General features: G+C 41.6%; 6 protein-coding genes across 21 annotated transcripts in view; 3 read left to right on the top strand and 3 right to left on the bottom strand.

Moving 5' to 3' along the window:
• WNT2B (Wnt family member 2B) overlaps positions 1 to 11,806 on the top strand; it is an 18,990-nt gene extending 7,184 nt beyond the window's left edge. Inside the window, exons 2-5 of the mRNA XM_007526943.3 lie at positions 3,741 to 3,961; positions 5,226 to 5,503; positions 6,373 to 6,637; positions 10,935 to 11,806. Of these exons, the coding sequence (XP_007527005.1) occupies positions 3,741 to 3,961; positions 5,226 to 5,503; positions 6,373 to 6,637; positions 10,935 to 11,164 (994 nt within the window). The 3' untranslated portion in view covers positions 11,165 to 11,806. The remainder of the gene's footprint in view (positions 1 to 3,740; positions 3,962 to 5,225; positions 5,504 to 6,372; positions 6,638 to 10,934) is intronic.
• A 35,241-nt stretch (positions 11,807 to 47,047) lies between these two features.
• Positions 47,048 to 160,055, bottom strand: ST7L (suppression of tumorigenicity 7 like). 8 transcript variants are annotated; one of them, XM_060201875.1, is made up of 15 exons: positions 159,917 to 160,055; positions 156,092 to 156,174; positions 146,192 to 146,351; positions 137,622 to 137,676; positions 135,778 to 135,893; positions 112,522 to 112,600; positions 106,795 to 106,949; positions 104,666 to 104,755; positions 103,021 to 103,118; positions 92,990 to 93,104; positions 92,174 to 92,246; positions 89,751 to 89,853; positions 66,506 to 66,656; positions 54,501 to 54,593; positions 47,048 to 47,334 (listed from the first exon to the last, which is right to left on the bottom strand). In XM_060201875.1, the coding sequence occupies exons 3-15, from the start codon at positions 146,271 to 146,273 to the stop codon at positions 47,156 to 47,158; spliced, it is 1,389 nt and encodes a 462-aa protein (XP_060057858.1). In that variant the 5' UTR covers positions 146,274 to 146,351; positions 156,092 to 156,174; positions 159,917 to 160,055; the 3' UTR covers positions 47,048 to 47,155. The 8 variants fall into 8 exon arrangements, with proteins under 8 accessions (XP_060057858.1, XP_060057854.1, XP_060057855.1 ...); XM_060201871.1 differs by lacking the exon at positions 159,917 to 160,055 and adding an exon at positions 159,339 to 159,772; XM_060201872.1 differs by lacking the exon at positions 159,917 to 160,055 and adding an exon at positions 159,339 to 159,772 and having other exon boundaries at positions 104,666 to 104,731.
• Positions 160,056 to 160,134: 79 nt separating this feature from the next.
• CAPZA1 (capping actin protein of muscle Z-line subunit alpha 1) lies at positions 160,135 to 210,873 on the top strand. 3 transcript variants are annotated; one of them, XM_060201877.1, is made up of 10 exons: positions 160,135 to 160,266; positions 178,397 to 178,460; positions 190,328 to 190,379; positions 191,470 to 191,533; positions 193,999 to 194,205; positions 198,783 to 198,862; positions 199,935 to 200,013; positions 202,735 to 202,806; positions 208,522 to 208,584; positions 209,337 to 210,873. In XM_060201877.1, the coding sequence occupies exons 1-10, from the start codon at positions 160,228 to 160,230 to the stop codon at positions 209,475 to 209,477; spliced, it is 861 nt and encodes a 286-aa protein (XP_060057860.1). In that variant the 5' UTR covers positions 160,135 to 160,227; the 3' UTR covers positions 209,478 to 210,873. The 3 variants fall into 3 exon arrangements, with proteins under 3 accessions (XP_060057860.1, XP_060057862.1, XP_060057861.1); XM_060201879.1 differs by lacking the exon at positions 193,999 to 194,205; XM_060201878.1 differs by lacking the exon at positions 202,735 to 202,806.
• A 10,119-nt stretch (positions 210,874 to 220,992) lies between these two features.
• On the top strand, positions 220,993 to 266,916 carry MOV10 (Mov10 RNA helicase). Of its 5 annotated transcripts, none has more exons than XM_060201867.1 (21): positions 220,993 to 221,103; positions 221,436 to 221,668; positions 252,727 to 252,930; positions 253,182 to 253,417; positions 253,650 to 253,908; positions 255,102 to 255,236; positions 257,706 to 257,874; positions 258,854 to 259,008; positions 259,280 to 259,456; positions 259,570 to 259,717; positions 260,669 to 260,827; positions 261,058 to 261,161; positions 261,269 to 261,366; positions 261,462 to 261,678; positions 263,063 to 263,180; positions 263,409 to 263,600; positions 263,823 to 263,897; positions 265,818 to 265,943; positions 266,026 to 266,114; positions 266,398 to 266,519; positions 266,609 to 266,916. In XM_060201867.1, the coding sequence occupies exons 2-21, from the start codon at positions 221,532 to 221,534 to the stop codon at positions 266,698 to 266,700; spliced, it is 3,012 nt and encodes a 1,003-aa protein (XP_060057850.1). In that variant the 5' UTR covers positions 220,993 to 221,103; positions 221,436 to 221,531; the 3' UTR covers positions 266,701 to 266,916. The 5 variants fall into 5 exon arrangements, with proteins under 5 accessions (XP_060057850.1, XP_007527009.2, XP_060057852.1 ...); XM_007526947.3 differs by having other exon boundaries at positions 221,080 to 221,329; XM_060201869.1 differs by having other exon boundaries at positions 221,087 to 221,103; positions 221,494 to 221,668.
• A 340-nt stretch (positions 266,917 to 267,256) lies between these two features.
• RHOC (ras homolog family member C) lies at positions 267,257 to 273,671 on the bottom strand. Its single transcript, XM_007526949.3, has 5 exons — positions 273,465 to 273,671; positions 270,071 to 270,234; positions 269,358 to 269,478; positions 268,893 to 269,023; positions 267,257 to 267,901 (listed from the first exon to the last, which is right to left on the bottom strand). The coding sequence occupies exons 2-5, from the start codon at positions 270,224 to 270,226 to the stop codon at positions 267,728 to 267,730; spliced, it is 582 nt and encodes a 193-aa protein (XP_007527011.1). The 5' UTR covers positions 270,227 to 270,234; positions 273,465 to 273,671; the 3' UTR covers positions 267,257 to 267,727.
• A 6,599-nt stretch (positions 273,672 to 280,270) lies between these two features.
• Positions 280,271 to 286,937, bottom strand: PPM1J (protein phosphatase, Mg2+/Mn2+ dependent 1J). Of its 3 annotated transcripts, XM_007526951.2 has the most exons (10): positions 286,565 to 286,936; positions 284,873 to 284,987; positions 283,874 to 284,161; positions 283,490 to 283,602; positions 282,430 to 282,514; positions 281,532 to 281,650; positions 281,247 to 281,310; positions 280,987 to 281,094; positions 280,730 to 280,881; positions 280,271 to 280,585 (listed from the first exon to the last, which is right to left on the bottom strand). In XM_007526951.2, exons 1-10 carry the CDS (start codon positions 286,888 to 286,890, stop codon positions 280,438 to 280,440), a joined length of 1,518 nt encoding a protein of 505 aa, XP_007527013.1. In that variant the 5' UTR covers positions 286,891 to 286,936; the 3' UTR covers positions 280,271 to 280,437. The 3 variants fall into 3 exon arrangements, with proteins under 3 accessions (XP_007527013.1, XP_060057849.1, XP_060057848.1); XM_060201866.1 differs by lacking the exon at positions 284,873 to 284,987 and having other exon boundaries at positions 286,565 to 286,810; XM_060201865.1 differs by lacking the exons at positions 281,247 to 281,310; positions 281,532 to 281,650 and having other exon boundaries at positions 286,565 to 286,937.
• Positions 286,938 to 288,358: the final 1,421 nt, after the last annotated feature.

Raw genomic sequence — 288,358 nt, 5'->3', positions numbered from 1 at the left:
TCCAGACTGTCTCATAAGGGCTGGATTACCAGTCACCCATTCCCACTCAACAACCCCCCAACTCCTCCCCAAGCCCCAGTTAAAAAAACAAACACCCCTTGCTTAGCACAGTACTCGTGCTCATCAGGGAAGCAGAGTGGTGGTGAGACAGGGACAAGCTCCAATTCCAATGGTCTTGGTTCTCCAAACAAAGCACCAGGGCAGTGGGTGTAACTCCCCAGGCTGTGCGTCAGGCAGCCCTTTCCGGCCTGGCCTGGCCCAGGCTGTTTATTTTGTTTGTTCCTGGAAGCTGTTGCCCTGATGGACAGTGCAGGGGACGCTGATTCCAATGGATTTGTTAGCAGTGGACCTGCCCTCTCAGCCCTCCCCTAGGACAGATGGGCCCCATCAGCCTTGTTGAGATCCAGAAGAGGCCAGCATCAGCCCTCCTTGTTTTTGTTTGATTCAGTGTCACTAGTGGTGATCCAGTCTCTCTCTCTCTCTCTCTCTCTCTCTCTCTCTCTCATTGTGTGTGTGTGTGTTTGGGGGAAGGGGAAGCAGAGAGTTCAGGGCAGTCCAGCTTTCCCCCTCCCTATCCACAGCCTTCCTTCCCTTCTCACCCACTTCTGGATCCATTCTGTGCCATTTCCCAAACCACAGGCTCATTCCCAGCCCTGACCCAACATTTTCTATCTGAAGTAGCAACTGCCCTCACTGGCCCTCACCTGTTCAGAAGGGGTGGGGGGTGGGGGGCGGAGAAAGGCATCACTTTGGTGTGTTGGGACAGGAGGACAAAGAATTCCAAGGACAATGCTAGGGGTGCTGAAGGGACATAAGGGGTGTGAGCAGTATGAATGAGTCAGGTCTCATTTGGTGGCTTTGTGGCAATAAAAGATGATAATATACCCTTGACTTCTTTATTTTTTTATTTTTTAAAAATATTTATTTATTTATTTATTGGATAGAAATTGAGAGGGAAGGGGGTTACAGCCAGAAATTGAGAGGGAAGGGGGTTATAGAGAGGGAAACAGATACAGAGAGACACCTACAGCACTGCTTCACCACTTGTGAAGCTTTCCTCCTGCAGGTGGGGACCGGGGACTCAAATCTGGCTTCTTGCGCTCTGTAAGATGTGCGCTCAACCAGGTGTGCCACCACCTGGCCCCCATACCCTTGATTTCTATCCAAAATGTTCTCCCTGAGGTTTGTAGTAGAGTCCAGAGCTAGAAGTATTTGAGTGAAGAGAGAAGTATTGTCTTGAGAAATTAGAGAATGATTTTTGAAATTCACCTTTTAATAGCTCATGCCAGTCAACAGTCTTTAAAAATATGTGTAGGGTGGGTGGCCAGGAGGTGATGCAATGGATACAGTGTTGAACTCTCAAGCACGATGTCTCTGGCATCACATGTGCACAATGATGCTCTGGTTCTCTCTCTCTCTCTCTCTCTTTGATACAGAGAGGCAGAGAGAATGAAAGAGACTATACCATTGAAGCTTCCTCCAATGTAGTGAGGACCTGACTTGAACCTGGGTCACACACACACAACAAAGCATCACACTACTCAAGTGAGCTATCTCACTGGTCCAAACAAATCTTTTAAAAAATATTTTATTTGATAGAGACAGAAAATGAGAGGGAAGGGAGAGACAGAGGGAGAAAGCTGTATTGTTTCATCACTGCATGTGGGGACCAGGGACTTGAACCTGGGTCCTGGTGCATAATGACATGTGCACTCAATCGGGTGAATCATCGTCCAGCCCCCAAATCTTTAAAAAAAAACAAAAAACCTCATACTGGCTGTGAAGTTTATCTCAGCCTGTTAGAGTACAGAACTTACATGCTTGGGGCCTTAGAGGCTACAGTTTCAATTCCTAGTACCACCTATGCCAGAGATGAGCTGTCTTCTCATCTCTCTTTCCTTGCTCATAACAAATATATATGTATATATATTTATTATTATTATTATTTTACTAGAGCACTGCTCAGCTCTGGCTTATAGTAGTGTGGGGATTTGAACCTGGGACATCAGAGTCGCAGGTATGAGAGTCTTTTACATAACCATAATGCTCTCTCCCTTGCCCAAATAATGCTTTTTTTAAAATGCAACAACAGATGAGTGGCTGAGTAAGTTGTAGTATATATATACACAATGGAATACCACTCAGCTATTAAAAATGGTGAATTCACCTTCTCTGCTTCATTTTGGATGGAGCTTGAAGGAATCATGTTAAGTGATATAAGCCAGAAAGAGAAGGATGAACATGGGCTGATCTCACTCATAGAAGCTGAGAAATAAGAACAGAAAGTGGAAGCACAAAATAGAACTTGGACTGGATTTGGTATATTGCACCAAAGTAAAGGACTCTGGGGTTGGGGAGGGGCGGTGTTCAGGTCCTTGAAAATGACGGCAGAGGACAGGGGGTGGGGGGAGGTTAGAGTGTTATGCAGAAAACTGAGAAATGTTACACATGTACCAACTATTGTGTTTTACTGACAACTATAAACCATTAATCCCTCTGATAAATAAAAGGAAAAATAATTTTAAAAATTGCTGTCTGGGGGGGGGCTGGAATATGAAATGTATTAACTTACTACTTTATCATGACATGTGGTTACTCAGTACAAACAGTCCTCTGTCCATACAGGTCCATGCAGGACATCATGCACCATGGGTTGGTAGGACAAATCTAAGTGGCTCAACAGGGGGCTCAGGAGTTGGCTTGATGGGTACAGCACCTATGGGAGGCCTTGGGTTTGATCCTGGGCACCACTTGGGAACAACTGGAAGATTGGAAGATCCCACTTTGAATGGTAGAACAGTGCTTTGGTGTCTCTTCTGTCTCCCTCTGACCATGTCCCTTTCTCTTTCCCTCTCAAAAAGCAGCCCAGGAGGTGGCAGAGTAGATAAAATGCTGGACTCTCAACATGTGGTGCTGAGTGATCCCTAGCACCTAGCACTTCCAGTGCCAGAGTGATGCTCTGGTTCATTCTTCGTCTGTCTGTGCCCACCACTAAATAAATATATATATTTTAAGTACAGAATAAAAAACAGTTGGTCCAGGAGGTAGATTAGTATTTCTGTGTATGCACAAGGCCCTGAGTTCATTCACAGCACTGCCTAAAGGACTTGTTAACTAGAAGAGCCATAGAGCCCTAAATTCAAATTTGTGGTGGGAGGTAGGGGGAACTTGTATGTGTGTCTGGAGGGGAGAGGTGTCTTTCTCACTAGACCCTGGGGATGGGAATAAGGTTTTTAGCTACATGGGAAATGACTAGAGCTATGTCTCTTCCCACCAGCCTCCTCCCTGTCTCCATCTTTCTTCCCCCAACTATGTTTCATGAGCTAGTCATGCAGTACATGCCTTTTATGTGGGTGTAAGAGTGTTGTCTTAGACTCTTGATTTGTTAGTTTATTTTTCTGTGAGGACCTTAATGTTTATTAAATAAACAGGCACTGGGTTTGTGTGACATGCCCACAGCTTCTGTATATGTGACACATGCCTGGCCTGTGTTATGAGAGTGTGTGTCACTTTGGCCTTTGGCTGGGGAATTGGTGATGGTGGAAGACCACTGAATTACACTCTCTCTGAAGTTGTGGGATGATTTCCCCAGAGTTTGTGGAGAACAGTTCTACTCCTAGACCTCAGGGGATGTGGTTGGAGGGAAAGGAACCACTCTAAGATCTAAATACTGCCCCTCCAACTCCTTTCTGACACAGAAAAAGGGCTGGGACACTGACTGGGCCACTTCCACTTTGCAGGTACATCGGGGCCCTGGGGGCCCGAGTGATCTGTGACAACGTCCCTGGCCTGGTGAGTCGGCAGCGGCAGCTGTGCCAGCGTTACCCAGACATCATGCGCTCAGTGGGCGAGGGTGCTCGAGAATGGATCCGGGAGTGTCAGCACCAGTTCCGCCACCACCGCTGGAACTGCACCACGCTGGACCGGGACCACACGGTCTTTGGCCGTGTCATGCTCAGAAGTAGGGGCCTCTTCCTCCCTGCCCCAGTTCCTTCCCTTTCTTTTCTCTCCTTTCTCTCCTTCCCTCTCTCTTTTTTCTTTCTCTCTCTCTCTTTCTTTCCTTCTCCCTTTGTCTTTCTCTCATTCTTTTCTTCTTTTCCTCCTTTTTGATAAAGAGAAATTGAGAGGGAAGAAGGAAATAAAGAGGGAGATAGAAACACACCTGCAGCATTGCTTCACTACTCGAAGCTTCCCTGCTGAGGTAGGGACCAGCGACTTGAACCCGGGTCCTTTTGTGTGCATTTTCTACATGTGCCTACATCCAGCCCCTCCTTCCCTTTATATTCTTGGAGTAGAAGAGGAGTAAGGCAGGCATGCCCCCCTCTTTACCTACACACTATTCTGTAATAGAGAAACCATGGTGGGCTGAACGCAGAATGCAGTGGGAATTGACCCTCAGTACCTTAGCTAAAATCCCAGAGTTCTGGGATTGTGGAGCAGAGCAACAGTGTTCCAAGCACCCCCATCTCTCTTCTTGCCTTTCCCTCCTTTCCTTACCCCTCAGTCAGGAATTCTTCATAAGGCTGAAGACTGTTCTGACCCTCACCATCACTACCCTCATCCCAATGCTCCCAACTCTGCTGTAATGGGGACAAGAGAAAAACAGAAAGGTGATATATAAATATTTAGAGTCGGCGGTTTGGCACCAGCTCAGCAAAACAGCTAAGCAGAGCTAAACAGTAAACTATGAGAAAGGGAATGGGATGGGAATCTGGAGGTGTCGGGAAGACAGGAGTTAAGGACTAATCAGTCCTTGAGAGCAGGGAGAGAAGGAGTAGCATGTCTTTCCAAACAGGCTGACCCCCAGCCTGGGTTAGCCATTACAGGGGAACTGTCCAGCAGAATGGACCTGCAAAAATCTGGAATGTGGACCCCGGAAGACTTATGTGAGCCAGGCTTGCCATTCAATGGAAGTGGATGATTCACTGTGAAACCTTCCAGTGGATAAACTTAGGGAATTTGGAAAGGAAGCAAGAACACAGGTCATCTTGAGAGGTCAGGCAAGTGTGGAAAGAAGTAGGTAGAGGCTAGTGAAGGGCAAGAGGAGAAGGCCAAATAGTCTGAGTACTGCTCTTAAAAGGGAAGGGCACCTTGAAGGAATGGAATATGAGGGTGGCTATGAGAAAGGAGAAGCAAGAAGCTTTCAGTAAGCAGTAGTTTGGACTGAAAAAGGGGTCTGACATGGGCTTCTTTCATGAAACACAATCTTGCCTTTCTCTCTCTAGGTAGCAGGGAGGCAGCATTTGTGTATGCCATCTCATCAGCAGGGGTGGTTCACGCTATCACACGTGCCTGCAGCCAGGGGGAACTAAGTGTGTGCAGCTGTGACCCCTACACCCGCGGCCGACACCATGACCAACGAGGCGACTTTGACTGGGGTGGCTGCAGTGACAACATCCACTATGGCATTCGTTTTGCCAAGGCCTTTGTGGATGCCAAAGAGAAGAGGCTTAAGGATGCCCGGGCCCTCATGAACTTACATAACAACCGCTGTGGTCGCACGGTCAGTACTCAAGTCTGTGCATTCATATTTGTATTTGTTGGGGGAGATTAATAAGTGTGAATATGAAGGTGGGAGCAGTGAAGTCTTCTGGATCACTTCCAAAGGCCCCAACCCCCTGTGACAGGAGCAGTAAATGCAAGGGAGGTTGGGGATGCCTAGGTTAAATCAGGGGCATGAAGAATCTTCACATCGGTGGAATGTCAGGGAAGATGGGGGAAAAAAAAAAAGGAAGATCACTGTAAAAACTATCTCTTTAAAAGCTGAGGGGGATAAAAGCTTGCTGTAGTCAGCTCACTGGTACTTGAGTACCTCCGGTGTGCCTAGTACTATGCTCAGGAATGACACATTAGACAAGTTCAGCATGTTCAGGGTGATGTGGCAATACACAGAATGACACATGACAACTGTAGAAGGAATGGAGCCTTGAACACTAAAATGTGTGAAAGGAGAGGAATGTGCCAGCATCCTATAACCAGGAGCAGAATCTTGTGGCTCTAAAGTCCACATGGGATATTGGGAAAAGGAAAACACTATTGGAGGGTGGAGGTAGACAGCATAATGGTAGTGCAAACAGACTCTCATTCCTGAGACTCCAAAGTCCCAGGTTCAATCCCCCACACCACTATAAGCCAAGGCTGAACAGTGCTCTGGTAAAAAGAGAAAGGAAGTAAGAAGGAAAGAAAGAAAGAAAAGAAAGAAAGAACGAAAGAATGAAACACTGTTGGTCCAGGAAGTTCTCATGGCTCACTTAACTGTCCAGGACCAGAGTCAGCCTACCTCCGGCCATGCATGCATTTAGTTCTAGGGATGGGTGACTACAAAGGGCCCTGACTAGCTGCCTTTCCTTCACCTTCCTCTCCACCTCTCAGGCTGTGCGTCGGTTCCTGAAACTGGAGTGTAAGTGCCACGGCGTGAGTGGCTCCTGCACTCTGCGCACCTGCTGGCGTGCCCTCTCAGACTTCCGCCGGACAGGTGATTACCTAAGGCGGCGCTATGATGGGGCTGTGCAGGTGACAGCCACCCAGGATGGTGCCAACTTCACAGCAGCCCGCCAAGGCTATCGTCGTGCCACCCGGACCGACCTTGTCTACTTCGACAACTCCCCAGACTACTGTGTCTTGGACAAGGCTGCAGGTGAGTAAGTGAAGCAGGGAGGGAGGAACATGGGAGTCCTGGTTCTTGTGACAGGGATCCCTGGTTGATTGTACCTGTTCAGGTTCAGGAATTAGGAAAGGTGGTAGGAGGCATGGGAGTAGTCATTCCTTTCCCCACATAAAAATCTTGTTATAAAATTACTGAGATGTGCCTCAGTCAGCCAGACCCTTGCTGAGAAAAAAGGTGAGGCCATGTCTTACTCTTTTTTTTTTAAGTGTGCATGTCAGTATTTTTTTAAATTTTTTATTTATAAAAAGGAAACATTGACAAAATCACAGGATAAGAGGGGTACAGCTTCACACAATTCCCATCACCAGAACTCTGTATCCCATCCCCTCCCCTGATAGCTTACCTATTCTTTAACCCTCTGGGAGTATGGACCCAAGGTCATTGTGAGATGCAGAAGGTGGAAGGTCTGGCTTCTGTAATTGCTTCCCCGCTGAACATGGGCGTTGACAGGTCGATCCATACTCCCAGCCTGCCTCTCTTTTTCCCTAGTGAGGTGGGGCTCTGGGGGAGTGGAGCTCCAGGACACATGTCTTACTCTTTTACAGCCCAGCTTCTAGGAATATGGTGGGTACTCTAAGTCTCCCATTATTGGTATTGAGCCTTGTGTGGGCTAAACAGAAGCATAAAGTGCTTTCCTAAGTGCTTGGCTCTTCATAATCTAGTTAAAGAAATGAAGGGGAAAATAACAGCTAGACAAATAAAACTGCAAGAGTGATGGCTGGAGACATCAAGAAAAGTTAGTCTGACTATGTGAAATCAAAGAGTCAAAGCTGTTCCCCAAAGTATGGGGGGCTAATCTGGATGTCTACAGAAAAGAGTAGGCAGAGGTGTGTTCTGTGTGTATGTGAGAGAGAGGGGCAAGGGGTCATGGTCAGTTCTAAGAATAAAGATTAATCAGTAAGGGAACTAAAGAGAAATATATGTTCAGAACAGACTATGAATGACCAAGAAAAACTTTATTCAGTGTGATGCATTTGAAGATTCCAAAATAAGAGTTGGGGAAACAAGGAAAGAGGAGATCCTTCCCATAGGCTAACCATTGGCAGAAGGCAGCAAATTACTTCTTTTTAATATGTTTTAGATATCTGTTCTATCTTGGGGATGGTGGAAGATGATAGTCCACCAAGTTACCATCTTAGCTTTTATTTCAGGTTCAAATAGCTTAAACTAGGAGTAACAAGCAGTGCACTAGAACTGTACTTCCTCTGGTTCTATGATGGTCTTCCACTCTTCTCTGTAGACATGGCAGTCAAAAGTAGGATGAGCTAGAACCAAAACCTCAGCTGTCTTTGGTACTATTTGTTTTCACCCATCACTGTTGTTCCTAGAGAGTCAAGTGGCTCAGAGCAAAACTGGGCACAGAATCTGGTGGGGCTCCACTCAAGTAATAAAGAAAGTAGTTTGTGTGCTTTGAAGGGTGCTAGGAGGAAAAAAAATGTTGAAGGGAATCCTTTTATTATCCTGGCTATTTCCTGCCTTTAGATATGTCTTTCTCTCCCCCAACACACACACACACACACACACACACACACACACACACACACATCATATAGTCCCCAAGGAATTCACAGGACTAATATCTGAGTGCCTGGAAACAATTCCATGACACCTGAGGTGTGCTATAAAACCTTTGCTACCATACCTAAAATACACCTCAGGGAAAGATCTCTGGAGGTAGGAGGGAAGATATGGCATGGGTGTTGGTTTTTCTCAGAGGCATAAAGGTAGGCTTCATAAAACGTAAAGTGGGAGATGACTTTTTAGAGGGTATAAGTCATAGCAGAATGGAGTGTGGAGCCAGGGATTTCCTCCAAAGGAGACTCCAAAGTAGTCCAGTACCACTGAATTTTTTGTGATGGCAAAAATATTTTACTTCTGTGCTTTCTGAAATGGTATATGATATGGGAATGACATGTGGCTATTTACTGAATATAGCTAGTATGACTGAGGAAATGAGCTTTAAAAATCGATTTGTAATTAATTTTAACCTAAATATGGTCATAGAGTCTATTACAGTGGACTGCTCAGATCCAGAGTATAGAAGAGGACTTAAGAATTAGAAGGGTAGCATATATAGTGGACCTAATCAGTCCACAATTTAAAGCAGTGGTCATCAAACATTTTGAGACATTTGCTTGTATTGTTAAGAACTTTGAGCAGAGATAGCTCAGCATGTTAGAGCACAAGATTTGCATGTTGAAGCTCTGCTATAACACAGCAGGTTCTCTGGTCTCATAAAAATAAATAGATATGTAAAAAATAAAATTAGATTCACAAAAGTGAATCCGTGGGTAGAGTATAGGACTTGCATGTGTAAGGTCCCATATTAGATCCTAGTGCATATACCAGAGTGAGCATGGTCTTCCGGTGTGTGTGTGTGTGTGTGTGTGTGTGTGTGTGTGTGTGTGTGTGTCTTTAAAAATATTTGTGTGTATTTTCTTTTTTTTTAGAAATTAATTTTTTTTTTTTACCAGAGCACTGCCTAGCTCTGGCTTATGGTGGTGTGGGGGACTGAACTTCTGACTTTGGAGCCTCAGGCATGAGAGTCTCTTTGCATGACCATATGCTATCTACCCTCCACCCTGTGTATTTTCTTATAAATTATATCTACTTTCCATTGTACCAACCATACATTCTAAAACATATATATATATATATAACAGATATTTCAAATTGATGAGATAAAAAATATATATAAACGTTCTTGCATTCTCTTCCCACATCCCAGTGAAACTACTGCTTTAGAAATAAGTTAGTCTGATCTCCTTTTTTGAACCCCAAGGCTAGACATTTTCCCACCTTTGGGAAAAGACTAGGTCTCTCCCTTAAAAAAAAGAAATCCAGGAGTCAGGCGGTTGCACAGCGGGTTAAGTGTAAGTGGCGCAAAGCGCAAGGACTGGCATAAGGATCCAGGTTCAAGCCCCCGGCTCCCCACCTGCAGGGAAGTCGCTTCACAAGCAGTGAAGCAGGTCTGCAGGTGTCTGTCTTTCTCTCCCCCTCTCTGTCTTCCCCTTCTCTCTCCATTTCTCTCTGTCCTGTCCAACAACAACGGCATCAATAACAACAATAAAATAACAAGGGCAACAAAAGGGAATAAATAAATAAATTTTTTTTAATTCCATGATTTTATGACCTGTTGGCAAAATTTCTTTTGCTGAAACCAGTCAGAATGAGGTCTTGCACATTCTACGTACAGGGGATAGTCCCATTTCTATTCTTAAGAGTTCCCACTGTAAGGCCTAAGGCAAGGGACAATCTTCAGGAATTCCTTATGAGTATTCCTCTAAGTAGTCATGCTAGTCAGTTCACCTCAGTTGAACAGAGATTACCTGGTGGGCAGGCGATGGCACACCCAGTTAAGTGCACATATTACCAACTGTAAGGATCTGGGTTTGAGCCCCCTGCTCCCCATCTGCAGGGGGTTCGCTTCACCAGCAGTGAAGCAGGTTTGCATGTGTCACTCTTTTTCTTCCTTTCTCTATCTCCCTGTCCTCTCTGAATTTCTCTGTCTTATCTAATAAAAATTAGAAAGAAAGGAAAAAATAAATAAAGGGAGTGGGAATGGCCACTGGGACCAGTGGATTTGTAGTGCAGCACCAAGCCCCAGCAGTAACCCAGATGGAAAAAAAAAAAAAAAACAGATATAACAATCCTTTGAGTTAAACCCTGTTATTAGGCCTATCTTCAATGTGAGAAAACGAAAGCACAGAGAGACAGTAACTAACGTGCTACGTCACACACTGAGAAGCAGCAGAACTGGATTTTAGACCTAGCCAATCTGATATCAGGCTCACACTTTCAGTGTCATGCTGCCCTACTCTCTTGTGTAGGACAACTTAATAAAATATAAACTAAAGACAAAACTACTAACACATGGTAGTGGTGTTAGAGCTGTGGCAAGACTTCTTGGAAAAGATAAATTATAGGCTGGGTTTTTTAACAACTTTTTATTATGGAACACGTCAGACATAAAGTAGAGAGTCCTCACCCAGCTCTAACAATTATGATGATTTTGTCTTGAGGAGGATGTGGAGATGGGTATTGGCTGGGAGGGCAGTGCAGGTGAAGACAGTGGTCTTTAGGCAGAGCACTGATGGTGGGAAGAAATAAGCTGGGTATAGAGGACAGAGACAAGATGATCATTTTGGCTAGTGGGTATATTTCCAGGAAAAGGGATTCTTTATAGTTTGCTCATGAGGATGTGGGCAGGGGAACCCAAGCAACAGACATAAGAGGTAACTTGGGTCTCACTGTCTTCCCCACCCAGGTTCTCTAGGCACTGCAGGCCGTGTCTGCAGCAAGACGTCAAAAGGGACGGATGGTTGTGAAATCATGTGCTGTGGCCGAGGGTATGACACAACTCGAGTAACCCGTGTTACCCAGTGTGAGTGCAAGTTCCACTGGTGCTGTGCCGTACGGTGTAAGGAGTGCAGAAACACTGTGGATGTCCATACCTGCAAGGCCCCCAAGAAGGCAGAGTGGCTGGACCAGACCTGAATGTAGAGATACCTCACTCATCCCTCCACTCCAAACCTCCTGACTCAAAAAGCACAAGATCTTTGCATGCACACCTTCCTCCACCCTCACTCAGCCCTGGGCTGCCACAGCTTCTATTTAAGGACTTGAAGAGTGACCCAGAGAGACTCTGGTGTCCTGGTTGGCTCCTTAGCCCTGGGAAGGAGTTGGCAAGGCATGTAAGAAACAGTGGCTTCCAGACTCCCACCTCTGGAGGCTAGAAGGGAGAGTGGGAAAGGTAGGGGTCTTCAGAGTGATATGAGTTGCACTAAAGCACATGGTCAAGTCTCTTTCTTCCTTTCTCTTGCACTGGCTTCCTGACACTATTTGTGTGTACAAAAGGAAGGGCTCCTGGGGAGAGCAGCTACCTAGCTGGCTGAAGCTAGACAGGACAGAGGTGAAACCACTTCTCTCTTCCTTGGGTCAGTTTGAGCATACTGTCTGGTACAGCAAAATAAACTCTCAGGCTATGACATTCTCCCATTATCAAAAGCCTGGGATTTCTAGACAAAGGTTGCCATCATGGACAAGATTACATTCACATGCTCATATGTTTAGAAACTGCTGTGTTTTATAGGGGAAAATTATGTTACTATATAAACATATACAAACTTCTAGTCTGTATCAGATAGCACTGCCTCATTTGCTCATTTGCGTCCTGTTCCAAACTTAGTGGTGTGTAGTGGGTTCCATGCCTAGATCATTAAAAGACCCCAAGCCATTCCTGGGAAAGAGCAATTCAGTAAGTGTGCATAAGCCTTAGTTTTTTTTTTTTTCTTTAATGTCTCTTGCATTATTTTTGTGGTCAACCAGGTTTGAAAACACTTAGTAAAGGCTAAGTGATTCATGCAGGGTGGGAAAGGGTGGCAGCCCTGATCTCAAGAACCCACACAGGCAGGTAAGGATCTCTGAGTCTGGCAATTTTATAAGAGGACCCCAGCCTTTGAAACTGGGAGCAAGAGCCATTGTGTGCTACACACTGAGGGAAGGAGAGTTGGGGCTTGGGGCCAAAGTGGTAAACAGCTTAGAAAGCGGCCTTTCCCCATTTATTCAACAAATCTTTATTTAGTGATTCTTCAAGTCCTGGTGATTATTATTGTTCACTCCACATTTGGCTTAAACAGGAAGGGAATGTCTTCCATGCTGCTACTCACTGCCTAATTAAGCTCGCAGTAGTTGAGTCTCTAGATATAGCAGTAAGCTAGAGGGTAGGACACAGAATCTCCAAAACTGTGATGTCTTATTTTTAGGTGGCTTGTACTGTGGTTATCTCCTATCTGTTGGCATTTTAAAAGACCAATATGGTGTAGACATCTGTAGTTATCACGATATAAACTCACAGACATGTCTGTGTTTATGTCAATTATCAGAGACATCAACTCACAGTTGTGTCACTTACTGTTTTTGATAGTTTGACCAAGATACCCAGATTCTGTGCCTCTGTCTTTTCATCTATAAAATGAAAGTATGAACCTATCTCAAGTATTGAGTTTTAATCATGCCCCAGACTCCAGCCAGCACATACTCTTACCAGAGCCCCTGAGGGCCATCCCATCATGACTTCTCTTCAGTCTAGGACTCTGAAGTATCAACAGCACATAACAGATTAAGGAGCCTACACAAGGAGTTATGAATATAGTACCCCCCTTCCCAGGTTCTTCCCCTACACCCCTTGAGGGTCCTTGTATGTTTGTGGAGCAACTTTGCTCTGCACAGGCTGCAGAAGGATGAGGAAGCCATAGCTCTGGGCCATGGGGGCAGATTTATTTGGATGATAGTACTAATATTTGTGTAACCTGCTGAGACCTGTGTGGGAGAGTTTAGGGTGGTTTTTCTGTTGGTGAGGGTGTTTGCTCCGGTTTCACATCCATTAACACAAAACATGAGCTAGTCAGGGCCCTTGTGGTCTGCGGTGAGGGGATTCCTGTGGAAAAATGGGACTGAGTGAGTCAGGCCAGGGGAATGTCTTCCTTGCAGAGTGGAGTCAACTGGATAACTGATGAGCCAATGGTGGGATTAAGGAGGGGGGAAATGTGAGGGGAAAGGGAGATCATCTGACATCTTCAGCTGGGATTAAGAGGAGGATAGTTTTAGAGTAGTGAGAAGGTAATGGGGGATCATAGGCAGTCTGATACAAAGAATAAGCTCAATGGTTTTTACAAATGGATGCTGTTTTGTATACTGTGTTGCTGGGAAGAGCTTCCAGTCCCTGGTCTCACCAGATTATCCAGGTTACCATGTAATTGATGGTATAGACATTCTATGGCAAATCAACCTGAGTTAAATCTACCTGTGTTCTATTTTGTATTTTTGTTTTGGTTTTCACCCTGTGGAAGGAAGTGGACCTCTTCTGACATCTTATACTCTTTTGGGCCCATCCTTAGGCTCCAAATTCTAGTCTATAAAGATCCAAGCTTTGCAATTCCCTATAAACAATTAAGAGCCATCTGTCCAGAGGACAAGGAGTTTAAAAAGTGATGTGGTTGGAGAGAGAAAAAGATGTCCACAAGAGCTTCACTGTAGAGGCTCTGTGGCCCCAAGAAGGGATGATGGCCAAAAATTAATTATTCCTTTTATTCCTTAGCTTGCCTCTGCATTCTGATTGGCTTTAGAGAACTGGCGTTCACTCTGCACTATACAAACAGAAACAAATTTACTTGGAAGAAGCAACAAAAATGAGAACTTTATTTGGTGTAGTCAGGGTTCCATTTCATTCTGCTGCTACTCCTTCACTGCCCTTTCATTGCCTCCTTTGCTCTTCCTCCCCACCCCCTGCACCCCTCCCCATTTATTAGCTGCCTGTCCCTCAGAACAGCAACCTTTTAAATCTAAGGTCTTTAAAGTATATAGTAATGCCTTTTAAGTTGACTTTGTATCAAAACATCACTTTCTAGAAATGAGGGCCAAAAGGCATTACTATATACTTTAAAGACCTTAGACTCTTTTAGGGAAGACATATCATTAAATTCCTTGGTTGTACAGAATGTAGCCAATCCTATCCCCCCTCACACACTTTTTTTTTTTTAACCAAAGTACTGCTCACCTCTGGTTTATGATGGGGCTGGGGTTTGAATTTGGGACTTCAGAGTCTTAAGTATGAAAGTCTGTCAGGTAAGAGCTGTGCTATCTCCTCAAACCAAGCCAGTTTCTTTGAAGTAAAAGAATGCCAGTCTTAACCTAGCCCTGCAGATAACAGCTAACCTGTATTCTTGCTAACATTAAAAAACAGTATTGAAAAAAATAGTATTGGTTCATACTCCTTATTAGAGTGATGCTAGAAAAATAAAACCAGGGACTTTGAATTGATTAAAAGAATCAAGCATTGCCGGGCCCTGAGGATCTATTTGCAAAAAAAAAAAAAAAAAAGAAGTATATAGGTCTGACTCATGACTAATCACTGCTTCATTTCTCTGCCTCCCTGTGGCAGAGAGCAGTTTCTTCTCTTTTCACTAACTTCCCTTACCAAGAATACCAACCATTAAGCTCTTTGCCAAGTTCTCAGACTCATTTAGGAACATTGGTTTCTACATGACTTAATGTAAGAGGAAGGGATGGTCACGACTTTTTTTTCCTCAGTCTTTCTGAGGTTTTTATTTAAATGTCCTCAGTGGTCCTAGGGCAGAAGCCCAAGGGAGGACACCAGGGAGAGTATGTTTTCTCATCCTGGAGAGGCCATCAGCCTAGCTCTTGCAGCCAAATTACAGCACCAGAGAACAATGTGATGCATTCCTGGGCAGGTCGGTAGGACCCTGGACGCTGGGCCTTGTGGAGAGAGGTGCCAGACACAGAGCTCTCCGTAAGCAATCCTGCAGAGCCGCCCCCTGGGTGCAGAAATGAAATACGGGAGAGCTTCACATTACACACAAACCTGCAGCTCACACCTGGTTATTGATGGCCTTGGTGGAGGCCTCTGCCCCCACCCTCCACCGGGGAACTGGCTGCTACCACAGGGGTTGGACATCTTTGAAGCAGTGTTGGAAAACAAGAAAGAGATGCTTGGTTTTCATTTTTTGCCCTTGTCAGCTGTGTGTGACCACAAAGATATACACATACGTGAGGAACACATGCATGGCTACACCCATAGCTTCTCTCAGGCTATGTAAGAGTTCTAGTCAGTTTCCTTCTCCCCATCAATTAGAAAACAAGGTTTCAACGGAATCCTTCAACAAATCATACCAAGAGGCGTCCAGAGATGAAATAAATATTACATTGTCAATATGCAGACAGTGGATTGTTATGGGGACTGGTACTCCCTTGGGAGGAGGCACAGATAGGATACAGAAAAGATATGGAAAGAAGAGATCGATACTGGACAACTACCACCCAAGCAGAGTGAGTGAGACTGTAGAACTGTGAGGCTGATTGATGCTGGAGACGGAATGATCTACAGCTTAGGTGCTGTAGACTGTGGGATAGTCAGTCTCCTAGCACTGCACAAGTCAGAGGTACCAAGCTTGCTACTCATGACCTGCTGTTTTTCACTCCTATTGGGTTTAAAACAAACAAACAAACAAACAAACAGGATAGCTTTGCATTTCAGAGGTGATCTCCAAAAGACAGGCTCAGGATGCAAGAAAGCAGTCACTTTTCTAGGGCGAATATATTGATTGCTGCATAGAACTAAATTTTCCCAGAAACTGTTATCCAACTTGGCTAATTAGCAGGTTTTAGCCAATAAAGTCAGTAGCATATCAGTACATTGCCTATCCCTGATTCGAAAGGTGAAAGGGATAGAAAAAAGCGCAGTGGAATAAGTGCACGTGGTGCAAAGCGCAAGTACTGCGGAAGGATCCCGGTTTGAGCCACCGGCTCCCCACCTGCAGGGGAGTCGCTTCACAGGCGGTGAAGCAGGTCTGCAGGTGTCTATCTTCTCTGCCCCTCTATGTCTTCCCCTCCTCTCCATTTCTCTCTATCCTATACAACAACAATAATAACTACAACAATAAAACAACAAGGGCAACAAAAAGGGAATAAAAAATCTTTAAAAAAAAAGGATAGCACTTATTAGTGTGGGTTTTTTTTTTTCCCATTTACCATCATGGCTTAAATTATTTATCAACATCTTCATGTCTGTTCTTCACTTACTGGATTTCAGAATGCAAAGCAAGTGTTGTACCCTGGGCACCCTAACTCTGAACTATCCTGACTTAAAAACTATCCTTGCTCACTTCCATTCTGCCTATGATTCTATGAATAGAACAGATGGACATGGGAGTTCTTTCTTTGACCAAAAGGAGCTGAAATCTAATGACTAGTTTCATACCACCAGCCCCTATACATAGTCCTGACTAGACATAAAGACTAATTTGAGTGAAGGGGAAAGGTAGTTTGATTCATAGCTGTCCTATCTCAAAAGTCTCAAGGAGGGGGTTCTTGGGAAATAACTCACATTTTAAAAAAACTTTTTCTCGTATAACTACTTTAGTATACACATAGCTTTTTTTTTTTTTTAAGATTTATTTATTTATTTATCTTTTTTTTTCCTCCAAGGTTATTGCTGGGGCTTGGTTCCTACACTATGAATCCACCGCTCCTAGAGACTATTTTTTCACCTTTTGTTGCCCTTGTTGTTTATCATTGTTGTTGTTATTATTGTTGTTGTTACTGCTGTCATTGTTGTTGGATAGGACAGAGAGAAATGGAGAGAGGAGGGGAAGATGGAGAAAGGTAGACACCTGCAGACCTGCTTCATCGCTTGTGAAGTGACCCCCCCCCATGCAGGTGGGGAGCCGGGGGCTCAAACTGATACACATAGTTTTCACACTAACTCTGGGAGACACTGATTACTGTTGCTGTACAGGTTCCATTCAGAGAGGTTTGATGATTTGTCCAAGGTCACATAGCGAAGAGTTTAGAACTCAAACGTAGGGCTTCTGACTTTGACCTTATACACCCTTCTCAAAGACCATGTAGATGCTTAGGGCTGGAAATGCCAGGGTCTCAGTTCCTTTGAAACAGAATTTGATACAAAATATTCCAGACATATATATCTGAACAAAATTTACACAAATAGCCTAGACCTTCCTTAACCTCATCAAGAAATCCTGCTCTGCCATTTCTGACATTTTCACCACCACCATCACCACCAAATGATCACTAAGTAGTGCAGTTTAACCAGCCCTGGCTCCTAACTTTGTTCCTTTTTTCAGATCAGTCCTTAAAAGTTTGATTTTAGAAGTCAGGCAGTAGTACAGCGGGTTAAGTGCAGGTGGCGCAAAGCACAAGGACCAGCATAAGGATCCCAGTTCAATGCCCCGGCTCCCCACCTGCAGGGGAGTCGCTTCACAAGCAGTGAAGCGGGTCTGCAGGTGTCTATCTTTCTCTCCCACTCTCTGTCTTCCCCTCCTCTCTTCATTTCTCTCTACCCTATCCAACAACAATAATAATAACTACAAGGGCAACAAAAGGGAATAAATAAGTTTGACTTTATCAAGTTTTAAAGTGATGCTAAATATATAGCAAGTAGTATTCATGAGGATAAATTATAAAGGCTTTAGGTTTTCAAAGTATATATTAGAATCTCCCTGGCCTATGAAAGTCATAATGGAAAGAGAGAGCTAAAACAAACAAACAAAATCCTATTCCAGACCAGATACCTACTCACAGTTTAGTAAAGGTCCTAGAACCTCTGGCTGAAACTAGCAATTTATCTACATCAAGGCAGTAAGTAGTATCTGTCCTGCAGAGAAACCCCTGAAAGGTGAGCCAGACAACAGATTTTCACTTGATCAAAAATTTTTGCTGCTGTCAATTCCTCTTCCCACCCTAATTCAAAATCTAGACTTCTGTTTAGGTCCAGGACAGTGAGACAAAGCAGTTCCAAGAGATGATGCGTGCAAAGAGAACCCTTCCCTATTCAACCTGGAATGCATTCCTAGAGACAGTGTAAGCCCTCACATATCCTACCTACCCCACTCCTGCACCCCAACTGTGAAGGCACAAAAGAGAAAACTGCAGGAGCATAGCCATCATCAATCATTGACCTAGGACTCTCTGGCTTCCTGAGCTGGACCCCTGTTTGTGCCAGGGGAACTCATTTCATGAAAATAGTCTACCTTTAGTCAGTATTTTTCCCCAAGTAAACTTTACTTTTTGGTCCATCCATCTTGACGCTCACTGCTCTCCCTGCTTCCCACCCCCACTGCCTCCACATGTGGGCTCAGAAGTCATCATCTAAAGAATTCCTTTGCTCACCTCCTGCATAGCAGCACAGCCCCATGAGGCCGCACACCAGATGGAGGGGATAAAAGTACGAGGTCATGGCTTCTAGCAAGAGGCTTTTTCTTAAACTAACCCTGACTTCTGGAAAAGAGGCAGAGCAGGAGAGTGTTGAGTGAGGTGCTGACGACAGCAGCTTCATAGGTCTTGTGTAAAAAGGAAGGAAAAAAGCTTTTTTTTTTTATTGTTTTAAAAGGAAACTTGGCTTTCAGTGGAAATTTCCCAACTCCCATCTCTAGACCTACTCCTGATCTCATATACATATATATATTTATTTATTTATTTATTTATTATCTGAGTAGAATTCAGAGACTGTTAAGTCAAAGGGTTAAACCTTCCCAGTTGTAGGGATTTATTCAGCAAGCTGCCACACACATCCCGAGATGGAAGCCAAGCCCTGAACATATGCCCTGTTTGTTTCCCCAGTATTATAACCATGAAGTACAAGGAGAGAGCCTGGAGGGTAGACTGGAGCTCAGAGGAAACTGAAACAACTGTCAGTTGGTCTTCCAAATATTTTTATATAATAAAAATAAAGGGGTGTGTGTAGCTGAGGAGATAACATAATGCGTATGCAAAAAAAAAAAAAATCTTCATGCCTAAGGTTCCAGGGTCCCAAATTCAATCCCCAGCACCACCACACGCCAGAGATGAGCAGTGCTCTATATGAAGAAAAAGGTGGAGGTGGGGTGACAGAGGAAGAGCATCATTCTAAGAATTATTATCATACTTGTTAGGTAGCATGTATGAAATCAACAATTACAAAAAAGAGGGAGACAGAGTCGGGGAAGAAGGAAAAAAGAAAAAAGAGTTTAAGTCATGAACTAAGAAACATAAGTCTTGGGGCCAGGTAGTGGTGCACCCAGTTAAGCACACCTAGTACGAAGTGCAAGGACAGGCACAAGAGTCCGGATTCAAGCCATGGCTCCCCAACTATAGTGGGGATACTTAGTGAGTGGTAAAGCAGGTCTGCAGGTGTCTATCTTACTTCCTCTCTACCTTTCCTTCCTTTCTCAATTTCTCTCTGTCCTACCCAATAAAATGGAAAAAATCTCCACCAGGAGCAGTGGATTCACAGTGTGGGCACCAAGCCCCAGTGATAACCCTGGAGGCAAAGAAAAAAGAAAGAAACAAAAGTCTCAGGATACCAGAATCAGGTGAATGAGATGAAGTTTTCTATGGGAGGCAACTTTTTTTTTAAAATTTATTTATGAAAGAAAGAATGAACCAGAGTATTACTCTGGTACATTTGATGCCAAGGATCAAACTTAGGACCTTATTCTTTTAAGTCCAACCCTCTAGCCACTTCATCACTTCCCAAGCCACTTGACTTCAGTTTTTATTTATTCTTTTTTATTAGTGATTAAAATTTTACAAAATTACAATTTTAGAACCACATATGGTCAGTGTAAGTCACCATGCTTTCCACCAAAGTCCTGTGCACTCCCCATCCCACTACCCCTCTCTCCAGTCACTATAGTTCTCACAAATTGACTTGAGCTTTTAAAGCTAAAGTATGAGCTGGCTGGAGGCAGTCAGAAGAAGGCATTCTAAGTAGAAGGAACTGGTTTGTGCTGAAATATAGACTTAAGAATGTGCAAGCAATATATAAGGAATTTCAAGCAAGCACATACTATATACACTGGGGACTACAGAGAAATCAGAATGCCAAGATCAGGGCTTAAATAATGCAAGGTCACTGAACGTGCCTAGATTGTCAAATGGCTCAGCCACTCAACTTCTTGATCTATGCCAGCAAGCACCAGGGCACCAATGGAAAACAAGGGTAAAGAAACAAGGACAAGTCCATGTATTACAGAGACTGAGACTAAAAGAGACTTTTAAGCTGTATAAACTATAAAAATCTCACATATTATATAATCCAAGAAAATGCTAAGTATCATTAACTGTAGCTCCCTACCATTTTAGATTCCAAGCTAAGTAAGAGAAACCAGCTCTCCTAACCAGAGATATGACATATTAGTGTAGGCTTTGGGATGCATTGGATCGACCTTCTCGTGGTGCATCCCGTGAGTACCCACTCATTGGGGAAATTGACGATCCTTTCTAGCCGACTGAATCCACATGGATCCCAGTCACTTTCAAAGCCATCAACAAGCAGCTCCTGACAGGCTTTCAACCTGACCTGTTGACTGGCTACGGAAGAAGGGCAAACGCTAGAAGAAGAAGTGTAGGCTTACAGGACCAGAATATGATATGAGTGAAACCAAACTCTTAAAGAAATCACAAAGTAAAAAAAAAAAAAAAATTAATGGGGGGTTGTTTAAAACAGGAAAGATATTGTCTCCCCCTTATGCTCAACCATAAAACTTGGCTGGTTCTCTATATCCCATTTAACATAATGGACTTTTATAGCTAGCCGATTCATCAGACCTAAGGAAGAGGGCACATAGAGCTTGGTTGCAAAACTAGCTCACTAACAAGTGAGAAGATAGATCTTACCTGTGACAGGTGGCTAGAGGAACAGTCAAAGATAAGAAAAAAAACTTAATTCAGGACTTCAAACTAGGTCTCTGGCTTCCTGCATTTGTTGAAGGTAAACACAGAACAATTTATTGGCTTTCTGTTAAACTTCCTAACCAAATTTCCCTAGCCTTTGAGGGCAACCTCAGCAATATTCTAAGTTTCTGCATTACTTAACTGGCAGTATTTTGTGTTGGAAAGGAGGCAGCCACTAAACAATGTCCACAATTGTTAGTACACCTTTTAGTTTTTCCCTCCTCCCCTATGTATTTATAAGAGGTGGTTTCTGCAACCCTTCACAATAGAAAAGCTCTACAGTTTACATTCAACTGTGACACCACTATGAATTCATTAAGAAGCATGTTGCAGGTTGACTATAATCTCCCTATATAACACAAACCTATGGAATCTGACATAAGCTGATTGCTCATACTGGTTATTTTATTTACATTTGTGAGTGGAAGGGATTTTAATACTCATAAAATACCTAATTGACATTATTTTCCATTTGTTCTCCTAAAGCAACTATTATGAAATAAGCAGAGACAGAAATGTCAACTTGTGGGAGTCAGGCGGTAGGTAGCACAGCAGGTTAAGCACATGTGGCGCACAGCACAAGGACCGGTGGAAGGATCCCGGTTTGAGCCCCTGGCTCCCCACCTGCAGGGGAGTTGCTTCACAGGCGGTGAAGCAGGTCTGCAGATGTCTATCTTTCTCTCTCCCTCTCTGCCTTCCCCTCCTCTCTCCATTTCTCTCTGTCCTATCCAACAACAGCAACAACAACAACAATAATAACCACAACAATGGTAAAATAACAAGGGCAACAAAACGGGAAAAATGGTCTCCAGGAGCAGTGGATTCGTGGTGCAGGCACTGAGCCCTGGCAATAACCCTGGAGGCAAAAAAAGAAAAGAAATCTCAACTTGTACAACTGGTAAGCAACCAGGAAAAAGTTACTGCTCAAAAACATTTTTTAAAAAAACAATTATTCAGTAGGAAGTTTATGACCAAATAAGAGATGTAACTACTATCCATATCACCTGAAAGATAAAAGTTTAAAGAGTTATTCATTGCTTTTGGCCAAGTCTAAGGAAGTAGGAGGTAGCTTTGTAAGAACTCAGGGAGAGCGTGCAGTTAACACTTCCTTTGATGAACTAATACTAGCAGGCACTGTCTAGTATAAACAAGCACAGGTAAATGGATGAGAGTAGGTTTGTTACAAGTCAGAACCACAAATGTCCCTCTTTACCAGTATCTTACAAGTCAGCCTGCTGAATTGCAAGATGACTTCATGCATCTCACGCAGTACCTGGAGATGTACATTCTCTAAAGCTATCTAAAGAATAGTAATGTCTTCTGATCCTACAAGACACAGCAAATTTATATGGGCTGCTAGAGAGTTATCATTCACCATTAAGTTCCAAAGCCTGACCCACAGTCTTCTGACTCCCAACTGTTTAAATTGTCCCTCCATATGAATAGAATGTTCACCACAGAAGAGATCCAAAAGGCCAACAAACATATCAAACAATGCTCCAAGTCATTAATTGTCAGAGAAATGCAAATAAAGACAACAATGAGATAACACTTCACTCCTGTGAGAATGTCATACATTAAAAAAAAAAAAAAAAAAAGCAACAACAAATGCTGGAGAGGTTGTGGGGACAAAGGAATCCTCCTGCACTGCTGGTGGGAATGTCAATTGGTCCAACCCCTGCAGACAAGCAGTCTAGAGAACTCTCAGAAGACTAGAAGTGGTTCTACCCTATGACCCTGCAATTCCTCTCCTGGATATATATCTTAAGGAACCAAACATACCCATCCAAAAAGATCTGTGTATACTATGTTCCTAGCAGCACAATTTGTAATAGCCAAAACCTGGAAGCAACCCAGGTGTCCAACATCAGATGAGTGGCTGAGTAAGTTGTGGTATATATACACAATGGAATACTACTCACTTATTAATAATGAAAAAGAGGAATTCATCTTCTTTTTATTTATTTATTCCCTTTTGTTGCCCTTGTTATTTTATTGTTGTAGTTATTATTGTTATTGATATTGTCATTGGATAGGACAGAGAAAAATGGAGCGAGGAGGGGAAGACAGAGGGGGAGAGAAAGATAGACCTGTAGACCTGCTTCACCGCTTGTGAAGCAATCGACTCCCCTGCAGGTGGGGAGTCAGGGGCCCGAACCAGGATCCTCATGTCAGTCTTTGCTCTTTGTGCCACCTGCACTTAACCTGCTGCACTACCACCTGACTCCCGAATTCACCTTCTTCACCCCATGTTGGATGGAGCTTGAAGAAATCATCTTAAATGAGATAAGTCAGAAACAGAAGGATGAATATGGGATGATCTCACTCACAGGCAGAAGTTGAAAAACAAGATCAGAAGAGAAAACACTGAGCAGAATTTGGACTGGAGTTGGTGTATTGCACCGAAGTAAAAGACTCTGGGGTGTGGGGGAGGGTTTAGGCTCTGGTACATAATGGCAGAGACAGACCTAGTAGGGGCTGAATTGTTATGTATGTACAAACTATTGTATATTCCTGTCAACTGTAAACCATTACTCCCCTAATAAAGAAATTTTTAAAAAAATAACTAAAAACAAATTGTCCCTCCTACTTCCTATTTCCAACACACTTGTGTTCTCACAGTTTAATCAGTATATTCTTCAATGCTCTAGTAAACCTTTGACCAACTCTTCTACTTCATAAACTTTAAACATCTTACCATATTTATTAATCACATGCTTCATTATCATATATTCTCCAATAACAGTTTCTGTGTCTGTTTTAATAGTACTTATTTCTATTTATTATTTATTGGATATAGACAGAAGCTGAAAGGGAAGGGGAAATAGGATGGGAGAGAAAGATACCTGCAGCATTGCTTCACTACTTATGAAACTTTCTCCCTGATGATAGGGACTGTGGGGCTTGAACCTGGGTCCTTGCATGTTGCAATATGTGCACTCAATCATGCCACAGCCCAGGTTGCTGTGTCTGTTTTACATATTCTAAAGTCATATTACCAATGGCCCAGGTAGTATGAATATATTTGACTGTTCCCAATAAAGAAACATTTTTTAAGTTACTTAGAATATGGTCTTGGTAGTAGTGTGTGTGTGTGTGTGTGTGTAAAGATAGCATTGGGGTCAGGTGGTGGCTTATCTGATAGAGTACATGTTACTATGTGTGAGGGCCTGGGTTTAAGTCCCCACTCTGTACCCACCTAACGGGGAAGCTGCACTAGAAGTAGAGTAGTGCTGCAGATATCTCTCATTCCCTCTCCATCTCCCTTTAGCTATTTCTCTCTGTCTCTCACTCTATCATAAAAGGAAAAGGTCACTAGAAACAGTGGAAGCATGCACACACTAAGCTCCAGTGATAACCCTGACTGGGGAAAAAAAATCGTTCAGGATACAAAATTGATCAGCCCTACTCAGCTTAGAAGAGAGGAAAAAGGTAACTCATTTTAGTGCCATATTCCAATAGCCTTACATTATTATGAGCTTTAAAATAAACCAGTTTGGCATATGGTGGTACAAGGATTGAAACTGGAGTTTTGGAGCCTGAGGCATCAAAGTCTTTTTTCATCACCATTATACTATCTTCCTTGCCTGAATTAAAAACAAAAAACAAACCAAAAAAACCATGATATTTTAAGTGACTACAAGATTCAGCTTTGATACTAGTCATAGGCTCAGGGGAATTCTAAGTGACTCTTCAATGTTGTCTCTCACATATTCACAGAGCCAAGTAATATTAGTCCTAACTTGCTGTCTTGATGAGCTTCATAACGACATCATATTATCTCATTTCCTAAGCCAGATTATGGCCCTTGACCCTTATTAATCTGTCATAATTAAGAATGAAAAGACACAAAAAAGATGAAATGTATGTTTTGTTTTGTTTTTTTTTTAATTACCACCAGGTTTATCACTGGGGCCTGGTGCCTACACAATAAATCCTCAGTGCCTAGTGGCCAATTTTCCCCTTCCCCCCTCATCCCTTTCTTATATGTGATAAGAAACAGAGAAACTGAGAAGGGTGTAGGAGAAAGAAAGGTAGATACCTACAGCACTGCTTCACTGCTCGTGAAGCTTCTTCCCTACAGATGAGGATCAGGAACTTGAACCCAGGTCTCTGCATGTGGTAAAATGTTACCACCACCTGGCCTGGGAAATGTATGAGTCTCATGGCAGATATAATGTGAATCTGGGGAGTCAGGCTGTAGCGCATCGGGTTAAGCGCAGGTGGCGCAAAGCACAAGGACCGGCATAAGGATCCTGGTTCAAACCCTGGCTCCCCACCTGCAGGGGAGTCGCTTCACAGGCGGTGAAGCAGGTCTGCAGGTGTCTATCTTTCTCTCCTCCTCTCTGTCTTCCCCTCCTCTCTCCATTTCTCTCTGTCCTATCAACAACGACAACAACAATAATAACTACAACAATAAAACAACAAGGGCAACAAAAGGGAATAAATAAAATAAATATTTAAAATAAATAAATAAATAAATAAAAAATAATGTGAATCTGAAGGAAGATGTTTTTAATTAAAAAATTATAAGAGGATTTAAAAAATATATTCATTTATTATTTTTTAATTTTACCAGAATACTTCTTCGCTTTGGCTTATGGTGGTATGCGGTAGTATGGTGGTATTGAACCTGGCACTTCAGAGCCACAGACATGCTAGTCCTTACAAAACCTTTATGCTATCTCCCCAACACTAAAAGAGGTTTTTATCACTTTATTGGGGGCAGGTTAATGGCTTATAGTACAGTTTTTGACACATGGTTATAACTCCTCATCTCCTCATGGTAGGCATCTATAAAACACTTTCTCCTCCCAAACTAGGTCTTCTTCAAGCATCATGTACCAAGACCCTAATGTCTCTCCATCTCTTCTCCCCTCTCCCAGAGTCCTCTGCTTTGGTGCAATACATCAAACCCAGTCCAAGTTTCACTGTGTTTTCCCTTTCTGTTCTTATTTCTTAAGTTCCACCTATGAGTAAGACCATCCAGTATTCATCCTTCTCTTTTAGGATTCTTTCTCTGAGCATAATTCCTTTAAGTGTCATCCAAAATGAGACAAAGAAGATGACTTCATAATGTTAATCACTGCATACTATTCATATATATAGTGTATAATATATATACATATATATATCACAATTTTCTTAGCCACTCATCTGTCATTGGGCATCTGAGTTTTAAATTGTTGAACAACTAATTTAAAAAAATTCTAAACTATTTATATAGACACAATGAATACTGCTGTTACACATACATGAACCTTATCATTTCAGTTTAAAGATGAAAAGTTTCTATGTCTCGTATTTGAAAAAGTAATACAGAAGTCTCTCTGTTTCCTCTTATTTGACAGAAAAGAATCCTAGCCAAATACATTCTTCTGAAGAGTCTTCTATGAGTCTAGATTGACTTAAAACTTTTTTATTGGATAAAGACAGAAACTGAAGGGATGGTGATAGAGAGGGAGAAAGAGACACTTGCAACATTTTCACTACCTGTGGGGCTTTCTCCTTACAGGTGGGGTCCAGGTGCTTAGACTAGGGTCCTTGCAAACTGTAATGTGTTTGCTTAACCAGGTTAGATTTAAAAATTAGATTGTGCCTTTAGTTTCCCTTTCTGATCTTTCTCAATGTCTGTTGATGAGTAGGATCATCCCATACTCATCTTTAACTTTCTGACTTGGCTCACTTAACATAATTCCTTCTAGCTCTGAAGTTGAGCTCATTGTTCTTAGTAGCTGCATAGTATTCCATTGTGTATATATACCACAGCTTTCTCAGCCACTCATCTGTTGTTGGGCACCTGGGTTGCTTCCAGGTTTTAGCTATTATGAATTGTGCTGCTATGAACATAGGACTAAAAGCAGGATCTGACTAAATTGAAAGTAGGGCATCAAAGTAAAAACCCTGTGGTGAGTGGGAGGGTGGACATGAGGCTTCCTGGGGGGGACAGGGGGGATGGGACACAATCTTTTGGTGATGGGAATGGTGTTTATGTACACACCTATTAAATTGCAGAACCTAAAATGGAATTGGCATATCGCACCAAAGTAAAAGACTCTGGGGTGGGTGGGTGGATGGGTGGGGAGAATACAGGTCCAAGAAGGATCCAGAGGACCTAGTGGGGGTTGTATTGTTATATGGGAAACTGGGGAATGTTATGCATGTACAAACTATTGTACTTACTGTTGAATGTAAAACATTAATTCCCCAATAAAAAATTTATATTTCATAAAAGATGCACAGTAAATATTCTGTTCACTGAATGCATCAACAAATTCATTACAGTAGGAGCATTTTAATACAATGAATTTAAAATTAAAAACAAATATTCTATGTGTAGAAAAAAATCATTATTTTATTATAGCATGTTGTAGAAGAACAGTTAGCATAGTTTTTATTGCTGAGGCTTTAAAAAAAAAAAAAACCTACCTTTTGAAAACAAATTAAGGCAAACTCTATTGCCCTACTGAAGTCCTTCCATTCATCAAATTAATATTGAAAGAAGGAAGAATTTTTCCAATCCTGGTATCCAGGATTTGGAACTGCATGTTCTAGTAAGTTATTATTTTTTCTTTTTTCCCAAGGTGATATTTACAATAGCTAAAGTATACCAAGAGTGAATTAATAAGGAAAGTCTTCACAGCTAGGGCTTAGTTGAATTAGAATCCCTAGGATCCCAATAAGGGCTAAGTCCCAAAGGGATCAGAGTCAAGTAAATAAAATCCAGCTGAATTTTATCAGAGGGCAAAGTTTCAACTTTGAATATCCCAGCAACCAAGGATGAATTATGTGTAAGATTAATAAAGTGCCTTCATCCACACCCTAGTCAGAGAACATTCTTCTATCTCACTGTGGTGGTGAAAAAACAGCAATGTACTTACCTGCCAAGAATAGTGACTATACTCTAGATAGGAGGCTAACAACACTGAAGGATTAAAATTTAATTGTAAAACTGCAGCTACCTAAGAATAGATGCTTGAACTCTGGTTCAAAAAGAAACTGGGACTCCAGCAAAATTGAACAGGGGAAAACAAGAGCTGGCATGTTTTTAACAGTGTGAGAACATGCTCCCTTCTTACACACCCCCACCTCAGTTACTTGTTTTTCTAAAAGTTGCATTGGTAGTATGCAAGAATGCTCAATAGTAATATAGCCCTCTTCAATACATTGAATAGTATATTCTATCGCAATACTACGCTAAACATGCCTAATCTCATCTGAATGGTGTATAAAATGTTTCTAAAATACTTAAAATTTTAAGAGGAGGTCAGAGAGTGATTATGTAGTTTGAATTCTCTGAATATCGTTTCTTTTAATTTTGTTGAATATCACCTCAAGTTCAAGTAATATCTTTTCCTGAAATTTGTTGATGTTGAGATAGGCCTACAGTAATTTTAATGTGATTATAGAATTTAAGAGACTTTCATGTTTTGCTCATATTCAGACAGTATTCCGTCACTATGGAATCTTTTGTTAGGGCCTCACATGCACTAAGAAACACACTCAAGTTGAATGTAAAACATTAATCCCCCAATAAAGAAGTTAAAAAAAAAAAAGAAACACATTCAAGTTCTCAACCTATTGCCATCACTACTAGGACATCTGCTACCTATAATTCCTACTTTATCAAAAGAAAAAACAAAACAAAAAAAAGCACAAGTTATGATATTTTAAACTAAAAGTTTATTCTGTTCACTTAAACATTCCATTAAAATTCTTCACGAACTCAAAACACTCCCCTATAATCCTTCATAAACCTCCCCTTTTATTTTGAATGAAGAGTGATGTGGAAACATCAGATATACATTTATGCACCATAGTAAAATTTTTGTAATGATTTCAGGGAGTTAGTCAAGTTCCCTCTAAGTCATTACAAACCAAATGCCCACAGTTTCTTTAGTATTACTGTGCATTTTAGTTCTTTATAAGTATGGTCACATGTAATATAAGCAATTAAGTAACAATAATTCATTATTAGGAAGTTGAATGAACTAAGAGTGAATCAGTTTAAAAAACAGAAAAGCAAATGTGCATTCTTTATTAAAGTATCAGAGTTCACCAAGTAGGTTTATCCTATGCATACTTTTTTATCAAGGAGTTTAACCTGTCTACTTATGTCTTTACCTTTGCAGTAAGCATTTATGTAGCCTAACTGCCATTTCTATTTTCTGATGATACACATCAGACTCTTAGTTTTAAACTGTTCTTCAATATATTTTTTTTTGCCTCCAGGGTTATCACTGGAGCTTGGTGCCTGCACTATGAATCCACTGCTCCTGGAGGCCATTTTTCCCATTTTTGTTGCCCTTGTTGCATTTGTTGTAGTTGTTATTGTTGTCGTTGTTGTTGGACAGGACAGAGAGAAATGGAGAGAGGAGGGGAAGACAGAGAGGAGGAGAGAAAGATAGACACCTGCAGATCTGTTTCACCACTTGTGAAGTGACCCCCTGTAGGTGGGGAGCTGGGGGCTCAAACCCACATCTTTACGCGGGCCCTTGCACTTCGAACCATGTGCGCTTAACCCGCTGTGCTACTGCCCAGCTCCCCTGTTCTTCAAATTTATCTCCTCTAGGAATACTTCTGTAAGTCTAAACAAACCATTTTACTATTGCTGTTCCACTATTTTACATCCCCTCAGCATTGTTATATTTGATTTGAAATGTATTATTCCATTCTTATTTTAGCATTATTTGTAAACTGATATATTATTGAAATAAAGTTTATACATCATGACTAGAAGACTAGTGTGGGGGTCTGGTGGTAGCACACCCAGTTAAGTGCAAGGACCCCCTCAAGGATCTGGGTTCAAACCCCCACTTCTCACCTGCAAGGGGGCATGCTTTATGAGTGGTGAAGCAGGTCTGCAGGTGTCTAGCATTCTCACTCCCTCTTTATCTCCCCCCACTCTCAATTTCTCTCTGTCCTATCCAAAAAAAATGTCCACCAGCAGCAGTGGATTCATAGTGCCAGCACTGAGACCCAGCAATAATCCTGGAGGAAAAAAAAAATAGTGTGTGGTTTTAAGAAAATCACTGAACTTCCCTGGGCAGATGACTTTAACAATGTGTCTTTAGAACCTCACCACTCCTGAGCCCTACCTCACTAGGGAAATTAGAAATAAGTTGGGGGTATGGATCAACCTGCCAATGCCCATATCCAGTGAAGAAGCAATTACAGAAGCCAGAATTCCTACCTCTGCACCCCCAGAACAATTTTGATCTATATGCGCAGTGGGGGAGAAGTAATAGAAGGAAGAGGATAAAAGGGCTCTGAACTCCAACTCCATCAGGACCCTCAGAGAGAGGAGGAAAAGGGAGGGACATCTGGATGTAGTAATAGGGTCATGAGTGGCTTGGAGGGGAAGACAGGACCAGATCTGGAAGAAAAAGGGGCATTATGTACAAATGTAGACAGATAGTTGTAGAGATGATGGTTAACCTATTTCTGTAACCTTGCGAGAACTGTGGTGGCTTACAGTGGAGGGAATGGGGATTCAGAACTCTCACACGTGGAAACAGTGTAGAATTGTACTTCTGTAGACATATAATTTTATAAATCATTATTAAATCATTAATAACATTTTTTTAAAAAAAGGAAAGAAGGATAGCTTTCCAAGGGAGGGATGGGATACAGAGTTCTGGTGGTAGGAATTGTGTGGAAATGTACTTCTCTTATGCTATAGTCTTGTCAATATTTCCATTTTATAAATAAAATTTTTAAAAAAAAAACAGGCCAGGAAACCCCACCTCCCCAGAGCCCTACCCCACTAGGGAAAGACACAAAAAGGCTGGCGGTGTGGATTGACTGCTCAATGCCCATGTCCAGCAGAGAAGCAATTATAGAAACCAGACCTCCCACCTTCTGCAACTCATAAAGATCTTTGGTCCATACTCCCAGAGGGATAAAGTATAGAGATGCATCCAATGGAAGGGACAGAAGGGACAAGATACAGAGATCTGGTGGCGGGAATTGTATGGAATTATACCTCTCTTATCCCACAATCTTGTGGAACATTATTAAATCACTAGTAAAACAAATTTTTTTTAAAAAGTAGTTATAGGTGTAGATGGGACTTAGAAAGGAAGAGGAGGGAGGACGGGATGGGATAGTTTTTTGGCGGTGGCAGTGGTGTTTATGTACATTACTACTAACTTGTAGTCATATAAATCACTATTTAATTAATATGAGAGGGGGGAATTGATTAAGTGTCTCAAACTTTTTAATGCACAGACCATAGGCTGAGTCTTTGAAATGTTGACTCTCCTAAAAGCTTAGACCAGGAGAACAGAAGCAACCAGTGGTGTTACTTTATAAGATACAGATACATATACAAATAACATCAAAGGACATAAATTATGGTGAGGTTGTGTATGATACAGCAAATCCTAACAATGGGATTTTGAAAGTTAGCCCAATTGCCAAATAATTTGATTACAGCAATAACTATCTATTGCCTTCTTAAACCCTAAGATGGCAGGAACCTCCCACTTCCTCTATAAAGCCTATATGTCCTCCAGTCCTGGAACCTATAGGGTGGGACTCACTTTCCTACATGCTTTTCTCAATTCATACCAAATATACTGCATCCTGCTGATCCCAACCTATTCAATGCAAGGAGTACCACCTCAGCATGCCTCACTTCAGATTGTGTCCAGAGACATCAGGCGTGGAATGTCAACCCTTCAGCCTCATTACTCGGGTGAAACCTTTTCTTTCATAGGATTCTCTAATTCCATTTCAGGTGGTTCACTTCCTAACAAAGCCTCAAAACCTAGATATAGACTAGGTTCCATGAGATAGGGCTTATGTACACATGTATCCATAAATTTGGGAAAAATATACCTGAAAGCAAAAGTGCACAATAGTCTACCATGAGTCAGTATATGCAGCAAGCAAGTAGAAAGACCTAAAGAGACACCATAAAGTACCTAATGAAATAGTGTCTACTTAGAAGTAGATAACCTCCTCACCTACCTCCTATTACACTTCCCTCAGTCACTCCAAAGCTAAGCTTATCAAAGTAAGGACTGCAAAAGCTGAATAAGGCCAAGAGACTGGCATACTTTAATGATGGCTCTTTAGTCACTATTAGGCCACACCACCATCTGGGACCCTAGTTGGAGAGTCCTAGGATTCCCACACAGACATGATGGGCCTAGACCTCGAATAGATCCCTCTCTCCATTGTCACTGGTCATCTCCATCAGGAACAACACAATGGACCCCTTTGTGGTATCCCCATAGGACCTTGCTCTCAATATGGATCAATGACGGTAGAGAATGTTCCATCCTCCAAAGGGAGGCTGGACAACATACTTTATGTCTCACATGAGGAAGATAGGTCCTGAAATTGGGGCAGTTTGGAACATTCCTACTCATGAGCACAGAATGTAAGCTCAGACCCACAGGGATGCAGAGGTTACATAGGCTCCTGTGCTGAATATGGGCCCCAGGTCAAATTGATGGGGTTTACAGTCAACAATATTTATACACCTTTCCCATATTTGGGAGCTACTCTCTTCCCTGATCCAGCTTTCTAGCCCTTTTTCCAGCCATGATATCATCTCCCCAGACAATAACTTGGATCCACCTGCATATCAGATGTCAGGCTCAGGAAAAAAAAAAAAAAACTAGTATAGTCATAGGCCCTCTGGAATATAATTAAAATAGGCCTACTAGCTATCTACAAAACGGAGACCCCCAAATCTTCACCTGAACTACTCCAGCGTTTAGGTTCATGATTAGTCAGTAATTTGTTTGGCTTTATATGTTAACTTTCTTTCAGCCACCAGGTTCCAGATGCTACAATGATGCCAAATGGACTTCCCTGGGCATAAGATTCCAACAATGTGTCCTGGGGCCCCACTTCCCCAGAGTCCTGCCCCACTAGGGAAAAAGAGAAACAGGCTGGGAGTATGGATCGACCTGTCAATGCCCATGTTCAGTGGGGAAGCAATTACAGGAGCCAGACCTTCCACATTCTGCACCCCATAATGGCCCTAGGCCCATACTCCCAGAGGGATAAAGAATAGGAAAGCTATCAGAGGAGGGTATGGGATATGGAGTTCTGGTGGTAGGAACTGTGTGGAGTTGTACCCCTCTTATCCTATGGTTTTTGTCAGTGTTTTCTTTTTATAAATAAGAATTAAAAAATTAGACAACAATAAAACAACAAGGGCAACAAAAGGGAATAAGTAAATAAATAAATATTAAAAAGAGAAAAAAGTTATTTAAAAAAATTAAATGAAGTAGTATTATCAATGAATTTGTTCTTCATAACCTTAGTAAATTATGAAAAAAAAAACTACTAAGTTCCTAGATTCAAAATAAAGTTTTAGAATATAAGCTAGAGGGAGTTGGGCAGTAGCACAGCAGGTTAAGCACAGGTGGTGCAAAGCGCAAGGACTGGCATAAGGATTCCGGATTGAGCCCCTGGCTCCCTACCTTCAGGGGAGTCGCTTCACAGGTGGTGAAGCAGGTCTGCAGGTGTCTACCTTTCTGTCCCCTTTCTGTCTTTCCTTCCTCTCTCCATTTCTCTCTGTCCTATCCAACAATGACAACATCAATAATAACAAAGAAAACAACAAGGGCAACAAAAGGGAATAAAATATTTATATATATATATATATATATATATATATATATATATATGCTAGAGGTAGGAAATGTCTTGAAAAGAAAAAAAAAAGACAAAGTTTATCTCTTTACACCAGACATAGTGGAGAGAACCAAAACTTCATTCTAGTATATGCAATGTTGGTATAGTACTTGAGACTTGGGGAATTGAGTGGTAGCGCAGTGGGTTAAGCTCACGTGGTGCAAAGCGCAAGGACCAGCATAAGGATCCTGGTTTGAGCCCCCGGCTCCCCACCTGCAGGGGAGTTGCTTCACAGGCGGTGAAGCAGGTCTGCAGGTGTCTCTCTTTCTCTCCCCCTATCTGTCTTCCCCTCCTCACTCCATTTCTCTCTGTCCTATCCAACAATGACGACAACAATAAAACAACAAGGGCAACAAAAGGGAATAAATAAATATTTAAAAAAAAAGAACTTGAGACTTCATGTGCACACAATGGTGTTCTACCTACTGCACCAACTCCTGGGCTGCCTACTGGAAGTTTTTTTTAAAAAGATTTTGTTTACTATTGACATGAGAGAGGAGAGCATCACTCTGGCTCATACAGTGCCAGGGATTGAACTTGGGACTTTGTGCTCTCAAGTACAACAATCTAATCACTGTACCACTTCACAGGCCACTGGATTTTTAAAAAATAAATGAGAGTTGACAAAGTCAAGGAGGTAGCACAGTGGATAGAGCGCCTCATTTGTCAGGATGAGGTCTGAACTTGATTCTCAATACCACAGTTCTAGAAGAATGCTATTGTTCTTTCTTTCTCTTTCCATCTCTCATAAATAATAAATGACTGTGCCAGAAAAATAAAATAAAAAGGAAATCACTGGACTTTAATGACTCAAATTACCCCATCTATAACATCAGAAGACCACAACCTCTCCTCCAATGGATCTGGTAAAAAAAAAAAAAAAAAAAAAAAAAAGAGAGAGAGAGAAAGAGAGAATACTATTTAAAAAGGTATAATAACAACTAACTGAAGTACAAATTACTTAGAACCATACTGTATTAAGCAGCCTTACTAGTTTAGTTCTTTTGAATATTACACATCTGACTAGTGGGGGAAAATACAGTCTCACTAAAAATAGTTAAACATGATACCTCAAGATTATCATTTCCTTTCTTCTTTCTTTCTTTCTTTTTTTCTTTTTTTTTTTCTTTTTTTTTGCCTCCAGTGTTATCACTAGGGCTCAGTGCCTGGACTACGAATCCATTGCTCCTGGCAACCATTTTTTCCCCCTGTTGTTGTTTTTGGATAGGACAGAGAAATTGAGAGAGGAGGGGGAGAGCAAGATAAGACACCTGCAGACCTGTTTCACCACTTGTGAAGTGACCCCGCTGTAGGTGGGAAGCCAGTGGTTCAAACCAGTATCCTTACGCCAGTCCTAGCACTTTGCACTCTGTGCACTTAACCCAGTGTGCTACCACCCAACCCCCTATCATTTCTTTCTGTATCTCATTATTTTCTCCATTTAGAGCACTAGTCTGGGTCTGAAAAAAAAAGGAAGAGAAAAAAGGTGTTTTCTAAAAACAGTAGGCTTCCAAATGTAAATTTTAATACCACTAGTATAATAAGTTTGAAATGTGTGATTTCCACCAATATCTAAGCACAATTCTAAAAACTGTTATATAGTCCATTTGCTCCCAAGTTCTAGCAGTAAAGCAATAAATATTTTAATAATTAGTGACAGGAATCCTAAAGCACTAAGATTTTTACTTTGAGTAAGGAAAGATGATTAAATATACTGTCAAAGAAAATCAAGAAGAACACACATGCCTTGCATGCATGAGTCCTTGGGTTCAGTTCCTAGCATCACATAGTAAGACAAAAATACTGGAGTTGGTGTATTGCACCAAAGCAAAAGACTCAGGGGGGAGGGGAGTACAGGTCCTGGAAAAGGATGACAGAGGATCTCGTGGGGGGTGTATTGTTATGTGGAAAACTGAGAAATGTTATGCATGTACAAACTATTGTATTTACTGTCGACTGTAAAACATTATTCCCCCAATAAAGAAAATTTTTAAAAAAACAAAAATAAAAATATAACATCATAAGTTAAAGAGCAGTGCTCTGTTCTCTCCTGCAAACAATAAAAAAGTATAATATCCTAATTATTATTTTTTCTTTACAAAGAAGAGTTCATAATTAGAAAGTCTGTGTAAAGAAGAGCATTAGCAATTTCAATTTTTTTTTCTTTAAGAGTTAGGATGAAGCATGAGAAATATCCTTGTAGGAAGTAAGAATCATCTTCTTCCCTACTGTAACCATCCTAGTTAATAAAGAAATTCAACGTTGGCATAGGCTAGACTGCTAAACACCTTAGAAGGCTCTAACAATGGATCTAAAATTTATAGACATTTATTTTTTTTAACCTGTCACACAATGGAATCATTTTAGTATCAATATATTCTCTGGGATATGCCTCACATATATTACTGTGGAAGTAGCAAGATTACAGAATAGTATCTTTTAGGAATACAAGTTTAGTCACAATTCAAAGTGTTCTTAAAACTATCAGGGTTTTTTTTTTTTTTAAAAAAAACAAACTAAAGTCTAACAGTTTTGAGAAATGTTTTCAAACAAAGCAGAGAATGTTACTTATTTATTTATTTGGAGAAACTTAAGATAATCATCATTTTAACTCCTAAATGTAGCCCTATGTATTTAGTAAATGGTTTAGTAAAAAGGTTTTTTTAGTTGTAATGAAGTCAAGTAAAACTTTGGTCTAGGAACAGATTTTTATGTCACTGATTATGAACAGGGGAAATACTCAGGACATTCAAATGAACAATAATATTTTTCTACTAGTATATATTTAGTATGTAATTATATTTTTAATCAATTCCCCTAGCTAAGATGATCTTTGCCCTGAAAAAATGATGAGAACAGTAAACAAACCTATCCCAAAGTTTTGATCACTATTCAATAAAGGACACTTGGCATTTATATCTGCTTACTATTTTTAAAATGTAATTTGGGGAGAAAAATGTTAATAATTTTTGGGAAGGGGCTGAAGAAATCCCAGTGAGACATTCTGTAGTGAGGTCCTTTGTTAATATAACATCTGACCTTCTATATCTTTGGAAATCATGCAACTTGGCTAATGTAGTCCTTAAAGAATTAATCAAGCAGATTGTTAGGCCCTAGTTACAGTGGAGCCAGCCAATTATGAGTTGCTCAGAAATTCATCACTGGCATGTCCAACCACATTTTCCCACATAAAGATTAGTGGAAATATGTGGAAACAGGGACTATTCCCACCCTAGAACAGCTACAATATGTGTTCAGTGAAGCAAATTTCAACAAAGTTTTGCCTCATTCTCATTTGAGAGTCTTGATTTCTCTCTTTATCTATAACAACCCTTTCTGCCAACATTGCAAAGACTTCCTTACTTGTTTAAAATCTCAGTAGAGACTTTTTAAAATATATTCAAATACACTTCTGAATTAAAGCCCTATGGTCATATGCCATAAACCTGAATTCTCAGTAAGTTAGTGAAATCCCAAAAGGCCATCTTTAGTCTTTTTTTACTGTCTTGATAATGCCTTTTAAGGCTTACTAAGAATCAAGAGAGAAAGGAAAGGGGGAAAGAGTAAAGATTGGTTCTCTGAGAGGGCAGTGCTGTTCTTAAATAAAGAAGCTCCTTTCAGATAAGCAGAATCAGATTCCAGTTCATTTGGTTTGCTGGCTACCCTTACTTTGAACTCTCATGTTTAACCCAGCAAGCTTCAAAGCAGGTGAGAAAATGACCTACCACTTAAAAACAATTTTTCCTTTTTCAGGAATCCTGGCCTTGGTGTGTATCAGCTCTTGATATCAGCACATTCCACATCTCCAGGGACTTATGCAATTTTTTTCATTGCTCTATATCTAATGTCAAATTAAGTTTTCATCTCAGGCAGGAGTAAAACTAGGGGATAAGGGCGGGGGCAGTCCTAACTTGCTGAAAACAAAGTCTTAGTCCACATAACTTTTTTACCAGGCCAAGGGAGAAAGGATATTAAAGTCATCAGCCATATACTGTAGTTCATTCTTTGCAATATATTTAAATCTCTGATAATACAGTGAAGATTTTTAAAAATAACTGATAGTTCACAACACCCAGCTATGAACTTAATGTCATGTATTATCTTTGAATTCATTTTTTATTATTTTGGTTGTCTGTAGAATTGATAATTTGTTTTATTAAATAACATATACTTATAGAGAAAATCACTTATATTATATAATATATATAATGTACATTATATATGTTTTATATTTGTTACTTTGTTGAACAAAAGTAAATATATTCTAACACACCCAAATGGAATATATCTAGCATGTAAGTTAATACAAAAAGGTAATAGATGAGGAAGAAACAACAATAATAGTAGAAATTTAGAAATTTTCTTAAACTGCTTTATCTTACCAAGTAGAACAAGTATGATTCAAAGATTCTCTATGGATTTCTACTATATTGGACCATGATGCATGTGATTAGTTAAAAATCCCTATCTACTCTACTAACTACACAAAAGAAAGTAAGTATGATACATCTGATTCATTTCTCAATGTCTTCTGACAGCATCAGCACTATTGCCATCCCTTCTTCTTCTTCTAGCGTTTGCCCTTCTTCCATAGCCAGTCAACAGGTCAGGTTGAAAGCTGTCAGGTGCTGCTTGTTGCTGGCTTTGAAAGTGACTGGGATCTATGTGGATTCAGTTGGCTAGGAAGGATCATCAGTTTCCCCAATGAATGGGTACTCACGGGATGCACCACGAGAAGGTCGATCCAATGCATCCCTTGATAATATTTAGAAGAAATACAGTATACAATTGGCCAAAAGATATATTGGCAAAAATTATATATCAACTAAAGGGCAATTATTGCCCCTATGAAAACCTTTATTAGCATAAGCAAACAAGTGCAAGAAAACTTGAGGTTAACTCAAACCCCACTAAAATCCTAGGTATATACACGTTCCTCTCTAACTTGCAGCCAGACCCTATAAATGTAGTATCAGTTTGTATACAACAAATGACACTCATCACTTAAACAACTGAGAGGAAGTCTAAGCTCATTAGGCAAGGAATTACAAAAACTAGAAAAGGGCAAGAGACTGGCTCACTTGACGATGGCCTTTTTGGTCACTATTAGGCCACCCCATCACCTGGAGCCGTAGTCAGGTAATCCTTGGATTCCCCCATAGATACAATGGGCCTAGACCTCTAATAGTTCCCTCTCCACCATCACTGGTCACTTCCATCAGAAACTCTTTTGTGGGCCTCTCCAAAACCTTACCCTCCCTACAAACTAACAATGGTAAGGACAGCCCCACACTCTGAAGGGAGACTGGGTCAGCTCATCCCACCATTCAAGGAAGACTGGTCCTGAAAGAAGCAACCTAGAATGTTCCCAGCTGTGACCATGAACTGTGAACTCAGACTGACAGGGAGTCAGAGGTCATACAGGCTTCTATGCTAAATATGAATATATATGGGCCTTGGGTCAGATGGATGTGGTAAACAGTTATTGCACTTATATATTTTCTTCAAGTTTGAGAGCTACTTTCTGCCCTAACCTAGCTTTCTAGTCCTATCCTCTGACACCATCTTCCAATATTTTTAGTCCACCTGCATGTTAGCTATCAAGCAAAAATTACTAAAGTCATGGGCCCCTAAGAACATACCTAAAATAGAATTCCAAGGTTCTTCCCATTCTAAGACCCATATTCTTACCTGCTCTATTCCTGCTTATTTGTCCCTTTCTATTAAACATTTTTTCCTGCTTTATATCTTAATGCTTTTCAGTCACTAAGTTGCAGATGCTACTATGACTCCATCCTGAACTTCCTAGGCAAACAACTTCACCAATGTATCCTAGAACTTTACCTCTACAGAGCCCTAGTCCACTAGGGAAAGATAGAAACAGCTGGGGGGAAGGGTGGTGCACCTGGTTAAGTGTACATATTACAGTGTATAACTACCTGGGTTCAAGCCCCTGATCCCCACCTTTAAGGGAAAAGCTTCACAAGTGGTGAGACAGGGCTGTAGATGTCTGTCTCCTTCTGTCTATCTCCCACACTCTCTCAATCTCTGTCTCTATCCAACAATAAAATAGTAAAATACAAGATTTTTCTAAAAAAGAAGGTATTAAGAAAAAAAAAAGGCTGGGAATATGATTCAACCTGCCAATGTCCATATCTAGTAGAGAAACAATTACAGAAGCCAGAACTCCCAACTTCTGTACACCAAAAAGAATTTTCAACCATATTTCCAGAGGGGAGAAAATGTTAGGGAAAGATGACTAGAAGGCTCTGAACCCCAATCCCAAGTCCATCAGGATTCTGAGAGAAGAGATAAAAAGGAAGGACACTCAGAAGTAGTAATAGGTGTAGGTGTGCTGTAGAAAAGAAAGCAGGTCCATAGGAAAAAAGGGACATATATGTTTGTGTGTGTATATTTATAGTAAATTATATCTAACTTACAGTTTATTGGAAAATGCATTTACTATTAGGGCATAGGTCCTCCAATTGTGAAGTGGATATAATTTCCCACTATATCTGCATTTTAGTGATGATAATAGCAATGCTGTCAATAACAGCTAACACTCACCTAGGTTTTACTATGCGTCAACCTGGTTCTAAATAATTGACAGTTTTTAAGCTCATTAACATTAATTGACAGTTTTTAATCTCATTAACCCCCCCAAAAAAACTTATGAGGTAGTGCTATTCTTATTTTACAATAAGGGGAGAAAAGGTGGAGCAACTTATCTAAAATTGGATAATCAATATGTCAGGGCTGGAATTTAAAACAATGTAGAGCTATGCTCACAACTACTTATGGCATAGCCCCTTCAGACCAACTGAATCCCTCCTATTGAATGTAGAGTAGCACAAGGCTTCTTGGCTTTTAAATTTGCATATAAAGTTGGTGATCTTTATACAGATTCAGAAAATCTGGAGTGGTACCTAAGATTTTTTAAATCAAAACTTCATTTTTAAAATTATTTTATTTTTTTAATTTTTTAATTTTATTTTTAATTTTATTTACTGACAAACCCATAGGATAAGAGGGGTACAATTCCACACAATTCCCACCACCAAACTCTGTATCCCATCCCCTCCCTTGATAGTTTTCCTATCCTTGAACTCTCTGGGAGTATGGACCCAAGGTCATTGTGGGATGCAGAAGATGGAAGGTCTGGCTCCTGTAATTGCTTCCCCACTGAGCATGGGCATTGACAGGTCAATCCGTAATACCAGCCTGCCTCTCTTTTTCCCTAGTGGGGCGGGGTTCTGGGGAATCAGAGCTCCAGGACACATTGGTGGGGTTGTCTGTCCAGAGAAGTCTGGTTGGCATCATGCTAGCCTCTGGAACCTGGTGGCTGAAAAGAAAGTTAACATATAAAGCCAAACAATTTGTTGATTAATCATGGACTTAAAGGCTGGAATAATGCAGATGAAGAGTTGGTGGGGTCTCCATTTTGTAGGCATATTTTACTTTTGTAGGCATATTTTAGTTATATTCCAAAGGGCCTGTGGCTATAATAGCTTTTTTTTTGTTTGTTTCTTTGTTTGTTTATTTTTTTTCTTTTTTTTCCCCCGAGCCTGAAATCTGATATGCAGGTAGATCCAAGTTATTGTCTGTAGAGATGATGTCATGGCTGGAAAAAAGACCAGAAAGTTGGATCAGGGAAGAGAGTAGCTCCCAAATGTGGGAAAGGTGTATAAACATTGTCGACTATAAACCCCATTGATTTGATGTGATCTGGGACCCATATTCAGCTTAGGAGCCTATGTGACCTCTACATCCCTTGTAGATCTAAGCTCACATTTTGTGGTCATGAGTAGGAACATTCCAAGCTGCCCCAATATCAGGACCCATCTTCCTCAGGTGTAGCATGGAGTATGTTGTCCAGCCTCCCTTTGGAGGATGGAACAGGTTCCTAAGGTTTTGACAAGCTCTTGGATATGGTGATATGCCGATTGCAAAGATTTCTAAGTGGTGAAGAAGTAGGGTTTGAGCCTCTAGTTCCCTTGCTGATCTGCTGGTTTCCAAACATTTATATATGGAAACTGCCCATAATAAATAGTCATTTTCCATTAATTCTTAAATGGAACCTGGTCTTTGAACTGTAATACACCAAATATTAACTTTCAGTAAAGATTTCGTTTTTAGATACACAGTAAAACCATTCAGGTTGAAACTCATTTACTCTCCCAATTAGCACCACTGCAAATGACAGGTTGTGTACTATGTATGACTAGATTTCCCTTTTATACTAAAAGAAAATAGAATGGTCCCATCTCAATCTCTATAGTCCCTGAACCACAGTGGAAAGTCATCCTGTTTAGACCTTGACTCAGAATCAAAAGCAGACCCAAACTACTAGGTCAATAGCCAGCAGCAGTTTAACACATTAAACAGTTGACCTACAGGGGGCCGGCTGGTTGGTGGTATGCCAGTTAAGCACACATACTGCTAAGCTCAAGGACCCAAGCTCAAGGACCCACGCAAGGATCCTGGTTCCAATCCCTGGCTCTCCACCTGCAGGGGAGTTGTTTCACAAGTGGTGGAGCAGGTCTGCAGGTGTCTAGCTTTCTTTCCCCCTCTCTATCTTCTCCTCCTCTCTCAATTTCTCTGTCCTATGTAAAACAACAAAATAGAAAAAATGGCCACCAGGAGCAGTAAATTCTTAGTGCAGGCACCAAGCCTCAGCGATAACCCTGAAGGCAAAAACAAAAAACAAAAAAACAAAAAATCAATGACCTTCAGAGTAAAAGGAGGACCAGTGGTCTTATTCTGGTACAAAAAAAAAACAACCACTAATCTTTAAGGCACAGAATAAACTATTTTGGGGGGCTGAGTGATGGCACATCTGGTTAAACAATGCACATGCTACAATGTGTAAGGACCCAGGTTCAAGCTTCTGGCCCCCAACTCAAGGGGGAAAGCTTTGTGAGTGGTGAAGCAGTGCTGCAGATGTCTCTCTCTCTCTCTCCCTCTCAATCTTCCCCCTACCCTGTCGATTTCTGTCTGTCTCTATCCAATAAGTAAAGATCATAATTTTTTTTAAATTCAGAATAAAGTATTCTTTTTTAAATACTTCTTTCTTTATTCCCTTTTGTTGCCCTTATTTTTTTTATTGTTGTAGTTATTATTGTTGTTGTTATTGATGTTGTTGTTGTTGAATAGGACAGAGAAATGGAGCGAGGAGGGGAAGACAGAGAGGGGAGAGAAAGACACCAGCAGACCTGCTTCGCCACTTGTGAAGTGACTAACCTGCAGGTGGGGAGCTGGGGGCTCGTACTGGTATCCTTACGCTGGTCCTTGTGCTTTGCACCACCTGTGCTTAACCCACTGCACTACTGCCCAACTCTCCAGAATAAACTATTCTTAAAGCAAGAAAAGAAGCTTTGAAAAAAAGGAATTAAAATGGATGTATATAGAGAAAGTATAGAAAGCACACTACCAAGTAAGAACAAGTTTTCTTATGATTCTCAGTGTCTTTCTATGTAGGAATATAATGAAGCAACACTTTCTTTTTAGGGTTGAACTCTTATTCCCTGGTGAAATACAAAAATGTACAAGAATTACATTCTTTTTTTTTCCTTTAAGGTGTGGAGATTTAAAGGAACTTATGTCTGGTAATTCTGAGCTAGTTTCACTAATCATTAAGTTTAAATAGAAGAGTATATAATAAAAAGGAAAAAGTAAATAATCCTGAGATACATTCTCTAGTATCAGTCCTTAAGTGCTTCCTAGTCCTGTACATCAGGAAATGGGGAAGGAATTCAAAACTAAAGCAGAGGCAGGCTGGGTAGTAGCACACCAGCTAGAGTACACACAGTAATTAAAATTAAAATAAAGGTCTTAACATGGTTCTACACCTAAGACTTGGAAAGGTCAATAAGAACATGTAGATATGGTAACAGGAAAAACCTCTGGGTAAAAAGTAATATACTATATCAAAGGCAAAGGTCATATTTGTCCCTTTTACCTAATTTTCCTCACTTTTTAGTTGTACTTTTTGTTTCCCTTAGTTGCACTTTTACATTTAAAGTTCAGCAAATCCTTAAAACTAATGATTTAATCTAAATAGAAAAATTTGAAAGACTTGCTTACAAAATAGGGGGGAATGAAATAAAGTAGAAGTACTTTAAGTACTAAAGTAAAAGAAAATGCATTTTAAAAGAGTAACAAGTGTTATATTTATGGCCTAGAGGGGTCAGACAGTGGTGCATCTGGTAGCACACATACATGACAATGCTCAAGGCCCAGGTTCAAGGCCCCAGTTGCCACCTGAAGTGGGGAAGCTACCCAAGTGGTGGAACAGTGCTTGAAGTCTTGGTCAGTCTCTCTCTCTCTCTCCTTTTCTTTCTCTTTCTATCTTCCCCTCCCCTCTCAATTTATCTGTCTCTATCCAAAATAAATAAAATATTGTCTATGAACAATTATATGCCACCAAACTAGAGAATCTGGAAGAAATGGTCGATTTCCTAGATACTTACCAACTTCCAAAACCAAGTAAAGAGGAAGTAGATAACATGAACAGGCCCATCACAGCTAATGAAGTTGAAACAGATATCAAAAATCTTCCCAAAAATAAAAGTTCTGGACCAGATGGTTTTACAAATGAATTCTACAAAACCTTCAAAGAAGAACTAATACCTCTCCTTTTAAAAGTCTTCCAGAATATTGAAGACACTGGAATACTCCCTTCCAGCTTCTATGAAGCCAACATCACTTTGATACCAAAAGCAGACAGAGACACAACCAAAAAGAAAACTACAGACCAATATCTCTGATGAACATAGATGCTAAAATACTGAACAAAATTCTAGCCAATTGGATACAGCAGTATATTAAAAATCATCATGACCAACTGGAGTTTATTCCAGGGATGCAATGTTGGTTTAATATATGTAAATCAATCAACGTGATCCACCACATCAATAAAAGCAAGACCAAAAACCACATGGTCATATCAATAGATGCAGAAAAAGCCTTTGACAAAATACAACAGTCTTTTATGATCAAAACACTACAAAAAAATGGGAACAGATGGAAAATTCCTCAAGACAGTGGAGGCTATATATGGCAAACCTACATCCAACATCATACTCAATGGTGAAAACTGGAAGCATTTCCCCTCAGATCAGGTACTAGACAGGGCTGCCCACTATCACCATTACTATTCAACATAGTGTTGGAAGTTCTTGCCATAGCAATCAGGCAGGAGCAAGGAATTAAAGGGATACGGATTGGAAGAGAAGAAGTCAAACTCTCCCTATTTGCAGATGACATGATAAGATACATAGAAAAACCTAAGGAATCTAGCAAGAAGCTTTTGGATATCATCAGGCAATACAGTAAGGTGTCAGGCTACAAAATTAACATTCAAAAATCAGTGGCATTCCTATATGCAAACACTAAGAAGAAATTGAAATCTAGAAATCAACTTTTACTATAGCAACAAAAACAATAAAATATCTAGAATAAACTTAACAAAAGAAGTAAATGACTTATATACTGAAAATTATGAGTCACTACTCAAGGAAACTGAAAAAGACACAAAGAAATGGAAAGATATTCCATGTTCATGGGTTGGAAGAATTAACATCATCAAAATGAATATATTACCCAGAGCCATATACAAATTTAATGCTGTTCCTATCAAGATCCCAAACACATTTTTTAAAGAAGAATAGAACAAATGCTACAAATGTTTATCTGGAATCAGAAAAGACCTAGAATTGCCAAAGCAATCTTAAGAAAGAACAGAACCAGAGGCATCACACTCCCAGATCTCAAATTGTATTATAGGGCTACTGTCATCAAAACTGCTTGGTACTGGAACATGAATAGACACACTGACCAGTGGAATAAAATTGAGAGCCCAGAAGTAAGTCCCCACACCAATGGACACCTAATTTTTGACAAAGGTGACCAGACTATTAAATGGGGACAGGTGAGTCTCTTCAACAAATGGTGTTGGGGAAAAATGGGTTGAAACATGCAGAAGAATGAAACTGAATCACTATATTTCACCAAATACAAAATTAAATTCCAAGTGGATCAAGGACTTGGATGTTAGACCACAAACTATCAGATACTTAGAGGAAAATATTGGCAGAACTCTTCTGCATCAATTTTAAAGATATCTTCAATGAAACTAATCCAATTACAAAGACTAAGGTAAGAATAAACCTATGGGACTACATCAAATTAAAAAGCTTCTGTGGTCTGGGAGGTGGCACAGTGGATAAAGCATTGGATTCTCAACCATGAGGTCCTGAGTTCGATCCCCGGCAGCACATGTACCAGAGTGATGTCTGGTTCTTTCTCTCCTCCTATCTTTCTCATGAATAAATAAATTCTTTTTAAAAAAAAAAAAAAAAAAAAGCTTCTGCACAGCTAAAGAAACTACTACCCAAACCAAGAGACCCCTCACAGAATGGGAGATCTTTACATGCCATACATCAGACAAGAGGCTAATAACCAGAATATATAAAGAGCTTGCAAATCTCAACAACAAGACAACAAATAACCCCATCCAAAAATGGGGGGAGGACATGGACAGAATAATCACCACAGAAGAGATCCAAAAGGCTAAGAAACACATGAAAAAGTGCTCCAAGTCTCTGTCAGAGAAATGCAAATAAAGACAACAATGAGATACCCCTTCACTCCTGTGAGAATGTCATACATCAGAAAAGGTAATAGCAGCAAATGCTGGAGAGGGTGTGGGGTCAAAGGAACCCTCCTAGAATGCTGATTGGAATGTAAATTGGTCCAAACTCTGTGGAGAACAGTCTGGAGAACTCTCAGAAGGCTAGAAATGGACCTACCCTATGATCCTGCAATTCCCCTCCTGGGGATATATCCTAATGAACCCAACACATCCATCCAAAAAGATCTGTGTACACATATGTTCTTGGCAGCAAAATTTGTAATAGCCAAAACCTGGAAGCAACCCAGGTGTCCAACAACAGATGAGTGGCTGAGCAAGTTGTGGTATATATATATACAATGGAATACTACTCAGCTATAAAAAATGGTGACTTCACCATTTTCAGCCGATCTTGGATGGACCTTGAAAAATTCATGTTAAGTGAAATAAGTAAGAAACAGAAGGATGAATATGGGATGCTCTCACTCTCAGGCAGAAGTTGAAAAACAAGATCAGAAGAGAAAACACAAGTAGAACCTGAACTGGAATTGGCGTATTGTACCAATACAGATCCAAGAGGATGACAGAGGACCTAGTGGGGGTTGTATTGTTATATGGAAAACTGGGAAATGTTATGCATGTACAAACTATTGTATTTACTGTGGAATTTAAAACATTAATTCCCCAATAAAGAAATTAAAATAAAATAAAATAAAATATTGTCTTTAAAAAAGTGACCTACAAAGCCCAAATTTATAATGTTAAAAACCAATTTTATAATGTTATGGCATTGTATACTTTAAACTTTTAAGCACAAAAACCACTCAAATCACAAAAAATTGTGTTTGATATATTTATGGTTGCCAATTTACAAATCAATTCTTTTAACAAATATTTTCCGCTGCTTGACTGCTTTCACACAGATTAGAGTTCGTTTCTCATGTGTTTTACAAAAATTCAACACAAGTTCTTGAGATCATACTTATAGCTTTAACTAAAATACCCATGATTTCAGGAAACTGGTGTGTGAGAAGGGCTATCATTGCTGTAGAAGAACACAGTCCAGCTGTGAAATGGATGAAAAAAGGAAGCTCCTTCTTTGGGTAAACAGAAACATGATGAAAAGCTGTAAAGGAGAAAAGGTAAAAATATATCTTATTTTCATAACACAGTGTAAATAACGTTTTTAAACAAAATACAATTTTAAAAACCGAAAAGGAAACACAATTTAAAGAACAAATCTCTGGCTAAGCAAAGTAGAAGAAAGCTATCCATTGTTTATTTCCATGCTGACAGTATATCTACACAGCTAGATTATTGCTAGGTTCTGGAAATAGAATGACACTGTGGGAAAGAATAGCAACTGAAAAGTCATGCTGTGGTACTTTTGTAAAAGAGCTTTGTCACTCATTAGCTATATGATCCTGAATGAGTTGCTATGGAGTTATTATGATGAACATTTTAAACTCTTAAAAAGAATATGAGTTGTTATGATTCTTGATCTTTGGTAGCCCAGAGACTGAATATAGCAATCAAGTGACATACATGTGGCTGGAGAGTTCCCAGAACCATCAGTTAACAATTTTACCCAGTTACTAATAAGTGTTCTGTATGTGGCATTTTGAATACTACAAAAACTGAACTAGAATACCAAAATCCTAGGATTAGGAACATAAACAATAGGGGAGATAGCATAATGGTTATGCCAAAAGACTTTCATGTCTGAGGCTCCAAAGTCCTAGGTTCAATCCCCCACAATACCATAAATCAAAGCTGGTCTCTATATCAATCCCTTTCTCATTAAAAATGAAACAAAGAAAATAGACTTTTTTTAAAAAGTACCTTACTCATGTGCCGTTTTTCTTTCTTTCTTTTTTGTTTGTTTTTCTTTATTTTTATTAAATCACTTTATTGGTGGATATGATAATTTCCTCCACCATAGGAAACTGGGTCCTCAACCCCTCCACCCCACCCCACCCCCACTTATCCCTCTGCTTCTTTCAGGTGTTGTTTTCCTAACAACTGAATATTTCATCACCATTCTAATATTTCTATCCTATGGGAAAGTGAAAATACCTGCATAACAATGCTGAAATGAACCTGTTACAATCTTTTACACACACGAGGTACTCAATAGACGTCTGTTAAACTGAGAGCTATTCTTCAACTTGATTAGTGCAGGAAGTTGGCCACTCAGGGCTGGACATAAACCCAGGAATTCCTGATGTAATAGCCTGCATAAATAAGGAATGACTAATTCTGTGCTGAATCAAGGTCAACTATAAATTTTACTTTTTTTTAGATATAATGATTCACAGAGATTACATTTGTTTCCTTCAGTCATCATGGTATTTTTCATATATCTTATATTCAGAAAGCACATATCCAACTCATTCAAATTTGAGAAAATTTCTGGAGCCTTGAGCCATGGTAAAAGTAAAAGTACTTGGTGTATTGCATTAAAGTAAAAGACTCTTGGGTGGGGGGAGAGAATACAGGTCCAAAAAGGATGACAGAGGACCTAGTGGGGGTTGTATTATTATATGGAAAACTGGGAAATGTTATGCAAGTACAAACTATTGTATTTACTGTGGAATGTAAAACATTAATTCTCCAATAAAGAAATTTTTAAAAAAAGGAAGGAAAAAAAAGTAAAAGTACAAAAAGTCTGGGCTATATTTTAAAGATTTTAGATATTATTTGAGAAAGAAAGTGTATGTGCATTTTGTATGAGTCAGAAAGGAAATGAGAGAGTAAGAGACAAATTAGAGCATCACTCCAGTATATGTAATACTAGCAGTCGAACTGGAAACCTCAGGCATAAAAATCCAACAATCTATGAGTTAACCTATTGTCCTAGCTGCCTAAGCTATTTTTAAAGTTAGCAAAATACAGATAGTATAGACAACATTGTGCTTTCAGCAGTCAAAGAGCCAGTAGTCTCTTTACCTTGCCTCTCAGCCAGGAGGTTCCAACTTATCCCAGCAAACTCAGAAGAACAAACCAAGACATTTGTGAAGACAGGGAGTAAATATTTATTTGCAATAGTAGCTATTTGAATTGCTACCATTTGAAAAGTAGTAATATTGGGTTGGCAAAATAACTCACTTACATAATGTTCACAGTGCAGGTGCAAACTCAGCCTCCATAGCATTGAAGGAAGGAGGCTTTGGGTCTTTCCTTTTCTTTCTCTCTCTCTCTTTCTGTATGTCTCTCTCTCTCTCTCTGTCTCTCTCTTTCTCCTTCTCTCCTTCCCTCCCTCTAGTCTTCCTTTCCTCCTTCCCTCCATCCCTCCTTTTCTCCCTCCCTCTATGGCTTTACCATAATAAAAAAGAAGAGGAAGAAAGAAAAAGAAAAATCATATTAATTAAACTATATAGCATGTTATGTTTAATAAAGTGATTTGCCAAGAAAATAGCACAGTGAATATGCAAAGAGATTTGCATGCCTGAGGCTTTGAAGTCTATGGTTGAGTCTCCAACACAACCACAAGCCAGAGCTGAGCAGTGCTCTGGTAAAAAAAAAAAAAGGTGGTTTATAAAGTGCTGTAATTTGTACTGGTTTGTTTGATGATTTTCAATAACCCTAAGAAATTGTGATATCTCCACTCTATAATAGAGATGATGAAAAACTGAATAGCTTTAATAAGATATTTTTCTAAAATATGAGATTTTTATACTGTAAGATACCTAATTATTTCTTCTTGGATGCTTTCTGTAGATTCATTTGTCAGTCAATGTTTGGCTAATACAGCAATATAATGGAACACTCCCTTGGGAATAAAGTTCAAATTTTATCATTGGCTTGTAGAGAAAAATTTATCAGGAGGTATAAAAGACAACTAAACAGCTTTGTGAACTAGGGGAATAGTACAAGTTTGAACTTAATGAAGTCCATAAGCAAATTCCAAAATGCTGTGAGTCATATCAAGGTTAAAGGAAAACTTAAAACAAGAAATACTACATACTCCTGGGTATTACATGTCCATATTAAAAATATGTTCATTCTACCATAGCCAGAGACATAAAAAATAATTTAAGTACACACAATAAAAAAAGCCTCAGCATATCCCTATTCTCCTAACTCCTAAGATTTTCAAATGAGGAGGACCTTATATGAAATTAACAAATGCCTGCCTGCCAAAAGGTAAATTATTCTTAGAATGCATAGCTTTGAAAATATATAATCAATACCCTGACTTTATTCATATAACTTTCAAAGTTGATCACATACCAGCAACTTTTGCAATGCTTTGAGCAACATTATTTTAGGCTAAATATATTAACCTAATGTAATATACTCTAGTGTACTGATATTCCATAAGTGAAGTTCATTTCTTTGCCTTAAATATCCTTATTCTTGTTTCTGTAAAAACAGAAATTCCAGAGCAACTACTACCACCATCATATCTGAGAGAAAAGTAAAATCTGTCTCACTAATGACCTTTTTTTTAATTGCCACAGGTTATCACTCAATGATGACACTATGAATTCACCATAGCTGGCAGCTTTCTCCTTCTTTCCTTTCCTTCTTCCTTTCTTCCTTCCTTCCTTTCTTTCTTTCTTTCTTTCTTTCTTTCTTTCTTTCTTTCTTTCTCTTTCTCTCTCTTTTTTTAAAAGACTTTATTTATTAATTCATGAAGAAGATAGGAGGAGAGGGAAAGAACCAGACATCACTCTGGTACATGTGCTGCCAGGGATTGAACTCAGGACCTCATGCTTAAGAGTCCAAGGCTTTATCCACTGCACCACTTCCCAGGCCCCCCCTTCTCTTTCTTTCTATTTTATTTGATAGGCCAGAGAGAAATTAGGAGAGGAGAGGGAGATAGAAAGGGAAAGAGAGAAGGCACCTGCAGTAACTGCTTCACTGCTTGTGAAGCATCCCCACCTATAGGTGGGGGTGAGGGCTCAAACCCTTGGGGTCCTTGTGCATGGTAATCTGTGCACTTAACTAGGTATGCCACCACTTGGCCCCCACTACTGATCTTTTTTTTTTTTTTTATCTATTACACAACCTCCTGGACCACTCCCCCTATTTCTCTCTGTCCTACCAAAGTATAAAAAATTATTTGGGGGGGGGGGGGCGGGCAGTGGCGCAACGGGTTACCCTCCTCTCTCCATTTCTCTCTGTCCTATCCAACAATGAACAACATTAACAAGAACAATAATAACCACAACAAGGCTACAACAACAAGGCTACACTACTGATCTTCTAATTGCTAGTCAATGGATTGTTCTCAGTGATTACCTTACTTAATATCACAGCTACTCCTCACTTGGAAACTTCCCTTCTTCCTTTTAGTTTCTAGGATACCTAGTTCTGGCCATGCCCTGTTTCCAAACTCCTCATCAGTCATCCACTCTTTAGATATTTTGTGCCTCCACAATTAAACCATTAGTTTACTCCCCTCACTTAATACAGTTTTCCGGGCAGGGGTAGATAGCATAATGGTTATGCAAAGAGACTCTAATGCCTGAGGCTCCAAAGTCCCAGGTTCAATCCCCCACATCACCACAAACAAGAGCTGAACAGTGCTCTGGTTAAAAAAAAAAAAAAAAATATATATATATATATATATATATATATATATATATATATATATATATATATTATACAGTTTCTCTTAATAGTCTCATTCATTTCTAGTAGTCTCAAATTATCTTTTTGATGAAGAGAGATTAAATGGAAAGACACCAGAATACAGCTCTACCACTCCCAATGGCCATTTTTTCCCCTTTCCTCTAGATAGGGGCTGAATGGGAAAGAGAGAAAGAGAAGGAGATCTAGAGACAAGGAGAGACACAGCAGTATCACTCCACCAGTGGTGAATACTCTCCCCTACAGGCACTTCATGGGATGGCCCAGGGTTCGAAGATGAGTTCTTATACATGGTAACTTGTGCATTCTACTGGGTGAATCACTTGCTGGCCCCATTACTTAACATTTGTTTATCAGTGTTTACATTAGCCCGTGAGTAGGAATTCAGGCAGTAGTACACTGGGTTAAGTGTACATGGCAAAGCACAAGGACCAGGTATAAGGACCCCGATTGAAGCCCTGGTTCCCCACCTGTAGGGGGGTCGCTTCTCAAGTGGTGAGGCAGGACTGAAGGTATCTATCTTTCTCTCCCCCTCTCTCTCAGTTTCTCTCTGCCCTATGCAACAACAACATCAATGGCAACAACAACAACAAGAGCAACAAAATGGGGGAAAAATGGCCTCCAGGAGCAGTGGATTCATGGTTTGGTGCAGGCACTGAGCCCCAGTGTTAACCCTGGAGATAAATAAATAAATAAATAAATAAATAAGATAAAAGTAAACTATTTATTAAAAAAATAAATATTTAAAAGAAAAGAAAAATAAAAGACACAGGCTGGGAAAACAGTGTAATGGTTATCATGCAGGACTTTGAGGCTTCAAAGTTCCAGGTTCAATCCCCTGCACAACCTTAAGCCAGAGCTGAGCAGTGCTCTGGTCTTTCTCTCTGTATTTCTCTCATTAAAATAAAAAAGGAGAAGAAAAGAAAAGGAAGAGGCACTAGTATTTAACTTTTTTGAGTACTTGCAATAAATATGCTTGGCATTTATAGGAATAAATTAAGTTGGCTAATTCTAACAACACCTGTTGAATATAATTTCTATAGTAAACATAATAGGGACAATATAGAAAGTTCTGGGCACTAGAGAGCTGGTGAGATAGCTTGCCTGGGAGGAAGCTTGGTTCACCATGTGCATGACCCAGGTTCAAGCAGTTAGTATACCACCTATGAGGTGCTATGGCAATGGAGTACCATAGGGTACTATGGTATCTCTCCCTGTCGCTCTTTTTTTTCTATCTAAGAAAATAAATAAATAAAAGCCTGGAGAAAAAGACTACTCAATTTTATAATCTAAAAGGGAGAGATTAACATAGCTTGGGAAATAGCTCAGAATGTAGGATATGAATGCCTAAGGTTCCTGGTTCAAATCTCAGTGCCATAGTATCTGAGTAGTGTTCTAGTTTCTCCTCTCCCCCCACCCTTGTGAAAAATCTATCTTATGCAAAATAAATAAAATTATTTAAAAAATAAATAAAAGAAAAAAAACACTAGTATAGCCACAGGCCGTTTGGAATATAACTAAAACATGCCTACTAGCTATCTACAAAACAGAGACACACCCCCCCCCCCCCAACTCTTCATCTGCACTATTCCAGCCTTTAGGTTCATGATTGGTCAACAATTTGTTTGGCTTTGTATGCTAACTCTCTTTTCAACCACCAGGTGCCAGATGCTAGCAGGATGCTGACCAGTCTTCCCTGGACAGACAACTCCACCAATGTGGAGCTCTGCCTCCCCAGAGCCCTTTCCCACTAGGGAAAGAGAGAGACAGGCTGGGAGTATGGATCGACCTGTCAACACCCATGTTCAGCAGGGAAGCAATTACAGAAGCCAGACCTTCCACCTTCTGCATCCCACAATGACAAAGGGTCCATGCTCCCAGAGGGTTAAAGAATAGGAAAGCTATCAGGGGAGGGGATGGGATACAGAGTTCTGGTGGTGGGAATTGTGTGAAGTTGTACCCCTCTTATCCTATGGTTTAGTCAATGTTTCCTTTTTATAAATTAAAAATAAAAAATTAATAAATAAGTAAAAAGAGGAAAATAATAAGTCCCTAAAGTACTTTGAGAGAATGAAGAGATAATTTGTCAGAGGATAGAGGAAAATAAAAGAGCCTGTGGAAAAAAAAGTATCAGTATCATCAACTTCTATAATTTTCCTTAAGTTTCATCCCTCTGGACATTTTCACTCATTATATCTAATGGTTGCAAACTTTTCTTCCTAGATTTGAGTTCTAATGGGTCGTTAGGTGCTAGACTTACAAAAACTCTGGCATGATATAAAATAATCATGGTTCTGTTGATTATAACCTTAAGCATGCTTTCTTATTGGTTAAATCATAAAAAAGAAGAGTTGAACAGAAGTTCATAGATAAAGAATGAGTGGATGATGAGACAATTGAGACAGAAAGTATAGACTTTTGAGAAGCTTGACTTTCTAAAAGCAGGAAGTAAGTTATTCTCTAAGAATTCATATCCTGGCATATTTCTGGTTCTTATCCTAATTTTTTCATTGCTCTTTAAAAATAAGCAACAACACAGTAAACATATACAAAATAGTATTTTTTCTCTTTAGTCCCTCCAATAAAATATAATTGTACCTTGTAGTCAAACAAAGGGATCATCTAAAGTATGAGAATACTATGAACTACTTCTTAACTACTATTAAATTTAGGAACATTATAATTTTTACTTACTAGGTAACAGTTCTCTATCAGCAGTCTCTGTGCAGCTGGGATAAGGGTAAAATAGATGGCCTTTCTCTAATGGGTACGGAATCATTCTAAAAGCTGAGGGGGGGAAAAAGACATATTGAAGGGAATTAAAAAGGCATGGGAGAGCTGGGGAGACAGCATAATGGTTATGGAAAAGGGCATATGTTAACATTCAAATCAGTCACATTCCTTTTTTTTTTTCTCAAGTCATTTTATTGGAGGTAATGGTTTACAGTACAGTTGTTGACCCATGTGTACAAAATTTCTCATCTCCTGGTGATCCATATCTACAAAATACTCTATCAACGTGAGTCCTTTTCTACCATCATCACCAAGGCCCCAACACCCTTTATACATTCTCCTTTTCCTTCCTTTAAAGAGTTGTGTGCTTTGGTGAAGTTTATTTCTGTCCTATACTCAGATAAAAGTTATTTTGGAAATGTACTTTTTAAAAAAGAGGATTTATTAACTAATTAGTGTGAGAAAGGAAGAGGAGGAGGAGAGAGAGAATCAGAGAATCCAACATATGTAGTGCCAGGGAATCAACTTGGGAACTCATGACTGAGAGTTCAATGCTTTATCCACTGAGCTACTTCTGGACCACCTGAAAAGTACTTTCATGAAAGTTTCATATAGGATTTTATTTTTATTTTTAGGGATACATTTTAGATAAAGTAAGCAGAAAATAAATAAGGTGAATAGTAAAGTTTAGAGAATAGTAAACTATCTAGTAAAACTAAAGGGAGTAGTAGTTGATAAGCTGCTTGAGTCACTGTCTCAGTCTCAGTACAAACAGAACCCTTACAGATAAATGTAATTCTCCAGGTATGAATTGTATTTCTCACAGAATCTTCATAAAATTTTAGCTATTGGGGGTCGGGCGGTGGCGCAGCGGGTTAAGCGCACGTGGCGCAAAGCGCAGGGACCGGCGTAAGGATCCCGGTTCGAGCCCCCGGCTCCCCACCTGCAGGGGAGTCGCTTCACAGGCGGTGAAGCAGGTCTGCAGGTGTCTATCTTTCTCTCCCCCTCTCTCTCTGTCTTCCCCGCCTCTCTCCATTTCTCTCTGTCCTATCCAACAACAAAGCAACGTCAACAATGGCAATAATAATCGCAACGAGGCTGCAACAACTAGGGCAACAAAAACAGGGAAAAATGGCCTCCAGGAGCAGTGGATTCGTGGTGCAGGCACCGAGCCCAGCAATAACCCTGGAGGGAAAAAAAAAAAAAAAAAATTTTAGCTATTGTACTCATAAAGGTTGGCAATTAAATGGGTTCTATCAGTTCACAAGTAAGATACCACCAAATAATATAAATTGGTATATCCACTCTGAAAAACAGTACAGAGATCCTTGAGGGAAACAGAAAGGGAACAAAGGAGGTGGCTCAGCAGCAGAACACCCACTTCACATGCTCACATGCTTGGTTTGATGTCTGTCACTATATGGGAACAAAAGGCAGAAATTCAAAGGGTGCAGTGGGGCTTTCCTTGTTCTTTCTTTATCCTCTCATTCTAGAAGTATAAATAAATAAATAAATAAATAAATAAATAAATAAATAAATAAGTTGAGCCAGGGAGATGGCTCTGTAGTAATGTGTATAAATGAGACCTTAGGTTCAAGTTCTGGTACCATATTAAAAAAAAGAAACAGGGGAGTTGGGCGGTGGCGCAGTGGGTTAAGCGCACGTGGCGCAAAGCACAGGGACCAGCGTAAGGATCCCGGTTCGAGCCCCCGGCTCCCCACCTGCAAGGGAGTCGCTTCACGGGCGGTGAAGCAGGTCTGCAGGTGTCTATCTTTCTCTCCCCTCTCTCTCTGTCTTCCCCTCCTCTCTCCATTTCTCTCTGTCCTATCCAACAACAAAGCAACATCAACAATGCAATAATAACCGCAACGAGGCTGCAACAACTAGGGCAACAAAAAGGGGGGAAAATGGCCTCCAGGAGCGGTGGATTCATGGTGCAGGCACAGAGCCCAGCAATAACCCTGGAAGGAAAAAAAAAAAAAAGGGGGAGCTGAGGAGGTGGCTGATCAGTATAGCACATCCCGTACTATGCCTTGAACCTGGGTTCTAACCCCAGCATCACATGGAGTACCAAGAGCAGCACCAAAGAATCCATGGGTGGTGGCATCCAGTGTTTTAGCATCTCTCCCTCTCTTCCTGTTTAAAAACAATATTAAAAAAGGAAACTAAAAATATAAATACCATATGGCTCAGCAATATCACTCCTATACATTTATCTGAAGGATAGGAGAATACTAATTTTAAGTTTTTTTTTTCCTGAACACTGCTGTTTCATTCAAATAGAGCCACAGACAGAGGGAGAGACAGCACAGTAGGCCATCACATCTGTGGTATAGATGCTTGAACCTGGACTGCTCATAAAACAAAGGCGGTACCCTATCAGGTGAGCTAACTCTCTGGCCCTGAGCTTGAAAGGATATTTGCACTCACTTGTCACACCAGCATTAATGTACACTAGCCAAAATATGGGGTCACTCTGAATGCCCACCAGTGGATGAATGGATAAAGAAGCAGTGGTATGCATACTCAATGGAATACTACCCTGCCATTAAAAGAAGAAATATTGCTTTTTGGAACAAAATGAATGGACAAGAAAATGAATGGACCATGAAAAGTTTATGCTATATGAAATAAGGATGTGAAAGATAATTACTGGACTGTTTCACTCATATGTGGCATATAAATAAAGCAAAAGAATGTGCAAACAGACAACTGATAGGCTCAATGGAAATTATGCTGGTTTCCAGAGGAGAGATGGGGGTGAAAGAAATGATTAGAGGCAAACAAACCAATGGGACTACATCAAATTGAAAAGCTTCTGCACATCCAAAGAAACTATTAAACAAACAGAGAGACCCCTCACAGAATGGGAGAAGATCTTCACATGCCATACATCAGATAAGAAACTAATCACCAAAATATATAAAGAGCTCAGCAAACTTAGCACCAAAAAAGCAAATGACCCCATCCAAAAATGGGCAGAGGATATGAACAAAACATTCACCTCAGAGGAGATCCAAAAGGCTAACAAACATATGAAAAACTGCTCTAGGTCACTGATTGTCAGAGAAATGCAAATTAAGACAACACTGAGATACCACCTCACTCCTGTAAGAATGGCATACATCAAAAAGGACAGCAGCAACAAATGCTGGAGAGGTTGTGGGGACAGAGGAACCCTTTTGCATTGCTGGTGGGAATGTAAATTGGTCCAGCCTCTGTGGAGAGCAGTCTGGAAAACTCTCAGAAGGCTAGACATGGACCTTCCATATGATCCAGTAATTCCTCCCCTGGGGTTATATCCCAAGGACTCCATAACACCCAACCAAAAAGAGGTGTATACTCCTATGTTCATAGCAGCACAATTCATAATTGCTAAAACCTGGAAGCAACCCAGGTGCCCAACAACAGATGAGTGGCTGAGAAAGCTGTGATATATATACACAATGGAATACTATAAGGTTATCAAGAACAATGAACCCACCTTCTCTGACCCATCTTGGACACAGCTAGAAGGAATTATGTTAAGTGAGCTAAGTCAGAAAGATAAAGATGAGTATGGGATGATCCCACTCATCAACAGAAGTTGAGAAAGAAGATCTGAAAGGGAAACTAAAAGCAGGATCTGACTAAATTGAAAGTAGGGCACCAAAGTAAAAACCCTGTGGTGAGGGGTAGACATGCAGCTTCCTGGGCCGGTGGGGGGTGGGTGGGATGGGACATAGTCTTTTGGTGGTGGGAATGGTGTTTATGCACACTCCTAGTAAAGTGTAGTCATATAAATCACTAGTTAATTAATATGAGAGGGGGAAAATTAATTGTATGTCTTGAAGTTTTTAAAAAACAGACTGAGTCTTTTTAATATATAGGCTGTGTATTTGATATGCGGACTCTCTCAAAAGCCTAGACCAAGTAGATCAGAAGCAACCAATAGCACAGCTACATACAAGATAATGGGTACTATACAGCAAACTCTAACAAAAGGACGTTTCAAAGTTAACCCAATTACCAAATAATGTGATGATAACATTAACTATCCATTGTCTTTTTGAACCCTAAGACAACAGGAACCTCACATCTCCCTATAGAGCCTATATTTCCCCCAGTCCTGGAACCTTAGAATAGGGCCCACTTTCCCGCATGCCTCTCCCAATCCATATCAAATAATATTGCATTTGCCGATCGCAACCTAATCAACACAACGATTGCCACCTCAACATGCTTCAGCTCAGACTGTGTCCAGAGACTTCACGTGTGGAATGACAATCCTTCAGCTTCATTACTCAGGTGAGACCTTTCCTTTCATAGTATTCTCTAATTCCATCCCAGGTGGTTCACTTTCTAACAAAGTCCCAAAACCTAGATATAGACCAGGTTCTGTGAGAGAGAGCATATATATGTTCACACTTATCCATAAACTAGTGCAAAAATATATACCTGAAAGCAGAAGTACACTAGAGTATGCGGTGAGTACCCCCCTAACACTTCCTCTCCACTATTCCAAGCTTTGGGTCCATGATTGCTCAACAATTTGTTTGGCTTCGTATGTTAACTCTCTTTTCAGTCACCAGGTTCCAGATGCCATCAGGATGCCGTCCAGGCTTCCCTGGATTGAAGACCCTACCAATGTGTCCTGGAGCTCCGCTTCCCCAGAGACCCACCCTCCTAGGGAAAGAGAGAGGCAGACTGGGAGTATGGACCGACCAGTCAACGTCCATGTTCAGTGGGGAAGCAATTACAGAAGCCAGACCTTCTACATTCTGCAACCCACAACGAGCCTGGGTCCATGCTCCCAGAGGGATAGAGAATGGGAAAGCTATCAGGGGAGGGAATGTGATATGGAGATTGGGTGGTGGGAAGTGTGTGGAGTTGTACCCCTCCTACCCTATGGTTTTGTTAATTTATCCTTTCTTAAATAAAAAATAAATTAAAAAAAAGAAATGATTAGAGGCATTTTTTTTCTGATAATGAGATGACACTAGAAAGTTAATGGTTGTTACAGTGAGTCACAAACATATAAACATATGAAACTATATTTCTGAAATGTTATATAGTATGGTAAACCAAGAGCAAACCAATATAATTTATTTTAAAAAGTCACCAAAGTTTTCTATGAGAAACTTAATTTATGTCAATATCGCCAAATTATAGCCCTTTGGTCAGACCTGAGTCAGTATCTGGCAAATAAAATTTTAACAGATTATGGTCATGCCTGGTAGGTAGCTATATAAAGGCAATATTATCTAGCCCCTTTATAGAAAAGTTTTATCCATCCCTAATGTCAATTATCACTAACTCTTTACAGACATTAAAGAAGAGTTCTCTATTGATTTATTCAACTACATATTATAACTGTGATGGGGGGCAAGTGGTGGCACAACTGGTAAAATAACACAAGTTTAACATGTACAAGGACCTGGGTTCAAGTACACCCCTAACACCCATCCCCACCTGCATGGGGGGGGGTGCTTCCTGATTAGAGGAACAGGAACAGGCTGTATCTCTCTTTCTCCCTCTCTCCCTCTATTTTTCTCTGTCTCTATCATAATGAAAGAGAGAAGGAAGGAAGGAAGGAAGGAAGGAAGGAAGGAAGGAAGGAAGGAAGGAAGGGACAAAGAGAGGGAGGTAGAGAGGAAGGGAGGAAGGAAGGTGGAAAAGAGACAAATGACTGACAGGAGTGGTGGATCCATTGTACAAGGCACTAAGCCCCAGCAATAATCCTGATTGGAGGGGAGGGGGAAAAAAAAAAAACCTGTGATAGGATTTTGGTTTTTCCTCTAGTGCTTGGCTCTATAAACTTTTGTTAAAAAAATGAATTTTGTGTTTCCTTATTAGAAAGTAGCAATTTGTTCAAATTAACAAAGATCAGTGATAGCATTAGGAAATCATTCATCAAGATAATTAATTATGCCAGGAGGCTGGGCACACTCTGTACACTACACATGCTACTATGCGCAAGGACCCAGGTTCAAGCCTCACAAGATGTAAAACAGTGCTGCAAGTATCTCTTTTTCCCTCTCTTTCTCTCCTCCTTTCTGTCTTCCCCTCCTCTCTCCATTTCTCTCTGTTCTATTCAACAACAACATCAATAATAACAACAATAATAACTACAACAATGAAACATGGGCAAAAAAAGGGAATAAATATAAAAAAATTACTTAAAGAATGTTAAGAAAAAAAGACGATTATGCAAGAAACACAGTATAGGTTGTGTACTTACTAAAAACCTACTATATGCTAAGCAGAATAAGATAAGTAAGATTAAGTACCTGGCCTTAAGGAGATAGTAGACTTTCAGGAAGAAAAGCAAAAGAAATTCTAGCTACTCAAACATATTTAGCCCCTCAGCCAAGTTTTGCCAATCTGAATATTGTCACTGTCAAACACAGAATCCTATCCTTGGCAAATGATTAATACAAAAGTCCTTACATTTTCTTGGTTCAAGAACAGGGTGCCCTTCATGTCTCAGAAAATTTCTTTTTATTACTTTAGGTTGAAAGAATTGTATAACAATTCTATTTATTAACCAGTGGGTCTAAACAACTTTAAAACTTTATGTTCTTGGGGTATAAGCCCAGGAGAGGAATTACTGGATCATATGGAAGGTCCATGTCTAGCCTTCTGAGAGTTTTCCAGACTGCTCCAGACTGTAAATTGCTCCAGAGGCTGGACCAATTTACATTCCCACCAGCAATGTAAAAGGGTTCCTCTGTCCCCACATCCTCTCCAGCATTTGTTGCTGCTGTCCTTTTTGATGTATGCCATTCTTACAGGAGTGAGGTGGTATCTTAGTGTTGTCTTAATTTGCATTTCTCTGACAATCAGTGACCTAGAGCAGTTTTTCATATGTTTGTTAGCCTTTTGGATCTCCTCTGAGGTGAATGTTTTGTTCATATCCTCTGCCCATTTTTGGATGGGGTCATTTGCTTTTTTGGTGCTAAGTTTGCTGAGCTCTTTATATATTTTGGTGATTAGTTTCTTATCTGATGTATGGCATGTGAAGATCTTCTCCCATTCTGTGAGGGGTCTCTCTGTTTGTTTAATAGTTTCTTTGGGTGTGCAGAAGCTTTTCAATTTGATGTAGTTCCACTGGTTTGTTTCTGCTTTAGTCTTCCTTGCAATTGGGTTTGATTCATCAAAGATGTCCTTGAGGTGTAGGTGGGGAAAGTGTTTTACCAATGTTTTCCTCTAAGTATTTGATTGTTTCTGGTCTGACATCTAGGTCTTTGATCCATTTGGAGTTGATTTTTGTTTCTGGTGAGATAAAGTGGTTCAATTTCATTCTTCTGCATGTTACAACCCAGTTTTCCCAGCACCATTTATTGAAGAGAGCCTCCTTCTTCCATTTAATGCTCCATAACACCCAACCAAAAAGAGGTGTGTACTCCTATGTTCATAGCAGCACAATTCATAATAGCTAAAACCTGGAAGCAACCCAGGTGCCCAACAACAGATGAGTGGCTGAGAAAGCTGTGGTATATATACACAATGGAATACTATGCAGCTATCAAGAACAATGAACCCACCTTCTCTGACCCATCTTGGACATAGCTAGAAGGAATTATGTTAAGTGAGCTAAGTCAGAAAGATAAAGATGAGTATGGGATGATCCCACTCATCAACAGAAGTTGAGAAAGAAGATCTGAAAGGGAAACTAAAAGCAGGACCTGACCAAATTGTAAGTAGGGCACCAAAGTAAAAGCCCTGTGGTGAGGGGTAGACATGCAGCTTCCTGGGCCAGTGGGGGGTGGGAGTGGGTGGGAGGGATGGGTCACAGTCTTTTGGTGGTGGGAATGGTGTTTATGTACACTCCTAGCAAAATGTAGACATATAAATCACTAGTTAATTAATATGAGAGGGGGAAAATCAATTGTATGTCACAAAGTTTTTCAAAACACAAACTGAATCTTTTTAATATATAGGCTGTGTATTTGATATGCGGACTCTCTCAAAAGCCTAGACCAAGTAGAAGCATCCAGTAGCACAGCTATATACAAGATACTGGGTACTGTACAACAAACCATAAAAGAACTTTTCAAAGTTAACCCAATTACCAAATAATGTGATGATAACATTAACTATCGATTGTCTTTTTGAACCCTAAGACAGCAGGAACCTCACATCTCCACTATAGAGCCCCTACTTCCCCCAGTCCTGGAACCCTTGGATAGGGCCCACTTTCCCGTATGCCTCTCCCAATCCATATCAAATAATATTGCATCCGCCGACCACAACCTAACCAACGCAACGATTGCCACCTCAACATGCTTCACCTCAGACTGTGTCCAGAGACTTCACGTGTGGAATGACAACCCTTCAGCTTCATTACTCGGGTGAGACCTTTCCTTTTATAGTACACTCTAATTTCATCTCAGGTGGTTCACTTTCTAACAAAGTCCCAAAACCCAGATATACACCAGTTTCTGTGAGAGAGAGCTTATGTTCACACGTATCCATAAACTATTGCAAAATATATACCTGAAAGCAGAAGTACACTAGAGTTTGCAGTGAGTACCTCCCTAACACTTCCTCTACACTATTCCAAGCTTTGGGTCCATGATTGCTCAACAATTTGTCTGGCTTCGTATGTTAACTCTCTTTTCAATCACCAGGTTCTAGATGCCATTAGGATGCTAGCCAGGCTTCCCTGGATTGAAGACCCCACCAATGTGTCCTGGAGCTCAGCTTCCCCAGAGACACACCCTACTAGGGAAAGAGAGAGGCAGACTGGGAGTATGGACCAACCAGTCAACACCCATGTTCAGTGGGGAAGCAATTACAGAAGCCAGACCTTCTACATTCTGCAACCCTCAATGACCCTGGGTCCATGCTCCCAGAGGGATAGAGAATGGGAAAGCTATCGGGGGAGGGGGTGGGATATGGAGATTGGGTGGTGGTAATTGTGTGGAGTTGTACCCCTCCTACCCTATGGCTTTGTTAATTAATCCTTTCTTAAATAAAAAAAAATTAAAAAAAAAACAAACTTTATGTTCTTGGGACAAGATGTAGCTCAGTGGTTGAAAGGCATGTTCTGTACAAGGGAGAACCTAGCTTTAACCCCACCACCAAAGACGATCTTAAAATGTTTTAACGTTTAAATGGTTTAAAAACACAAAAAATTGAAAGAAAAAAATCATTATTTTATTTCAAAATTACCTTCAATTCTTACTATGAGATAGATGTATGAGCCTGCTGGGCACTACTTACACTTTGGAATCATTTTTTTAAAATCTTTTTGATATAATTTTATTAACTGAGCATATTAATAAACATGTATACTTTGTCTTTTTTAAAGAAACTATTTTTATTTTTTCCCTTTTGTTGCCCTTGTTGTTTATCATTATTATTATTGTTGTTGTTATGATTGTTGTTGTTATTGCTGTCATTGTTGTTGGATAGGACAGAGAAATTGAGAGAGGAGGGGAAGACAGAGGGAGAAAAAGATAGACACCTGCAGACCTGCTTCATCGCCTTGTGAAGTGAACCCCCTGTAGGTGTGGAGCTGGGAGGTCAGACCAGGACCCTGATGCTGGTCAGTGCACTTCACACCAGTGTGCTTAACCCACTGCACCACCGCCGGGCTCCCCACATGTATACTTTGTATTGATGTAAATAATGTACATTTCTGTTGGGGATGAAGTTTTTGCTTTGTTCAGTCCTTAATCTCTAGGAATTAAGAGTAAGAAAATAGAGTAGATTTTAAGTGTTAAAGCAAGCAAGCAAATCTTTTCTTTTTAAATAATTTTTAAAAGAAATATTCTTATTTTTCTACTTTTTAAACTGGGGGATTAATGATTTACAGTAAATACAGTTGTTAACACATATGTAATATTTCTCAATTTTCTGTAAGACAATCTCACCACCAGCCTAGGTCCTCCTCCACCTCCACCATAATATATCAGGATTTGAAAGCTCTCCCCCACCCCTCTGCAAGAGTCCTTTATTTTGGTGCAATACACCAAACCCAGTTCAAGTTTTGCTTTGTGTTTACTCTTACTCTTCTTTTATTTCTCAACTTCTGTCCATGAGTGAGATAATCCCATATTCATTCTTCTCTTTCTGGTATATCTCACTTAACATGATTCCTTCAAGCTCTGTCCAAGTTGAGATGAAGGTGAATTCATCATTCTTAATAGCTAAGTAGTATTCCATTGTACATAAATACCACAACATTCAAAACCACTCATCACCAAAAACACTCAATGTTTTTGGACATTTAGTTGCTTCCAGGTTTTAGCTATTAGAAATTGTGCTGCTATGAACATAGATATACTCAGGTCTTTTTGGATGGGTGTGTTTTGTTCCTTGGGATATATCCACAGGAGAGGAATTTCGGGGTCATATGGCAGGTGTTTTTCTGGCCGTTGAGACTTCTCCATACTACTCTCCACAGGAGTTGGATCCATTTACATTTGGAATCACTTTGAACACTACTATCACTTCCACACTGCTCCATAGATATCGTGTGTGTGTGTGTGTGTGTGTGTGTGTGTGTGTGTGTGTGTTTACTCTTTTAATCACAAAAGTTCACTTTTGTAAAGATATGATATCCAGGGAAATAGAGAACTAAGGGCCATCTAATGTTGAAAGCATGAACTGTCTGGACCTAGCAGTTAGACTAGTATCTGACAGATGTTGAGTAGTATTGTGTTTGCACTTAAAATTTACTTAACCCCACAACACTCTTGTGAATTGCTGTGAAGCTCCAAGGTGCCTCATTACAATCTGGGAGTTGTGAGGCTTACTCAGTTTTAGTGAATGAGTATCTAATTTATTTTTTTTAACTTTTAGCAGTAGTGTACTTTGCAAGAGAATTACTATTATAATAATCTAACTGATAAATATGTTGATTAAGTGAGTAGGGGTGCTCAGTTTTTGAGTGCAGATCTTTCAGGCATGAGGTCCTGAGTTCAATCCCCAGCAATGCATGGAGAGTGATGCTCCAGTTCTCTTGCTAGAAATAGCTAGAAATGGACCTAACCTATGACCCTGTAATTCTTATCCTAGAGATGAGTGGCTGAGAAAGTTGTGGTATATATACACAAAAATAGAATACTACTCAGCTATTAAAAACTATACATTTATTTTCTTTACCTCATCTTGGATAGAGTCTGAAGGAATCATGTTAAGTAAAATAAGCCAGAAAGAGAAAATGAATATGGGATGATCTCAGCTCATAGACAGAAGTTGACAAATAAGAACAAAAGGGGAGCCAAAAAGCAAATTTTGGACTGGGTTTGGTGTATTGTACCTAAGTAAAGGACTTTGGTGGAGAGGTGAGTGTTTCATATCCTGATGCATGATGGTGGAGGAGGATCTAGTCAGGGGGGTAGAGTGTTAGGCAGAAAACTGAGAAGTTTTACACATGTATCAACAACTGTATTTACTGTCAACTATAAACCACTAATCCCCCCCCCCAATTAAAAAATATAACCAGGGAAAAATAAAAAAAGAAACCTTTTTAAAATCAATAAATCATCTTCATTTTCATAGTGATTTAAACAAGGTACAAATAAGAGATCTAGTAGTAAGTGGGGGGGGGAAACAGTTCTGTTGTCTAAAAAATATATGATAGGTGGCTGATCAGCACATTCAAAGATGCTCAAAGGCTGCGAAGATACCATAATGACTATGCACAAGACTATTGTGCCAAAGCCTCTGAAGTTCCAAGTTCATTCCCAGCACCATTATAAGTCACTGTTGAGCAGTACTCTGGTCCCATTTTCTCTGTGTATTTCATTAAAGTATCTTATTCTGTTTTTTTTTTCCTAGAGGTAGGACCAAAGTATGTATACTAAATATTTCTGCTAATAATAAAGGAAACATAACACTAACTAGTTCACTTTGAAACTAGTATGGAAATAAATCTTTACAGAACTTGGACAATATTTAAAATGACTACCTGTGAATGCAATGAGTGGTCAGAGAGGTTAGTATTACATGTAGAGATGAATAGTTATACTTACTGCCTTCCCAGGTACACTGTAACAGATTAAGAGCACCTTCTATTCTCTTCCAGTGCTGAAGATGAAAGAAAGCATAGGCAATTGCTTCACTATCACCCCGTTTCAGAATGTGTTCAGGAGGTAAAATTAGACTTTTCATCTCTAGTAAGTACTGGGAAAAAAATAACAGAAAAAGAAAAGAAGAAAATTGTTAAATTAAAACATCCACAAATAATGTAGATTCAACATTTTTATAAAGTGAATTTGAATTTTAAAACCTTGTAATTAAGTAGGTAAAATATATGAAGGTCCTATGATAACATGTATATAAAATATTTATTAACAGGTGTGGGAAGTAGAGAGTTGGCCCTGGATTCTGTTTCCTGCAGTGCATTAAAAAACAGTGAGTTCTTTTATGGGAAACTAGGGAAAGAGAGAGGCAGACTGGGAGTATGGACCGACCAGTCAACGCCCATGTTCAGCGGGGAAGCAATTACAGAAGCCAGACCTTCCACCTTCTGCAACCCACAACGAGCCTGGGTCCATGCTCCCAGAGGGATAGAGAATGGGAAAGCTATCAGGGGAGGGAATGGGATATGGAAATTGGGTCATGGGAATTGTGTGGAATTGTATCCCTCCTACCCTATGGTTTTGTTAATTTATCCTTTCTTAAATAAAAAATAAATTTAAAAAAAAAAACTGAGTTCTGGCTAAGGAGATAGCATAATGGTTATGCAAAGAAACTTTCATACCTGAGGTACCAAAGGTCCCAGGTTCAATCTGCAGTACCACCATATGCCAGAGCTGAGCAGTGCTCTGGTAAAATAAATAAAATGAAAATTTTAAAAAGTGAGTTCTGATCTTGGCCTCTCTCTAAAAGAAAAAAGTGTTTAATGCTTAGTATGAAAATTCCAAAGATCAGATCATTACTGTAGGTTAAAATAAGATAGTAAATTATTTATATGTGGGCTAATTACAAAATTTTCCATTATAGAAGTGAAAATTTGGGAGTCGGGCTGTAGCGCAGCGGGTCAAGTGCAGGTGGCGCTAAGCACAAGGACCCGAATAAGGATCCTGGTTCAAGCCCTGGCTCCCCACCTGCAGGGGTGTCGCTTCACAAGCGGTGAAACAGGTCTGCAGGTGTCTATCTTTCTCTCCCTCTGTCTTCCCCCTCCCCTCTCCATTTCTCTCTGTCCTATCCAACAACAATGACAACAATAATAACTACAACAATAAAACAACAAGGGCAACAAAAGGGAATAAATAAATAAAAATAAATATTAAAAAAAATTTAAAAAAAAAAGAAGTGAAAATTAAAGCTGATAAAAGAATTTGAGAGAGTCAGGCGGTAGCGCAGCAGGTAAGCATACGTGGCGCAAAGTGCAAGGATCTGTTAGGATCCCGGTTCAAGCCCCTGGCTCCCTACCTGCAAGGGAGTCGCTTCACAGGTGGTGAAGCAGGTCTTCAGGTGTCTCTCTGTCTCTCTTCGTCTCTATCTCCCCCTTCTCTCTCAATTTCTCTCTGTCTCTATCTAATAACAAATAAATAAATAAAAAGATTTAAAAAGAAAAGATACTTGTCTTATTTATAAAATAAAAAAAAATTTAAAAAGAATGAGAGCAAATTCTTACTTGTTTTTTTTAAATAAGTAAGTATAAAATCTATGAAATCAATTTTGGAGTAACATTTTGTGGCAACATTAAATTATTTTCCTTTTATTCAATTTTACAGATGAAATTTATTATGACATTACATTTAATAAATACCTACTAAATAAATTGGAATACATCGAATTTTAAAACTATTATACATCAAAAGAAACTACCACAAAGATAAGAATGTAACTTTGAAATTGGAAGAAGATACTTGGATATCACATATTTGACAAAAAAAGTTAACATCAAAATATATCAAAATAAATAACATAAGTCAACAACAACAAAAACCGCAAGGAACCTAATAAAAAAAAATTTGGGCAAAAGATCTCCAAGAAAAACATGAACATGCTTCAGAGACATACAAAAAAAAATGCTCCAGATCACTCATTGTTAGAGAAATGCACACCAAAACAATAAGCTCACACCTGTGAGAACTGGAATAAGATTGGAAATGAGAAGTGTTAGTGAGCACATGAAAAAAAAGGAATTCTGGTACACTACTGGTGGGAATACAATCCATATGGAAAACAGTATTGAAAGTCTTTAAAAGAAAAACAGAAATGCCTTATGATCTAGCAATACTAGACATAGGCATACTTCCAAAGGACATAAAAATAATCATTCAAAAGGTTTTATGTACCCCTATGTTGACAGCTGCTCTATTCATAATAGCCAAATATGGAATCAACCTAAATGTTCATCAACAGCTGACTGAATAAAGAAAGTGGGGGAAGTAATATATTCAATGTAATACTATTCTGTATCATTCAGAACAAAATAAATGGAACTGGAGTTGATTTTGCTAAGTAAACTAAGAGGTGAAAAACAACTACCAAATATTTCACTCATGTGTGGAATATAGATAATTTTTTAAAAATCTGACAAAAGAAACAGTAATCAAACTGCCTCTTAGACTTTGTAAAACTGCGGTTATTGGGAGCCAGGCTGTGGCGCAGTGGGTGAAGCACAGGTGGTGCAAAGCGCAAGGACCAGAGTAAGGATCCCAGTTCGAGCCCCTGGCTCCTCACCTGCAGGGAAGTCGCTTCACAGGTGGTGAAGCAGGTCTACAGGTGTCTGTCTTTCTCTCCCCCTCTCTGTCTTCCCTTCTCTCTCCATTTCTCTCTGTCCTCTCCAACAACGACAACAATAATAACTACAACAATAAAACAACAAGGGCAACAAAAGGGAATAAATAGATATAAAAAAAAAAACTGTGGTAATCAAAGGGAAAGGCAAAGAGGCACAGGAACTGTGGTTGGTATAGCAAGTGTCGCTGTCGGTCCGCAACAACGACACGGACACCAGAGTCTTCTTCCTCAATTCCCTTTATTTCCTTCTTATGGCCACCTTAAGTACCTTTCACTGTTACATAGTCAGCCAATGGGAATTAAGCAAGCATACAGCATTCATAGATCATGCAGCCTTCTACCAATCATAAAACAGTTCATGTGTACAGCATGCAGTCTGTTAAGTTGGATCGTCCAACTTCCGCAAAGTTGTTTACCACTTTACTGGTTTAGCCACCACGTGGCCGGCGCCATCTTAGGGGCGTGATGTGCAGTGTCATTATGGCTCCCAACAGTAAGTTGTCTATACACATGTATAAATGTTAAACTATGCCCCTGAAAATCTTATAATTTTGTGAATATTAAATTAAAAAAAATACCTTCTGAGTGCAAAGCATGTGCTTGTCAGTACACCAAAACCAAACAAACTGGCAAAAAATAAGAACAAAGTCTATTCTATGGAATTTCCTGATACGAGAACTACTATTTTCCCTGCTTCCTACCTCCTCCTTCATTCCTTCTATGTCGTGTCAGAGATCAAAATGAGGAACTCATGTATGCACTCTACCACTCAGCCATCTCCCCAGTCCAATTTTTTGAGAGAGAGAGAGACAGACAGAGAGAGAGAGAAACAGAGAGACAGAGGGCTATCAGACACTGCTACATACTATGGAATTCTTGTTTTGTCATTGTTGTTCTCCATGCAATGCTATGGACTAAACTCAGGGTCTCACACATGGAAGGCAGGCACTCTGTCACTGAGCCACCTTCCAGAAAAACAGAATTTCTTAAGGAAATAATTATAACCAGATTTACTGAATCACTTATTGGAGACATAAACAATGTATATAGGAATATGAATAAGAAGTATTGACTTTTTTAAATTTGTTATTTTTTAAAAGATTTACTTCATGAGCGAAAGACCAGAGTACCACTCCTTCAAATGTAGTTCCAAGGATCAAAACCAGGTCCTTAGGATACTACTCTTTATTCAAGAAAGATGATACTATGTACTTTGGAACAAAATGGATGGAACTGGAGTTAATTACTTAGCAAAATAAGTGATGAAGTGAAAGACAACTACTAGATGATTTAACTCATATGTCTAAGCTAGAAAACTGAAACACATGAACTTGCAAAAACAACAACAAAGACAGACTTTGTGAAAACTATGGTGATTATCACTGACTGGGAGGGTGGGGACACAAAACTGATGATGGGTGTGGTATGGAACTATGCCCTATAGTCTTACAATATTGTAAACCACTATGAATCAGAGAGAAAAAAAAAGGCTTAGTAAAGAATAATAAAGATACATGCAAGAAATGTTTTCTACTGGCTGAGTTACCTCTCTAATGACTAACTTAGTTTTCTTAATAAGAGCTTTATTGAGATACTCAATAGTTCACATATTTTAAAATTTATCTAAAGCATTCCATTTAATGGTTTTTAGTATATTCACAGATAATATGCAATCATCACAAGTTATTTTTTGAATATTTTCATCACTTCACAGTGAAACTGTGTACTCTCCAGTAATTATTGCTCTCTCCTTTCCCATCCCATGTAAGTCCTAAGGAACTGCTAACGTACTTTCTATCTCTATACATTTGTCTATCCTTTTTTTTTTTTTTCATTATTTATAAAAAGGAAACACTGACAAAACCATAGGATTAGAGGGGTGCAATTCCACACAATTCCCACCACCAGAACTCTGTATCCCTTCCCCTCCCTTGATAGCTTCCCTATTCTTTATCCCTCTGGGAGTATGGACCCAAGATCATTATGGGATGCAGAAGGTGGAAGGTCTGGCTTCTATAATTGCTTCCCCGCTGAACATGGGCGTTGACAGGTCGATCCATACTCCCAGTCTGCCTCTCTCTTTCCCTAGTGGGGCAGGGCTCTGGGGAATCGGTGCTCCAGGACACAATGGTAGGACTGTCTGTCCAGGGAAGTCTGACATTTGTCTAATCTGAATTCACACAAAGTGGATCAAATAAAATATGTTTTTGCATCTAGCTTTTTTTTTTTAACTTTTAATGTTTTCAAGGTTTATACATGTTGCCATATAGACTTATAAACTAAGAATATAGTAATGCTTCATTCATGTCAGTGTGTGTATTGCAATTCACATATGTGCAATTCCCCTGCTTCCAGGTCAAGTTTTTCATTCTAAATTTAACACAAAGAGAGAAATAGAGGGATAACTCAGCACTCCTCCACCACTCATAGATCTTCTCCCAGTGTCATAGTATTTTGGTTTATTGGTGTTAGGGTTCAAACCCAGGATTTCACACATAATAAGCTATGTACCCTTGCAAGTGAGAGATCTCCCAGGACCTCATTATTATTATTTTACTAAGTAACATCCCATATTATTGATATGACACATTTCTTTATCCATTCATCATTCCATGGACATTAGATCATTTTTATCTTTGGTCTATTATGCCTATTGTTGCAGCAAACATTGTTTCAGTTTTTATTTGCATATGTTTTTTATCTCTTGGCTATAGAATAGGAACTGCTAGGTCATATGATAACTCTGTTTAGGTGGTGTTAATTATGATTTCAGGGCTATATATAAGTCACTTGATGAAATTTGGGATTTGATGTGATATATAAAGATGTGTGGGCTATGGATGAACAAGTTGGGATATTGGAAGGATGAAGAGAAAGAAGTACAGCAATAACCCGAAGAAGGTACTGAACTAAGAAAGCATAAATATCAAATAGTTTTGCTCCCATGTGTAATACAGACAACTGAAACACAGTTTCAGTTGAAATCTATGGTAGTTATGGGGGGAGGAGGCAGCACAGAACTTTGGTGGAGAGTGCAGTGAGAAACTATACTCCTGTAATCTTACCCATTGTAAGCCATTACTAAAGCACTAAAAAAAAATATTACAGTCAACAATATTTATACACCTTTCCCATATTTAGAAGCTACTCTCTTCCCTGATCCAGCTTTCTCGTCCTTTTTCCAGCCATGACATCATCTCCCCAGACAATAACTTGGGTCCACCTGCATATCAGATGTCAGGCTCAGAAATAAATAAATAAATAAATAAACCCACGAGTATAGTTATGGGCCCTTTGGAATATAACTAAAATAGGCCTACTAACTATCTACAAAACAGAGACCCCTCAAATCTTCATCTGCAATATTCCAGCCTTTAGGTTCATGATTAGTCAACAATTTGTTTGACTTTATATGTTAACTCTTCTTTCAGCCACCAGGTTCCAGATGCTACAGTGATGCCAACAGGACTTCCCTGGGCAGAGGACCCTACCATGTGTCCTAGAGCCCCACTTCCCCAGAGCCCTGCCTCACTAGGGAAAGAGAGAGATAGGCTGGGAGTATGGACTGATCTGTTAATGCCCATGTTCAGTGGGGAAGCAATTATAGAAGCCAGACCTTCCACCTTCTGCACCCCATAATGTCCCTTGGTCCATACTCCCAGAGGGATAAAGAATAGGAAAGCTATCAAGGGAGGGTATGGGATATGGAGTTCTGGTGGTGGGAATTGTGTGGAGTTATACCCCTCTTACCCTATGGTTTCTGTCAGTGTTTCCTTTTCATAAACAAAATTTTTAAAAAAAATTAAAATTTGGAGACCGGGCAGTAGCGCAGTGGGTTAAGCACACATGGGGCAAAGTGCAAGGACTGGCAAAGGATCAGGTTCAAGCCCCTGGCACCCCACCTGGGGGGGGGGTCGCTTCACAAGTGGTGATGCAGGTCTTCGGATGTCTTTCTCTCCCCCTCTCTGTCTTCCCCTCTTCTCTCTATTTCTCTCTGTCCTATCCAGCAGCAATGACATCAATAACCACAACAATGATAAAACAATAAAGGCAACAAAAAGGGAAAAAGTAGCCTCCAGGAGCAGTGAATTCGTGGTACAGGCACCAAACCCCAGCAATAACCCTAGAGGCAAAAATAAGTAAATAAATAAATAAAAATAAAAACCTCAAATCAGAGTACACTTTCCCTATTAGAACAGATATGAAATAAACTTTTTGATTCTAAACAATTTCATGACAATTATGTGTCATAAGTTCCAAACCACATCAACTTCTTTTTTTAATATTTATTTTATTGATTTATTCCCTTTTGTTGCCCTTGTTGTTTTACTGTAGTTATTGATGTCGTTGTTGGATAGGACAGAGAGAAATAGAGAGAGGAGGGGAAGAGAGAGAGGGGGAGAGAAAGGTAGACACCTGCAGACCTCCTTTACTACCTGTGAAGTGACTCCTCTGTAGGTGGGGAGCTGGGGGCTTGAACCAGGATTCTTACGCTGGCTCTTGGCTTTGCGTCAGGACCTGTGCAGATGGCGCTTAACCTGCTGCGCTACCGCCCGACTCCCACCACACTATTTTCTGTGTAAAACATAAAAGAGATATATTCCAGAGGTGTCTCAAGAGATATGTCTTCACATTTCAAGTTCTAAGTTCATTATATTCTTGCAGAAACTAATGAGGTAAGCAACATAAATTAAAAAGGTTTGTCCACTCAAACACTAAAATTGCTATAGGAAGAAAAACAGTCTTAAAATTTATGCCATGGGTTATTAACGAGCATATGCATATATACACATCATATTAACACAGCTAAAATAACTTTTTCTTGATTAATTATGACATGTGCCTTTACAACACTTACTGAGTCTAATGTCTCTTTTTTAGTACTCTTAAATACCTCAATATAAAGATGAAAATTTGAAAAAGAATTACACCTATTCTTGGCATATCTGGCTCTCTTTTCAAAGTGTAAGAATGCAATCTGCTCATCAATTTATTTTAGCAGATGTCACAAACTATGAGATTATTTACTAATCCAGTTTGGTGACTTAACATTTCTCATTCAGTTTCTTAAAGGAATGCAGCAGAGGTTGTGTCCTGGTCAAGCAAAGCCCATTTACTGCCTGGTTGAGTTTTCTCCCCTTAGTGCTTTGGGCCTATATTCAGGAGGGTAATATTCTTTCTAATCCTCTCTAATCCTTGCCCATTTTTTTTAAACACAGTAAAAGATCACTCACACCAGGCAGCTGTGGGAAAATGGACTCAAATAGCTGACCTCTGACATGACTCCGTGCGCTCTTTGCCAGTGCACTAAGAGCTTCTTCAGTAGGAAGCAAAGAAAATGCAGCAGAGTGGAATCTTTACCATAAGAAGAGTATTTCATTTTCAGAAGTTTAGTACTTAAATGGAGTTCTTTATATTAAAAATTTGTTTCATTTTATAGACAGAGGCAACAAATTACTCCAAATTGTTTTCAGTGACTTTTAGAACCCTGAAACTTACTTTGGTAAGTTACCTTGGTAATCACTGAAAGATAATGAGTAAAACTAAGACTTTGCGAGTGGGGAAGCATGTCAGTGGATAGAGTTTAAAGACATTTAGTAAACTATATCACAATAAATATCAACTTAGTATCTCAAATAACTACTTTTTTTGAACAGCAATAATAGATCTACATTTTCCCTTTAGTCTAAATAACAATTCAGGTAGTAATCAAACATATATATATATATATATATATATATATATATATATATATATATGTATGTATATGTACATTTATACATATATATATATATATGACATGTTCATAAGGAAAGATACTTTGGAACTTTATATTAATATCTTAGGTTTTTTAACTCCTATGGTCAAGGCACATCAGTAAATAATAGGCCTTGCAAAGCCCAATTTGATCTCCAGCACCCCATAGACACGATGCTCTCAGATTCTCTCTTTCATTATTAACATTACTATTATCATAATTTTTGTGGAGCAGAAGCATCAAGCATGTAAAATTTCACTGTTCCTATGTTGACTTTTTAAATTTTTTTTTAAATTATCTTTATTTACTGGATAGAGACAGCCAGAAATCGTAGGGAATGGGGGAGATAAAGAGGGAGAGAGACAGAGAGACATCTGCAGCCCTGCTTCACCACTCACAAAGCTTTTCCCCTGCAGGGGCTCGAACCAGGGTGCACATTGTAATACATGTGCTCAACCAGGTGCACCACCACCCGGCCCCCTATGTTGATTTTTTAATTCAGCTATGATAAGGGAAAAGTAAGGAACCACTACAGTAAAGCTTCCCCTAGTGCTATGGCATCTCCATGTGGTGCTTGAACCTGGGCTATGCTAGTAAGCTAGTAAACTATCTTTCAGCCACAATAAAAAATTAAATTAAAAAAATTAAATAAAAGTAAGAAAAAATCCTTACCCTAGTTACTTTAGTTATCATGTTTTACCTGCCAGCCAATGCCCTTTCCAGTTTGACTATAAAGTAAAGGAATTCTCTTTGGGTTTTTTTGTTTTTTGTTTTCTGTTTTTAACCAGAGCACTGCTCAGCTCTGGTTTATGGTGGTTCAAGGGATGAAACCTGGGACTTTGGAGCCTCAGGCATGAGTCTCTTTGCATAACCATTATGCTATCTACCCTCCACCTAGGAAATCTCAATTACCACTTATGAATAAAATTTTAACCTTCCAAATATTAGGTAAATATTGTAGCATAAACAAAATACACATAAAGTATATAATTATAAGATTATTATTTACTTTTCTCCTTCACAAATGGCTATTCTAGAATTTCTGTCACCCTATATAAGCAATGTCACTACAGAAATGAAACCATATTCCTCAAGGCTGGGGAGATTGCATAGTGGTTATGTAAAAGGGCCTAAAGTGACTGGGGGTATGGATCAACCTGTCAATGCCCATGTCCAGTGGAGAAGCAATAACAGAAGGCAGAATTCCCACCTTCTGCACCCCAAAAAGAATTTTTGTCCATACTGCCATCGGGGGAGAAATGATAAGGGAAGACAACCAAAGGGCTCTAAACTCCCAACTCCATCAGGACCCAGACAGAGAAAGGAAAAAAGGAAGGACATTTGGAAGTTGTAAGAGGTGTAGGTGTGACTTAGAAAGGAAAAGAAGGCAGGACCATAGGGAAAAAAATGGGCAAATATACACAAATATAGATAGATAGTTATAAAAATAATAGTTAACCTATATCTGCAACCTTGGGAGAACTACAGTAGCTTCCATTGAAGGGAATGGGGATACAGAACTTTAGTAGTAGGAATGGTATGGAATTATACTCCTGCTATCTTATAAATGTCTTGTAATTTTGTAAATCAACATTAAGCCACTAATAAAATTTAAAAACAAATAAATATAAAAAAGCCCGAAGCTCCAAAGTCCCAGGCTCAATCCCCAGAACCATAAACTAGAGCAGAGAGGTGCTCGGGTAAGAAAGAAATAAAAGAAAAAAGAAAGGAAGGAAGGGAGGGAGGGAAATAAACCATATTCCTCATATTCTACATAGCACATGACCACCTACAGTACCAAGAGCAGGCACTAAAATACTTACATACAGCTAAAATACCTTCAAAATCGTATTTCAGTTTTAAAAAGTATTTATTTATTAATGACAGAGGGAACCAGGAATGAAACCCAGGATCCATCACTCTAGCCACTGTGCCAACTCCTAGGCTGCCACATTTCAGTGTTTAATAAAGATATTTTCTAACTCTTTGAAAATAAGACAAAAACAAAATCTGCTACCCAGATTTTATTTTTACATAAAAATTGAAAACTTAAGCTAGTCTGTTTGGTTTTGTTCTTTTTACTGCTTATAAAAGTACATGCTCATTGTGCAAAAAATGTAAAAATTGATTTATACTTTACTGGATTTTTTTATTAGTGATTTAATAATGGGCAACAAGACTGTAGAATAAGAAGGGTACAATTCCATACAATTCCCACCACCAGAGTTCTATATCCCATTCCATCCACTGGAAGGTTCCCTATTCTTTATCCTTCTGGGAGTATGGACCAAAGATCTTTATGGGGTGCAGAAGGTGGGAGAAGGTGCAGAAGGTGATTGGTCTGGCTTCCGTAATTGCTTCTTTGCTGAACATGGACGTTGGCAGGTTGATTATTGGATTTTTAGAAGTATAATATACTGGCTTTATTTTCCCTAAACACAGAATCAATCCATTATACAATTCATGTTTTACTTCATTGTACATTTCTCACTTTTTCTTTTTTATTTATTTTTGTTATTTTTATTAATTGGATAGAGACAGCCAAAAATCCAGAGGGTAGGGGGATAGAGAGAAGGAGAGAGACAGAGAGACACCTGTAGCTCTGCTTCACCAGTGGCAAAGCTTTCTCCCTGCAGTTGGAGACCGGGGGCTTAATCCCAGGTCCTTGTGCACAGTAACGTGTGCTTAACCAGGTGTGCCACCGCCTGGACTTATCTCTCACTTTTTCTATAGAGATGTGATTATTTCTCATTATCATAATAGTCTTCCACTAAATATTATAATGAGTTAAGAAATAAGGTGTTGGAACTGTCCTGCTATCTGTAATGGTAAAAATGATGTAATTTTAGCAAAAAAACTCATAAAATTATTAAGACGATGATTTAAATATTCCAAAATGTGAGTGATTTCACCAATCAGGGCTGCTTTCTCATTCACAGAGAGGGACCACAGCACTAGAGCTTCAAATGGTGTCTTAACACTTTCCATATGATTCCAGGGCTGAAATTTGGGCCATGTGCTTGGCAAGACACTCACACTACCTGATGAACTAACTCTCTATTCTGAACAGCATCTTGAGAAGTGAATAAAAAGTTGCCAGGCAGAAGACTGAACCTAAATACAAATGTAAGAAGGCAGGATCAATCCAAGGAATAGTGATGCTGGAGATAAAGAGCAAGACTGAAGCGGTAAGGAGCAAGGGTGGGGGCACAGATAATAAGAAGCAAGAAACTATGTAAACAGAGTGAAATTTGCTTTATAGGAAGAAAACTCTGAAAACAACCAGAGTGGAGAGGGACTGATAACAGGAATATCAGCGAGAAACCTGTTTTAATAGTACAAGAAAGAAGTAAGCATTTGAAATCCTGTTTATATCTATATATGCATGTTTAGAAGGTATGGGAGGAAGAAATGCATGGAAAATGTCTGGCAATACAAATACCAAATAAATAATAGTTCCTTTAGAGCAGAACTGATAATCTTTCACTTGTAACTTCTGAAGGGTCTGAAATTTTTGAGTACTTACTAATTTTATAATAATAACAATAACAATGTTTTTTAAAATATAGATAATGAAGGTGCAAAGTGACTAGAGACTTCTGAGATGGAATAAATGACTAGATCTGAAATATTTCAATGTTATGTTAGTATAAATAATATGAGTTGTGATATGAAAAGGGTAGAAACAAAGGTTGAGGCCAGGAAGATGATTTTGTGGCTTGAATGCATAGCTTCAATTTCAAGTACCATCTTTGATGGAATGGTACTCTAGTCTGACTCATAAAATAAATAAAGGTTAATAATAATAAGAGGATAATGAAGCCACAAAAATTGGGTAGGATAATCAAACTAGAGAGGGAAATTAAAAACAAAACTTTGAAAATGTAATTTGATACACATCAAACTTCTGAAGTTTATTAGATATCTAGGTAGCAGTTCTATGATTAGATAGGAGTACAAATCTGTGGATCAAAAAGGAAGGCAGATTTAAAACAAACACAGATTTAGAAATGATCAGCAAGTGAAATATAGTTGACTACATAAACCAATACTGGCATTTACTATGTACTGTAGGACCTTCCATATTACCTGTATGTCACCCTATTATTATAAATGGGATAAATCAGAAATAGCTTAGGATTATTTTAACTAGTATTTAAACATAGACAACATATCCAAATAGCTATTTGAATCTCTTAACTAAAAGTACTAAAAGTTAAAACTACATTGTAAATTATAGTTAAAAAGATATTATGTATATGGTCTGGTGATTTCTTTTATATCTCTAAAACCATACCTATGTTTACACTCAAATTCACTTTAATTTTGAATTCCCTTGATCTTTATAATTTATCTTTAGATTACTTTGTTTCTATTACCTTGTAATCCTACAACAGCTTTTGACCAAAAGCAATATAATTCTGACCTGAAGTAATGATAATGCCTTATAATCTTCCTCTTAAAAGCAGAGGTTAAGGAAAAAAATCTCTCTGAAGGCATCTGAAATTAAGGTACTTTGCTCTTGATCAGTCATGCAAACCAAGAACCAATTTCTGTCTGCAATTAGTTTTCTTAGTGCACATTCTATGAGACTGGACAGGCAGGCCAAATGCATAGTCCACATGGGAGTGTACAAATGGAGAGACAAACTAAAGAAAGCTCTCAGATAGAAAGTAAACAAGAGTTGCTATGTGAATACAATTTTAAAACCAATAATACTTAACAATTGCAGGAGCCAAGGGAAAATGATCTTATGTAGGAAGGGAGGCTAAAGAGGGCATTTGCTACAGAAAAATTCCTTCCTACATCCTCCTACAGAGCACTATCACAAGAGATAAGCACTCTGTAAGTACTTCTATGAGTTACAGTATGATATAATGGGACTCACTAAGTCCTAATTTGGGGTCGCAGGTAACAGCATTTTCCATTTTTTCCCTTTACTTCTTCTATGTCATTTCTGCTATGCCATTCAGAAACTCAATCCTATACCTGTTTGCCTCTTAGTTCTTACATATTTTGCTAAAATATAGGTAGTTTGATCAATGAAATGTAAGTCTGCTGCTAAAAAGCTAGTATCTTTAATGGTGCATGGGGCTCAGACATCCTGCAGGCATTAACTGCTGATGTACCAGAATGAAATTTACCTTCCATGTATTAATTTATTTTAATTTCCATTTATAAAGCCCTCTAAGCAGAATCAACTTTCTTGGACTCATAATAGCAAAAACACTTATTGTAGGATAAGAAATAGTAAAAAATTTAAAAGCTACAAATAATATATTTCTAAATAAGTTCTGAAATATAGAGATTTACTAAGCACATAATAATTACCACTGTTTTGTCTTAAAATGTTCTATTTTATTCTTGTTCCAAAGGCTTTTTCTGTAGGATACACACTATCCTTAGATTTTTAATTGATCAAATCAGCAAATTATAGTTTCAATATTTTCATCTTCATGTCATCTCAACAAAGGAATTCCCAAATCTTAAACATTATAAAGCTACAAGTACAAAAATAATGTTAATAAAGAGTCCATACTGGAACAAGTTAAACAGGAAAAGTGAAAGGAAAAGGTCACAGAAGCACCATAAAGCAGTAATAAATGTATCACCAGCAAGAGAGATAGCATAATGGTTATGAAAGAGACACTCATGCCTGTGGTTCTGAAGTCCCAGGTTTAATCCCCACACTACTATTAGCCAGAGCTAAGCAGTGCTCTGGTCAAAATAAACAAATACATTAGCCACCTGATACTCAGATACTGTGTAAAACATTTCACTTCATTTAATCAAAAGACATACATTCCATGATGAGTCTAATTCTTTTCTCTTTACTGAGGTATAATTTAAAGAGTTTAATGTAATTATTTACAATAGTCAAAATGTGGAATCAACCTAAATGTTCATCAATAGATGACTGAATATAGAAGTTGTTGGCTATATACTCCACAGAGTACAACTCCAGAGTTTAAAAGATGAAATTGTATCTTTTGGGACAAAATTAATGGAACTGGGGGAGATTATGTTTAGTGAAGTAAGTAAGAAGGTGAAAGACAACTACTGGTTTTGTTCATATGTGGAATACACAGAATTCAGGGAAGGAATGGAAGAGAGTGGCTTCTGGTGGGGGAGGTTGGGTCCTGGGTTGGGGGTTGAGAGTGCTTTGCAGGCACTCATGATGTTTAGCTGGGAAATGGACCCCATGTGTAGACAACTGTGCTGTAAACCATATTAACCTCCTAATAAAATGGGGTAAGTCTTTTTGCATAATCATGTTATCTCCCCAGTCCACAAAGTCTATTTTGGGGGCCAGGCAGTGGCACACCTGGTTAAGTGCACACATTACAGTGCACAGGGACCCAGGTTCAAGCCCCTTGTCCCCACAACTTCATAAATGGTGAAGCAGGGCTGCAGGTGTCTCTATCCCAATCTCTTCTCCCCTCTCAATTTCTCTCTTTTTTCTACCCAATAATAAGAAAATTAAAATTTAGAAAAAATTAAAAGGAATATATATATATATACTCTTTTTTTTTTTCCCTCCAAGGTTATTGCTGGGGCTTGGTGCTAGCACTACAAATCCACTGCTCCTGGAGGCCATTTTTTCCATTGTTGTTGTTGCTATTATTATTATTATTGTTGTTGTTGTTGGATAGGACAGAGAGAAATTGAGAGAGGAAGGGAAGACAGAGGGGGAAAGAAAGACACCTGTAGACGTGCTTCACTACTCGTGAAGTAACTCCTCTGCAGGTGAGGAGCTGAAGGCTCAAACCCAGATCCTTGAGCCAGTCCTTGAGCTTCGCACTATGTGACTTAACTTGGTGCATTACCAACCCCCAAGTGTATATTTTTAATATTCATCTATGGTTTGCTGGTTTAAGTTCAGCCTTTTTGTTGTTGTAGAACATCTAAATGAATAAATATATTGCATTTGGTTGTCTATTTACTTGTTAATGTTCATTTAGGCTGTTTCTAGATCGGAATTATTACAAATAAGGCTGGTGTGAACACTGATCACCAAGATTCTGGGAGACATATGCTTTCCAACTTCTTGGGCATAAAGCTTGGAACAGAACTGCTGGGCCATAGGGTAATATATATGTTTAACTTTATAAGAAATGCTAACTTTAAAAAAAATAATAAATTCCAAATTTCCAAAGTAGCTATACCATTTTAACATAATTAGTAACAATGTATGAGAGCTGAAACTGCTCCATATTTGTACAAATACTACACAAAAATTAACTCAAAATAAGATTAAATTCTTGAATATTCATAATACAAAGTAGAAAATGCATAAAATGTATAGTAGAAAATATAAGCAATAAATAGCCAAAATATTGGATTAACTTTCATGGCCATTGACAAATGACTGGATGAAGTCGCTATGGTTATAGATTGGGGAAACAGCATAATGGTTATGGAAAAAGACTTTCATGCCTGAAGCATCAAAGTTCCCAGGTTCAATCCCTGCCACCACTATAAGCCAGAGATGAACAATGCTCTGGTAAAAAAATAAAAACAAAGACAAAAGAAAGTTAGTTATGGTTACATATTAAATAGACTATTACTCTGCAATTACAAAAAGATATATCCTTTGGGGGTAAACGGATGATGGTGGAAGTAATTATGCTAAGTGAAGTAAGAGGTAAAAAAGTAACTTCCAGGTGGTTTCACTCATATATGGAATACAGATAACTAAAGCAAATTACATTTGGGAAATAGCAGCAGCCAGATTGTCTTACACTTTGTGAATACTCAATCACTCCAAAGCTAACCTTGTTAGGCAAAGTAAGGACTACAAAAGCTGAATAAGGGCAAGAGACTGGCATACTCTAATGATGACTCTTTGGTCACTACCAAGCCACCCCATCACCTGGGGCCCTAGTCAGGGAGTCCTGGGATTCCCACACAGACATGATGGGCCTAGACCTCTAACAGATCCCTCTCACCATTGTCACTGGTCATTTCCATCAGGAACAACATAATGGACCAAGCCTCTGTAGGCCCCTATTGGACCTGACCCTCAGTGTGAATCAACAATGGTAGGAATGTTTCATTCTCTGAAGGGAGATTGGTTAGCATACTCGCCTATCACCCGAGGACGAGGGGTCCTGAAATTAGCGCAGCCTAGAATGTATCTAGCCGTGACCACGGAATGTAAGCTCAGACCTACAGGGATGCAGAGGTTACATAGGCCCCTCTCCTGAACATGGGCCCCAGATCAAATCGATGGGGTTTACAGTTAACAATACTTATATGTTTTTCCCATATTTGGAAGCTACTCTCTTCCCTGATCCAGCTTCTTGGTCCTTTTTCCAACTATGACATCATCCCCCCAGACAACAGCTTAGGTCACCTGCATATTAGATGTCAGGCAGGGGAAAAAACTAGTTGGGTCATGGGCCCCTTGGAATATACCTAAAGGAGACCTACTAGCTTTTTCCAAAATGGAGACCCCAAATCTCCATCCACAATATTCTTGCCTTAGGTTCATGATTAGTCAACAATTTGCTCTGCTTTCTATCTTAACTCTTTTTCAGCCACCACATCCCAGATGCTACCATGATGCCAACTGGACTTCCCTGGGCAGACGGCCTCACCATATGTTCTGGAGCCCCACCTCCCCAGACCCCTGCCCCACTAGGGAAAGAAAGAGACAGGCTGGGGCAGGGGTAGATAGCATAATGGTTATACAAAGAGATTCTCATGCCTGAGGCTCCAGAGTCCCAGGTTCATCCCCTGTACTACCATAAAACAGAGCTGAGCAGTGCTCTGGTAAAAATAAAAAATAAATAAATAAATAAATAAAAAGGAATTGCACACTAGGAAAGAGACAGGCTGGGAGTATGGACAGACCTGTCAACACCCATGTTCAGAAGGGAAGCAATTACAGAAGCCAGACCTTCCACCTTCTGCACCCCATAATGTCCCTTGGTCCATACTCCCAGAGGGATAAAGAATAGGAAAGCTATCAGGGGAGGTGATGGGATATGGAGTTCTGGTGGTGGGAATTGTACCCCTCTTATCCTATGGTCTTGTCAGTGTTTCCATTTTATAAATAAAATAATTATTTTAAAAAAATAATCAGAGAAAAGAGATTGGTGTAGGAACTTTGGTGGTGAGTACCTATAAACTCTTAGTATTTTGTAAAACCAATGTTGAATCACTAATAATAAAATGCATTTAATAATAATACATATAGGGCTCTTCTTGGGGGATAGTGAAAGTATTCTAGAACCAGTGGTAATGATTGTACAACCTTGTGAATATACTAAAAACAACCAAATTGTGTACTTTGTTTTCGTCATCTCTGTGGCTTTGTTGCTCCAGGCTGACTTTTTCAGATAGAAATAGAGAAGTCAGGGGGTTGGGGGGATAGGGGTAGAGTGGCAGGGGTGAGAAACCATAGCACTGAAGCTTCCTTTAACACTATGAAGGCTGGATTTGAACCTGCGTTGCATACGTGGCAGAACAGTGCATTATCAAAGTGAGCTATTTTACCTGTGTGGTACTTTATTGCTTCTTTGTATGAGAGGTTAGGACTAGAGATTGGCTCCAACATATGTAATACTGAAGATCCAACCCAGGACCACACACATGCAAATTACACACTTTAACTGTTGAGCTACCTATAAAGTCTGAATTGGATAGCATATTTTACAGAAAAAAATTAATACAAAAAAAATTAATATGACTTGGAACCAGAAGATAGTTTGCTTGATAGGGTAAGTATTTTGTCATGTGTGAGACATGGGTTCAAGCCCCACTACCAGGTAATGCCACAGTACCAAGGGAAACTCCAGTGGTATCTCTCCCTTCTCTCTCTGAAATAAAAAGAATGAAAAAGTAAGGCCAGGAGTGGTGAAATAGTGTAGTAATAAGGCACTAGAGCCACATAAGCAAATTAATTTAAAAAGATAAAAAGATTTTATTATGGGGGGGAGCCTGAGGACCTAAATTTGAGCCTCATCACCACATGGAATTACCAGGGACAGCACTAAAATACATCTGTAGATGGTGCTGTGCTATCTGTCCTTTTTCTCTCTCCCTCACACTTTGTTTCCCTCCCTCTTTCTCCTAAAAAAAATTGGACGAGGAAGTTTACTCAGAATTATGGTATATTCATAAGACCATGGGTTCATTCCCTGACACCAGATTCAAAATTATGTTTAAGTGTATAAATTGAAACTATAATTGTCAACAAACATGAAAAATATTTTAAGTGATGGTTAAGTTGTGTAAATTAAAACTATAATCATCCAATAAATGTGAAAAATTATGTTTAAAATATTATTTAAGGATACAAATATTAAAGCTCCTCTGACCATATGTAGTATCAGGGATCAAACCTGGGGTCTCTGTTTTGTAGTGTATGCACTGAGCTTGCTTTGTCACCTCCCAGGCTGCCAACTTGTATAATTTGAAGGGTAACGCTTTTTTTAATGAAAAGTATTTTTTATATTTATTTATTTATTTTCCCTTTTGTTGTCCTCTTTTTTATTGTTGTAGTTATTATTGTTGTTATTTGATGTGTTCGTTGTTGGATAGGACAGAGCGAAATGGAGAGAGGAGGGGAAGAAAGAGAGGGGGAGAGAAAGATAGACACCTGCAGGCCTGCCTCACTGCTTGTGAAAAGACTCCCCTGCAGGTAGGGAGCTGGGGGCTTGAACCGGATTCTTACTCCGGTCCTTGCGCTTCTCGCCACGTGCACTTTACCAGCTGTGCTACTGCCCAACTCCCGAAGGGTAATGCTTTTATGGTAGTGTAAATTATTTCTATAAAGAAAAAAAAACTTCTTTAATCTCCTGTTGAATAGTAAAGAACATGAGACATTGAAGTGATTAAAGCAGAATGCTGAGGATATGAAAACTGTGTGAAACACTTCCCAATATAAAATAAAACATTGAGAATTTCTTTTTCGTTTTTGCTTTTTTTTTTTTTCTTTTTGCCTCCAGGGTTATCACTGGGGCTTGGTACCTGCACTACAATCCAGTACTCCTGGAGGCCATTTTTCCCATTTTGTTGCCCTTGTTGTTGTTATTGTTGCCACTGCTATTGATGTTGGATAGGACAGAGAGGAATTGAGAGAGGAGGGGAAGACAGAGAAGGAGAGAGAAAGATAGACACCTGCAGACCTGCTTCGCCATCACTTGTGAAGGGACCCCCACCCCCGCCCTTGCAGGTGGGGAGTCGGGTGCTAGAACCAGGATCCTTACTCAGGTCCTGGCGCTTCGTGCCATGTGCGCTTAACCCGCTGTGCTACCACGCGGCCCCCTGAGAATTTCTTAGTAGCTGAAAGATGTACAATCTTTTCCTTGTTTGATGACTAAAAAAGAAAATGTTTGCTGAATCAAATCCACAGCTAGGTAACTTCATGGTCAAAAATCATGAAGACATGCAGTTTTAATTTTTTTAAATTATAATACTATCGCACTATGCACACTGAAATTCACTCAGTAAATATTAAAAAATCTGTACAAGCAATCAGTATTAATGAAATGTCCAAAACAAATTCATAGCCTGAAGAGATTGATGTGATTTTTCTCTATTGCCCTTCTAATAGTTTCCAGCTTTAACAAATCACATAAGTTTAGATCTACAGCCATTTCTGTTTCAGTTATGTGGAAAGTTGCCAAAAAATATTTCCTACTCAAACAGTTTTTTTTCTTTGTGATCTTACTGGTAAGATTTATGCAATATTTGACAAATTTACATAATACATTTATAAGACTAAAATAAATTTAAAATGTTATCTACATTGCAATGTTACTGTCCTGAATTTATTTTTTATACAGTGTGAAGGAAAAGACTCTTTGTTTGCTTGCTTGTTTTTACATATAGATACACATTTGTTCAAGCACTGTTTACTTAAAAGATCTCCTCCTCCATTGAATTGTCTTAGAACTCTGATTGAAAAGAAATTGACCATAATTTCTGAGTATTTTCCAATTAAGTTTATTTCAGTACTCTATTGTCTTCCTATGCCTATATTAATTTTTTAACTACTGTTGTTTTAAAGTTATCTTAAAACTGAGTAATGGGGGCCAGGTAGTGGTGCATCTGGTTGAGCACACACTACAATGTACAAGGACCCTGGTTTGAGCCTTTGGTCCCCACCCGCAGGGAGAAAGCTTTGTGAGTGGTGAAGCAGTGCTGCAGGTGTCTCTCTTTCCCTCTCAATCTCTCTCTACTCCCTCAATTCTTCCTGTTTCTATCCAATAAATAAAGATAATAAGTTTTGGCTATTCTATATTCTAGGTCCTTAGATATCCACATACTTTTTAATTTATTTATTAGGTAGGGAAAGAGAGAAATTGAGAGGGGGAGATAGTGAGGGAAAGACAAAGAGACACCTGCAGCCCTGCTTCACCACTTGTGAAGTTTTCCCCCTGCAGGTGGGGACCAGGGCTTTGAATCTGCGACCTTGTGTACTGTAATGTGCGCACTTAACCAGGTGTGCCACCACCTGGCCCCAAGATAGCCACATAAATTTTAAGACGAGGAGGACTGGGAGGAGGTCCAGTGGTTAACGTGCTGTACTCTCAAGCATGAGATCCAGAATTTGATCAATGCCATTGCAGATACCAGATGGCGTTCTGGTTCTCTCAACTGCATCTTACTAATGAAATAAACAAATGCATTTCTTAAAAAAAAATTAGAACAAACTTGTCAACTTCTGCAAATAAGGTTGCTAGGATTTTAAAAAGAAGTGCAAGGAATCTATAATTAGATTGGAGAGTGGATATTACAACTTATCCTGCAAATATTAACTAGGTAATAAAAGGACTTAATGAAAACACAGTGCCAGCAAAGTTGAAAATTTTGATGAAATAAATTCTTACCAAAAAATAACAGAAGAAACTAAGATAAATTGTACTTGTAGGGTCTGAGCGGTGGTGCACCTGGTTGAATACACATATTATAGTAAGGACCCAGTTTCAAGTTCCTAGTCTCCACCTGCAGGGGGTAAGCTTCTTAAGCAGTAAAACACTGTTGTAGGTCTGTCTGTCTGTCTGTCTCTCTATCTCCTTCCCACCCTCCCTCTCTCCCCTTCTCTTTCAACTTCTGTCTCTAAAATAAATAATAATTTTTTTAATATGTTAATTTATTTAAAATTATATTTGTAGTTAAACTAAAGAAATAAAAATTGTTCTCACAAAGTAAAATCTAGAATCAGATGACTTTATCAATAAATGCTATTATTCATTTAAGGCATAAATCATTATAATTTTACAAAAATTATTCCAGAGAATAAAAAAGGACCACTCCTCAACTTATTTTATAAAGACAACAATAAAATAAGTATGTAAACTACAAGTATTAGAAAAAAGGAGAGTGGACTTGGAGGTGGAGCAGTGGATAAATTGTTTGAATCTCAAGCACAAGGTCCTGAATTTGCTCTCCAACATTATATGTGCCAGAATGATGCTCTGGTACTCTCTCTCCTTCTCTCATAAATAATTTTTAAAAATTATTATCTCCATTTATTTATAGGATAGACAGACAGAAACTGAGAAGAAGGGAGAGAGAGGGAGAGGGAAAGAGAGAGAGAGCGCTGCAGCCCTGTTTCACCACTCATGAAGCTTTCCCCCTGCAGGTGGGGGCTGAGGGCTTGAACCCAGTGCATTGTAGTGAGTGTGCTTAACCAGGTGTGTCACCACCCAGCCCCATAAATAATTTCTTTAAAAGAAAAAAAGTTAACATATTGTTAGAACAGCAGTTACATTTAGGCAGGAGAAAACAAACTGTAAATTGGAAAGAACAGAAATATTTTTGAGGGCTGTTAGGGGCTGACAATGTTGTTTCCCAACCTTAATGGTAGCTTCTAATCATAAATTAAGATACATGTTTCTATGTTGTATACGTTGTTGTATGTGTATTGTAATGTCTAATAATAGTTCTATCCAAATTTTGAGGACTAGCGTCACTTAATGACAGAATGCTATAAATATTTTACTTAGATTTCAGTAATTTTCTTGACTCTATTCTTACTTTAAAAGACTTGCACTATCCAATTTTGGAAGGCTATCTTTTAGAGACTAACCTCTTCAATTTTCACTAATTTCCCAACTCCATTAATACACACTATATGAGAATCTACTGTGACAAGAAAGATTAACCATTAATCTGCATGTCTGCAAGGTATACACTGTAGAGAAATGGTTATAATTTCATCTGGAACTAAATAAATATCAACTCAGCAGTTTTCAATAAATTTCCATATCTGCTTCCTATCATTGATCCCTAGTTCAAATCCCAGGCATCTCTCTATATATAAAAAAAGATTTACAGTAATAGGAGATTTTACTATATTTACTTATTTATGTGTGAGAAAGAACCATTCTGGCCTATGTGATGTCAGGAATCAAACTTAAGAATGAATCCTGCAAGTTAGGTCTTCTACCCACTGCACAATCTCCTAACCCATTAGGAAATATGACTTAATTTTTTAATGTGAATAATACTATTAAGATTCAGTCATTTTAATTATGTTCTGTGACTATAGTAAAGAAACGGGTACATGAATGTACCTCAAACTTTATTTTGACATTAATTACAAAGCTCATAGTTAACTACTGATCCTATTCACATTTATAGATGCCTTTCAACATTCCCTTTAAAGCAAATAATAGGCATTAAAATATAGCAGACTAAAACAATTCTGACTCAAATTATGGACACCTAAGCCTTGGTCTATATATGCACACACTATAATTAGCTTGACAAACATAAAAGTAGTATTTCAACATAAAATTTCTCACTTTTGGAACATGAGGATTAAATTCCACAGCTCTATGAATTGCTTCTACAGCATTAATTTCTGCTGAACTTAGCCCTCTTCTGGAAGCAGTTTCTGGAGAGAATCTGTAATAAAATCATTTGAAGAGAATTTTAATGAGGATATGTTAGGTCAAATATATGTATGTATAACTTTAGTATGTATGAATTTTCATATATATATATGTATTAATTTAAACCATAATTTGGCCTTCTGAAACAGATTTCTGGTAATGGCCAAGATAAAGCCAAATTATCAAGCATGAACAGAATACCTTCAGTTCAACATATAAATAAAGAAAATATATAAAGAGTAAGGAATAGGGGGCCAGGCAGTGGCACATCTAGTAGAGCGCACATATTACCAAGCACGAGCACCCAGGTTCAAGCCTCTGCTCCCCACCTGCAGGGGTTCCACTTCACAAGTAGTGAAGCAGGTCTGCAGGTGTCTTTCTCTTTCTCCTACCTCCTCATTTTCTTTCAATTTCTTTCTGTATTTGTTTGTTTGCTTCCAGGGTTACCACTGGGGCTATGAATCCACTGCTCCTGGAGGCCATTTTTCCCATTTTGTTGCCCTTGTTATTGTTGCCATTGCTGTTGTTCTTGGATAAGACAGAGAGAAATAAAAATAGGAGGGAAGAAAGAGGGGGGCAGAGAAAGACAGATACTTGGAGACCTGCTTCACCACATGTGAAGCGACCCTCTCTTGCAGGTGGGGAGCTGGGGGCTCAAACTAGTATCCTTCAGACCGTCCTTGTGCTTTGTGTCATGTGTGTTTAACATACTGCACTACTGCCAGGCCCCCAATTTGTTTCTGTTCTATCTTATAAACACTAGAAAGAAAAAAAGAAGAAATGACCACTAGGAGTCATGGATTTGTAGTGCCAGCACTGAGCCCCAACAATAACCCTATTGGAAAGAAAGGGGGGGAAAAAAAGGATAAGGAATGGAAACTATTAAGAAATGTAAATTCCAAGGACTAAGGAAATAGAACAGTGAAATAGAACAGTGAAAGTACACAGGAATTGCATGCAAGAAGTTCCCAGTTCAATTGTCTGCACCACCAACAACCATAACTGAGTGATGCAATGCATCAAAAATAAATATAAAGGAGGGGCTAAGAGATAGCTCACCAGACTTGCCTAGCCCTGTGTGACCAAGATTTGGGCTCCAGCACCACATGGAAGGCACTATGGTGTTTCTCTTGGTCTCTATCTCTGTCTTTCTAAATAAAACAGCAGACTAGAGCAGTGAGACTACACATATGTAAGGCTCCAGTTAAAAAAAAAAAAAAGCTAAAGAAAGACTTTGGGGGGAAATTCCATTGAAGATAGACATTAGTAATAAGGAATGCTACAAAATGTCTTGAAAGTATCCCATGAAAGCACATTCTTATCAAATTTTCATTTAGAAGAAACAGAGTATTCCATTCTAATCACAGAAAAGCACAGTAATATAAGATGAAAGTAAATGGTAATCATTTGGTTAATTCTAAATATCTTCTTCTCTGTGGAATAAAAAGAAATGCACTAGAGACAACCAAAAAAACAAAGGATAGAGTAAATCAAAATTAGTATTTCAAAAAAGATACCATGAAACCTATTTCCATTTATACTATTCTCATGATCATCTTAGCTACTATATACTATATATGTTAATTTCTTTCCATTAACAAGCAATTAATTCTCACAAAAGTACCCTTTTCAGTATTATTATTATTATTTTACGGATATAAATTGATCTATTTACCCAAACACAAACAGGTATTTGGTAGAATATGAATTTGAATCTGAATTTCTTTAGATTTAAAAACTTTGTTCTTTCCACTAGACTCAGAACCTCATAAGTACAAGAGGTTTTTTTGTTTTTTGTTTTTGCCTCTAGGGTTATCACTGAGGCTCAGTGCCTGCACTATGAATCCACTGCTCCTGGAGGTCATTTTTTCCCTTTAAAAAAAAATATTTATAAAAAGGGAACACTGACAAAACCATAGGATAAAAGGGGTACAACTCCACACAATTCCCACCACCAGAACTCCGTATTCCATCCCCCATTTTTCCCTCTTTGTTGCTCTTGTTATTTATCATTACTGTTACTATTGTAGTCATTGCTGTTGGATACAGAGAAGAATTGAGAGAGATGGGAAAGAAAAAGAAGGGGAGAGAAAGACACACCTGTAGACCACCCGTGAAGCAATCCCCCTGCAGGTGGGGAGCTGGGGGCTCTAACCAGGATTCTTACACAGGTCCTTGTGCTTTGTGCCATGTACTGCGGTAACACCTGGCCCCCCAGAGTTAGTTTAAAAAGAAGTACAGAGAAAAAATGAGCATTGTTTAAAGTTAGTGGACGTAAATCTTAGCACTGAGTTTAGCAATCTTTCTAAATTATAGTTTTCACAATTACTTACTTATCTGAAACGGTTCTTGTCTTCAGAAGTGCTGCTGTATAACAGATTGCTGCTGACTTTGGAAGACTTATGTCTGTAATAATAATTCTCAACTTAGACAAGAATTGCAAAAAAATCTTAAGACAATTTCTAGTAAGAGTAATTAATAGTGCAAATTCAATTGATACAATAAATTTTAGTAGAAGTATGATGAGAAGATGTTAGATGTCTCGAGAATATGTCCTGATTCTATTTATTAGCTATACATCACTGAACTACAGGATTTTAATTTTTTTTTTTTTTTTTTACAGAGTATTGCTCAGTTCTGGTTTATGGTGGTGCTGAGGATTAAATCTGGGATTGGAGAGCCACAGGCATAAAAATCTTTTTGCATAACCATTATGCTGTCTCCCCTGCTCCGGGAACTTCTTTAACTTCTATTTTCTAATCTGTTCTCATACTACTAAGAAACTTTGGTTAGGCTTCCATGACATTCCAAACAAATGAAGTATTAACCCACATATATATCACCCAATATTTCACAACTATATCAGCAAATACCCTATGCTTTATAAAAAACTAAGACTAAAAAAATAAATATATAAAGCAAATCACTTTTTAAAGCTTTTAAAAAAAAAACCTACTACTCTTTGTCTGTCTATTCCATTAAACTACAAATTCTATGAGGGTTAATTCTCTGACTTCTTGTTCACCACTGCAAGCCAGTATCTCAAGTTATACATAGTGCTCAATAGGCAAATAAACCTTCATAAAAGAAAATTTCATCATTGCAGGATTTTTCTGTAAAAAGCACTGATAAAGATGCTATTCACTCACCATCATATTTTGCTAGGACTGCCTGGACATCTGCATATGCCTGTAATTCTAAAAGTGACTCTAGGAGATTTTCATGGATGTTCACCATGGTAAGAGGAGGAAATTCTTTCATCAACTGTACATTAAAAGGGGAAAAGATTAAAATTAGAGTAGAAGGAACTCAACAGAGTGGAATCACATTCATTAAGATATTTCCGTAGTTTACTGGTTATCACGTTCGCACACATTCATTAAGATAGAAAAATTATTTAACAAACTTAAGAGATTTAATTTTTACTAAGTGCTTATATATTGAGGGGTGAGGAATGTAGGCAGAATAGGGAGGGCCTGTGTTGACCTTCTCCTTCAAAGACAGCAATACTACACTAATTAAAGGGACTGTCTACATACAAGTGGACCTGAAACCTAAACAAACAAGTTCCCACAGCAATGGACAACAGGTCAGAATCCAGGCAGTGAGAACACAGAGCTATTCTTCTCCAAGACAGAAACGATACTTTATGACACAAGCATCAAAGAAGACTGGATTAGTAAAGTGCAGAACATTTATCTGGGGAGCAAGGGGACAGAGTGCACTAAACTCAAGAAAATTTGGTTATGGTTCCATACTACAATATTTTAACCAAAGACAAGACTCTGTTACAAACTGGGCAGGAGTCATAACAGTTGTCTGAAAATCCTGACAATCTCTGAGATCTTGCAGACAGCAGAGTAGTTGTCTACCATATAGGAATTCAGTTTCTACAATTTAGTAGCAAAACCTCAGGGCATGTTCCAGAGGAGAACTCCACCCTACCTACCTAGCAGTCTATTTAAATACGGACTGAGGCACATTTATCAAGAGTGGTAACTACTAGAAAACAGACCCAGTCCTCAACAGTCAAACCTAACTGCTAGCAAATAAATCTCCCCTAAGCTTACAATTAGTAATTCCCTGTAGGCCTTAGTCAGCTGCAAGGAGGGTACACTGCTTGCCCTGCTCCTTTGCTGTCCGAAAGTCTTGTCAGAATATGTTCCCTGCCAGCTCTGGAATGTACATACTATTGTCACCTTAAATTTGGACTCTAACCTCCTTTTAGACCTGAGCCCCTACCCTGGAAACCTAATGACTATTGAGCACTTGCAACCTTAAACTACTGGTTCCTATCCAGGCTTGCTTGACTTTGGAGCTACAGTCTCTGCAAAGCACTTAGAACCCTGAAGCCCTTGTCATTGCCCATCCCTGAACTGACCCATGGTCCTGACCCTTTGGTTTTTTTGTTTGTTTGTTTTGTTTCTGCCTCCAGGGTTGTTGCTGGAGCTCAATGCCAGCACTACAAATCCACTGCTCTTAGAGGCCGTTTTTTTTTCTTTTCATTTTATTGAATAGGACAGAGAGAAATTGAGAGGTGGAGGAGGAGATAGAGAAGGAGAGAGACAGAGAAACACCTGCAGACCTGCTTCACCACTTGCGAAGTGGCCCCCCTGCAGGTAGGGAGCTGGAGGCTTGAACTGGGATCCTTGTGCAGGTCTTTGCGCTTCGTACTATGTATGCTTAACCTGGTGCACCACTGCCTGGCTCCCTGGTCCTGGTTTTGGTCTTTATTGAGTACCAAATGTAATGATATGACAGAGGATGTCACAAAACTGATCAAGACAACACTTTGAAGAGAATCTCAGATTTAACAGAGCTATGCAAATATTTTTTAAATTTTCTCTCATATTAATTAAATAGTGATTTATATGACTACAAATTAATAGGATTGTACATATAAACACCATTCCCACCACCAAAAGACTGTGTCCCATACCATCTCCCTCCCCCGCCCCATGAAGCCACACATCCACCGTCACCCTCAACCCAGGGTTGTTTTTATTTTATATTTATTTATTTATTTTCCCTTTTGTGGCCCTTGTTTTTATTGTTGTAGTTATTATTGTTGTTGTTAGTGATGTCACCATTGTTAGATAGAACAGAGAGAGGAGGAGAAGACGGGAGAGAAAGATAAGACTCCAGTAGACCTGCTTCACTGCTTTGAAGCGACTCCCCTGCAAGTGTGGGGGGGGCTCAAACTGGGATCCTCACACAGGTCCTTGTGCTTTGCGCCACTTGCGCTTAATCGCTGTGCTACCGCCCGACTCCCCCAACCCAGGGTTTTTACTTTGGTGCCCTACTCCAAATTCAGTCAAATCCTGCTTTGAGTTTCCCTCTCTGTTCTTCTTTCTCAACTTCTGTTTATTATTTTTAAAGGCTTCAAAGCAATGGTATAATCTATAGACAGTGAAATGAAAAAATCAACAGAAGAATGCTTCATCAAAGTCAGAGAAAGTACAAGAGAAGTCCTAACAAAGTCATAAATTAAAAAATATAATGACTGAGTGGCCCAGGAAGTGGTATAATGGATAAAGCATTGGACTTTCAAACATGAGGTCCCAATGAACTCCCTGGAACTCAATATGCAGGATATTTTGGTTCTCCTTCTCTTTCATTAGCAAACCTTAAAGTAGCTGAGAGCCTGGGTAGTGATGCCTCCAGATAAGTGCACATATCACCATGCCCATGGACCCAGGTTCCAGACCTCACAAGCAATGAAGCAGGTCTACAGGTGTCTATTTTTCTCTTTCACTCACTGTATCTCACTCCTCTATCAATTTCTCTGTCTAATCCAATAAAAATAATTTTAAAAAACAGGAGCAGTGAGCCCCAGCAATAACCCTAGTGGTAATAAAACATATTAAATTAAAAATAAAGTAGCTGAATAAAAATATAGAGGGGACCACTAGAAGACAGACATAAGCCAATTGTTGAAGAAGTTAGCTCATGGATAGATAGAGGTAACCACAGTAAAAGCCAGGAAATAGGAACAAAGAACAAAATTAAATGAAGAGAAAGGAAATGACATTTATATCATTGGGATACCAGAAGAGCAGGGACAAAACTGCTATTTGAAGAAATATTAATTGCAAATTTCCTCAAGCTGAGGAGACAGACAGACACTGAACCAGAAAACTCTAAGAGTTCCAAACAGGAAAGCAAGAAGTAGCATATAAGGGGAACCCAATCCCTCCCCCACCCCCACCATGAGACTGTCAGCTGTTTTCTCAACAGTAATTCTAATGGGCAGAAAGGACTGGTATTACATATTAAAAGTTTTGTATGAAAAAGATTTCAAACCAAGAATACCAAGAATATTCTACGAAGCCACTCATATTTGAGGGAGCGATAACAAGGTTTTCAGACAAACAACAATTAGAGAAATTTACCAATGCCAAAACAGTGCCACCGGAAATGCTAAAAGAGTTTATATCAAAGGGAGATACTGAATGATCTCACTCACAGTAAGTATATAAATAAACAAATCAAGGGAACAAGTGAAGTCTAATGAAACAAAACCACGGACTGGGACTATGGTACTGAAGTTATCAGAGGAGACTAGGGGTTGGTGGGTCAGGTGTTACAAGGGTGAAGATGATCCAATAGACTTTGGTAGAGGGGTATTGGTACTTTGATGATGTATGTTCTGTGGCAATGTATTCTGAAGAGGTGTGAAACTGTACTTTTTTTTTATAAATAATTTATTTCTTTATTGGGGAATTAATGTTTTACATTCAACAGTAAATACAATAGTTTGTACATGCATAACATTCCCCAGATTCCCATTTAACAATACAACCCCCACTATGTCATTCATCATCTTTCATGGACCTGTATTCTCCCCACCCAATCCAGAGTCTTTTACTTTGGTGTAATACTCCAATTCCATTTCAGGTTCGACTTGTGTTTTCTTTTCTAATCTTGTTTTTCAACTTCGGCCTGAGAGTGAGATCATCCCATATTCATCTTTCTGTTTCTGACTTATTTCACTCAATATGATTTTTTCAAGGTCCATCCAAGATCGGCTGAAAACGGTGAAGTCACCATTTTTTACAGCTGAGTAGTATTCCATTGTGTATATAGACCACAACTTGCTCAGCCACTCATCTGTTGTTGGACACCTGGGTTGCTTCCAGGTTTTGGCTATTACAAATTGTGCTGCCAAGAACATATGTGTATACAAATCTTTTTGGACGGATGTGTTGGGTTCCTTAGGATATATCCCCAGGAGGGGAATTGCAGGGTCATAGGTTAGGTCCATTTCTAGCCTTCTGAGAGTTCTCCAGACTGTTCTCCACAGAGGTTGGACCAATTGACATTCCCACCAGTAGTGCAGGAGGGTTCCTTTGACCCCACACCCTTTCCAGCATTTGCTGCTGTTACCTTTTCTGATGTATGACATTCTCACAGGAGTGAAGTGATATCTCATTGTTGTCTTTATTTGCATTTATCTGACAATCAGAGACTTGGAGCATTTTTTCATGTGTTTCTCGGCCATTTGGATCTCTTCTGTGGTGAATATTCTGTCCAAGTCCTCCCCCCATTTTTGGATGGGGTTATTTGTTGTCTTGTTGTTGAGTCTGGCAAGCTCTTTATATATTCTGGTTATTAGCCTCTTGTCTGATGTATGGCATGTAAAGACTTTCTCCCATTCTGTGAGGGGTCTCTTGGTTTGGGTAGTGGTTTCTTTTGCTGTGAAGAAGCTTTTTAATTTGATGTAGTCCCATAGGCTTATACTTGCCTTAGTCTTCCTTGTAATTGGATTCGTTTCATTGAAAATGTCTTTAAAATTTATGCGGAAAAAAGTTCTGCCAATATTTTCCTCTAAGTATCTGATAGTTTCTGGTCTAACATCCAAGTCCTTGATCCACTTGGAATTTACTTTTGTATTTGGTGAAATACAGTGATTCAGTTTCATTCTTCTGCATGTTTCAACCCATTGTTTCCAACACCATTTGTTGAAGAGACTCTGCTTTCCCCATGTAATAATCTGGGCCCCTTTGTCAAAGATTAGATGTCCATACGTGTGGGGCCTCATTTCTGGGCTCTCAATTCTATTCCACTGGTCAGTGTGTCTGTTCATGTTCCAGTACCAAGCAGTTTTGATGACAATGGCCCTATAATACAGTTTGAGATCTGGGAGTGTGATGCCTCCAGTTCTGTTCTTTTTTCTCAAGATTGTTTTGGCAATTCTAGGTCTTTTCTGGTTCCAGATAAACAATTGTAGCATTTTTTCTGTTCTAAAAAATGTGCTTGGGATCTTGATGGGGATAGCATTAAATTTGTAGATGGCTCTGGGTAATACATTCATTTTGATGATGTTAATTCTTCCAACCCATGAACATGGAATATCTTTCCACTTCTTTGTGTCTTTTTCAATTTCTTTGAGTAGTGACTCATAATTTTCAGTATACAAGTCTTTCACTTCTTTGGTTAGGTTTACTCCTAGATATTTTGTTGTTTTTCTATAGAAAAAGGAACTGATTTCTGGATTTCTTCTAACTTACTGTTTGCATAGAGGAATGCCACTGACTTTTGAATGTTAATTTTATAGCCTGACACGTTACTGTATTGCCTGACGATTTCCAAAAGCTTCTTGCTGGATTCCTTAGGTTTTTCCATGTATACTATCATGTCATCTGCAAATAAGGAGAGTTTGACTTCTTCTCTTCCAATCTGTATGCCTTTAATTCCTTGCTCCTGCCTGATTGCTATGGCAAGAACTTCCAACACTATGTTGAATAGTAATGGTGATAGTGGGCAGCCCTGTCTAGTACCTGATCTGAGGGGAAATGCTTCCAGTTTTTCACCATTGAGTATGATGTTGGCTGTAGGTTTGCTATATATAGACTCCACTATCTTCAGGAATTTTCCATCTATTCCCATTTTTTGTAGTGTTTTGATCATAAAGGGATGTTGTATTTTGTCAAAGACTTTCTCTGCATCTATTGATATGACCATGTGGTTTTTGGTCTTGCTTTTGTTGATGTGGTGGATCACATTGATTGATTTACGTATATTAAACCAACCTTGCATGCCTGGGATAAACCCCACTTGGTCATGATGAACAATCTTTTTGATATACTGCTGTATCCGGTTGGCTAGAATTTTGTTCAATATTTTCGCATCTATGTTCATCAGAGATATTGGTCTGTAGTTTTCTTTTTTGGTTGTGTCCCTGTCTGATTTTAGTATCAGGGTGATGTTGGCTTCATAGAAGCTGGCAAGGAGCATTCCAGTGTCTTCAATCTTCTGGAAGACTTTTAAAAGTAGAGGTATTAGTTCTTCTTTGAAAGTTTTGTAGAATTCATTTGTAAAACCATCAAAAGTCCAGGACTTTTATTTTTGGGAATATTTTTGATAACTGTTTCAATTTCATTAGCTGTGATGGGCCTGTTCATGTTATCCACTTCCTCTTTACTTAGTTTTGGAAGTTGGTAGGTATCTAGGAAATCATTCATTTCTTCCAGGTTCTCTAGCTTGGTGGCATATAGTTGTTCATAGAAGCCTCGCATGATATGTTGAATTTCTGCAGTGTCTGTTGTGATATCTCCTCTTTCATTTACTATCCGATTTATTTGGGTCTTCTCCCTTTTTTGTTTTGTGAGTCTGGCTAAAGGTTTGTCGATTTTGTTTACTCTTTCGAAGAACCAACATTTACTTTCATTGATCTTTTGTATGGTTTTCCTATTCTCAATGTTATTTATTTCTGCCCTAACTTTAGTAATTTCTGTCCTTCTGGTTGCTTAAGGGTTCCTTTGTTGTTCTTCTTCTAGGTCTTTAAGATGTGCAATCAGGCTGTTTATTTGTGCCTTTTCTTGTTTCCTAATGTGTGCTTGTATAGCTATGAATTTCCCTCTTAGGACTGCTTTAGCTGTGTCCCAAATATTTTGATAGCTTGTGTCTTCATTTTCATTGAACTCTCGAAACATTTTGATTTCTTCCTTGATTTCCTCTTTGACCCAGAAGTTGTTAAGAAGTGTACTGTTGAGCTTCCACATTTTGGCACTGTTACTAATCTTTTGTTGATTGTTAAGTGTTAGTTTAATTCCACTGTAGTCTGAGAAGATGCTTGGGATGATTTCAATGCTCTTGAATTGGCTGATGCTGTCTTTGTGGCCTAACATATGGTCTATCCTTGAGAATGATCCATGTGGATTTGAGTAAAATGTGTATTCCAGTTTCTTGGGATGAATGACTCTGAAAATGTCCAATAGCTCTAGTTTATCTATCTCTTCATTTAGCTCCCTTATGTCTTTACTGATTTTCTGCCTGGATGATCTGTCAAGTTGAGATAGTGGGGTGTTGAAGTCCCCTACTATGATTGTGTTACTGTTAATATATTGCTGTAGCTCTTTCAGTAGAAGTTTGATGTATTTAGATGGCTTCTCATTGGGTGCATAGATATTAATAATTGTTAAGTCCTCTTGATTGACTGATCCTCTGAGCATTAAGTAGTATCCATTCCTATCTTTTTAAATCTTATCTATTTTAAAGTCTATCATGTCAGATATGAGAATAGCTGTTCCTGCCCTTTTTTCTGGGCCATTGGCTTGTATGATAGTTTTCCATCCTTTCACTTTAAGTCTGTGTTTGTCTTGTTGAGTTAGGTGAGTTTCCTGTAGACAACATATTGTTGGGTTGTGTTTTCTGATCCATCTTCCTACTCTGTGTCTTTATAAGGTGAGTTCAGGCCATTGACATTTATTGATATCAAAGATTGAAGATATTTTAACGCCATTCTTGTGGAGTTTTAGGGTGTTTAGATATATGTCCTATTTGTGGTGGTCTGGTTGTTTATAGGAGACCTTTCAGAACTTCTTTCAGGGCAGGCTTGGTGATGGTTGCTTCCTTCAACTGTTGCTTGTCTGAGAAGGTTTTGATGCTTCCATCTAGTCTGAATGACAGTCTAGCAGGATATAGTATTCTTGGCTGAAAGCCTTTCTCATTGAGCACTCGATAGATATCTTGCCATTCTCTTCTGGCCTGTAGTGTTTTTATGGAGAAGTCTGCTGCTAATCTTATGGGTTTTCCTTTGTAGGTGACTCTGTTTGTCTCTTGCAGCCTTGAGGATCCTTTCTTTATCCTTATTCCTTTCCATTCTAAATATGACATGTCTTGGTGTCTTTAGGTCTGGGTTAATTCTGTTTGGGACCCTCTGGGCTTCTTGAATCTTTATGTCTTTGGTGTTGTCTAGACTAGAGAAATTTTCAGCTATTATGGCCTGGAGAATGCTTTCTTCCTCTCCTTCTCTTTCTTCCTCTCGTAAGCCAATAATGCGTATATTGTTTCTTTTGAAGTCATTCCATAGGACTCTGTTGTTGTTTTCAGCATCTCTTAATCTCTTTTTGAGATCTCTTACTTCTTTTTTAATCGTCTCTAATTCATCCTCAATCTTGCTAATTCTGTCTTCAGCCTCATAGATTCTATTCTCTCTGCCCTCTACTGCTTTCTGGAGTTCATCTATTTTGTTTCCCTGCTCTGATACTGTTTTAGCTTGTTCAGCTAGTTGCCTTCTTAGCTCAGCGATTTCAGCTTTCAGCTCTCTAATAACCATGAGATAATTAGAATTTTCTTCCATATTCTCATTTGTTGTTCCTGCATTTCTGATTACAATTTTTTCAAATTCTTTACTCACTCCTGTTATTATTTCCTTAGCTAATGTTTGGATGTTGAACTCGTTGTTTTCTGCTTCACCCTCTGGAGGACTTTTAGCTGGACTCTTGTCCTGGTTCGAGTCTCCAATATTTTTTCTTGTTGTTTTAACCATTTTATATATTATGTTATGAGTTCCCTTTATCAGTATTTTTCAAATTATTGATCACTATTGCCTGGATTGACTTGTGTCTAAGTAAGTTAATTAAAAGGTTCACAGTGGTGGAAGTTAACAGTTTTTTCAATCCCTGAGTTGGAGCTCAGTGGTGTAAAAGCCTCATTTTTTTTCTTCCCTGTAGGCTATGGGAGCCTGAGGGCTTTTAAACTATCAATAGGCTTCTTAGCTTAATCACTTCTTCTAGCGTTTGCCCTTCTTCCGTAGCCAGTCTACAGCATCAGGTTTAGCCTGATGTAAAGTTTCGAGACCTCCTTTGAATCTGGAGAGGTGGCAGTCGTTGACTATGTGGGTCATAGTCTGTCTGGAGCCGCAGGGGCAGTTCGGGTCGTCTCTGGCTCCCCAGTGATGGAACATAGCGGCACACCGGCCATGGCCTGTTCAATAGCGATTGAGGAGGGCCCAATCATAATGTGCTAGGTCAAAGCCGGGTTGACGCTTGCAGGGGTCTGTGATGAGATGTTTGTTCTTTATCTCAGCTGACTGCCAGCTCTGTTTCCAAGCTTAATCACTGACTCCTGACCAAGAGATAAAGCAGGGTGTGGCAGAGATAATCCAGTGGTTATGCAAAGAGACTTTCACAGCCCCTCAGCTATGCCACGGAGGTATAGGTCTTCTCCTGAGTTTCCCGGTTAGATCTCTGTCCCCTGGTGTCCCTCCCTGTTGCTGCTCCAGATTCTGAGGGTAGTATCAATGGAGACTCAGAGTTGCACTTGGTGAGTCTCTGGGGAGTCCTTTCCTCCCTTCAGCTGTCCCCTTGTTGTGGAGTAGACTGGAGGTGGTGTCTCCACTGATAAACTGTTGAACTGTTAGCAGTCACTTAATCTCTCCTTAGACCCCTCTCTCCTCTCTGTCACCAGCCACGCGTGTTTGTACTCACAGGTGATTTACTGGGTTCCTGTGGTCATTCTAGTCCTGTCTTGTTTCGGTCTGGGTGGTCTCCTTTGGTATTCCTAGTTGATCCGGGAGAGGAGAGGAGAGGAGAGGAGAGGAGAGGAGAGGAGAGGAGAGGAGAGGAGAGGAGAGGAGAGGAGAGGAGAGAAAGCGATCTGCTGCTCGTAGCTCTGCCTCCGGAAGTCGAATCCTGAAACTGTACTTTTAAAACATCTATATACTTATAAACCAAGGTTACATTAAGGACACAATTATTAAATAAATATAATTTTAAAGAAAGGCATTTATATTAAACAAACCATTTTGTTATTTAACATAGTAACAAATTAATGAACCAATTAATGAAACAACCAATTAATGAAACAATGATTCTGCATTAAGCTAAGTTTCCATTTTAAATCACATTTTCATTTTTTCAAATCAAAGTAAAGATTCAGTCATCAAAAAACTTACATCTCTCATTATTTTTACTGCTTCCCTTATTCTTCCTAATTTCCTTGCACACATTGCCAATCTTCTTTTAATATACACCAGCACATTGGTATCTCTTCCTATTTAAAAAACAAAACAGGTGGAATTATCACCTTTTTATTATGACTAGACATTTCATTAACATACTAAATGTTTAATTTGTATACTTGTATTGGAAGACTTAATTAAAATCACATTTTTAGAATGGAATAATATTAAAGATAGTTGAATTTGGATAATGAATACTAAGTGGGAGTTCATTAAAAAGAGTTCTGTCTCTTTTTGTGTATCTTTAAAATTTTTTGCATGAAAAGATTGAAAGAGCAGGCAGGCAGTGGTACTTTGTAGAGCAGACATTTTATAATGCAAGGACCCAGGTTCAAGCTCCTGGATCCCACAACAAGGGAAAAGCTTCACAAATGGTAAAGCAGTGCTGCAGGTCTCTCGGTCTCTCTCTCTCTCTCTCTCTCTCTCTCTCTCTCCATCTCTGTCTTCCCTTCCCTCTCAATTTCTCTCTGTCTCTATCCAACAAATGAATAAATAAAAAGATTAAAATATATAGTATCTTGTCTTTCACAGCAAGTAGTATGTAAAGCATATGTATAAATTAATTCATGCATAACAGATACATTCATTTTAATACTAACAAGGACATGAAAAATAACATGGACCTATTATTTTTTTCTATGTAAATTTTATCTATTGCTTTAACTGACAAAAATTGTTGAAAACAAAATTTCCATAGTAAGTAAGTGCTTTTGCTTAAAAACCAAAATCCATATAATTATTTAGAAGGGGCATGTGAAATATCACACAGGTTGCTATGACATGTGTGTGATCTATATTTTAGCCCATCACCTACTGCATTGAAGGAAGCTTCAGTATTGTGATCTCTTTTACACACTCTCTTTCTGCCTCTCTGTCTCTATCTTAAAAAAATAAAATAAAATTTTAGAAGAAGATAACAAATATTTCTACAACTATCTCATAACCATATTTGAGATTATATAAGGACAAATGGCAAAACTTTTTTTTTACAGATGTAGTTTCACTAGTTCCAGACTACATAATTACATATTCCCACAGTTGTAACATGCGTTACAGAAACACATTGTATACATCAATATTTAGTTTAGAGAGAAAAAAACCACATTTTAATTTCCACAAACAAAAGATTTAAGACTTAACTGCTAGCAGATAGTGTATTATATAAACATATTTTAATTTATTGCCCATTATCTGCCAAAATGAAACTAAAACCTTCTGACCACAAAAAAGGGGGAGGGAGGACAGGAAACAGCAGTGTTACATATTTAACATTCAAACATCTTCAGTAAAAATATTTCAATCATAACTAGGAGAATATCCCTAAGAGTAAAAAGAAAAGACCTCAGCTGTTATGGCCTGTATGATTTCAAACACATCACACACAAAAAAAAAAAAAAGAAAAGAAAAGAAAAAATCTATGAAAGACAGACTCATAGCCAAATGTAAGGCTGATTTTGTTAAAAAAAAAAAAAAGCCACTCACTGACACTCTACAGAAATATTTAGAGTATCAGGGACAAACCAAATGATATACCTTTATTTTGATTGGAAGTAAAGATAAGAAGAAAAGAGTTGTTTACCTTCACAGGAGTTTTCCTGAAATTTAAATATTTTTGAGTTGTACTTCTCCAATGACCCTAGAATACCTATCAAAAAACCAGTGCAGAGGACTGAGGAAACAGCACAATGGTTATACAAAAGACTTATGTCTGAGATTCCAGAATCCCAGGTTTAATCCCTAGCACCACCATAAATCAGAGCTGAGTAGTGAGTGCTCTGGTTAAAAAAAAAAGAAAGAAAAGAAAAGAAAAAAAGAACCTTCCTCATTCTCTATAAAACCCAGGTTTCTCCCAGTCCTGGAACCTCTGGGGCTGTGCTTCTTTTCCTTCATATTTCTCTTGATCCATACCAAATTGATAATGCATCCGCTGATCTCATCCAAATCAATGCAACCAGTACCACCTCGACATGTTTCACTTCGGACTATATCCAGAGACACCAAACCTGTAATGTCAAGCCTCCAGCTCAATATTTTAGTGAGATCTTTCCTAGCTCAGAGGACTCCTTAGTTCCATTTCAGGTGGTGCACTTCCTAACAAAGCTACAGAACCTAGCTATAGACCAGGGCCCATGAGACAGGGTACAATGTGCACATGTACCCATAAGTTGGTAGAAAACATATACCTTAAAATAAAAGTGTATAATAGTCTATAGTGACTCAACAGGTACAACAAACAGTTGGAAAGAGCTAAAAAAAAATTATTAAATAGTTTCTACTTAGACCTAGGTACTCTCCTCACTTATATCCTATTTCACTTCCCTTACTCACTCTAAAGCTAACCTTGTCAGATAAAGTAAGGACTATAAAAGCTGGATAAGAGCAAGAGACCTGCGCACTTTAATGATGGCCCTTTTGGTCACCACCAAGCCACCCCATCATCCGGGGCCCTAGTCAGGGAATCCTGGGATTCCCACATTAGATATGATGTTCCTAGGACTATAACAGATCCATCTTCTCCACCATCACTGGTTACCTCCATTAGGAACAACATCATAAACCCTCTTATGAGTCTCTACAGGGCCTTGTTCTCAATATAGAACAGTGGTAGAAATTGCCCCATTCTCTGAAGGGTGGCTGGGTCAACATACTTTGCTATTTGAGAAAGGCTGGTACTGAAAAGAGTGCAGCCTAGAATGTTCCTAGCTGTGACCATGGAATGTGAACACCGATTGACAGGGATGCAGAGGTTACACAGGCTTCTGTACTATATATAAATAGTATGGGCCTTAGGTCAGATCAATGAGGTTTACAGTTAATGGTATTTTTATACTTTTCCCATATTTTGGGGAGCTACTTTCTTCCCTGATCCAGCTTTCTAGTGCTCTTGTTTTTCAACTTCTAGTCCTATTCTCAACTCTGACACCATCTTCCCAAACAATACTTAGCCCACCTGCACTGCTGTAAAGTCATGGGCCCCTTGGAATATACCTAAACTATACTTCCTAGCTTCTTCCAACATGAAGACGCCAAATTTCTTCTGTTATACTCTTATTTTTAGTTTCCTAATTATTAAACAAATTGTTCTGCTTTACATCTTAATGCTTTTCAGCCACCAAGTTGCAGAAGCTACCATGACATCAACCTGACTTCCCTGGGCAGATAACCTCACCAATGTGTCCTTTAACCCCAGCTCCCCAGAGTCCTGTCCCACTAGGGAGACAGAAACAGGTTGGGGGTATGGATCAACCTGTCAATGCTCATGTCCAGCGGAGAAGCAATTACAGAAGCCAGACCTTCCACGTTCTGCTTCCCATAAAGATCTTTGGTCCATACTCTCAGAGGGATAAAGAATAAGCAAACTTCTGGCAAACGCTAGAAGAAGAAGAAGCAAACTTCTATGGTGGGGGAGGGGATATGGAACTCTGGTGGTGGGAACTGAATTGTATGTAATTGTACCCCTCTTATCCCATAACTTTATCACTAGTAAAAAAAACAGTTTTAAAAACCCAAACCAAAGCAAATCTGTCTATTCCTTCCACAAATAATCTGTAATTACCATATATTTCTGTTTTGCAAGCTAGTAGCTATTATGAATATATTAACTATCTCTTACAAAAAGTAACCTTTGTTGGTGTTGTTTTGTTTTTAAACATAAAAGCCAATCACAGGAGTGAAAACACAAGTAAAAATTATTTCAGTTTTGCTTACTCAGTTGAGCTTCATGCTGAGGACTTTGGTGTTGGCACTGTTGTGACCTCCTATAAACTGTTTCTCCTGCCTTGAGTGCCTGTTTAAATAGCCTTTCAGCATCTACAATAGTTGTTGCTTCTTCTTCAGCCAGTAGAACATATGCAGTGGCACAGCTATGAAGAAAGCAAGCAAGGCAATTTTTAGCTAAATGGCAAAGCAAGTATTTCTCTCTTGCAATGTCCTCTTGCTCTGTCACTTTTTAACTTTACCTGCCTTTATACTTTCCATCTCTTGAAGAAAAAACAAACTTAATACTTATTTCTTTTGTAGAAAAGCTGATATGGCAGTATATGCCTTTTAATTTGCTTACTAACAAGAAAAAGAGGAAGAACAAGAGTATTACTGTGTCATATGTTGTCAGAGAGCAAACTGGACCCCACACCTAAAAGTCCTGTGCTTTAACCACTACAAAGCCTCCTGGCCAGAAAATAATTTATGAGGAGCATAAAACTCATTCCCTTATTCTCCTTCCCTATCCTTCTCCTTTATTTTCTATCTTTTTAACTTCTATAATCCATTCTCTGACCATCTGCTCTGGATTTTCCTTTTGTGGAAAGGAAAGAAGAATCTATTCAGTTGTCAGAAAAGTCATGATGTATCTTTTCTATGCAAAAATGTGTCCTGACTTTTCTGACAACCCAATAGTTAATGAATTACCTGAAATTATTGTTCAAGGTACTATGCACTCTAGTTGCCATGTCTTCTTATTTACTATATACTTTGTCATATTCCTATTACAGGAATAGGAAATGGAATGAGTAAATTACTGAGAAGACTCATAGCCAACTAACCATCTTTAACATTTAATACAGAAACAAGACCTTAAGACTAGAACTTACCCCCAAGTATTCTCTTTGCATGGTACCCATCATCTCTTAGACTGATCCACAATGATACTGGAGCAAACCTTTCCTTAGTCTGAACTCTCCTGCATACTTGCTCTGTTTCTCAGTGGCTATATAGTTTTTCTATTTTAAATTACAGCACATGAAGGTTCCCATTTCTCCTTATTTTCACAAACACTTGTTATTTCCTGTAGGGAATTTTTTACTTTACTGCATCATACATATAGGGGAGGGAGGAGGAGGAACTGACAAGAGCACTGCTCAGCTCTAGTTTATGGTGGTGTAGGAGAATTCACAGCCTCAGGCATGAAAGTGTTTGGCATAGCCATTATTCTGTTTGCCTTACCCACAGGAGGAAATTGATATTATTGTTACACACAATTTACAGAGAGATAATCCACTGTGGTATTCATTCTTATTTCCCTAATAATGAATGATGTTGACCCATCTGTGCTTATTAGCCACCTGTAGATCTTATTTGAAATGTCTAGTTAAGTCCTTTGTCCATTTTTTCATTTTTATATATGTTGCAAGCATTCTAGACATATTTTGAAAGCTAGATTTTTTGAAAGTATTTTTGCAAATACTTTCTCTGATGAACAGAAACTTTAAATTTTTACAGATTAATTTTTGTTTATTCATTTGTGCTTTTGACACAGTGTCAAAGAAACAAACTACTATTAGAGCTAGTCATGACAATGTGCCACTAGATATTCTTCCAACAGTTTTATAGTTTTGGCTCTTAAAATTTAGGTCTTTGATTAATTTTGAATTAACTGTTCTGTGTGGTGTTAGGTAATGTCTAACTTTATACTTTGTGAGTAGTCTTTCAGTTGTACCTAGTAATTTGCTGTAAAGACTATTCTTTTCCCCATTGAATATCCCTGGGAGTCCCTATCAAAAAAAATCAGTTGACTACAGATTAGTGCTGTGCAGATGTCTCCCCAAGGCTCTGCCACTATACACAGAGTATTATGGTACTTTCAGGGCTTTCCCCCAACCAGTCTTGTCTCCACATGTCACTCTGGGGCGTTGACCTAAAAAGTCTGCCTACTCCCCCTCCCCTCACTCGCTCTTTCTTGCCCGGTGGTGAGGTAGCAGGGGACAGCCATTTTTTGGCTGGCTCCACATGGCCTGAACCACCCATCTGACCCAACAATAAAGATCTGTGTTCCCTCTGCGCTTGGATTCTCTCTCCTTCTCATCCTGCCGCCACATCAAGCAACAGATTAGTAGGTTTATTTCTACTCTTAACTTGATTTCATTTATGTAGCTGTTTATCCTTTGTTTTTTTTTTCCACTGTCACTGTTTACTTAATTATTTAGGTGGTACCAGTCCCTCATGTATTAACAATTTCACTACAACCCAGACAATCTTTTGCTATTTTTATCTCAAATAATAGAGACTAAAATAAGGGAGAAACAAAACAGCACTGGAATTCTCTCTTTTGCCATGACACTACTACATGGTAACTAGACAAACCCTGGCCAAGTGCATTACCAGTTACATACTATCTGGCCCATACTTTTAAGTTAACTATTTTATTTGGTTTTAAGGGAAACTTGATTTATAAGTGCATAAACATTTTAGAAATATGACTTTACATCTTTTCAAAATACATTATCACAACTCATATATCAACAAAGTACCAAGATCCTTGCAACCACCTGACCCACCAATCCCCAGTCTCCTCTGATAACTTCAGTACTGTAGTCCCAGTCCAAGGTTTTGTTTTCATTTGACTTCACTTATTCCCTTGCTTTGTTTCTTTATATCTTTATATGAGTGGTATCATTCACTATCTCACTTTGATATAAGCTCTTTTAGCATTTCCTATGACACTGTTTTGACAGTGGTAGATTTCTTTTGCTTTGCTTTGCTTTGTTATTTGTTTTTTTTTTTTGCCTGCAGGGTTATTGCTGGGGCTTGGTGTCAGCACTATGAATCCACTGCTCCTGTGGCCATTATTTTTCAATTTTTTTGGCTAGGACAGAAAGAAATTGAGAGGGGAGGGATGGAGAGGGAGAAAGACAGACACCTGCAGACTTGGTTCACTGCTTGTGAAGTGGCCCCCCTGCAATTGGGGAGCCAGGGGCTCAAACCAGGATCCTTGTGCAGGTCCTTGCCCTTTGCACTATGTGTGCTCAACCTGGTGCAACACCCCCTCACAGCCCCCTGCAATGGTGAATTTCTTTAATTGTCTGAAAAACTCTTTATCTCTCCCTTAAATATGAGTGGTAACCTAGCTGGGTAGAATATTCTTGGTTTGAAATACTTTTCAAACATAACTTTTAATATGCCATACCAGCCTTTTCTGCTCATTTGAATCTCTGTTGAAAAATCAGTTGATGGGGGAGGGGAGTCCCTTATGTGTGACTCCTTGCTTTATTCTTGCTGCTTTTAGAACTCTCTCTTTGGTCTTTGCCATTTTAATTATAATGTGTCTTGGTGTGAATATGTTTGGATTTGTTTGGAACTTTTAGAGTTTCCTAGTTCAGTGTCTGTCTCCTCAGCTTGGGGAAATTTCCAATCATGTTGTTTTGTGCCGCAGAGAAGAGAGAGAGGAGGTCCAGAGCAAAGAGGGAACACAAATCTTTATTTGCGCTGGCACCTCAGAGTTGGGTGCTAGAGAAACAGGTTGGGCCACGTGGAGGTAGCGAAAATGGCTGCCTCACGCAGTAACCTTTCCTGCGTGTGAACACCAAGTGAAGCGCTGGCAAGAGAGCGAGGTGCGGAAGAAGAAGGGCTTTTATAGGAGTAGCTTTCGCGAGAATGGGAAGGGGGAGGAGTAACCATAGCACTCCAGGATAGGATAATAACTCTCGTGAGAATGGGAGGAGGGAGGAGTAACCAAAGCACTCCAAATATCGCGGGGGGGGGGGGGGGGGGGAATAGACAATGCCTTGAGGGCACAACATGGCTGAACAGGCACTCCGAGAATGTCCCAACTCTCGTGAGAACTAGCAGTAGCCTGAGGAGACAACATGGCAGATGTGACTGCATCTGCACAATTTCCCAGCACAATCATTATTCATTCTGATAACAGTTTTGCTCCTGCTCTTCTTCTGATACCCCAATGATATGACTGTCATTTCTTTTCTCTTCATTTAATTTTGTTCTTTATTGCTATTTCCTGGCTTTTACTGTGGTTATCTCTATCTATCCATGAGCTTACTTCTTCAATAATTGGCTTCTGTCTGTCTTCTGGTGGTCCCCTCTATGTTATTTGAACTCAGCTACTGCATTTTTTTTTCTGCCTTTAGGCTTCTCTTATACTTTTATCTAACTTTGCTGAAGTATCCTTCCATTGAATTTCTCATTTTAGTGAACATCTTTTGAATCACTGCTTTGAAGTCTCATTTAGGAAGTTTACATAGCTCTGTTATAACTTGTGGAGGGGTTCTTCTGGTTATTTTCCAACATCATAGTTTAATTCATTTGGTTTTAAATGTTTTCAGCAAAAGCCTTTCAGTATAACTATAAGATCTGAATTAGCTGAAAGAAAAACAAGCCACTTAAGCTAATAATTCTGGGTCATTCAACAACAAAAGGCCACAATTCTTTGAGGAAAAAAGATCCATTCTACTTTCCCTGGTAGTAAGAACATATACTCAGAATGCAAATTGTTTTCCTGAAGGCTTCCACTGTGTCAGGAAATAGGGGGTAAAACCACTGTAAGTTAAAATATCACAAAGCCCTATTACATAAATTCAGGATTTTTTAAAAACATTATTTTGATTGCTATAAACTTGATATTATTTTCAGTCTCAATAAAATCAATTCTGACTTTTCATCAATTTATTCACTGCTTTTGGAGTTTTCTACTCTGTTATTTTTGTCCCAATTTGAGAGAGTCTTCTTAGCAAAGATAATGTATCAGAGGGTGGTGGCAGTGAGAGATACAAGGAATATGCAAAATTCATGTTATTCATCAAGAATTCCATAATCCTACCTGGGATCATAGTTTTTCCCTTAGAATCTATTTAGTATTATATTGCTACTGACCTGTCGCACTTAAATGTTAAGTTGATTTTCATTTTATTTATTAATTTATTATTATTTTCAATTTTCCACCAGGGTTGTCACTGGGGCTCAGTGCCTGCACTATGAATCCACTACTCCTGATAGCCATTTTTTCTTTCTATTTTGCTGGATAGCACAGACAGAAATTGAGAGGGGTTAGGGAGATAGAGAGGGAGAGTGAAAGAGAGATACCTGCAGACCTGATTCACCACTTGTGATGCACCCCCCTACAGTCAGGGAGCAGTGGTTCAAACCCAGGTCCTTGTGCATGGTAATGTGTACTTAACTGGGTGTGCCACTGTCCATCCCCTTGACTTTTGATTTTTATATTATAAATCTTAAAATACAAAGGTGATGCAAGGAGGTATGAAAATAAATACTATTAACATAAAAAATTAGAGGTATTTATTTTGGCTTTCCTTCTTTGCCTCTAATCCCAGTATCAGCTAAATGCCTCAGAACTGAATGAATGCTTAAAATGAAAAAAAAACTAAAACATGTGGTATAAGTATTTCAATACCTTTAAGTTTCCATGTGTTATCACCAACTAAATCAGCATTGTTTACTTTAAAAAGTATTTCTAGCATAATTTCCATTTAAAGGTAAATGTAATATATATACATATATATATGTGTGTGTGTGTTAAATTGTTAGAAGCAAACTATAGATGTCAATGAGCCCTGAAATTTTTGTTTCCAACATGAAAAAAAACTGCTAATGACTCCCAGTGTCTTAGGAACAGACTAAAGGAAACGTAAAATAATTTGCCTGGGTTTTCTTCAAAACAAACTTATTTTCCATATATTTCAAACTTACTCATTATTTAATTCTAAAGCTTGATAGGCTGCTTTGATTCGAGCTGGAGGATTTCTTTCCCTCCATGCCTTCTGCATAACTGTAGGAAAAATATTTTGAAAAGTAGATGAGATGGAAAACAAATAATTTTGTGCAAAAACACATGAAGAATGAATTAAGAGAATAAACAAATACTTAACATGCTCTTCAACATGAGAAACAAGAAACTGATATACATATATCTTGCTCACATTAACCATATGAAAAATTTACATTAAATTTGTACTTTCATATATAGTAAATTAAATGTATTCCTTCTGATTTCATATTAAGATTAATTTTAATAACAACACGTAGGAAGTTACTCAGATTAACTATGTAATTATTATAAATTAGTATTTACATATCTAAATGCATATTAAGTCTATGGGCATGCCACCCTGAATGTACCCAATCTTGTCTAAAAGCATATTAAGAATGAGTTCGAAGGACATCAGATTATAACATGAAATATTCTTGTTCTCCTTTTATCATTTTGAAAAGGGCCTATGGAATTGCTACAAATGTTGAAGACACTTATGCAGTCCTAGGATGAACCCAAGAACTCACACATATGTGATATGCTGAACTGCCTTTCCTACAGAGTAGAGAGAGACAGAAAGAGAGAGAGCAAAGGTGAGGCAGGGTACGAGGGAGAGGCCAAAGCACCACAGCCCTATCCATGTAGCTGTCCTTGGTGCTATTATGTTGTGCCAAAGATCAAAACCCAAACTGCATTCATGGAAAGCATGTGGTCTACTGAGTCACCTCCTAGACCATAGATACTCAAATTACTTAAAAACAAAATCTCTAATTCAACCCAGGAAGAATGGCTGAAATTGCATTCTTTTCTTTTTTTTTTAATATTTATTTATTTATTTTCCCTTTTGTTGCCCTTGTTTTTTATTGTTGTAGTTATTATTGTTGTTATTGATGTTGTCATTGTTAGATAAGACAGAGAGAAATGGCAACCTAATCAACACAACGATTGCCACCTCAACATGCTTCCTCAGACTGTGTCCAGAGACTTCACATGTGGAATGACTACCCTTCAGCTTCATTACTCGGGTGAGACCTTTCCTTTCATAGTATTGTCTAATTCCATACCAGGTGGTTCACTTTCTAACAAAGTCCCAAAACCTAGATATACACTAGTTTCGGTGAGAGAGAGCATATGTTCACACCTATCCATAAACTACTGCAAAATATATACCTGAAAGCAGAAGTACACTAGAGTTTGCAGTGAGTACCCCCCTAACACTTCCTCTCCACTATTCCAAGCTTTGGGTCCATGATTGCTCAACAATTTGTTTGGCTTCGTATGTTAACTCTCTTTTCAGCCACCAGGTTCCAGATGTCATCAGGATGCCGGCCAGGCTTCCCTGGACTGAAGACCCCATCAATGTGTCCTGGAGCTCCGCGTCCCCAGAGACCCACTTTAATAGGGAAAGAGAGAGGCAAACTGGGAGTATGGACTGACCAGTCAATGCCCATGTTCAGCGGGGAAGCAATTACAGAAGCCAGACCTTCCACCTTCTGCAACCCACAATGACCCTGGGTCCATGCTCCCAGAGGGATAGAGAATGGGAAAGCTATCAGGGGAGGGGGTGGGATATATGGAGATTGGGTGGTGAGAATTGTGTGGAGTTGTACCCCTCCTACCCTATAGTTTTGTTAATTTATCCTTTCTTAAATAAAAAAATTAAAAATTAAAAAATTAAAAAAAAAAAGATTAAAGAAAAGAGAGAAATGGAGAGAGGAGGGGAAGACAGAGAGAGGGAGAGAAAGATAGACACCTGCAGACCTGCTTCACTGCCTGTGAAGCGACTCCCCTGCAGGTGGGGAGCGGGGGGCTTGAACCGGGACCCTTATGTCAGTCCTTGCGCTTCACGCCACGTGCACTTAACCTGCTGTGCTACCTCCCAACTCCCACATTCTTTTATTTTTTATATTTTCATTTATTTATTTATTTATTTATTTATTTATTTATTTATTTATTTATTTATTATTGGATAGAGACAGGGAGAAATTGACAGGGGAAGAGGAGGTAGGGAGAAAGACAGAGAGATACCTGCAGCCCTGCTTCACCACTTGTGAAGCTTTCCCCCTGCAGGTGGGGACCAAGGGCTTGAATCAAGCTCCTCCCATACTGTAATGTGTGCGTTTAGCCAGGTATTCTACCACCTAGCCCCTGAAATTGGATTCTTTATAAAAAAATTTTTTTTTAATTTTTTATTTAAGAAAGGATTAATGAACAAAAACATAAGGTAGGAGGGGTATAACTCCACACAATTCCCACCACCCAATCTCCATAACCCACCCCCTCCCATGATAGCTTTCCCATTCTCTAGCCCTCTGGGAGCATGGACCCAGGGTCGTTGTGGGTTGCAGAAGGTAGAAGGTCTGGCTTCTGTAATTGCTTCCCCGCTGAACATGGGCATTGACTGGTCGGTCCATACTCCCAGTCTGCCTCTCTTTCCCTAGTAAGGTGTGTCTCTGGGGAAGCTGAGCTCCAGGACACATTGGTGGGGTCTTCAATCCAGGGAAGCCTGGCTGGCATCCTGGTGGCATCTGGAACCTGGTGATTGAAAAGAGAGTTAACATACGAAGCCAAACAATTTGTTGAGCAATCATGGACCCAAAGCTTGGAATAGTGGAGAGGAAGTGTTAGGGAGGTACTCACTGCAAACTCTAGTGTACTACTGCTTTCAGGTATATATTTTGCAGTAGTTTATGGATACATGTGCACATAAGCTCTCTCTCACAGAAACTGGTGTATATCTAGGTTATGGGACTTTGTTAGAAAGTGAACTACCTGAGATGAAATTAGAGTGTACTATAAAAGGAAAGGTCTCACCCGAGTAATGAAGCTGAAGGGTTGTCATTCCACACGTGAAGTCTCTGGACACAGTCTGAGGTGAAGCATGTTGAGGTGGCAATCGTTGCATTGGTTAGGTTGTGATTGGCGGATGCAATATTATTTGGTTTGGATTGGGAGATGCATACGGGAATGTGGGCCCTATCCAAGGGTTCCAGGACTGGGGGAAGTAGGGGCTATATAGTGGAGATGTGAGGTTCCTGTTGTCTTAGGGTTCAAAAAGACAAATCGATAGTTAAAAATTTTTTTAAAAATTTTTTTAAAAAAGGAAAAAGTCAACTCCAAATGGATCAAGGACCTGGATGTTAGACCAGAAACTATCAAATACTTAGAGGAAATCATTGGTAGAACACTTTCCCATGTAAACCTCAAGGACATCTTTGATAATTCAAACCCAGTTAATTGCAAGGAAGACTAAAACAAAAGCAAACCAATGGGACTACATCAAATTGAAAAGCTTCTGCACAGCCAAAGAAACTATCACGCAAATAAAGAGGTCCCTCACTAAATGGGAGAAGATCTTCACATGTCATACATCAGACAAGTGACTAATAACCAAAATATACAAAGAGCTCAGCAAAAATAGCAACAAAAAAGCAAATGACCCCATCCAAAAATGGGCAGAGTATATGAACAAAACATTCACTACAGAAGAGATCTAAAAGGCTAACAAACACATGAAAAATTGCTCCAGGTCACTGATTGTCAGAGAAATGCAAATAAAGACAACACTGAGATACCACCTCACCCCTGTGAGAATGGCATACAACAAAAAGGATAGCAGCAACAAATGCTGGGGAGGCTACGGGGACAGAGGAACCCTTCTGCACTGCTGGTGGGAATGTAAATTGGTCCAACCTCTTTGGAGAGCAGTCTGGAGAACTCTCACAAGGCTAGTCATGGACCTTCCATATGACCCAGTAATTCCTCTCCTAGGGATATACCCCAAAGACCCCATAACACCGAAACAAAAAGATATGTGTACACCTATGTTCATAGCAGCACAATTCATAATAGCTAAAACCTGGAAGCAACCCACGTGCCCAACAATAGATAAATAAATGGCTGGGAAAGCTGTGGTATATATACACAATGGAATACTACTCATCTATTAAGAACAATGAACCCACTATCTCTGACCCATCTTGGATGGCGCTAGAAGGAATTATGTTAAGTGAGCTAAGTCAGAAAGACAAAGATGTGTATGGGATGATCCGAACTCATAAACAGAAATTGAGAAAGAAGTACAGAAAGGTAAACTCAAAGCAGAATTTGACTGAGTGTGGAACAGGGCACCAAAGTAAGGTTGAGGGTGAGGGTGGATGTTCAGCTTCACTGGTGGGGGGAGGGGAAGGGACACAGTCTTTTGGTGGTGGGAATGGTGTTTATGTACACTCCTACTACCTTGTAGTATAAATCACTATTTAATTAATATGAGAAGGGAAAAATTGATTGAATTTCTCAAACTTTTTAATGCACAGGCCATAGGCTGAATCTTTTAAATGTTGACTCTCTAAAAAGCTCGGACCAGGAAGAACAGAAGCAATGGTGGCATTACTCTATAAGACACAGCTATATACAAATAATGTCAAAGGACATAAATTATGATGATATTGTCTATGATACAGCAGATCCTAACAAAGGGATTTTCAAAGTTAATCCAATTGCCAAATAATCTGATTATAGCAATAACTATCTATCGCATTCTTAAACCCTAAAACAACAGGAACCTCCCACTTCTTCTATAGAGCTTATATCTCCCCCAGTCCTGGAACCTCTAGGGTGGGGCTCACTTTTCTGCACACTTCTCTCAATTCATACCAAATGATATTGCATCTGCTGATCTCATCCTAATCAACACGAGTACCACCTCAGTATGCTTCACTTCAGACTGTGTCCAGAGATATGGAATGTCAGGTGTGGAATGTCAACCCTTCACAGCCTCATTACTCAGGTGAGACCTTTCCTTCCATAGGATTCTCTAATTCCATTTCAGGTGGTTCACTTCCTAACAAAGTCCCAAAACCTAGATATAGACCAGGTCCCATGAGATAAGGCATATGTTCACATGTATCCATAATTTAGGGCAAAATATATACCTGAAAGCAAAAGTGCACAATAGTCTGCAGTGAGTCAGTATATGCAGCAAGCAAGTAGACACTATAAAGCTCCTAATGAAACAGTGTCTACTTAGAAGTAGATTACCTCCTCATCTATCTCCTATTACACTTCCCTCAGTCACTCCAAAGCTAAGCTTATCAAAGTAAGGACTGCAAAAGCTGAATAAGGCCAAAAGACCGTTATACTTTCATGATGACTCTTTAGTCACTATCAGGCCACCCCACCATCTGGGGCCCTAGTTGGGGAGTTCTGAGATTCTCAAACAGACAAGATGGGCCTAGACCTTGAATAAATCCCTCTCTCCATTGTTACTGGTCATCTCTATCAGGAACAACACAATAGGCCCCTCTGTGGGCCCCCATAGGACCTTGCCCTCAACATGGATCAACCACAGTAGATAATGTTCCATCCTCTGAAGGGAGACTGGACAACATACTCTATCTTCTACCTGAGGAAGACGGGTTCTGAAACTGGGGCAGCTTGGAATGTTCCTACTCATGACCACAGAATGTGAGCTCAGATCTATAGGGATGCAGAAGTCATATAGGCTCCTAAGCTGAGTATGGACCCCAGATCAGATCAAGTCGATAGGATTTGTAGTATTTGTGCACCTTTCCCATATTTGGGAGCTGCTTTCTTCCCTGATCCAGCTTTCTGGTCCTTTTTCTGGCCATGACATCATCTTCCCATACAATGGCTTGGGTACACCTGCATAACAGATGTCAGACTCAGAAAAAGAAAACACTAGTATAGCCATGGGCCCTGTGGAATGTACCTAGAGTGGGCCTGCTGACTATCTACTAAACAGAGACCCCCAAATTTTCATCTCCACTGGTCCAGCCTTTGGGTTCATGATTGGTCAGCAATTTGTTTGGCTTTATATGTTGGCTCTTCTTTCAGCCACCAGGTTCCAGATGCTAACATAATGCCAACTGGACTTCCCTGGGCAGATGACCCCATTGTGTCCTAGAGCCCTGCTTCTCCAGAGCCCCACCCCACTAGGGAAAGAGAGAGGCAGGCTGGGAATATGGATTGACCTGCCAACAGCCATGTTCAGTGGGGAAGCAATTGCAGAAGCCAGACCTTCTACCTTCTGCACCCCATAATGACCCTGGGTCCATGCTCCCGGAGGGATAAAGAATAGGGAAGCTATCAAGGGAGGGGATGGGATATGGAGTTCTGGTGGTGGGAACTGTGTGGAGTTGTATCACTCTTATCCTATGGTTCTTGTCAGTGTTTCCTTTTTATAAATAAAAATTATTTTTTAAAAAAGGAAAAACACATTAAAATAGGAAGAACAGAAAAAAAAGGAAACAACACATTAAAGTAAGAAGAACAGGAATAAAAAGGAAAAACATTAAAATAGGAAGAACAGAAAAAAAAAAAAAAGGAAGGAAATATATTTAGAGTATAGTAATTTATAGAAAATTTTGGTCTTTACCACATCTTAACAAAATGCCTTAGGGCCAGGTGGTAGCACACCTGGCTGAGTGCACACATTACAGTAATCAATTCAGTCTCCCAGTCCCCACAAGCATGGTAACATGTGTGCTCAACAGGTGTGCCATTGCTCAGTCTCTTTCTCTCTCTCCTCATCTCATGTCAAGAAAGAGATATTTTGAAAGAAATCTGTTGTTCTTTTAATTCAGTAAATAAAGGACTAGATAAATAGTACAGAGGAAATACACTAGATTTCATGTCTGATGCCCCAAAGGCCACAGGTTTGATCTCTGACACCACCACATGTGGTCTCTCTGTGTTGCTCTCTCATCAAAAAAAAATTAATTCAAAACTCTCTAGCCTATTTCAAGTTTGATAAGAAAAATAGGATAATTTATTAATGTTGCTTTTGGAACAAAACCTATAACTGTCTAGAAAGAATAATGTGGAAAATGTTTGAGTTTTCCTTTGAAAACAAAATATTAGTCTTGGCTTATAAAAGAAGACAATATATTCCACTTGTGTTACAAAAATACATTTCTTATATCAAATATGTCACTAGCTAGCTGACAGCTAATGCTTCCTGAACTTGACAAAGTGTCAGCACACATCTGATAGTAACTAGGTAAAAAATGGCATTTTACTGAGATCTTAATAAAATAAGGATAGGGAGTCAGGCAGTAGCACAGCAGGTTAAGCGTGCATGGCACGAAGCACAAGGACTGGCGTAAAGGTCCCAGTTCAAGCCCCCGGCTCCCCACCTGCAGGGGGGTCCCTTCACAGGCGGTGAAGCAGGTCTGTAGGTGTCTATCTTTCTCTGGCCCTCTCTGTCTACCCCACCTCTCTTCATTTCTCTCTGTCCTATCCAACAACAATGACATCAATAACAATAATAATAATAACCACAACAACGATAAAACAACAAGGGCAACAAAAGGGGAAAAAAATAGCCTCCAGGAGTGGCGAATTTGTGGTGCAGGCACTGAGCCCCAGCAATAAGCCTGGAGGCAATAAATAAAATAAAGTACAATAAAATGAAATAAGGACAGATTTCTTGTCTATAACTTATGAGCCAAATTGACAATAATTTTATCATCTAAAATTACCTATTTTTCCAGCTTACTATGTATATACCACATAATTCTAACCAATTCACTTTTGATATACAATCAAATTACACCTATTTTTGCTAATTTAAAAATATTGTGATAACTACCTTACAACCTCTATCTTTGTATGCTTGAACAATATTTCCTTTCTAGAAGTACTGGATTATCAGAAAAGTCATGACACATTTTTGCACAGAAAAACAAAAAAATACATCAGACTTTTCCACAACCCAATAGAATAGCTGGTTAAAAGTATGGTGGTTCTCCATCATCTGGGGCTCTAGGCAGGGAATCCTAGGATTCCCACGTAGATATGATGGACCTAGACCTCTAATAGATCCCGCTCTCTACCATAACTGGTCACTTCCATCAGGTATATCCTCATAAGCACTCTTGTGGGCCTCTCCAGGACCTTGCCTTCGTTGTAGAGCAGCAATGGTAGGGACTGCCCCAGTCTCCAAAGGGAGGCTGATCAACCTACTCTGCCACTTGAGGAAGACTGGTCCTAAAATGAGTGCAGCCTAGAATGTTCCTAGCTGTGACCATGAACTGCAAGCTCAGATTGATACAGACTCAGAGGGTACACAGGTTCCTGTGCTAAATATGAATATATATGGGCCCTAGGTTAGATCAGTGGAGTAAACCGTTAATGGTATTTATATACTTTTCTCATGTCTGAGAGGTACTGTCTGCTATAATCCAGTTTTCTAGCACTATTCTCAACTCTGACACCATCTTCCCAGAAAATATTTTTAGTCCACTTGCATGTTAGGTATCGGACTCAGGCAAAAATTACTAAAGTCATGGACCCCTAGGAACATACCTAAAATAGACTTCCTACCTTCTTCTCACATGAAGACTCCTACTATAATCTGCTCTATTCTTACCTTTTGGTTCCTGTTTATTAAACAATTGACCCTGCATAGTATCTTACCACCTTTTAGTCACCAAGTTGCAGATGATAACATGACACCATCCTGACTTCCTGGGAAGATGACAAAACCAGTGTGTATTGGAATTTCACCTCTCCAGAGCCCTATCCCACTAGGGAATGAAACAGGTTGGGAGGTGGGGGGAGGGGAAGGACTTCCATACACGTAGCCATGGACTAGCAGGGATCTGCCAAAACAACAAATAAATACAAGAGACCAAATTGGACCCATAATCTACAGCTGAAAGATCTATAGCCTCAGGGGTGGAGGGTAGATAGCATAATGGTTATGCAAACAGACTCTCATGCCTGAGGCTCCAAAGTCTCAGGTTCAATCCCCCACACCACCATAAGACAGAGCTGAATAGAGCTCTGGTTAAAAAATAAAAAGTTAAAAAAAAAAAAAAAGTTAAGATCTATAGCCTCAGGTGGGTGCTCACATGTGGTTGGGACAAAAAGGAGCACAGGCTGAAAGATTAACAAAGTCAAATCAGAGCTTTGGGCGGCATGCCATTTTGGCTAGTGAGTGCAGTTCCTAGCACTAGAAGAAGAAGAAGGGAGCTTAAAACTACTCCAATCTTTGACTTAAAGTTTTTTTTAACCTTCTGAATTTAAGGCAAGGACACAGCAAAAAACAAAGTGCATTTGCAACCACAAGATAGTCAATCCAACCCCCTCTCCACATACCACCAGTGGTGGTAAAGGTGTGAAATTATAATCCTATTGATGTATATTCTCAAAATCACTACTAATGTGATATGTCAGAGGGGAAATATATTTAATACTTCAAGTTCTCTAGCTGCCTAGACCATAGTTCTAAGTACAAATATTTGCAGTAGCCTAAGTATCTAATATTTCAGATTTGTAAAGTCATCAAACTCTAACTAGGCTTAAATTGATTAAGGAGCTCTAAAAATATATCTGCATATATAGCTTTTTAAACAACTAAATCAACTACAATTTTAGGCCAGATAGATGAAGACCATTTGGCCCTGTCAGTACCTAAAATATGAAGATGTTCAGATACCACTGCAGAGCTAGTTTATTACCATAGATGCTAACCATTGGATCAGAGTAGAAAACAAACCCTCAACTATCCTGGATTTTATAATAATTGATTATTGCTATTCTAGGCTCTTTCTAAGACTACAAGAAACCCCTTGAATTCTCTTTAAGATCCTCATTTCCCCTAGTCTTGGAAACTCTAGGACTATGCCTATACTTCTTGATATTCCTTCTCTCTGATTCCTTAATACTATAACACCTATGTTGACATCAACTAAATCATTACTAGTGTTGCCATCCCATATTATGTCATTACTAAACTCTTACAGTGGAGTGTAACCAGAGATACAGATGTCTCAACCTGGCAACTCTTCAAACTGGGTGAGAGCTTTCCTAATATATGGGACTACCTACATACACTTTAGATAGCACATCATCTAACAAAATTACAGATACTAGGTATGGGGTAGTGTTGAGGTTACTGGGTACAGGTATACATGTATCCATAAGCAAGGGGCAAATATATAATTCAAGTAATAGTATTCAATAGTCCTTGATGATTATACTTAGGCCTAATAAACCTGTAATCATAGTTGAAGTGCCTAAAGAAAGCATCATAAATTCTCTAATCAGACTTAGAACAAATTAGCTTCACAATCTAACAGAAAGGCCCAAGAAGACCGATGCCAAAAAAATGAAGTCTGTATCAATGCTTAAATAACTGGGAGAAAGTCCAAGGTCATCAGGTAAAAGGAGAACTGCAAAAGATGGATAAGGACGAGAGACAGGATCACTTAATAATGGCCTTTTTGTTCACTATCTACCACCTCATCATCTGGGGCCCTAGTTAGGGAATCCTTGGATTCCCACACAAATATGATGGGCCTAGACCTCTAATGGATTCCCCTCTGCACCACCACTGGTCACTTCCATCAGTAACATATCAAAAGCCCTCTTGTGGGGCCTCCCAGGACCTTGCTTTCACCATAGAGCAGCAATGGTAGGGACTTCCCCAGTCTCCAAAGGGAGGTTGGGGTATCTCGCACTGCCACTGAGAAAGATTAGTCCTGAAATGAGTGCAGGCCACTGTGATTATGAACTGTGGGCTCAGACCAATAGGGACTAAAAAGGTACACAGGCCCTGTTGCTAAATATATGTATATATCCTGGGTTGGGTGGATGGAGGTAAATAGTTAATTCTATCCACAGAATATTTTCAAGAATGGGAGCTACTCTCTGCCCTAATCCAACTTACTAGCCCTTTCCTCCACTTTGTCACCATTTTCTCAGAAATGCTTTTATCCAACTTCATGCTATCAAACTCAGGCAGGGATTACCATTGATGAGGGCCCCTGGATACATGCCTAGGGTAGACTTCCTAGCTTTCTTCCACCCTGGGATTCCTGATATCATCTGATCTGTTCCTAATGTTTGGTTCCTGTTAGTTAACCATTTTGTATCACTTTATGTCCTGCCACCTACCAGACAAGTTTTAGATGCTACCACAATTCTATCCTGACTTCTCTCAGCAGATAATTTCACCAATTATCCTGAGTTTTACCCCACTAGAGAAAGATAGAAACAGGCCAGGGGTGTGGATTGACTTGCCAATGCCCACATCCAGTGGAGAAGCAACTACAGAAGCCAGAACTCCTACCTTCTGCACCCCAAGAACAACTCTGATCCATACTCCCAGTGGGGAAGAAGTGATAGCAGAGGGCAACAGGGCTCTGAACTCCAGCTACATCAGGTCCCAGAGAGAGAGGATGAAAAGGGGAGAGATATTTGGATGAAATAAATGGGCTATGTGTGTCTTGGAGGAGAAGACTGGACCTGAAAGAAAAAGGGGGCAATTATGTACAAATGTACACAGATAGCTGTAGAGATGATGGTTAACCCATGTCTACAGCCTTGGGAGAACCGTGGTGGACTGCAATGGAGGGGCCATGGATTCAGAACTCCTCTGATGGTGGAAACAGTGTGAAATTGTACCCCTGTTATCATGTAATTTTGTAAATTAATATTGAACCACTAATAATAAACAAATAAAAAAATAAACAGGCGGGGGTATGGGTCAATCTATCAATGTTTATGTCTGGTGGGGAAGCAATTACAGAAGCCAGACCCTGCAATTTATGCACCCCATAAAGAATTTTGGTTCATACTCCCTCTGGAGGGATAAAGAATAGGCAAGTCGGGAGTCGGGTTGTAGCGCAGCGGGTTAAGAGCAGGTGGCGCAAAGCACAAGGACCGGCAAAAGGATCCCGGTTCGAACCCCGGCTCCCCACCTGCAGGGGAGTCGCTTCACAGGCGGTGAAGCAGGTCTGCAGGTGTCTGTCTTTCTCTCCTCCTCTTTGTCTTCCCATCCTCTCTCCATTTCTCTCTGTCCTATCCAACAACGACAACAATAATAATAACTACAACAATAAAACAACAAGGACAACAAAAGGGAATAAATAAGTAAAATAAATATTAAAAAAAATAAGGGCAACAAAAGGGAATAAATAAATATATAAAAAAAAAAGAATAGGCAAGTTTCCAATGGAGGGAATAGGACATGGAACTCTGGTGGTGTGAACTGTATGGAATTATACCCCTGTTGTTTTACAATCTTGTTAATCATTACTAAATCAATAATCATCTTTCTTTTTTAAGTATGGTGGTTATCACTGGGAGGTTGGGGGCACAGAATTTTGGTGGTGAGTTTGGTATGGCACTGTGCCTGTAATCTTTTAGCCTTGTAAGCTACTAATCACAAATAAAATATGGCTTGAAAAAAAAAAAAGAAACATTTTAGGCAGGAAAAATATGTATCTTTTAAGGCATGTTGGCATATATACTCCCAAAGCACTTTTAGTAAGTTGTGTTAATTTCCCTTTCTTTCTCCTGTCCCCTCTCAACTTTACTCTGTCCTATAAAATTAAAAACTGACCTGCCAATGCCCATGTCCAATGGAGAAGCAATTACAAAAGCCAGACTTTCCACCCTCTGCACCCCATAACAATCCTAGGTCCATACTTCCAGAGGGATAAAGAATAGGAAAGCCTCTAATGCAGGGGATGAGATGGGGAACTCTGGTGGTGAGAATTGTGTGGAATTGTACCCATCTTATCCTACAATCTTGTTGCCCATTATTAAATCACTAATAAAAATTTAATTAAATTAACACTTAACAAACAGAAAATTAGCAAAAGTCCTAAAATACGTAAACTCAAGACTATACTACTTAACAACTACTGGATCAGAGAGAAAATTAAGGAAAAAATTAAAATGTTCCTAGAATCAAATGACAATGAAGACATGAGCTATCAAATTTTTGAGGACATAGCTAAGGCAGTACTAAGAGGGAAATTCATAGCCATGTAGGTACACATTAGGAAACAAGAAAAATCTCAAATAAACAACCTGACTGCACACCTTAAGGACTCAGAGGAAGAAGAACAAAGAACCCTAAAGCAACCAAAAGGACTGAAATAACAAAACTCAGGACAGAAATAAATAATATTGAAAATAAGAGAGTCATGCAAAAAGATCAATGAAGTTAAATGTTAATTCTTCAGAAGGGTAAAGAAAATTGAGACTCACTAAAAAAAAAAAAAATTTTTTTTTAAGAAAGAGAGAAAGAAAGGGAGAAGACTCAAATAAATAGGATTGGAAATGAAAGAGGTGATATCACAATAGACATCATAGAAATCCAAAGGATCATGTGAGGCTTCTATGAACAACTATGCCACCAAGCTGGAGAATCTGGAAGAAATGGACAAGTTCCTAGGTAGATACAAACTTCCAAAATTGAACCAAGAGGAACTACAAAACATGAACTGACCAATCACAGCCAAAGAAATTGAAAGTTATCAAGAACCTTCCAAACAATAAATGTCCTGGACTATATGTTTTTACAATTCTATAAAACTTTCAAGGAAGAGTTAATACCTATACTTTTTAAGCTCTTCCAAAACAGTGAAGACACAGGAATATTCCCTTCAACCTTCTATGTAGCCAAAATCACCGATACCAAAAGCAGAAAGGGACACAATAAAAATTACAGAAATTATATTTCTGATGAGCATAGATACTAAAATGCTTAACAAAATTCTAGCCAACTGGATACAGCAAAAAAAAAAAAAAAAAAGGCTATATACATCATGACCAAGCAGGATTTATCCCAGGGAGGTAAGGCTGGTTCAATATAATTAAACCAATAAATGTGATCCACCACATAAATGAAAGAAAAAACAAAAATCATATGATTATCCCAATAGGTGCAGAAAAAGCCTTTGACAAAATCCAATACCCATTCATGATCAAAACAATACAAAAAATGGGGATAGATGGAAAATTCCTTAACCTAGTGGAGTCATTAACAGTTAACATCATACTCAATGGTGAGAAACTGGAAGCATTCCCACTTAGACCAGGTACTAGACATGGCTGCCCACTATCACTGTTACTATTCTATTCATGTTAGAAGTTCTTGCTATAGCAACCAGGTAAAAACAAGGAATTGTAGGGATACTGATTGATTTTCTGTGGCACCAGGCAGTGAGCCCCTGCTTAGCTTCAAGAAAAAAATTCTAGTTTATTAGTAACTGATGACCATACTCAGAAGAAATTTGCCACTTCACAAATATTTGTCTTTGTTAACTATAAAATCATAAATACAAATCATTACCTTTATGTTTTTGAAAAGATCATAAGGAACCAACAATCCAATTCTGGATTATCATTCACAGATAAAATCTATCCTTCAGTTCAGGTTTTAATTGAGGTTATGTAACCTCTATGTACCTCTATAAATACAAAAAACCTTGCAAGGACCAAATAGGACAATGGTTTCAACAGAATTAGTGTCTATTTTATATATTCTAGTAACATCAATCTGAAGAATGCTCTTTTGATTGTTCTATGAAGGTGGCTGTTTTTCCTTGCTGACACAATATTCTCCACCCTGATTTATACCCTCCTCCTACCCTAAAAAAGATTTACTTCTCATCCATCATGAATCTTCTTTCTAAAGTGCACTCCCCAAAATGTAAAAATCTTGGGCTTGGGGGCTACAGAGGTGACTCAGCAACAGAGCATGTACCTCGAGTGCATGAGAACTTGGGGTGGATCCCTAGCACTGCATAAAATGACTACAGCTGTGTTCTTACCTCTCTCTATGTGTCTCTGTCTCTCTCTAGTACAATCAAAATAATTTTATTAAATTTAAATTGATAAACAAAATTTAGGGGTAGTCTTTTAAAAATGCTATCTACTTATTGACATGAGAGCGAGTGAGGAGTGAGAGACAGAGAAAGAAAGGACCAGAGCATCACTCTGGAACATATGACGGATCAAACTCAGGATCTGATGTTCTTAAGTCTGGTGCTTTAGCCACTGCACCAACTCTCAGGTCACTGGAGGTAGTCATTTTAAATCAAGGCACCTACAATAGGAATTCTAGTTTTTTACTTATTTTCCAATAGTTAGGTCTGAAATTAGAAGTAGAGTATCCTAGCTTCAGGAAGCTTTGAATTCAAATATATTATAGAGTGGGGAATCAGTGATAACAATTGTTACCAGGTCTATTAGCATCTCTCTTCCCTCAAAATGAACAAAAACACTGCTCTTAAGGGAAGGTCCCTTCAAAGTGTGATAAAGTGGGCATTAATAAGAAAAAATAAAGACAGGAAAATCTTTTTGACCAAGAGGTAAACTCTAGGAAAAGTTCCAAGACTTATTTATCTTTCTGCCTTACAACATGAATTCAGAAGAAAGATGACTCTCATTAAGTGCATGTTAACTTTTATAACTGCAAGAAATGTTAAACTTCTCTTTCAGGTAGTCTGACTTGGTTGATAGGAGTAACAGTGAGGACCCATCTAGTTCAGACTTTATTCACTTATATAAAACACATTTCCCAGAGCTCAAGGAGCCAAGTATGCAGTTACAGAATTTGACAAAATTAAAAAAGAACATGAAAGACTGCCAACATAGCTCACATAGGAGGGTGTTGGAGACCTGAACTCTTTTTTTAAAAAAATTTTTTTGGTGATTTACAAAACCCACCACCAGAATTTGGGTCCCATGCCCCTCCAGCAGAAACTAGTAGTAGTTCTTCTAAGGCCACAGATATGGCTTGACTTTATATCTATATCTATCTATCTGTCTGTCTGTCTGTCTATCTGTCTATCTGTTTTTTTATTGAATGCCCATTTTTTCCTATGGTCCTGCCTTAACTTCCTTCTTCTCTAAGTCACACCCACACCTATTACAACTTCCAAGTGTCCTTCCTTTTTCTACTTCTCTCCCAGGTAAACAAAACAATGCCTGACTTCCTCTGGTATTTTTCACTTCTTTTTCAGTGATGGTATAAATACAAAGATTCTTAGTGACAAACATTTTGGGTCCCATGGAACTAGCGCCCAGTGCCTGAGACCCCCTGATGTCATAATCCCTGATTTATTGATGATTGTAAGTCCCCTGAATTATAATGCCTGTTACTGATTGGTACTTTGGTTATTTCTCTGCTGAACTTTTTTTTTTTCCCCTCTACAGTTATCACTGAGGCTAGGTGCCTGCACTATGAATCCACTGCTCCTGGAGACCATTTTTCCCATGCTGTTGTTATTATTGTTATTGTTGTCATTGCTGTTGTTGTTGGATAGGACAGAAAGAAATAAGAGAGAGGAGGGGAAGACAGAGAGGGAGAGAGAGAGATAGATACCTGCAGACCTGCTTCACCGCCTGTGAAGCCATCCCCCTGCAGGTGGGGAGGTGGGGAACTGGGGGCTTAAACTGGCATCTTTACTCCAGTCCTTGTGCTTCTTGCTGAACCCACTGCACTACCGCCTGGCCCCTGAACTATTATTTTAATTACTGAGAAGTTATGTATAGAGCTAAAATAATGTTGCACCACCTGCTATCTCTCATGTTCTCCCTCTGGCTACTAAACTCCTCTTCTCTAACAGGCATCTGGTAGATGTCTTGGTCAAGAGCTTGGTCAGTAAGACCCTGAGGACAAAGGCCTAAAGCTGTATGCTATGACAAATACCACTGCCTTTCAAACCACAGAATTAATGATGTGATGTGAACATAATGAATACCTACTATGTAATCAAAGGATTACATGAAAATACCATGCTTGTCTTACATTAATTGTCATAATTTGTGTACCCCTGAAAAGATGCTTTGATGTTTCTTGTTTCATGCTCTGATGTAATGAGGACCTTCTGATAATAAATACTCTGCTGAAGTTCTAGTTAGGGACACATACGCTTAACACAGTCCACTGTGGGATATGTGTGTGTGTCCATCTCCAGAGCCCTTGATTGAAACATCAAGAGTCCCTGAAACTTTATCTCTCAACCCTGAGGTGTGAATGGGGCCTAGGATCCTGGCCTCTGGTCTCCCTGATATCCAGGATAATATTCTAGTAGGAAGATGCCTGCCTTGCCATGCATACTACACCGGCTCAAGCCCAGCCCCACCACACTGGTGGAAGTTTTAATGCTTCACAGATCAGCCCAGATAGTGAAACCTCAGCAACAATAAAAATGACATGAAGTCATCTAGAAACTTTCAGTCAAAGGAAATATATCATAAAAAAGCAAATACAGGGCAACAAAATGGAAAAAATGGCCTCTAGAAGCTGTGGTTCATAGCGCAGGCATCAAGTCCCAGGAATAATCCTGGAGGTTAAAAAAAAAAGAAGCAAATATATCTAATAAAAGATTTTCAAGCATAACTGTAATAAAATTACATAAAGGTGTGGAATTACAGGAGCTGGCAGTGGCACACCCAACTGAACACACTCATTACCAGGCATAAGGACCCAGGTTCTACCACTGCTCCCCATCTACAGGGAAGCAGGTATGCAGATATCTTTCTCCCTCCCTCCCTATCTCCTCCCCCTTCCTACACAATTTCTTTCTGTCCTATCAAATAAATAGAAAAAAAAAAAGAAAAAAAAAAAAAGGCCACCACAAGTGGTGGATCTGTTGCAAAGGCACCGAGTCCCAACAATAACTTGGAAACAACAGCCACCCTGAGGTCCAAACAAAAGCAGTTTACAACCTGGGATTCTCTGGACAAGTTAGGATACTGGGCTGTCTGTAGGAGGGTGAACAGGGGTAGTCAGGGTGACAGCAAAAAAAAAAAGAGTACTATAACCCACTCTTGGGCTGCCAAACAGAGGCAAAAAGGACCAAGAAAGGAAAATCTTTTTGGCTTATTTCTGAACTCACCCCTACCCACCCCCACCCCAGAAAAATCCCCCAGGGGCTGGGCAGATACTTGCAGCAGGCTTCCCACTGAACTATTTTCTTTACTAATAGATTCCTGGCTCACCAAGGGTGTCATTCCAAGCATTTTTCTTTTTGTTTTCCTCCTCTTTTATTTAGGTGGCTGAAGCAATATTTGAGTGACAAAATAACTGACCGATCAGAGCCTCAGACCTGTCTGGCAAAGTCTACCTGCAGGTTTTTGTTTTTGTTTTTGCTTTTTGGATATTTCTTATAATTGGTTGTTTTTGCTCAGGCTACCTGCAGCCAATCTGAAGCAGCCCAAGTAGCAGACTGTCTGTTAGGGTTTTTTACTTTATTATTATTACTATTACTATTGTTATATACACATGTCCCCTTTCCCTCCTCCTTCTTCAGGTTGACCTGAAAACAACTATTGTTGTTTTTTTTCAATTGATAGGTGACTGGGTATCATATCCACTGTGAAAGGAACTTATTTCTCTCCCTCTTCCCTCCACTTTCTATCCTCCTAGCTAATTCAGAAAAACAAAGCAAAACAAAACAAAAAAAAAACTCCTTTCACTGCTCTTTTTTGTTCTTTTTTGTTTCCTTCTTTTGCTTTCTGAATTCACTGATACTCATTTTGTGGAAGAAATCTGACTGTGCGTGTCTCTCTTTTCTACTTCTACTCTTTTCTACTTCTTTTCTACTTCCCTTTCTCCTCTTGCTATGCCTAGAATTTACAGTGGACAGTAGATTTGCATAATTGTCTATTCTTGCTCTCCATTTTTTCCTCTTAATTTTTTATTTTTCTTTTGGTTTTAGTTGCTATTTTTTCTTGGACTGGTGGTGCTGTTTTGCTACTATTGTAATTTCTGAGGTTTATGACTGTATTTGTGAAAGGTCTTTTGTATAGCATGGCTTGCACTCAAAACACAACAACTGAAGAATGACAGAACAGAAAAATAAAAACCACATCAATTTAAAAAAATGGTTAAATCAAGAGCAAATAAAACTGCTACCACAGTGAATCAGGACAGGAGCCCAGAAGAACTCCATATCAGTCAGAAGTAACCATAGATAAGAAAAGTATGTAAGCAATAATAAACCTAATAACACAGAAATGAAGACAACTATGGAGGAAAGGGTTACCAGAATTAGGGAAACAACAGAGGAGAACCTCAAAGAAAATACAAGCTACCTCGAGGTAATTAGAGAAATGAAAGCTGAAATAGCTGAGCTAAAAAGCCAATTAGCAGAACAAGCTAATTACTATACTATAACTGAACTGAAAAAAGAAGCTGAGGGAAGGGAAAGCAGACTAACAGAAGTAGAAAACAGAATTAGCCAGACAGAGGATGAGCTAGAGAAAACTGAAAAAGGTAAAAGAGCTCAAAAAGAGATTGAGAGACACTGAAAACAACAACAGAGACATATGGGATGATCTCAAAGGAAGTAGCATTCATATAATTGGCCTAGGGGAAGAAAGAGAGGAAGGGGAAGTAAACATTCTAGAGGAAATAACAGAAGAAAACCTCCCAGACCTGAACAACAGAAAGGACATTAAGATTCAAGAGGCTCAGAGATTCCCAAACAGAATCAACCCAGACCTGAAGACACCAAGACACATCATAGTTACAATGAAAAGCAAGTATAAAGAAAGGATCCTAAAGGCTGCAAGAGAACAATCACACATTAGAAAACAAGAAAAAGCTTAAGTAAACAACCTTACTGCATGCCTTAAGGACGTAAAGAAAGAGGAACAAGGAACCCTAAAGCAACCAGAAAGACAGAAATCACTAAAATTAGAGCTGAAATAAACAACATTGAAAATAAGAGAGCCATACAAAAGATCAATGAAGCCAAATGTTGGTTCTTTGAAAAATTAAACAAGATTGACAAACCCCTAGCCAGACTCACTAAAAACAAAAAACAAACAAAAAAAAAAGAGAAGACTCAAGTAAACAGAATTATAAACAATAGAGGAGATATCACAACTGACACCACAGAAATCCAGAAAATCATGCGAAACTTCTATGAAGAACTATATGCCACCAAGCTAGAGAATCTGGAAGAAATGGAAGAATTCCTAGAAACATATGCCCTTCCAAAACTGAACTAAGAAGAACTACAAAACCTATATGCAATTAGAGTGTACTATAAAAGGAAAGGTCTCACCCGAGTAATGAAGCTGAAGGGTTGTCATTCCACATGTGAAGTCTCTGGACATAGTCTGAGGTGAAGCATGTTGAGGTGGCAATCGTTGCGTTGGTTAGGTTGTGATCAGCGGATGCAATATTATTTGGTATGGATTGGGAGAGGTATACGGGAAAGTGGGCCCTATCCAAGGGTTCCAGGACTGGGGGAAATAGGGGTAACAAAGTCCCAAAACCTAGATATACACCAGTTTCTGTGAGAGAGAGCTTATGTTCACATGTATCCATAAACTACTGCAAAATATATACCTGAAAGCAGAAGTACACTAGAGTTTGCAGTGAGTACCTCCCTAACACTTCCTCTCCACTATTCCAAGCTTTGGGTCCATGATTGCTCAACAATTTGTTTGGCTTTGTATGTTAACTCTCTTTTCAATCACCAGGTTCCAGATGCCATCAGGATGCTGGCCAGGCTTCCCTGGATTGAAGACCCCACCAATATGTTCTGGAGCTCAGCTTCCCCAGAGACACACCCTACTAGGGAAAGAGAGAGGCAGACTGGGAGTATGAACCGACCAGTCAATGCCCATGTTCAGCGGGGAAGCAATTACAGAAGCCAAACCTTCTACCTTCTGCAACCCTCAATGACCCTGGGTCCATGCTCCCAGAGGGATAGAGAATGGGAAAACTATCAGGGGAGGGGGTGGGATATGGAGATTGGGTGGTGGTAATTGTGTGGAGTTGTACCCCTCCTACCCTATGGTTTTGTTAATTAATCCTTTCTTAAATAAAAAAAATTTTTTTTAAAAGATAATTCCTCAGGAATCAATCTAATCATCAAAGAGATGTTTACAAGGATAAAAAAAAAAAAACCTGCATGCACCAATCACAGACAAAGAAATTAAAACAGTTATTAAGAATTTTCCCAACAACAAAAGTCCTGGACCAGATGGCTTTACAAATGAATTCTACAATACCTTCAGGAAACAGTTAATAACTATACTTCTAAAGCTCTTCCATAAGATCTAAGAAACAAGAACATTCCCTTCTACCTCCTATGAAGCCAACATTACCCTGATACCAAAAGCAGATAGGGACACAACAAAAAAGGAAACTACAGACCAATATCTCTGATGAACATAGATGCCAAAATATTAAACAAGATCCTGGCCAACCGGATACAGCAGTATATCAATGAGATTGTTCATCACGACCAAGTGGGATTTAACCCAGGAATGCAAGGCTGGTTCAACATACGTAAGTCTATCAATGCCATTCACCATATCAATAAAAGCAAAATCAAAAACCACATGATTATCTCTATAGATGCAGAGAAACCCTTTAACAAAATCCAACACCCATTCATGCTCAAAACACTACAAAAAATGGGAAAAGATGGTAAATTCCTCAAGATAGTAGAGTCCATATATAGCAAACCTACAGCCAACATAATACTTAATGGACAGAAGCTGAAAGCATTTCCTCCTCAGATTGGGGACTAGACAAGGCTCTCCATTATCACCATTACTCTTTAAAATAGTATTGGAAGTTCTTGCCCTAGCAATCAGGCAAGAGAAAGAAATCAAAGGAATATAGATTGGAAGGGAAGATGTCAAGCTCTCACTATTTACAGATGATATGATAGTATATATAGAAAAACCTATGGAATCCAGCAGAAAACTACTGGAAGTTATTAGGCAATATAGTAAGGTGTCAGGCTACAAAATCAATGTACAAAAATCAGTGGCATTTCTTTATGCAAACACTAAATCTGAAGAAGAGGATATCCAGAAATCACTCCCATTCACTGTTGCAACAAAATCAATAAAATATCTAGGAATAAAGCTGACCAAAGAAGTGAAAAACTTGTATACTGAACTATGAGTCACTACTCAAGGATATAGAAAATGATACCAAGAAATGGAAAGACATTCCATGTTCATGGATTGGAAGAATTAATAACATCAAAATGAATATTCTCCCCAGAGCCATATACAATTTTAACATGATAGCCATCAATGTTCCACCAAGCTTCTTTCACTTCTCTAATTACCTCAAGGTAGCTTGTATTTTCTTTGAGGTTCTTCTCTGTTGTTTCCCTAATTCTGGTAACCCTTTCCTCCATAGTTGTCTTCATTTCTGTGTTACTAGGTTTATTATTGCTTGCATACTTTTCTTATCTATGGTTACTTCTGACTGATATGGAGTTTCTTCTGGGCTCCTGTCCTGATTCACTGTGGTAGCAGTTTTATTTGCTCTTGATTTAACCATTTTTTTTAATTGATGTGGTTTTTATTTTTCTGTTCTGTCATTCTTCAGTTGTTGTGTTTTGAGTGCAAACCATGCTATACTAAAGACCTTTATGATAAGTGCAGTCACCAAGCTCAGAGATTACAACTATAGTAACTGAAGCAAGGATTGATGCAATTCAACCAATACCATTTAGCCAAACAACACCTCCAGTCCAAGAAAAAATAACAACCAAACAAAAAAAGAGAGAGAGACAGGAAAAAAGGGAAAGCAAGAATAGACAATTATGCAAATCTACTGTCCACTGTAAATTCTAGGGATTGAAAGGGGAGAAAGGGAAGTGGAAAAGACACACATACATAGATTCCACGCCGAGTCAGATTTCTTCCTCAAGATAATTCACAAGTGAGTATCAGTGAATTCAGAAAACAAAAGATGGAGGAGGGAAGAAGAAAAAAAAAAGGAAGAAAGAAGAAAAAAGGAAGAGCAGTGAAAGGAAAGAGTGGTTTTTTTGTTTGTTTTTTAATTAGCTAGGAGGAGAGAAAAAGTAGAGTGGAAAGAAGAGGTAGAGAGAAAAAAGTTCCTCTCACAATGGATAGGACACCCAGTCACCCTATCCAGTGGATCCCAGGTTGAAGCTGCTGCCTCTTGGGAGCTCATGGCAGCTGTGGCTCCAAAGTCGCCATCTTGTGTAATATGTGCTCTTAACCAGGTGTGCCCCGAATCTCCAGCTTATGATCAGACTAAAATATAACCCTTTTTTTTCCTCAGGTATGCCTCAATGTTTACTTTTATAAATACACTTACATTCTTTTATTTATGGTATTAATTTCCAAAACCTAGATACATTGTTTTCTGCATAATCAATTACTATATTTGACCTGGAAAATATTTTAAATAATAAAATAAGTTATTCATTATTTTCAGAAAATATGTTAAATTGTTTTTAAGAAGGTAGCAGAACAATCTAGTTTACAATCATGATTGTTTTCAGTTTAATATGGTTATTTGTTAATACAAACAATTATAAGTCAGACAACTCTGTATAAGAAGCAGCTCTGAATTATTTTTAAATAATATTCACAAACATTGTTTACCTCATAAAAACATATATAACACATACCTGTATCTGAAGGGCGTAAAAAGTCTGTGTCACAGGTGAAAAAAGTCTGATGGTCTTGAGCTGACAAGTTCATATCATAATATGTAAGTGGTTCTTTACCAGTCACCCAGGTATATCTTTACCAAGACATAAAAAATATGTAAATTGAACATGAGAGCATCTATCTGCTATAAGTCACTGTTTAAAATTCAAAAAACATACTACTATAAATACTATTTCTGGGTATTTTTTTAAATAAATCTTTTTTTTCATTATCTTTATTTATTGGGTGTTGACAGCCAGAAATTAAGAGGTTAGGGAGAGAGAGAAAGAGAGAGGGAGAGAAAGAGAGAAGAGAGAGACACCTGCAGCCCTGCTTCACCACTTATAAAAGCTTTCCCTCTGCAGGTGGGGACTGGGGGCTTGAACCTGGCTGGGTCATTGCACATTGTAACATGTGTGCTCAACTAGGTGCACCACCACCTGGCCCCCTAATGCAGGATATTTTAAAGGCTTTTTTTTTTTTTTTTTTTTGCTGGGGCTTGGTGTCTGCACCACAAACCCACTACTCCTCCTGGAGGCCATTTTTTTCCCCTTTTGTTGCCCTTGTCGTATCATTGTAGTGGTTATTATTATTGTTGTTATTGTTGCTGGATAGGATAAAGAGAAATTCTCTGAGAAAGGAGAGGAAGACAGAGGGGGGAGAGAAAGATAGACACCTGAAGACCTGCTTCACAGTCCATGAAGTGATCCCCCTGCAGGTGGGGAGCCGGGGGCTCAAACCACTATCCCTACAGCGGTCCTTGAGCTTCGTGATATGTGCGCTTAACCCACTGCGCTACTGCCCAACCCCAAAGACATTCTTTTTTTGATTTGCTAGGACAGAGAGAAGTTGAGAGGGTAAGGGAAAATGGGGAGAGAGAGAGAGACATAGACCTGCTTCACAACTCATGAAGCTTCCTCCCTGCAGATGGGAAATGGGGGCTCAAGCCCATGTCCCTGCACAAGGCAATGTGTGTGCTCAACTGTGTATGTCACTACCCAGCCCTCCACCAACCTGTTTCTTAAATAATTCCCTATTAGAGGGTAACAGAATATCTTTTTTAAAAAATCTATGTTTTTATTTTCTAGGATGTTAACTGTTCTATATTGTCAAGCCCTAAGTACAGCAGTCACAGCTGAATCATTTTTCTACCCTCATTATTTTGAACAATGCCAATAAACAACAGAGACATATTTCTTGCTCAGTTAAATATCATGCTCTAGTGGCCTCTTCTCAGAATAAAAGTAAAGCATTTTTTATCATAAATTAAAAATATTTTCATTTCTCATTTAAGAATAAAAACTGTAAGAGAAATGCACTCAGTAGTGGATACAGAAAAAAAAACTATGTAAAAATACTATACCCTATATTGTTACACAAATGAAGTTAATACATTTCAATTTTCTAGTGAATTCTCAAATTTGAAATTGAGCATGCAGGCATAAGAATATGTTAACATTTGTAACATTTGTTTTAATCTTTCAAATTATTTGAAAAAGCTTTCTGTCATTAACCAGGGATCAAAGATGTATTTACTACATGTCAAAAACATGATTTAAGTCAATCATATGTTCTAATGCCATATATTGTAAAAGCAAATACAATCAAGGTGCTGCCAGCAAAACTTCTCTAACTAGAAGAGCTTATGACATGTACAACAACAAATGCTACTAATGGTTGGGGGTTTGAGAGAGGGTATGTACCTCATCTATAAGATCCTGGGGTTGATACCTAACATGTCAAACAACAAAACTCCAAAGTTTTCACAATACTTCTACTCTAAAACCAGTATCATAATTATACTGAAAACAATATGTAATACCTCCTATATTCAGCTCCTCTGAAAAGATTTAGAGGGTTTCTCCATACTTTACATTCTAAAAAACAAAAGAAAGTGGGGAGGGGGTAGAATTAGACAATTTAAATCAATATAGTTAAAATTTTAATTTAACCAACATTTATTGTATACTCACACGATGCTAAGCACAGTACTAGTCAAAGACAAATAGGGAATAGATAACCCGTTATCATGCAGCATACAATTAAATCTAATCATTTTCTTATTTTCTGTCTCCATAGTATTTAGTTCATAATTCAATTTTAGCACTTACCATATTATACTGTAACTGTCTATTTGATTTTCAGTTTCTCTCTTAAAAATATGAGCTTCAGAACTTTATTTTTGTGCTAGGCAGATAGCATAATGGTCATGCAAAAAGACTTTCATATCTAAGGTGTCAAAGGTCACAAGTTCCGTCCCTCTTACCCTGATAAACAGAGCTGAACGATGCTCTGGTAAAGAAGGAAAAAGAAAAACTTTCAGTAAGTATTTGATGTATTTAGAAGGACCCTCACTGGGCCCCTCACTGCACTGCTGGTGGGAATGTAAATTGGTCCAACCCCTGTGGAAAGCAGTCTGGAGAACCCTCACAAGGCTTGAAATGGACCTTCCTTACAACCAAGTAATTCCTCTCTTTGGGATATATCCTAAGGACACAATCATACTCATCCAAAAAGATACATGTATACCTATGTTCATAGTAACACACTTCATAATAGCCAAAACCTGGAAGCAACCCAGATGCCCAACAACAGACGAATGGCTGAGAAAGTCATGGTATATATACTCGATGGAATACTACTCAGCTATTAAGAATAATGAACCCACCTTCTCTGACCCATTTTGGATAGAGCTAGAAGGAATCATGTTAAGTAAGGTAAGTCAGAAAGAGAAAGATGAGTATGAGTTGATCCCACTCATAAACAGAAATTAAAAAAGAAGAACAGACATGGAAAAACAAAGTAGAACTTGACTGAGTTTGGAGTATCTCACCAAAGTAAAAAATTCTAGTTGGGGGGAGAGGAGGGTAGATATTTAGCTTCACTGGGGGTGGGGGTGGGGACACAGACCTTTAGTGGTGGGAACAGTGTTAATATACACTCCTATTAACTTATAATCTTATAAATCACTATTTAATCAATATGTGAGGGGGAAAAAGAGACTGAAACTCTCAAACTTTTTTATGCATAGACCCCAGTTCTGAGTATATATTCCTTCAATCTAAGCATTTAAGGTTTCAAATCAGTAACCTAATTGAATTTTAACAGTGGGCTCAAAATTTTAATACATTTCTAATAATGACTGTTTAACTGCTATATTAAATCACCTGTAGTCTTAGACCAGGGAGACCAGAAGCAACTGCTTGCATCACTTTATAAGATACAGCTATATGTAAATAGCATTAAGTGGTATAAATCACGGTAAGGTCTTCTATGATACAGCAAACCTAAGCCACGGGATTTTCAAAGTAAACAAAATTCCCTAATAACTTAGTTATAATAATAACTATCTTCTTAAACTCCAAGACAGAAGGAACCCTCCCCATTCTCTATAAAACCCATATTTCTCCCAGTCCTGGAAACTCCGGAGCATGGCTTAACTTCCTGCATGCTTCACTCAATCCATAACATTTGATACTGCATCTGCTGGGCTCAGCAAAATCAATGCAACCAGTACCACCTTGACATGTTTTACTACAGATTGTGTCTAGAGACACTAGGTATGAAATGTCAGTCCTTCAGCTCCAACACTCTGGGGAGACCGTTCTTAGCTCATAGGACTCCTCAGTTCCATATCAGGTAGTGAACCTCCTAAGAAAGTCACAGAACCTAGATATGGACCAGGGCCCATGAGACAGAACACATGTGCACATGTACCCGTAAGTTAGGGGAAAATATACACCTTAAAGCAAAATTGCACAACAGTTTGCAGTGACCCAAAACAGCAAGCACGTAGAAAGACCTAAAAAAATTTTAAATAAATAAAATGATACTTATATACCTTTCCCATATTTGGGAGCTACTCTCTGCACTGATCCAGCTTTCTAGTCCTATTTCCAATTCTGACACCATCTCCCCAGACAATACCTCTGGTCCACCTGCATGTTAGCTGTCATATTTGAGCAAAAATCAGTAGTCATGGGCCCCTTGAAATATACCTAAAATAGACCTACTAGCTTTTTCCAAAATAGAGATCCCAAAAGTCATCTCTGTATTTTTGCCTTTGGGTTCCTGACTACTAAACAATTTGTTCTGCTTTATATTTTAATGCTTTTTTTTAGCCACCAAGTTACAGATGCTACCATGATGCCAACCTGACTTCCCCAGACAAAAAACCTCACCAATGTACCCTGGACCCCACCCCCCTAACTCTCCAGATCCCTGTCCCACTAGGGAAAGATAGGGACAGGCTGGGAGTATGGATAGACTGCCCAATGTCCATGTCTAGTGAAGAAGCAATTACAGAAGCCAGACTTTCCATCTTCTGTACCGCATAATGACCCTGGGACCATACTCCCAGAAGAATAAAGAATAGGAAAGCTATCAAGGGAGGGGATGGGATACAGAGTTCTGGTCGTGGGAACTGGGTGGAACTGTACCCCTCTTATCCTATGATCTTGTTGATGTTTTTTATTTTGTAAACAAACTAATAACAAAAAAGAAAAACTTTATTCTTCTTTACCTATAGTTTAATACATTTGGAACTAACTTGTTTAACTGAATTAAATGAGAGTATACGTGAACTCCAATGAGTTGGTTATGTAGACTACCACCTAAACTGTGATAAATGCTATCATGTTTCCAAGTTCTATGAAAAAAAAAGTTAAATGATTGATTTTGCTCTGGGTAAATCAGGAAAGGTTTTAGAAAGGATGTAAAACTGAGCAGCTGTAAAAGATGAGTAGATGGTTGCATATGAATAATATTCTTTTTTTGCTTTCAGGGTTATCACTGGGGTTCTGTGCCTGCACTACAAATCCACTGCTCCTGGAGGTCATCTTCTCCCATTTTTGTTGCCCTTGTTGTTGTTATTGTTATTGCTGTTGGATAAGACAGAGAGAAATCAAGAGAGGAGGAGAAGACAGAGAGGGGGAGAGAAAGAGAGACACCTGTAGACCTGCTTCACTACTTGTGAAGCAGCCCCTCTGCAGGTGAGGAGCCGGGGGCTCAAACCCGGATCCTTATACCGGTCTGTGCACTTCGCACCATGTGCGTTTAGGCCCCGTGATCAGATCTTTCTATATTTCAAAAGTTCTTAAGGTATGATTCAGAGGGCCAGGTGGTAACACACCCAGTTAAACGCAGTTTTCTATGCTCAAGGACCTGTGCAAGGATCCAGATTGGAGTCCCTAGTCCCCACCCCTCTCTCTTCCTATCTCCCCCGCCCCTCTCAATTTCTTTCTGTCATATTTAATTAAGAAGCAAAGGAGGAAGGGAGGGAGGAAGGAAGGAAATGGCCACCAAGAGCAGTGGATTCATAGTGTCAGCACTGAGCCCCAATGAATGGAGGCATAAAAATTAAAAAAAAAAAAATACGATTCATAAAACCACAAAGAAACAACTAGCAATAACAAATGCTAAGACACTGTCTTGTCTTTTCAGCTGTGCTGTCTGGAACTCAATCCTGAGAATGAGTTTCTTTAAATTTTGTGCCATGCAACTCACTTGCTTCATCTAACCTAGGAGATGGAGCACCCAATTGAACACACATTACCATTCACAAGGACCCAGGTTCAAGCCCCCAGCCCCCACCAGCTGGGGGAAAGCTTGACTGTGGTAAAGCAGTGCTGCAGGTATCCCCCCCCCCTTCCCTCTATCTCTCGCCTCCAGTCGCTAGGATGAGTACTGGCACTACTAATCCACCGCTTCTGGAAGCCTTTTTCTTTTTTTTTTATTCCCTCTCTTGATAGGACAGAGAGAAATTGGGAGGGAAGGGGAGATAGAGATAGGGAGAGAAAGACAGACACTTTCAGACCTGCTTCACAGCTTGTCAAACAACCAGGTGAAGAGACATGGCTGGAACTGAGAGGCAGGTCCTTGTGCTTCATACTATGTGCACTTAACGCAATGCATCACTGCCCAACCCCCTGCCTCTCCCTCTCTATCTCCCTCTTCCATCTCAGCTTCCTTCTGTCTCTATCCAACAAATGAATAAATAAAGTATAAAAATAAATAAATTGGGGAGTCAGATGGTAGCACAGTGGGTTAAGCGCAGGTGGCACAAAGCGCAAGGACTGGCGGAAGGATCCTGGTTCAAGCCCTCGGCTCCCCACCTGTAAAGGGAGTCACTTCACAGGTGGTGAAGCAAGTCTGCAGGTGACTATCTTTCTCTCTCACTCTGTCTCCCCTCCTCTCTCCATTTCTCTCTGTCCTATCCTGCAATGAAGACATCAACAACAATAATAAAACAAGAACAAAAGGGAATAAATAAATATTTAAATAAATAAATAAATGGGGGGGGCAAAATAACTCACTTGGATAGTATGCTACTTTGCCCTGTGTGGCCCAGGTTCAAGTCTAGTCCCACCTCACTGAAGGATGTTTCAGTGCTATGTGCCTCTCTCTTCCTCTCTCTCTCTCTTTCTCTCTTTCTCTCATTTTTATTTATTGGATAGAGACTGTCAGAAATTGAGAGAGAGAAGGGGGTGGGAGAGAGGGAGACAGACAGAGAGACATCTGCAGTCCTGCTTCACCACTCACAAGGCCTTCCCCCTGCACGTTGGGGCCAGGGGGTCGAACCTAAGTCCTTGAGCATTGTAACAGGTGCACTCAACCAGGTGGTGTGCCACCACCCGGCCCCCTCTGTCTTTTCCTCTCTATCTCTTCTTTCTCTCTCTCTCAATTTCTGTCTCTATCCAGTAAAATAAAAAATAAATTTGAAAAGTAAATATCAGATTTTTTTCAGAGCCAGAGATTTCACCATGCTGGGCCACTTAGATACAAACAGAGAGACAAAGAAAGGGAGAAACAGCACAGCACCAGAGCTTCCTCCAGTGCCACAGTACCTCCCATGTGATGCCACGGCTCAAGCCTGGACCATGCATGGCAAGGCATGTGCTGTACTCAGTTATCTATCTCTCTAGATATGTTTTTTATTTATTATATTTATTGATTTATTTATTGGATAGAGACAGTCAGAATCGAGAGGGAAGGGGGAGAGAGAGGGGCTGGGTGGTGGTGTACCTTGTTGAGCACATATTACAGTGTGCAAGGACCCGGGTTTGAGCCCTTGGTCCCCACCTGCAAGAGGAAAGCTTTGTGAGTGGTGAAGCAGGGCTGCAGGTGTCTGTCTCTCTCCCTTCCTATCACCCTCTTCCCTCTCAATTTCTGGCTGCCTCTATCCAATAAATAAATAAAGATTTTTAAAAATCTTGAAAAAAATATTTAAAAAGAGAGGGAGAGAGACACTGGCAGACCTGCTTCATCACTCATGAAGCTTTCCTTCTACAGGTGGGGACTGGGGGTTCAAACCTGGGTCCTTGTGCATTATAAAATGTGCACTCAACCAGGTGCACCACCACCCAGCCCCTGGATATATTTTTTTAGTTAGCTAATTTGTTTACTTTTTTTTAAAGATACAGACAAGAGTGAAAGAAAGCACCGAAACTCCCTTCAATACAGTTCAGACGTGTGTCGCATACATAGCAAAGCAGTGCACTTCACTTGAACTCTCTCACCAGTCCCAAACTGTAATTCTAAAAACGTAACATCTGAAGTGAGCCCAAAATTTCATATATGCATATTACAAGTGAGCCACCTCCTCCTAAATTCAATCCCCGGCAGAACATGTACCAAGAGTGACATTTGGTTCTTTCTCTCTCTCCTCTTATCCCCTTATAAATAAATAAAATGCTTTAAAAAGTGAGCCACCTCCTCTATTTTTAGAATAAGAGCAAGTTAGGGTGGCTGAATGGTGGTGCACCTAGTTAAATGTATGCACTACCATGCACAACGCCCTAAGTTCAAGCTCCCAGTCCCCACCTGCGGGGGGGGGGATGCTTAATGAGTGGTGAAGCAGATCTGCAGGTGTCTGTCTCTCCCTCTCTACCTCCCTTCCTTCTCAATTTCTCTTTGTTCTATCAAATAAGATAAAATAAAAAGAATTTTTAAAAAGATTAAGTTAGAAAGACAGAGATAGAAAATGGGTGAAAGAGAAAGAGAGAGAGAGAAAATAGGGCAAGGCAACATTCCACCTTCTTTGGAGTTCTCTTTGCTACTCCCATTGGGTACTCAGGATGGAACCCAGAGTTTCAGGTATTCTATCAGCATTACAGCCATATCCCCAACTCCTAAGCAAAAAACTGTCTTCAAGTACTGATTTGAAAACAAATCAATCAAATCTTGAGGAAGAGAGAAAGTGAGAGAGAACAGCTCTGGTATTTGGTGGGGTCAGTGACTGATCCTGAGACCTCTGGGTCTCAGGTATGAAAGTCTAGTGTACAGTTGGGGTAATAGTATAGTAGTTATGCAAAAAGACTTTCATGCCTAAAACACCAAAGGTTCAATAAGGTTCAATCCCAACACCACCATAACCTAGAGTTTAGCAGAGCTATGGTAAAAACAAAACACCAAAAGTAGTCTGCTAACACTGGTTCATCTCTCCAGCCCAAGCTGAAATATTCTCAAGGTTATCTTCCATAGAATAAAACTTGGACTGTGTTTGGTGTACTGCACCAAAGCAAAGGACTCTGGGGAGGGAGGACAGAGAGTAAGTGTGTGTATGTGTGTGTGTGGGGGGGAGGCATGGGGGGCAGGCATGGAGGTCCTTTGGGGTCCTGGTGCTTGACGTTGGAAATGGACCTACGCTGGGAGTGAGAGTGTTTTGGAGACACCTGTCATGGGGAGATGAGAAAATGTACCCATGTGCCAACAACTATACTGTAATCCAATAATACTTCAATAAATAAAAAGGAAAAATGATTATCTTCATTTTCACCGTATGATACAATGATATATTCAATTTTACAACGGAGAATAAGATTATATAATGCTTTTTGTTATAATTATCCACATACTGGTCTCTGAGATTTAAGATATATCTATGTTATATTCATCTTAACGTGTCTCATTCTTAGGAGTTCTGTAATTATTTTATGAAAGGATAAAAAGAAAATTACCATCTATCCTGTCATCTTCAAAGACAGCCAACCTCCTACTATTCCTAGTGAACACCCACTCACGCTTCAGGGTTCAACTTAAATGGTACTTTCTCATGGACTTTCCCTGACCATGTCTAAAAAATTCCAGCAGTTGTAATCAAGTAGCATTATTCTAAATTAGCATACCTGTGGTGTTTAAGTTTATTGAACAAATGAGACAGTAAGGCATACTATGTAATTAACTCAATTATATTATTATTATATAATTATTATATCAAATGAAAGGAACAATAATCCAAAAACACTTGACTTTTAAACTTTCTAATTGCATGTCATTAATATTTATTTTGGAAGCAGGGGAGATAGCATAATGGTTATGCAAAAAGGCTTTGATGCCCGAAGCTCTAAAGACCCAGGTTCAATCTACCATACCACATGCCAGAGAACAGTGCACTCATTAGAAAAAAATTATTCTGGGGGTGCTGGGTGTAGCTAAGCGATAGAGGCATTTAATACCTAGCACTCCCTAAAAATTTCACTTTGTATTACTGGATATATAATAAGAAACAAACTACAATTAAAGTATGACAATGGAGTATCCATATATGAATAACTAAAATTTTGCTGTTTTTGTAAATAAATTGAGAAGAAAATATATTTTTCCTAACTTTGCTTTCTTGGCAGAGATGGATTATTTGCCCTGTTCTCTGCATAATGATCTGCTATCTGATCATCCTGGAATATGTTCACTGAGAAAATTATCACAATTATTAGCCTCCAGCACTGGTAATTGTGCCCATTTGACAAAAGATTTCACTGGTAATAAATATTGGAAATAGTGTGTAGTACTTCTTGAAAGTGTCCTTGGATGTCATGGGACAAGGTAGGAGAAAGGGTATTCTTCCCCTGGTCTACTTTTCTTTCTATTGATTGGAGAAAGAATGACTGTTTAAATTTGAGCAACAATCTTGAAACATAAGGAAAAACTACATTTTGAGAGAAAAGGCTCACAAATAGAAGCAGTCTGCATCTCTGCCTGCCTCCAGATACGCCATGGGTTACTGTATTTACATGAAAGACAAGCACCGGGAGTCGGCCTGTAGCGCAGCGGGTTAAGCGCAGGTGGCGCAAAGCACAAGGACCGGCATAAGGATCCCGGTTCGAACCCCGGCTCCCCACCTGCAGGGGAGTCGCTTCACAGGCGGTGAAGCAGGTCTGCAGGTGTCTCCTCCTCTCTGTCTTCCCCTCCTCTTTCCATTTCTCTCTGTCCTATCCAACAACGACAACAACAATAATAACTACAACAATAAAACAAGGGCAACAAAAGGAATAAAATAAATATTAAAATTAAAAAAAAAAAGACAAGCACCTTCTGTTGTGCAGTTTTCTATCATTCACAGCCAAACTCAATCTTAACTCCATAGCTTTATAAACACATTAGATTAGTAGTCACCTGACACGTTTTGTCTGCTGCTTTCACGTTCTCTGTTGCTGGAAGGAGAACCTGGATCTGAAATGCTTTCTCTTCCTCCCATCAATGGTCGCAAATGACTTAGAGATACTTGTTCAATAAAAGATGTGCCATGCTTATGGAAATACCACCACTCAAATATCTGTAACAAACAGAAATCATCCCTTACTTTAAAGTGAAATCTACTTTCTACATCTGTGTCATGAAATTTAGAGTTTAGGCAAAACTAGAAAAAGTACATGTCTGTAAAAAAAAAAAATATATTAAAAATATTTGCTTAACCTATAAATAATTTAATTTGCATTGCCATTTTATTCTACTCATAGCATTATTTAAAAAAAAAACTATCTGGAAACAACTAGCATGGTGCATTATGCACTAGATTAAGGCAATAAATGCCCATATTTGACTCACAATTCAGTTATATGTTAGCTGTATGCTCTGGGCAAGTCACTTACCCCTGACCTCTCAGAGTCCTATTTACTTAGTATGGGTAGCAAGAATTATAAGACAATACTTTCTGGTGGCCTGGGAGGTGTCATAACGGCTAGAGCATCAGGCAGCTCTTGGCAGTATTATTAAGTATCTTAAAGAGCCAGGTTGATTACCATACTAATATCTAAAAGTAAGGATATTCATTTATTTTTATTTTCCATGGCTTATTATTATTATTTTTAAAAAGGAATCAAAAGACTTTCTATGCTAAATTAGAATGTTTCACACTTGCATACTCCAACTCACTCAGCTCTGTAAGCCTGGTTAGAGTTTCCGTTTGCATACATTTTCAATCAGATTTCCTTGATCCACAGAACAAAAAGCTGGTCCCACTGGATCTTGTGTTTTCCTTTCAGAGTAATTTTTCCACTTGAAATAATTAAACAATTGACTCTGTTGCTATTTAAGCTCCCAAGTACACTATTCCTTCAGGAAGGAGTAAAACAGAGCTAACTTTCTGATTTCCTTCAGGTCTTATCATTTTTTTAAATATTTATTTATTTATTTTCCCTTTTGTTGCCCTTGTTGATTTTTGTAATGGTTGTTGTAGTTGTTGTTACTGATGTCGTTGTTGTTAGATAGGACAGAGAGAAATGGAGAGACGAGGGGAAAACAGAGAGGGGAAGAGAAAGATAGGCACCTGCAGACCTGCTTCACCACTTGTGAAGGGACCTCCCCTTGTAGGTGGGGAGCTGGGGGCTCGAACCAGGATCCTTCTACGGGTCCTTATGCTTTATGCCACATGTGCTTAACCCGCTGTGCTACCACCCAACTCCCAGGTCTTATCATTTTATGAGGCCTTAATTTATTTCCCTATCTAAAATATCAACCTTCTTATGTGCTTTTCTTAGTTTTTCTTATCACCAATAGAAACTATTATTTATTTTACTTATCTTTTATTATCTATCACCAACATTTACAAGACTGATATAAGGCTTCCTATAAATATTTAACTGAAAAATCAGTAAGGTACTTTCAACTTAAAGTTGCTAAAGTGAATAGTAACTAGATTCCTACCTTTAGATTATAAAATATAGTATCTCCCTCCCCTTATTTATGTACCTAAAAAAAAGTCAACTGACATGGGGCTGAGTGGTGGCACACTTAGTTGAATGCACACATCACAATGCACCTGGGATCAAGCCCCTGGTCCCCACCCTGAAAGGGGGGAAACTTCACAAGCAATGAAGCAATGTTGCAAGTGTCTCTCCATCTTTCTCCCTTTTTCCCCCTCCCCTCTCAATTTCTCTCTGCTCTATCAAATATATATATAAAAAAAAGTCCAGTTACAACAAAATAGACCCCTTTGTGGGCCCCCATAGGACCTTGCCCTCAACCTGGATCAACAATGGTAGAGAATGTTCCATCCTCCAAAGGGAAGATGGATAACACACTCTATGCTACTCCTGAGGAAGATGGGTCGATACTGGGGCAGCATGGAACGTTCCTACTCATGACCACAGAATGTGAGCTCAGATCTACAGGGTATGTAGAGGTCATACAGGCTCCTAAGCTAATTATGGCCCCAGATCACATCAAATTGATGGGGTTTACAGTCAACAATATTTATACCCCTTTCCCATATTAGGGAGCTACTCTCTTCCCTGATCCAGCTTTCTGGTCCTTTTCCCAGCCATGACACCATCTCACCAGACAATAATTAGGATTCACCTCCATATCAGATTTCAGGCTCAGGCAAAAACAAACAAACAAAAAACACTAGTATAGCTACAGGCCCTTTGAAATATAACTAAAATATGCCTACTAGCTATCTACAAAATGGAGTACCCCCCAACACTTCATCTGTACTATGCTAGCCCTAAGGTCCACGGCTGTTCAACAATTTGTTTGGCTTTGTATATTAACTCTCTTTTCAGCCACCAGGTTCCAGATGCTAGCAGGATGCGACCAGACTTCCCTGGACAGACGACCCCACTAATGTGCCTTGGAGCTCTGCTTCCCCAGAGCTCTTCCCCACTAAGGAAAGAAAGAGACAGGCTGGGAGTGTGGATCGACCTGTCAACACCCATGTTCAGTGGGGAAGCAATTACAGAAGGCAGACCTTCAACATTCTGCATCCCACAAGGATCTTGGGTCCATGCTCCCAGAGGGTTAAAGAGTAGGAAAGCTATCAGTGGAGGGGTTGGTATACGGAGGTCTGATGGTGAGAATGTGCGAAGCTGTACCCCTCTTATTCTATGGTTTTGTCAATGTTTCCTTTTTATAAATACAAAATTTTTAAAAAAGAAAAAAAAAGTCAAGTGACATACCATTCTCCTGCCAAATATAGTAAGCAAATGTATTATTTTATTTAAAATAGAATAAGCAAGCATGTCCACATCTAAAAGATTATCTTTAAAAAATTTACTTTGCTATAGTTACAAATGGAAATTAGCATACATAAAAACAAATCAGTTTTCAAATCTTTAGTAATGTTACTTTCCCCAGTAAATAATAACAAACGTTAGAAATATTTCAAAAGGTAGCCAGGCTGTAGCGCAGCAGGTTAAGCGCAGGTGGCGCAAAGCACAAGGACCAGCAGAAGGATCCCGGTTTGAGCCCCCACCTCCCCACCTACAGGGGGGTCACTTCACAAAAGGTGAAGCAGGTCTGCAGGTGTCTATCTTTCTCTCCCCTTCTCAATCTTCCCCTCCTCTCTCCATTTCTCTCTGTCCTATCCAACTACAACAACATCAATCATGACTACAACAATAAAGCAGCAAGGGCAATAAAAGGGAATAAATAAATATTTTTAAAAGAAACATTTCAAAAATAGAGTAGGCAGTTTGTACCACAGTGCATTTCAACACTGAATAAATGTGACATTTGAGGACAGTGCTAGAAAATAAGATGAAGCAATTTTCTTCTATCATGCCACTGATTTGTTTTGTTTTTTACTTTATGTTTCTTACTTTATGAGAGACAAGAGCACCACTTAGTTATATGTAATGCCAGGGATCAAAACTAGGGTCGTCATGCATGAAAAGCATGTACTCTACCATTGGGCGACCTTCCTAGCAGTGCCACTAATATGTTACACTTGGTTTAGAATGGTTGCTTTTTCTATTCACTTTCATTGAGTTAAGGATCAGGGTTGGAGCCCAGGGTTCCCCACCTGCAAGGGGGAAGCTTCACAAAAGCAGCGAAGTAGGTCTGCAGGTGTCTTGTCTTTCTCTTTCCCTATCTCCCACTTCCCTCTCAATTTCTCTCTATCCTATCCAATAAAGTGGAAAAATAACCCCAAAAAAGGAATTATTCATGACCAAATATAGCCATCATTTGATTTCTACTGTGTGTTTTGCTAAAAAATGGAAGGATACGTGGTCTGGGAGATGACACAGTAGATAAAGCATTGGACTCTGAAGCAGAAGGTCCAGAGTTCAATCCCAGGCAGCACATGTACCAGGGTGATATCTGGTTCCTTCTCTCTCTCCTCCTATCCTTCTCATTAATAAAATCTTAAAATAAATAAAATGGAATGATACTTTAAAAACAATCAGAATAAGTCATATAAATTATTCATATGACAAAATTAAAAGTTTATTTTGAATATAGTCAGGGCAACAATGATAAACTGCTCTTCATTCTGTGAAATGTAGGAAACATTTTATGAATGAACATAATGTCAGTCTTTTCAACTTTTAAGTAAAAAATTTAATACAAATGAGCAATGATAACTGTTGCTACCTATCATACATTTTGGAGGTACACTAAATGCATTGTTATTTAACCCTCACAATAACTGACTTTAGAGATGAAAGTACATATAAAAAAATTTTAAAAATAATTAACTTTGAACTTCAAGCATACGAGAACCGCCCTCTACCAGTTAAGCTATTCCCCCAGACATGAATATTTTCTGTAAATCAGAGAATAAGCCCATTATTGTCTTGCATATCACATAAAAAAAAAGTGTGAGGAGGTGGGGCAGTAGCGCAATGGGTTAAGTGCACGTGGTGCAGAGCACAAGGACCCCTGTAAGGATCCTGGTTCTATCCACCGGCTCCCGCCTGCAGGGGAGTCGCTTCACAAGTGGTGAAGCAGGTCTGCAGGTGTGTCTCTCTCTCCCCATCTCTGTCTTCCCCTCCTCTTTGGATTTCTCTCTGTCCTATCCAACAGCAGTGACAACAACAACGATAAAAAAACAAGGGCAACAAAATGGGAAAAATGGCCTCCAGAAGCAGCAGATTTGTAGTGCAGGCACCAAACCCCAGTGATAACCCAGGAGGCAAAAAAAAAAAAAAAAAAAGCCAACCTGCCCAAAATATAAATTTAAAAGTTTGGGTATTAGTTATTACTAAAAAAAAAAAAAAAAAAATCACAAATGACGCCATCAAAAGACTGAAGAACTGAAAAGAAATTTCACCAAAGAAGACCTACAGATGGCCAACAGCATATGAAAAAAAAAAAGTTACTCATTACTTATTACCAGAAAAATGAAAATCAAGATAATATTTAGGCACTACCTCATATCTATGAAAATGGCCTAATTTCTCAGGGGAAAAAAGAAAAAGAAAAAAAAAACTAGTATAGCCACAGGCCCTTTGGAATATAACTAAAATATGCCTAACTATCTACAAAATGGAGTACCCCCCAACACTTCATCTGCAATATTCCAGCCTTTGGGTCCATGATTGGTCAACAATTAGTCTGGCTTTGTATGTTAACTCTCTTTTCAGCCACCAGGTTCCAGATGCTAGCATGATGCCAACCAGACTTCCCTGGACAGACACTAATGTGTCCTGGAGTTCTGCTTCCCCAGAGCCCTTCCCCACTGGGGAAAGAGAGAGGCAGGCTGGGAGTATGGACCAACCTGTCAACACCCATGTTCAGCAGTGAAGCAATTACAGGAGCCAGACCTTTCACTTTTGCATCCCACAATGACCTTGGGTCCATAGTCCCAGAGGGTTAAAGAACAGGAAAGCTATCAGGGGAGGGGAGGAGATAGAGTTCTGGTGGTGGAAACTGTATGGAGTTGTAACCCTCTTATCCTATGGTTTAGTCAATGTTTCCTTTTTTTAAATATTTATTTATTCCCTTTGGTTGCCCTTGTTGTTTTATTGCTGTAGTTCTTATTGTTGTTGTTATTGATGTTGTTGTTGTTGGACAGGACAGAGAGAAATAGAGAAAGGTGGGGAAGACAGAGAGGGGGAGAGAGAGACACCTGCAGACCTGCACCACTTGTGAAGCGACTCCCCTGCAGGTGGGGAGTCGGGGCATGTAACCAGGATCCTTATGTCCGTCCTTGCGCTTTGTGCCACGTGCACTTAACGCGCTGCCGCCTGACTCCCAATGTTTCCTTTTTGTAAATAAAAAATAAAAAGAAAAGAAAATGGCTTAATTTAAAAAGGTCAGAAATAAATACTTGTGAGGAAGTGGTGGGAAAAGGGACCCTTATATACATACTATCAATGGGATGTAAACTGTAATGGCTCTTGTGGAAAACATATGGATATTTCTTTTCTTTTCTTTTGCCTTCAGGGTTATTGCTGGGGTTCAGTGCCTGCATTATGAATCCACTGATCCTGGAAGCCATTTTTCCCATTTCGTTGCCTTTGTTGTTACCCTTGTTGTCATTATTATTGTTGTCATTCCTGTTACTGTAGTTGGATAGGACAGAGAGAAATCAGGAGAGGAGGGGAAGACAGGGGGAGAGAAAGAGAGACACCTGCAGACCTGCTTCACCACTTGTGAAGCAACCCCCTCCCTGCAGGCGGGGTGCTGGGGCTCGAACCCGGATCTTTACCTCGGTCCTTGTGCTTTGCACCATGTGCCCTTAACCAGCTGCGTTACCACCCGACCCCCGGATATTTCTTTCTTTCTCTCTCTCTCTCTCTCTTTTATTTATAAAAAGGAAACACTGACAAAAACCATAGGATAAGAGGGGTACAACTCCAGACAATTCCCACCATCAGAACTCCAGACCCTAACCCCTCCCCTGACAACTTTCCTATTCTTTAACCATCTGGGAGTATGGTCCTAGGGTCATTATGGGGGCAGAAGGTGAAAGGTCTGGCTTCTGTAATTGCTTCCCCGCTTAACATGGGCATTGACAAGTCAATCCATACTCCCATCAGATATTTCTTAAAACTAAATAAATAGGGAGTAGGGCGGTAGCACAGCAGGTTAAGCACACATGGCATGAAGTACAAGGACCGGCGTAAGGATTCCAGTTCAAGCCCCCAACTCCCCACCTGCAAAGGGAGTCACTTCACAGGCAGTGAAGCAGGTCTGCAGGTGTCTATCTTTCTCTCCCCTTCTCTATCTTCCCCTCCTCTCCTGATTTCTCTCTTTCCTATCAACAACAACGACAGCAATAACAACAAGAATAACAACAACAACAACAATAAACAACAAGGGTAACAAAAGGGAAAAAATAGTCTCCAGGAGCAGTGGATTTGTAGTGCAGGCACTGATTCCCAGTAATAACCCTGGAAGCAAAAATAAAAATAAAAATAGAATTCTATTCAACTTTAAGATGAAATATTACCTTTTGCTACAACTTGGATGGAGGATCATGTTAAATAAAAAAGTACGGAGAAGAAAGACAAATATCCAATGATCTCACTCATGTGGGATTTAGGAAACAAAGCAAGGAAACAGAGTAAAATATATAAATCCTTGATCTACATCTGAAGTCTAGAGTCACTAATGGGGAAGAAGAGAGAGGGTCTCTCTTTTTAAAATTTTTTAAATTATCTTTATTTACTCATTGGATAGAGAAAACCAGAAGTTGACAGGGAATGCAAGATAGGGAGAGAGACACCCTGGAGGTGGGGACCAATGAACTCAATCAAGTGCGCCACCACCCGGCCCCAAGGAGAAGGGATCTGTAAGACATAATTTCCTGCACTGGAGGGAAAGGAGACATTGGTAGGAAGAAAGGTAGGCTAGGACATATTTTAAGAAGATGTGTACCCAAGACAACAACCATCTTGTAAAACAACATTTTTCTCGATTAAATTAAAAAACAAAACAAACAAAAAATAGAACAATACAAAACAAAAACAGGGCTGGGGATTTGGTACAATGGTAATGCACCAGATTTGCATGTCTGAGATTCCAGATATCTCAGTTCAGTCTCTAGTGCCACCATATACTAAAGCTGAGCAATGTGTTCGTCTGTCTTTGTCTTTACCTTATCAAATAAATCTTTAAAAAAATATATATATATATCCAACACAAATGCCATTATTTCTACTACAGCTGGAGGGCACCACCTAGAGATGAGAAAAAGTATAGGAAAAAAAAAATCATTGCCCATGCAAGCCTTAATATTCCTAAGATTTTTATTGATAGCAGTCTTTTCTAAATTTATAGTATGAAACACTCAAGTTTTAGGTGTGTTAGAGATTAGAGAATATACAATTAAAAAAACTTTTTAAAATAAAAAAAAACAGTAGTTTGGTCAAATAAGGAAGGACTGAGTTAAAATTAAATAGGTTTTCATAGAACTTGCATGGCTGAGGTCTCAGGTTTAATCTGTGGCACAGAGCATGCCATAGAAGAGCAGTGCTCTGGTTGGTCTCTTCTCTCTCCTCTCCTCTTCCTTCTCTTTATTTCACTTTCTCCCTCTCTCTCTCTCTCTCTCATCTCTCTTGTTCTCTCATGAAAGTGAAATCTCTTTGAAATGTTTAATACAGTTAGTTATTGTGGGACTTCTCAGGATAATGATTGCTCAAATTCACTAAGTGTTTAGTCTGAATTAGAGATACTTCAAGCTCTTATATGAATTATCTCATTTAATCTTCACAATTCTTTTTTTTAAAATATTTTATTTTTATTTATTTATTCCCTTTTGTTGCCCTTGTTGTTTTATTGTTGTAGTTATTATTGTTGTTGTCGTCGTTGTTGGATAGGACAGAGAGAAATGGAGAGAGGAGGGGAAGACAGAGAGGAGGAGAGAAAGATAGACACCTGCAGACCTGCTTCACCACCTGTGAAGGGACTCCCCTGCAGGTGGGGAGCCGGGGTTTGAATAATCTTCACAATTCTATGAAGCTGCTGTTATTGTTATCCCCAGTTTACAAATAAGTAAATTGAAGAAAATGTAACTAACTGACCAGAAATCATACAACTAAAGTGATAATTGGCCTGGTTCTAGAACTGTGGATTAAAACACTCTCTCTAGATGTGGCCAGGGGGTGGTACAATGGATAAGGAAATGGACTCTCAAGCACAAGATGCCACTTCAATCCTGACATGTGGCAGAGTGATGCTCTAGTTCTCTCTCCCTCTCTCTTTAATTAAAAATATATATATTTGAAAAAATTATGCAAGAGAAAGCGCAGGAATTAAGCTCACTAGAAAGAGCACTCAACTTATTATACTGGAGGTCTAAGGTTTCAAGCACCAGCACCACACAGAGGAGCACCATGGTACTGGGGGAAATTTTAGTATAGTAGTTTTGGGTGTGTCTTTCCCTCTCTGTACACACACACACACACCCCTGAAATATAAAAACTGGAAAATCTGGCCTCAATGGGATCACAAATCATGTCTACTTGAGCCCTAGTAACACGAAAGAAATTATTAAAAAAAAAAAATTAACTCTAGTTAACAGAAAAATCACATGCTGAATTTGAAATACAGATAAATTTTCAGTCTGCCTAATGTTGCAAACATTAAAATATTGGGGGAGTATAGATGTCTACAAGGCAACAATTAGCTTTAATCCCTTTTAGCATGCACTGTTTAGATTATCTGGTACTCAAATTCAGTAAGAATTAATTCCTGGGGGCCGGGCAGTAGTGCAGTGGGTTAAGTGCACATGGTGCAAAGTGCAAGGACCAGCCTAAGGATCCGGTTTGAGCCCGCACCCCCCACCTGTGGGGGAGAGGGGGTCACTTCACAGGCAGTGAGCTGGTCTGCAGGTGTCTATCTTTTTCTTCCCCTCTCTGTCTCCCCGTCTTCCCCTCCTCTCTCAATTTCTCTCTGTGCAACAACACAGTAATAACAACAAAACAGTAATAACAACAATAATAACAACAACAATAAACAAGGGCAACAAAATGAAAAAAATGGCCTCCAGACGCAATGGATTCGTAGTGTAGGTACCAACAGTGATAACCCTGGAGGAAAAAAAAAGAATTAATTCCTACACTGCCAGTTTTATTCATTTGTAATACTAACTTGGGCCCTGTAGATATTTAGTTTGCAAACTTCCTTCCAGACCTTGGACTCTACAGAATACTATCAAGTCTTTTAAATACAAAATGAATACTGCCAATCTCTGAACATTGAAATGGAGATGCGGCATCTTTTCAAGTGATGAATAATACATTTTGAGAATGCTGAACTCTAAACAGTTATAATTACTGTAACCATATAAACAGATTTTATCTTCAGATAAATAACAAAGGGATGAATAAAGCAGAAACTACTTACAAATATTAGTCCTGATATCAAAGAAGATGTCCCTGTAAGTGCCACATAGAATTTGGGCGTCAATGAATTTAAAAATAGTGTCACTGCCAGAAGGAAAACAAAAATAAAAGTTTTGAAAACTGTAAATACAAAGCACTTCTATTACAAACAGTAAGTAGTATTAATATCCAGTGGGAGATTCATTAGAGAACACTGTTATGTTTACAAAACAATTTTAAATTTTCATTGTATCCTATCTTTAAAAAATTCTTTCACAAATAAATGTAGGGCTTTACACTTAAGATTTAGCTTGTTTTTGAGAAAAGAATCAATAATTCATAAGTCAGATTTAGATATGAACTCTTGCAAGTATAGAAGGAAAAGCTAAACAAACATCCACTTACAAATAAGGTTTAAAGCCCACTCTTTAACTTTGGTGAGCTACAAACCGGTGTTTCAAATTATTGGGGAAGAAACAGTGTATTTGATAAATCAGCTAAAGCAGCAAAAATAGATCCAGGGAGTCAGGCGGTAGCAGCAGGCCACGCAAAGCACAAGGGGGTAAGGATTCTGGTTCGAGCCCCAGGTTCCCCACGTGCAGGGGAATCGCTTCACAAGCAGTGAGACAGGTCTACAGGTGTCTATCTTTCTCTCCCCGTCTTCCCCTCCCCTCCTCTCTCCATTTCTCTCTGTCCTATCTAACAGCGACGACATCAGTAACAACAACAATAACTACAATAATGAAAAACAAGGCAACAAAAGGGAAAATATTAAAAATTAAAAAAAAAAAGATTCAAAAGGAAGACCAACAAACTTAAATGCTTCTGGACCTAAATCACAGAAATCTTGGACCATACTCTTCATTTGAAGTAATTGTCTCAGTCCATGGAGACAGCTCACCTGGGAAGGTGACTGACTGCTTTGCATAAACCTGACCCAAGTTCAAGCCAACCTCCACAGCACTGGAGGAAGCCTCCTTGCTATGGAGTCCCTCCCTCAGAATCCCCCAACTCCTTCTCTCCATCTCTGTTTCTCCTTTTCTATCTGAAAAAGTTATCTGGAGCGGTAAAGCACTGGTGACTGATGGAGGAAGAAAAACAAAACAAAGGGGGCAGACAGTGGTGCACAGGGTTAAGTGCACATAGTACTAAGTGCAAGGGTCCAGGTCCGAGCTACCCACATCCCCCCACCCCCACCCGGCTCCCCACCAGCAGGGGGGATGCTTAACAAGTTGTGAAGCAGGTCTACAGGTATCTTCTCTTTCTCTATCTCCGCCTCCTCTCTCAATTTCTCTCTGTTCTGTCCAATAAAAAAATAAAGGGCGGAGGGTAGATAGCATAATGGTTATGTGGAGACTCTCATGCCTGAGGCTCTGAAGTCCCAGGTCCAATCGTCCGCACCACCATAAGCCAGAGCTGAATAGTGCTCTGATAAAAATAAATAAATAAATAAATGAAATGAAATGAAACAACAACAACAAAAAACCCTACATAATTGTCTCATAAACAGTTTGGATTTTATAAAGAAACATCCATAATAGGGGCCAGAAGGGCGTGACCCTGGGGTTAAAACCCCAACATCACATGGGAGGAAAGGGGACAGGAGGAAGCTCTAGTGCTCTGGCATCTCTCTCTCTGGAAGCAAAATTAATCAAAGAGAAAAAGTCAGCCTTGGAGAAGTAAAATCACTCATGCATGAGATCCTAGTGCTGCAAAAATAAATAAATAAATAAATAATCCGTAATAGTCAACTATTGTTAACTACTACCATCTAAATGACATATTTAGTTTACATGTAGAAAAATAACCTCAGGAATATTTCTTTGAGCACATAGAACATTAGTAAACACTTCATTAACTTGTTAAAGAAACACTAAATTAGCTCTTTCAATGTGAGATGGCCAATTTATTTAGCTTGTTTCACTGTTATACCTGAATTTACATAACAGTTCCTTATGTTCTAAAAAAATCCAAATATTTCAGAAGGTTATATCACAGTCTTTCATGTTACCTCATGAAGTAGACAGGGAAACTTTATAAAACTAAGAAATAAATATCAAACTTTAGAGATAACATAATGGTTATTCAAAAGACTTTCATGCCTAAGACATCAAAGGTCCCAAATTCAATCTCCAGAAACCATAACTACCATAAACCAGAGCTGAGAAGTGGTCTGCTAAAATAAATAAATAAATGGAAAAAAATTAAAGGGGCCAGGAGGTGGCACACCTGTTCTAGTGTACACATTACTGTGCACAGGAACCCAGGTCAAGCAGGGAGAAAGCTTCACTAGTGGCGAAAACAGTAATGCAGGTGTCTCTTTCCCTCTCTACCTCCCCCTACCCTTCTCAATTTCTGTTTCTACTCAATAGTAAATAAATAAATTTTTAAAATTAAGTAAAAACATGCAAAACAAGCAAGTAAACAACAAAGAAAACATTTTGTCTCCTTTTGTTACTGAAAAATTAGCTATGGTACTGACTGTCACTTAATAGAAATACTTCAGTCTTGTTCTAAGGTTGTGGTTTCAAACTTGAATCGAAATATCCTAGTAGCATGGTAAAAGACACTTGGGCTAGAGGAGATATTTGAAGAATTCATGAGGGATAGTCACGACTCTATTCAACCCAGGCAAAATAGCAAGCTCTCAAAAAATGTTGACATAACTAAAGAAAAAACCCACTAAGGTTTGTGGCTCTTTCTCTTTACTTTCTGTTGTTCCACTTCATTCGTCAGGACATAGCCTTAAAAATAAAAAAAAAAGTCACAAAAAATATTTCTTTGGAAAAAAAAACAAACAACTACAACCATTTCTCTTGACATTACTACTTTCAAACCAGAGCTAGAATGGTTGGTCAAACCCTTGGCTCTTCCTTTCCCTTTTATTGTTTGAGACTTATGAATACAAGGTGTGAGGATCCTCTCAGGGATCCTCAATGGAGTCAACCAATCGTGCTGGTGCATATATACTCCGCATCCGAGCCTGAAAAGGCTCTCATCTGTTCTGCCAGCCTGAAGCTTACAGCTGTCAGGTGGCTTTTCGGCGGGCAAACCCGGACGGAAGGGAGGGGCCGATCGTGCAGCTCACGTTTGACAATCAGCTGCGGAGTGACAGCCCCGGCGTAGAGGAAGGAGCCCACTAGGACGCGCAACGCGGACTGCTTCCCTGCAGCCCTCCAGTGACTGCGGAGAATGTCGACCGTTTGGTCCTTGCCCCCAGCAGCCCTCCAGGCACCCCGCCCGGCCCCGGGGAGGTCTAGGCCTCTCACCCGCTGCCAAATTTTCACACAGCCTCAAAGGGACCCTCAGAGCGTAAAGCAGTCCCAGCCCCGCCACGAACCACAGCGAGGCACCAGTCCCCGCCAGGCCGGCCCGCAGCCGCTCCCTCCAGCCCCGCGGCGGGCTCAGGCCCGTGGCAGGTGCAGAAGCCGCAGCGGTCGCTGCTTCGCCCAAGCCGTCACTGTCCGCCATCTTGCCGCTCTCGCAGGCGCCGGGAGTTGGGAGGGTAGAAGGGCAGGAAGCCGGGAGTCGGGAATCCTGGGATAGTGGCGGACCGAAGGGCCTCTGCAAAGACTGACTGTCCCGGCGACCTGGCACCGAGATTTGGAAGGTGGACGAGCGTCCCAGGACGGGGGATTCCTATTCTTCTGAAGGGCGGGGAGGGGCGGGTAGCGGCACCCATTTCTGGAAGAACTGGACTAAGATGTGACCCGGGAATGAAGCGTTTTCACTTCCACAGGAGGGTTGTCTTTCACCCCATTCCTGGGACAGGAAGAGCCACGCGTCTTCCCAAGGGTCGAGCGCTTAGTTCCCTGGGCTCGGCTGCCATGCTGCCGGGAAAACGTACACGAGTAGCAACTATTTAGGCGGACGAAGCTCAGGCGCCCAGAAGAGTCGCGGCACGGTCCAGTTTCTCAATCCCTGGATGGGAGGGGCAGCTCAGCAAGAGAACAGACTTAGAATCGCTTAAGGCAAAATCAGCTTGCTGGGGGGCGTCGGCGCTCCGAGTCCTCCCCACCCCGCCCGTAACTGACATGGCGCCCTCTTCGTCGGCGCTTCCGGGCGGGTCCTTCCGACGGCCCCCGCGGCGATTCCATCACTCAGCTTCCTTCCCGGCCTGCCTCGCGCCGGGGCCGGGCTGGACCAGAGCAGCCCAAGATGGCCGACTTCGAGGATCGGGTGTCGGATGAGGAGAAGGTAAGGGGTCCGCCTCATTCTCCTCCCTCCTCCTGCTACGGGGAACAGGGGCCCGATCCAGCTGCGGTGGGAAGCCTGGCGGCGTCCCCCGGGAGAAAGAGCTTCTTGGCCCTCGCTGGCTTACGCTTCCGCAGTCGGGACACTTCCCTCTTGAGGGGCTTTCCTCCGCCTCACGGTGGCTCCAGTTCCCCATTCCTCAACTCTCTTTTCTCTTCCCGGACCGGAGGCGTAGCCCTGTGGCTCTCCTGCGAAAGGAGCGACTTTGCTTTATTGGATCGTGACTGTGGGCTCGCATCTGTTACTAAGAAGGGGTTGATAGTGATGTCGCGACGGTTATCAAAAAGCAGTCGGTTTACCGCTTTTAGCTGTTGGGGTCTCGCCTCCACCCCGCCACAGCCACCCATTTTTAGGTAAAATTGAGGCTAGTTTAGGGCGAGTCACTTCCTGGTCAGGATGGCTTCTTAACTTCCCCTTTGCTCCTCCTTCCTCAGGAAGTGATTTTGCTGTCACTACTCGAGAGGGAGAGGTCCCATGTGTTGCCTGCCTACTCTCCACATCCACCCCTTTGCTCACGCACTGTTCTGTTCGCTGGCTGAACAGTTCGCAGTAATAGATGTGTAAGTCTCAGGGCCTTTCCTTCAGAAGGTGAACACTTTCTTCATAGACACACCCTTGATTGTGTGTCTGTACATACAGCTCTTGCAGTGACTCCCTCTCTTGCTGCTTCTTACACTCTTAAACTCGGAGAGGGGGAAAGTTAGAAGACTGGCGGAATTGCTCACTTGGATAGTGCGCTGCTTTTACCATGTGTGTGACCTAGGTTCGAGCCTGGCCCCCACCGTGTTGGAGGAAGCTTAGGTGCTGTGGTTTCTTATGCTTTCTCTTGCATTTCTGTCTGTCTTACCAATATACAGTGTTCAGTTGGGGTTTTTGTTTGTTTGTTTGGCTGGCAAACCACATTTAACCAGAGGATGGAGATATATATATATATATATACAGGGGGTCGGGCGGTAGCACAGCGGGTTAAGCGCACTAGGCACAAAGCACAAGGAGCAGCGTTAAGGATCCCCGTTCCAGTCCCCGGCTCCTCACCTGCAGGGGGAGTCACTTCACAGGCGGTGAAGCAGGTCTGCAGGTGTCTGTCTTTCTCTCCCCATCTCTGTCTTCCCCTCCTCTCTCCATTTCTCTCTGTCCTATCCAACAGCAACAACATCAATAACTACACCAATAATGAAAAACAACAAGGGCAACAAAACGGAAAGTAAATAAACAAATATATATTTAAAAAAACAATCTCTAGAAAGGTATATATTCTTAAACTTAGTGATAACACATTCAAATCTGGACAAAGCACACTGGCTTCGTGGGTGCTCTACTTTGATTACAGTTGATTTTGTTAGTGTGTAATTTATATGTGTGTTTCGACCACAGCATCACTCAGCTCCTGCTATGGCACCCTCAAGTGTTTTGTAAATGTCTAACCCCCCCAAAAAAAAAAAAAAACACCAGAGTTTACTTATTAACATGAGAGAAAATCAGTGTCACTCTGGCATATATGATGTTAGGGATTCTCATGCATGGCAGTCCGGCACTGCTGTGTGCACCCCCCCCATGTTTTTTTGTTGTTGTGTTGGTATTTTTGTCATTGGGATTTCACTGTTGCAGACCAGCTTTTTCAGACTTAAAGTCAAAAACAGAAGAAAGGATAATATAGCTCAAAGCTTCTCTCATTTCTGCCTGCCCCAGCGCCCCCAACAATGTCCATGTTCTTGACAAAGTAAGCATACTGTCTGAGCCAACTGTCTTGCTGACCCCTGCCTGGTGGTGTTAATATTTGTTTTTATCAGAGTACTGCTCAGCTCTGGCTTTTGGTGGTGTTGGTGATTGAACCTGGGACCTCAAGAGCCTCCTACATAAGTCTTTTTGCATAACCATAAGAGTTGGTCTCCTGAGTGTTATTGTTTTGGGGAGAGATCATATGATTAGGATGGCAGAGGTAAGCCTAATCCTGGAATCTTGGTCTAGTCCCCAAGGACTAAAGACTACTTTTATCTCAGAATCTAGTGATTCTAGTCAGATTCACAGAACAGAGCAAGTCTTTGTGATAAAATATACTGACTGCAAATGTCATAGAAGGGTGTTGAAACTTGCTCATTACTCCCCATAGCCTGCAGATCTTCTGGCGCCTAGTCTCCATTTCCCCGCCACCCCCTCCCACCCCCACCACACCCTTCCTTTTTAAAGAAGTTTTTTATTAGTGATTTAATATTGATTTACAAAATTATAAGAGAACAGGGGGTTAATTCCACACCCTTCGCACCACCAGGGTTCTGTGTCCCCATTCCCTCCGGTGGAAACTGCATTAGTTCTCCCAAGATCACAGATATGGGTTGACTTTTATTTCTATAACTATCTACATTTGTATAGATATGCCCATCTTGTTCTATGGTCTTGCCTCCGCTTCCTTTCTAAGTCACACCCACTACTTCTTGAGTGTCTTTTTTTCCTCTTCTCTCTCCGGATCCTGATGGAATTCTCTCTCCAGGTCCTGATGGAATTGGTGTTCAGAACCCTCTGGTCATCTTCCCCTAACATATACTTACTCCTCTGAGAGTATGGACCAAAATTCTTTATGGGGTGCAGAAGGTGGGACTTCTGGCTTCTGTAATTGCTTCTCTGTTGGACATAGGTGTTGGCATGTGGATCCATACCCCCAGCCTGTTTCTGTCTTTCCCTGGTACTCACCCTTCTTTACTCCCTAAAGCTTGGTCTTACTGTCTTGATCTTGGAAACCTAAAAATAAGCATTTCTATTCCCATGCTGCATTTCTTTTCCCAGGGCATGCCAGTTTTATGTGCCCAAACAACTCTGCATTTTTCAGCATTGTCTGGTTTTTGTCTTTAATGGGGAGTGATAATGCCTTTGAATTAAATTTGGTTAAAAACCTACATGTATATATATCCACATATATATACGCATTTCAGGGTACTAATTAATATGTCTTTGGGTATTGACAATATTTAAATTAGCAGTAATGTTAATAATCTTGATTTTAAAAAAATTTTTGTTATATTTATTTATTTGATAGATGCAGCCAGAAATCGAGAGGGGGGGATGTAGAAAGGGAGAAAGATATCTGCAGCATTGCTTCACCACTCTCGAAACATTATCCCTGCATGTGGGGACCAGGGGCTTGAACCCAAGTCTTGCACATTATAATGTGTGCTCAGCCAGGTCCACTACTACCCAGCCCCATTAGTCTTGATTTTAGGGCAGGGGGTAGATAGCATAATGGTTATGCAAAGAGACTGTCATGCCTGAGGAGGATCCAAGCCCCAGGTTCAATCCCCCACACCACCATAAGCATAAGCCAAAGCTGAGCAGTGCTCTGACTTAAAATAAATACATATATTATAACAGCATATCTGTACCAGTTGTTTCTGAATTCACACACATGATTTTATTAATTAAAGTTAATAACAACATAGACAAATTCATAATTTATAACATCAGTTTACTATAAAAAAAATGTTAGTAGGACTGGCAAGCCCAAAAGGTACGTGTTTGCTATAATGCAACCCAGGTTCAAGCCCAGCCTTGCTGCACTGGGAAAGACTTCTGTACTCATACCTTTTCTCACTTCATCTCTTTATGTTTCCATCTCCTATCTGAGAAAGGCTGCCTGGAGTGCTGAAGTCCCAGCAAAGACCCCCAAAAAGATAAATTCTATATTTAGTAAACAGTTTTTTGATTAATTTCAAATGTCTTCATAACTGTGGTTAAGAATGGCTGATAGAAGGCAGGGGGTAGATAGCATAATGGTTATGCATGAGTCCCTAGTTCAATCCCCTGTACCACCATAGACCAAAACTTTACTCTATCAGGCATTCTTTCTTTTTTTTTTTTTTTAACCAGAAAGAATAGAAAGATAGAGAAAAGTCTTTTATATAATAAATCCATATGATTTGAAATTTTGTTAGATTCTTATTCTCAGACAGAGATGGAACCTATCTGTTGGATCTATACGTAAAAAGAAATGCTTTGACTTTACATCAGTTTTTTTCAGTTTCTTACCTGTCTTGTCTTCTTTCTAAGCTTGATTCTATCTAATTGAATTCAACAGTTGAAAAAGTATTTTTCCAGTAAGATTTGATATGATCAGGCACTGCTACAAATTTTTTTAGTCAGCTTTTTTTCAGCCTGTAATTTATACTGTTTCTTCCTTGAAGGAGCTTTATAAGTTTTTTAATCTGACTTCAATTGCATTTTTAAGGACATATTTTATGATACATAATATATTTTAGATTTATTATTATTATTATCATTTTTAAATTGTTTATATTTATTTATTTTCCCTTTTGTTGCCCTTGTTGTTTTAGTTATATTATTGTTATTTATGTCATTGTTAGATAGGATAGATGGAGGAAGGAAGACAGAGAGGGGGAGAGAAAGATAGACACCTGCAGACCTGCTTCACCACCTATGAAGCTACTCACCTGCAGGTGGGGAGCCAGGGGCTTGATCTGGCATCCTTGAGCCAGTCCTTGCACATCATTTATTTTTTATGAGAGACACAGCATTGCTTAGCCCTTGCTTCTGATGGTGCCAGGCACTGAACTTCATTTCTTACCTTTGAGGTCACAGGCATGCAACACTGATGCTCTACTCATGCTAGCTCCTCAGCCCCCAGATATATTTTAGCATGCTACTTTTTTCTTTGTTATCTTTTCTAAAAACAGTGAAGCCAGAGATGAATTTAGTGATGATGTTATCTGATTCTTTTGCAACTATTTCTACTAAAGTTAGTCAGAACAGCCATTTACCTAACTGCTGAAGTTTTTTCTGACTTTGTCAAAAGGAAGTTGGGGTTTTTTAACTTCTGTATTATTACCTGAAATGGTCATGATGAGCTGCCCAAATAAAACAGGAAGTCACAAGTGTAATAACTTGCAGGAGGAAGTAATTCTAGTCTTATCCTCGAGTTTAGTTTCTGAAAATAAACTCTACTCTTCTGATTACATAGACTCTTCAGCTTCTTGGTTCTACATGCTCAGCAAGACCAAATGACAGGATACCATAATTAGGAAACTTGAAATATGAGATGAATTACTTGTTTGGGTTGTTTGAACGGCTTCCTTTATTTCATGATTCATCATTTTTAAAACAAACTGTGATTAACATATTTTCCTTCCACCGAAATAAGAATATTTGTATATAGCCTTAAAAACACCATAACGGTAGCTCCCCACCAGCAGGGGAGTCACTTCACAGGCGGTGAAGCCGGTCTGCAGGTATCTATCTTTCGCTCCTGTCTTCCCCTCCTCTCTCCATTTCTCTCTGTCCTATCCAACAACGACGGCAACAGTAATAATTACAACAGTAGAACAACAAGGGCAACAAAAGGGAATAAATAAATATTTTTTAAAAAAAAAAACAGAGTTGGGCAGTAGCACAGCTGGTTAAGCGCGAGTGACGCAAAGCTCAAGGACCGGTGTAAGGATCCCGGTTTGAGCCCCTTTCTCCCCACCTGCAGGGGAGTTGCTTCACAAGTGGTGAAGTAGGTCTGCAGGTGTCTATCTTTCTCTCCCCCTCTCTGTCTTGCCCTCCTCTCTCCATTTCTCTTTGTCCCATCCAACAACAAAGACAGACAACAATAATAACTACAACAATAAAACAAGGGCAAAAAAAAAAAGGAATAAATACAGTTTTTTAAAAAACTACTATAACTGAAAAGTAAATCTATATACTTTAAAGTCAGACATAAAATACTTTTTGAGAAATAGGCTTATCAGAATTTTTTAGGAGGGGCCAGGTGATGGTGCACCTGGTTGAGAGCATACATTATAGTCTGCAAGGATTCAGGTTCAAGCCCCGGGTCCCCACTTGCAGCAAGGTAGCTTCATAAAAGTTGAAACTGTCACAGGTCTCTCTCCTCCTAACTTCCACCTCAATTATTTCTGTCTCTGTTCAAAATAAATAAAACATTTAGGTTAGATGTGGATCACATTATAAATAATTGTAGGGATATGAGGGTTTTATCAGAATGAAAAATTTATCTGGGGTGGAGGTGGGGGCTGGAAAGATAGAGCATATTGGTTATGCAAGACTTTCATGCCTCAGGCTCAGAGAGTTCAGGTTCAGTCCCCCAAACCACCAGAAGCCAGAGTCGAGTAGCGCTGTGATAGAGGGAAGGGGAAAGAGAAATACATTTTCAAACTGATTTCCTTGGCAATATATTGCCTGTTTGACTTTTTAGGTGATGTAAGCCCTGCAGCTTATCTGCAGTGGGTATTTTTTAACAAGTCATCTATCAGTATTAATACTGACTTAAAAGAAAACCTTTTTTTAAACATATTTATTCCCTTTTGTTGCTTTTGTTGTTTTATTGTTGTAGTTATTATTGATGTTGTTATTGGATAGGACAGAGAACTGGAGAGAGGGAGGGGAAACGGGGGGGAAAGAAAGACACCTGCAGACCAGCTTCACTGCTTGTGAAGTGATGCCCCTGCAGGTGGGGAGCTGGGGGTTTGAACCAAGATCTTTACGCCGTTTTTGTTTTTGTTTTTGGTTTTTTGTTGTTTTTTTTACCAGAGCACTGAGCAGGACTGATTTATGGTGTGCAGGGGATTGAAACTGAGACTTTGGAGCCTCAGGCCTGAGTCCTTTTGCATAACCATTGTGCTGTCTACCCCACCCTAAATGAAAACACTTTTCAATTAGCCTTGCTAAGTAAGGTTCATATAATGTTACAGAAGGTTTGAACAGGAGCCTAGAACAGGTGCAAATTTAGATGCTCAATCTTTGACTAAGTGTGTAGGTTTATTTTAATTTCTATGGAACATTTAGTTCTTTTGTTTGGACCTGTCTTAATGCTAAACACAATAATGTAGTATGTAAGAAAATTCACACCTTAGGTTTGTCTGACTCAGAAATTATGATTTTTTTTTCAGTGCACAGGTTTCTCTGTGTAACCATGGATGGGGGGGGACAGTATAGAGGCATCCATTTAATGAATTATAAATGAAGTATTGTGATGTAGTGGGAAAGAATGAATCTGAGCATCAGATTTGGCCTCCCCTGCTGTGCTTTTAGATACCAATGTAATTTTGGAAAAAAATGTTACCTCAGTTTTCTTCTAAAGTAGGGAAGTAAGGAGAATTGAATCAAACAGACCTAACAGAGTTTAGTGAGCTTTCTCAAACTCTGATAAGAAATTCTTTTTTTTTTTTTAAAGTTGAATCATTAAAATGTTCCAGGAGTTCTTATCATTGCCTGTTGCACATTTGCCTTGACACCAAAACTGAATTCCTGGGTGATTAAAACCTTGTCTTTTTATATAATGCGGAGTGTTGCATCCAGAATCTAGTGTAGGCACAGGTTGTAGGTAGGAAACAGGTAAGTCTGAGCTTCATTCAATCTTTTATTTCTCCTGCTTTTGTTTCTTCATCTCCTCCCTCCATTTGTTTCAGGTTATCCGTAGTGTTTCTTGTGTTCAAGACTGTGTCCATACTCTGGATCCCTCCTCAAGCATTCATTGTACCTAGGCATCTGTTGCCATTGCTGATGCTCTGCCATACCACTGCTGGGAACATTTCCTTTTTTTTTTTTTTAATTATCTTTATTTATTTATTGGGTAGAGACAGTCAGAAATCAAGAGGAAAAGGGAAGATAGCATGAAAGAGAGTCACCTGCTTCACCACTTGCAAAGTTTTTCCCCCTGCAAGTGTGGGTCTGGAACTTGAACCCAGGTCCTTGCACATTGTAATATGTGCACTGAACCAGGTGCATCACCATATGGCCCCTCATTTTCCTTATAAATCCCATAAAGCTACAAAGCCTTTCATATACCACTTCTTTGAACCTTGCAAAACCCCTAATAAAAGTATTTTGTTCATCTGCTGTAAATCCTTTCCTTTAGAAATCAAAAAAATACACACTGTAGAATCCACTATCTGTGCTTTTTTTCTCTAGCTCTTGCAAACTTCTCTTATCTACTTGAGGGAAGAAAAAATAATAATAATAAGTTAAAGTTCTTATTAGATCAGCTCATTAAAAAAATGGTGTATAGGGGAAATTGGTAGTAATACTAAAGACAGTTTGACTCTTAAAGTTCTGAAGATAGTGATAATTTTAATACTCACTATTATTTTTTCTTCTTTCAACAGAACCTCTTGCCAATCTGCATATTTGTTCCTGCTGTTACTCTTTGTTGCACAGGCCTAGACCACTGACATCTTTTTTTGCCCTTAGTTTCCTTTCATGTTCAATTAGTATTTTAATACCGAAGGTTCTTCCTATCATTGGATTCTGTTTCTCCATTTCCATGAGGTTTTTAATTATGATAGTGACCTGGGAAGTGGTGCTGTAATAGAACTTTAGACTTGCAAGCATGAGGTCCTGAATTCTATCCCTATAACCACAAATGCCAGTGTTGCCATAGCCTCTCTCTTTTTCCTTTTTCTCTCTATTTCTACCTCATTATTGTGTGCTAGATATTTTGTATGTTAATATATACTCATCTCAAAACATTCCCATGGCATAAATACTTACTCCCATTTTGTAACTGGGTAAACTGAAGTGCATTTGAGGTTAAAAGGTATGATCCTGTAATATTGTCATTAATAACCGTAGTAATACAACTATTAGTAGAACAAAATGTTGGCAGTCTGCTTCCAGACCTATGTATTTAGACACTTTGATTCTTTTGAGTAGATTTCTAGTGGGTTAAGATAGCAAATAATACAACTGAAATAATGAAACATTCATGGTGTGATAATGTAAATGCTTCCACAGACACTAAAACATTGATGTCCTCTGTACCTGTGGTAACTTAGTGCTAAATTAACTTATTCAAGTATGTCATCAAGAATTGTAGTACTGGGGGCCAGGGGGTGGCACACCTGGTTAAGCACTCACATTACAGCGCCCAGGGACCCAGGTTCAAGATCCTGGTCCCCACCTGCAGGGTGAAAGCTTCACAAGTGGTGAGACAGTGCTGTACGTATCTGTCTCTATCTCTACCTTCTTTCTCTATCCAATTATAAATAAAAGAAGAAATCTAGTACTTGAAATCCACCATAAGCTTAAAATGTTGAGAAATATTTTTATAAAAATATAAAAGAATTTTGCAATACTGCTGAATTGGCCTTCCTGGGCCAATTTATCTTTTCTTTGTCAAAAATGAAGGAGGTGGTGGTGGGTGGTAGCATACCAGGTGAAGCGTTCATAGTACAAAATGTAAGAACCCGTGTGAGGATCCTGGCTCCCCACCTACAGGGAGGTTGCTTCACAAGCGGTGAAACAAGTCTGCAGGTGTGTTTTTCTCTCTCCTCTATTTTCTCGTCCCCTCTCTATTCTATGCAAAAATGAAAAAGAAAAAAAAGATTAAAGTGGTCCAGGAGGTGACACAGTGGATTTTCAAGCATGAGGTCCTGAGTTCAATCCCTGGCAGCACATGTACCAGAGTGATGTCTGGTTCCTTCTCTCTCTCTCTCTCCTTCTGTCTTCATGAATAAATAAATAAAATCTTGGGGAAAAAAGATTTAAAAATAGTCACAGGAGCAGTGGATTCATAGTGTACGCACCAGGCCCCAGCGATAACCCCAGAGCCAAAAATAAACAAATATATATATGGAGAGGAGGAAGGCAGGGAAAGAAGCCAGAGTTCTGCTCTGTCAAGGAGCTCCCACAATGTCCTCCATTATTGCTCCCAGGGCTTGAATGATGATGCCAGGGCTTGAATGCAAGGCCTTGGGGATAGCAAGGATTGCACTCTACTGGGTGAGCTGTCCCTACTTAAAATGGCTCTCCCCCCACATTTGTATTTATGTATTATGAGAGAAAGACCAAAAAACTTCTCAGCTGTGGTATGAGGTGGTCTCAGTTATTGAACCTTCTGTTCCTGGAGCCACGGGTATTCATGTTAGTACTATGACAATCTGAGTTACCTCCCTAGCCCTTGAAATGACTTTAAATTAAAAACAAAAAAAATTAATGAGAGAGAAAGACATATCAAGAGTGTCACTCTGGCAAATATGACGGGGCAGGGGTTAGAGTCAAACTTGGGATTTCATATGGTTAACTCCAATGCTCTAGCCACTTTGCTATGTACTACCTGGGCTGTGAAATGGGTTTTAATTTTTTTTTATCTTTTTACTGTCACCAAGATTATTGCTGGGGCTCAGTACTAGCACATCGAATCCACTGCTCCTGATGGCCAATTTTTCTTTCTTTACTTGATAGGATAGATAGAAATAGAGATTGATGGGAGTCGGGCCGTAGTGCAGCGGGTTAAGCACAGGTGGCATGAAGTGCAAGGACAGGCCTAAGGATCCTGGTTTGAGCCCCGGGCTCCCCACCGGCAGGGGGGTCGCTTCACAGGCGGTGAAGCAGGTCTGCAGGTGTCTTTCTCTCCCCCTCTGTCTTACCCTCCTCTTTCCATTTTTTTCTGTCCTATCCAACAAGGATGACACCAATAACAACAACAGTAATAACCATAGCAATAAAACAAAGGCAACAAAAAGGGAATAATAAAAAGCAATAGAGATAGGTGGGGAAGACAGGGAGAGAGACAGGGAGGCACCTGCAATACTACTAGTGAAGCTTCCCCCCTGTAGGTGGAGACCAGGGGCTCAAACCCAGATCCTTGCACACAGTAATGTGTGCTATTAACCAAGTGTATAAGAAGCAGGGGTCCCACAACTGAGGGTAGCCAGGTAAGGAAGGGGGAATTTAACCATTGGTATGAAGAGGCGGGATCATATCTCAAGTCTAAGGGAAGCAGTCAGTGGATGTGATGTCCAGGGGAACAGCCATTTGTCTTTTGGGGTAGTAAAGGGTAGTAAAGGTAAAGAGGTAAAGAAGCTATCAGTTTATTAGAAGGAAAATGGTTATCTATTTGTCCTAGAAACCCTACGAAGCTTATGGCAAAACGGGAATGATGGCGTATGAGCCACTGTATCTGAGAGAAAAGGGAAGAATAATTAAATCCGGTTCTTTCCCTAAGACCTGCACAGACCTATTTCTTCCTTGGCGAACCATGAATGCTAACGCGTCTTTCTCAGTGAAGAGTCTTGGAGCTCTGCCTACTGGCGTGTGAAGCCACTCGAGAACCCCATGGTTCTGCCACAATGCCCCCACTACTTTGGGGGGGGAGTTAAAGATTAGAAGGTTTACCGAAGAGGAGGGGGAGAATCAAACAAGGTACATGTCCTGGAGGGCCTGCACAATTTCCCAGCAGTGAAAATATTTATGAAGGAGATTCTGCATGTAGGTTGAGGGGTACAGTGCACCTTGCAAGTTTTGATCCCTCGTCCTCTCCTAAGTCTTCCTATAAATAAAAGTTAGGTGTTGCTGTTTCTTTCCAAAAAGTGTTCCCCAGAACTTTGAGTAAGGCATACAGTATATATAAAATCTCTAGGCTGGGAGAAAGCATAGTGGTTATGCAAAAGATTATAATGACTGAAGCTCTGGGGTCCCAGGTTCAATCCACAGCACCACTGTAAGCCAAAGCTGAGCGATGCTGTGGTCAGTCGGTCAGTTGGTATCTGTCTGTCTCTCTTTCTCATTAAAATAATTTCTGGAACCATCCGTTCCACCCCGGTTCCATGGCTGCCAGTTCTTAGCAACATCGCCCCGCCAGATATTCGTCGGGATGCAGCATCATCTAAGTTCATTTCCCACGTCTACGCTTGACCGGACCTGCCAATATACGCGGATATCTTCGCCCACCCTGTCCAACGCTTGACGTCTCCTCACCCAATCTGGTCCCCTACGCCTACACTGAACTTCTCTGTTGCAGACTCTTGGAAACAGAGTTGGCAGTCAGCTGAGGTAAAGAACAAACCCCTCATCACAGACCCCTGCAAGCGTCAACCCGGCTTTGACCTAGCACATTATGATTGGGCCCTCAATCGCTATCAAACAGGCCATGGCCGGTGCGCTGCTATGTTCCATCGCTGGGGAGCCAGAGACGACCCGAACTGCCCCTGCGGCTACAGACAGACTATGACCCACATAGTCAACGACTGCCAACTCTCCAGATTCAAAGGAGGTCTTGAAACTTTACATCAGGCTCAACCTGATGCTGTTGACTGGCTACGGAAGAAGGGCAAACGCTAGAATAAGAATTAAAATAATTCTTTATATATTTTTTGTTATTGATTTGATAATGATTTGACAAGATTGTGTATAAGAGGGGAACAATTACATACAATTCCCAGCACTAGAGTTCAATATCCAATCCCCTAAAATATTTTTTTTCTTTTTTTGCCTCCAGAGTTATTGCTGGGGCTTGGCGCCAGCACCGTGAATCCACTGCTCCTGGAAGCTGTTTTTTTCCCTTTTGTTGCCCTTGTTGTTTTGTTGTTGTGGGTATTATTATATTATTGTTGTTGTTGGATAGGACAGAGAGAAATGGAGAAAGATGGGGTAGAGAAAGATAGACACCTGCAGACCTGCTTCACAACTTGTGAATTGACCCCGCTGCAGGTGGGGAGACACGAGCTCAAACCAGGATCCTTACACTGGTCCTCGTGCTTTGCGCCATGTGAGCTTAACCCGCTGCACTACCACCCGACCCCAAAAATAAAATATTTTTTAAAAAAATATCACAGAGAAAGCCTTTGACAAAATCCAATATCCGTTTATGATCAGAACACTACAAAAAATGGGAATAGATGGAAAATTCCTCAAGACAGTGGAGTCTATATACAGCAAACCTACAGCTAACATCATACTCAATAGTGAAGAAACTGGAAGCATTTTCCCTCAGATCAGGTATTAGACAAGGCTACCCACTATCACCGACACTATTCAACATAGAGTTGGATGATCTTGCCATAGCAATTAGGCAGGAGCAAGGAATTAAAGGGATACAGATTGGAAGAGAAGAAGTCAAACTCTCACTATTTGCAGATGATTATGATAGTATACATAGGAAAACCTAAATAATCCAGCAGGAAGCTTTTGAAAATTATCAGACAATATAGTAAGGTGTCAGGCTACAAAAGTCAGAGCATTCCTTTATGCAAACACTAAGTTAGAAGAAGATGAAATCCAAAAAGCAGTTCCTTTTACTATAGCAACAACAACAAAAGAAAAAAAAAAACAATAAAATATCTAGGATTAAACCTAACCAAAGAAGTGAAAGACTTGTATACTGAAAATTATGTATCACTACTCAAGGAAATTGAAAAAGACGCAAAGAAGTGGAAAGATATACCATGTTCATGGGTTGGAAGAATTAACATCATCAAAATGAATATACTACCCAGAGCCTTATATAAATTTAATGCAATCCCATCAAGATCCCAACCAACTTTTTTAGGAGAATAGAACGAATGCTACAAATGTTTATCTGGAACCAGAAAAGACCTAGATTTGCCAAAACAATCTTGAGAAGAAAGAACAAAACTGCAGACGTCACACTTCCAGATCGCAAGTTGTATTATTGGGCACATTGGGTTCACTAGGTACTGAACATAAACAAACACACTGACCAGTGGAATAGAATTGAGAGCTCAGAAGTAAGCCCCCACACCTATGGACATCTAATCTTTGACAAAGGTGCCCAGACTATTAAATGGGGAAAGTTTCTTCAACAGACTGTGTTGGACAAATTGGTACCGCCTTATACCAAAGTGGAAGTGTCTACCCTTCTTCCCCAGTCTCCTAATAAATTTATGTAGTCATATATGTGGGACCTCATGTATGCATAGTTTCACTACTTGAGACTACTTTTTATTCAGATAGAGAAATAGAGGAAACAGCAGGAGAGATACAGGATTGGAGCTTTGTCCAGTGCCAGGGCTATGTGGTGTGGGAAGTCAGATCTGAGCTGCTTAAATGTCCTGTCTTTGTAGTGCAATAATAAAAGTTGCATGGAGTTATCTTCAATGCCAGTATGATTCTATTCACAGTGAAGCTGTTACTTTATGGATAGACATACAGTAATGGAAAAAGTTAATTTAAGCAACACTTTAAGTTTGGGTTTAATTAAAGCCTCCATTCAGTTATTCTCAATTGAATGGGTGGGATGATATCTCCCCTCCCCTCCCATAATGCTTTCTTTTCCTTTCCCACTTGAGTCTTGAGAATGATTGGACAAGTCTCTGCTATTGAAAGTGTCATCCTCATTTGTACTGTAGTCAAAATATTTTTTAATTTTTTTATTTTTCCCTTTTGTTGCTCTTGTTTTTTTATCATTGTCGTAGTTATTGTTGTTATTGTTGATGCTGGCATTGTTAGATAAGAGAAATGAGAAGGAGAGAAATGGAGAAGGATGGGGAAGACAGAGGGGAAGAGAAAGACATCTGCAGACCTGCTTCACAACCTGTGAAGCGATCCCCTGCAGGTGGAGAGCCAGGGGCTTGAACACCGCTCCTTGTGCTTCTGCCACCACGTGCGCTTAACCCGCTGGCTACCACCTGACTCCCAGTCAAAATATTTTTACAATCATTTAATTGCTTGGTCTTTTCACTTATGTCATTGATTTTTTTTTTTTTTAAACCAGAGCACTGCTCAGCTCTGGCTTTTGGTGGTGTGGGGGATTGGATTGGACCTGGGACTTTGGAGCCACAGGCATGAGAGACTCTTTGCATAACCATTATACTATCTACCCTCCGCCCTGTGTCATTGATTTTTATTAACCTCAGACATGCTATTTTCCTGACTGCTGTCCTGTTCTTAATGTTCTAAAATGTATCAGGATCACATAACTAGTTTTTTTTAGCACTTGAACCTGAAATTCTATTTGATGGTCCTTTTCTGTATCCTTTGTGTATTTTTTTCTTCATACAATGGGAACAACATTTTGTTTTTCTTTTTCCATATTACCCCCTCATTTAATCAGTTATCAAACTAACTTTTCTAGTGTTAAGACTGCAGATAGGGGAGGGGGCGGGCTTTGGTGCAACCAGTTAAGCTCATACATCTCCATGCACAAGGACCTGGGTTCGGGGCAGGTTAGTAGGTACTGCCTTTCTATCTCCTCTTTCTACCCCTCTCGATTTCTCTTTCCTGTCAACTAAAAGTAGAAAGAAAAAGGAAAAAAAATGGCCATCAATAGCAGTGACTTCAAAGTGCAGATACCGAGCCCCAGACGCAATAACCCTGATTCCAAAAAAAGGGGGAAAAAGTAAAGAAAGAAAGGCTCAGCAGATGTCAAATAGATATGGTAGAGCCCGTGGTCACTTTAGCACTTTGACAAGCTTACTCCATTCCATTCTGTCATTTAGCTTACTTGACCTGGCTCTTTAAATTATGATGCCCATCGGTTGCCTTTTTAATTATGTCCTGTCACTTAATTTGGGGGGGGGATGAGGATATTGGCATGCACTTTTTTGAATTTGATTTAAAGATTTAGCTATTGACACAGTTCACTCTGGAACCCACCTACATTTCCTCTTGTGTTCCCATACTTTCTCCTTTCAGTAACTTTTTGCTGTGTCCCCCTTTCCAGTAAACTGACCTGCATGATGTACCCCCAAATCTGCCTGCACTTCTCTGAATGTATATTTTCACTTTTATCCTCCTCATCAGTCTGATCTTTCATTTTAAAAATTATATATATATGGGCAGAGGGTAGATTGCATAATGGTTATGCAAAAAAAACTCTCATGCCTGAGGCTCCAAAGTCCCAGGTCCAATCCCTCACACCACCATAAGCCAGAGCTGAACAGTGCTCTGGTTAAAAAAAATTATTTATGTATATGTGTGTGTGTATACACAGTTATTTATGTGTATATATATATATATATATGTATTTATGTGCATATATATATATATGTAATGATTACAAATTTCTTCTCTCTGTCTCAGTTTCTCTGTAGCTGATACTGAAATGGAAAAAGAAAAGGCTCCACTGGGAGCAGTTGAATCATGTAGGTTTAAAAGGGGCGGGGGGAGGAGTGGTCCTGGAGGGCGCAGTGGATAAAGCATCGGACTCTCAAGCATGAGGTCCTGAGTTCAATCCCCAGCAGCACATGTACTAGAGTGATGTCTGACTCTTTCTCCTCCTATGTTTCTCATTAATAAACAAATAAAATTAAAAGGGGGGGGGGGTCGGGCAGTAGCGCAGCAGGTTAAACATACTTGGCACAAAGCACTAGGACCAGCGTAGGATTCCGGTTCGAGCCCCTGGCTCCCCACCTCTAGGGGAGTTGCTTCACTGGTGGTGAAGCAGGTCTACAGGTGTCTGTCTTTCTCGCCTGTCTGTCTTCCCTTCCTCTCTCCATTTCTCTCTGTCCTATCCAACAACAATGACATCAGTAACAACAATAATAACTACAAGTCAACAAAAGGGAATAAATAAACATTTTTTTTAAAAAAGGATGAGGGGAGAAAAAGAGTGGGAACATTACTGAGAAGGAATTTTGGTAATCAAGAGACAAGAAAACAAATTTCTATTTTTTTTTAAATTTTATTTATTAAAAGGAAACACTGACCAAACTATAAGAGTGGAACAACTCCACACAATTCCCACCACCAGAACTCTGTATCCCACTCCCTCTCTTGATAGCTTTCCTATTCTTTAACCCTCTGGGAGTATGGACCCAAGGTCATTGTGGGATGCAGAAGGTGGAAAGTCTAGCTTCTGTAATTGCTTCCCATCTGAACATGGGCAATGATTGGTTGATGCATACTCCCAGCCTGCCTCTCTCTTTCCCTAGTGGAGCAAGGTTCTGGGGAATCGGAGTTCCAGAACACATTTCTTTCAGATTGCTTACAGACAGAAGTTGGCAGGCTAGTGTCTCAAACATCTTAATTTTAAGCTAGGTGTTGGAGCTTATGAAGGGTTATAGGTCAGTGGGAGGAGATGGCATCCAGCTGCGCTGTCATCTGGCTGACTAATTCAGGTGACTATTCAACTACTAGGGGTAGTTTCTGACTCAGAAACAGTTCACCAGAGTTTGCTAGCTTTTTCCCATATAAAACTTTCATATAATATCATTAAGCACTGAACTGGAGATCCAAAAGTTTTGAAATAACAACCTTAGACCGTATTTCCATGAATGTCAGCCTCCTAGCTTTTTTTTTTTTTTCCTAGTACCACAGAGTGAAGGACAGATTCCTACATTGTTAACCAGTACCTTGTGATATGTGGCAAGCTCCTCTAGAAGGGAGTGGGAGAAATAAGGGGGGATATATATATATATATATATATATATAGTCTCTAATGCTTACTAATAAGAGAAATAAGATGTCCCCCCCAAGCTAGTTGGCCTACTTGGCTGTTCTTTTCTCTAACTGCAGGCGGCAATGGCATTCATCCTTAGAATTAATATATATATGGTTGAAAGTGTATTGCACCAAAGTAAAACTGGGGTGGAGGGTAGGGTGAATTAACATTTCAGCAAAGCAATAAGGCACTAGGGGGAAAAGGCACTAGAGAGGGAATTAGGGGGCTGGGTGGTGGCATAACTGGTTGAGTGCATATGTTACAATGTGTGTGAACTCAGGTTTGAGCCCCCATCCCCCCACCCCCTCTTGTGGTGCAAGTGTCTTGCTCATCTGTTACTCCACCATTCCCAGGCCCACTTCATTCTTTTATTTTTTTTTAAATATTTATTTATTTCCTTTTGCTGCCCTTATTGTTTTATTGTTGTAGTTATTACTGTTGTTGTTATTGATATCATTGTTGTTGGACAGGACAGAGAGAAATGGAGAGAGGAGGGGAAGACAGAGAGGGGAAGAGAAAGATAGACACCTGCAGACCTGCTTCACCGCCTGTGAAACAACTCCCCTGCAGGTGGGGAGGCAAACTTGAACCGGGATCTTTACGCCAGACCTTGCGTTTTGTGCCATGTGCACTTAACCTGCTGCGCTACCACCCGACTCCCCATTTCATTCTTTTTTATTTCAAAGAGAGATGACAGCACTGTTCTATCATCCATGGAGCTATCCATGGTGCTGTGGTACTCCCATATGACTCTGCCCCTTGGACCCTGGGCCTAACACATGCTAAAGGGTGTGATCTACTGAGTAAACTATCTCCTGGCCCATAAATAGTAGAGCTTGAAGTAGAGAATTGTATTGCAAAAGGTATAATGAAAATTTGTAATTTGCTAATGCCCTCTCCTTTGATGTTATTCTTTACCATGCTCATACTGTTAATTGTATTTCTCTTTAGGTACGCATAGCTGCTAAATTCATCACCCATGCACCCCCAGGGGAATTTAATGAAGTATTCAACGGTGAGTAAAGATTTACTTTGAAAGTTCCTTAAATGCATATAGGCATTTATTAAATGCCTTTATGTTTTATATTTATTTATTTCCTTTTTGTTGCCCTTATTTATCATTGTAGTTATTATTGTTGTTATTGGTGTCATCGTTGTTGGATAGGACAGAGAAGTGGAGAGAAGAGGGGAAGACAGAGAGAAAGACACCTGCAGACCTGCTTCACCACTTAAGAAGTGACTCCCCTGCAGGTGGGGAGCCAGGTCAGGAACCAGGATCCTTCCGCCAGTCCTTGTGCTTTGCGCCAGATGTGCTTAAATCGCTGCACTCCAGCCTGGCTCCCATATATGCCCTTATTTTAATTTATATTGTGTATTTTAGCTGTATTCAAAAAGATCAGGATCTACCCAATATCACCTAGCTCAGAAGTTTCAGAGCAAAGATTCAAATTCATGTCTGAGTCAGCAGCATGCCCTTAAGCCCACTAAGGAGGGTACCTATCTTTTTTTAAACTACTTTATTGATAAAATAGTGATTTACTGGGTTGTTGTCATAGGGGTATAATTTCACATCTCTCAAATATGGGTGTTAGCACATCTTACCCTCCACCAAACCACATTGTCCTCTACTATAAGGCACTATATCCTCAACCTCCTTGAGCTCCCTGCCTCCCCTAGCATGAGTCCCTGGATCTACTGTAAAACACCACAGTCCATTAAGGTTTCAGAGGATACCTTTCTTAATTGAGAAAAGATTTAAGTAGTCTGGGAGGTGCTGCACTGCATAAAGCATTGGACTCTCAGTCATGAGGTCCCTGTTGTTGTGTGCGGGCCGCAGAGATGAGAGAGGGGGTCCGGAGTGAAGAGGAAACACAAATCTTTATTTGCGCTGGCACCTCAGAGTTGGGTGCTAGAGAGGCAGGTTGGGCCACGTGGAGGTAGCGAAAATGGCCGCCTCACGCAGTAACCTTTCCTGTGTCTGAACACCGGAGTGAAGAAGCCGGCAAGAGAGAGAGGTGCGGAAGAAGGGCTTTTATAGGAGTAGCTTTTGCGAGAATGGGAAGGGGGAGGAGTAACCATAGCACTCCAGGATAGGATAATAACTCTCATGAGGGGGGAGGAGTAACCAAAGCACTCCAAATATCGCGGGGATATAGACAATGCCCTGAGGGCACAACATGGCTGAACAGGCACTCCGAGAATGTCCCAACTCTCGTGGGAACTAGCAGTAGCCTGAGGGGACAACATGGCAGATGTTACTACATCTGCACAATTTCCCAGCATCTACCCCTTTCCTTTTATCTAATGGCCAAGGCAACAGTGTGTAAAGTCTATGAACTACTCAGGGTCAGTCTATGAAAAACCAGTAACGTGAAAGAAAGGAAGCTGCTGTAAAATTGTCTAAAGTGTCCAAAGGGTATACCAGCAAGTCCGATAGAAGTCTCAGTCAAAAGTAGGCGACTAGGGGGAGAAATGGCAGGGGATGAAATGCTGCATGAGGAAGGTTAGCCTCTGGAATTCCATTTTTCTGTAGATTGTGAGCTGGAACTGCCAAAATGTGACAGGCAGAGCAGAAGCAGGAAAGGCAGACAGACAGTAAAAAAAAGTTCTGTCCTTGGAGTCTGTGAATCAGGTTCTTCAGATCGCGTCAGGTGACATCTAGGGTTTCGAGGGGGTGTGCAGTGGGTGATGTCAGGGTGTGCAGGGTCCAGATGTTTTTTTCCGGGATTCCTGTGGAAGAAACACAATCTGCTTCTCGTGGTTAGCAGGGCATCTGATTTGAATTTTTTATAGAAAAAGAGGTTTGGTGCCTTAGCCAACTGAGTATTGGGGGATGTATCTTTCCTATTCATTTATTATTATATATTCATGGGGAAAAAGAACTTATCTTTTAACAAAGACTCTAAGGTGTAGGGAAGCGGGAACTATCTTATCCTTTTTTTTTTTTTTTTTGGTATCTTGCCTTTTGTTGCCCTAGTTGTTTTATTGTTGTAATTATATTGTTGTTATTGCTGATATTGTGGTTGTTGGATAGAACAGAGAGAAATGGAGAGAGATGGGGAAGTCAGGGGGAGAGGAAGACACCTGTAGACCTGCTTCACTGCCCCTGAAGTGATTCCCCTGCAGGTGAGGAGCCGAGGGCTCAAACTGGGATCCTCAAGCCAGTTCTTGCACTTAGCGCCACCTGTGCTAAACCCGCTGCGCCACCGCCCGATTCCCAGGAACTATCTTTTAACATAAACTCTATGGCCATGCCAATAGCAGCCTTGAGGGCACATGTGGCTCCCCACATGTCTCCCTTTCTTATATCATGTTTTGATGCTTGGTGGACTTTGTTTTGTGGCAGGGCGGACTGTGCCTGTCTTAGGTTGGGGATCAGCCTTCCGTCTTACCCGTCATTGGAACACCTGGTCATTTTTGCCCAGTAGTACCAGGTGCCCTGTCTTAGGTTGATTGGATAGTGCTAGTTTCCCTTTTACCCGTCATTGGCTAGCCAGTCCTCTACATGGTGGACGTTCTGGTGAGGGGGGGGGGGCAAATCCTCCACAGCAACTCAATATTCTGCCATGTCCAGCCTATGATAGTGAATTTGTATAGGTTGCATCTTTGTGGCATCAATCTGTTGCCGCAAAAAGGCCATGAGCTTGTTAAGAATTATAGGACCATGGTCTAGGAGGTGTCGCAGTGTATAAGGCGTTAGACTCTCAAGCGTGAGGTCCCAAGTTCGATCCCTGGCAGCACATGTACCAGAAAGATATCTGGTTCTTTCTCTTTCCTCCTCTCATTCTCATTAATAAATAAATTAAAATGTTGAAAAAAATTATAGGACCTATTGTGAGCAGAAGAAGTAAAACAAGCTAGGGTCCCACAACTAAGGGTAGACAGGTAAGGAAGGGGGAATGTATCCATTCGTATGAAGAGGTGGGATCATATCTTAAGTCTAAGGGAAGCAGTCAGTGGATGTGATGTCCAGGGGAACAGCCATTTGTCTTTGGGGGTAGTAAAGGATGTCCGTGGCATGGGTGATGTTATAAAGGGAAACATCTTTAAATTGTTGGTTGACAAAGGCAGGCCTATGGTGGCAAGACAAGATACACCAGTTAAGTGTACAAGAATATGTGAATGTTGTTAATTCACATAGGTTGGATATGGAGGAACTTCTTACAGTTTAATACCGTACCATATGAACAGATGATTCCTCATATGAAGGCTTGATAGCTGTAATCACTTACTTGTGGAAAAAAAATAAAACTTGTAACAAGTTAGAAGTTTACTATAATTGACTTTGGACTATAAACAGACTCAGGTTACTTAGAGAGTTAACACATGTTAGTGACAACGGTTTTAACATTTAGAGTACTCTGAGCAGATGGGTCATACAAAAATTTTTGGTCATTCAACACACTCACTCACAAAACACAACTGGCCAGTCATAACATAAGACATTCAGGGAAGGTGTAGGAGAGAGGGCTCTGTGAGCCAACTTTTGTAGGTTCTGCCATGTCATATTATGGATCCTGGGGTGTATCCTGCGGCTAGTCCTCTTGTATTTCTTGTTCTTCAGGGATAACAGTGCCATCATGAGGGTATTGTCGGACCTGGCAGGCAGGAACCCAGACAGGTTTAGAGTAATTATGAGGGAAAATGCATGCAAAACCTCTTCCCATGGTCAATAGAGGGTCAGGCTCTTTCCATATTTTATTGAGTGGGTCTTTCCATTTGACCTTAATAGATGGGAGAGTAGATGGTGTTTGCCAGTGAAGAATAATAGCAGGTAAGTCCGAGTTATTGTAAATATTAAAGAGATTTAACGTAGTTAAGGCTTTTGCTAGCTGGATATTAGGGGGGTACATTCCTCCTTTATCTTTATTTAATTGAACCTTAAGGGTTTGATAGGCCCTCTCAACAATGCCTTGTCCCTGTGGATTATAGGTAATGCCTGTGGTATGAGTAATGTTCCAGAGGGGACAAAAATCTTTAAATTGGTTGCTGGTAAACACATACCAGTTGTCAGTTTTCAGTTGAATAGGTAAGCCCATCACAGCAAAACAGGAGAGCATATGGCTTATAAGCTTTTTAGAGCTTTCTCCTGTCTGAGATGTTGCCCACATAAATTTAGAAAAGGTATCAATTGAGACAAACACATATTTTTGTTTGCCAAAGTTTGGTATGTGGGTGACATCAATTTGCCAAATAGCATTAGCTTTTAAGCCTCGGGGGTTAACACCAAGAGTCTTAATAGCAGGTGTTTTTATGAGACTTGCACAGGAAGAGCATGTAGCTAGGATATGTTTTAACTATGGTAAAGGAACATCAGGAAATCGAGCTCGAAGGCCTTTAAGATTAACATGGGTTAGGGAATGGAAATCAGCAGGATCAGAGACAGAGACTAGGAGAGCTCCTGTGGAGGCAAGACGGTCAGCTGCAGCATTCCCTTCGGACAGGGAACCAGGAAGAGGGCTGTGGGAATGAAGGTGCTGAATATATAGTGGTTGGGTTCAAGAAGAGAGCATAGAGGCGATTTGAATCAAGAGAGGGGAAAGTGGGTTGTCATCAATTATCACATAAGAACGAGCAAGCCATGGAAGTAAGTTAACAGTATACACACTGTCAGAAAAAAGGTTGAAGGATTCTGGTACAGCTTTTAATGCAAGGAAAACAGCATAAAGTTCTTTGTACTGAGGGGAATTCTCAGGAAGCTCAGTAAAGAGAGGTTTAGGGGGTTGTTTGTCAGGGTAATATATGAGGGCAGCAGCTCCCTTTTTTCCACCATCAGTGAAGACTGTAGGAGCTGAAGGAATGGGATCTCGAGAGAAAAGTTTAGGTGCTAGTAGAGGCAAAAGAGGTAAAGAAGCTATCAATTTATTAGAAGGAAAATGGTTATCTATTTGTCCTGGAAACCCCATGAAGCTTATGGCAAAGCGGGAATGATGGCATATGAGCCACTCTGTATCTGTGAGAGAAAAGGGCAGAATAATTAAATCCGGTTCTTTCCCTAAGACCTGCACAGACCTATTTCTCCCTTGGCAAACCATGAATGCTAATGCGTCTATCTCAGTGAGGAGTCTTGGACCTCCTCCGACTGGCATGTGAAGCCACTCAAGAACCCCATGGTCTTGCCACAATGCCCCTACTACTGTGGGGGTAGTTGAAGATTAGAAGGTTTACCAGAGAGGAGGGGGAGAATCGAACAAGGTGCATGTCCTGGAGGGCCTGGTTAACCCTTTCCAGTGCTGAGGAGGCCTCGGGAGTTAACCTACGTTTTGAGGAGGGCTGTTTGTTTCCTTTTAACAGGTTAGACAGTGGTTGGAGGCAGCTTGTAGGCAGATAAAGATACAGCCTAAGCCAATTTAAATTTCCAAGAAAACTTTGTAAAGAAGCAAGAGAAGGTTAGAAGGAAAGGTGACCTTAGGTTTTAAGGGACGAATTTGCGTTAAAGAAATCTCTGAACCTAAAAAAGATATTGGAGGAATTAGCTGTATCTTCTCAGGAGCCACATTAAGGCCGCTTTTCTTTAATGCAGGAATGAGAAAATCAAGTAAGGCATAGAGATCTGTATGTGATTTTCCCCATATTAATACATCATCCATGTACTGAAAAACATTAAGGCCCTTATGGATATATGGAAAAAGGGAAGATTTAACAGCCTCTTGACAAATTGTAGAACTATTGGCCATGCCCTGGGGCATCACCACCCATTCAAATCTGTCAGCAGGGCTGGCATTATTAATAGAAGGAACAGAGAAGGCAAAACGTTTACAATCTTGTGGATGCAAGGGAATAGAAAAAAAACAATCTTGTATATCAATAGCTATGATTGGAATTCCCGTGGGAATTGCAGAAGCAAGAGGCAAACCCCTTTGGGGGGAGCCCCAGACCTGCATGGTTTTATTAACCGCACAGAGATTTTGGAGGAGGCGCCATTTACCCGAGCACTTTTTAATCACAAAGACAGAAGTATTCCATGGGCTTCGAGAATGACGAATGTGTCCCAAGGACAACTGCTCTCGGATGAGCTCTTTTAAAATTTCTAGTTTATCCCTAGGTAAAGGCCCCTGTTCCACCCAGACAGGCTCATTACAAAGCCAGCTTAAGTGGGGTGTTTGGCTACAAACAGTGGCATTTAGTATTGGGGGTGCTGATTAGATCTGGTCTCGAGGGAGCGGGTGTTACGCTCTGCAGAGGCATCTGTGGATATCCTAACATCAATACATTCCAGAAGATCCCTGCCCAATAGGTTGGTGCTAATATAAGCTACCAATGGGTGGAAGTGTCTAGTAGAACCTTCCGGATCTTCCCACATGAGCGAATCTCGTGTGAGAAAGGATTGGGTCACCCCTCCAATGCCATGTATACGAGGTCCCGGGAGGAGTTCACAATTTTGTGGAACCTCTGCTTTCCTTAAAATCGTCTTTTCTGCCCCCGTGTCAATCAAAAATTTAAAAGGAATATTGTCAATCTTTACTGTCATAGTAGGGTGACCGCGTTCTAAAACGGGTGGTCCACAAAAATCTCAGGCCCCGAATTTGTACCATTCAGGGGTGTGTCATCTTTATGAAATTTGGACCAACAATCTCTCTTCCAGTGAAACCCTTTATGACATCTTGGACAGACGGTACGTGGCTTCTGGCTCCCTGACTGAAGGCGGGGTTGTCCTGATTGGAGGCGGGGTTGCCCTGACTGAAGGCATGGTAGTTCTAACTGGAGGCGTGGTCGCAGCTTATCTGGACATTGGTTACGCCAATGTCCTTGGTGACCGCACTGAAAGCGGGCCGTTTTGATTACGTGGGGTAACTGCATAAACCTGTGTCGTAGCAGGTGCCCCATAATTGCCTGATGTAAGTTCCTGTGTTGCTAAAATCCAATTATCTGGGTGTAGGTCTTTAAGACTAAGGCATGCCTGACGGAATTGTGGTATCATACCATCCCAGACAATAGAACGCAGGAGGAAAGAGAGGACTTCAGGATTATAAACCTTTCTAAGGTTTGCCTCACCCTTTAGATGAAATTTGCTAAGGTTTCATCAGTGTTTGGGCGAAGAGAGTTAATAGGGACTGAGGCCTCTACTGTGGTTGGGGTTAATCTTTCCGAAGCTTGTGTTGCGCAGATGCATACCTGTTCAAAATAACCGGTTGGAAACTTGGCTTCTACCTGCTGAGTTCCAGATTCAAACTCTCCTGCTCCAAACAATCCATCAAAATTCCATGCTATCTATTTGTTACTGTTTTCCTGAGATTGTCTAGAGCATTCATCACGGAACTATGCTGTCCACTGTAGGTAGAGGGGGTCTGGGAGTGCAACACAAACCAGGTCTTTCCAGTCCTGGGGGGTGTTAAGGTGCTGGTAAAAACTCCTTAAAATGGACTTAGTCCATGGAGCATGAATTCCGTCTTCCCTGACCACTTGGCGGAGTTCTCTGAGTTCTTTAGAGGAGTATGGGTGCCACACCTGAGGATTTTGTCTAGTTGGAGCCACATTTACCGGGAAGGTGTGGATTTTGTTCGATGACACTGGGGAGAGATCTATGGAAGTGGAAGGTGCCGTGGAAACTGCTGTAGTGGCAGGGGAAACTGAACATGTATCTACGGGGACAGAGCTCTCGGGGTGGACTGCAAATGGTTTAAAGTCCCTAAATGCTGAAAAAATATCCTTTAACTCTCGTATCTCAGCCACAAAGTCTCTTAATGATGAGGTGTCAGCAGGGGCAGGAGTCGAAGAAGAGGAAGCCACAGGGTCTCTTAGTGATGAGTTATTAGCAGGGGGAGGAGTCAAAGAAACGGTAGCTGCAGCAAGAGAAACCGAACCTGTGTCTGTGGGGGCAGCGGGAGGAGGAGTCAGAGGAGCGGCTGAACACGTGTCTGTGGGGGCAGTGGGGGTAGGGGTCATGGAAGCGGAAGCTGCCGCAGGAGAAACCCAACACGTGTCTCCGGAGGCAGTGGTTTTGGGGCTGACTGCAGATTGCTTAGGGTGTTTAAGTCTTAAGCAAATACCCTTTAACTCCCGTATCTCAGCCTCAAGGTCACTTAACCTTTTGGCAGGAGGCCTTGTACATATCCTGAAAATAGTAAATATAGCCATGAGAACCCATGGTGTAGCGAAAATTAAAGTGTCTCTGAGATCGAAAGCCTGTCCCAGGAGAGAAGGATAGAATGTCTAGGACACCTCCTCATAAAACGGAAAAAATCCCATGGTGGAGGGAAACGCAGCGCCACAGAGGCGGGCGGATGCCATTTACCTGTGTCTGGGTGGCTTTTCTGGACCTCAGGCTGGGCATGAGTGCGGGACACGTCGGGCGCCAGATGTTGTTGTGTGCGGGCTGCAGAGATGAGAGAGAGGGGGTCCAGAGCGAAGAGGAAACACAAATCTTTATTTGTGCTGGCACCTCAGAGTTGGGTGCTAGAGAGGCAGGTTGGGCCACGTGGAGGTAGCGAAAATGGCCGCCTCACGCAGTAACCTTTCCTGTGTCTGAACACTGGAGTGAAGAAGCCGGCAAGAGAGAGAGGTGCGGAAGGGCTTTTATAGGAGTAGCTTTCGCGAGAATGGGAAGGGGGAGGAGTAACCATAGCACTCCAGGATAGGATAATAACTCTCGTGAGGGGGGAGGAGTAACCAAAGCACTCCAAATATTGTGGGGATATAGACAATGCCCTGAGGGCACAACATGGCTGAACAGGCACTCCGAGAATGTCCCAACTCTCGTGGGAACTAGCAGTAGCCTGAGGGGACAACATGGCAGATGTGACTACATCGGCACAATTTCCCAGCAGGTCCCTAGTTCAATCCCTGGCAGCACACATACCACATGTGGTTGTCTCTCCTATCTGATTAATACGTAAAGTCTGTAAGAAAGAAAAGATGTAAAGTAGTGGCCAGCTCAACTGGTAAAGTACAGGACTTGCATAATGTAGGTCCTGGTTTTGAATTGTGGTACATGTCCCACATTGGTGCTCTTGCTTTTCTCTTGATTATGTGAATTTGTCATATATAAGTAAATCTTACTTTAAAAGATTTAGTTTAATACTAATACATTCAGAAACAGTTTAGATTATTTTAACTATTTTGATTAAAGACTTATTTGTTTTTATTAGAGAAAGAGACTAGAACACCATCACTTCTGGCTTATGGTAACACTGCCTGGGAACCTTGAGGCTTTAAGTATGCAAGTCTAGTATACACTTTCCCCAGTCCTGTTAGATCTTTCACTATAAATCGTAGTTTACATTTCTTTAGTGCTTTCACTCATAAAGTACCATAGTGTATAAGATACTTTCTGGTGCCATTTGAGCTGAACTGGAAAACTTGTCAAATATACATAGATTCCTGAGTCTGGACATAACTTACCTGGTAGAATGTATGCCTTACCATGTGCCAGACTGTTGGTTCAAGCCCTAGAACCATATGCAGACTCAGTAGATGGTGGAGTAGTGCTAGAGTGTCTCTCCTCTCCTGCCCACATAAAAAAATAAAATAGAAATACATATATATATATATAGTTGGGTCCAGGAGATTACTCAGAATTTATCATACATGCACAGTGTCCTTGGGCTCATTCCCTGGAGTTGAATATATATGTTTGTGCATATATACACACTCATGTGCATGCATATATACAAACTCCCTGATGTTACTTAACATCCTTCAAGATTTTCATTCAGAGGTGGGGAAGTATCTCAACCTGTTAGGGTACTTGTATGCCCAAGGACCCATGGGTGACCAATGGTATACTCTCTGTCTTCTTAATGTTTTTAATCTATCAAAAGGGACCAGAGAGACAGCTCCCCTTGCCATGTGGGCAAGCCAGATTTGAGACCCAGCATTACCAGGCACTTCCATGTGGGAAGCTCTGGTGCTGTGGTGTTTCTCTCTTTCTAAAAAGATCGACCCACAGCAATGAAATTATATATTCATTCAAGGTCCTGGTGATGTTAAAATTTATCTTCCTTATAAAAAGATTCCAAGAAGGATGACAGAGGACCTAGTGGGGGTTGTACTGTTATATAGGAATCTGGGGAATGTTATGCATGTACAAACTATTGTATTTACTGTGAATGTAAAACATTAATTCCCCAATTAAAAAAAAATATTGTTATTCATTAAATCTAGGATAGAATTAGTTGGTCTTGTGGTCCGGGAGATGGCACAGTGGATAAAGCAGTGGACTCTCAAGCATGAGGTCCTGAGTTAAATCCCCGGCAGCACATGTACCAGAGTGATGTCTGGATCTTTCTCTCTCTTCTCCTATCTTTCTCATTAATAAATAAATAAAATCTTTAAAAAAAGAATTAGTTGGTCTTTTATTATTTTTTTTATTATCTTTATTTATTTATCAGATAAACAGCCAGAAATTGAGAGGGGGGTGAGAGAGACAGACAGACAGACACCTGCAGCCCTGCTTCACCACTCCTGAACCTTTCCCCCTGCAGGTGGGTGCTGGGGGCTTGAACCCAATTCCTTGTGTATTGTTGTGTGTGTGCTTAACCAGGTAGGTGTGCCACCATCCAGCCCCCAGTTGGTCTTTTTTAATCATGTAATTTTGAATCACAGCCCATGTTGGAACCACAATTCCAATACACATGCAACTTTCTGTACAGTTCACTATCTTAACACAAATTTATGAGATGAAAAATATAGTTGAGGTATCTTGAACTATGAATGAATGCAAGTACCATGATCCTACTTTATTATTTTATTATTATCTTATCAGAATACTGCTCAACTCTACCTTATAGTGGTGCTAGGTATTGAACCTGGGGCCTTTGGTGCCTCAAACATGAAATTTTTTTTTCATAACTATTGTGCTTTCTCCTCAGTTCATCACAATCCCACTTGAATGTTATAAATTAATTGATCTTCAAGTTTCTCTTAAGTAAACTTTCAGTCTTTGTGCATCTTGGTTTAGTTTAGCAAACACTAATTTTGGAATTTTACTTTTACAGTAGAAACTTACCTGCTCAATAGGAACTATGTGATATTCATCTGTTGCCTAGCCCAGAGCCCCACAATTTATAGGATAGTAAATAATCTCCATTAGTAAATTTGATGATACAGAGAAAAAAAGAATAGGAAATAATAAAACATTCACTATCGAATAAAATAATAGAAATCAAGACTTTCTTCTGTGTAGACTTATTTGTGGATTTTGAGCAATGGCAGCAAGAAAAACTGCCTATCTTTAAGTAACCTTTTTTCCTACATTAACCTAGTGTAAACTTCTAACAACTGAACATTTAGAGAAATCTTCCTAAGCTTGGATTTTATCTAATAGCTAGAGCATTAGACTTAAAATCATAATCTCTTTAATTTGATCCCTGGAATTGCATGTGCCAAAATGATGTTTTGGTTTCCTCTCCTCTGTCATTAATAAGTTAATCTTTAAAAAAAGGGGTGGTTGGGCAGTGGCACACACATTCCATGCCAATGATCTGGTTCAAGCCTCTGGCCCCCACCTGCAGGGGGGAAACTTCATAAGTGGTAGACCAGGCAACAAGTGACTCTTTCTCTCTCCCATCTTTATCTCTCACTCTATTTCTCTGTCTCTATCAAAATGGGGGAAAACAATAATAACGGTGGTTGCCAGGAGCACTTAGCACAATAACCCTGGTGGCAAAGAAGAAATTAAATAAATAAATAAAATCTTTTAGAAATCTGTTAAAATTTATTAAGATTTATTATTTATTTATTTTTACTTGCACACTGCTCAGCTTTAACCCTAACCCTAAACCCTAACCCTAACATCTCAACCCTAACCCTAATGGTGATGTAGGGGGATTGGAGCCTAAGGCATGAGAGTCTCTTTGCCATAACCATTATGCTATCCACCACCACCCTCAGATTTATTTTTTACTGAACATTTTAACATTTTAACTGCTTTTCCCTCCTCAGATGTCCGGCTGCTACTTAATAATGACAATCTCCTCAGGGAAGGGGCAGCACAGTGAGTATATCTCTAAATTCATTTACACGTTATTCTTATATTGGATAAAACAAATATGCTGAAATTAAGTTTAAAATACTTTAAAATAGGGGGTCGGGCGGTAGTGCAGCAGGTTAAGCACACGTGGTGCAAAGCTCAAGGACCTGCGTAAAGATACTGGTTTGAGCCCCCAGCTCCCCACCTGTAGGGGAGTCGCTTCACAGGCAGTGAAGCAGGTCTCCTCTCTCCATTTCTCTCTGTCCTATCCAACAATAACGACATCAGTAACAGCAATAATAATAACTACAACAACAATAAAACAACCAGGGCAACAAAAGTGAAAAAATGGCCTCCAGGAGCAGTGGATTCGTGGTGCAGGCACCAAGCCCCAACAATAACCCCAGAGGCCAAAAAAAAAAAAAAAAAATTAAGTAAAGTAATTAAGTAGGTTTTAGCTTTATTTATTTATTTATTTTTTAGAGAAAATAACATTCTACCGAAATGTTACTTACTTCCCTTAAATTTGTGCCCCCCCCTTTTTTATTACCTTTTGTTGTCTTTGTTGTTTCATTGTTGGAGTTATTGATGTCGTTGTTGGATAGGACAGAGAGAAATGGAGAGAGGAGGGAAAGACAGAGGGGGAGAGAAAGATAGACACCTGCAGACCTGCTTCACTGCCTCTGAAGGGACTCCCTTGCAGGTGGGGAGCTGGGAGCTCGAACTTAACACCGGTCCTTGCATTTTGTGCCATGTGCGCTTAACCCTCTTTGCTACCACCCAACTCCCATTTTTATTTATTTATTTTTATTTTTAATACCAGAGCACTGCTCAGCTCTGGCTTGTGGTGGAGGGACTGAACCTGGGACTTTGAAGCCTTAAGCATGAGAGGCTCATTGAATAACCATTACGTTATCTCCCCCACTCTAAAATATATTCTGTATATTTTGTTTTGTTTTATTTACACACCAGAGCACTGCTCAGCTCTGGCTTATGATAATGCCAGTTATCTGGAGGGAAAGGTGAAAAAGCATCTGTAGAGTGTTTAAGTGAAATATCATTTGTGCTTATTTATATATAATTCTTTTTTTTTTTCTTTTCTTTTTAAAAACAGTGCATTTGCCCAGTATAACATGGATCAGTTCACACCAGTGAAGATAGAAGGATATGAAGAACAGGTAATAATTGTTCCTGTTAGAAAGACTGCACATGGAAATCCTATAAATCAAAGCAGATATCTGAAGATAAGATGTTAAGTAAATTCATGTCTCAGTTTTCATACTTTTGTAAATACCCTACATACTAGGAAATTGTAATTACCCTACATACTAGTTTTAGTTTTTTTGGACACGAAAAATGTTGCCACTAATAAGACCAAGTAAAACTTGAGCTTGCTTCCTTTATTTATTTATTTATGAGAAAGATAGGAGGAGAGAAAGAACCAGACATTCTGGTACATGTGCTGCTGGGGATTGAACTTGGGGCCTTAGCTACTGTACCATATCCCAAACCACACAACTTGAGCTTTACACAGGGTTTTTGGCTACCTCTAATTCACCTTGGTAGAAATAATAGGTGATAATGCATTAATAGTAAAACAGACTTTCCTGTTCAAATATAGGAATAAGACAAATGTCCCTATTATTACTGTTTGTTTTTATACATTTCAAATATGCTATGACACTAAATAGCAAATGCCTTTTAATAGTCAGAATTCCTTTCAAACACACAAATCCACAAATTTACTCTAGAAAAATAACCAAATATGTGTAAAAGATTATTTGAAGAAAGGTTAAAAAAAATTGGCAGCAACCAAAATGTCCAGCAGGGCTATGTAGTTGAGAGCAGATTGAGGTTCAAGCCTGTAGTCGCCCCCTTCAGAAGGAAAATTTCACTAATTAGTGAAGCAGTGCTGCAGGTGTGTCTCTTTCTCTCTCCTATATCTCCTTCCCCTCTCTTATTTCTCTTTGTCATATCAAATATAAGAGAAAAAATGAAAGTCCAGCACAAAATATTATAGACCAAAATACTATGTATTGAAAACTAATATAGATAATATAAATAACAATCTGGGAAAATGTTCAGATACATTAAGTTAAATATTTATGAAGCTAAAATACAAAGTTACATTTGTAGAATTATGCTAATTTTAAGTACATATTGAAATGAATGAATAAACTGTCCTAGAACCAGTACATCTTAGGTTCTATGAAAGGCACACAGTTATTTTGAATAGCATAAGAAGAATACACTATTAATTTAGCTATGGCCCGGTACACCCTCAGTGAATGGTATATTTCATGAAATCACAGGAGAGAGATATATATATCTTAAGACAGAAGAAATAAGCTAAGGGGACAGGTAGTGGTGCATCTGGATAAGCACTCATTACAATGTGCAAGGATCCAAGTTCAAGCCCCTGATCCCCACCTATAGGGGGAAAGCTTCACAAGTGGTGAAGCAGAGCTGCAGGTGTCTCTCTCCCTCTCTATCTCTTCTCTCTCAATTTCTCTGTCTTTATCCAATAATAAATAAATATTATTTAAAAAATCAAAGAAGGGGAGTCGGGCTGTAGCGCAGCTGGTTAAGCGCAGGTGGCACAAAGCACAAGGACCAGCATAAGGATCCCGGTTCGAACCCCGGCTCCCCACCTGCAGGGCAGTCGCTTCACAGGCGGTGAAGCAGGTCTGCAGGTGTCTGTCTTTCTCTCCTCCTCTCTGTCTTCCCCTCCTCTCTCCATTTCTCTCTGTCCTATCCAACAACGACAACAACAATAATAACTACAACAATAAAACAACAAGGGCAGCAAAAGGGAATAAATAAATAAAATAAATATTAAAAAAATCAAAGAAGAAATAAGCTGTATAGATATGCAAAGAAAAATAAATCAGGAGATACACACCAAGATGCTGTCTGTGTTAGGATTACTAGAATTTATTTTGTTTCTTTGCCTGTTTTGGTCTGTATTTTTGCTTATCTCCATTTTCTTAATAATAATTGATTAATGGAAAAGAAATATACAAAAATATGCTGCTTATACTTGACATCGTCATATAGAATACTGAAATGAAGACATCTGTGTTCAGTTACATAATAAATAACTAAATTGGTCAACATCCCATATACCAGAAGTAACCAGCTTAAAAAAATGTAGTCAGCCCAGTTCGAACCCTGGCTCCCCACCAGCAGGGGAGTCAATTCACAGGCGGTGAAGCAGGTCTGCAGGTGTCTGTCTTTCTCTCTCCCTCTCTGTCTTCCCCTCCTCTCTCCATTTCTCTGTCCTATCCAACAACAAGGACATCAATAACAACAGTAATAACTACTACAACAATAAAACATGGGCAACAAAAGGGAATAAGTAAATAAATATTTAAAAAAAAAACTGGTTTAGGGAAGATAGCATAATGCTTATGCAAAGAGATTGTCATACCTGAGACTCCGAGTCCCAGATTCAATCTCCCACATCACCATAAGCCAGAGCTGAGCAGTGCTCAGTTAAAAAAAAAAATAAGTAATACATACATATATATATAATATATATATATTTAAAAGCTATCTTCCTTAGAATTTCTTATATTTTGTAAAATGTAACAAGAACCATCTGTTTTACAGAGTTAATCATATTTCTCATTATTTTTGGAAGGTCTTAATTACAGAACATGGTGACCTGGGCAATAGCAGATTTTTAGATCCAAAAAACAAAATTTCCTTTAAATTTGATCATTTACGGAAAGAAGCAAGTGACCCTCATCCAGAAGAAGCAGATGGAGGTCTGAAATCTTGGAGAGAATCCTGTGACAGTGCTTTAAGGGCCTATGTGAAAGACCATTATTCCAATGGCTTCTGTACTGTAAGTGTCTGCCTGCTTTATTAACAGTGTGTGTGTGTTTTATTTTTTTTAACCTAGATTTACCTTATCCTTGGGGTGCTTTGACTAGCCAAACATCACTTTTTTTTCCTACTTAGTAAACAATCTCCTGTATTTTATTTTTTAATGTTTAAGGAGTCGGGTTAAGCGCAGGTGGCGCAAAGTACAAGGACCAGTGTAAGGATACTGGTTTGAGCCCCCAGCTCCCCACCTGAAGGGAAGTCACTTCACAAGCGGTGAGGCAGGTCTGCAGGTGTCTTTCTCTCCCCCTGTCTGTCTTCCCCTCCTCTCTCCATTTCTCTGTCCTATCCAATAACAACGACATCAATAACAACAACAATAAAATAACAAGGACAACAAAAGGGAATAAATAAATATTTTTAAATGTTTAATCCAATTGTATCCTAGTTAACATTTGTCTTCTTCATTGATCAGAAATTGCTTTATGGACTGGCGAAATAATTTAATTGGTTGGTCTGGGAGGTGGCGCAGTGATAAGGCTTTGGACTCTCAAGCATGAGGTCCCAAGTTTGATTCCCGGCAGCACATGTGCCAGAGTGATGTCTGGTTCTTTCTCTCTCCTCCTATCTTTCTCATAAATAAAATTAAAATCTTTTAAAAAATAATAATGATAATTTAATTGGATAGTATATGTGTGGACCAGATTTGAATCTGGTTCCCACTCATTGAAGAAAGCTTTGGTGCTTTAGTCTTTCTTCAGTCTGTCTGCCTCTTTACTTTTGCCTCTGTATACAAAAGGAAGGAGAAATTGACTTATACTCTACTCAGTCAAAAAAAGTTTTTGTTTGTTTGCTTTTGTGGCTTTCAGTCCAGCCCATCACCAACACATTCAAGAGACTTAAGGAAGTGAGGGCAGGGGAGATAGTGGCACACGTCTTTTATATAACCATTTTTGCTGTTTCCCCACCCCATTCTTTTCTTTAAAAAATTTTTTTTTTCATTTATTTTGGATAGAGACAGAAATTGAGAAGGAAGAGAGAAATAGAGAAGGAGAGAAAGATAAATGCAGTGCTGTTTTACCACAAGGGAACCTTTCCCCCAGCAGGCTGGGACCAGGAGCTTGAACCTGAGATCTTGCACACTGTAATTTGTACACTCAACCAGGTGTGCCACCATCTGGCTCCAGAACTTTGGTTTTTGTTTTTAATATTGAAATGAATAAAATAGTAAAGCGTGTGTGTGTGTGTTACTTCTATTGCAGAGCAATTTCAGTCTTGACATTAAAAAAAAGTTTTTAAAAGGTCTTGAGATTAAGCATGTGAAGAATGAATTAACATTTTGGGAGGAAGGGGAACTGGATGGTTGCATACTCGGTTGAGCACATGCATTTATAATGTGCATTGACCTAGGTTCAAACCCCCAGTCCCCACCTGCAATAGGAAAGCTTCATAAGTTATTAAGCAGTGCTGCAGGTATCTCTCTCTTTCTGTTTCTTTCCCATTCTGTCTTCCCCTTCCCTCTTGATTTCTCTGTTTCTATCCAAAATAAATTCATAAAAAGATTTGAGGGAAAGCTATTGTGGCCACATTTGCAACATTTTGGGTGTGTTTATACAATGATACCTCTATAGAATTGAATAGTCAAAAAAACAACAAGGGCAACAAAAGGGAAAATAAATTTAAAAAATATATTTAAAAAAATGAATTGAATAGTCAAGTGGTCTGGGAGGTGGCACAGTGGATTAAGCATTGGATTCTCAACCATGAGGCCCTGAGTTCAGTCCCCAGTAGCCCATGTGCCAGAGTGGTGTCTGGTTCTTTCTCTGCCTATCTTTCTCATGAATAAATAAACAAATTCTTAAAAAATAATAAGAATTGAATAGTCAAAATCATTTGAGCCAGATTTTTTTTTTAAAGTATTTATTTTACTATCTCGACTCTAAAACGTAATAAATTTAGCTGTGTCATCATTTCTCTTTGTAAAATTCTGGCACTCTATTAAGAAAAATTGTAATTAAGATATTTTAAATATGTAGTAGTGGTGAGTTGAATGGCAGTAAAGAATATTAGTTAGGTTCTTTGGTCTGTTGCATGTGTGTGGAGCCGAGATTCTGGTCCCTGTTCAGGGCACCATTATGTCGTTTTCTCCAGGCTGGCTTCACGGGCGGGTAACAGATGACCAGAAACTCGTAGCTGAGCTGAGAACACAGTTAAAAAAAAAAAAGAATATTAGTTAGGAAAACATGCTTTTGAGCTGGGAGATAGCTCACCTCATAGAGCGTATTCCTTACCAAGTGAGAGGACATTTGAGCCCTAGCAAGTGGCAGTAGCATTCATTGTGCAAGGCCCTGATTAATCTACCAGCACTGCGAAAAAAGAAAGAAAGAAAGAAAGAAAGGAGGGAGGGAGATGACACAGTGGATAAAGCATTGGACTCTCAAGCATGAGGTCCCAAGTTTAGTCCCTGGCAGCACAAGTACCAGAGTGGTGTCTGGTTTTTTCCTATCTTTCTCATGAATAAATAAATAAAATCTTTATTTTAAAAGAGACTTTTTAAAAGAAAAGGAAGATACACTTTGAAGCTAAACTGATTTAAAGATTTGTTTGTTTATGAGAAAGGTTCTTCTTCTAGCGTTTGCCCTTCTTCCGTAGCCAGTCAACAGCGTCAGGTTGAGCCTGATGTAAAGTTTCGAGACCTCCTTTGAATCTGGAGAGGTGGCAGTCGTTGATTATGTGGGTCATAGTCTGTCTGTAGCCGCAGGGGCAGTTCGGGTCGTCTCTGGCTCCCCAGCGATGGAACATAGTGGCGCACCGGCCATGGCCTGTTCAATAGCGATTGAGGAGGGCCCAATCATAACGTACCAGGTCAAAGCCGGGTTGACGCTTGCAGGGGTCTGTGATGAGAAAAGGTAAGAGAAGGAAAAAGAACCACAGCATCACTTTGGCACATGTGATGCTGGGAATTGAACTCAGGACTTCATACTTGAGGGTCTAACACTTAATCTACTGTGCACCTTCCAGGGCCACAAAACTGACTGGTTTAAATCCTCCCCTGTCCCTTAACTGATTAGTATATGACTTTGGAAAAATTATTTTATATCTGCTTGGCTCAATTTCTTCATCTTAAAATGGAAATAATAGTTTCTACCTCTAAAAAATTGATGTGAGGATTGAATGAATTAATACCACATAAAGTACTGGGAATACGAATAAAATGTAAATATTATATAATATGTTTGATTTTTTTTTTTTTTACTCTACTGGAAAGGGTTAATGGTTTCCAGTATAGTTGTTGACACATAGTTTAAAAAATTTTTACTCATCTCTAGCTTATGATGGCACTGAGGATTGAACCTAAGACATCAGAGCCTCAGGCATAGAAATCCTCCTGCATAGTCATTATAGTATCTCCTCAAGCACCATTTTTATTTTTTAATAATGGAAAAAATATACATGATGGATAAATGTTGAGTGCCATTTTAGAGCTCATCACCATTATTAAAAGACATAATATGCTTATTCAACCCTAAATATATTTTGTGTGAATGTGTGTGTATGTCTGCGTATGTCTCTGTGTGCAGGTGTCACCTGAACCTCACTTGTGTGATTTCACCACTCTAGGCCACTTTTACATTCTGTACTGAGAAAATCCCATAGCATCAGAGTTTCCTTTAGTGCCATAGCCCCTCCCATATGGTATCGGGTCAGGGCTCAAACTTGAACTGCATACATGGCACGGCACTGGAAATCATGGAATTGTTCTGTCAGTGTCCACTATGCCTTGTTGCTTATTAATAACTCTTAATCTTGTGACCTGGGAGGGGACATAGTAGATGAGGTATTGGATTCTTAAGTCCCAAATTTAATCCCTGGCATTTCTCTACTGCCTATAGAGTAAATACCTTTCCACCTACTACTTACTACATGATCTGAATTTGCTGCCATCCTCCGTTATCTCCCACTAGTCCCAATTCATACACTACTTCTAACTTGACATACCTAATTGCTACTCAGTAAACAACCCCTCATTTTCAAGTCCGAACTGTTCACTTATTTTTATGTTCAGTCTTTACTTATCAAGATCTCAACTATCTCATAGTGCCCTGTCTATATGACACTTTTCCTGTACCTTAAACCAAGAGAAATGTTTCCTTGTAATTCATTGTCCCAATGCCTCTTCTAGAATTTAACATCTTCTCTTTATATTCCATGAATTGTTATAACTTAAAAAAATCGGGCAGGGGTAGATATCATAATGGTTATGCAAACATACTCATGCCTGAGGCTAAGTCCCAGGTTCAATCCCCTGCACCACCATAAACCAGAGCTAAGCAGTGCTCTGGTAAAAAAAAAAAAAAAAAATCCAGGGCAGGGGAGACAGCATAGTGATTATACAAAAAGACTCTCATGCCTGAGGTTCCAAAGCCCCAGGTTCAATTCCCTGTACCACCATAAACTAGAGCTCAGCAGTGTCCTGGTTAAAAAAAAAATCCTGTCATATTATTTGTCTCCCTCAACGATTTAGCATACTGCTTTTTTCTTTATTATTTAGGTCAGATGTGTTTTTGGAGTCTAACTTCTTTTTTTTTTCAATAATAGGTTTATGCTAAAACTATAGATGGACAGCAGACCATTATTGCATGTATTGAAAGTCACCAGTTTCAGCCTAAAAACTTCTGGTAAGAAAGTAGATGTTTTCTTCTGTTGGTGTCTAATTTATTTTGTAAGAAACCATGCTAGCTATTGAGATTTGGTTGTTTTTTGTTTTGTTTTACCAGAGCACTGTTCAGCTCTGGCTTATGGTGGAGTGGGAGATTGAACCTGGGACTTGACTGAGCCTCAGGCATGGGGATTTGATTTTTAATCCAACTAGTTTGGAATAAATTATTTGACTTAGACTTCATTTTTCCATCTGTAAAATGAGGGTTGTAGACATCGCTAAGATCGTTTGTAAGACTTTGTAATTATATTTTTTATATAATTGTATTGAGTAAATGCTCATTTGAAAGTCTTGAGTTTTACTTGGGTTAGAACAATAATATTGAGCAAATTGCATTACTCAGTAGCTTGTGGAATAGTCTCCCATAAACAGAATAGACATGGCTTTCTACTGGGGGAGGAAATATAAGAGATTTCAAGATAACATAGATAAAGTTTACTAGGTACAAACTTAACACTTGAGGAGGCCAGGCAGTGGTGCACTTGGTTAAGTGCACACACCACAGTGTGTAAGGACCTGGGTTCAAGCTCCTGGTGCCCACCTGTAGGGAGAAAGCTTCATGAGTAGTGAAACAACTGTAGGTTTCTCTCTCCCTCTCCATCTCTTCCCCTCCCCCTTCAGTTCCTGTCTGTCTACATTCAATAATAAAATTTTTAAAATTTTATGAAAAAAAAAAAAAGCAGTGGCACACCTGGTTTAGTGCTCATGTTACAACATATGACCTGAGTTAATGCCCCTGATTGCTGCAGGGAAGAAGCTTCAGAAGTAGTGAAGCAGGTCTGTAGGCCTCTCTGTCTCTCTCCTGTTTTCCCTTCACTTTTCAGTTTCTCTGTCTCTATTCAATAATAGATAAATAAAAATATTTTTAAAAATTAAGAAAAAAACCGTAACATTTGAGTAGAGTGGGCCTTGGGTTTATTCACCTAAAGATGGCTTCTTTGTTTTCTTCTTTCTCAGCTTTATCTTAGTTGCAAATCTTTATTTTGCGCATTGCTCACTGTATTGTTGTGTATTTGTATGTATTTTCATAGGAATGGTCGTTGGAGATCAGAGTGGAAGTTCACCATCACACCACCTACAGCTCAAGTGGTTGGAGTACTTAAGATTCAGGTGAGACCCCAGCATATTACTAAGCTTTATTTAACTCACAATTTTATTTATTTATTTATTTATTTATTTATTTATTTATTTATTTTCAGAGCACTGCTCAGATCTAAGTTATGGTGGTGTGGGGGAATTGGACCTGGGACTTTGGAGCCTCAGGCACAAAAGTCTTTGCATAACCACTATGCTGTCTCCCCTGCCCTTAGCTCACATTTTTAACCAAATGTCCAAGTTGTTGTCTATCCTGTGTTAGAAAGTAGGAACAATTATAGGTGGATGCAAAAGGATATCAGTGTCTGAACTGAAATAGTAACCTCCTCTCTGGGCAAGTGCTCAAACAGGTATTCTGGGTTTCTAAAGGATAGTCACATCTCTTTCCAAGACAACCTAAGTTCTGCCCAGAAATTCTCAAACATTAATTTTAGAAAAGAAGAAAATAAAGAATTGCTGAGGGTAGGGGAGATAGCTTAGTGGATATGCAAAAGGTTCAGTCCCCCGCACTTCCATAAGCCAGAGCTGAGCAGTGCTCTGGTAAAAATAATAATAAATAATATGGTCCAAGTGGTGGTGCACCTGGTTAAGTGCACATATTACTGTGCACAAGGACCCAGTTTCAAATCCCTGGCCCCCACATGCAGGGATAAAGCTTTACAAGGGGTAAAACAGTGCTGCAGGTGTTTCTCTGTCTCTCTCCCTTTCTGTCCCCCTTTCCTCTCAATTTCTCTCAGTCCTATCAAAAAGTTTTTAAAAAATCAATAATAATAAGTAAAAGAAATATATATTATTACTAAGAAGTGGTTATATAGCAGCTATTGTAACCTATTTATCTGTCATATAATCTCATTTAAATCTTAAAATAATGTGTATTTAATGCTGAAAAAAACTACATCATTTCTGTTATAAGGTAAGTATATTAGATAACCAATTCAGCAAGTACATTTAATCCAACAAATGAATCCTCTATTCCAGGGCCAGATGGTGATGCACCTGTTTGAGCATAACCATTATAGTGTGCAAGGACCCTGATTCAAGGCCCTGGTCTCCACCTGCAGGGGAAAAGTTTTACAAGCAGTGAAATAGCACTTGTATCTTTCTCCCTTTCTATTCCCTCTCAGTTTCTCTCTGTCTAAATCCAAACTAACAAAATAAATTTAAAAATATTTATTAAAATTCTTATTTCAAGGCTGGGAAGTGGCACACCCAGTTGAGTACAAAGATTACGAAGCATAAGGACCCAGGTTTGAGCCCCACTCCATACCTGCAAGGGGTCCACTTCAAAGGGTCTGTGTCTGCCTTTCTCTCCCTCTATATATCTCCCCATCCTCTCTGTTTCTCTCTATCCTATCTAATAAAAATAGAAAAAAGAAGGAAGGAAGGCCAAAATGGCCACCAGGAGCAGTGGATTCATAGTGCTGGTACTGAGCCCCAGCTAATAACCCTAGTGGCAATAAAAATAAATGTTATTTTAAAAATTCTATATCCCTTTCATACTGACCACACATGCTAAGACTAAGCAGACTGTACCAGTTTGAGCAGACTCAGTGAGAGCCCTGTCTAGATTTTTTTGAATGGTTCCATTGGAGCTACTTGCTCAGATGTAAGAAGGCAAAACGTTATTTTAACAATAATAACAAGAGTTTGATTTATTATAATCTGTGAGAAACGGAGTGGGGAAAATAGCATCATGGTTATGCAAACAGACTCTCATGCTTGAGGCTTCCAGATCCCAGGTTCAATTCCCTGTACCACTGCAAACCAGAGCTGGTTAAAAAAAAAAAAGAAGAAGATAGAAATACCAGAGCACTAATATCTTAATTTAATAACATAAAAGGTTACTAGGAGGGGGTCGGGCGGTGGCGCAGTGGGTTAAGCGCATGTGGCGCAAAGCGCAGGGACCGGCGTAAGGATCCCGGTTCAAGCCCCCGGCTCGAACCGGGATCCTTAGGCCAGTCCTTGTGCTTCACACCATCTGTACTTAACCCACTGCGCTACCACCCAACTCCCAAAATTGATCTAGTTTAGATGTGTGGTGCCAACACATAGTAAGGACTCAGTAAATATATGCTAATTATAAAGTGCAGGTTAGAACTCCTTTTCTTTTTGTACTTTATCTCTGAAAACATTTGCTTTTGTTTAAATGTTTTCTATTAATATGGACTAGGTAAAGATTTAGGCATTATTTGTATTACTGTTCTAGGATTATGTACCCCTCCTTCAGCTCCTTTCATTTTATTCTCTTCATAACATAAGTATAATCTTTCTAAAATAGTCTACTTTTTTTTCCTCCAGAGTTATCTCTAGGGCAGCCTTTCTTCCCCCCCCCCCATTTTATTTGGTAGGATAGAGAGAAATTGAGAAGGGAGGGGGAGATAGAGAGGAAGAGAAAGACAGACACCTGGAGACCTGCTTCACTCATGAAGCCTCCCCACTGCAGGTGTGGAACAGGGGTTCAAACCCAGGTCCTTACACATAGTGCTACGTGCACTTAATCAGGTACAGTACGCCACTGCCCAGCCCCCCAAAGTATTCTTACTTTGAGACCCCCATCACCTATAGTAAAGTCTAAATTTTTTCAAAAATTTTTTTTTCGTATATGGGAAAGAGAAGAGAGAACCAGAGCATCACTCTGGAACATAAAGTGCGGGGTATTCAAACTTGGGGACTAAATGCTTAAGAGTCCAACACCTTGACACACACATAAACTTACTCAAACGTTGTCTCACACAGGTTCACTATTATGAAGACGGCAATGTTCAGTTGGTTAGTCATAAAGATGTACAGGATTCAGTAACTGTTTCGGTGAGTATTTATGTCTCACTTGCTTTTTTTGTTTAGATTTATTTAATTTGTTTATGTGAGATAGAATTTTACATAAGTGAGGGAGAGAAGCAAAACTACCACTCAGGAAGGAACACATGTTGCTGGGTGACAAACCAAGAGCCTCAAACATTCTGATCTTGCAGTCTACCAGCAGAACAGTCTAACATGTTTTGTTTTAGTCTTGATCTTGAGTATTGATTCTGCATGTGCCATACTGGCTTTGCTAGAGCCTCTAAGATCTCGGGTTCAGTCCCTGGCAGCATTATAAGCCAGATCTGAACTGTGCTCTGATTTAAGAAAGAAAAAAGGGACCAGGCAGTAGTGCAGTGGATTAAGCGCACATGGCGCAAAGCACAAGGGCCGGCTTAAAGATCCCAGCTCGAGCTCTTGGCTCCCCACGTGCAGGGGGTCGCTTCACAGACGGTGAAGCAGGTCTACAGGTACCTATCTTTCTCTCTCTCTCTGTCTCCCCCTCCTCTCTAAAATTCTCTCTGTCCTATCCAACAACAACAACAGGAACAGTGGATTTGTAGAGCAGGTACCAAGTCCCAGTGATAACCCTGGAGGCAAAAAAAAAAAAAAAAAGGAAAAGAAAAATTTTAGTTTTGGCATCTTTTAAGAGTATATAGCCAACCATCTGCATTAATTCAGTCTAACTGAGAATTCAAACTCCCTTCTTTCTGAACTGTGAGATTTGTGTAAGGACAGTAATACCATCAATTATAGAATACCAGGAAGAGGCCGACAAGACTGTTCACCTGGGTGGATGCCTGATTTACTGTGCTATGAACCCAAGTTTGAGCCCAGCCTCTATTGGGAAGCTTTGGTGTTATGATGTCTTTCCCTCTTTCCTTGTCTTCTAATCTGAAAAAGTTGACTCAGAGAAAAAACAATAATAAAAACAGTGTGGTCCAGGAGGTGGCATAGTAAAGTACCTGTTAGAATAAATATTTGCCAAACTATATCTTATAGATCTGTATTTATATTATTAGAGAAACTGAATATTTTAAGAATGTTCAGTCAGAAAGTATTCTGTGTTTTGAAAAGAAACATGAGAGAGCATAATGATTTATGCAGAAGATTTCCATGTCTGAGGCTCTGAGGCCCTGGGTTCAATCCCCAACAACACCGTAAACCAGAGCTAAGCTGTGCTCTCTTTTAAACATTTTCTTATTGGGTAGAGACAGAGAAATTGAGAGCAGAGGGAGAGGAAGAGAGACACCTGCAGCCCTGCTTCACCACTTGTGAAGTTTTCCCCCTGTAGGTTGGGGGGGACGGGCTCAAACCAGCATCCTTATGGAGGTCCTTGCACTTCACCCCATGAGCACTTAACTCACTGCTCTACCGCCCTATCAAGCACATTTTTATACTCTTTCTTGCAGAGTCTCAGTACTTTTTTTTTTTAGTTCTTTTTATTTACTTGTTTATTTTCTTTTTTATTTGTGATTAATAGTGGGATATAATTTTTTATATACTTATTTTCTCTTTTGTTGCCTTTGTTGTTTGTTGTTGTAGTTATTGTTGTTATTGATGTCATCATTGTTATATAGGACAGAGAGAAATGGAGAAAGGAGCAGAAGATAGAGAAGGGAGAGAAGGACACCTGCAGACATGCTTCACCGCCTGTGAAGCAACTCCCCTGCAGGTGGGGAGCCGGGGTCTTGAACCAGGACCCTTACACCAGTCCTTGCACTTTGGGCCACCTGCATTTAACCCGCTGCGCTACTGCCTGGCTCCTGGGATATAATACTTTAAGATTATTCTCAATACTTCTTTATAGTTTTAAAAGTTCCTGAACCCCTTCAGTTTTCTTTTGTTATGTGTAATATTTGTCAATTTTTACCTTGATAAAAGTTAAAATGGGGCCAGGCGGTAGCACAGCGGGTTAAGTGCACATGGCGTAAAGCACAAGGACCGGCTTAAGTATCCCGGTTCAAGCCCCAGCTCCCCACCTGCAGGGGAGTCACTTCACAAGTGGTGAAGCAAATCTGCAGATGTCTATCTTTCTCTCTGTATTCCTATCCTCTCTCCATTTCTCGCTGTCCTATCCAACAATGACAGCAATAGCAATAACAACAACAATAACAACAACAATGGTAAACAAACAAGGGCAACAAAAGGGAAAAAATGGCCTCCAGGAGCAGTGGATTTGTAGTGCAGGCACTGAGCCCCAGTGATAACCCTGGAGGCAAAAGTAAATAAATAAATAAATATAAAAAATCCTGTTTGAAAAATTCTTGGGACTATTGTTACAGACATTTAAACCTTTTTTTTCAGTAAGTTTTTTTTTAATTATCTTTATTTATTTATGAGATAGAGACAGCCAGAAATCTAGAGGGTAGGGGGACATAGAGAGGAAGAGAGATAGACACCTGCAACACTGCTTCACCACTTAAAAATCTTTCCCCTATGCTAAAGCTGAGCAATGCGCTGTTAAAAAAAAAAAAAAACTTTAACCTGCATATCTTTCCCTTATGCTTAATAGTGAGGAGAAGAGAGAAATTTAACTCATTTTGGGCTGATTCATGTAGAGCAACATTTGGTTGATCATCACTATAAGTAGACTTGGTCTGGGAGGTGGCACAGTAGATAAAGCATTGGACTCTCAAGCATGAGATCCTGAATTCAGTCCCCAGCAGCACATGTACCAGACTGATGTATGGTCCTTTCTCTCCTATCATTCTCATATAAACAAACAAATAAAATCTTTAAAAAGTAAATTGTAAGTAGCAAATGAAGTATGCAAGTTTAACATGCACGGCTGACTGATGGATCTAAAACCATTATTTATATCATCTTAAGCCAGAATTTTTTTTTTTCCCTCCAGGGTTATTGCTGGGCTTCGTGCCTACGCCATGAATCCACTGCTCCTGGAGGCCATTTTTTCCCCCTTGTTGTTATAGCCTCGTTGTGGTTATTATTATTGCCATTGTTGATGTTGTTCATTGTTGAATAGGACAGAGAAATGGAGAGAGGAGGGGAAGACAGAGAGGGGGAGAGAAAGACACCTGCAGACCTGCCTCACTGCCTGTGAAGCAACTCCCCCGCCCGTGGGGAGCCGGGGGCTCGAACTGGGATCCTTACGCCAGTCCTTGCACTTTGTGCCACATGCGCCCAACCCACTGCGCCACCGCCCGACCCCCAGAAATATTTTTTAAAGCATAGCCATTTCAAGACAAGGGGTAGGGAATTGAGGGTTGGGCAGTGATGTACCTGGTTGAGCACACACATTACGATGCACTCGGGTTCAAACCCCCTGTCTGGGGAGTCAGGCGGTGGTGAAGCGGGTTAAGTGCAGGTGGTACAAAGCGCAAGGACCGGCTCAAGGATCCAGGTTCGAGCCCCTGGCTCCCCACCTGCAGGGGAGTCACTTCACAAGTGAACAGGTCTGCAGGTGTCTTTCTCCCCCCCCCCTCTGTCTTCCCCTCCTCTCTCCATTTCTCTCTGTCCTATCCAACAACAACAGTAACAGCAACAATAATAACTACAACAATAAAACAAGGGCAACAAAAGGGAACAGATAAATATAATAATAATAATAACCCTGTCTCAACCCTTAGAAGTGCACTTAAGTCCATCCCTATGGAAAACTGGGAAATGTTATGCATGTACAAACTATTGTGTTTTCATGTCATTTGTAAACTGTAATCCTCCAATAAAGAAATTTTAAAAAACAAAAACAAAACCCTGTCCCTGCCTGCTTCAGGGAAGCTTCACAAGAAATGAAGCAGTGTTGCAGGTGTTTCTCTTTCTCACTTTTTATCTCTCTCTTCCCTTCCAGTTTCTTGCTTTCCTACATAATAAATAAATTAGTTAATTAATTTCAAAACATAGCCTAGGAGGTAGCACAACTGCCCTAACTTGGGGCTTGAAAACATGAGGTTCTGAGTTTAGTCCCTGGCATCAAATGTGCTTTAGTGATCCTCTGATTCTCTCTCATGTTAATAACTAAATAAATCTTTAAAAAATAATTAAGGTAGGCGCTGGGTGGTGGCATACCTGGATGAGGGCACACTTGACAATGTGCAAGGACTCAGGTTCAAGCCCCCAGTCCCCACCTGCAAGGGAGAAGCTTCACAAGTAATGAAGCATTGCTGCATTTGTCTCTCTGTTTCTGTCTCTCCTTCCTTTCAATTTCTGGCTGTCTCTATCAAATAAAGATTCTAAATTTTTTTTTAATAATTCTTTAAAATTTAAATATGGGGGTCGGGTGCTTGCACAACGGGTTCAGCGCAGGTGGCACAAAGCACAATGACCAATGTTAAGGATCCCTGTTCGAGCCCCCGGCTCCCCACCTGCAGGAGAGTTGCTTCACAAGCGGTGAAGCAGGTCTGCAGGTGTCTGTCTTTCTCTCCCCCCTCTGTCTTCCCCTCCTCTTTCCATTTCTCTCTGTCCTATGCAACAATGATGACATCAATAACAATAATAACTACAACAATAAAAAGGACAACAAAAGGGAAAATAAATATAATTTCTTTTTTTTTAAATATTTATTTCCTTTTGTTGCCCTTGTTCTTCTATTGTTGTTGTTACTGATGTCATCCATTGTTGGATAGGACAGAGAGAAATGGAGAGAGATGGGGAAAGACAGACACCTGCAGACCTGCTTCACCGCCTGTGAAGCGACTCCCCTGCAGGTGGGGAGCCGGGGGCTCAAACCGGGATCCTTACGCCGGTCGTTGCGCTTTGCACCACCTTCACTTAACTTGCAGTGCTACCGCCTGACTACCAAATATAAAAAAATTTTAAAAAGAAAAAAAAAGATAAGAATATTTAAAAGAATTAAAAAATAAATTAAATATGGCATGGTCCGGTAGGTGGGACAGTGGATAAAAGCATCACAAGCAGGGCCAAGTGGTGGCACACCTGTTGAGTGCACATGTTTACACTGAGCAAGGACCCAGGTTCAAGCTAGGTCCCGGTCCCCACCTGCAGGGGAAAGCTTCACGAGTGGTGAAGCAGGACTGCAAGTGTTTCTCCCTCCCTCTGTTACCCCCTTCCCTCTCTATTTCTAGCTGTCTCTATCTAATAAATAAAGATTTAAAATAATAATAATAATAAATTTTAAAAGCATCTCAAGCATGAGGTCCTGAGTTCAACCCCCCGCAGCACATGTACCAGAGTGATGTCTGATTCTTTCTCTGTCCTCCTATCTTTCTCATTAATAAATAAATAAAATCTTTTTAAAAAATTTAAATATATCATATCTTTTGGACACACTAGTTGATTGGAAAGAAGATGAATTTCCTTTATGAAGATTGAGATTCAGATTCTGTCTTTATTGTTCACAAGCTGTACAGTTTTGCTCAAGTCTCCATTAATAGGATTTTGTTTTTTCATTTGAAAATAGAGGTGATAATAGATCTGTTTCACAGATCTGTGAAAATTAAAGAAGGTTAAAAAAGATCGAAGAAGGTGATGTGCATAGGACAAACTGTAAATCACTTAACAGATTTTTTGGTCTTTGTTTTTGATTGTTTATTTGTTTGTTTTTGATAACCAGAGCATCACTCTGGCAATGCAGTGCCAGGAATAGAACTCAGGACCTCATGCTTGAGAGTCCAGTGTCCCATCTATTGTGCTACCTCCAGGGCCACAAACATGTTACTTAAAATAAACTATAGTACTTTTTCTTGATTGTCTGCACATTAAAAAAAATAATAATCCATATTTACTCCTACCTCCCTCCATTAGAATGAAGTCCAAACTGCCAAGGAGTTTATTAAAATCATAGAGCATGCAGAAAATGAGTATCAGGTAAGATTTGAAACTAATTTTCTAGATCTAGTACCTTAATCTTACTACTAATATATTTTGTTTGACTTCTGTGTTCATTTAACATAAATACTATTGTTCATTGTTACTATGTGTAGAGACTTTGCAGACCATACAATTTGACATTCTGCTTACTATCAAGAGTTTGACATTGAAATGGTATATAGCCTTTGTCATATAATGTAAGTGGGCTTCTTTACCCGTTTCAGAGACCACAGAGGTACTTGTTTAGAAATATTACAGCCCTGGTGGTTGGGCGGTCGCTCAGCGGGTTAAACGCACATGGCACAAAGCTCAGGGACCAGCGTAAGGATCCCAGTTCAAGCACCCGGCTCCCCATCTGCAGGGGAGTTACTTCACAGGCGGTGAAGCAGTCTGCAGGTGTCTTATCTTTCTCTCCCCCTCTGTCTTCCCCTCCTCTCTCCATTTCTCTCTGTCCTATCTAACAACAACGATATCAATAACAACAACAGTAATAACTACAACAACAATAAAAACAAGGGCAACAAAAGGGAAAATAAATTTAAAAATTTTTTTTAAAAGATATTACAGCCCTTCCTTGTCTTAGAAATAGTATAGACAAGTTTCTTAACCTTCAGGAGCTCGCTAGAAATATTATACCCTGTCTGTTTTTCTTAGTAGACTCAAGTATATCTTTTTATTATAGAATTACTTTCCTATTTACAACTATCCCATTTTTGTTCAAGCAACTTATCTTTAATTATCTATTACAGACAGCAATTAGTGAAAACTATCAAACAATGTCAGACACCACATTCAAGGCCTTGCGCCGGCAGCTTCCAGTTACCCGCACCAAAATCGACTGGAACAAGATACTCAGCTACAAGATTGGCAAAGAAATGCAGAATGCTTAAAGGCTGAATATAGGATTCTTCAGTACTTGGAAAGAAAGGATTTAACATGTGGTCATATGATATATAAGTGATTTATAAACAAGAGCGATATTTTGCTAGGGCTTTCAAAAGTTAACAAATTTTTTTAGCCTCATGAAATACTGTTGAACCTATAGCATTGTCTTGGTTCTTTTGTGTTCTCTGCCTTGTGATTTTCTGTTTTCACTCTATTTGGTTTTTTTTTGTTTTTTTTTTTTAAATTCTGCCACATTTAATGATGGAGTAAGCAATCTATCCAGGAGCAATTTTCCTGTTTAGAAAAATTTCCTAACCATGAAATCCTGTTACTGATACAGACAGGTAATGTGTTCAGTACTTTTCTACCTGTACCCTTCAGAGCACTTCTGGTACTTGAATGGTTTTTACTGATTCACCACCTAATGAGGTTATGCTATAAACTATAGCTGAATGGAAGACACATTCATTCTTTTCCCTCCAACTGTACTTTGGTCATTTATAGCATCTCATAACTATCATTTCCAGAAAATTGGAGTAGGGCTTTTCAGGTCATTGAGGGGGAAGAGGGTGGCAAAAGAAGTTTTCTGAAAATTCCATTGTAGCCAACTTCTATGAGGAAGTTGTTTTTAAATCCAAAGACTTGAACCACATTCCCTGCACATGAATATGTTCTTTTTTTTCCTTTTTCTCAGTATTTCCTTCCCATCTTGTACCGTTATAGTTATAGACATCTACATTTTTAGAAGAGTTTTTGCCCATTTATTATTATTTTCTTAATATTCGAGAACTGCTGACATACTAGGGATGTGGATTATAAAACTTGGAAAATGCAAATGTTAAAGGAGTGATAAGTATCTTATGCTTTAATACTTTGTGGCAGGATTATATAAAGCGAAACAAATAACTATGTAAATCATAAAAACTGAAAATGAACCAAAGTGAAAAGGATAACTTCCAGGCAGTATCTTTCTATTGTAACCTGTTATTTAATGGAATATTAGAGATATGTTCTAAATAGTATGTAAAACTTACTCCATATTTCTCTTCATGCCTGCCAAGAACTCAGATGTAACTGTGATATAGCAACCCTTCCCAGGTATACTGGCAGGAGTTTGTATGATCTCAGAATACACAGGTGACATAGATATGATAATGACAACTGGTAATGGTGGATTTATTTACATTGTTTACACTTAATATGACCAGGCCTTAAGGAAGGTTAGTTTTTTAAAAACCAAGTAGTGTCTTCCTACCTATCTCCAAATACATGTCAAAAAGGTGTTTGTGCTTCAGCTTTGTTTTTATTCAGTAATACAGTCAAGCAAGAGTTTGTTTCTGAGTGACCTGTTGAGCTGTGTAAGCATTTTGTTTATTTCAAATAAAATATATTTGTATTATTTGTCATTCATACTATCCATCCATACCACACTATCCTCTGTATCAGGTGGTCTAATAGAAATATACCTGTTTTGTTCTTAAAATCATTTGAGTCTCTCCTTTTTGATCCATCTCTTTAGCCTATGTGTTCAAGGTAAGCTATGAAACTATATTTGGTCTTATTTGATGAGAATGCCCAGGGTTCAAAAACTGATTCCTAGCTTCAACTCTTATAAACTGTGACTATCCAAAGACTTGCAGAGAGCATCTCCTTTAGTTTAAATAATGTCTCTGTGACATACTGTTTTTTACCCAGAATGAGTTGATTCAAAGGTTTTGTCTTATGTTCCTGTCCAAAAAAAAAAAAAACAGTTGTGGTCTAAATAGTGACACGGTGGATAAGAGCTTATACTCAAGCCTGAAATGCTGTCCTGGCATCACATGTGCCAGAATGATGCTCTGGCTCTCTCTTCCTCTTTTAAAGAAAGAGAAAGAAATGAATAATTTTTAAATGTCACTCAGTAAGGTCTAAGTATGGTTGTAATCACTAGGCAGGAAGTAGAAATGAAGGAATTCCTGCATCTTCAACTTGAGAAATATTTCACACTGACTTAACTCTAAATACTGCTTTCATTATAAACAAGTTTGCTGTGGTCTGGGAGGTGGCACAGTGGATAAAGCATCGAACTCTCAAGCAAGAGGTCCTGAGTTCAATCCCCGGCAGCACATTTGCCAGAGTGATGTCTGGTTCATTCTCTCTCTCCTCCTTTCTTTCTCATGAATAAATAAAATCTTTTTTTAAAAAAAAACAAAACAAGTTTGCTTAGCTAGACATGTATGAAAGGTTTTTATCCCAACAGAAAACCAGAGTTGTTTCATTGTTCATCCAGAACAGTCGAAATCACCCTACCCCCTTTCAAGGGACATTTAGCTGTGTTGCACACTATATTTGTAGTGCAAACAGATTTAAACATTCCTATCTTTGCCTTTAACTTATTAACTCTGTCACTCTGCCCCCAGGCTATTCCATTGATCTAGTCTTACAGACATTTGTGAAAAATTCTCCACCTCATGGCCATTTTTTAAATAAAGACAGAAAGTGAAGAAGACCACTTCACTGGAGCTTCCTGCTGTTACATAAGGCCTTGGCTTGACCTAGATCACACTTTTTCTTTTTTTTCCTCTCTTTTCTCTCTCTCTCTTTCTTTCTTCCTGAAAGGGCAGGAGAGAACCAAATCATCACTTTGACATATATAGTGCCAGGGATTGAATTTAGGAACTCATGCTTTGGAGTATCAAGTCTTTTTTTTTTTTCTTTTTTTTTTTGTAAATATGAAATTTAGAAGGGAGAGATAGATAGCTGCAGACCCTTTTCACAGCTTGTGAAAATGCTTGTGAAGCATTCTCCCTGCAGGTGGGGATCAGGAACTTGAATCCCAGGCCCATGCGCATATCTTTTCAAGTAGCACTTGTGAATTTAACCTGGTGCCCCACTGCCCCACTGCCCAGCCCTGAGTTTCTGAGTCTTTATCCACTGTGTCACATCTCGGGTCACACCTGCTGGCTTGCTTTCTTTTAATTATTTGTTTTGATTTTTTATTACTATCTTTTATTTATTGGATAGAGACAGCCAGAAATCAAGAGGGAAGGGGGTGGTAGAGAAGGGAGAGAAACCTGCAGCACTACTTCACCACTCGCAAAGCTTTCCCCCTGCAGGTGGAGACCGGGGGCTCGAACCCAGGTCCTTGTGCACTGTGATATGTGTGCTCAACCAGGTGTGCTGCCACCTGCCCCCCCCCCCTTTTTTTAAACTGAGTACCACTCAGCTTTGACATGGTACTGGGGATTGAACTTAGGGCATTTCGCTGTCTAGTGTGTACTATCTTCCTGGCCTAGAACATTTGCTTTTATTGTGTCTGTTTTATCACATACTGCTGAAATCAACCTATGATGTCCTAGGGCATAGATTTCCCAGCCTATTGGAAAGGAGTTTTATGTGCTGCCTCATTTCTGTATTTGGGTAAAATGAAACTGTAGAAAACTTCTGTTTCATTAGAGCTTGAGTGATTATGCTTCTGTTCCAGTACCTATCCCACTTTATAACAGAATTTTGATGCTGGGTTCACAAACTATTTGGCTAACTAGTATATTTTCTCCAAACTCAAAAGAATAATACTTAACGTGGGTGCCAATACATGAATTTACAAAACTACCAAGTTGCCTAAAGGGAAATTGGTAAATATAGGACAACATAAGCTGTTCCCATAAGATAATTTGAGCTAGTTAAAACTTTACCTTGAACAGACTCAGTAGATAGAAAAGCAGAAGATAGATCTCTTTGATGGTGAAAATCATTCTCATACCTTTTCTCTCTTTTTTTAAATCTTATTTTATTATCTTTATTTAATAGAGACAGCCAGAAATTGAGAGGATAGGGGGTGATAGAGAATCAGAGAGACAACTGCAGCCCTGCGTCACCACTCATGAAGCTTCCCCTGCAAGTGGGGACTGAGGGCTCAAACCTGGGTCCTATAACGTGTGCACTCAACCAGGTGTGCCACCACCGGCCCCACTCTCATCATACCTTTAAAAAAAAAAAAAAAGTTATGGGTATATTCTGCTCATCATAAATTCAAAGTATAGAGCAGACAAGCTTTTCAAATGTAGCTTATAGGTCTTTATAACATCTCATTTTACAAGTGAAAGCTGAAGTTACATAGCTCAAACCAAGGGCCTTGAAGGCAGCATATGTGAGGAAGGCAAGGTGTGCCAGAAGAATCACACTCAGACCACAGCCACATTCATGGGGTTTAATGAACCTTCCCGCGTGGTTTCAAGCCACCAGGGAACAGGCTCCGCCAACACCTTTGATCTTCTCTTCTGCTCTTATACTGAAGAGTTTAGTGGGGAGTCAGGCGGTAGCGCAGCTGGTTAAGCACACGTGGTAAGGATCCCTGTTCGAGCCCCCGGCTCCCCACCTGCATAGGAGTCGCTTCACAGGCGCTGAAGCAGGCCTGCTGGTGTCTACCTTTCTCACAGCCCCATCTCTGTCTTCCCCTCCTCTCTCCATTTCTCTCTGTCCCGTCCAACAACAACAAAACAACAAGGGCAACATAAATAAATAAATATACCCAAAAAGAAAAAAAAAAAAAAAAAAGAATTTGGCATTCACGATGACAGGCTGCTTTGGGAGCTTGCCTTTCCCCAGGACTTTATAGTAGCCCGACCGCACCACTTCGATGATGGGGGAGGCCCCAGCTGGGTTCTTGGCGGCGGCATTGACCCACGTCTGCTTGTTAACCAGGGTCCACAACTTATCCAGGTTGACAGTAGGGCAGAAACGCTGATTCCTCTTCAGGTGGTAACGGTACATGCCTACCTTCCCGGAAGTAGCCTGGGTGGCTGGAAGGGTGGGTGCCCTTCACAACCCGCCCAGGTGGCTCTCTGGATGTTGGCCCCGGGGCGCCCGCCCGCCTGTCCCTGCCTGCCCTGGTGGTGGGTTCTGCATGGGGCCAAAGCCAGTGAATAAGGCCAGCGCTTGCTCTCCGAGGGCTCCAGCACGCTGGGGCAATGCCATACCCGGCGAGACTAGCCTCGCCCCTCATACTTTTTCTACTAAAGTGTACCAAAAGTATTCTGAGGGCTGGAAGGTAACTTGCCCAGTAGAATATTAATGTATTTATTTTCCCTTTTGCTGCCTTTGTTTTTTATTGTTGCAGTTATTGATGTTGTTATATAGGACAGAGAGAAATGGAGGAGGGGAAGACAGAGAGAGGGAGAGAAAGACACCCGCAGACCTGCTTCACCTGTGAAGTGACTCCCCTGCAGGTGGGAAGCCGGGGGCTCCAACGGGGATCTTTATGCCCGTCCTTGCGCTTTGCCCCATGTGCGCTACCACCCAACTCCCAGCAGAATATATCTTAGCATGCACAAAGCCCTGGATTAGAGCTGCAGCATCATGCCATGGCTTCAGGTGATGGTTGCTCCATGAGTGGTAAAGCAGTGCAAAGGTGTTTCTTATCTGTCTAAAATTCATTCTTTCTAGTTCAAATTTTAAAAGTTGAAATGTTGGGGTCCAGATGGTAGTTCATTGGGTTAAGCACACATGGCACCAAGCTCAAGGACCAGTATAGGGATCCCAGTTCGAGCCTCCCCCCCCCCCCCCCCCGCTCTCCATCTGCAGGGGGTTCGCTTCACAGTAGTGAAACAGGTCTGCAAGTGTCTATCTCTCTCCCTCTCTCTGTCTTCCCCTTCTCCCTCGATTTCTCTCTCCTATCCAACAATAACAACAGCAGTAAACAATAAGAGGGAAAAAGTAGCCTCCAGGAGCAGTGGATTCATAGTACTGGCACCAAGCCCCAGCACTAGCCCTGGAGGCAAAAAAAAAAAAGTTGAAATGTTCTGAAATGTAGTTCATTCTGTAGTGTACGTTCCTTGCCATGCACATAGCCCAGCACTATGTGGAAATAACAAAGCACTGATTTACTCTCAGGTTCTGTCATGTCTCTCCCTCTGCTCTCAGTTGGGAAGAAGAGAAAACAAACCAAAAAAAAAAAATAGAAACAGCCTGGGATGAGTGGAATCATGGATGCATGAGATCCCTGTGCTGAGAAATATATTGCACTCTATAATAAGGACATAACTCACCTGGGAAACATATACAACTATCTGTTAAGTTGGGTTCAAGCCTTGACACCACATGGATGTTCCATGATAAGACAGCACTTGTGATGTTTCTGTGCCTCCCAGTCTCTAAAATAAAACATAAGATTAGGTGGTCCAGGAGGTGGCACAGTGGCTAAGGCACTAGACTCTCAGTCATGAGGTCCTGAGTTTGATCCCCGGCAGCACATGTACCAGAGTGATGTCTGGTTCTTTCTCTCCTATCTTTCTCATGAATCAATAAATAAATTCTTTTAAAAATAATAAGTTTAGCCCCAGGGGAGACTACTCATTAATGATATCGCATATGCATATCTGACTTCATTTTGGTGCCATATTAAATTCTGTTCTATAAGAGTTTATGTACACATCTGCAAAAAATATATAACAATGTAAAGGACATATGCTTATAGCTGAAACATGCCCTGTTCTACCTCTGCTAAAAATGTGCACATTGGGCAATTGTCTATCCCCCTGCTCCCTCCCTGCTGTACACATAACCATGAATATTGCAAAAGTGCTTAATCATGGCTAGCCATGAATAAATGTGTTTACTTTGACATGTGTATGACTCAGGTTTGAACCAGGCCCCCAAAGCACTGAAGGAAGCTGTGGTGTCTTTCTAAAATTTGGCCTGGAATGGTTAAGTTCTTTTGCAAGTATTGATTTGGGGATTACAAATAAGTTTTAGTGAATACGGTGAATCTGATTCAAGGCAGTTATGTTCTCTAAAGTTGCCAGCAAACTTTGAATTAGCAAATCCTAAAATATTATTCCTGGGGGAAACACAGAGCTAGGTTCCTATCAGCTCCTGGTCACATTTTTTCTGTTGTTATTGTTGTTATTTATTCCCTTTTGTTGCCCTTGTTTTATTGTTGTAGTTATTATTGTTGTTGTTATTGATGTTGTTGTTGTTGGATAGGACAGAGAGAAATGGAGAGAGGAGAGGAAGACAGAGAAGGGGAGAGAAAGACACCTGCAGACCTATTTCACCGCCTGTGAAGCAACTCCCCTGCAGGTGGGGATCCTTCCTTCCGCCTGTCCTTGCTCTTTCCGCCACATGCGCTTAACTGATGCGCTACCACCCGACTCCCTCCTGGTCACATTTTTGTCAACTGATCAACATATAGTCTTTTTAAAAAAAATATTTATGTATTTTCCCTTTTGTTGCCCTTGTTTTTCATTGTTGTTGTAGTTATTATTGTTGTTAGGACAGAGAGAAATGGAGAGAGGAGGGGAAGACAGGAGGGAGAGACACCTCCAGACCTGCTTCACTGCCTGTGAAGGGACCCCCCCTGCAGGTGGGGAGCTGGGAGCTTGAATCAGGATCCTTGAGGCAGTCCTTGCACTTTGCGTGCACCTAACCCATTTCGCTATGTGCGCTTAACCTGTTGCGCTGCTGCCCGACTCCCAACATATAGTCTTAATACATTTCTATTTAAATCACTATTTGGGCTAGCAAAATAACTCACTTGGACAGTGCAACTGATTTGCCATGTGTGTGGTACAGGTTCAAGTCTAGCTTACCACACTGAAGGAAGTTTTAATACTATAGTTTCTTTCCTGCACATGGCTTTGTGCTCACACTCTGTCTCCCTTTCTCTCTGCCTGTCTCTATCTGATAAGTCAACCTGGAGCAGAGAAGCCCTGGGGGGGCTGGAAGGGGGGATCTCTTACTTTAATACTATTTATTGACATTAAACTCAACAGCAGTATAACTTAGGCCTACCATGAGGTTTTTTGTTTTGTTTTGTTTTTTCCTCTGCTGGTGAGAAATTTTTTTTTGTCTTCTTGCTTCTGGCTGAGACATCTCTGTACTAAAAGATTAATAGGAGACAAAAATGAACAGTATGTATACTTCATGTATGCATGGAAGATAAACATCCTCAATAGCATCTTCAGTTACAAAGGATGGATGGGGTGTTGAATCCTGGGAATACTTGGGAAGGCACATTTACAAAATATATGATTGCTATCAGATTGCCTCCTCCTTTGATATGATATAGATTTGATCTTCCTCCCCTTCTGGTACAAAAAAAAAAAAGGAGACATTCTTATAAATAGATATTTATTTACCAAGCCTTTAAGATAACTCAGCTTATTAGAGCATAGGATTTACATGCCTGAGGTCCCAGGGTTCCTAGGATCAATTCCTGGTGCCACCATAGGCCAGAGCTGAACAGTGCTCTTGTTTTCTCCCTCCCCCCCCTCAAAATAAACCTTTTAAAAAATGCAGTGGGATGGCAAAATAGTTCACTTGGATAGTGAGCTGCTTTGCCATGTGTGTGACCCAGGCTTAAACTTGGCCCCCAGTGCATTGAAGGATGCTTTGCTGCTGTCGTCTCTCTCACTCTCTTCTCTGCCTCTTTGGCTTCTCTGTCTTTATCTAAAAATAAAAAATAAAAATGAAACTTTTAAAGAAATGGATGTATCATGTAAATACCCCTTAAAAAAGGGCAACCTTGTGGTCCAGGAGGAGGTGGCACTGAATAAAGCATTGAACTCTCAAGCATGAGTTCCCGAGTTCAGTCCCTGGCAGCACATGTACCAGAGTGATGTCTGATTCTTTCTCTCTCTCCTATCTTTTTCATTAATAAATAAAATCTTTTAAAAAATATAAATAAAAGGCAACTTCCACCCATCTTTCAAAACCTGTCCTATGTATGCTCTTAACCCCAAATAATAATCCTTTACCAAAGACATATATTGTAGTAATTTTGCTTCCTTATTTGTATAAGGCATACCACAGCCTTCTCCGGTTTAGTAACACTAGACAGTACTTCTGGACTATACTTGGGGGTCAACAAAAAAAAAGTAGAGAGCCAGCCTCTTCAGTCTGTGGTAGACTGATTGTAGCACTTCTAGGGGTTGTTTCTAGTTCTCATAAAGAGTCTAGTTAGAGAATATTCAGACGCTGAATTATAGCACCCAGGTAACTATAGAGTAATCGAAATTGGGAGGGAACGGGGAGATAGAGTGAGACACCTGCATGGGACTGGGCAGTGGAGCACTTGGTTAAGTGCACATACTAAGAAGTTGCAAGGACCAGCATAAGGATCCAGGTTTGAGCCCCTGCTCCCCACCTGCAGGGGGGGGTACTTTGGGAGCAGTGAAGCAGGTCTGCGGGTGTTTGTTTTTCTCTTTCCCTTTCTATTGACCCCTCCCCTCTCAATTTCTCTCTGTCCTATCCAGTAAAATGGAAAAAAAAAAAAAAAGGCCACCAGGAGTGGTGGAATTGTAATGCCCACACAGAGCCCCAATGATAACCCTGGAGGTAAAAGAGAGAGAGACCTGAAGCACTGCTTCACCACCCTTAAAACTTTACCCCTTTCCCCAGGTAGACTTGGGAACTCAAACCTGGGCCCTTATGCACTATGCACTGTAGCATCTGCACTCAACTGCCTGGTCCCTAAGACAGAAATTGTAATATCTCCTACAGTAGGAGGGAGGCTTGTTTTTCAGTAATGCCATTGGCCAGTTAACTTTTTTTTTTAAAAAAAATTATATTTATGTATTTATTCCCTTTTGTTGCCCTTGTTTTATTGTTCTAGTTATTATTCTTGTTGTGTTGGATAGGACAGAGATAAATGGAGAGAGGAGGGGAAGACAGAGAGGGGGAGAGAAAGATCTGCTTCACTGCCTGTGAAATGACTCCCCTGCAGGTGGGGAGTTGGGAGCTGGAACCAGGAACCTTATGCCAGTCCTTGTGCTGTGCGCCACCTGTGCTTAAGCCGCTGCACTACCGCCCAAGTCCCTGACCAGTTAACTTTAAGATTGCCTTCAGTCCTATTTGGAGCCTATACTCAAATCAACTTCAGTACTTTGAAGTCAGATTCTTTTTTTTTTTTTTTTTTTTTGCCTCCAGGGTTATTGCTGGGGCTCAGTGCGTGCACCACAAATCCACTACTCCTAGAGACTATTTTTTTTCCCTTTTTATACCCACAACCCCTTGTTGTGGTTATTATTCTTATTGTTGTTGATGATGTCACTGTTGTTGGATAGGACAGAGAAATGAAGAGAGGAGGGGAAGACAGAGACGGGGAGAGAAGATAGACACCTGCCGACCTGCTTCACCGCCTGTGAAGTAACCCCCTTAAGCTTTGTGCCATGTGTGCTTAAGACCCTCTGTGTTAGCCTGACCTGAGGTTAGATTCTTTTAAGTGTAGATAGATTTGGGGAAGGCTTCAATGAATTGAAATCTGTGGTAGATGTGAAAGGTGGGGCTGAAAAAAACATAGACATCTAGAAAAGGCATGTGTGAAAATAACAACTACAGTTCCTTGTGAAGTGGATTTTTCCTGATGAAACTGGTTTAGAGAGGTTTCACTATAACCAAAGCTACAGCTAATTTTTATCCAAGTGGTAAGTATAATACATACAGTTCATGCATGTTTTAAAAACCTCCACAAGGTAGGCCTAAACAGGAAGAGAGAAGAGGTTAGGTATCCAGATTTGCTATCCAGAGTGGAGTTAACTTTTCATTTGGTATGGCGGGTGGATAGGTCTTGAAAAGGTTAATAAAGCAATTTAGAAGAATTCATTTTCTCATTACTACTCTCAGAACTTCCCAAGTAAAAGGGAAGTGAGTGATTAAAATCTGGGTATTTCCCCCATCAATATTTTACATTGTCAATTTCCACGGGGACATTATTTCCATAATATGTGCTCCTTGTAGTCTGGGTTCCCAGCGATTTTGCATTTCCTGTTGCTAAATCCTGTTATTCTTGGTTTTCCTTGACTGTTGACCTAGGAAAAAGGTACAAGGGTGGCCCAGCTAGATGACCTGGGTTCTGACATTCCTCACACTGAGGACCACCCCCCCCCACACACACACACACACACACTGACCTCCTACAGGGTATTACTTGGCAGAACAACACTACCTTTGATAAATTTGGAGTTCTGGTATATTTGTTTAAAACTTTTTTTTCTATTTAACTTTTATTATCTCTGCCCTCCCCCAGTGTGTTTATTATTTTATTTCTGAAACTAATTAGCTGCCACAACCTTGTTTTCAGTTCCTTGTGGTGGTAGCTTCGTCCCCCCCCCCCTTTAGTCTGTCTTAATAGCCCACCCCCCCCTCCCCCTTTCGCGCACTCTAGTCCTTTCCTTCTCTTCCTGGTACTGATGCTGTGGCTATTAACCACTTACTGCCTGGCAATCTCTTGCTCTCAAGCAAGACGGGGCAATGGACAAGTAACAACTAAAGAGTAATAGATTAGAGTGCAGCTAAGCGCCCAGATCTGTGGCTCAAGAGTAGTACAATAACCATCCTTTCTGCACAAGGAATCCTGCGTGACACAGTAATGACTGTCCCTCCTGGAAGACAGCCCCTTGTCCCTCCTTTCCACACACCTTTATCTCAAGACACTTAGTTCTTTCCTCCAAACTTTTTTTTTTTTTTTGACTCTTGTGTCTTCTTCCCGAGAAGTGAACGGGGTGGGGGTGGGGTGGAGTGAGGGGCGTGCCGCTCGCCGGGGGTACTGGGTTACGTAGCCAGCAGTCGGGGTGGGGGTGCAGGACTAGCTGCCGCCGCACAGCTGCGGGCGCCCCTGGGCCGGATCCCTACCCTTTGCACTTCTGCTTTTCAGTAAGTTGCAGGCTCGGGGGCAAAGGAGCAGCCCCCGCTGAGGCTCGGAAGTCCTCCAGGACTGTACAGGGAGCCCCAGGCTGTGGCCACGTTCAGAACCTGGCCAGAAGCCAAGGGACGGAGCTTGGGGTAAGGGGAGGGCCCTGAGGGAGGGGTCAGCCGCGGTCTGCAAGAGTTAATGGGCAGAGGGGGAGGGGACAGGACGGAGAGAGGAGGGGAGGCTCAGGTAGGAAAAGGAGGGAGCTTGGTGGGTGCGGTGGGGGAGAAGGAGTCGTGCGGGGATCGGGGGTCAGAGTTGGGGGGCCTTGCTTTCAGCTGCACCCTTCACCTAGGGCCGCCAACTTCCAGCCCCGGCGGCGACTTTCAGTTTCATTTCCACGAACCCTCCAGCCTGGGCCGCAGCCGCAGCCGCAGCCGCAGCCGCCGCGATGCCCCGTAAGTTCAGCTGCCAGCAGCTCCGCAAGACCGGTCAGAGCTTCGAGAATTTTCTTACTGAGCGGGGACTCGACCTGGAGACCGATCGCGAGAGGCTGCGGATCCTTTACAACCAGGACTTCAAGCTCAGGTACGGGCCGGCCCACTCCCGGCCTCGAACCGCCGGCACAGCGCTCCCGCCGCCAGCATCCCCGCCCACCCCCCCGGCGGGTTCCCCATCCCGGTCCGGCTCCCCCCGCGGCCGGGCGGTCCCGGGGCAGCGCAGCCCTGGCGGTCCGCGCCGAGCCCACGCCCCGCCCGCAGCCTGGGGCAGCCCTGCACGACTGGATGGGGTGGAGGGCGGGAGCGGGGACCCTCTTCCCCGGCGGCCTAAGCGAGTGAGGGGGGACATCCCTGGGCGTGGGGGAAGGGAGCCTAAGGGGGGGAAGCGAGGGGGAGAGAGAGAGACAGAGAGAGAAGAGAGGAGAGAGGGAGGGAGTGAGGGAGGGAGAGAACCCGGGCATCGCGGGAGCGCAGCGGAAGAGCTGCGTGCGGGTGGCTGAGCGCTCTGGCGCGGGCTTTGCCAGGACCCCCGCCTCCTCGCTGGGGGGCTGCTTCCTGTAGGGTGCACTGTTCTAGAGAGCTAAAGAGACCGGGTGCAGGAGGGAGAACCTCAAGGAGAGGGGGAAGAAGAAAAGGGCACAAACTACACATGTACCAAACCTCCATTAGCACCTGTGGCTTCTCCATGGAGACCCAGAGCAGAGCTGGTCTCCTGGAGGCCCCTTCTCACCCTGTGGCTGAAGGCTGCAGGGTTCTCCCTTCCGGTAACCATCCAAGGGAAAAATCAAAGCCACTTCACTCTGTCAAACCTCAGATCTGTGCTTCTGAAATCCCTCTGTCAACAGGCTGCAGCGTTTGGGGCCGAAAGCCAAGAGATAATTTAACAGGGCTAAATGTAAAGCGGGCTACAAATGAATGTGAGGTGGTGGGAATTTAAGCTTAATAGCAGACTTCCTGAAAAAGGCTGTTTTAGCAAACCGAAGAAGGCCAATATGGCTGCTAAGAGTCAAAGAAGTGTTAGGGCTTGTTAATAGAAGTGTGATTTCGGGCTAGGAGAGGAAGTCAAGACTCTTCTTGTTGACCAGATCATATCTGCAACACTGTTTCCAATCATCAGTGTCACGTTTTATGAGGAACCTTAGCTGGCTTAAGCAACATCTAAAGATCAGCTGTCTGTCCTATGCTTCACACTGGCCTGGGGTACTATGGGGAATACAAAGACGGAAAGCACACAGTGGGCAACAGGTGGTGGATTACCTGGTTGAGCACACATGTCACAATAATCTAGGACCAGGGTTCAAGCCCACCCACCCCCGCCCCCACCTGCAGTGGGGAAGCTTCACAAGTGAAGCAGAGCTGCAGGTGTCTCTCTGTCTCTCTCCCTCTATCTCCCCCATCCTCTCAGTTTCTGGCTGTCTCTATCCAATAAATGAAGATAATTTTTAAAAGTAAAAAAAAAAAGGGGGTCCGGAGTCGGGTGGTAGCGCAGTGGGTGAAGCGCAGGTGGCGCAAAGCGCAAAGATCCCAGTTCGAGCCCGGGCTCCCCACCTGCAGGGGAGTCATTTCACAGGTGGTGAAGCAGGTCTGCAGGTGTCTGTCTATCTTTCTCTTCCCTTCTCTGTCTTCCCCTCCTCTCTCCATTTCTCTCTGTCCTATCCAACAACGACATCAACAACTACAACAATAAACCAATGCAACAAACAGGAATAAATAAATATAAAAAAGAAAGCTATAAAAAGGGGGATCAGGCAATAGTACAGCAGGTTAAGCGCAGGTGGCAAGTGCAGGGACCAGTGTAAGGATCCGGGTTTGAGCCCCCAGCTCCCCACCTGCAGGGGAGTAGCTTCACAAGCAGTGAAGCAGGTCTGCAGGTATCTTTCTCTCCCCGTCTATCTTCCCCTCCTCTCTCCATTTCTTTCTGTCCTATCCAACAACTAGGACATCAGTAACTACAACAATAAAATGAGGGCAACAAAAGGGAAAATAAATAAATAAATAATTTTAAAATAAATAAAAGAAAAGAAAACATACTGTTGCTCCTTGATTGGGAGCAATAAAAATATTTTATTTATTTCATTACATAGAAATTAAAGTATAGAGACTAGAGTGGCGATGTGGCATATTATAGTGTACTGTGATATATGGTAAAGTGAAACTGTTGAAATAGAGATTAAAATGTGGAGGAGATCGAGGAATATAGCATAGAGGTTATACAAGGAAGTCCAGGATTCAGTCCCCAACACCCCCCAAAAAATGTGGAGAAGGAACAAAAGACAATTACCACTGAGTCTGGAGGTCAACATTTTTCATAGGTGTGAATTCATCTGTTTGGGGGTGGGGTTCAGTGTAACTGAATGCTTATCAGTGACCTTTTTTGGCTCTGTGTGAGTAATAATTACTCCTTTACTTGTTAAATGGTAAGGAAGACTTACATTTAAGACTATTGCAGTAGTGGAGAGAGATAGAGCAATGATAGCTGGAAATTATAGCCAGTGAGCCAAGTGAGGGGGGCCATTGGTCAGAGGACTATAATATTAAGGGAAGGGGCATTTTTGCTAAAGGCAAGTCAAAGACCTAAACATTGATGACAGAAAGTGAGGAATTTGGCCCCTTATCAATGTTGAACAATTACTGCAGGTAGGGAATTATCGATAAACTTACAAGAGGGGATATTGCTAACACTGGAATATGCAGGCATAAAATTGGGGAGAGGAGCACCAAGGTTTATACCTAATCAAAAAGAGTGTTCAGAGGAGCCTGACTAAAGGTTTGCCAAGTGGTGTGTTGCACTCTGGGGGTGGGGGGTGGGGTGGGGATTTCAGGTCCAACTGAGGGTTGAGTATTTTTCAGAAAACTGAGAAATATCACACATGTACCAACAATTGTATTTACTGTAGACCATTGATTCCTCCAATTAAAAAAAAAAAAAAAAAAGGTTGGCCAAGGAGACAGTCTTCTGATACTGGGGAAAACCAGGAAACATATTATACACAGAAACCACAAGCACTATGCACTATAAAAAAGTTTAAGAGATTTCCAAATATAATTTATACTGTATCAACTTATTATTATTATTGGTAAATAAGATATCACTGTTCTGTAATTAATTCAATGAAAACCTTGACCTTGAGGCATAATTTTTGAACTTGGAGGAGGGAAAGACTTCTGGTGATTTTTTTTTTTTAAGATTAAAAAAAAATGTTTATTTGTTCCCTTTTGTTGCTCTTGTTTTATCGTTGTAGTTAATTATTGTTGTCCTTGTTGGATAAGATGGAAAGAAATGGAGAGGGGAGGGGAGGACAGGGGGAGAGAAAGATAAGACACCTGCAGACCTGCTTCACCACCTGTGAAGCGACTCCCCTGCAGGTGGGAAGCTGGGGGGGGGGGGGGCTCAAACCAGGATCCTTACGCTGGTTCTTGAGCTTTGTGCCAAGTGCGCTTAACCCGCTGCTCTACCGCCTGACTTCCGATTCTTATTTTTTTTGCCTCCAGGGTTATTGTCGGGGCTCGGTGTCTGCATCACGAATCCACTGCTTCTGGAGACCATTTTTTCCCCTTTTGTTGCCCTTGTTGTTTTATCATTGTTGTGGTTATTATTGTTGTTGTTGTTGTTGGATAGGACAGAGAGAAATTGAGAGCAGAGGGGAGACATAAAGGGGGAGAGAAAGATAGACACCTGCAGACCTGCTTCACCGCCTGTGAAGCGACTCCCCTGCAGGTGGAGAGCCCGGGGCTCGAACCAGGATCCTTGCACAACCCGCTGTACTACTGCCCGACTCCCTCTCTCTTTTTTTTTAAAGATTCTGAAGTCAGATGGAAATTTGGTTTTCAAATATTTTATTTATTTTATTTTTGAGAGAGGTTTTCAAATATTTTATTTATTTTGTTTTTGAGAGAGATGCAGAGAAAGACACAGAGAGAAACACCAGAGCACTGCACAGCTCTGATTTATGGTGGTGTGGGGGATTGAACCTGGGAGCCTCAGGCATGAGATTCTCTGCATAACCGTTATGCTATCTACCCCCACCTTTTAAAAAAATTATTTATTGATAAGAAGAGAGGAGGAGAAAGAACCAGAGCATCGCTCTGGCTCATGTGATACTGGATATCTAAGTCAGGACCTATGCTTGAAAATCCAACACTTTTTAAAAATTTTTATTTATTTATTTATTTATTTATTTATTTTTACCTATTTTTACCAGAACACTGATCAGTTCTGGCTTATGATGGTGAGGGGGATTGAACCTGGGACTTTGGAGGCTCAGGGCATGAGAGTCTCTTTGCATAGCCCTTATACTATCTACTCCCGCCCTGAAAATCCAATACTTTATCAACTGCATCACCTCCTGGGCAGTGGTTCCTATTTAGTGGTGAACCCCAGTCAAAGAAACTGAGAAATGTTAGCATTGAAAGGAAAAACTGAGGGTCAGGGTGATAAATCACCCTGTTAATGTACCAACTTGAATAATTGAGACCCCAGACGCTTCAGAGATTGAATTCCAGCATCATCTTCTACCAGAGCTGATCTCAATCTTACTTTCTCCTTTCATCCTCTCATAATAAATAAATAAATCTTTATTTAAAAAAAAATTTAAAGGCCTAGGTGGTGGCACATCTGCTTGAGTGCACATGCTATAATGCAGAAGGACCCAAGTTCGAGTCCCTGTCCCCACCTGCAGGGGGAAAGCTTCACAAGTGGTAAAGCAAAGCTGCAGATGTCTCTCTCCCTCTCTATCACTCCCTTCCCTCTCAATTTCTGGCTGTCTCTATCCAATAAACAAATAAAAGGTAATAAAAAAATTTTTTTTTAAAAGTTTAAAAATAAAGAAGGTGAGACCAGGTGGTGGCACACCTGGTTGAGTGTACACATCATGTCCAAGGACCCAGGATCAAGCCTCTGCTCCCCACCTGCTGCAAGGGGGAAGCTTCACAATCAGTGAGGCAGTGCTGCAGGTATCTTGTCTTTCTCCCTCACTATCATTCCTTCTCCTCTCAATTTCTCTCTGTCTTATCAAATAAAATAAATAAATAGAAAAAAGAGAAAAAAAGCACTTAAAAACTAAGAAGGGGAAAGAAAAATTCAGATGATATGGTCTGGGAGGTGGCACAATAGGAAGTCCCAAGTTCAGTTACTAGCAGCACCTGTACCAGAGTGATGTCTGGTTCTTTCTTTTTTTAAAAAAAAAAAATTTTATTTATTTATTCCCTTTTGTTGCCCTTGTTTTATTGTTGTAGTTATTATTGTTATTGGTGTTATCGTTGTTGGATCGGACAGAGAGAAATTGAGAGAGAAGGGGAAGACGGGGGCGGGGGAGAGAAAGATAGACACTTGAAGAAGACCTGCTTCACCACCTGTGAAGCGACTCCCCTGAAAGTGGGGAGCCAGAGGCTCGAACCGGGATCCTTGTGCTGGTCCTTGTGCTTCGGGCCACCTGTGCTTAACCCACTGTGCTACCGCCCAAATCCCTCTTTTTTAAAAAAAATTTTTATATTTATTTATGTTCCCTTTTTGTTGCTCTTGTTCCTTTTCATTGTTGTTGTAGTTATTATTGTTGTTGATGTCGTCATGTTAGATAGGACAGAGAGAAATGGAGAGAGGAGGGGAAGACAGAGGGGAGAACGATAACCCCAGAGGCAAAAAAAAATTAATAGTAGTATATATATTTAATTTTTTAATTTTTTTATTATCTTAGTTTATTTATTGGATAGAGACAGCCAAAAATCGAGAGGGAAGGGGGTGATAGAGAAGGAGAGACAGACACCTGCAACATTGCTTCAGCACTTGCAAAACATTCTCCCCCTGAAGGTAGGGACTGGGGCTCGAACCTGGGTCCTTGTGCACTGTAACATGTGCGCTCAACCAGGTGCACCACCACCCGGCCCCTATTTGTTTTGTTAATTACCACCAGGGTCATCACTGGGGCTTGTTACCTGCACAAAAATCCAGCAGCTTTTTTTTTTTCCTTTATTTTTCTCTCTTTTTATCTGTTAGGACAGAGAGAATGAGAGGAGAGGGGGGCAAAGAAAGAGAGACACCTGCAGTACTGCTGCACCACTCGTGAAGCTTCCTCCCTCAAGGACCAGGGGCTAGACCCTGTCCTTGAGTATGGTAATGTGTGCATTCTACTGGGTGTTCCACCCTTAGCCCCTCCTTAAAAACTATCCTAGGATAGGTGGTGGTGCCTTTGGTTAAGTGTATGTGTTAACATGCATAGGGGACAGAGTTCAAGCCCCATTTCCCCACTTGCAAGGGGAATGAGCAGTGAAGTAATGTTTCAGGTGTCTCTCTGATTCTGTTCCTCCTTCCCTCTCAATTTCTCTTTGTCTTATCAAAAAATAAATAATTTAATAAAAAAAAAAAAAAAAGACTATCCTAGGAGAGAGGACTATACTTGTACCTTATTCCAAAGGCACAGGGTTCACACAGTATACCACCACACCCAGGTGGAAAAGTTCTTCTGTCTTTGGCTTCCTTTCTTTTAATGTATTTATTTACAAGAGAGAAAATCGGAGAGAGAGAACCAGATCGTCACTATGGCACACACAGTATGTGGCATTGAACTCAGTACCTCATGCTTGAGGATCCAACAATTTATCCACTGTATCAACTTCCAGGCCCAGGCAGAGATTTTCAATGTGACCCTGGGGAATGATCTCAGGTCTCTGCATGTCTGTCATTGATGAATAACATCCAGAGTGATATATATATAATTGCTTTTTATTTTTATTTAGAGGGTGAGGGAGAGAGAAACAGAGAAACACAGCACCACTCCTATGTCTCTCTCTAGATCTCCCATATGGTACCCAGGCTCAGCCCAGGACATGTTACTGGGGAAGCCATCCCTAGGCTCAATTTCTAGTCTGATTAGAGAGAATTTACTTATGAATTCTTCAAACCCAGAATGGTGTGACATCAAACCTCATCTGTCTACTGGGATTTGAGTGCTTCTTCCTCTAGACTCTCATAGCTCATTCTTCATACTGATGTACCACACTGCAAACTCTGCCTCTTGCTACAGCAGGTTTGTGACTTCCCCCTCCAGACTTTCAGACCCTCTGAAGATATTTGTACCTCTGTCAGTCCCTAGCACCAAGCCCTGTATATCGTAGATGTTCAGCAAATACTTGCAAAGTCTAGGGGGCCTGAGCAGTGCTGCACCGGGTTGAGAGCACATATTACTTTGCACAGGGACCTCTGTTCACACCCCTGCTCCCCACCTTGCAGGGGGGAAGCTTCACAAGTAATAAAACAGGGTTGCAGGCACCTCTTTTCTTTCTCTCTCAATCCTCCCCTCCCCTCTCAATCAATTTCTCTCTTGTTGTGTCAAATGAAAATAATAATAAACCTAGTGCATGAGTGAGAACTGGGTTGAGCAGCAAGAGAATAGGCTGTAGTGGAAGTATGGCAAGTCAGTCTGTTACAAGAAATTCTAGGGAAAATCCCTACAATGGGAAGGACTAAGTCTCTTCCAACTAGGCAACTTTATGATAAGAAGTGTCTTGCTCTCAACTCTTGGATGCTTTCATCATTATTCATATAAAAGACATTTTCAGTGGCACTCTGCTATGTAGCTGGGTTTTGGTTCCTACCTGTAAAGAATAGCAAATATGTAGACAAACATGTATAGCAGACTACAGGGAAAAGTTTTTTTTTTTTGGAGGGTGGACAGTGGCCCACCCATAGTGCACACATGCTACAATAACAGGGACCCAAGTTCAAGAAGCCCCTGGTCCCCACTTGCTGGGGAAAGCTTCATGATGGTGAAGCAGTACTGCAGATGTCTTCCCCCCTCTTCCTTCTCAATTTCTCTCTGTCTCTATCCAAAATTAGTAAGATTATTTTAAAATTGATTTTATTAATGAGAAAGGAGGGGAAAAAACAACATCACACTGGCATATGTGATGCCAGGGATTGAACTTGGGACCTCATGGTTAGCCAGGTAGTCAGCACTTTATCCGCAGTACCACCTGGGGAAAGGGTTGGGGGCTGAAGGACACATTCTTTTATCTTTTTTTAAAGATTTTATTATTTATTAGTGAGAAAGGAGGAGAGAGAACCAGACATCACTCTGGTACATGTGCTGCCGGAGACTGAACTCAGGACCTCATGCTTGAGAGTCTAATGCTTTATCCACTAGCCACCTCCTGGACCATACATTCTTTTATACTTTAAAATAAAAAAACTGAGGGTCAGGCTGTAGTGCAGCATGTTAAGTGCACATGGCACAAAGTGCAAGAACCAGACTAAAGATCCCGGTTTGAGCCCCTGGCTCCCCACCTGCAGGGGGTTCGCTTCACAAGCAGTGAAGCAGGTCTGCAGGTGTCTTATCTTTCTCTCTCCCTCTCTCTGTCTTCCCCTCCTCTCCTGATTTCTCTCTGTCCTATCTAACAATAACACATCAATGGCAACAATAACAATAACGACAACAAGGACAACAAAATGAGGAAAATGACCTCCAGGAGCAATGGATTTGTAGTGCAGACACTGAGCTCCCAGCAATAACCCTGGAGGCAATATATATATATATATATTTTTTAAATTTTTATTTTAATGAGAAACATATATATGCAGAGAGAGACCAGAGTTTATTATGATGGTGCAGAGGATTGGACCTGGGACTTTGGATTTTCAGGCATGAAAGGTTATTTTTTTGTTGTTTTGCCCAAGCACTGCTCAACTCTTGTTTTTTATTTTATTTTATTTATTTACTTATTTTCCCTTTTGTTGCCCTTGTTGTTTTTTCATTGTTGTTGTAGTTATTATTGTTGTTGTTATTGATCTCGTCATTGTTAGATAGGACAGAAAGAAATGGAGAGAAGAGGGGAATACAGAGAGGGGGAGAGAAAGATAGACACCTGCAGACCACCCGTGAAGTGACGCCCCTGCAGGTGGGGAGCTGGGGGCTCAAACTGGGATCCTTCCTTCCACCGGTCCTTACGCTTTGCACCACATGCGCTTAACCCACTGCATTACCACCCGACTCCCTCAACTCTGGTTTATGGTGGTGCTGGGGATTGAACCTGGAACCTGGGAGCCTCTAGACAAGAGTTTGTTTGCATAGCCATTATGCTATCTCCCCAGCCCTTTTATTTACTTTCTTTTTTTCCCATTTATTGGGAGATTAATGTTTTACATTTGACAGTGAATATAGTAGTTTGTACATGTATAACATTTCTCAGTTTTCCACATAACAGTATATTATTTACTTTCTTAACCAGAGCAGTGCTTAACTCTGACTCTTGGTAGTGCCAGAGATTGAACCTAATACCTTGGAGCCTCAGGCCTGAAAGTCTTTTGCATGACTGTTATATTGTTCCATCCATTGCTAGGTTTTAAATATTGGAGTGCAAATCATGGCTATCCCATTTACTAGTTTCATTTCATCTTTCTTTTAAAATTTTTTAATCTTTATTTATTTCTTTGCTTGAGTCAGTCAGAAATTGAGAGAGAAGGGCAAGACAAAGAGGGAGGGAGACAGTGACACCTACAGCCCGACTCCACCACTTGTGAAGCTTTCTCCCTGCAGGTGGGGACCGGGGGCTCAGACCCCCTCGTTGTACATTATAACGTGTGTTCAACGAGGTGCCACCACCCAGTCCTTTGCATTTCATCTTTTAAATCTATCTAAATCTTGCATTTTTCTCACTTAAGTGTTTAGTAAAACAATACCCTTCAGGGCTGTGTGAGGCCAAGATAAACTGTTGCTTGAGCTTTGGCAGTGGCAGCTATCCTTGAGAGTCTAGTGCCTTAGCCACTGCGCCACCTCCCGGACCACAGGAAGTGATAGCTATCCTTAGTTCAGTGATGGATTGGAGCTCAGGAGGGAGTAAGGAGAGGTTTCTTGCCTTGGGCAGGTGACTCATGCTTTTATTCTGCAAATATTGGCTGAATGCCTTCCATGGGCACAGCTTCAGAGTTGTTGTACATACAAGAACAGGAACCATCTTAAGGAAAGAGGCGGCAATTAAACAGTTATTTAAAGACTATTGTGATAAGTTCTCAGTTATGATTTGAGGGTGTATACTTTGGAAACTTGGCCAAATCTAGGAATCAGCGGTTTCTGGGAGAGTGACCTTTGAACACAATCTTGAAGCATAAATGTAAAGAAGAGAATGGATGAGAGGATTCCTGACAGAGGGAGGAACACCTTCAAAGGCTTGAGATGAGATGCATAACTTGGGCCAAAAGGAGGCAGAGGTAGAGACTGGGTGGTACTAGACCTCATGGGCAGGATCAAGGCCTGTTTTTTTTTTTTTTTTTGTAGACACCAGGGAGACTGGGATTTTTAGTTTCATTTTGGTTTTTAACCTTCAAAGAAATGGGAAAGCATGGAAGCTTCTAGGCAGGAGACTGACAACATCAGGGTTTAAATGAAAAGATCCATTGATAGAGTGTCAGGCAGTAGCATAGCGGGTTAAACACACATGACACGAGTCTGGAGGACCTGTGTAAGGATCCTGGATCAAGCCCCTGGCTCCCCACCTGCAGGGGGTTGCTTCACAAGCAGTGAAGCAGGTCTGCAGGTGTCTTTCTTCCTCCTTGTCTCCCCCCCTCTCGATTTCTCTCTGTCCTATCTAACAACAACAACGACAACAACAAGGGTTAACAACAAGGGCAACAAAATGGGATAAATGGCCTCTAGGAGCAGTGGATTCGTAGTGCAAGCACCAAGCCCCAGCAAAAACTCTGGCAAAAAAAAACAAAACATTGATAATGAGAGAATACCAGAGCATCACTCTGGTACATGTGATACTGGGGATTCAAGTCACGACCTCATGTTTTTAGGTTCACTGCTCTAGCCACTGTACCACCTCCCAGGATGCCAAAATTAGGGTCTTAAAAGGTCTTTTTGAGGAGTTGGGTGGTAGCGCAGTGGGTTAAGCACACATGGCACAAAGCACAAGGACCAGCGTAAGGATCCCGGTTCCAGCCACCAGTTCCCCACCTACAGGTGAGTTGCTTCACAGGCAGTGAAGCAGGTCTGCAAGTGTCTTTCTCTCCCCCTCTCTGTCTTCCCCTCCTCTCTCCATTATCTCTCTGTCCTATCCAACAACGACGACATCAATAACAACAAGAATAACTACAACAACAATTTAAAAAATGGTATTTTTAAGTGGAGAAATAAATGTACAGGCTGTCATGTAGAATATTATCTGGCTTCTTTCTGCTACATGTAAACCTCTTACATGTAATAAAAAAGTGAATCTTGGGGGAGTTGGGCGATAGCACAGCGGGTTAAGTGCATGTGGCACAAAGCGCAAGGACCAGTGTAAGGATCCTGGTTTGAGCCCTCAGCTCCCCACCTGCAGGAGAGTCGCTTCACAGGCAGTGAAGCAGGTCTGCAGGTTTCTATCTTTCTCTCCTCTTCTCTGTCTTCCCCTCCCTCTCTCCATTTCTGTCTGTCCTATCCAACAACGAAGACAGACAATAATAACTATAATAATAAAACAACAAGGGCAACAAAAAGGGAATGAATAAATAAATAAATAAATATTTCTTTTAAAAAAGTGAATCTTGTGGTCCGGGAGGTGGCGTAATGGTAAAGCTTTGGACTCTCAAGCATGAGGTCCCAAGTTTGATCTCCAGCAGCACATGTGCCAGAGTGATGTCTGGTTCTTTCTCTCTCCTCCTGTCTTTCTCATAAATAAATAAAATCCTTAAAAAAAAAAAGTCAATATTGGGGCCAGCCCATGGCACACCTGGTTAAGTGCACACACTACAGTGCACAAAGACCCAAATTCAAGCTCCTGGTTCCCAACTGCAAGTGGAAAGCTTCACAAGATATAGGGCTGTGGGGGTCGGGCGGTGGCGCAGTGGTTTAAGCGCATGTGGCGCAAAGCGCAGGGACCGGCGTAAGGATCCCGGTTCGAGCCCCCGGCTCCCCACCTGCAGGGGAGTCCCTTCACAGGCGGTGAAGCTTGTCTGCAGGTGTCTATCTTTCTCTCCCCTTCTCTGTCTTCCCCTCCTCTCTCCATTTCTCTCTGTCCTATCCAACAACGAATTGCATCAACAAGGGCAATAATAATAACCACAACGAAGCTACAACAAGGGCAACAAAAGGGGGAAAAAATGGCCTCCAGGAGCGGTGGATTCATGGTGCAGGCACCGAGCCCAGCAATAACCCTGGAGGAGGAAAAAAAAAAAAAAAAGATACAGGGCTGCAGGTGTCTCTCAGTCTCTCTCTATCTCCCCCTCCACTCTCAGTTTTTGTCTCTGCCAAATAATAGATTAATTAATTAAAACATTAAAAAATATTTGGAAAAAATAATAAAATTGGGGGTTGGGCGGTAGTACAGTAGGTTAAGCGCATATGATGCCAAGTGCAAGGACCAGAATAAAGATCCTGGTTTGAGTTCTACCTTCACAAGTGCTGGAGCAGATCTGCAGGTGTCTTTCTCTCCCCCTCTCTGTCGTCCCCTCTTTTCATGCTTTCTCTCTGTCCTATCCAGCAACAACCATAACTAACAACAACGAAGTTACAAGGGTAGCAAAGTGGAAAAAAAGGCCTCCAGGAGCTGTGAATTCTAATGTAGGAACCTAGCCCCAGCGATAACCCTGGAGGCAAAATAATAATAATAATAATCTTTATTTTAAAAAAGATAGAGGGTGGGGCTGGGTAGTGGCGCATCTGGTTGAACACACATGGACCCAGGTTCGAGCCTCCAGTCCCCACCTGCAGAGGGAAAGCTTTAAAAGTGGTAAAGCAGTGTTGGAGGTGTCTGTCTCTCTCCCTCTCTGTCACCCCCTTCCCTCTCAATTTCTGGCAGTCTCTATCCAATAAAGATAATTTTTAAAAAATAGAGGGCAGGGAGTCGGGCTGTAGCGCAGCGGGTTAAGCGCAGGTGGCGCTAAGCTCAAGGACCGGCGTTAGGATCCCGGTTCGAGCCCCCGGCTCCCCACCTGCAGGCAGGTCCCTTCACAGGCGGTGAAGCAGGTCTGCAGGTGTCTGTCTTTCTCTCCCCCTCTCTGTCTTCCCCTCCTATCTCCATTTCTCTCTGTCCTATCCAACAACAACGACATCAATAATAACTACAACAATAAAACAACAAGGGCAACAAAAGGGAATAAATAAGTAAAAAATAAAAATTAAAAAAAAAAATGGAGGGCAATAATGGTTATACAAAAGACTTTCATGCCTGACACACCATACACTGACTCATTAGTTCTCTGGCTGAAAAATGTGGCGGGGAGGAGAGAGGGGTACGATGATTACAGTGCTGAACTTGTAAGCAAACATAAAATTTCAAGTTCAATCCCCAGCAGCACCTATTCTCAGAGTGATGCTCTGGTTTTGAATAATTCAATAAATAAAGTATAGTGTGGGGGTAGATAGCATAATGGTTATTCAAAGAGACTCTCATGCCTGAGCCTCTAAAGTCTCAGCTTCGGGAGTCGGGTGGTAGCGCAGCATATTAAGTGCACGTGGCGCAAAGCACAAGAACCCGCATAAGGCTTCCGGTTTGAGCCCCCGGCTCCCCAGGGAAAATATATATATATAAAAAATAAATAAATAAATAAATAAATAAATAAAGTCTCAGCTTCAATCCCCCACACCACCATAAGCCAGAGCTGTCCAGTGCTCTGCTAAAAAAATAAAAAATATGGGGAGTCGGGCGGTGACACAGCTTGTTAAGCACAGGTGGCGCAAAATCCAAGGACCGGAGTAAGGATCCTGGTTCAACCCCCCGGCTCCCCACCTGCAGGGGGTCGCTTCACAGGCAGTGAAGCAGGTCTGCAGGTGTCTATCTTTCTCTCCCCCTCTCTGTCTTCCCCATCTCTCTCCATTTCTCTCTGTCCTATCCAACAACGACGACAATAAGAATACAACAATAAAACAACAAGGGCAACAAAAGGGAATAAATAAATATTTAAAAAAGAGAAAAAATAATAATATATATTCTAGTTATTTTTAACAGCACTGCTTAGGTCTGACTTATGACTGTGCTAGAGATTGAATCTGGGACTTCAGATTTTCATAGAACAATGTGTTTTTGAAGCAACATTTAGACTCACTCCCTGTCCTCTTAGATATCTTTTATTCTATTCTGCTTCAATTTTTTTTTTTTCAAAATTCTCTTTTTGAAACACTAATGAGAGTTCCTGTCTGCAGTTTATAAAACATGGAACTGGATGTTCCTTTAAGATCACTTCTAAATGTGATATGTTCTGAAATACCAGTCCTCTAGCTATTAGTTGTTCCTGAATCTAAGAAGATTAGTCATCCTTCCCCTAACAACAAATAACAGGCCAAGGGCACATCACCCCAGACCAAGGACGTTCTAATACATAATAACAATATTAATGTCTGCAAAGAGTTTCTGGGAGATGGCTCACACTTCACCATGTGCAAGAGCCTGGGTTTGAGCCCCTGGCCACCACATGGAATCATTTTCATGGGAGGCTTAACAAGAGGGGGCAGTGCTGTAGTGTTTCTCTTCTTTTCTGTCTCTTAGCTCTCTCTGTCTTTTTTTCCGGGGGAGGGAGTGTGTGTTAGGGGGTGTCATCTCCAGGATTTCACTACTCCTGGGTGACTCAGATAGTGACAGAGAGGCAGAGAGAGAAAGAAACTACAGCACTGGGGTTGGGTGGTGGCTCACCTGGTTAGGCGCACATGTTACAATGTGCAAGGACACAGGTTCGAGCTCCCAGTCCCCAAATACAGAGGGAAAGACTTGTGAGGGGTAAAACAGGGCTGCAAGTGTCTCTGTCTCTTTCCCTCTCTATCACCCCCTTCCCTCTTGATTTCTTTTTTTTTAATTTCTTTATTGGGGAATTAATGTTTTACATTCAACAGTATCCCTATTGATTTCTGACTGTCTCTATCCAATAAATAAATAAAGCTGAATATTAAAAAAAAATAAAAGAAGAAAGAAACCACAGCACCAAAGCTTCCTTCATTGTGGTAGGGGATAGGCTTAAATCTGGGTTGCCCAGGGGTCAGGGGGTAGTGCAGCGGGTTAAGCGCACATGGCCCAAAAGCGCAAGGTTCCCAGTTTGAGCCCCCGGCTCCCCACCTGTGGGGGGGTGGGGGGGTCGCTTCATAAGTAGTGAAGCAGGTCTACAGGTGTCTATCTTTTTCTTCCCCTTTGTCTTCCCCTCCTATCTCCATTTCTCTCTGTTCTACCCGGCAACAATGCCATCAATAACAACAATAATAACCACAACAACCATAAAAACAACAAAAAGGAAAATAAACAAACAAAATATTTTTAAAAATCTGTGTTGCTCACATGACAGAGCGGCACACCATCCAAGTGAACTGTTTTGCCAACCTTATCTCTTAAAAAAAAAGGGGGGGCACACCTATGGACATCTAATCTTTGACAAAGGTGCCCAGACTATTAAATGGGGAAAGCAGAGTCTCTTCAACAAATGGTGTTGGAAACAATGGGTTGAAACATGCAGAAGAATGAAACTGAATCACTGTATTTCACCAAATACAAAAGTAAATTCCAAGTGGATCAAGGACTTGGATGTTAGACCACAAACTATCCGATACTTAGAGGAAAATATTGGCAGAACTCTTTTCTGCATAAATTTTAAAGACATCTTCAATGAAACGAATCCAATTACAAAGAAGACTAAGGCAAGTATAAACCTATGGAACTACGTCAAATTAAAAAGCTTCTTCACAGCAAAAGAAACCACTACCCAAACCAAGAGACCCCTCACAGAATGGCAGAAGATCTTTACATGCCATACATCAGACGAGAGTTTAATAACCAACATATATAAAGAGCTTGCCAAACTCAACAATAAGACAACAAATAACCCCATCCAAAAATGGGGGGGGGGACATGGACAGAATATTCACCACAGAAGAGATCCAAAAGGCTGAGAAACACATGAAAAAAATGCTCCAAGTCTCTGATTGTCAGAGAAATGCAAATAAAGACAACAATGAGATACCACTTCACTCCTGTGAGAATGTCATACATCAGAAAAGGTAACAGCAAGGGAGTCGGGCGGTAGCACAACGGGTTAAGCGCATGTGGCGCAAAGCGCAAGGACCAGGGAGCTCGGTTCGAGCCCCCGGCTCCCCATCTGCAGGGGAGTCTCTTCACAGGCGGTGAAGCAGGTCTGCAGGTGTCTGTCTTTCTCTCCCCTGCTCTGTCTTCCCCTCCTCTCTCCATTTCTCTCTGTCCTATCCAACAACGACAACAACAATACTACAACAACAAAACAACAAGGGCAACAAAAGGGAATAAATAAATAAATAAAAATCTTTTTAAAAAATTAAAAAAAAAAGAAAAGGTAACAGCAGCAAATGCTGGAGAGGGCTTGGGGTCAAAGGAACCCTTCTGCACTGCTGGTGGAAATGTAAATTGGTAGTCTGGAGAACTCTCAGAAGGCTAGAAATGGACCTACCCTATGATCCTGCAATTCCTCTCCTGGGGATATATCCTAAGGAACCCAACACATCCATCCAAAAAGATCTATGTACACATATGTTCTTAACAGCACAATTTGTAATAGCCAAAACCTGGAAGCAACCTTCAACAACAGATGAGTGGCTGAGCAAGTTGTGGTATATATACACAATGGAATACTACTCAGCTGTAAAAAATGGTGACTTCACTGTTTTTCAGCAGATCTTGGATGGGCCTTGAAAAATTCATGGTAAGTGAAATAAGTCAGAAACAGAAGGATGAATATGGGATGATCTCACTCTCAGGCAGAAGTTGAAAAACAAGATAAAAAAAAAAAAACCACAAGCAGAACCTGAAATGGAATTGATGTATCTCACCAAAGTAAAAAAATCGGGGGTGGGTAGGTGGGGAGAATACAGGTCCAAGAAGGATGACAGTGGACCTAGTGGGGGTTGTATTGTTATATGGGAAACTGGGGGATGTTATGCATGTACAAACTATTGTATTTACTGTTGAATGTAAAACATTAGTTAATAAAAAAAATTTTAAAAAGGGGGGAGAGTCGGGTAGTAGTGCAGCGAGTTAAGCGCACGTGGCACAAAGCCCAAGGACCAGCCTAAGGATCTGGGTTGGAGCCTCAGCTCCCCACCTGCAGGTGAGTTGCTTCACAGGCGGTGAAGCAGGTCTGCAGGTGTCTATCTTTCTCTCTCTCTGTCTTCCCCACCTCTCTCCATTTCTCTCTGTCCTATCCAATAATGATGACAACGATAATAACTACAATAATAAAACAAGGGCAAAAAAAGGAAATAAATAAATATTTTTAAAAGGGGGGGGGTTGGTCCAGGAGGTGTCGCAGTGGATAAAGCATTGGACTCTCAAATATGAGGTTCTGAGTTCAATCCCTGGCAGCACATGTACCAGTGATGTCTGGTTATTTTTCTATCCTCCTATCTTTCCCATTAAATAGTAAATAAAATATTGGGGGAAAAAAAGGGGAGTCGGGTGGTAGCACAGTGGGTTAAGTGCACGTGGCGCAAAGCACGAGGACAGGCACAAGGATCCCAGTTCCAGCCCCGGGCTCCCGACCTGCAAGGAAGTCGCTTCACAAGCAGTGAAGCAGGTCTGCAGGTGTCTATCTTTCTCTCCCCCTCTCTGTCTTCCCCTCCTTTCTCCATTTCTCTATCCTATCCAACAACGACTACAACAATAAAACAAGGGCAACAAAAGGGAATAAATGAATATTAAAAGAATTATTTTTTTAAAAAAAGGAGAGGAGGGTGGGTGACAGTGCATCTGGTAAAAGTGTATACATTACAATGCATAGGGACCAGAATTCAAGCCCTTGGTCCCTACCTACAAGGTGTGGAGCTTCACAAGTGTTTAGACGGTGTTTTGGTGTCTCTATCACTCCCTTCTAAATTTCTCTCAGTCTTTATCCAAAATAAATATTTTAAAAAAATGTTTTATTATCTTTATTTACTGGATAGAGACCACTAGAAATTGAGAGGGAGGGGGTAATAGAGAGGGACAGAGACAGGGACACCTGCAGTACCGCTTCACCACTCGAAAAGCTTTCCCCCTGCTGGTGGGGACTGGGGGCTTGAACCTGGGTCCTTGTGCATTGTTACATGTGTGCTCAATCAGGTGCACCACCACCCAGCCCCCAATATTTTCTTTTTTATGTAAATTTTTTATTTAATTTTTTTAGATAGAGACAGAGAAATTGAGAGGTACGGGGAGGTAGAGAAGGAGAGAGACAGCGAGACACTTGTACCCCTTGCTTCACCTCTTGTGAAGCTTTCCCCCTGCAGGTGGGGATCAGGGGCTTGAACCTGGGTCTTTGTAGTGTAATGTATGTACATAACTGGGTGTGCTGCCTCCTGGCCCCAATAAATATTTTCTTAAAAAAATCTTCCTGGGGTTGCGGATAGCATAATGGTTATGCAAAGAGACATAATGGTTATGCAAAGAGACTCATGCCTCCCCGGTTTAAAACAACACCTGAGGATCCAAAGTCCCAGGTTCAATCCCCCACACCACCATAAGCCAGAGCTGAGCAGTGCTCTGGTAAAAAACAACAAAAAAAGATGTCTCTTTTTCTCTTCCCCTCTATATCTCCCCCTTCCCTCTCAATTTCTGTTTCTACACAAAATAAATAAACAAATTAAAAAAAAAAGAAACTCTTCTGGGAGGTCGGGCAGTAGTGCAGTGGGTTAAGCACATATGACGCTAAGTGTATGGACTGGCGTAAGGATCCCAATTTGAGCCCCTGGCTCCCCACCTGCAGGGGGGTCATTTCACGGACTATGAAGCAAGTGTCTATCTTTCTCTCCCCCTCTCTATCTCCCCTCCTCTCTCCATTTCTCTCTTTTCTATTCAACAACAACTACAGCAATGACAAAAATAATAATAATTACAACAACAAAGGCAACAAAATGGGAAAAATGGCCTCCAGTAGCAGTGGATTTGTAGTACAGGCACTGAGCCCCAGCAATAACCCTGAAGGCAAAAAAAAAAAATATTCCTGGAGTGGAGCGGTCATGCAGACACAACTCCAGTGATAGATAAGTCTGGCAGGAACAAAACAAAACAAAAAATTCTGCAGGGGGACCAGGAAGTTGTGTACTTGGTTAAGCACACACATTGTAGTATGGAAGGACCCAGGTTCAAGCTCCTGGTCCCCACCTGCAGGGAGAAAGCTTCACAAGTGGTGAAGCAAGGCTGCATGTGTCTCTCTACCACTCCTTTCCCTACCAATTTCTCTGTGTCTATCCAATAAATAAATAAATAAATAAATATTTTTTTAAAAAGTCTGCAGGGAAGTGCAACAGATAGAATACCTACAGTACCAATGGGATGGTTTGACTAGATTCTCCAAGTGGGGTGAGGGCCTGTGCCCCAGTTTCTTCTTTTAAAAAATGTGATAATTGTTGTTACCTCACAGGGTTGTGAGTATTAAATGAGAGCATGCATATAAGCATTAATGTTGCTGTGTTTGTGTTATAGTTCATTGCTCTTGTTTGTTTTTATGGAACTAGGGCCTCATTCATGCACAATTTCACAACTCTGTGTCACTTAGAGGAAGGGGGGAGGAGATACCACAATGGTTATACAAAGAGACTCGAATGTCTGAGGTTCCCAAGACCCAGGTTCAAGCCCCCCTCCATACACCACCATAAGCCAGAGCTGAACAGTGCTCTGGTAAAAAATGTTTAAAATGGGGGTGGGGTAGGGGATGAGGTGGATGGTGGCACAGCTGGCTGAGCATACATATTATAATGTGCAAGGACCTAGGTTCGAGCCCCGGGTCTCCACTTGCAGGGTGAAAGCTTTGGAAATGGTGAAGTGATGCTGTAGGTGTCTCTCTCTGTCTCTCCCCTTCCCTCTCGATTGCTGGCTATCTCTATCCAATAAATAAAGATAATCGAAAAAGTTTCACTAATACATAAAAGAGAGAGAGGGACAGAAAGAAAGAGAGACACGCTACAACACCAAACTTCCTCTGTTGTGAGAACATCTCACATGTGGTGCTAGTGTTTCGATCTGGGTCGCACACATGACGGTGCAGATGCCCTTCCCTATGAACTCTGGCCCCAACATTGTCATTGTTATGCGGAGACAGAGGCAGACCAAAGGACTGCTCCGGTTTTTATGTGGTGTTCGGAGTCAAACCTAGGATCTCACACATCCAAGGGATGTACTCTACTTCTGAACTACCTCCCCAGCTTTCTAATCTGTGATAACTTTTTTTTCCTCTCTTTTTATTTTTTATTTTTTTGATAGGACAGAGAAAATTTGAGGAGGGGGAGATAAAGAAGGAGAAAGACGCATGTGAAATGAAAATACGATTAAATAAATGGAACTATTCCAAACTAAAAAAAAAAAAAGGAGAGAGATGTTCGAGCCCTGGGGTCCCCAACTACAGGGGAGTCACTTCACAAGCGGTGAAGCAGGTCTGCAGGTGTCTGTCTTTCTCTCCCCCTCTCTGTCTTCCCCTCCTCTCTCCATTTCTCTCTGTCCTGAACAATGAAGACAGACCACAATAATAACTACAACAATAAAACAAGGGCAACAAAAAGGGAATAAATAAATAAATATTTTTTTTAAAAAGGAGAGAGACAAGGGAGACACCTACAGTACTTGTTTCACTGCTTGTGAAGCATCCCTCCTGCAGGTGAGGGACAGGGGGCTTAAACCCAGGTCTTTGTGCATGGCAATGTGTGCAGTCAACCAGGTGTGCCACTCCCCCAGCCCTGATGACAACTTTTAATGATTTAATGAGTTCAGTCCCTGGCATCACTTTTGCCAGAGTGAAGCTCTGGTTCTCTTTCCCTCTGTATCTCTACACACACACATACACACACATAAACACACACACACACACACACACACACACCAATGAATAAATAAATAAATAACTTGAGACTTCATGCTTGAGAATCCAATGCTTTATCCATTGTGCCACCTCCCAGCTGCTAAAAAATTTATTTATAAATGAGAATAAGAGAGAATCAGAGTGTCACTAGCACATGCATAGTCAGAAATGAAACTCAGAAACTCAACTTTCTTTTGATTTATTTATTGAGGGAGAGAGGGGCTGGGCAGTGGCACACCCAGTAGAACACACACATTACCATGTGCAAGGAAGGATCTGGGTTCAAGTCCCTGTTCTCCACCTGCAGGGGAGAAGCTTCACAGTTGGTGGAGTAGTGCTGCAGGACTCTCTTTCTTGTCACCTCCCTTTCTCAGTTTCTCCATTTTTATCCCAAAAAATAAAGGAAGGAAGGGAGAGAGGGAAGGAAAGAAAGGAAGAAGCCACTGAGAGCAGACTTACCGCGCTCCAATGATAACACTGGTGGCAATCTGAGAAGAAAAGAAGAGAGGGAGAGGATGAGAGATAGTATTGCTCTGGTACATGTGATGCTAAAGATCAAACTCAGGGCTTAATCCAAGACTTCATCTGCTGTACCACCTCCTGGGCCTCAGGACCTCATGTTTGAGAATCCGACGCTTTGTCTACTTGGCTATCTCCAGGGCCACCACATGTTTTAGGAGCAGGTTCACCCTTGTCGATGATGTGTGTTACCCAACCACATCCACCACTAAATAAATCACCTGGATTTCTTAATTAGCATTTACACAGCTTCCCATGGAATCATCCATCTATCAATTTAGATTTTTTTTTGTATGTACTTCAGAGTAAATTATAGACATCAGTGTACTTCATCCTTTAAACACATCAATGTGGGTTTCATAAGAATTCAAAATTTGTATACAATTTTTTTTGCCTCCAGGGTTATTTCTGGGGCTCAGTGCCTGCACCATGTATCCGCTGCTCCTGGTGGCCATTTTTTAAATTTTAATTTCTTTTTTTAATATTTATTTATTGATTGATTTTCCCTTTTGTTGCCCTTGTTGTTTAACATTGTTGGGGTTATTGATGTCGTTGTTGTTGGATAGGACAGAGAGAAATGGAGAGAGGAGGGAAAGACAGAGAGGGGGAGAGAAAGACACCTGCAGACCTGCTTCACCGCCTGTGAAACGACTCCCCTGCGGGATCTTTACACCTGTCCTTGTGCTTTGCACCACGTGCGTTTAACCCAATGCGCTACCACCCAACCCCTGTCTTTTTTTTTTTTTTAAGTAAAGTTCGCATGCAGTGAAAGGGACAGTTTGTTTGTTTGTTTGTTTATTGCTTGCCTCCAGGGTTATTGCTGGGGCTCGGTGCCTGCACTACAAATCCACTGCTCCTGGAGACTATTTTTTCCCTTTTTTGTTGCCCTTGTTTATTGTTGTTGTTATTATTATTTTTATTGCTGTTGTTGTTGGATAGGACAGAGAGAAATCAAGAGAGGGGGAGAGAAAGATCGACACCTACAGACCTGCTTCACTGCTTGTGAAGCGACCTCCCTGCAGATGGGGAGCCCGGGGCTCAAACCAGGCGAGATCCTTACACTGGCCCTTGGGTCCTTGTGTTTCGTGTCATGTACGCTTAACCCGCTGCGCTACCACGATGCCCCCGAAATGGACAATTTTAAAATGTACCATTTTTGTGGGCTAGGGAGATAGCATGATGGTTATATAGAAGGGTTTCATGCCTGAGGCACCAAAGGTCCCAGGTTTCAATCTCCAGCACTAACATAAGCCAGAGCTGAGTAATGTTTTGGTGTGTGTGTTTGTGGATATGTATGTATGGTATGTAATAGATAATAGATACTAATAGCTCACTTGGATAGTGCACTACTTTGCTATGTGTTCAGTCCATGTTTAAGCTCAGACTCCACTGCACTGAAGGAAGCTTCAGTGATGTAATCTCTTTCACACTCTGCTTCTATCTTTTAAAAAATTTTTTTAATTATCTTTATTGGATAGAGACAGCCAGAAATAGAGAGGGCAGGAGACATAGAGAGAGAGAGAGAGAAAGAGAGACACCTGCAGACCTGCTTCACCGCTTGTGAAGCTTTCCCCTTGGAGGTGGGAACTGAGGGCTTGAACCTGGGTCCTTGAGCACTATAACATGTGTGCTCAACCAGGTATGCCACCACCCGGCCCCCCCCATCTAAAAGTAAATATTGAAATAAAAGTAAATATACCAGTTTTGAGCTTTGAAAAATTCATATACCTGTGTATATCTCCTAACATATTCACATAGCTCTATACAATTCTCTATCATGACATAAAAATGACATCAACCCCCAAAGTTCCTGCTACTCCTTTCCTAATCAGTCTTCACCCACTCAGAGACAACCACTGCTCTGAACTGTGTGTGAGAGAAACACAAGCATTGCTCCACCACTTAAGATGTTCTATTTGTTTTTCATATTTTCAAATCTTTCTCTTTTAATATTTATTTTTATTTGATATGACAGAGATAAATTGAAAGGTAAGGAAACAGCAGGGAGAGAGAGAGAGACAGAGAGACACCTGTGGCACAGCTTCACCACTCATGAAGCTTTCCCCATCAAAGGTGGGGGCTGGGGACGTGAACCCAGGACTTGGTGTAATGTGTGTGCCCAACTGGCTACACCACTGCCTGGTCTCTGTCTTTACTGTTTTCATTTAGTGCCAGGTATCAAACCCAGGGCCTCTTGTATACAGGGCATGTGCTCTACCGCCAAGCCACTTTACTGACCCTGAGTCTTTCTTTCCCTCTTCCCACCCACTTCTTTCTCTTTACTAGAACATTACTCAGGACTAGTTTATGGTAGTGCAGATAGTACTTGGGGTCTTGGAGTCTCAGGCATGAGAGTCTGTTTGCATAACCATATGCTCTCTCCCTTCCCTCTCTTTCAAATATTATTTCTTCCAGAACTTTATTTAATGACTAGAACTTCATTAGCTTCATCTAATGGCTAGGATGTAGCATGCACAATTTTGTATAAGGCATCTTTTAGTCCAAATTCAGGCTGTTCTGTACATCGGTATTTTTTTATTTACTTATTTTAATTTTTTGTTTGTTTTTTGTTTTGCCTCCAGGGTTATCACTGGGGCTCCGCACCTGCACTACAAATCCACTGCTCCTGGAGGCTGTTTTTTCCCTTTTGTTGCCCTTGTTGTTTTATCTTTGTTGCTGTTTTTATCATTGTTGTTATTGCTATCGTTGTTGGATAGGACAGGGAGAAATGGCGAGGAGGGGAGACAAAGAGGGGGAGAGAAAGACAGACACCAGACACCTGCAGACCTGCTTCACTAGTTGTGAAGTGACCCCCTCTGCAGGTGGGAACCGGGGGCTTGAACTGGGATCCTTACGCTGGTCCTTGTGCTTTGCACCATGTGCACTTAAACTGCTGTGCTACCGCCCGGCTCCCTTATTTTAATTTTTTATCACCTTTATTTATTTCTTGGATACAGTTAAAAATTGAGAGGGAGTGGTCTGGGAGGTGACGCAGTGGATAAAGCACTGGATTCTCAAGCATGAGGTCCCAAGTTCAATCCCTGACAGCACATGTACTGATATCTTTCTCTTTCTCCTCCTATCTTTCTCATTAATAATAAATAAAATATTTTTTAAAAATTGAGAGGGAAAGAGGAGATAGAGAGGAAGAGAGACAGAGACATCTGTAGCACTGCTTGACCACTTGTAAAGCTTTCCCCCTGCAGATGGGGGTGGGGGCTCGAACCTGGGCCCTTGTGAATTATAACATGTGCGCTCAGCCAGGTGTGCCACCACCAGCCCTGTTTCTTTATTTTAAAGATTTATTTATCTACACAAAGGAGAGGGAGAACCAGAGCATCATTGGTACATAGGATGCCAGTGACCCTACTCTGCATCTGATGCTTTTAGACCCAAAGCTCTAGTTACTGCATCACCTCCTAAGACATTGTATATTGGGTTTGTTAGTGATTTTTTCCCCCCAGAACACTGCTTGATTCTGGCTTATGATGATGATTGCACTTGAAAGCTCACAGTTCCAGGCATGAAAATCTTTTCGCATAACCATTATGCTCTTTCCCCAGCTCAAGTCTTTATTTAGGACCAGGCAGTGGCTCACTTGGTTCAATGCACATACTACAAAGCACAGGGACCTGGGTTCAAGTCCCCAGCCCCCACCTCCAGAGGGTAAGCTTCATAAGCAGTGAAGCAGGGCTACAGGTGTCTCTCTGTCTCTCTTCCCACTATCTCTCCTTTCCTTCTTGATTTCTCTCCTTTTAAATTGTTATTACATTTTATTTATTCAATAGCCTAATATTGAGAGGGAAGGGGAAAATACAGAGGAGAGAGACAGAGAGACACCTGCAGATCTGCTCCACCACTCACAAAGCTTTCCCCCTGCAAGTGGGGACTGAGAGCTTGAACCCAGGTCCTTGTGCATTGTAACATGTGTGCTCAACCAGTGTGCCACCACCCGGCCCCCCTCTTGATTTCTCTTTCTATTCAATAAATAAATAAATAATAAAATTTGAAAATAAATGCAAATCATGGTGGTATTCATTCTTCTGTCTATGAGTATTGTTTTTCAGTTTGTGGCTATTTTAACTAAAATTGCTATGAAATTTATTTTTAAAAGAAGGAATTATTTATTAATGAGAGGGGGTGAGAGACCATGTGTTGATGAGAATTGGACTTTGAGACCTCACACTTGAGATGCCAAGGCTTTATCAAACACTTTGTCACCTCTTGGGCCACAGCACTTCTTATGCAAGGTATCTTATGCACGTATGTTTTCATTTCTCTTAGAGATATAACTAGGAGTGGAGTTGCTAAGTCATAAGGTAGATCCATGTTAACATTCTTTCTCTTTTTGAGGTGATAGACAAGTGATGAAACCATGTTGTTTTGTTTTGTTTGATGTTTTCTCAACTGGTCCCCCTCTGTGCCCCTGTCTGGGCTTAGGTTGCTCAGCTTTCTCCCGACCATTTCCTGAGCCTGCTTCTCTAAACTTTAATCAACTATAATGTATTCTGTCTAGTGACTCCAAATGTACACAATTACTTAAAAGTAGTGTGACCTTGCAATTTATTCAACTCTCTCCCTTTTAGTGGGCATTGTTAACCACCCTCCCCATTTTTGGCCACTATGAAGGACTCTATAGGAAGCATCTTTGTATATGTATGTGTCCTCCTTCTTTTCATGGAATTCATTCCCAAAAGTGAATTTCCTGAGCTGAAGGATACCTGGTTCTCAGGTGTTAACAAGTATTTACAGGTTGTGTTCCAGCAGGTTATGAAGCTTAACTTTCTCACCAGCAGTCTATGGGAGTTCACTTTCTCATATATACACAGCAGCAATACTTTGTGACTGTTCCCACCCCCTCTTTTTTTTTCTTATCAGTTTAATGGAAATAAAATTACACCTCATTTTTACATTTTGCATTTTTCTGCATTTGGAGAAATTTGCATTTTCTACTTTTGGAGCATCTTTTCATACTTTCTTGATCATGTGTATTTGTTAAGTTGAATTATTCCATTTTACTATTGAATTATTCATATTTTTCTCCTAGAAACTAGGTGGCTGAATGTATAATTCAAGAATTGGAGCTTTTGTCCAACAAATATGTACTAAGTTGTGGTTTGTTGTTGTTGATGATGATGATGACGACAACAACAGTGACCAGGGAGGTGGCTCACTGGTAAAACAGATGGCTTGAATGTGAGCCACCAATTTTTTTTTTTGCAAGAGTGATACTCTAGTCTCTTGCCCCCTTTTTTGCAGTCTTCCTTTTTTCCCCATTTTTTAAATAATCTTTTTATTCAGTTGTATAGAGACAGACAGAAGTTGAGAGGGAAAGGGGTGATAGAGACGGAGAGAGACAGAGAGACAACTGCAGCCCTGCTTCACAACCTGTGAAGCTTTCCCCTGCAGATGGGGCCAGGGGCTCGAACCCAGGTCCTTGTGCATTGTAACATGTGCACCCAACTAGGTGCGCCACCACCTGGCCCTCTCAGTCTTCCTTTTTTCATACTCCCTCTCTTCATCCTTCTATGTCATAAAATAAGTTAACAAATGCACTTTAAACATTTTTTTGGTGGGGAGGACCAGTTGGGGGATCAACCTGGGATTTCTGAGCCTCAGGCATTCAAGTTAGGCAAAATAGCTCACTTATCTATCTCTAAAAATAATTTTAAATATATATATATATACATATATATATGTATGTGTGTATATATATGCTATGTAAACTGCTGTGCTATCTCCCCAGCCCCTTTGTTTTGTTACTTCTTTTTTTTTCCCCTTTACCATTTTATTTATTTTTATTTCATTGAAGAGAGACAGAGAAATGAAAAGGAAAGAGGTGGGGGAGATACCTGCAATACTGCTTTACCATTTGTGCAGCTTCCCCCTTCAGGTGGGGACTGAGGGCTTGAACCTGGGTCCTTGAGCATGGTAACATGTACACTCAACTTAGTACACCACTGCGCAGCACCCGGTTTGGTTATTTCTTAAGTAGTTTGTCGCCTTAGACCGAGGATACATGGATTTGAGTAATGGTAACAGATGTAGAGAAATGTGTGAGCTGCAGCATCCACAGAAGTTCCACCTGCCCTTTGCCTGTGCAGAAATATTCAAAAATAGGCTATTTCGTGTTACAGTTTTGAGGGGTTCTCTTAAAAGTCAGGAAATCTGGCCATCTTGAGCCCCCGATGTCAGCAAGTGTCTCAGAGACGGCAAGATTTACAGGGGACATTCCTTCCTCGTTCCATTCACTGAGAGCTCTGTCACACCCCAGGATTCAGCCAAGAGCACAGAATATTTTTCACCATCCTACACTGCTTTCCTTTCCTTAACTTTTTTTTCCCCTTTTGTATTCTCATGTATACACATTTCTAGGTCAATTTTTTCATTGTTTTTTTATTATTTCAGTGAGAGCGAGGCAGGGAGGGAGAGACACCACCATACCTCTCCACCATCTGTGGAATGTCTGGTGGTGCTCCCACATGGTGCTGGGGCTTAAACCTGGGACCTCATGAATACTAAGACAACTGCCCTACCAGGTGAGCTATCTCTTGGCCCCCACACTATTTATTTATTTATTTTTTTGCCTCCAGGGTTATTGCTGGGGCTTGGTGCCTGCACTATGAATCCACTGCTCCTGAAGGCCATTGCCCCCCTTTTTGTTGCCCTTGTTTGCCACTGTTGTTGTTATTATTATTGTTGTCATTGTTGGATAGGACAGAGAGAAATGGAGAGATGAGGGGAAGACAGAGAGAAGAGAAAGATAGCCACCTGCAGACCTGCTTCACTGCCTGTGAAGTGACTCCCCTGCAGGTGGGGAGCTGGGAGCTGGAACTGGGATCCTTATGCTGGTCCTTGCGCTTTGCGCCACATATGCTTAATCCGCGCTGCGCCTCCTCACACTATTTCTTTATAAAACCCAAGGGGTGAATAGTTATTCTTGTACAGATTATTCACAAATCAATCTGTGTAGGTGCTTGAAGGGACTGCAGGTATCAAAAACCCTGTGGATCCTTGGCTTCTGTTGACTTTGAGACTTGTGTCCTGATAAATGGAATTTGGTGTCAGTGAAGGGATGCTGCTCAGTTAACCTCTGACTGTAGTCCTTTTGTGAGTGGACCCTGCAGTAGCATTTGACTCCAATAACTGGCTTTTGAGAGGTCCTCCTGCTTCTCTGCCCTCTCTTGGGGATTTCTTTGTTTTCTCATCCTCCCTAGATTGGCTTGATCTCAGCTGTTGTCAGACTACTAAAAACTCAGCTCTTTTCACATTCCCTAGAAAGATCCCCCCAGATACCTCTATGGTTGTAACTACTGCCTAAGGACTACCAAATATTTGGCTCTCATCTTTACTTTGACCTGAGCTTCTATTTATTTATTTATGATAGAGAGGAGAGAGAACCAGAACATCACTCTGGCACATGTGATGCCAGGGATTGAACTCAAGACCTCATGCTTGTAAGTCCAGCACTCTAGCCACTGTGCCACCTCCCAGGTGAAGAGTCCTCTGAACCACAAGAACGTCAGCCTGAGCATGTTTGAACCCAAAAGTCAGTCCCTCTATCCATCTCCTCCTTTCTTTACCTCGGTCTCAAGAATAGTCCTGAAACCAAGCCTTTTGTTTGTCCTTTCCTCCTCCTCTTTCTCACCCTCCATCCTCATGCTCTGATCAGTCACCAAATTCTGCTAATTGTACTTCTTGAAAATGAGCAGATCTGGTCCTTTCTCTTCTATCCTTACCACTGCCTTGTTCAAGCCTTTGTTATCTGTTGATTAGACTATTGCAGTGGCTGCCTTCTAACTGGTCTCCCTACCTACAGTCTTGCCTCCAGCAAATCCATTCTCCAATCCTGATGCCAGAGTGATCTGAGATACAAACATGATCTTGCCACTCCCCTGCTTAACACCCACCAGACAGAAGTGGTTCTGTAGCCACAGTGTAGCCTCTGACTCGGGCTGAAAGTAAGTTGTTCCTGCTCCTCCTCCTGCCACAATTAGCACTACTGTTACTCCTACTAATACAGATACTAATACTAGTAGCTAACATTTACTAGACATTTTTCTGTGATGTTAAATAACTTAATCTTTTTTTAAAAGCAAGTTGGAGCTAACTCAAAAGTTTTCAGAATAGTTGTCACTCTGATTGAAGGAGAGGGGCAGAGTTCCAGGCAGGGGGCCCTAGGGAAACAGCCATGACTCTAAATGACCTAATTGTTTGCAAGAGCATGCTGGTTTAACCCAAGTAGTTAAATGGGGATTTCCATGGTTCTAAAGAACTAGGATTTTCTTACATTCCCTATAAATTAGCATCATGGGAGGGTTATCTAGATCATGAAGATGTCTGTGTAGGGTGGCCATGCCCTCTGACTCCTGGGTATGAGGAAGGGAGGGGTAATGGCCTTCAACATGTTTAGGCTTCATTACTGGACATGCAAAACTGCTTTACCTGGCCCCTGCCCACCTCTGCTGCCTCCTGTCACTTCCTTCCTTGCACCCTAGTACAAGCCAACTGTGTGGTACTAATCTTAGCTCGCCTTACTGAGAAATCCTATGTGCCAAGACCTGGGCTCTGTGATTCACTGTAGTGTTTGTCTCATATGGTCCTCAGGGCCTCCCCACCAGGTCAGACTGTCTCTTATCCCCATTTTATAGAGAAGGAAAAGTGAGGCTTTCAGAAGTAGAGTCACCTGAGGTGGCTCAGTGGCTGGTCCTCCAGCCCCTCAGCATGTGTGTTTTATTTGTTGACCCTTCCATCTTGGCTCACAGTCTACCTTCCCTCTTGTACTTCAGTTCTGAGACTGTCCCTTGGGAAAACCTTCTTGGGGGCGCCTCCCCTGTCCGTAGGGTGGGCTTAGTACCCTTCTTTGGCCCACTGAGGTGCTGGTCAGGGAGTAGGGATTTATGTGTGCAGTGTGCTCTTTGGGATGGGGCCCAGGCCCATTACCTTTCAACCCCCAGCACTAGGCGCAGTGTCTGGCACATAACAGGTCTCTGTTAAGTGTTTATGGAGTTGACTAAACGGAATTCCAGGCTCTAATCTCTGAACTGCTTGTCCTTCTGACCAGTTTTCCTTGTCTTCACCTTCTCTAGGCACAAAAACAAGCTATTTGATCTCTGGTGAAGGATCCTTTCCCTTCCTGCTGGTTCCACCTGTACCCTTTGGCTTCGGGTAGAAGTGCAGTCTGATCAGCCACCTTGCCCACATACACTGGACCACCTGTGCTCTCTCTGACCCTTTTTCTCATCACTCACCCTCAGGCTGGGCCCCAGATCTGCCCCTCTCTCTGTCAGCCCCTTAGGATTTCAGCTCTTTCTGCTGGGTTGTTCTTTTTCTGTCCCAAATATTACCCTCCCCCCATTTAAAAAAATTCCTTTCCTTCCTTCCTTCCTTCCTTCCTTCCTTCCTTCCTTCCTTCTTTTCTTCCTTCCTCTCTTTCTTCTCCCTTTCTTTCTCTCTCCCTTTCTTTCTTTTTTTCTTTCTTTCTTCCTTTCTTTCTAAACCAGAACTGCTCAGCTCTGATTGTGTGATGCTGGGGATTGAACCTGGGACCTCAGAACCTCAGACAAAGTTTTTTTTCATAACCATTATGCTGCCTCCCCAACCCTCTTCACTTCTTTCTCTTTTCTTAGTCCTCCAAATCATAAGCCCATAATTAGACCTTTCCCCTACAGAAACAGCCTACAATCCCAGTCATACTTTGACCTTCCCTTAAAACATTAAAAGAGTTCAACACATTTCCTCAACTCCCAGCCTGAGTCTCTGTCCCTGCGTCCTGTTCTGTCATACAGCCAGGCTGGTGTCTGACACCCTCCCCAGCATGCCACTGTGCTTTGCACAGGCCCTGCCTTGCCTCACTTCCCAGTCTCCTCTGCTTCTGGCAGCATTGGGACCCGGGCCCCTGGCTTCTCCTCTATGCTGTATGGGATGAAGATTGCAAATCTGGCCTACGTCACCAAGACCCGGGTCAGGTTCTTCAGACTTGACCGCTGCGCCAAGAAGCCAGTTTCTGAAGAAAGGATCATGACGCTGGGGTCAGATATCAGCAAACAGCATAAGTCACTGCTGGCCAAGATCTTTTATGACAGGTGTGTGCATGTGTGTATGAGAAAGAGATTGGGGGGTAGGGGGCTGTCTGGCTGAGGGAATAGTGTATGGTTGCAGGCTAGGGTTAGGCCTCCTGCTAGGAGTGGGGGTAGGGGGGCAGGGAGACAAGGGTGGGTTTCCTGAGGACAGCTGGCGCTTGGCCAACCTCCCTGGCCTAGAACTCCCTGGAGGACAATCTCCAGTTCAGGCCCTTCTGGCCCTAGCTCCCATCTTCAACTCCCTCACTCTCCAGGAATGAGTATCTTCACGGGAAACATGGGGTGGATGTGGAAGTTGAGGGGCCCCATGAAGCCCGAGATGGGCAGCTGCTCATCCACCTGGATTTGAACTGCAAAGCAGTGCTGACTCTGAGACTTCGAAATGGAGGCAGCCAGCCTGTCACCCTCACCCACCTCTTCTCACTCTGGTGGAACTCCCAGTTCGTCTTCTATGATGACAAGAAGGAGCTGCCCTGCCCGCTGGGCCCCGGTGAGTGGATTTCCAAAGGGGAGGAGTGGTGGAATCATAGGGGCTGGGGGCAGCTAGCCCTGGGGAGATCTAGTCTTCTGGAAGCTTTCTGTAGGGTGGTTGGTTGTATCTAGCAGAAAGAGCTAGCTGGTGCCTAGGAATGGAATGTCTGCTGGAGTCACCAGGGTATGAGGTGTTGGTGGACGGTCCCTCTGCCCTCCCCCAACTCATGCATTCAGCCATCTTTTCCCAGGTGAATGCTATGAACTTCGTGTCCACTGTCAGACCAGCTTTGTGGGCTATTTCCCAGCCACGGTGCTCTGGGAGCTGCTGGGACCTGGGGAGTCAGGTTCAGAGGAAGCTGGCACTTTCTACATCGCCCGATTCTTGGCTGCCATCGCCCATAGCCCCCTGGCTGCACAGCTGAAGCCCTCAACTCCCTACAAGCGGACTCAGATCACTAGGAACCCTGTTTCAACCCGACGGATAGAAGAAGGAGAGAGACCTGATCGGTAATTCCTCCTTCCAACCCAGTTTGGCCTAGGGTGCACTGATGGGGGTGGGGGTAGTTAGTGTGTGTCCTGTAAAGAGCAGAGTTAGGAGCCAGAGCACCTCAGTGAAAGCTTTTTGTTTGTTTGTTTTATATTTTGTTTGTGTTTTTCTTAAGATTTACTTTATTGGGCTAAGAGATGGCATAATGTTTATGCAAATAGACTTTCATGCCTGAGGCACCAAAGGTTCCAGGTTCAATTTTCCCCACCTCCCTCCTGCCTGCCCCCCAGTACCATAAGCCAGAGATGAGCCTTGCTCTAGTGAACAAACAAAAAAGAAAAATAAGAAAGAATTATTTTACTACATAGGAGATAAATTTTCATGTGTGAAACAAGCCAGTGTACCACTTGGCTCCGTGCAGCACCAGAGGTTGACCCAGGAACCTGAGATGTGCAAGTCTCATGCTCTACCAGTTGAGCTATTTTCCCCAATTGCTCACTGTGAGTCCTTGGAGTCTCAGAGACCATTTCTGTCTAGGAGGAAGGTTGTAGATGAGCAGCTAGTATGAGGACAGTGAGGGAATTTTAAGTAGTTTCACCTGGGTGATGGATTCTCTGCAGACATCCTTTGTCTTCTATCAACCTTATTGAGATGATTCATTCACATACCATACAGCTCGTCCATTTAAGCCTGTGTAATTCAGTGCTTTCAGTATATTCACAGACTGGTGCCACCATCCCTATAGTCTGTTTTATAAATTTTCATAGCACCTGGTTGAGAACATGTGTTACAGTGCACAAGGACCCAGGTTCGAGCCCCCAGTCTCCACCTGCAGGAGGAAGTTTCATGAGTGGTGAAGCAGGGCTGCAGGTGTCTCTCAGTCTCTCTCTCTCTCTCTATTTTCCCTTTCCCTCTTGATTTCTGACTGTCTCTATCCAATAATAAATGAAGATAATTAAAAAAGAAAAAGAAATTTTCATTACCTCCAAAACAGACCTCTACCCTTTAGTTTTCATCCCATTAATACACTCCAGTTGTCTTCAAGCTCTAAGTAACCATTCATATGCTTTCTGTCTTTTTTTTTTTCTCCTGTTCTTGATATTTCATAAGAGTGGAATCAAATAGTATATGTACCCTCCAGGGAGGAGTCTTTTCTGCAGATCTGCAGGTGAGGGATATGTGTATGAAAGCTCTCCTTTCTGCACTCTTGCAGAGCAAAGGGCTATGACCTGGAGCTAAGTATGGCACTGGGGACGTACTACCCACCCTTTCGCCTTCGGCAGCTGCTACCTACCCTTCTTCAGGGAACAAATGTCTTTACTGCCCCAAAGGAGATTGCTGAGATCAAGTAAGTCCCACCACCTGCACCTTCATGCTACTTTACATTTTCCCTGTTGACTCCATCTCACCTCCCCATGCCTTCATCCTCAGCTTCCACACTCCATTCACCTCCTTTTACTGATCATGTGCTGCATGAGCCAGCCTCTCTTCAGGAGTCAATTAGCCATACAAAGGTGGTTTATCTTAATAACTTTATTTAAAACAATAGTGGTCCATGAGGTGGCTCAGTGGATAAAGCATTGGATTCTCAAGCATGAGTCCTTGAGTTGAATCCCCAGCAGCACATGTGCCAGAGTGATGTCTAGGTTCTTTCTCTCTCTCCTCCTTCCTCATTAGTAAAAAAAATATAAAAATATATAAAAATATATATATATTTGGGTGTTGGGCACCCAAGCTGAGCACAGACATTGCCACGCACAAGGCACCTGGTTCAAGCCCCTGTACTGGGGACACTGCATGAGTGGTGCAGTAAGTACTGCAAGTGTCTCACTGTCTTTCTCCTCTCTTTTTCCCCTCCTCTCTCAGTTTATCTCTGTTCTATCAAGTAAAGAAAAAGAAAAAAGGAAAAATTAGTGGCTGGGAGCAGTGGATTCATGTGCCAGCACCAAATCCCAGCAATAACCCTGGTGGAAATTAGTGGTGGTGGGGGAGATTTATTTCACAAGAGAGTGGCCAAAGCATCACTTTGGCACATGTTGGTGACAGGAATTGAACTTAAGACCTCACACCTACAAGCCCAGTGCTCTATCACTGTACCACCTCCTAGGCCACTGTTGTGTAATTTCATTAAAAACATAAGAGGGGGTCTGGTCAGTAGCAAGCATAATATGAAGTACAAGGACTGGTGCAAAGATCCTGGTTCGAGCCTCAAACTCCCCACCCACAGGGTGGGTCACCTCACAAGCGGTGAAGCAGGTCCGCAGGTGTCTGTCTTTCTCTCCTCTATCTTCCCCTCCCCCTCTCAACTGCTCTCTGTCCTATCCAACAACAACAAATGGAAAAGATGGCCACCAGGAGCAGTGGATTCATGGTGCAGGCACTGAGCCCCAGCAATAACCCTGGAGGCAAAAAAAAAAAAAGATGAAACTGGGGAGATAGTCAGAGGTTGGTTATGCAAGCAACTTTCATGCCTGAGGTTCTGAGTTCCAAGATTTAGTTCCGGGAGCAGGGGTAAATAGCATAATGGCTATGCAAAGAGACTCTTATGCCTGAGGCTCCAAAGTCCCAGGTTCAATCCCCCCCACACCACCATAAGCCAGAGCTGAGCAGGTGTCTGTCTTTATCTCCCCTTCGATTCTTAATTCCTCTCTGTCCTATTGAATAAAATGGGGGGGGGTGGTCACCAGGAGCAAGGGATTTGTAGTGCTGGCCCCGAGCTCCAGCATTAACCCTAGAGGCAGAGAGAGAGACCAAGACCACACTGATCTATAGTTGACTTTTATACATAGTACAGTATTTTTTGAATACTTAGCCATCACAAAGAAATTGCTCCCCACTTGTGGGGGGGGGGTCACTTCACAAGTGGTGAAGCAGGTCTGCAAATGTCTATCTCTCTTATCTATCTTCCCCTCCCCTCTCAACTTCTCTCTGTCCTAAAAAAAAATGTATCTTGTGGCGTGAGAATTGGCACAGTGGCTAAAGCCTTGGACTGTCAAATATGAGGTCCTGAGTTCAATCTTTGGCATTACATATGCCAGAATGATACTCTGGTTCTTTTTCTCTCACATTAATAAATAAACTAACCCTAAATTTTTTTTTTTTGATCTTATAATCTCATATAGTACCATAAGTGAGATGAAGGGCTCAAATAAAATCAAAGCAGGAGGGGATCAGGCGGTAGCACAGTGTGTTAAGCGCAGGTGGTGCAAAGCGCAAGGACCAGTGTAAAGATCCTGGTTCGAGCCCCTGGCTCCCCACCTGCACGGGGTTCCCTTCACAGGAGGTGAAGCGGGTCTGCAGGTGTCTATCTTTCTCTACCCCCTCTCTGTCTTCCTCTCCTCTCTCCATTTCTCTCTGTCCTATCCAACAACAACAACATCAATAATAACTATAAAAATAAAACAACAAAAGGGAATAAATATTTTTTAAAAATCAAAGCAGGATAAGAGGTGGCTTGACGTTGTTATGTGGAGGGCAGGGAGTGTTGGCCTCAGAAGGGGTTGACATTTGAGCAATGACATTTGAATGCGGTAAAGGAGTGAGTCATAGGAGGATGTGGGGGGAGAAGCTTCCAGGACCTAGGGTCTATAGCTGACTCATGACCAAGAAGAGGCAGGGGCACCTGAAAGAGGGAATGGGGTAGGGAGTGAGGGCCATCTCCTCTGATCCGCATTCTCTTCTCTGCCCTGTTACTCTGCCCTGGTTCCTTTTGCTTTTGTGGTCCAGAGCTGAGAGGGTAGTGAGTGGATACTCCTGGGGCTGGGGGTTGCCATCTCCATCAATTTCTTACTCCCCTCACCTCAATCATCACTGCCAGGGCCCAGCTGAAGACAGCCCTGAGGTGCACCAACTATGAGGTGAAGTTCCGGCTGCTGCTGCACCTGGAGGAGCTGCAGATGGAGCATGACATCCGCCACTATGACCTGGAGTCAGTGCCCATGACCTGGGAGCCTGTCGACCGGAGCTCTGAGCTGCTCACCCTGGAGGTTGCATCTCTGATGGGACACCGGGAGGGTGGCCTCAGCGGTGGTAGGCAGGGATAAGGATAACAAGAGAAGGGTGAAGTTGCTCCAGCCACCAAGTCCTCAGCAAAGAGCAGAAAGGACATCCTGAGCTTAAGAGAAGTCAGGGCCAGTGGAGCAGTGAGAGAGATCACTTTGGTAGGGTGCCTGTGTTACCATATGTGCGACCCAGGTTCAAGCCACCAGTACACAACATGGGAGTATTATGGCTCTGGAGGAAGCTTTTTAAGCCCTGTTGATAACAACAACAAAAAAGAACAGATCAATAGGGAGAGCTGAACCGGATGTGGGTGTCACTTCACACATTGGTATCTGCCAGTATGTACCTTTGGACAAGTCTCTTGCTCTCTCTGGGCCTTAGTTCCCTCACCTGAAAAGCACAGTGCTGCGAGCCTTTTCCAACCCTCTGGTGTTGAATGTACACATATAAGTCCAGAAGGATACATCAGACTGGATTTCCATACATGTACCTAAGGAAAGGACCGCACGTGTGTGTGTGTGTGTGTGTGTGTGCGCGCGCGCGCGTGTGTGTGTGTCGGGGGGAGGGGTGACTGGGGTGATAGGGGAAGTCTAGCACAATGTGAGATGTGAGTTACATGGGACTTTAAGCAAGCAAGTCCTGTGTGCTAGCTCCCTGGCCCTTGGACAAGATTGAAAAGACAGAGAAGTACCTGCCTTTAATCACGAGGGCAGCCAAACAAACCAGGAAGCTGATGCCTCCAAGTCCAGAAATCATACCTTAGGGAGGTTCCAGGAATGCTGACCTCACCATCTCTGAGCATCACGGGATGGGTTGTCTTTTCTGTCCTCTGACTCTTGCCCTGTCTTGTGGGAATGGGGTGAGGCAAAGCTCCCTGAATCAGGGAGTTGGAGATCAGAGTTGGTTGTATCCTTTAGTAACCCTTCCTGGAATAGTAGTCTGCTTGTCTTCAAACCCTTGTAGGTTCCTGGGGTGGCTGAAAGTCGCCCCTCAGTGCTCCGGGGTGACCACCTGTTTGCCAGCTTAACCTCTGAGACACACCAGGACGAGGGAGTCACCTATAAGGGCTTTGTGCACAAGGTGGAGATGGACCGTGTCAAGCTGAGCTTTTCTAAGAGGTGGGTGCTTAGGGCAGGGCAGGAAAGAGCCTGAGCTGTCAGAAAAGTGTAGTCTCTCTGAAACCAGAGCATTAAGGTGTCTCCGTAAGAGACCTCAAGGGAAGGGGCAGGATACTTTCAGGGACCCTGAGATGTCACAGCAGCTTCCTCTCCTAGAGGGTTTTGCCTAGAAGTCTTGGAAAGGGGACTCAGCCAGTCCCTGGAGAGTCTGCTTTCACAACTGCCCACACCTTAAATTGGAGTGCCTCCTTTGTTTCCTCCTTTCCTACAGCCTCCTGAACCGCTATGTGAATGGACTGACCTTCAAGGTGAACTTCACTTTCAATCGCCAGGCCCTGCGGGTGCAGCACCGTGCCCTAGAGTTGACCGGGCGCTGGCCACTGTGGTCCATGCTCTTCCCTGAGGCCTCCCGTGACTGTCCATCACTGCCCTCAGATGTGAAGTTCAAGTGAGACCGCAGGCAGAGGCTCTGGGGTTACATGGAACAGGGTGCAGGGGATGGAAGTAGGGAGGCCTCCAGGACGCTAGATAATGTATCCCTGGCCCCATCTGCTATGCCAGGCTTTATGACCGGAGTCTGGAGTCAAACCCAGAACAACTGCAGGCCATGGAGCACATTGTCATGGGCACCACCCGTCCAGCCCCCTACATCATCTTTGGCCCTCCAGGCACTGGCAAGACTGTCACCTTAGTGGAGGCAATCAAGCAGGTAGGTCCCAGCACAGACTTGGGATCTATACTTTGCTTCCTGCAGGGACCAGGCAGTTGTCCACACATTCTGAGTCCCTCCAGATTTTGGAGTGTCTGTGCTGAGCTGTCATCGAAAGTCATTGTGACTGGTCATTGAGTGTTGTCTGGCAGGCTGGGCACTGCATCACTTTTGGAGTGGCCATTCACTTGTCAGTCACAGGCTTGAGCATCTCCTGCAACAGCGTTCAGCACTAACTACTGTGTGATTGGAACTAGCACTTTAGTCCTTTGAAGGGCTGGAGATCCAAACCTACCTTTGTTTTTTTAAATTCTTTTTTTAATATTTATTTTCCCTTTCATTGCCCTTATTGTTTTATTGTTGTAGTTATTATTTTGGTTGTTATTGATGTCATCATTGTTGGGTAGGACAGAGAGAAAAGGAGAGAGGAGGGGAAGATGGGGAGAGAAAGAAAGACACCTGCAGACTTGTTTCACCGCCTGTGAAGCGACTCCCCTGCAGGTGGGAACCCAGGGGCTCGAACCGGGATCCTTATGCCGGTCCTTGTGCTTTGCACTGTGTATGCTTAACCCACTGCACTACTGCCTGACTCCCTCCTTCTTTCTTTTTTTTTTTTAACTTGATAGGACAGAGAAATTGGAGGGGAAGGGGATACAGAGAGGGAGAAAAAGAAACACCAGCAGTACTGCTTCACCGTTCATGAGGCCTGCCCCCTATAGGTGGGGACTGGGGACTTGAATCCAAGTCCTTGTTCATGGTAACATGTGTGCTCAGTTGGGTGCACAATTGCCCCAGCCACCCACCCAAACCTGCCTTTTGTTTCACTACCTCCCTCAGCTTTGTGGAGCATATGCCACCCTGCATCAGCCTGAATCAGGCCTGAGACCCTCCCTCTCCTCTTCCCCCTGGAGGCCAGGACCTGGCCTCCCACACTGCTTCTCCCTACCCCAGGTGGTGAAGCACTTGCCTAAGGCCCACATCCTGGCCTGCGCTCCGTCCAACTCGGGGGCTGACCTCCTCTGTCAGCGGCTCCGGGTCCACCTGCCCAGCTCCATCTACCGCCTTCTGGCCCCTAGCAGGGACATTCGCTTGGTGCCTGAGGACATCAAGGTACCCAGGGGAGCTCGCCAAGCCAAGGGACGGCAGGTGCTTGGGGAGGGTCACAGGGTGGGCACTGGAAACTAGTAGGCTTGGACTCTGATACCTGCTGTGTAGTCACAAATGAAGCAAGAATACCCTCTATAAAGTGAAAGGGGGGAATATACTGATCTGGAGTTCCTAGAGCCAGCATGAGGGTGATACTGGGTAGCAGAAAGTTGATTCCTTTTCTCTGCTCTTAGCCTTGCTGTAACTGGGATGAAAAGAAGGGAGAGTATGTGTTTCCTGCCAAGAAGAAGCTGCAGGAATACCGTGTCTTAATTACCACTCTCATCACTGCCAGCAGGTATGTAGAGGTAGTAGGCAGAGCAGATGGGTCTGGGGGGTGGGAGAGGTACTGGCTTGGGTAAGCATTTGGATAAGTAGTCAAGTGCCTAACTTGACTCCTTCCAGGTTGGTCTCAGCCCAGTTTCCCATCAATCACTTCACACACATCTTCATCGACGAGGCTGGCCACTCCATGGAGCCTGAGAGTCTGGTGGCCATAGCAGGTAAGGGACTCAGGGATAGGCTGTAAGTGGGTCACCCTATGTGACATCAGGGAGGCCACACTTCATCTGTATTCCTCTGCCACCCTGACTCACAGGGCTGATGGAAGTCAAGGATCTGGGTAACCCAGGAGGGCAGCTGGTGCTGGCAGGAGACCCTCGGCAGCTGGGACCCGTCCTTCGCTGCCCACTGACTCAAAGATTCGGGTTGGGGCACTCTATGCTGGAACGGCTGCTTACCTACAACTCACTGTACAAGAAGGGCCCTGACGGCTATAACCCCCAGTTCATAACCAAGCTGCTACGCAACTACAGGTACTCCTGCATCCTCACACCCCTGCGCAGTCCTGCCTGGAGGTTCCACCCTGCAGTCCTGTTGCTCAGAGGCTGCAGAAATAACTGAACTGAAAGGTCAAGGTCTCCTTGGGCCCTTCCTTACTGCTTCTTGGTGGTGTGACTTAGCAAGTGGCTTCACTCTAGAGTGGCTTGCTTGTCTGTATACTGGGGGTGGCGGGGGGGGGGGGGGGGGCGGCGGTGGTCTGGCCCATCTGAAGTTCCCAGTCTTAGAAGTGAGGAGAATAGGGACATAAACCTAATTGGTATGCAAATTAAACAGCTTTTCTTCCTCTAGTCAATGAATTCATGCTTGTAAAATGCTCAGAGTTCCTACTCCTTGGGTTTTTAAGGGTTCAACAAATGTTAGATAATGTGTTATTAGTCCTTATTCCTTTTAATATAATTCATCAGAAAATAGCATTTAGTTCTGCTATAGTATTCCCCCCAAATATTTATTAATTTATGTATTGAGGTGAAGGAGAATCAGAAGATCACTCTGACATATGCTATGTCTGGGACTGACCTGGAGACCTCATTCTTGATAATTCAACACCTCCTGGGCCTCCCTGCCATTGTTTTTTTTGTACTGTCCTTGGCAAAATTGTAACCTGAAAATGAGCACCTCATTTCTTGTTTTTCTTCCTCCTCCTCTTTTTAAAAGGCTTTGTTTATTTATTAACATGTGTGAGAGAGAACCAGAGCATCACTTTGATACATGCAATGCCAGGGATCAAATTCAGTGCCTCACACTTCCAAGCCTTAAGCTCTTACTTAAACTATCCCACTTTCTGGGTCACATGTTTTTTTCTTTCTTTTTACATTTTTTTTTATATATTTTACTATTTATTTTGTTGTTGTTGGATAGACAGAGGGGAGGGGGAGAGAGACACTAGCAGCACTGCTTCACCACTTGTGAAGTTTCCCACTGCAGGTGGGGACTGGGGGCTTGAACCCTGGGTCCTTGTGCTTGGTAACATGTGTGCAACCAGGTGTGCCACCACCTGCCCCATTTTTATTTTCTTAACTGGACTGATCCTTTAAATCCATAGACTGTTGCTTCTCCCCCACCCCTACCCTCCACACACCTCCCTTTTGTCTGTTTTGTTGTTACCAGAACACTGCTCAGCTGACTTAAGATGGTGCTAGGGAACTGAACCTTTAACCTGGGAACCTCAAGCATGAAAGTCTTTCGTATAATCATTATGCTTTAGTCCCTTTATCTGCAGTCACAATAGACTAACTAGCCTCAGACAGTGGTTACATAAATCTGCTAGCCAGAAAAGTATGTGTGGACCTGGAGCAGGTAGAACAAGAGCATAAGCAGCCCAGCCCTGGTCTTTCTCTTTCTCCATCTGCCTCCCAGGTCTCACCCTACCATCCTGGACATTCCCAACCGACTCTACTATGAAAATGAGCTACAAGCCTGTGCTGATACCATGGACCGAGAGCGCTTCTGCAACTGGGAGGGTCTACCTCGACAGGTGAAGCTGAGTCAGATGGGTCTTTGGTGCCCACCCTGACACCCCAACTTCTTTCCTACTGAAAGTGGAGGGGAGGAGACCCTGAGTGCAAGTCACAAGGTTCTCCCTTTGTTTGTCTCCTTTGCCTGGGATCCCAAATTACCCAGAAGGAACTGGATGTGGGAGGAAGAGAGGGTAGGGCAATCTGTTGGAGGGTGCCCCTGACATCTCACCCCACTCCACATTCAGGGCTTTCCCATCATCTTCCATGGCGTGATGGGCAAGGACGAACGTGAGGGCAATAGCCCATCTTTCTTCAACCCTGAAGAAGCTGCCACGGTGACAACCTACCTAAAGCAGCTTCTGGCCCCTTCCTCCAAGAAGGGCAAAGCCCGCCTGAGCCCCCGAAACGTGGGCGTCATCTCTCCATACCGGAAGCAGGTCAGGCCCTCTGTTCCCACAGAGTGTAGGGGCCCCTACCCCTTCCAGATGGTACCACCTTCATTGCCAAACCCCTAGGTGAGCTTCCAGCTCGGGCCTCTGCCAACCCCTGAGCTGGAGAAGCTGCAAAGTCAATTGCCCCAGTTTCCTGGCCACCCGCCCAGCTCCCTTTTGCACTGGGGAAATAGCAGGAGAGAAAGGCACCTGTCCCCCCTCTTTCAGGTGGAAAAAATCCGTTACTGCATCACCAAACTTGATAAGGACCTTCGGGGACTGGATGACATCAAGGACTTGAAGGTGACATGCTCTTTCACTGTTGTTCCTGCTCCCTTCATTCCCCCACTGCCAAAGGCTCCTGCCTTGCTCTAGTCCCACCCTAGTCCCTGCCCCACCCAGTCTACCTGATGAGGAAGAGGGACTCTTCCCCAGGGCTCCCATTCCTGGATCCCAACATGGAGGTCTGGAGTGAGACAGGAAACCTCTGTGTTGACCAATCACCTCACATGATGCTTATGATAAGCCAGCTTTGGGGCGTCTCCTCTAAGGATAAAGTCTAAAGTCCCTGACATGTAAGAGTGCTTTTGGGTCAGCCAATACTTGCATGGGCTTAGGTGGCAGTTGGCCACAGTAGCTGCAGATTAGAATCATCTGGAGAGTTTGAAGGCTGCCTGCCCTACCCAGCATTTCCAGCTATCTGGGGGCAGAGCCAGGGTACAGGTGTTTCTTTCCAGCCCCTTAGGTGACAGGTTGGAAAGAGGTGCCTCTAGACTTCCATGCCTGCCCATGGAGATTGACTCACGAGACCTGGGATAGGGCTCAGGGCTTTTTTCTTTTTTTTTTTTTTTTTTAGTTTTATCTATATTCAATTGCTTAGTTTCATTAGGGATCTTGCAACATTGTAAAGCTGCAGGCTTAGAATTTCACACCCTTGGAGTCAGGTGGTAGCGCAGCAGGTTAAGCACATGTGATACAAAGTGCAAGGACCAGCATAAGGATCCCAGTTCGAGCCCCCAGCTTCCCACCTGCAGAGGAGTCGCTTCACAAGCGGTGAAGCAGGTCTACAGGTGTCTGTCTTTCCTCCTCTGTCTTTCCCTCCTCTTTCCATTTCTCTCTGTCTTATCCAGCGACATCAACAACAATAATAACTACAACAGTAAAACAAGGGCAACAAAAGGGAAAGTAAATAAATAAACATAAAAAAGAGTTTCACACCCATACATGGTGTGCAGAAGTTACAGCAGCTCCCCCTGAACCCTCTCCCATAACCACTATAGTTTTCACAGAATCTGAGACTTTGGTTCCCCCCCCTCTTCCCCCCACAAATTCATTTGTTGTTGTCATCTGTATTCCATATATGAACAAAACCCATCCAGTTAGTTGTCCTTAGGAATATATATTATTTTTTTCTAGAAATTGAGGAGAGGAATAGAGACACCTGTGACACTGCTCCACCATTCGTGAAACTTCCCCCCCTGCAGGTGGGGACCAGGGCCTTAAACCCGCAGGTTAAACCCACAGGGTGTTTATTTGTTTACCAGACCACTGCTCAGCTCTAGCTTGTGGTGCTGGGGATTGAACCTGGCAGCTCAGAGCCTCAGGCACAAGAATCATTTGTATAACTATTAGGGTATCTCTTCAGCCCAGGATTTTCTGTTTTTAAGAAAGGCTGGCAAGACAGCTCACCTGGGGGCCAGGTGGCAGTACACCTGGTTGAGCACACACAATGACAGTGTGCAAGGACCTAGGTACACACCTCTGGTTCCCACCTGCAGAGAGGAAGCTTCACAAGTGGTGGAGCAATGCTTCAGCTGTCTTTCTCTGCCTTTCTATCCACCCCTTCCCCTCTCAATTTCTGTCTCTATCCAAGATAAGTAAATCTTTTTTAAAAAGACAATTCACCTGAATAGTGTGCCAGTAGATGTATTCAACCCAGATTTGGGCCCAGCCCCTATCCGACTGGAGGAAACATTGCATGGTTATCTTTAGAGATGTTTAAAAAACATTGTTCTGAAACACCATTTAGTTCAGTTGTCACGAGATTCCCCCCACCCCCATATCCTTGTTCTGTGGCTATAAATCCCTTGGTGGCTTCTCTGAAGTACTATGCTCCCCCGGCTCAAGCTCCTCTCCCCTAGGCAGGGCTCCTCTAGTACCCCTCTGAAACTCCCAACTGCCCGGCTCAGGCCTTGCCCCTCTCGCCCCCTGCCCCCCCTCCAGGTGGGTTCTGTGGAAGAGTTCCAAGGCCAGGAACGCAGTGTCATCATCATTTCCACCGTGCGGAGCAGCCAGAACTTTGTGCAACTGGATCTGGACTTTAACCTGGGTTTCCTTAAGAACCCCAAGGTTTGAGGGCTGGCAGGTGGCAGGAACTATTTCTTCCTTACAGCCCTTCCCTCCCATGACAGTTACTACTTCTTTCTTCCAGAGGTTCAATGTGGCTGTGACCCGGGCCAAGGCCTTGCTCATTGTGGTGGGCAACCCTCTCCTCCTGGGCCATGACCCCGACTGGAAAGTGTGAGCATCAGCGCCCCCTGGGGGTCCTGGGGGAGGGTGCACATCCCCTGGCTGAGAGCAGCTGGGTGTGGCTCAGGCAATTCCCAACTCTGACTATCTTTCTAAAAGCCCCATTGAAGTCACCAGACCTCAGGGCAGCTGGTCAGACAGCTTGGCCAAAGTCCTCACCCTCTTCTTCCCCCATGTGGCAGGACTATGGCTTAGCCTAGGCCTCTACTGGGGATGGGAGGGAAGCCCCTTCTGGACCTTGCGGCAGTGTGTAAATGTCATATGTACACCATAGGTTTCTGGAGTTCTGTAAAGATAAGGGGGGATACACGGGATGCCCCTTCCCCACCAAACTGGATCTGCAGCAGGGCCAGAAGTTACTTGAACATCTGAGCAAGCTCAGTACCTCTACCTCAGGTATGGCTGGACCAGGGCAGGCGCAAGGGGCCAGGTGGAGGAGGCAAGAAGTAAACTCAGCCCCTCCCAACCTTTTTTTTTTATTCTAGGATCCCAAACTCAAGACTACCTCCCCCAAGAGCAGGAGGGTGAAGGTGGTCTGTCCCTGCACGTGGAGCCAGAGTGGAGGAATGAACTCTGAACACAGTAGCGGGCCTTCTAGCCACCAGCCAAGCCTTAACCACCCAACCCCAAACCCCACACCTTGGCAAGCAGACCTGAGGGCTGGGGAGTTTACAGCCCAAGCTATCCGCCCCCCCTCCCCTGCTGGGGAAAATGACTCAAGCTGCTAACAATTGGGGGAGGGTGGGGGGTAAAGGGAGAAAAACTCTTGAAAACATATCTTGTCTATGCAAAAGCTTCCCTGTCTTCTCAGCCTGGCCCCAGCTCCCAAGCCCTGGGGAAGGCAGGCTTCACACCAGGGCCAGGCCTCACTCCACTGGAAAGAAGCCCTGCCCCCAAGTCCTGAGGAAGAAGCCCTGGTGGGAGGTTGTAGGGAAGCCACCCACAGGCTTCTAAGTTTAGCCCTTACTCTAGACCACGCCCCAAGTCCGCCTCCCAGGCCTGGAGCCAGGCATGACCTCATCCTCTGCTCCACCCTGCCTGCCCCAGCCTGGCCTTTGCAAGCAACTTTGAAACCAGGAGGGAGGGGATGGGCCAAGACGGACCAGAACAGAGACAGGAAGCTGCCACATACATCATGTAGGGAGTCTGGCTTTTATTGGTGCCTCCCCCACCATCACCACCATCAAGTGTAGCCAGAGACAAGCCCCTGGTCCAAAGCAGAAACACTGGGGGGTGGGAGGGGGATATGACTCTGGGATAGAGCCTCCAAGTCCCCCACCTCAGACACTCCTGTAAGCCAGAAGAGTGTAAAGTGCTGGTGTGTGATGATCCTCCAGGGAAGGCCTGGGGGTGAAGATCCCCACCCCTGGACCGAGGCAGCAGGAAGAGGGCCTCAGGGAGGACAAGGTATAGGCCCCTGTTCCCAGAAGGCTGGGAGGGGCAAAATGCCAGCACTGCCCATAGGGGAAACCAGATAAAGTCCCGGGCCCCAAGGAGCCAGGAAAGGGAGCCTTGGGCAAGAAGCCCTAAGAGAATGTGGCTGGGCAGTGGTGGTGGTAGTATCTGCACCCATGTGCAGGGAAGAAGGGGGAGGCCTGAGGATCTCAAAGAATAGGACAGCCCCTTCGGCGCTTATTCTTGCGGACCTGAAGACCAGCCCGAGTAGCCATCTCAAATACCTCCCGCACCCCCTCCTTGGTCTTGGCTGAGCACTCGAGGTAGCCAAAGGCACTGATTCGGTTTGCCATGTCCCGGCCTTCTTCAGATCGAACAGGTTCCTGGGAAAACAGAAGGTGAGAGGTGAAAAGGAGGCGGGACTCCATGGACACCACCCCAGCAGAACAATGATTTCCAGCTCATATTCCACACCCTACCCACCCTGTGCAGCTTCCGGGTAAGATAAGCTGGGCTGTTTACATATAGGATCACCTCCAGCACTCTACCCTAAGGCATACACCCTGTTATTGTCATCAGTACCTCCTTGCTGATGTGTCTCCACTCTCACTTTATTCCAGTTCATAGCTGCCTGAGTTCTGCCTGACCCTGTGTAAGACTTCACCAGTTTATAGTCTTACCCTGGCTTTTGTCTATTAAGCTCTAGTCCTCTAGCTCCTTTTCTCTGGGGCCTTTCTTCCAGCAGTTATTAATGCCCTCTCATCTAAATTCTTGTCAGCCCACACTTTCCCAGGTGAACTGACAGCTCAAGCCATATACCCCCAGTGAAACCTACAGCATAAGAAGCTTTCTTTGTTGGGAGTCAGTTAGTGGTGCAGCGGGTTAAGCGCACATGGACCAAAGTGGAAGGGCCAGCGTAAGGATCCCGGTTCTAGGCCCTGGCTCCCCACCTGCAGGGGTTTGCTTCACAGGCGGTGAAGCATGTCCGCAGGTGTCTATCTTTCTCTCCCCCTGTCTTCCCCTCCTCGACTTCTCTGTCCTATCCAATAATAACAACGACAGTAAACAACAAGGGCAACATAAGGGGGGGGGGGGAAATTAAAAAAAAGAAAAAAAGAAAGCTGTCTCTGTGAAGACAGGGGAGTTATTCAACCTCCCCAGGCCTGACTCCAGAGTGGATGGCATGGCATGAATTAAGTAAAATGCCTAGTGACCTTGGATAAGTCACTTCACTTTCTGGCAGTTCCAATAGATACTGGATTGGATGCCATGAACTCTTCTGTATCTCCCTCCTTGCCTGTGCAGATGAGGGAGTCGGAGCTGGGTTCCATGGGGACTCTTTCTGAGGGCTTCCAGCCCACCAGCCCCACCCACCTGCTTCATCTTGGCCAGCTCTCTCCTGGTATGTTCATCTTGCCGCAGATCCTTTTTATTCCCCACAAGGATGATGGGGACATTGGGGCAGAAATGCTTCACCTCTGGAGTCCACTTCTCAGGAATGTTTTCTGTACAGACATGTCCCAGCAGATGCATCCACTTAGGCTAGAAGGCTCTGCCCACAACCTCCCACCACCCACCAACCAGGACACTCTTATCCCAAGGCAGTTTTACTAGGCTGGTCCAAGGGACTATTCCTTCCATAGCGCAAAGTACCCCATCCCCTTCACAGCAAACCCTCACCCTCCAAGGACCAGTTAGGACAGTAAGGAGGCTAACAGCCTCCCTAATCCCTCTCCCACAACCTCAGCCTCTGAAGCTTGCTGGGGTGGATCAAGGCAAGAGCTGTCTCTGAACAAGGCTCTCTATCTCCTCCCTCCGAGCCCCTGCCCCTAACCATACCCAGGCTGTCCGGGCTGTCAATAGAGAAGCACATGAGGATGACATCAGTGTCGGGGTAGGAGAGAGGCCGCAGGCGGTCATAGTCTTCCTGTCCTGCTGTGTCCCACAGAGCCAGCTCCACCTGACACAAAGGGCCAGTGAGTAGCCAGCCTGAAGGCCTCAGGGACACACACCCCACCCTGCAGCCCAGAGGTGTTATCTGAAACCACAGGTCCTTTAGGTTCACAGCATCTGTGAGCACCTGTGTGTGTGTATACTAATCACTCACATATACATCAGGCAAGTTTTTAAATCCTGAAACACCCGACTAATCTTTGTAGTTTATAAGGTGCCATTCATTGTGACAGTAACTGAATCCTTACAACCCCTCCCCTGGGTTTAGTGGACATCGTACTGTTCCCATTTTGCAGTGGGGGATTCTTAAGTTCAGAGGCAAAAGGCCTGGAAGGGTGAGGTTCATAGCATGGTAGTTTAGCAGCACCATTAAGCCAGAGATGAGCAGTGCTCTGGAAAAAAAAAAAACGTATCCAAGTCAAAGGGTCTGGGCCCACATTATAGAGCCACCATGGGATTGCATCCAGGATTCCTAAGGCTGCAGGTTCACTTTTTAGTCTTCACTGGCCCCAGTAGGGAGTGTGGAGCAAGGACACGGACATCCCACCATATCCCGCAAGTGACTGAGGCAGGGTGATAAGGGGGCCCTTTGCCTTCACCTGCTTGCCGTCCACCTCTATGTCGGCGATGTAATTCTCAAAGACAGTTGGGACATAGACCTCTGGGAACTGATCCTTGCTGAACACGATAAGAAGGCAGGTCTTCCCGCAGGCCCCATCCCCCACAATCACCAGCTTCTTTCGGATGGCCGCCATGGCTGGGGCTGGCAAAACAGAGGTCTTGGATTTAGGGGAAAGCTAGTAGCTCCAAAACACACTTTTGTCACATCCCCTCCCCCCTTAAAAAAATCAACCCCAGCCCCCTGGAAACCAATATCAAGCAAAGGCAGAAAACGGGGCTTGTTCAGGCATGTTTTTGCCATGAATCAATTGTCGAAGCAAGTGAGCTTGAAATTCCTAGTCTCAGGGTGAGAGCTGGCTCTCTCCTAGCATTAGTGGTAGCTGAATGAATGCCCCATAGCCAGTGGAAAAACAGGAGATCTAATCAATTCCGTCACCAGGTGTGTGGGCCCTGGACACCAAGGAGGCCAGGTGCTCCGGGACAAATACTGAAGAGACAGTTTTTAGCTGCTTATACAGATCCGGGTTTCTGAGAAACTTCCTTTGTTACCAGGATGCTGATGCTTTTTAAGTCTCCCAATCACTAAGGGCCAAGCTAGCACACACTAAGCAGGTGTCATGCCCACCCAACCACAAATAAGAAACCCTTCTCCAAGACCACAGATTTACAGAATCTGGCTACCAGGTGGGTAAGGAAAAGGTGATTTGTCACCCCTGGGGTTTCAATCTTCCATACTGATTTTTCAAATACAAAGAATAAGACAGAATGACACAGCTCCAAAGCTTCCTTCAGTGTGGTAGGTGCCCCATGAGCCCGACAAAGCAGGCACACTACCCAGACAAGCTATCTTATTCACTGAGCTCCTGAGTGCCAGGTGCTGTGTTGGGTATTCTGACAAAAATCTTCAGTCTTGATAAGGGGTTAGGTGGTGGTACAGTTTCCATCTTTTTGACAGGCTGAAATAAACTGTATATTGAGAGTGGTAACAGGGACAAGGCTGCATGACTCTAGAACTGTTTCTCTCCTCACCTCACAGAGGTGGTAAGAACAGGAGAGGGACACCCAGACAGGGCAGTGGCCATGGCACTAGCCATACCCACCCCATCCTAGTCCCCAAAGTCCCAAGTTACACAAAGGAAGCTCAGTCCCTGCAGCCCACATTCAGGCAGTCCCTCCACCCCCACCCTGCCTGGCAGCAACACTGGGTCACTCAGCCTCAGGCAGGGGACAATGGCCACACTGTAGGGAATCATGCATCCACCACAGCAGGGCGATAGAGAATGATCCACTGGGGAATCACCTCCACCCACTCCCTGGAACAGCCCCTTCCTCCTGCTCATTCAAGGCCCTGCCCACCCCTCCCTGTGACTCAGGGAAGGGAGTCAGCTTCCCGGGGTTCCCTGTGTCCCCAGCTTCAGCACACTTGAGCAAGCATCTGCAGAATTCATCACACCGTCCCAGCCCCCTGCCCAGCCAATTATACTTCCTCTCTCTCCAGGGGACCAAACTGACCTGCCAGCTGAGGTTCCTAGGTCTAGACTGGGAGGAAGAGAGGGTGGGCTCTGGAGCTGAGACAAAATCCAGGCTGTTGGGAAGAGGGAGGAGTCCACCCAAAAAAGACAAATGAGGGCCAGCTCCAACACCAACCAGGATGGGAGCAGTTAAGAAAGAAGGGATGGTAATCTGATCACAGGCCACAAAGCTGGCTCTTTCTCTCAGCCCCACATCCTGTCAAACTGGGCTGAACTTCTTTCCTCACCACCACCCCTCACCCTCTCCTGCCTCAGCCTTTTAGGAAGCAAACACTTCCATCCAAGGTTAGTTCTTTCTCATCAATGGTGGGATCCTGGGAGGGTCCCTCCCCTCTCCCCTCCACACATAAACAAGCACACAACTGCCATGAGGGGAAGTGGATATGAGTCAGAGAATTCACAGGAGTACACAGTCACCCTCTGCTCACTGCAAAAGGGGCTCCCAACCCTGATCCCCTCCTCCAAAAGGTGAAGAAGAAATCATTCACTTTACTAATATACACCCTTACAAAAATGGAAACCATCCTTCCCTAAATGGGGGTTTTCCTGGAAACTCACTCTTCCTAGTTCTATTGTGTCAGTCGCTGCTGGGATAAAATACCAGTGGCTTGGGCAAAGGTATGTCTGCCCAGTCCCAGAGGGCAGTCTAAGTGGCAGCAAGGGTGAGCACAAAGTGGCATTAGGGTCCCTAGATGAGCCGGGCCAGGACCAGCGGAGTCCAGGCTAGGCTGGACGCTAGGCCCAAGACCAACAGGGCAAGACAACAGCTCCCCCTTGAGAGGAAGTCCTAGAGGAACCGCCTTACTGACCCTAAGAGGGGCGCAATCAAACCCCACAAGATCAGGAACGAGCCTACAATCCCTGGGGCCTTCCCTGAAGGAAAGCCCTCTCAGTCATCCTCTAGATTTCCAGGTGACTTGGGAGCTGGTTGTACCCTGACCACCCAGGATGCCTAGGAAAAGAATCAGAGCTCAACTTGTAAACCAAGACTAGGAGGGCTGGGAAGACAGCACAATGGTTGTTATGCTAAGATTTGCCTTAAGCTTTGAGGCTCCAAGTTCAATCCTTGGTACTACCATAAGCCAGTTAAACAGGGTTCTAGTTAAAATTTAAAAAATGAGCAAATTAGGGGGAAGGGAAGCCAGGAGTGAAGGTAGTGCTCAGGGTAGTACTCAGGATAATAATCTTCAGCCAGGTTGGGAAGTCTAAGTTAGGAACTAAGAGATTCTTACTTTTTACACTTACACAGGCACTCAAGCATGGAGGGGGTTAGGAGATTCTTATGCACACAAGAGCTGGGGGGTGGGGGAGTGTTTAGCAAGCCGAGGGTTCTTATACACAAGCATAAGGGGCGGACCTTCCCCACATCGCCCGACCCCCCGCCCCAAGCCGGGTCCAGAACAGTCAAGGGCCGCGTCCTGACCCAGCCGAGGGGTAGCAGCCTCACCGGTCACACTCCGCCCCTATTCCCGCCATTGCACCGTTCTGGGCCGGGGAAATTCCCACTCGCATCCGGACATGGACGGGGCCCCCACCCTACCCAGGTCCACCCAGTCGCCGGGCCCGGGTGCGAGAGCGTCTGAAGCGGGACTTCTTCGCGGACAGGCGGCGGCCACGCCGCCCTGCGGGGTCCCGACACCGGGAGAAGCAGGGCTGGGGCGCCGGCCCGGACGCCAGGAACCAGAGGCCCTGCGGGCCAGCTTTCCAAGACCCCGGGCGGCAACCCAGGGAGGGGCCAAGTCGTCCGACCCCAGCCCAGCTGCCGCCGCGCCCCCTCTCCTGCCAGCGGAGAAGCGGGAAAGTGCCCTCCTTGGGACGAGCCCCGGACCCCGCCCGGTACCTGCTGCTCCGCCGCCTCCAGCTGCGCGGCCGGTGTCCGAGGCGGAGACTGACCCTAGGGGCCCGCCGCCCCGCCCTCCTGAGCGCCGCCGCCGGAGGGGCGGGTCCCCCGGCGGGCAGGCAGGGTGGCGGGGGAGAAGCTCTTGGCTCCGCCCGCCCGGTCCCAGCCCCGCCCCGGCCGGGGGTCTGAGGCGCCGGCAGGGAGTGTGGGGGAGCCTAGAACTCAGCGGAGAGGCGGCGTGAGGGGCGGGAGACTGGAGCTCTGCCTCTGCTCCGCCCTCCAGCTCCTCCCGCACAACAGCCTCGGAAAGTTGAGAGGCGCCGCGTGGGGCGGTGGAAGGGCCGCGGCTGCCCCCACGTGGTCGACAGCCACCTGCGCTAGCCCCTCATTTGGCACCTGGCGGGGAAGACGAAGCGGGGGGAAGGATAGGAAAGGAAGGAGCCCCAAGATGCCCACCCGCTGATGCAAGAATGTTAGTCGAGTGGGCTCCAGATAGTTCACCTGGCTAATGCATCTGTTGTACATGCAAACGACCCAAGTTTGAAACTGGATCCTCTTCCCCACCCCCTGCCCGGGAGAAAGCTTTAGTGTTGTGTTATCTTTGCCTCGCTCCTTCTGTCTTTCTGTCTCTTTCTATGTGTAAAAGTTGACCTTCAGTGGCTAAGCCCTGGTAACTATCAAAACAAACAAAACCGAATAAGTACCACAGGACACCATCTACCAGCCTCAAAGACTTTGAGAACATTTTAGCCCCAGGCTAAACCTTTTAGCCCCACCTCACAATTTTTTAAACAAAGGTTTATTTATTTATTTATTTATTCCCTTTTGTTATCCTTGTTTTTATTGTTGTAGTTAGTATTGTCGCCATTAGATAGGACAGAGAGAAATAGAGAGAGGAGGGGAAGACAGAGAGGGGGAGAGAAAGATAAGACACCTGCAGACCTGCTTCACCGCTTGTGAAGTGACTCCCCTGCAGGTGGGGAGCTGGGGGCTCGAACCGGGATCCTTAGCCAGTCCTTGCACTTTGCACCACCTGTGCTTAACCCGCTGCGCTACAGACTCTTTTTTTTTTTTTAAGTGTATTAATTAGGACAAGAAGTTGAGAGAAAGGACAGAGAAGAGACAGAGAGACACCTACAGCACTGCTTCACAAGTGGTGCAATTCCCAGCACCAACATAAGTCAGAGCTGAACAGTGCTCTGGTAAAATAATTTAAAAATGTTATAGAGGTGAGAAGCAGAGAATTGTTTTTACAAAGATGGTGCCAGGGACTGAACTCTAGACCTCATGCATGCAAATCCACCACTCTACTTGTTGTGACACCTCCTGGGAGATTGTTTTTGATCACCAGTTATTTTGGTTTTATTTAATATATATATATTTGTTTATTATTAGAGACAGAGAGAAATTGAGAGGGGAGAGGAGATAGAGAGAGAGGGAGACAGAGAGACACCTGCAGCCCTGCTTCATCACTCATGAAGCTTTCCCCCTGCAGGTGGGGACCAAGGTCTCGAACCTCTGTCCTTGCCCACTGTGATGTGAGCGCTTAACCAAGTGCGCCACCTCCTGGCCATACCAGTTATTTTGTTGAGCCGCAGAGAGAATCCAGTGTCTGGTATATGATGAGCATGCTCTCTGACACTGATCTGGTCCCATATAGACTTCAAAGACCTAAAGTGCAAATCGCCATATTTGGTAAATGATGAGACTGAGACTCATAGCAGTTTGGTCTCTAGTGTTCATTTATTTATTTTTAACCTGCTCACTCAATTTAATATGTATTTTTATTGGATTAATGGTTTATAGTAAGTATAGTTGTTGATATATCAGTAAAATTTCTCAGTTTTTTCACAAAATACTCCCCCATCCCCAGTGTAGGTCCTCTTCCATCATCATGCACCAGGCCCTGAAACTCCACCATCCCACACTCTCCCCAGAGTCATTTGCTTTGGTGCAGTATATTTATTTATGTTTTTAGCTTTATTTATTTTAGTTAGAGAGGTCACAGCACTGAAGCTTCTTTCAATGCAGTGGGAACGAGGCTTGAATGCGGGTTGAGTCCATGGCAAAGTAGTGCACTATTCAAGTGAGCTATTTCATTGGCTCAGTCTCTAGGCTTCTTACCTCATCAAAATTTTTAGTTGAGGGTGAGCTGAGAGCTCTGTGCTCAGTGCTGATTAATTTCTGCTTACAAAGATATTGGTGTCTAAAAATTAGAATACAGACACTTAAAGGTAGCTAACAGCTATTGAATCCTTAGTATATGGCTCTGGCTTTATATATATATATGAACTACTTTAGTCTTTACAAGAAACCTTATGAGGTAGCAATGTTATCAACATCTTACTGAGAAGCAAATTGAAACTAGGTTACAGAGCTGGTGTTGGACATGGCACCAGAACCCATATAACATGACGATAAAGTCCTTGCCCTTAATTACTACTTCATGCTAAGAGAGACAACTATTAGGCAGTCACTGTAGCATGGACATACATGTGCTATGGGGCAGCCCTGGAAGACAGGTGAAATGTTCTAGGTAAGGTGAAGTATAGACTGGGGAAGTGGTGAAATGGTAGAGTACAGGAGCTGCATGCCTGAAGTCCAGTGCATCTGTCAGAGACCTCTCATAAAAATGAATAAATCTCCCCTTTTAAAATAAAGATTTTTTTTTTTGCCTCCAGGGTTATTATTGGGGCTTGGTGCTTGCACAACAAATCCACTGCTGCTGGAGGTCATTTTCCCCATTTTGTTGAGGTTGTTATTGTTGCCATTGCTGTTGTTGTTGGATAGGGCAGAAAAAACTCAAGGGAGGAGGGGAAGGCAGAGAGGGAGAGAGAAATTCAAAGCTTTCTTCACCACTTGTGAAGTGACTCTCCTGCAGGTGGGGAGCCGAGGGCTTGAGCCAGGATTCTTATGCTGGTCCTTGCTTTGTGCCACGTGTGCTTTACCGCTGCGCTACCGCACAGCCCCCAAAATGTTCTTTAAGGACACGGGTAGATAGCACAGTGGTTATGCAAACAGGCTCTCATGACTGAGGATCCAGGTTCAATCCCCTGCACCACCATAAACCAGAGCTGAGCAGTACTCTGGTAAAAAGGAAAAAAAAAAGTTTTAAAAAGGTGATCTATTGGGAGTCAGGTAGCGCAATGGGTTAATCGCAGGTGACTCAAGGAACCCGGTTCCAGCCCCCAGCTCCCCACCTGCAGGGGATTCGCTTCATAAGTGATGAAGCAGGTCTATCTTTCTCTCCCCCCTCTCTTTCCCTCCTCTCTCCATTTCTCTTTGTCCTATCCAACAACAACTACAATAATAAAACAAGGGCAACAAAAAGGGAATGAATAAATAAATAAATGAAAACCAAAAAGATGATCTACTGATTTTATTTTTTGGTATTAACTTTATTTTTATTAGATAGAGACAACCAGAAATTGAGAGGAATGGGGAGATAGGGAGACAGACAGACACCTGCAGCCATGGTTCACCACTTATGAAGTTTTCCCTCTGCAGGTGGGGACTGGAGGCTTGAACCTAGGACCTTGTGCACTGTAACACATGCACTTAACCAGGTGTGCCACCACCCAGCCCCTCAATTTATTTATTTTTAATATTTATTTATAAGAAAGAGAGAACCAGAGTACTACTTTGGCACATGTGTTGCCAGGGATTGAACTCAAGGCCTTCAAACTTGAGTGTCCAATACTTTGTTCACCATGCCATCAATGTGTCAATTTTAAATGGAACTACTACAAATTTATAGAATTATGAAAACCCCTTGAGGGTGATTGGTGATGGTAAGATATGAGGCTAGAGAAAAGAGCAGTAGTCAAATTGTCAAGGTCCTTAAATGTTGCACTTAAGCTGTTTGTAGTCTAAGAACATTAAGAAACCACTGAAAGATTGGGCGGTGGGAATTGTGTGGAGTTGTACCCCTCCTACCCTATGGTTTTGTTAATTAATCCTTTCTTAAATAAAAAAAAAAAAAAAGAAGAAACCACTGAAGTATTCTCTGAGTGAGGTAACCAATTTGGATTCACACTGTGAAAGGTCATTCCAGCTGCTATGTCCCTAGTATACTGGGGGCAGGGGGGAGAGTGAGCATGGCCTGGAGACAGGAAAGGAGTTAAGAAGCTGATACAAGAACTAGGTCAGTGTGGTCCGGGAGGCGGCACAGTGATAAGGCTTTGAACTTTCAAGCATGGGGTCCTGAGTTCAATCCCTGGCAGCACATTCCAGAGTGATGTCTGGTTCTTTCTCTCTCCTCCTATCTTCCTCATTAATAAATAAATAAATAAATAAAGTCTTAAAAAAAAAAAGAACTAGGTCAGTGACAGTGGTATAAATAGATTCGTATGGAATGTTAAATATATTGGATTGTTGGAAAAATCATGACTCGTAGAAAAAAATGTCATGACTTTTTGAAACACAGAGGACTCACACTTGTATAATTCCACTGCTTCTGAGCTTTTTCATTCATTTTTAAAATTTCAGACAGATAGGAAGAGACACTATAGCATTGCTCCACCATCCATGGAATTTCCCCAGAGATGTAGTATTCCCACGTTGTGTAGGGCTTGAATTTGGGACTTTGGGTAAGGCACCTACCCTACTAGGTGAACTACCTCCTAACCCTTATAATTAATTAATTTTATAAATAAATATTTTAAATTTTATTCATTTTTTTGCCTCCCAGGTTATTGCTGGGGCTCAGTTTCTGCATTACTAATCCACTGCTCCTGGAGGCCATTTTTTCTCTTTTGTTGCCCTTGTTGTCTATCCTTATTGTTATTGCTGTCGTTGTTGTTGGATAGGACAGAGAGAAATGGAGAGAAGGGAAGACAGAGAGGGGGAGAGCAAGATAGACACCTGCAGACCGCTTCACCGCCTGTGAAGAGACCCCCCCTGCAGGTATGGAGCCAGGGGCTCGAACCAGGATCCTTACATTGGTCCTTAGGCTTTGTGCCATGTACACTTAACCCGCTGTGCTACCGCCTGGCCCCCAATTAATTTTTATTACCACCAGGGTTATCACTGGGGCTTGATGCCTGCACAAGCCTACTGCTCCCAGTGGCCAGTTTTTTTTTTTTTAAATATTTATTTATTCCCTTTTGTTGCCCTTGTTTTATTGTTGAAGTTGTTGTTGGACAGGACAGAGAGAAATTGAGAGAGATGGGGAGACAGAGAGGGGGAGAGAAAGATAGACACTTGCAGACCTTCTTCACCACTTGTGAAGCGACTCCCATACAGGTGGGGAGCTGGAGGCTCAAACCGGGATCCTTATGATGGTCCTCGCGCTTTGCACCACCTGTGCTTAACCTGCTGTGCTATAGCCTGACTCCTGCCAGTTTTTTCTCTCTCTCTCTCCATATATATATATATATATATATATATATATATATATATATGCTCACTTTTTTAAAAAAGATTTTATTACCTCATGCTTGAGAGTCTGATGCTTTCTTTATCCACTGCACCACCTCCAGGACCACTAGCCCCCTTATTTCATCTTTTAAGCATTTACTTATTAATGAGAAAGAGAGGAGGGAGAGCCAAAACATAGAACTCAGGACTTCATGCTTGACAGTACAATGCTTTATCTTCTGCATCACTTTTTGGGCCACAGCAATAAACATTAAAACTTAGTGATAACATTACTATGCATGAGGACAAGGGTTTGATCCCCACTCTCCACCTTTACTTCATGGACAGTGAAGCTGGTATTGCAGGTCTCTCTTTTCCTCTCCATGTCTATTTTCCCCTCTTCCTCTCAATTTCTATCTGTCCTATCAAAAAATAAAAGAAGGAAAAATGGCCACCCAGAGCTGTGGATTTGCTGTGTAGGCACCAAGCCCCAGCAATAACCCTTGTAGCAATAAAACAACAAAAATGATAGTGATTGATAAGCTTGTAAAGGCAATCAAATCAGAGATTTCTTTTTTCTTCTTTTTAACATTTTTGCCTATAAAGCTTTTATTTAGTGGTGTGGGAGATTGAACCTGTGATCTTAGAGCCTCAGGCAAGAGTCTCTTTGCATAACTATTATGCTATCTTTCCCACTTTTTTTTTTTTTTTTACCAGAGCACTGCTTAGCCCTGGTTTATGGTGGTGCAGGGGATTGAACCTGGGACTTTGGAGCCCCAGGCATGAGTGTCTTTGCAAAATCATTATGCTATCTCCCCCACTCAAATCAGAAAATTTTAACTCAAGCAGCTGAGCTGATGAGCCAGAAGCAGGAACTTGTGTATATGGGGAAACGTGACTTTAATTTGATGTTTGTTGAGCTGAAGTACCTGTGAGTTGTGATGAAGCACCGGTGGCATGTCTGCATGTTCTGGAAATAACTAGGTCATGTGGCTGTAAAGCTCAGGAGAAGTCTAGGCTGGAAGTCCATATTTGGAAGACACCAACAAATAGATGAAGCTACAGTAGTCATGACAATGCATGAAGTAGAAAGAGTAGATGACAGAAAACAAAAACACAAAATAAAATAAACCCCTAAGAGACATTACATTTTTTTTTATCAGCATGGTTATTGCTGCAACTCAGCACCTGCATGATTCTAATGGCCACTTCCCCCTTTTTTTGATGGTGTGGAGGTGGTGGGGAGAGGAAGAGATAACTGCAGCACTGTTCCACTGCTTATGAAGCTTCCCCCTGTAGGTAGGGGGTAGAGTCTTGAATCTTGACTGTATGGTAACCACTCCCCAAGACTATATTTTAAAAATGGTTTTATTAAAGTGCTTCCCATCACTCCAACAATACTTCCTTTGCCTCTTGGTTTCTAGTCAACATAAATAAAGACACACACCTTTATCGACCTGGTTTATTTGCCAAGAGCTGTGATTTGAAGATCTGACTGGCATCCCTTCTTCAGTTAAATTTGTCACTAAAGAAGGTCAGGGAGAGCATTTTGGAGTTGGGGAAGGTGAAGCATGGAGAGGCTGGGATGCTGGTGGGAGGGCTGGGGCTGAGCCCATCAGGAGTAACTGCCTGGCCCTCCCAGGGGAATGACGAAGACCGAGATGTCATCCCCGGAACCCAGCTTGTTGTTGGGGAGACGCCAGCCACGGTCCCGAGGGGTGCCCCGGGCCCCCAGGACCAGAGCTTGGGCCAGAGCTGTGTACCTGCCAGGAGCACATGTGCATATTCATATACCAACATGCATACAGGAAGGCAGAGACACGGGCCCTCATGTGGGTCCACAAGTATTGCTTCCCCTTACCCCTTTCTTCCCCACTGGCACTCCTTTGTCTCCATACAAGCCCTACCTGCTGGGGTCATTGGGCTCATAGGCTGACAGCACCCTGTCCACAGTGGCGGCTACCTCATCATCACTGGTGACGTCCCACAGCCCATCTGTCCCCAGGACAAGCACATCATCTGGACAGTGCTCATACTGTGTTAGGTCATACACTTGCACCTGTAGGGAAAGAGAGTAGAGAGAGAACCTGAAGACCCTGGGCTCTGGGTGAAAGATTCCCCAGAGGAGAGGAGGTGTGGTCAAGGAGGCCCCCATATGGCTCACCTCAGGGAAGCAGGAGAGGAAGGGCTTGATGGGCAGGGTGGAGCTATAGACCTTGAGGTTGTGGTCTCCCAAGCCTCGGGTCACCCCAATAGTGGCCATCACTCGGGCCTATAGAAAACAAGGAGGGGGTGCTGCTCCAGTCTTCTCCCAGGCCCTCTAAAGCCTTGGAGTCTTCCACCCCTGCTGTTGGGTAGAACCTCCACCTCCCTAGATGAGTTGTGGTGGGTTCTCCTGCCCACTCCCACCTCTACCATGTTTACCTTTTTGCCCTCCCCACAGACCAGAGGAAACCTGAGATCCTCAAGCTCGATCTTTTTGTAGGCCCTGGGGAGGGGGGAGTAGAGGAGGCATCATCCAGGCATCAAAGCTCCTCACTTCAGGAGTCAGGTCCATCATATAAACCCCTTGGGAGGGCCACATTCCCATTCCACTCCCCTCCCCCAGTGCAACGCCTGGTCCAGCCTCCAGCTGCCACCTTGCTGCTGCTGGCCAAGGACTGGCTGTGTTGCCATAGAAATGGGCCCCAGCTCTGAGGGAAATGTTACCAGCCAGTCATATTCTGGTCCCGGTACAGTATCTTCTGACCCAGCTCCTTGGGCTGCACTCTGCGGGGGAACTCCAGGTGGGTGAACTCACCACCCAACAGCTCTGGTTTCAGGAAGCCCTGGGATGGGGGTGAGGGTGGGGGGATGGGAGTAGACAAAGGGGGTCAAAAAGCAGAGGTCCAAGGGGGGTATTAGATTTCCAATATACTCCCCTCATGTATAGACGGTGCTAGTTATAGCAGAACTGAACTGCTTTAATATTAACATATATTAACTCACTTAAGTTCCACACAGCCCTAAAGGCAGGAACTATCAGTGTGAGGAAGGAATTGTCAGGGCTGGAAGGTGGCATACTTGGTTAAGTGGACACATGACTGTGCTCAAGGACCTGGGTTCAAACCTCTGGTCCCCTTTTGCAGGGAGAAAGTTTCATGAGCTATGAAGCAGCAATGCAGGTGTCTCTCCTTCTCCTTTTCTACCTCTCCCTTCCCTTCCAATTTCTCTTTGTCTCTATCCAATAAACTAATAAAGTGTAAAAAAAATATATTAAAAAAAAAAAAAAGGAATTGCCAAACAACTGGAACTAGGACTCAGTCCTAGGTTGTCCAGCAGCAGGGCCGTGTTTGAAGGCACTGAGCCATACTGCTCCTAATGGGCCTTTGTTTTTTCTTTCCCCCACCTCTGACTCCACTTCCTTCCTTGGCTAGAGCCATGTGAGAGTATGCCTTCCTGCAGCACCCTCCACCAGTTCAGCCCTGCACCCACAACCTGCATAGTGACCTCCCCAATAAGGAGCTAGCTCTGTGGCAGGAATATAAGAGTTCTTGGGGACCCGGGGTTACAGAGAAGGAAAAGTGTCCATGCAGAAGGAGAACACAAGAGTTTCCTTTCTACTTACAAGCAGTTGAAGACGCTGGCGCTCAGTCTCCGGGGTGAACTCCCTGGACATTGGAATGATTTCATTGTTCCGGACAATGATGGCTCTGCCCAGAAAAAGAAAATGTTTGAACTTGACTCACCTCGGTATTCTCATGAGAAATTCCAGAACTACCAGCTCCTCTCTCTAATGGCCTTTAAGGTCTCTCATCTAAGCTTCCCATCTTTCCTCCCTTTAGTGGCTGTTCCAGGCTCTACCTTAACTATATGATCCCTCCTATTCAACTCTAATCTTTGCTTTGGGTGGAGGTGGGGGGAGGCTATGTGGTGGTGCACCTGTTTGAGCACACATTAAAGTGCACAAGGGCCTGAGTTCAAACCCTGGTCTCCACCTGCAGGAGGGAAGCTTTACAAGGGATAAAACAATTGGCTACAGGTCTCTCTCTCTCTTTATCTCCCCTTCTCTATCCAATAAATAAATAGATAAAATAATAAATGTATGTATTAGTTAGGGGTTAGAGAGACAGTATAATGATTATGTAAGACTTTCATGCCTGAGGCTCTGAGGTCCCAGATTCAATCCTCAGCACCACCATAAAGCAGAGCTGATCAGTCTATGATCTCTTTCTCTGTATATCTTTTTCCTCTGTATCTCTTTAAATAAAAATAAACAATAAAAAATTATAAACAATTTGTTTAATTTTTTTTAAGGGAGAAAGAGTGAGAGTATTACTCTAATATATGCAATGCTGGGGATAGCATTCAGAACTTTGGGGGCCAAGTGGTGGCACAACTGGGAAAGCTTTGCGAGTGGTGAAACAGTGCTGCAGGTGTCTCTCAGTCTCTCTATCTTCCCTTCTTCCTCAATTTCTGACTGTCTCTGTCCAATAATAATGCAGAACCTCAGGATCTCATGCTTGCAAGTCCAATGCTTTATTCACAGCACCACCCCGAGTCACCAATCTTTGATTACTATCACTCGCCACCTCACTCTCTTCTACCTCCCATCCCAGTGGATGGTCCCTTATAGTTCTTTTCACACACACACACACACACACACACACACACACACACACCCATACCTGCTATCACCTGCATTGGCCACATACACCTTGCCTAGCAAGTAGACTACGACCAGCGCACAGCAGCCCCCCTCCACTTGGTGGCCATGCCACTCCTGGGCCATCTGTTCATCCTGCCGTGGAGGAGGTGGGGGTGAAGAAAAGGGAGGGCCTAGATAAGGAACAAGTTCTGGGTCCACTCATCTTCCATCTGTATCCAAGTCACACTGGAGGAGAGGAAAGAAGATTCTACCTTCTCCCTCCCCTCTGAGCCAAGCTCTGCTCAGGTTTTTCAAAGTGTTGTGGGTTCCCAGGGATCAACCCCTTGCCCCAGCCACCTGACTCCCACTCAGAGTTCACCAGGGTGTCCACCTCACAGGCCCTTGGCCTAAGCTGCTCACTCACCATGAACTGGAAGGCATTCTCAATAGCCCCCACCACTAGGCTCTCATGGGTCACTTCCTTCTGTGAAGATGAGCAGGAATGAGGACCAACCACGTGAGTAGGATCAGAGAAACCTGGAGTCCCAGGAGTGGATGGGAGGCAGAGAGGAGGTGGTGAGGGGTCCTGGAGTATCTCTACCAAGCCCTGTAGCTGTTCCCGAATGTGTCGATGTAGAAGCCGGGAGGCCATTTCAGCAGCTCCACCCCCTGCATGCCCGTCAAACAGGCCCCAGTAGTAGAAGTAGAGCCCCTGTTGGGGGAAAAATTGGAGGTGAGTACATGTGTGTGTGTGTGTGTGTGTGTGTGTGTGTACACACTCTGTATAGGAGCAAGAGTTTGGTATTAAAGACAATTTTGATTTATTCACTGTTCACCAAGGACCTAGTATGTGTCAAAGAAAAGAAAGCATCAAGAAAGCCAAACTGTGGGGGTCGAGCGGTGGCACAGTGGGTTAAGTACATGTGGCACAAAGCGCAAGGACCGGCATAAGGATCCCAGTTCGAGCCCCAGGCTCCCTACCTGCAGGGGAGTCGCTTCACAGGCAGTGAAGCAGGTCTGCAAGTGTCTATCTTTCTCTCCCCCTCTCTGTCTTCCCCTCCTCTCTCCATTCCTCTCTGTCCTATCCAACAAAGAACAACATCAACAATGGCAATAATAATAATAACCACAACGAGGCTACAACAACAAGGGCAACAAAAGGGGGGAAAAAGGGCCTCCAGGAGCGGTGGATTCATGGTGCAGGCACCGAGCCCAGCAATAACCCTGGAGGAAAAAAAGAAAGCCAAACTGTGAAAATATGAAGATACAAAAGCAAATGCTGGCAATTAATTTTAAGTGAAAAACTAAGCATTTATACTGACATGCTTGAATCAAACTGGTATGTGCCAGATTGGAGAAAGCTGGTGGATTAGGAATCCTTGGGGATTCCAGTGCCTCTAGAGGCTAAGAAGTGGGGGCTTACCTGGCCTCCGTAAGGTTCCCTGGTTGCCCCTGAAACATTCTTTCGACCTTCCACGTACACCACTTCACAGCAAGCCTGATCCTCATTGTGCCGGCTCTTGCCGGCGTTGATGACCCTGCCAGGCCAGAGTGACCACATCAGGCTGGACACCATACCAGGCCCTGGAATAAACTCCCACCTTAGACACACACACACACACACACACACACACACATACACGCTGTCTCTGGCCTGCTGGCTAAGCTGAGAAAGGTCACAGCCACCTGGGATGCAGGCCAAAGGGAGAAGAGAGGTTGGGTGAGGCACAAGGAGTCCTGTTTGGGAGGCAGGACTCACCACTTTATAGATAGGCCAGCATCCATTAACCTGCCTGCCTCAGTTCCCCATCACAGGCAATGGAAGCATCACATTTAATGGTGCTGTCAGACCAAGAGCTGGGTGGAGGGCAGGACAGGATGTAATCTATCTTTCTTTCCTTCTTTTTCTTTTTGGTAGAGACAGGGAGGGAGGGAAAGAGAGAATGAAAGAGACCACAGTGTCAAATTGTCCTTCAGTGCGGTGGGAGCAGGACTTAAACCTGGGTCGCACACATTGCAAAGCAGCACACTATCCAAGTGAGCTATTGATAATTCACCGAATCCAGGGCAGGAGATTTTATTTCCTGCTTGCCACAAGACAGATCTCAAGTTGAACACCAATAAGCTCTTCCAGGGTACCCCACCTTCATGGGCACACCCACTCTTAGAACCATACAATGAAAGCTCCTGCTGCTTTGACACTGAGGAAGCGCTTCAGTTCAGATATGGGAAAGAGGAATTGAAATAGGGTGAGGGGTGGGAGCCCACCTGCTCTGCGCAGGCGCCATATATACCCAACACTTCCCCACAGAGGAAACTAAAGGTAGTGCTAGGGACCTTAGGGACTCAGGTACACCAGCCGCCACCTTAAAGGCTTCAGCTCCTCCGTCTCTCCTCAGTGCTCCATTTCCCAGCTGACGGTTAAAAATACTCGCGGCCTGGGAGCCAGCCGGCTGTTTCCTTCAATCGTTGGAAGGGGTCGTGGTGGTGATGGGGCTCCTCTTCCTCGCCTAAGCAGCGCAGGTCCCCCGCGCCGTGAGGTGTTCAAAGGGGACCCCACTTCCCGGGCCGGCCCCTCCCCCACTCCCTGGGAAGCCGGCGGCCGCTGGGTGTTGCGGGCTATTTCTGGGTGTGGAGGGGGAGGGGAGCATTAAGAGGGACAGGAATTGGGGCGCTGGGGTTGGAAAGCCCAGGAGCGAGTCTTCCCCAGTCTCCATCTCTTCTACTCAGTGGGAACCCGGTTCCTCCCCCGCCCCCCTTAAAGCCCCATCCTCCTTTAGTGATTAAACTGCCGGGCTGTGACGGAGAAGCGGCCGATTCATCCTTCCTGTGGCCCTCCAGCCTCCACGAGGGAAACAACACTCTGGGCACTGGAAGGGAACTAGGTCCTGAGGGTAATCAGCGAGCTGCAAGGTCCTGAGGAAGGCTGCACCAACTTGACAAGGGGCTGGGTGGGGGTTGCAGACCAAGCCCAGAGGACGGACAGACAGCAAAGGTCCCGGGCAGGAGTAGCGCCCGGCCCCGAGCGCCCCGAGCGGGATTCGTCCCAGCGCCGGGGTCACTGGGCTGGCAAGGGGAGCAGCTAGGGTGCTAGGGTGCCCCGGGGGGCGCTCACTCTGCGTAGCCCGTGCTCCAGGGCAGGCGACGGCCGGTGTCCGGGGGGCTTTGCACTGCCCGGCCGGCGTGGTCGTCCGCTCGCCGCAGCCCCCCCGGGCTCAGCTGTAGAAAGGTCGGTCGGGAGAAGCTCGCTCGAGTCTCCGCTGTCTTCTCCGGCGCCGCCTTCCCTCTCCCAGCCTTCGCCGGAGGGCTCCTGGGCGCTTCTGGAGGGTCGGCGGTTGGCGATGAGTTCGCTCTTGGCAGGTCAGGGGACTTGGGGCGCGGAGGCGGGGCGCCCCCGGAGCTCACCAGGTGCGCGACTGCCGAGCGCACCCGGTTTAGCATGCTGCCTCCTTGCCCCGCCCTCGGCCGTGGCCCCGCCCCCAAGGTCCCGCCCCAGGACTCCAGGTGGGCGTGGCTAGCTCCTGCCTACTCTGCCCTCCCATTGGCTGAGGGCCGGCGGGGCAGACCCTCCCCCCAACTTTGCCCCGCGGAAGTTATAGCGGGGCTAGGCGCTTAGCTCTTTTTTTTTTTTTTTTTAAATTTATTTCTTTATTGGGGAATTAATGTTTTACATTCAACAGTAAATACAATAGTTTGTACATGCATAACATTCCCCAGTTTCCCATTTAACAATACAACGCCCACTATGTCATTTATCATCCTTCATGGACCTGTATTCTCCCCACCCACCCACCCCAGAGTCTTTTACTTGGGTGCAATATGGCAATTCCATTTCAGGTTCTACTTGTGTTTTCGTTTCGTCTCGTGGTGCATCCCGTGAGTACCCATTCATTGGGGAAACTGACGATCCTTCCTAGCCGACTGAATCCACATGGATCCCAGTCACTTTCAAAGCCAGCAACAAGCAGCTCCTGACAGCTTTCAACCTGACCTGTTGACTGGCTACGGAAGAAGGGCAAAAGCTAGAAGAAGAAGCTCTGTTACTGGAGAAGGGTCGTAGTAAGTGGGGAGACTGTTTCTACTGAGCTCTAAATCAGACATCAGCCTGAACTCCCTCCATTGTGACGGGAGGGTGGTGTCTCATTGCACAAGGTGGTGGTCCTGCTGGAGGACGGGATGAGTTCAAGGTGACACCAGCCTGCTAGGTGTGAAGCACCTGGTGTGATAGCACCTCTGGCTGAGACTGCTGGTGTGAGAGAAGGGAGTGGTGTGAGGATGATAACTAAAAACTATGCCATTGGAGTCTAGTGTCTTGAACTACAGAGCTGGGGGTAAATTCCTGGGCTCCATGAAAGTGCTATTGCAGTGAAGGCCATCTCTAGGTTTTGTTTATTTATTTATTTATTATTTTTACCAGAGCACTGCTGTATCTTTTGCATAACCACTATGTTATTTCACTGGCTCCACCTCTAGATTTTGGAGCACGGTTCCACTCTGACTCCACTTCCTTAGAACCCAGTCCCTCTCCTCTATGATCCTCACAGCCCCCCCCCCACACACACACATTGAAACCTCTCCCAGAACACAGCAGAACTACTTAGGGTAACAACAACTGCCATTGGTGGAGAATTACCACAAAGCACTCTCCACACTCTCACCAAAGTACTTTTCCACACGAGCTATGCCATTTATATTGCACACCAATCCATCGAGGTGGGTTTTCTTATTTATTTATTTATTTATTGCCTTCAGGGTTACCGCTGGGATCGGTGCCTGCACCATGAATCCACTGCTTCTGAAGACCATCCCCCCATCCATTTTTGTTGTCTTTGTTGTTATTATTAATGTTGTTATTGCTGCTGTTGTTATTGCTGTTGTTGGACAGGACAGAGAGAAATGGAGAGAGGAG

Source organism: Erinaceus europaeus, chromosome 11, assembly GCF_950295315.1.
Source record: "Erinaceus europaeus chromosome 11, mEriEur2.1, whole genome shotgun sequence".
Classification (NCBI taxonomy): Eukaryota; Metazoa; Chordata; class Mammalia; order Eulipotyphla; family Erinaceidae; genus Erinaceus; species Erinaceus europaeus.
The sequence above is the reverse complement of the archived record's forward strand: the minus strand, read 5'-3'. Positions and strand labels throughout refer to the sequence as shown.

What these genes read in the sequence shown, in the direction of transcription:
- ST7L (XM_060201871.1), bottom strand. Translation starts at nt 159,540, where the DNA reads ATGGCGGACAGTGACGGCTTGGGCGAAGCAGCGACCGCTGCGGCTTCT. An exon ending in TCAGCATGAAGCTCAACTGA is followed by an intron (nt 104,756 to 106,794) that starts GTAAGCAAAACT and finishes CTGTTTCCTCAG; the next exon opens with TCCTCTGCACTGGTTTTTTG. An exon ending in TTAATCCTCATGTTCCAAAA is followed by an intron (nt 66,657 to 89,750) that starts GTGAGAAATTTT and finishes TTTTTTTCCCAG; the next exon opens with TACTTACTAGAGATGAAAAG.
- CAPZA1 (XM_060201877.1), top strand. Translation starts at nt 160,228, where the DNA reads ATGGCCGACTTCGAGGATCGGGTGTCGGATGAGGAGAAG. An exon ending in CTCAGGGAAGGGGCAGCACA is followed by an intron (nt 190,380 to 191,469) that starts GTGAGTATATCT and finishes TTTTAAAAACAG; the next exon opens with TGCATTTGCCCAGTATAACA. An exon ending in ATGCAGAAAATGAGTATCAG is followed by an intron (nt 208,585 to 209,336) that starts GTAAGATTTGAA and finishes TATCTATTACAG; the next exon opens with ACAGCAATTAGTGAAAACTA.
- MOV10 (XM_007526947.3), top strand. Translation starts at nt 221,282, where the DNA reads ATGGGCAGAGGGGGAGGGGACAGGACGGAGAGAGGAGGGGAGGCTCAG. An exon ending in AACCAGGACTTCAAGCTCAG is followed by an intron (nt 221,669 to 252,726) that starts GTACGGGCCGGC and finishes TGCTTCTGGCAG; the next exon opens with CATTGGGACCCGGGCCCCTG. An exon ending in GCCAAGATCTTTTATGACAG is followed by an intron (nt 252,931 to 253,181) that starts GTGTGTGCATGT and finishes CTCACTCTCCAG; the next exon opens with GAATGAGTATCTTCACGGGA.
- RHOC (XM_007526949.3), bottom strand. Translation starts at nt 270,226, where the DNA reads ATGGCGGCCATCCGAAAGAAGCTGGTGATTGTGGGGGATGGGGCCTGC. An exon ending in TAGAGGTGGACGGCAAGCAG is followed by an intron (nt 269,479 to 270,070) that starts GTGAAGGCAAAG and finishes CCTTTGTGTCAG; the next exon opens with GTGGAGCTGGCTCTGTGGGA. An exon ending in TGACAGCCCGGACAGCCTGG is followed by an intron (nt 269,024 to 269,357) that starts GTATGGTTAGGG and finishes ATGTCTGTACAG; the next exon opens with AAAACATTCCTGAGAAGTGG.
- PPM1J (XM_007526951.2), bottom strand. Translation starts at nt 286,890, where the DNA reads ATGCTAAACCGGGTGCGCTCGGCAGTCGCGCACCTGGTGAGCTCCGGG. An exon ending in TCTGTGGGGAGGGCAAAAAG is followed by an intron (nt 281,095 to 281,246) that starts GTAAACATGGTA and finishes TGTTTTCTATAG; the next exon opens with GCCCGAGTGATGGCCACTAT. An exon ending in TCCTCTCCTGCTTCCCTGAG is followed by an intron (nt 280,882 to 280,986) that starts GTGAGCCATATG and finishes CTTTCCCTACAG; the next exon opens with GTGCAAGTGTATGACCTAAC.